Source organism: Myxocyprinus asiaticus, chromosome 3, assembly GCF_019703515.2.
Source record: "Myxocyprinus asiaticus isolate MX2 ecotype Aquarium Trade chromosome 3, UBuf_Myxa_2, whole genome shotgun sequence".
In the NCBI taxonomy this organism is placed as follows: Eukaryota; Metazoa; Chordata; class Actinopteri; order Cypriniformes; family Catostomidae; genus Myxocyprinus; species Myxocyprinus asiaticus.
The window spans coordinates 30506306-30790670 of NC_059346.1; the positions used below are offsets into that span (position 1 = coordinate 30506306).

The 284365-nt window shown below is 38.7% G+C and overlaps 4 protein-coding genes, 1 non-coding gene and 1 pseudogene across 16 annotated transcripts; 1 reads left to right on the plus strand and 5 right to left on the minus strand.

Moving 5' to 3' along the window:
- Positions 1 to 56758: 56758 nt before the first annotated feature.
- LOC127420587 (transmembrane protein 174-like) lies at positions 56759 to 76268 on the minus strand (annotated as a pseudogene).
- An 8409-nt stretch (positions 76269 to 84677) lies between these two features.
- On the minus strand, positions 84678 to 151075 carry LOC127417331 (F-BAR domain only protein 2-like). Of its 4 annotated transcripts, XM_051657315.1 has the most exons (29): positions 150875 to 151075; positions 139060 to 139151; positions 131486 to 131560; positions 130369 to 130510; positions 126336 to 126488; positions 121915 to 122019; positions 121114 to 121212; positions 116935 to 117031; positions 109706 to 109750; positions 108744 to 108813; positions 108428 to 108452; positions 107557 to 107613; positions 107276 to 107335; positions 106318 to 106488; positions 101845 to 101869; positions 99657 to 99702; positions 99414 to 99490; positions 97133 to 97210; positions 94127 to 94645; positions 92993 to 93108; positions 92742 to 92868; positions 92344 to 92403; positions 90462 to 90573; positions 89712 to 89867; positions 89228 to 89360; positions 88120 to 88319; positions 87881 to 87945; positions 87480 to 87644; positions 84678 to 87244 (listed from the first exon to the last, which is right to left on the minus strand). In XM_051657315.1, the coding sequence occupies exons 1-29, from the start codon at positions 150905 to 150907 to the stop codon at positions 87222 to 87224; spliced, it is 3126 nt and encodes a 1041-aa protein (XP_051513275.1). In that variant the 5' UTR covers positions 150908 to 151075; the 3' UTR covers positions 84678 to 87221. The 4 variants fall into 4 exon arrangements, with proteins under 4 accessions (XP_051513275.1, XP_051513258.1, XP_051513248.1 ...); XM_051657298.1 differs by lacking the exons at positions 94127 to 94645; positions 97133 to 97210 and having other exon boundaries at positions 99414 to 99487; positions 150875 to 151073; XM_051657288.1 differs by lacking the exons at positions 94127 to 94645; positions 97133 to 97210 and having other exon boundaries at positions 150875 to 151073.
- A 1557-nt stretch (positions 151076 to 152632) lies between these two features.
- On the minus strand, positions 152633 to 183774 carry LOC127417302 (transportin-1). 8 transcript variants are annotated; one of them, XM_051657237.1, is made up of 24 exons: positions 183264 to 183757; positions 181697 to 181772; positions 179890 to 180039; positions 179220 to 179326; positions 168777 to 168910; positions 168334 to 168415; positions 167454 to 167576; positions 166998 to 167116; positions 166757 to 166817; positions 166439 to 166610; positions 165517 to 165669; positions 165142 to 165367; positions 164791 to 164962; positions 164515 to 164601; positions 164172 to 164279; positions 163123 to 163281; positions 160854 to 160941; positions 160635 to 160733; positions 160360 to 160455; positions 158221 to 158296; positions 156983 to 157082; positions 156812 to 156886; positions 156569 to 156695; positions 152633 to 155933 (listed from the first exon to the last, which is right to left on the minus strand). In XM_051657237.1, exons 1-23 carry the CDS (start codon positions 183366 to 183368, stop codon positions 156588 to 156590), a joined length of 2676 nt encoding a protein of 891 aa, XP_051513197.1. In that variant the 5' UTR covers positions 183369 to 183757; the 3' UTR covers positions 152633 to 155933; positions 156569 to 156587. The 8 variants fall into 8 exon arrangements, 4 of the variants coding, with proteins under 4 accessions (XP_051513197.1, XP_051513219.1, XP_051513212.1 ...); XM_051657259.1 differs by lacking the exons at positions 179220 to 179326; positions 179890 to 180039; positions 181697 to 181772; positions 183264 to 183757 and adding an exon at positions 171418 to 173595 and having other exon boundaries at positions 168777 to 169552; XM_051657252.1 differs by lacking the exons at positions 179220 to 179326; positions 179890 to 180039; positions 181697 to 181772; positions 183264 to 183757 and adding an exon at positions 169475 to 173595.
- trnak-cuu (transfer RNA lysine (anticodon CUU)) lies at positions 183736 to 183808 on the plus strand. The gene has a single exon. It is a non-coding gene; the product is annotated as a tRNA-Lys (tRNA).
- Positions 183809 to 193150: 9342 nt separating this feature from the next.
- Positions 193151 to 199002, minus strand: LOC127417356 (pentatricopeptide repeat-containing protein 2, mitochondrial-like). The gene is made up of 10 exons (XM_051657338.1): positions 198888 to 199002; positions 198453 to 198554; positions 196247 to 196373; positions 195883 to 196000; positions 195145 to 195223; positions 194751 to 194842; positions 194529 to 194639; positions 193789 to 193863; positions 193587 to 193691; positions 193151 to 193375 (listed from the first exon to the last, which is right to left on the minus strand). The coding sequence occupies exons 1-10, from the start codon at positions 199000 to 199002 to the stop codon at positions 193151 to 193153; spliced, it is 1149 nt and encodes a 382-aa protein (XP_051513298.1).
- Positions 199003 to 206607: 7605 nt separating this feature from the next.
- map1b (microtubule-associated protein 1B) lies at positions 206608 to 239426 on the minus strand. 2 transcript variants are annotated; one of them, XM_051657184.1, is made up of 7 exons: positions 238960 to 239426; positions 234590 to 234691; positions 216683 to 216765; positions 215585 to 215725; positions 210130 to 215383; positions 209321 to 209553; positions 206608 to 209235 (listed from the first exon to the last, which is right to left on the minus strand). In XM_051657184.1, exons 1-7 carry the CDS (start codon positions 239144 to 239146, stop codon positions 209080 to 209082), a joined length of 6156 nt encoding a protein of 2051 aa, XP_051513144.1. In that variant the 5' UTR covers positions 239147 to 239426; the 3' UTR covers positions 206608 to 209079. The 2 variants fall into 2 exon arrangements, with proteins under 2 accessions (XP_051513144.1, XP_051513153.1); XM_051657193.1 differs by lacking the exons at positions 216683 to 216765; positions 238960 to 239426 and having other exon boundaries at positions 234590 to 234634.
- Between the last annotated feature and the right edge of the window lie 44939 nt (positions 239427 to 284365).

Genomic DNA, 284365 nt, shown 5'->3' on the forward strand with positions numbered 1-284365 from the left:
AGAGAGAGAGAGAGAGAGAGAGAGGGCTCATGCCTAGATCCAAAAAAAGGGGGGCCCCCTTTTCACATGGTACATAAAAAATACTGTACAAAATATTAAAACAAATATAAGAGTAACCGGATTAACTGGATTATCAGGTGCCCTTTAGGAGAAAATGAATCAGTCATTTTGAAGATGATAACATTAAAACTCAGCATTAATGACTGTTATATTGAAAGGAAAAACTACTGAAATTAGGGCCTAAGTAAGAGTTAGACCAGAAGTGGGGGAGGAGCATTATTCCCACTGGTTAATGTACTGTAAATGACAGATGAACTAAAGAATTTCTGCTTCATTCTGGGTCTCCCGCACTTTAAAGCGCGTAGACAAGAAGCTGTGGGGCACGCAGGGTTTATTTTGAGAGGCGCACACAGGAAAGCAAACAACATTTATCCTCCAAAAATGTCAAAATGTTGACTTGTCATAGCAATATCTTGAATCCTCCGCTTAGCTCCAAATTCTGTGAGAGCCTGCAAAGTTGGATGTGTTGAGGTTACCGGTATAAATGATAAACATTTTTTCATGTGCAATCAGAGATTGCCTGAATAAACATGCTATTTTGTTAGGCTATCTTTTAACACTACACACACACACACACACACACACACTAAATGACTGCAGAGTAAACCTAGGACAGGTGTAAAACTTTTTGCTTTTTAATGTACTTCACAAATACTGACCAGAATAAACATGCCATTTTTCACGAGTTGCCTTTATCTGTGTACTAACAAAATAAATGTCCAAAACTTGCATACATACACTCACTGAGCGCTTTATTAGTAACACTATGGTCCTAATAAAGTGCCCGACGAGTCTTCTTCTGTTGTAGCCCACCCGCCTCAAGATTACATTTACATTTATTCATTTGGCAGACGCTTTTATCCAAAGTGACTTACAAAAGAGGAAAACATTTTTTGAAAACAAGATTTGAGGTTTTTGTGCATTCTGAGATGCTATTGTGCTCACTACAAATGTTCAGCATGGTTATCTAAGGGTGCTTTCACACTGGCAGTTTAGTTCAAAACAGAGCATGGTTCGCATGAATAATTGGTAATGTGAAAGCTGTCATGCGGACTGGGAAGCGCACCACGGTACCAAACCCGAGACTACCTGTAGGAGGTGGTCTGAGTTCGGTTGCAATGGAACTGTAGCGTGATTTGCGTGAATGTGAAAGCAACTCGGACTCGGATGCACACTTGTTCAGGAAGTAAAGATACCCACGCATGCGTTTTAGCCAATGAAGACATAATTAGTTTTGACAACACAGGAGGATCCACACATTCCTGAAAGTCCCAAAAAAGTAATGACACCACAATGACATACAAGTTCAGTCAACACTATAAATACTGTCTGTCTGTCTGTCTATCTATCTATCTATCCACCTTATAAATACTATATATAAATACTATTATAGGTTATAAATACAGGGTATAATAGGAGATGACAGTAGCGATAACTTCACCTTGGACACGAGCGTAAGCGTGCAGTGTAAACAAAGATGTAAATGAATTCCTTGCAATCAGTTGTCTCCTCAAAAAATGCCATTTGTGAGCAGTAGCAAGCTGCCTTCCCCTGGACATCTGATGAGTTACGCCATGAAGCGCACATACGCAGTTGTCGTTCACTCTGCTGTGCATAATGGCACCAAAATAACAAAAAAAATAAAAGTATGATGAGTCGCGTTGTGTTCTCCATGCATGTTTGTGATGATGTAAGATGAACGCAAATGGACCGGGGTTCGATAGAATCAAGTGAGTGTGAAACCAGACCAATGCTGCGGGGGGCACCGTGAACAATCGCACTCGGAATCGGACCGCAGCAAACGTGCCCAGTGTGAAAGCCCCGTATGTTACCGCAGCCTTTCTGTCAGCTCGAACCAGTCTGGCCATTCGCTGTTGAACTCTCTCCTCAACCAGGCACTTCCGTCCACAGAACTGCAGCTCACTGGATGTTATTTTATTACCATTCTGAGTAAACTCTAGAGACTGTTGTGCATGAAAATCCCAGGATATCATCAGTTACAGAAATACTCAAAACCAGAACATCTGACACCAACATTTATGCTACGGTTGAAATCACTGAGATCGATTTTTTTCCCCATTCTGATGGTTTATGTGAACATTAACTGAATCTCCTGACCCATATATGCATGATATTATGCACAGCACTGCTGCCACATGGTTGGCTGATTAGATAATTGCATGAATTAGCAGGTGTACAGGCCTTCATAATAAAGTACAGTGAGTGTAGTTCCTACAACCGTAACCATGCTAGGTACTGTTGTAACACTTCCCTGGAACAGTTATAACACTCATTTGTAATGTGCTAAATAAGATATTATGCCTAACTTAAGTGAAATATACTGACACATTTTATATTCTGTGATTGTTTTCAAAAATGTTTAATGCTTGCATATGCATCAGTTCTAACAAATCAGCTTGAACTCATTTCTTGGTTTTCCTTAACTTGATACAAGGTATTCTGTGACATGAACACACATACAAACAAACAAAGATACCAACATAGTCTCACGAGAATTGATAATTCGTATGACATAATTTGTATGAAAACGTACGACTTATAAACCAATCACATACGCTTCACAAACAAGCATTTCTTCCATATTACACATTAGGCCCTACACAAAATATCATGGCTATGTTTACGCTCTGGGTAGGATAAGCTGTTACACTTTAAGGTTAGGTTTAGTGATGGTGTTTGGGTTAGGGTTTAAAGTTACGAAAATAAAGTTTTGGATTAATACGGAAAACAAACGCCACATCGGGAACTGCAAGGACACGAGGGAAGCATCTGTCATTGGTGGGTGTTTAACTCTTACTATTTCGTACAAATGAACTTGTACAGTTGAAGTCAGAAGTTTACATACACTTAGGTTGAAGTCATTAAAACTAGTTTTTTAACCACTCCATGACACGATTAATTTTTCCAACAGTTGTTTACAGACAGATTGTTTCACTTTTAATTGACTATATCACAATTTCAGAGGGTCAGAAGTTTACATACACTAAGTTAACTGTGCCTTTAAGCAGCTTGGAAAATTCCACAAAATGATGTCAAGCCTTTAGACAATTAGCTTCTGAGGTGCACCTCTTGGAGGTGTACCTGTGGATGTATTTTAAGGCCTACCTTCAAACTCAGTGCCTGTTTGCTTGATATAATGGGAAAATAAAAAAAAATCAGCCAAGACCTCAGAAAAAAAAATTGTGGACCTGCACAAGTCTGGTTCACCCTTGGCAGCAATTTCCAAATGCCTGGAGGTACCACGCTCATCTGGGGACCCAGGGTGCCAGGCAGCCATCATAATGCTCAGGAAGGAGACGCATTCTTTCTCCTAGAGTTGAACGTAGTTTGGTGTGATAAGTGAAAATCAATCCCAGAACAACAGCTAAGGACCTTGTGAAGATGCTGGAGGAAACAAGTAGACAAGTATCTATATCCACAGTAAAATGAGTCCTGTATCGACATAACCTGAAAGGCTGCTCAGTAAGGAATCAGAATCAGAATCAGCTTTATTGCCAAGTATGCTTACACATACAAGGAATTTGTCTTGGTGACAGGAACTTCCAGAGTACAACAATACAAAAACAATACAAAAACAGCCTCAAGACATAGATAATAATAAATAATAAAAAATAAAAAATAGTTATACACATACGTACATACACACAGACACACACATACATACATACACACATACACATACGTAGTGCAATCTAATACAAATCTGTTAGCTGTTATGTACAGTACAAATACAAATCTGTTATGTACAGTGCAAATGTTTTTTTTTTTTTTTTTTTTTTTTTCTCAGAGGAATGAAATGGCAGAAGAGGTTAGATGTGTTGAATAAATATAAAAAAAGACTATACTGTGTATTGCACATAGTTATTGCTCAATGGGGCAGTTTAACTGTTCATGAGATGGATAGCCTGGGGGAAAAAACTGTTCCTGTGCCTGATGGTTCTGGTGCTCAGATCTCTGAAGCATCGACCAGAAGGCAACAGTTCAAAAAGATAATAGGCAGGGTGAGTGGGGTCCAGAGTGATTTTTCCAGCCTTTTTCCTCACTCTGGAAGTGTATAGTTCTTGAAGAGGGGGAAGGGGGCAACCAATAATCCTCTCAGCAGTCTGAATTTACCTTTGTAGTCTTCTGATGTCTGATTTCATAGCTGAACCAAACCAGACAGTTATTGAAGTGCAGAGGACAGACTCAATGACGGCTGAGTAGAACTGTATCAGCAGCGCCTGTGGCAGGTTGAACTTCCTCAGCTGGTGAAGGAAGTACAACCTCTGCTGGGCCTTTTTCACAATGAAGTCAATGTGTGTCTCCCACTTCAGGTCCTGTGAGATGGTAGTGCCCAGGAACCTGAATGACTCCACTGCTGCCACAGTGCTGTTTAGAATGGTGAGGGGGGTCAGTGTTGGGGTGTTCCTCCTAAAGTCCACAATAATCTCCACCATTTTGAACATGTTCAGCTCAAGGTTGTTTTGACTGCACCAGACAGCCAGCTGTACAACCTCACTTCTGTATGCAGACTCACTGTCATCTCGGATGAGGCCGATAACAGTGGTGTCGTCTGCAAACTTCAGGAGCTTGACAGAGGGGTCCTTGGCGATGCAGTCATTGGTGTGGAGGGAGAAGAGTAGTGGGGAGAGCACACATCCCTGGGGGGCACCAGTGCTGATTGTACAGGTGCTGGAATTGAGTTTCCCATCTCACATGCTGCTGCCTGTCCATCAGAAAGCTGGTAATCCACTGACAGATAGACATGGGAACACAGAGTTGGTGTAATTTGTTCTGGAGTATAGCTGTGATGATGGTGTTGAAAGCCAAACTGAAGTCCACAAAAAGGATCCTTGCATATGTCTCTGGTCTGTCCAGATGTTGCAGGATATGATGCAATCCCATGTTGACTGCATCATCCTCAGACCTGTTTGCTCGATAAGCAAATTGAAGGGGATCTAGAAAGGGTCCAGTGATGTTCTTCAGGTGGGCAAACACCAGTCATTCAAATTATTACATGACCACAGATGTCAGGGCGACAGGTCTATAGTCATTAATTCCTGTGATTTTTGGTTTCTTTGGGACAGGAATAATGATTGAGCGTTTGAAGCAGCATGGTACTTCACACTGCTCCAGTGATCTATTGAAGATCTGTGTGAAGATGGGGGCCAGCTGGTTAGCACAGGATCGAAGACACGCTGGTGAGACGCCATCTGGGCCTGAAGCTTTCCTCGTCTTTTGTTTCTGAAAGATGCGGCTCACATCATCTTCACAGATCTTAAGTGCAGGTTGAGTAGCAGGAGGGGGGGAGGAGGGGGGTTGTAGGAGGTGTTGGTGTTTGTGTGAAGTGAAGGTCAGAGTGGGTGTGGGGTGTGAGATTGGGCCTTTCAAATCTGCAGTAGAACGCATTCAGGTCATCAGCCAGTTTGTAATTTGTGAGTTGTTTCATGCCACTCCACACTGATTCAGGGTCATTAGCTGAAAACTTGTTTTTCAGCTTCTCAGAGCGTATTCTTTTAGCCACTCTGATTTCCTTGTTCAGTGTGTTCCTGGCCTGATTATACAAGACTATACCCCCACCCCTGTAAGCATCCTCTTTGGCCTGACGAAGCTGCCTGGGCTCTGCTGTAAACCACGGTTTGTCGTTGTTGAACTTTAAATAAGTCCTAGTAGGAATGCAAATATCCTCACAGAAACTGATGTATGATGTAACAGTATCTGTGAGCTCGTCCAGGTCTGTGGCTGCAGCCTCAAAAACACTCCAATCCGTGCAATCAAAGCAGGCTTGTAGTTCCCACTCTGCTTCATTGGTCCATCTCTTTACAGTCCTTACTACTGGCTTGGTTGATTTTCATTTCTGCCTGTAGGTTGGAAGGAGATGAACCAGACAGTGATCAGAGGGTCCCAAAGCTGCTCTAGAGACAGAGCGATATGCATCCTTTATTGTTGTGTAGCAATAATCCAGTATGTTCCTGTCTCTGGTGGGGCATGTAATGTGCTGTTTGTATTTGGGCAGTTCACGTGTGAGATTTCCTTTGTTAAAATCCCCAAGAATAATAATAATTGAGTCCGGGTATTGTTGTTCCATGTCTGTGATTTGATCAGCCAGCTGTTGCAGCGTGGCATTCAAACACGCGTTTGGTGCAATATACACACTCACCAGAATAAACGAGGAAAACTCCCGCGGCGAGTAGAAAAGCTTACAGTTAATAAAGAGTGCTTCCAAATTAGGACAGCACATCCTCTTTAACGTTGTTACCAACTTTCATTGATGTAAAAGCATGTTCCACCGCCTCTCATTTTCACCGTTAACTCTGCGATGCGATCCGCTCTGAACAGCTGGAAGCCCGGCAGATGTAACATGCTGTCCAGAATGGCTTCACTCAGCCAGGTTTCTGTGAAGCACAAGGCAGCAGAGGTTGAAAAGTCCTTGTTTGTGCGGATGAGGAGATGTAGTTTGTCAGTTTTGTTAGGAAGAGAGCAGAGATTCGCAAGATGAATGCTCGGCAGCATTGTTTGAAAGCCCCGCTGATGGAGTTTGACCAGCGCACTGGCTCGTCTTCCTTGCTTGCGTCTCCTGAACAACAAAGCCGCGCCTCCAACTAAAATGTCTAGCAAAACGTCTGAATATTCAAAAACCGGGAAAAGACTGTCTGGTATAAGCTGTTGAATGTTCAGCAGTTCGTCTCTGGTAAAACTGACTGGAAAAAGATTACTAAACACAGGACAAACAAACAAAAACAACAAAACAATAGGAGTGCTCCACACCAAGGCTGCCATCCGCGGTGCCATCATGATGTAGGAAGAAGCCAATGCTCCAAAACCACCATAAAAAAGCCAGACTACTGTTTGCAAGTGCACATGGGGACAAAGATCTTACTTTTTGGAGAAATTTCCTCTGGTCTGATGAAACAAAAATTTAACTTTTTGGCCATAATGACAATTGTTCTGTTTGGAGGAAAAAGGGTGAGGCTTGCAAGCCGAAGAACACCATCCCAACCGTGAAGCATGGGGGTGGCAGCATCATGTTGTGGGGGAGCTTTTCTGCAGGAGGGACTGGTGCACTTCACAAAATAGATGGCATCATGAGGAAGGAATATTATGTGGATATATTGAAGCAACATCTCAGACATCAGCCAGGAATTTAAAGCTCGGTCGCAAATGGGTCTTCCAAATGGACAATGACTGCAAGCATACCTCCAAAGTTGTGGCAGAATGGCTTAAGGACAACAAAGTCAAGGTATTGGAGTGGCCATCACAAAGCCCTGACCTCAATCTGAATTTGTGGGCAGAACTGAAAAAGCATGTGCGAGCAAGGAGGCCTACAAACCTGACTCAGTTACACCAGTTCTGTCTGGACGAATGGGCCAAAATTCCAGCAACTTATTGTGAGAAGCTTGTGGAAGGCTACCCAAAATGTTTGACCCAAGTTAAACAATTTAAAGGCAATGCTACCAAATACTAACAAATTGTATGTAAACTTCTGACCCACTGGGAATGTGATGAAAGAAATAAAAGCTGAAATAAATCATTCTCTCTACTATTATTCTGACATTTCACATTCTTAAAATAAAGTAGTGATCCTAACTGACCTAAGACAGGGAATGTTTTCTATGATTAAATGTCAGGAATTGTGAAAAACTGAGTTTAAATGTATTTGGCTAAGGTGTATGTAAACCTCTGACTGTACGTATTAGAAGAGCTAACAAAGTTCTAGGAGGAGCATTTTCTGCATGTTTCTTATTAGGTACAGTGTTACATCTATTCCCCTCTGACCACCTTGCATGTTTGCCTGATTTTCTCAGTGAACTTGCATCCTTGCATGTCCCAACATATGTTAATTTTAAGTAGATTATAAGTAGATAATTACAACAAGCAAAGTTTCCTTTCATGGTCAGTCAGGAATAATTATTTATTTACAATGAAAAAAAAAAAAAACAGTTCTCTAATAATTTCATATATATGTGAACTAGTCCTTCAAATTTCCCCACACAGAGTAGGGGCAAGGCCAGAAATCTCCAAATTTGTGGACCTTGGTGAAACAGAGTGGACCTCTATTCTGTGCCTAATTTCATTGTGAATGTAATGAAGTGCACCCCTTTCCTCAGCCTTTATGAATCAATATTCGCTCATTTACCTAATACTTAGAGTTGTATAATTACATGTACAATAACAATAATTATTTGTTATTGTTTTTTAAACAATTATTATGTTTATTATTAGAAATTTACCTTAATAGTTCATATTGATGCAATTGTAATGGGGTTGTCTTTGCGTTGTGTTGAATAAAGCACTCGATTGACACCATCTCACGCCTTTGGTGGAATTTATTCTGTTTAAACACATTGAAAAGTGGTGGTCAGTCCCACCACAACCACTTTCTCGGCTGGCGCAAATCTTAATCTTTATGTATGAACAATATAGGACAGGTATACAATAATTACACTTATTATTTAAAATATAAAGTCTGTACCTGTTTAAACACATTGAAAAGCGGTGGTCAGTCCCAATAATCATGCTCACGCATGTTATATAATGAGGATGAACATTAAATCAAACTTACTACACATAAAACATGGTAGCTTGAGAAGAGAGCATACAATACACTTTTATACATGACAAAACAAAATACATGTCGATGTTAACCCCCCAAAAATAAGATAAAATTAATTAAAATATTTTTCCAGGGAGGAAAACAATATTTTCCACTCACCCACCACAACCACCCTCTTGGCTGGCGCAATCACCCAACCGGAACCAGTTTGATACACAGCACCAGCCAATGGGTGGAAAGTGCAGCTTAAATATAATTAAAGTGTCATATACAAAATTAAATAAAGCAAGTGGAAGCACCTTTCTGACCCTGTTAAACCATGAAAAATTAAATTAAATGAAAACTTTGAACCACTCTCAAGTCCATTAATTACAGCTTAAATGTATCTTTCTCGCATCTTTCACAGTTTATCAGAGACAAAGGCACATTGAATAAATTATATTAATATATTTTGATCATTGGAGAGCCATTGAATTTACAGGATAAAAAAGTGTGACAAAATCGCATTGAAATCAACTGGCAGTCTCCACAGTTTGCGCATACAACGTGATAGGTCTAAATTAGGTCTAAAGAAAGCCTAAATCGAAATTTACATAACACATAATAGAGTATAATGTTTTATTGGCCTCATGTGATAATCATAACTATGATTTTTTTTTTTTACATCATGATGGCGCCGTGGATGGCCGCCTCGGTGTGGAGTGCTTCTGTTGTTTTCTTGTTTTATTTTTTTGTTTGTCCTGTGTTTAGTAATCTTTTTCCAGTCAGTTTTACCAGAGACGAACTGCGGAACATTCAACAGCATATACCAGTCAATCTTTTACCGGATTTTGAATATTCAGACGTTTTGTTTGACATTTTAGTCGGAGGTATGGCTGTGTTGTTTAAACACGCTATGAGACGCAGGCGAGAGAGACGAGCCGGCGCGCTGATCAAACTCTGTCGGTGGGGCTTTCGAACAGCACTGCCGAGCATTCATCTAGCGAATCTCCGCTCTCTCCCTAACAAAATGGACAAACTACATCTCACCCGCACAAACAAGGACTTTTCAAACTCTGCTGCCTTGTGCTTCACAGAAACCTGGCTGAGTGAAGCCATTCCGGACAGCGGGTTACATCTGCCGGGCTTTCAGCTGTTCTGAGTGGATCGCATCGCGGAGTTAACGGTGAAAACGAGAGGTGGTGGAACATGCTTTTACATCAATGAAAGTTGGTTTATAGATGTAACAACATTAAAGAAGATGTGCTGTCCTAATTTGGAAGAGCTCTTTATTAACTGTAAGCTTCTACTCGCCGCAGGAGTTTTCCTCATTTATTCTGGTGAGTGTGTACATCGCGCCAAATGCGTGTTTGAATGCCGCGCCGCAACAGCTGGCTGATCAAATCACAGACACAGAACAACAATACCCAGAATCAGTTATTATTATTCTTGGGGATTTTAACAAAGCAAACCTCACATGTGAACTGCCCAAATACAAACAGCACATTACATGCCCAACCAGAGACAGAAATATACTGGATCACTGCTACACAACAATAAAGGATGCATATCACTCTGTCCCTAGAGCAGCTTTGGGACTATCTGATCACTGTCTGGTTCATCTTCTTCCAACCTACAGACAGAAATTAAAATCTGCTAAGCCTGTAGTAAGGACTGTAAAGAGATGGACCAACGAAGCAGAGCTGGAACTACAAGCCTGCTTTGACTGCATTGGAGTATTTTTGAGGCTGCAGCCACAGACCTGGACGAGCTCACAGATACTGTTACATCATTTATCAGTTTCTGTGAGGATATGTGCATTCCTACTAGGACTTATTTAACATTTAACAACGACAAACCATGGTTTACAGCGGAACTCAGGCAGCTTCATCAGGCAAAAGAGGATGCTTACAGTGCTGGGGATAAAGTCTTGTACAATCAGGCCAGGAACACACTGAAAAAGGGAATCAGAGTGGCTAAAAGAAGATACTCTGAGAAGCTGAAAAACAAGTTTTCAGCTAACGACCCTGCATCAGTGTGGAGTGGCATGAAACAACTTATGAATTACAGGACTCCTACCCCCAACCCTGTGGTGGGCCAACAACTGGCTAAAGACCTGAATGTGTTCTACTGTAGTTTTGAAAGGCCCAATCTCACACCCCACACCCACTCTAACCTTCACTTCACACAAACACCAACATTTCCTGCAACCCCCCTCCTGCCCCTCCTGCTACTCAACCTGCACTTAAGATCTGTGAAGATGATGTGTGCCGTGTCTTTCGAAAACAAAGATAAGGAAAGCACAGGGCCCAGATGGCGTTTCACCTGCATGTCTTAGATCCTGTGCTAACCAGCTGGCCCCCATCTTCACACAGATCTTCAATAGATCACTGGAGCAGTGTGAAGTCCCATACTGCTTCAAACATTCTACTATCATCCCCATCCCAAAGAAACCAAAAATCACAGGATTAATGACTACAGACCTGTCGCCCTGATGTCTGTGGTCATGAAGTCATTTGAGAGACTGGTGTTGGCCCACCTGAAGGACATCACTGGACCCTTTCTAGATCCCCTTCAATCTGCTTATCGAGGAAACAAGTCTGTGGATGATGCAGTCAACATGGGATTGCATCATACCCTGCAACATCTGGACAGACCAGGGACATATGCAAGGATCCTTTTTGTGGACTTCAGTTCGACTTTCAACACCATCAACCCAGCTATTCTCTAGTACTAAATTACACCAACTCTCTGTTCCCACATCTATCTGTCAGTGGATTAACAGCTTTCTGACAGACAGGCAGCAGCTTGTGAAACACACCCCCAGGGATGTGTGCTCTCCCCACTATTCTTCTCCCTTTACACCAAGGACTGCATCGCCAAGGACCCCTCTATCAAGCTCCTGAAGTTTGCAGACGACACCACTGTCATCGGCCTCATCCGAGATGACGATGAGTCTGCATACAGAAGGGAGGTTAAACAGCTGGCTGTCTGGTGCAGTCAAAACAACCTTGAGCTGAACATGCTCAAAACGGTGGAAATGATTGTGGACTCTAGGAGGAACCCCCAACACTGTCCCCCCTCACCATTTTAAACAGCACTGTGGCAGCAGTGGAGTCATTCAGGATCCTGGGCACTACCATCTCACAGGACCTAAAGTGGGAGACCCACATTGACTCCATTGCGAAAAAGGCCCAGTAGAGGTTGTACTTCCTTCGCCAGCTGAGGAAGTTCAACCTACCACAGGCGTTGCTCATACAGTTCTACTCAGTGGTCATTGAGTCTGTCCTCTGCACTTCAATAACTGTCTGGTTTGGTTCAGCTATGAAATCAGACATCAGAAGACTACAAAGGACAGTTCGGACTGCTGAGAGGATTATTGGTTGCCCCCTGCCCCACCTTCAAGAACTATACACTTCCAGAGTGAGGGAAAAGGCTGGAAAAATCACTCTGGACCCCACTCACCCTGCCCACTACCTTTTTGAACTGTTGCCTTCTGGCCAACACTTCAGAGCTCTGAGCACCAGAACCGTCAGGCACAGGAAAAGTTTTCTTCCCCCAGGCTATCCATCTCATGAACAGTTAAAACTGCCCCTTTGAGCAATAATTAATGTGGAATACACAGCTTAGTCTTTTTAAATTGTCCAACACATCCTACCTCTTCTGCCATTACATTCCCTTGCACTGTACATAACCGATCTGTATTTAGATTTGCACTACGTATGTGTATGTGTGTGTATGTATGTATGTATGTATGTATGTATATGTATGTATATATATTAATATATGTGTATATGTGTGTATGTATGTGTGTATATGTATGTATATGTGTATGTGTGTGTGTGTACATATGTAAGTATGTATTGTCTATTGTGTATTCTATATATACCTTTTTCTTTTCAATATTTATCTATTTTTTATTCAATTTTAATTATTATTTAAAAGTCTTGTTGCTGTTTTTTGTATTGTTGTGTACTGGATGCTCCTGTCACCAATACAAATTCCTTGTATGTGTAAGCATACTTGGCAATAAAGCTCATTCTGATTCTGATAGCAACAGAAAGATTATCTTATTAAACAGATTTCATTAGACATATTTGAGTAAAGTGACCATGCAGTTTAAAACTTAAATAAATATGCCTAAATAAATAAATAAAATATGTTTATCAAAGAAGGTTAGAGTGAGTTTGCAATGAGAGATTCCCTTCATTCTGTTTAGAAAGGTCTATGAGTAGTTCAGTACTAATGTCCATCATTTTAATCCTGTTCTTTGTGCATCAGTTCAGTTTCCAGCCAAAGAAACAACACAGGCTACGTGAGATCCCCTTATTTTGATCCTATGATGTGATGCTCATCGGGTACATTCACGTTACATGCACTCCTTGTGTTACTTTTATTAATCTCTATAAGCTGAGCAAACATCTGAAACCCTGTCTTACCAAAGCCGTAATTATTTATTTAATTGAATTCTGCAATAGTTTTTTTTTCTCTCCCCTTTTCTCCCCAATTTGGAATGCCCAATTCCCAATGCGCTCTAAGACTTCGTGGTGGCATAGTAACTCGCCTCAATCCGGGTGGCGGAGGACAGATCTCAGTTGCCTCCGCATCTGAGACCATCAATCCGCTCATCATGTGGCTTGTTGACCATGTTACCGCGGAGACACAGCATGTGTGGAGGCTTCATGCTATTCTCCGTGGCATCCACACTCACCACGCACCCCACCGAGAGTGAACCACACCACAGTGACCACGAAGAGGCTACCCCATGTGACTCTACCCTCTCCAGCAACCGTGCCAATTTGGTTGCCCTGGAGACCTCGCTGGAGTCACTCAGCACGTTCTTGATTCGAACTCACGACTCCAGGGGTGGTGGACAGCATCTTTACTTGCTGAGCTACCCAGGCCCCCGAATTCTGCAATAGTTAATAAATGTTGGTGCCTCGACAAGGTTACAAACAACTAACATGTTTGTTAGTATTTCCACATTATTTTCATTTTGAGAAGACAAACATGTGGACATATTTTCCAAAGTGATCAGCACCTTTGGACCAGACAGCTCCTGTAACAAATTACTTAAGTTCAACTTTATAATTAGCAATATACGTGCTGTTTTGGGAAACAGGCGTTGTTACTCCATTGTAAAATAATGAACGACATCTGTTAAGATGATCGTAAAGGCTTCAGTTGCAACATTATCTGGAAACCCAGCGTTGGCTATTTCCCCAAAGATCGAATCTTTAAAATCTGGCAACGCACTTTTGGCTGATGTTCTGGGATTCGTGGAGCTGCTACAATGTCTCAAAATGTTTCTTTTGATTGGTAGTCTATGTAAAATAAGAGGTCTGGTGAAAAACGCAAGTGAATCAGATGTTCTGTTTAACAGCTGTCCGATAGATTTGGGGAATGTTACATTCAAATGGAGGCTAAAGAGTAGACAAACACAGAAGAGAAACTTCTTGTTCAAAAACCATTTCTAAGTACGCTACTGAATTATGACACATATAACAATTGCAACACACTCTCACGGCGAAATCGTCAGGATTCGAATGACTTTTCTAAATTTGGCTAATTCGTATGATATTGTGTGACTGCACTTGTTTTAATTCCCACAACTTTCACTAAAGCCAATGACTTTGCTGGACATCGTTTACATCTAATAGGCCACAATTACTTGCTTCTGTCACACACAACAGCTTCCTATCATGTTTACACACTCTACTGAATGGTTAAGTTTAGATAAGGGGTTTGGGTAAGGGTATAACATTAATAAGCATGTCCTTAAAACACACACGCTTACTTCCGCATTAGACATCTGTGAATTTGCACGTGATGAAATCGTACCAGTTTATGAACAAAATCGTGGGACATCACACGAAAAAGCCATCTCCTAAATTATTTACAACTTTTCTTGAGATCTTGGACAATTCACCTGTCCTCCCAATGTCCTTGCATCCTGTGATGGTCTGAGATCATATTCGGCGTTCTCATAGATGACACTATTCCTGCAAATTGTTCCCAGATGAACAGGGACAAAATGAGAACTCAATGCACGTGTTCCGCGAGACATCAACGTAAATAAACCTCTAAACACACAGCGAATCAGAGACGCACATCAACGGCTTCTCTTTCATCTGTTTTCCAAAATATGATTAAGTGTGCTTCTTCAATCGCGCGTATTTGTGTCTAACAGCATTTCTTGTCATTTGTCACTGAGAGAAGTCTCAAAGGTCGCCTGCCACTCAGTTGCGTGTAGATGACGAGCAAAGTTACCCGCTAATTTCATACTATGCCATGTCATCTACAGAAAGCTCTACCACACTCCCACGTCAAATAATAATAATAATAATAATAATAATAATAATAATAATAAAGTGAGACAAAGCGTGGATACATTATCTTGGTGCTAAGCGCAGTAAGCGGATCTGTTTACAGGCATGACTGTAGAGAGCTGCGCAGTGTAGAGAAAATGGCGACTCCATAAGAAGCACGCGCAACCCTTTCAGTTCACTGTAATCATATCAAACTTTTTATTTGAAAGAAAAAAAAAAATTTTCTAACTATATTTATAACAGGAATATGATGATTACCTTGCATGTGAGCTATTTTCCGTGCGTCAAAATGCAGTTTCTTTTTATTTGCAAACTGTTCTTATATTCCTGCAGTTTTGATTGGGTGGACTTGCCGTCAGTCTGGGTGGACTAGTGGCACTCTGGCCCTTATGTGGCCTTGCGCCTGCTGCACACTGATAATGACAATACTGATTATGAAATATTCACGTTAGCCTACAACTGTACTCTGTCTACCCTATATATAGCCTATATACGGTGTATAGCCTACAATCGCCTGTGCATTATTTTATATTATTTTAATTGCTCCATAAAGTTGCACAGCAAGTGCAGGTCCCTAAATGGATCTGTGCCATTTAATTATTGTTACTTAATGGCTTAGGCTACATCTTAGTTTGTCTCTTGGTGTGCAATACACTTGGCCACATGTTCAGCAGCAAATGACCCCTCTCACAGTAACATTAGGAGTGAAATGAGTTGACGTGGAAATAAGTGGCCCAGGTTCACTGGAAATATATGGATCTGCCAACAGACTTCTAAGGGCAGACCATGAGAAATGTTTTCACTTTCGTTGAGCTCATAGGATTTGGTTTGTGTTCGCGCGCAGGCGACGGAGTTCACAGAGCGCTAATTAGTGAAGGAGAGCCGTGAGAGCCACACCGTCATTTATCATGCGACTATTCAGGGGCCAACACTAACGAGCTCAGCCAAAAAACAAAACAAAACAGAGAGAGAAAGAGAAATACCGTCAGATTAATTATTCATTTTGAGGCATGTGTTGCATCGGCATAGACTACAAACCACCTCTCTCTTTTTTAGTCTGCTTTTCCTCTGCAGTTTGTTTTGCAGAGGAATGGCCAAGTTTTTTCTGGGCCTATACCTCTCATACTTCCGTGCTTAATCCAGATCGTTTATTGTGCAAATACAATTTAAAACTTATTATCTAATTAAAATCATGTTTCACTGCTGGAAACTTCAAAGGAGAGGCCTCGTTTCCGTGGACATAGTTTGCCGCTGATGTAATAATTTCCCTGGGATATTTAAAATAAACACATTAGGCCCCAGGAATTCAAAACTTGTCTCAGGGTATAAGGCACGAGCTCAGTGATTGGCTTGAGTAACGAACGCCACAAAGCGGCTGCTTAGCGAATCGATTCAAAACACATCGCCTGAATGGCCGCTTTGCTTCCATGCAGTGTAAATTATATGTTAATAGAGTCAAGGCGGTGGCTGTCTTTGTTTAACAAGACCATTTCTTGACACATTTCTTCCTAGTAGCTCCTCTTCGTCCGTCCGTCTCTCTCTCTCTCTCTCTCTCTCTCTCTCTCTCTCTCTCTCTCTCTCTCTCTCTCTCTCTCTCTCTCTCTCTCTCTCTCTCTCTCTCTCTCTACAGTGCTTGGTGGTCCTGAGATCCGCCTGACCTCAGCCATGTGTTTTCACTTTCTCCTCTGATCTCGCCTCCGTGACCAGTGGGGAACGAAATACAAATTGAATAGTAACCATTTACAGACCCGTTCCATCACGCCGACGTTCAGGTCACTTTGTCTTTCCCTTTGAGGAAAGACTATAATAAAAGATAGGCCTAGATCCTGAAATACTCGAGCCCATTCATTTTTTACCTTGTCCAGAGCCTAAATAGTTTTGATACTGCTTTATCTTTAAACGATATATTTACACTGATAAAAAAATCACAAACTGTTTCATTGCTTGGGCTGTTTTTCTATTCTCTCAGAAGGCTTGTTCTACGGATGACCAAAGAGCTTGTTAAATTACCATCACCAAAAACGGATCATGCTGCTCCCGTGAGGTGCACTTTTATTTGTGCTGTTCTGTTCTGGTTTAGTTTTTATTTTTAGTGTCTAGATCCCCCACATCTCATCCCCGCGCGATCTGTTATGGTGCTCGCTCGCCGGTGGCAGATTATGTTTGTTCAGCTTTTATTGAGATGTGGGCTGAAGAAGTTAAAAAGAGCCCCTTTGTTGTTTTTGTGCTTGGTGTTTTCTCTGGAGCGTGTCCACGAGCGGTGTGTTCGTTCTTTACATTGAAAGGCTTTGCTCGGAGGGGAAAGCAACGGCTTTCTGACTTCATAAAAAGAAGAAAAATCGCCTCTCTTTGGATAACTGATAATAGTAGACCAAACATCACTAAAAAGAAGCTTGTTTAATGACATTTTTAAAGGGGAAAAGTCTACAGGCCTAATTCAGTCTGCTTTATTTTTAATTTATTTTTAATAAAAATAAATAAATAAATAAATACAAATCAAGGAATTTATTTTTCAATGCATGAGACACAATCAACGACTAGACTGATAACTTTAAAGATTCCATGCCTGAAAAAAAAAAAAAAAAAAAAAAAATAGGGTAGCCTATGCTACAACGGGGCTAAAGGCACATCTTGAGGAAAATTTGATTTTCCGATTTCTTTTCATTTACTAGTGATGGAGCAACATAATTTGTGTGAAAAGAAATAACAACGAAAGGTTGTTTTGTTTATAATTCATTAAAAGGGCGAGGGAGCCATTTACCCCACACTTGGCCCCCACATTTGGGGTAAAAGGCCCCCAGGGGGATTATAGTAAAACTGTGTTAATACAGGGACAATATTATAAAGCAAAATCTGTCAATTTTTTTTCCTATCCCACGTATTAGACATTTATATATAAAAAATAAATAAATAAATAAATATATATATATATATATATATATATATATATATATATATATATATATATATATATATATATATATATAATCTTTAACAAAACTGAAAATGACAAATAAGAATTTATTTTTTTTACATACATTTGCAACATTTAAAATAATTAAATATTAGATCAAATTACCTCAGATCAAACTTTAGACACTGCACGCAATGAACTCATGGATCAGGAATATTTTGCAGTGTATAGTGATAAACAGATGTTAAGGAAAATACTGTCGTAGTTTTTGTTACTGTTTAGTGTTTTGGGAGAAAATCGAATCAGAAGTACCCTAGCTATCAATAGCATGCCATATCCTAATCTATAATTTACAGAAAAATCGAAAAAAAAATAAAGCGATTTTGTATTTAACTCCATATTACTCGTTATTACTATTATATATATATTTATATATATATATATATATATATATATATATATATATATATATATATATATATATATATATATATATATATATATATAAAATAATAATAAAAAAAGTAATCACCTGCTGTGCATGACAGTTTTCTTACATTTTCTTGCACCCTTTCTCCTCTACTACATAATTCTTGTGAACTCTGATTCGTTTACTTAGCCTGGATTTCATTGCGGCCGTTTTGCACGGTTTACCTCTATTTGGTTTATTAGCCTTTGGGGTTACCTTCCCTAAACACTCAGACCTGAATACTTTGGCTTTAGGTTTCGTGGATCTTTGCTCATGCAGCTCATTGAATGCTGCTGAAAGAGATGTCGGGGTTTATGGTATGCATTTACAGAGCGTCACGGTTGTCAAATGGAAAATATCGACAGTAACAAGTAACATGTTCATCAAAGTAACGTCATGTATAGTAGATTTTTATGAGACAATGCATGTAAATATAAAATATGACACATTTAATATCTGTTATGAAAATTAATTGTTTTGGGTGGGATGATTTCAGTTTTCGATGCTATTTCAAGCAGCACAGAAAACTTAACTCTGTGGATTTGATATTTATTTCACATAAAATCATGCAAACACGTAGATCAATTTCCGAGATTTTTCACCAATTAGGCTATTGAATCAACTAAATATTATCGGCTTATTGAAAAAATGCATGGAATTTCTATTTGGAAGAAACGTGATCTCATCGAATAAACTTTTTGTTGAGTAAAGCCTATTGAATGCGAAGAATACTCGATCATTCAAGTGAATTACATAACTTCAGTCAACCCGGTATATCCCTAATAACTTTTTCCCATATTGTATAAAGTATATTGTCTCTCACACCCTTCGGTTTGCTCTTTTGGCAATGCACACTTCTCAAATAAATAAGCAGTAGAGCAGGTTTAGAAGGCATGGGTTTGCCGTTTGCATTTGGCAAACACACAAACCTCCCTCTCTCTCTCTCTCTCTCTCTCTCTCTCTCTCTCTCTCTCTCTCTCTCTCTCTCTCTCTCTCTCTCTCTCTCTCTGTTAAAATCATTTCTCTGTATATGGTGACCTCAGTAATGACATAACCATCTCAATACTGATCGCTATTTAAATTTTTATGAAACATATTCAAGCCATTATCACTAATAAAAGTGTGGATTATTGCTTTATCATTACGGTAATTGAAGGTTTGGCTTAAGGACAAGCCATTGTAGGGGAATATATGTCAGAGAGTAAGAGAGAAACATTTTTATGTCAAATATGGCCATTGGGTGTGGTTCGACCTGGAGCTTTAAGGTTTTGAATGGGAAGGTGGGGGGACTCTGTCAATTCCAACACGCATTCATAATGAGCTGTAGCAGAAATTACCCCCATTTGCCTTGGACCCTGAAGCACAAAAGCTGTGGTCATCACAGGTGTCAGGGCCAATTTAGCCTTCAGTCACTCAGAAGAAAGGGCCCATTGTCATTAGGGTTCCCTGGCAGAGAATCAAAGAACATTTTCTATATTGATTGTCTTGGGGAGCCTATACCACAGTGTCTTTCATAAATAAAGGATAGCTAAATAATAAAATGTGATCCAACAGGATAATAGAAAAAGTTGTATCATTAATAAAATATTAATAATAATAATAATATTTAAATTACAGGTCAAATTGTCAAGAATCTCATAACAAAAAGAGTTTGAATTCAAATACAACTCAAACATGCTAATCTGATGTGAAGAATATGTTCAGGAGCTCTGGTTCGGGTGAAAAGCACTATAAGTACAATTAAAAGCAAAGACTAAGTGTTGACAGGTTAAGACACATCTGGGTAGGGATGGGGAAAATGTGCAAGACACATGCTGATTTGCTCCTGTGTTTCAGTGAAAATGAGTCTTCCATCAATTTACGAGGTGCTGAGCGTTGGTTCAAGACTACTGGTCATTCGGTCTCCATAATTTGAACCCAGCTTTGCTCAGCTGTGATTTATAGTGTGAGACCGAAGAAAGTATTCTCATTGTTGCAAATGTCTGCTCATAAAATATTAAAGCAAATACATTTGTAAGTTTTCTTTATCTTCATACGTACCTCATCAGCACTGTATTCTGACAGCTAATAATTAGCAATAATAACTAATTTCTTTCTACAATTGACAATACTTAGGGCTTTATTTACCAAAGATTTTAGTACTGAAGCTCAAGAGAGACTGTGCTGAAAACACCCTGCAAACCTCATCATGCCACAGAAATTGTTTTTTTTTTTTTCTAAACGTTTGATTGGTAGACCTTTTGGTAATGTTTTGTCTTGGTAATTATTCTCTCAGTAAATCCTCTCTTCATTAAAACTTGAAACAAAAAGATTGTCAGTGCTTGCGGCAGCTTTTTAAAAGGGCTTTGTTTACTTTCTGACCATTCATTTGTTCTCGTGTGTGTTTGTAAACCAATTATGGTTTATAGTCTTACAGTTTACAGTTTGTGCTGGTTATTTTAAAACAATTATATGATGGGCACTGAATTACAGTGCATTTTACCTGAGGAAATACTTTAGCAACCACAGTTCCAGTGTTTAGAGTGAAGCCAAGACCATCAAAGACCAGCTTCTCCCATTACGGAAGCCAGCAGGGTTCCTTTATGAACAACTGGAAATCCCCACAGAACTAAAAAACAGATTTATGGGGGTAGAGAGCTAAGACATAGAGTCAGGAAAAGGTATGAACAATTTCTACATCTATTAATTGGTAATGTAAGATATTTCTGCAACAAGAACGTAAGACTATAATCTTTTAAAACTAGTGGTGTATGAATCATTTGAGCTGGCCTAGATGGTGTCAGTTTGTTTGTTGACTTGTTGTATTACCTGTTCTATGTGTCATTCATGATTCTGTTTCATATTTCATTATGCCCAGACAATAAACACCTGACCTATACTGCCAAGTTCCCCTAAAATATAGTACTCTGTTGTGGAACTAAATGTTTGAAATACTGTAGCAGAGTATTTTTTAGCCCCCACTTCTTGACACCTTTTCTTAATGGTGTATGAACAGCGGCACTCTCTATAAAAAGAAGTGCCACAAAATATGGGGTAAATGAGGCGGCATCCAAGTAGGATTAAGAGATTTCTGGGCATGTCTTCTGCATCTCTTAGGCCATAATTTATGAGTTTTATCAAGGGGGATGTAAATGCTTATGTAAATGCATCATCCTTTGGTGCTCTTTGGTGTCTGGATACACCTGTCTCCCACCAGCTGTGACTACAATGTTTACTTTTTGGCAGAAATAGAATCATAAGTTAAACAAAATACTTCTATTTATAAATGAGCTGACATACTTCAACCACTCCATCAGAAACAATTTCTATCCTATTACTACCACTAAATCACATGCACAGGACTGGTGGAAATCATCAAAGTTTTTCTAGCAAGTCAGTCCAATGGCAGCCATCTTTGGAACGCTCTCGGGCAGCTATTTTTCTATGTAAACAAGAGGCATACATGAGCAGCTCCTTTGGGGAAAGACGGAAATCTCCAAAACAGCTGGTCAAGATTACTATCAAAGAAAATATTTCAAATCGTCAGTAAAATCTGAAAACACTGGAATCATAAAATGTGCTGCTTTAACTCAGATTATGCAAAAAATCCTGGCATTCTTAAGTTGATTGACAGGCGATGTCTGTAGGTGATTGGCTTTTTTACATGTAAGGCAGGACTTCCTTTATGCATCCATTGACCATTCCAATTTCTCCCATTCATTTTAATAGAAGTGGCCCATCTATGCTAAATAGTCTCTGATATCATCTATGCTGCCTTCAAAAATGGACCAGACAAAGGCATATTATTAAAGAGTGCTTGAAATGCTTTGATTGTGGGTTTTTTTTTTTGTGGAAGCAATAGTATCTAGCTGCAGCCCCACAGTGCCAGCAGTTTCAGGGCAGAAGCTATAGGGCAGCAGTCTCAGGGCGGGAATGAGGCCAGAGCTTTTATTTCACGTTAATATTTTATTTGATTGCAATATTGCAATATTACTAAGATATTGTGAGCTTTTTATCATCAACACTTTTATTTAAATATTGTAACATGATTATTCAAGTGTTTTATTTACCACATATTAAAGAGATAGTTCACCCAAAAATGAAAATTCTCTCATTATATACTTACCCTCATAACATCCCAGATGTGTTTGACTTTCTTTCTTCTGCTGAACACAAATGAAGATTTTTAGAAGAATATTTCAGCTCTGTAGATCCTTTCAATGCAAGTGAATGGGTACCAAAATTTTGAAGCTTCAAAAAGCACATAAAGGCAGTGTAACAGTTCAGTGATGGCAAAGGAGGAATCTGGGACCAGCTTGACAATCCACGTAAGATTTAATTACACACAACGGTGTAATGTCACACAAAAAACACTGCTTTTCAGCAATACGAAATCATATACACAGAAGGCTTGCTTTTCAGCAGTCGCTTCACACGGACAAGTCGACACACACACACACACATACACACACACACACACACACACACACACACACACACACACACAGAGAGTCAGCTCTGTGCGTCTTTCTCTATTGTCTGCCGCTGTCTCCTCTCCTCAACTACTCCCGCTGCCCCTTACTGGAACGCGAGACCGATGTGGCACACAGGTGGACCTCATTCACCACTTATCTTCCCGGCCTCGCTCTGCCCAGATACTGCTCGGCCCCGCCCTGCTCGCCACAGGCAGTATTAAAGTAATACATAAGACTCCAGTGGTTAAATCCATATCTTCAGAAGCAATATGATAGGGGTGGGTAACTGTCAGGGTTGTATGTGTTTTGTTCCATGCCATGTTTGTTCCTGTCTTGTGATTTTGTCATGTGGTACCCTGGTCATGTGACTTCATGTTTCCCTCCAAGTTCATGTGTCTTGTTTTCATTGGTTTATTGTCTAGTTACCTTGTTATCAGTTCTGTCTTGTCAATGGTTAACTTGTTTGTCTTGTTACCCTTGTCTATGTATTTAAGCCTCATGTTTGCCATTGTCCAGTATTGTTTGTTTGTGTATGTTGGTTCAGGTCAAGTCATGTTTATGCCAAGTTTATAGTCAAGTCCATGTTTTGTATTTGTTCACGTTTATAGTTAGGGTTTTTAGATTTCACGTTTGGAAATAAAACTGCACTTGGGTTCATCACATATCATCATCTCTTTGTCTGCCTGTCGCCAGCATCGTTACAGTAACAAATGGATCAATATATAAGTCATTTTTTACTATAAATTCTCCTCCCTGCTCAATCAGTGGCATTTAAAGATATTATTTATGTGTGAAGAATGTGAATCGCCAAAAACAAAAGAAGAAGAATGTGAAAGTGGTGATTGATAGTAAAAAAAAAATTACTTAAATAATGATTTGTTTCTCACCCACACCTATCATATTGCTTCTGAACATATGGATTTAACCACGGGAGTCTTATGGATTACTTTTATGCTGCCTTTATATGCTTTTGGAGCTTCAAAATTTTGGTACCCATTCAGTTGCATTGTATGGATCTACGGAGATTAAATATTCTTCTACAGTTGTGGCCAAAAATATTGGCACCCTTGGAAAATATGAGCTAAGAAGGCTATGAAAAATTGATTTATCCTTTTGATTTTTCATTCAAAATATTCACAAAAATATAACCTTAAATTGAAGTAAACTAATAGTAAGGGGGGACAAATCTCATAATTAAATATTTTTCTCCAAAACCCATTTGATTATTGGTACCCCTACAAATTCTTATGAGTAAAATATATCAGAAATATATTCCCATTCATTTTTTTTTTTTTTTTTTTTTTAAGTACACCTGGGTGAATAGGAACATTCAATTGTTTAGCAATGACTTCCTATTTACAGGGGTATAAACATGAGGTAACACACAAGCCAAATTCCCTTAGTCATCCATCACAATGGGTGTAATGTTTGCGCAGGCTGGCTGAAGATAGATCAAGACGAAGATGATGATGAGGTGAAGAACCGAAGTGCAGTTTATTTACAAAGTGCGATAAAATAAAAAAAAATAAAATAAAAAATGTGAATCCAAAGTAAAACAAAAAATATATATATATATATAAACCAGAACATAAACATGACTTGACTTTGACTTGTCTATGATGTTACAAGGCTATACCAAATATGAGGGCTTAAATACAAGGGCATGGGCAAACACATGACAATGACAACCAATAACAAGACTAGACTAATAACAAGACTACTAAAACATGAACCAATGAAAATACCAGTCTGATAACAAGTTAACAAGACAATAAACCAATGAGAACAAGACACATCAACATGAGGGAAACAGGATATCACATGACTACACAGGGAAGTGATCTAATTTCAAAACATGAACACGAATCTAAACATGAAACAAGAACACACAAATATGTTACATATACCCCCCAGTGATGTTGTTGCCGGAGATATCTGGTAAGGACCTGCATTACAACAGGCCTACAAGCCTCTCTCAACCTATTGCGGACAGTCTGAGCACTGATGGAGGGATTGTGCGTTCCTGGTGTAACCCGGGCAGTTGTTGCCAACCTGCACCTGTCCCACAGATGTGATATTCGGATGTACCGATCCTGTGCAGGTGTTGTTACACGTGGTCTGCCACTGCGAGGACGATCAGCTGTCCTTCCTGTCTCTCTGTAGTGCTGTCTTAGTGTAGTGCTCACAGTACGGACATTGCAATTTATTGCCCTGGCCACATCTGCAGTCCTCATGCCTCCATGCAGAATGTCTAAGGCATGTTCACGCAGATGAGCAGGGACCCTGGGCATCTTTCTTTTGGTATTTTTCAGAGTCAGTAGAAAGGTCTCTTTAGTGTCCTAAGTTTTTATAACTGTGACCTTAATTGCTTACCGTTTGTAAGCTGTTATTGTCTTAATGACTGTTCCACAGGTGCATGTTCATTAATTGTTTATGGTTCGTTGAACAAGCATGGAAAACATTGTTTAAACCCTTTACAATAAAGATCTGTAAAGTTTTTGGATTTTTACAAAATTATCTTTAAAATACTGTGTCCTGGAAAAGGGAAATTTCTTTTTTTGCTGAGTTTTTTATGCAGTGATAACAACAATCACATTAATCCAAGCTATTTCTAAAATCTAAAAATTTAGTTTGTTTGAAAGTAAAGGCATAATAGAGAGATGACCGACAGATGTCAGCGCCATGTCTGTACGACATCAGGATTGGTTCGCGGCCATCAACCTGAAGGATGCGTACATTCACGTATCGATCCTTCCTCAACACAGACCTTTTCTTCGGTTTGCCTTCAAGGGACGAGCATACCAGTACAATGTCCACCCTCGTGTCTTTATCAAAGTCACAGAGGTTGCCCTGGCCCAGCTGAGGGAGAAGGGCATTCATATTCTCAATTATCTCGACGACTGGCTGATCCTAGCTCACTTGCGAGATCTATTGTGTGCACACAGGGACCTTGTGCTTTGGCACCTCAACCGCCTGGGGCTTCAGGTCAGCTGGGAAAAGAGCAAGCTCTCCCCGGCACACAGCATCTCTTTTCACGGAATGGAGTTGGACTCGGTCACCCTGTTGGCACGCCTTACGAACGAGTGTGCACAGTCGGTGCTGGCCTGCCTGAAAACGCAGAAGGTAGCATCCCAGTGAAACAATTTCAGAGGCTCCTGGGGCATCCTCGGTGGCGGTACCCCTCGGGTTGATGCATATGAGACCGCTCCAGCACTGGCTACAGACTCGAGTCCCGGAGTGGGCATGGTGCCACGGCACCCAGCGCATGACTATCACGCCTCAGTGCCATCAAACTTTCAGTCCCTGGTCAGACCTGCCATTTCTATGGGCAGGGGTTCCCTTAGAGCAGGTCTCGAGTCATGTCATGGTCAACTCGGGCTGGGGCGCTGTGTGCAACAGGCAGGCAGTATCAGGGCTCTGGACAGGGCCCCGCCTGCAATGGCACATCAACTGCCTAGAGTTGCTGGCAGTATCGCTGGCCCTGTGGAGGCTTCGGCCATTGATTCAGGGCAAGCACGTGTTGATCCGGATGGACAACACAGCGACTGTGGCATACATAAACCACCAGGGCGGGGTACGATTACGTTGCATGTCACAACTCACCCGCCACCTCCTCCTTTGGAGTCAGCAGATGTTGAAGTCTCTGCGAGCCACTCACTTCCCAGGCATCCTCAACTGTGCAACGGATGCACTGTCATGGCAGGTAACGCTCCGCAGGGAGTGGAGACTCCACCCCCGTGCAGTCCAGCTGATTTGGGAGAGATTCAGAGAGGCGCAGGGGACCTGTTCGCCTCCCTAGAGTCCTCTCACTGCCCCCTTTGGTACTCCCTGTCTGAAGATCCCCTCGGCACGGATGCCTTGGCGCATGGCTGGCCTCGGGGGCTGCACAAGTACACATTTCCCCCAGTGAGCCTCATTGCACAGATGTTGTGCAAAGTCAGGGAGGACAGGCAACAAGTCCTGATGGTTGTGCCATACTGGCCTAACCAGGTCTTGGTTTTCAGACCTGATGCTCCTGGCAGTAGCCCCTCCCTGGCACATTCCCCTGAGGCAGGATCTTCTCACTCAGGGGCAGGGCATGCTCCGGCACCCGTGGCTAGACCTCTGGAATCTCCACGTCTGGCTCCTGGATGGGACATGGAGGACCTAGCAGGCCTTCCGCCAGCGATGGTAGACATGATCACTCAGGCCAGAGCCCCCTCCATGAGGTGGCTGCATGCTCTGAAGTGACGTCTCTTCGCAAATTGGTGTTCTTCCCGCAAGGAAGATCAATGGAGATGCGCAGTCAGGTCTGTGTTGTCCTTTCTACAAGAGGAACTGGAGAGATGGCTGTCTCACTCTACCCTGAAGGTGTACGTGGCTACTATTGCAGCATAACACGAACACTGGATGGGAGACCCTCTCGACAGCACGACCTGATCACCAGGTTTCTCAAAGGTGCGAGGAGATTGAATCCCCCTAGACCGTGCCTGATTCCCTCTTGGAATCTCTCTGTGGTCCTACCTGCCTTACAGAGAGACCCCTTTGAGCCCCTGGAGCAGGCCGAGCTCAGCACTTTGTCCCTGAAGATGGCCCTCCTGGAGGCGCTCACTTCTATCAAGAGGGTGGGGGACCTGCAGGCACTCTCTGTCACCAGCGAATGCCTGGAGTTCGGGCCAGCACACTCTCACGTGATCTTGAGACCCCGGCCCGCTTACATGCCCAAAGTTCCCACCACTCCCTTCCGGGTTCAGGTGGTGAAACTGCAAGTGCTCCCTTCAGAGGAGGAAGACCCAGCCTTGTCATTGCTGTGTCCAGTTCACGCCCTGTGCATCTATCTGGACCGCACGCAGAGCTTTAGACACTCAGAGCAGCTCTTTGTCTGCTTTAGAGGGCAGCAGAAGGGGAAAGCTGTCTCCAAAAAGAGGTTTTCCCATTGGATTGTGGATGCCATTTCTCTGGCTTACCAATCACAAGAACTGCCGTGCCCTTTGGGAGTCCTGGCACACTCCACCAGAGGTTTGCATCCTACTAGACACTGGCGAGGGGCGCCTCTCTAGCAGACATATGCAGAGCAGCAGGTTGGGCTACACCCAATACCTTTGCGAGGTTCTACAACCTGCGCATAGAACCGGTTTCGACCCAAGTGTTACGGGGTAATGACAGGTAGGCCGGGCGGCCGGTCGGGTGTATCGCTTGCATTGCGCCTTTCCCTTTTAAGGTGATAATGTGCGCTATCTTGTCCACAACAGTTCCCCGTAACTGGTAAACACTGGACGCCTCTTTAATTCCTTAAGCACTATTCGGTGGCGAACTTGGCGGAGGAGTGATGCCGCCAGGCACAGTACTTGTGGTATGCCCCTTTTCAGGTGAGCCTGTGTACTTGGGCTCAGTGCTCCATACATGGTGATTCCCTCCTCGGTAATCCTGTATGATGCATTTCCACTGTTCGGTTTCCCCTCATGTGAACCCTGTTTCCCCTCGGCCATTGTTGCCGTGTACCCTCTCTGTAGATAGGGTCCTCCCCAGTGGCATCATTCCATATGTGAACTTCCCTGTCGGTAAGTCCATGTGAGGTATTCTCCACATGTTAACCTCCCACCGGTAGGATGTGGTCTCCGTAGTGCTCTCCCTCCTGGAGCTTCCTCGGGTAAGTGCCTCCTCCCACCCTTAATGGGACCCAGGAGACACCTTACCTAACTCTCTGGAAGGTCACGACATGGTTGTCCGTGTCCGCTACTCTGTACCTCGTGACACAGTTCAGCGCCTGCGGCGTTTTGTATAGGAACACTTATCGACACAACGTCGAGTGAGTGACAGACAGGGAACATCTTGGTTACTGGTGTAACCTCTGTTCCCTGATGGAGGGAACAAGCTGTTGTGTCCCTCAGCTGAACGGACCGCTGATATGGCCGGGACTCTCTCTCGGCTCCTCAGCACAACTCTGAATGAGTGGTGCACGCTATCTCCTTTTATAACCGTATGTCCGGGGCAGAGAGTGGCATACAAATTCCACTCGCCAATTTTCATTGGCCTTTTCGGAATAAAGCAAAGGTGATTGGGGCTCTCAAGAGCGAACCCCTAGTGTCACTACATCGACACAATGTCTCGTTCCCTCCATTAGGGAATAGAGGTTACACCAGTAACCAAGACGATCAGTCACTCATTAGGGCCAATGGGAATTGGCGAGTGGAATTTGCATGCCACTCCCCCGGACATACGGGTATAAAAGGTTTGAAACCACTCATTCAGATTTTTTCTTCATGTCTGTTTAATGTTTTTCATATAGTAGACTCATGAACAAAGATGTTAACCAGTTACAATGATTCATTCAAGTCTTTAGCTGTCACTCTAACTGCTAACTCCTACACTGTGAATGTTTGAACTATGTAGGCAATATGTACAAGAACAACAGATTGTGTTTATTCATTATTGTAACTTAGATGATCAAACCAGATTTTAAGACAAATTTATACATAAATGCAAGTAATTCCACGTTTTTCTTGTGACTGTACATCATCTACAAACCCACACGTGTACACTTATATAAACACATAGGATCAAAGATAAAACTGATTTCCTAAGACATCTGCCATGCAGAACAAAGAAAGAAATCTACTAAACTTGTTTGATTTATTTGACTATTTGAACTGCTGTTTTATAGTTTCTTCTTGTAATAACTAAATCTTATAATGACTAAATCTTTACAGGCACAACGTCTGTTCTTGCCTACCTCTCAATGTAAGAATGACAGCACGTACATTTATTTTGGGGAGCTTTAGACATGCATTCTATATGTTATTTGGAAAGTGCTTTTTAGAGTAAAATTACATGTTTTTCATTCCTTCGTTTTCCCATCCCACTTCAGATGCACCACAATTCACACATGATCATATAAATATGAGTTCACAAGACACTGTTTATGTATATGTGAAAAGATGAAAGGAAAAGGTGAAGGAGAATGTATGCATGTGAGAGAAACTTAGAAAAAGAGAGAGAGAGAGAGAACAGGCACGCTCTTTCAAAGCAATGTAAGTGTAACCCAAGCTGCAGTCTAGGCTGACTAAATACTCTGAGCACAGGTGGCTAATGGGAGACCAGGATGACCAAATGACCACCACCATAGTGGATCCATACTGATGTCTTTCTCTCTCTCCAACTCCCAATGACTTCTGTTCACTCTCTCTTCTTCTCTCTCAATCTGTCCATCTGCTATGTATTACACCCGTCAGCTCTTCTGTTTGTCTAGGCAAGACTCGGATGGGTGGTCTTCAGATAACAGAACGCCAGGGGCCTCCCGTGTCACCAAATTACCCAGACCCCTCTGTTTTTCCTTCACTCCTTCCAAAAACATGCAGGCTTTGCTGCGAGGCTAGAGTGGACAGCAGACACACACTCATCACTCTGTGTTGACGTAAACCTCAGTATGAATATGAAACTGTCTATTTATATATGTGAGTATATGAGTGAGAAGAGAGATAGAGAGAGAGAGAGAGAGAGAGAGAGAGAGAGAGAGAGAGAAAGTCAGGGAGAGGAAAGGACATGAATAATTCCCATGTCTAATCTTCAAATGCTCTCAGTGAATCTGTAAAAATAACAAGATTTAGTGTAGAGAGTATAGACAGATAGACTCCCCAAAGCAACATCTCTCAAGTCACTCCACAAGTGTTTAGTCAACTCCCCAAGGCAACATCTCTCAAGTCACTATCTTTCATACACAAAACCCAACTGCACATATATTATATACCTTGCACAGATTAGGCCTGATGAATACATATACATTATACACAATGTTATCTATTGAAAAATCTATATAGGAAAGGTGCATTCTGAGCCTTTAAACACCTTTTGGGACTAGCATGTATATCTTTACAGACATACAGTAAATACCGATCAAAGAGTTGATCAAAGAGTAGTTTAGAAAATGTATTACAAATTTTGACCCAATAGTAGCGTGTTGCTGGTAATTTAAATATAGCTAAAATTCATGGTGAACATAGCAAACATACCAAAAAAATACGTTATATTTTTCAAATGGCCTGTTGCACTGTGGGACTCAAAAAATTAAGCCATGCAGAAAATTTGACAGTCAGTTTGCATATCGTCAGCAGAGGGCAAGAACAAGCACAGATAAATAGTTATTATATGGTGATCCTAGACAAGTGCCCTCCAAACCAGAAGGAGAGCTTAGAGCTTATTTGAATTTGATCCCACCCTAACTCCAGCCCATGCATGTAGTTTTAATAAACTGTGAATGAATAAAAAATAAAATTGAAATCTATATATATATATATATATATATATATAAAAGCCAAGTCCAAGAGCCAAAATGACTTTTCTCATTCATAAACAGTATTTCATTTCAGTATTTCAGTAAGTAGGATAAACAAAATAGCAGAGGACTAGAAATAGGCTACCACAAAACAAACGAAACAAAATGAAACAAAACTAAACAAAACTAAACAAAACAAAAAAAAACCTTTAATGCTTAAAACAATAAGATTCTACTGATTCAAATTAGAATCAAAATTAACAATTGTGAGAAAAAAATCATTGAAAGGTTTTGAGAAATTCCTATTATCACAAACATCGCTTCATGTTATGTACATCACTTCAAAAGTGTTAAAAATGCTAACAGACTACTATGGTTAGTTACAGACTTCTTAGAAAACAGAGCATTCCTTGTAGACTATTCAATGAATGAGATGAAGACCATTAACAGAGAAGACTGCTTGACTTAAACATCCAATGACAGCATCAAAAGAGAAGCCTAAGCCTTGTTCTATCTGCATATGCACACAGCCTCATACACACAATAAAAGAGCATAAGGTCTGAGCTGCTGTAATCTCTAAACTGTGTGCTCATGCCGACAGAGGAAGGGTGAAGGGTCATGAGTGAGAGGTCATACTGGTGATGGCTGGGAGTGATTGGAGAGGTCAGACGTATACACAGATCATTGCTTGTAATTTAGGGAAGATAATCTCTATAAATCCTGAAGAAATCTCATTCACTTAGTGCAGCAAATTTGATCTATATATTAAGCACATACTGTATATAAGAGTATGGCTTGTGTGTCTGTGGGTATGTTTCAGAAGGATGGCATCTTTCGTGCAGCTCGGAGGTGGCCATGTCACTGTGCTTAGGGCAGTGAGCTCCAGCTAGGTCGCAGGTCAGCTCCTTCACTGGAGCCTTACTGACAAACACTCTTTTTCTCTCTCTTTTGTATTCCACAAAAGTAAAATCAGACTCTCAAATCTGCTCCTGACAAGATGTGCTCTCACACCCAGCATGTCTGCCATTCTTCATTAAAAAGATAGCGACAGGCTCAGACAGCAGATTGCAATAGAGTCTTTTTAAAGAGAATATATGATGAAGATTAAGGACACATCTGAGCAAAAAACACAGCATCCAACTTGGGAACAACTGCTCAAGATGTGGATGATACACACACACACACACACACACACACACACACTCACACACATTTACAAAAGGAGGGTAAGTGAGAGCGAAAGTGAGAGAGAGAGAGAGAGAGAGAGAGAGAGAGAGAGAGAGAGAAGAGAGAGAGAGAGACATTAAATCTGAGCGTAAGGGGCATGATGGCGGCACAGGCAATTCAAATGTCACACAAGTGGGTGGTGTGAGCTTGAGGAGAGACTAAAAAAAGCTGGGGTCAGTTTGTTTAAACAACTTTCATTGGGTCATTAGTTGCAGGTGGAATGAATAAATGACAGCATACTCCTCACTGTTAGATTTTCCTCTTTGTTTGTAATATTTCCTTTTCCTTTCCTCAGTTCTTTTTTTCAGTAAAACACAGAGAAAAGGACATTGCTGGCTACTATTTTGGACCACAAAGGAGACGGTTTCATTCTCTTCTTCTGTCTTTTACGTTCTGTCATTTTCTCCTTGTAATGAACAAAAAGGCTCTCAGAATGGTTAACTTAAATATTTTGCAGAATGAGAATGTAAAAGTGGGGCTCTTAACAGATTAAAATAATTGCAATTAATCATGTCTTTTATTGTCATTAACATGATTAATGTCCAATTTTGAATGAAATTTGCCTCCACGTTTATATTTATCTTCTTTTAAAATGTGTACAAACAATGCATCTTGTTTTCTGTTGGCTCTGCAAGTGGATCAACAATGAATTTTCAAGCATGTGAATCATTTCCCATTTCCTATGATAGTGATTCCAACATTTATGCCACTGTTCCAGTGTTTATTCCAACATTTATGATGGCTCAGTGTCACATTAAACGTGTCTGTATAACGCATCTTTCATGGTTTATATAACACTTCAAATGTGGCTTCTGTGTCTCCTTTGCAGTGTAAAGACTGCATTAGATAGATGTTTTAACTATGTTAAAGGTGCAATCAGTATATTTTTCTTCATTAACCCTTAAACATATACCTCGGGACCTAATTTCATCCCCTATACTTCATCCATTTTTTGGAGTTGTGCCCAGACCTCTTTAGTATTTCTCAATCTATCTCTTATAAATAGTGTAATGTAAAAATAATAATAATAATAATAATAATAAAATAATAATAATAATAATAATAATAATAATAATATATATACAGTATTGTGCAAAAGTTTTAGGCACTTGTGAAAAATGTTGCATATTGAGGATGTCTTCAAAAATAATAACATAAAAAGTTTTCATTTATCACTTAATGTCATACAGACTCAGAATCAGAATCAGAATGAGCTTTACTGCCAAGTATGCTTACACATACAAGGCATTTGTCTTGGTGACAGGAGCTGCTAGTACACAACAATACAAAAACAGCAACAAGACTTTTAAAAAATGGGAATAATTAAAATTGAATAACAAAATAGATAAATATTGAAAAGAAAAAAGTATACATAGAATACACAATAGACAATATATATATATATATATATATATATATATATATATATATATATATATATATATATATATATATATATATATTGATACATACACACATACAGTACATACATATACACACACATACATACACACACACATACATATACATTTACATACATATACACATATATACACATATACACATGTATGAATATATATACATACATACATACACACACACATACACATACGTGGTGCAAATCTAAATACAAATCGGTTATGTACAGCGCAAGGGAATGTAATGGCAGAAGAGGTAGGATGTGTTGAATAATATAAAAAGACTAAGCTGTGTATTGCACGTTAATTATTACTCAAAGGGGCAGTTTTAACTGTTCATGAGATGGATAGCCTGGGGGAAAAAACCGTTCCTGTGCCTGACGGTTCTGGTGCTCAGAGCTCTGAAGCGTCGGCCAGAAGGCAACAGTTCAAAAAGGTAGTGGGCAGGGGGAGTGGGGTCCAGAGTGATTTTTCCAGCCTTTTTCCGCACTCTGGAAGTGTATAGTTCTTGAAGGGGGGGGGCAGGGGGCAACCAATAATCCTCTCAGCAGTCCGAACTGTCCTTTGTAGTCTTCTGATGTCTGATTTCATAGCTGAACCAAACCAGACAGTTATTGAAGTGCAGAGGACAGACTCAATGACCGCTGAGTAGAATTGTATCAGCAGCGCCTGTGGCAGGTTGAACTTCCTCAACTGGCAAAGGAAATAGATGTCAATGTGAGTCTCCCACTTCAGGTCCTGTGAGATGGTGGGCCCAGGATCCTGAATGACTTCACTGCTGCCACAGTGCTGTTTAGAATGGTGAGGGGGGACAGTGTTGGGGGGTTCCTCCTAAAGTCCACAATCATCTCCACCATTTTGAGCGTGTTCAGCTCAAGGTTGTTTTGACTGCACCAGACAGCCAGCTGTTTAACCTCCCTTCTGTATGCAGACTCATCGTCATCTCGGATGAGGCCGATGACAGTGGTGTCGTCTGCAAACTTCAGGAGCTTGACAGAGGGGTCCTTGGCAATGCAGTCATTGGTTTAGAGGGAGAAGAGTGGTGGGGAGAGCACACATCCCTGGGGGGCACCAGTGCTGATTGTACAGGTGCTGGAAGTCAATTTCCCCTGTCTCACAAGCTGCTGCCTATCTGTCAGAAAGCTAGTAATCCACTGACAGATAGACATGGGAACAGAGAGTTGGTGTAATTTAGTCCGGAGAATAGCTGTGATGATGGTGTTGAAAGCCGAACTGAAGTCCACAAAAAGGATCCTTGCATATGTCCCTGGTCTGTCCAGATGTTGCAGGATGATGCAATCCCATGTTGACTGCATCATCCGCAGACCTGTTTGCTTGATAAGCAAATTGAAAGGGATCTAGAAAGGGTCCAGTGATGTACTTCAGGTGGGCCAACACCAGTCTCTCAAATGACTTCATGACCACAGACGTCAGGGTGACAGGTCTGTAGTCATTAAGTCCTGTGATTTTTGGTTTCTTTGGGATGGGGATGATAGTGGAACGTTTGAAGCAGCATGGGGCTTCACACTGCTCCAGTGATCTATTGAAGATCTGTGTGAAGATGGGGGCCAGCAGGTTAGCACAGGATCTAAGACATGCAGGTGAAACATCATCTGGGCCCTGTGCTTTCCTTATCCTTTGTTTTCGAAAGACGCTGCTCACATCATCTTCACAGATCTTAAGTGCAGATTGAGTAGCAGGAAGGGGGAGGAGGGGGGTTGCAGGAGGTGTTGGTGTTTGTGTGAAGTGAAGGTCAGAGTGGGTGTGGGGTGTGAGATTGGGCCTTTCAAATCTACAGTAGAACACATACAGGTCGTCAGCCAGTTGTTGGTCCACCACAGGGTTGGGGGTAGGAGTCCTGTAATTCATAAGTTGTATCATGCCACTCCACACTGATGCAGGGTCGTTAGCTGAAAACTTGTTTTTCAGCTTCTCAGAGTATCTTCTTTTAACCACTCTGATTCCCTTATTCAGTGTGTTCCTGGCCTGATTGTACAAGACTTTATCCCCAACTCTGTAAGCATCCTCTTTGGCCTGATGAAGCAGCCTGAGTTCCACTGTAAACCATGGTTTGTCATTGTTAAATGTTAAATAAGTCCTAGTAGAAATGCACATATCCTCACAGAAACTGATAAATGATGTAACAGTATCTGTGAGCTCGTCCAGATCTGTGGCTGCAGCCTCAAAAACACTCCAATCAGTGCAGTCAAAGCAGGCTTGTAGTTCCAGCTCTGCTTCATTGGTCCATCACTTTACAGTCCTTACTACAGGCTTAGCAGATTTTAATTTCTGTCTGTAGGTTGGAAGAAGATGAACCAGACAGTGATCAGATAGTCCCAAAGCTGCTGTAGGAACAGAACGATATGCATCCTTTATTGTTGTGTAGCAGTGATCCAGTATATTTCTGTCTCTGGTTGGGCATGTAATGTGCTGTTTGTATTTGGGCAGTTCACATGTGGGGTTTGCTTTGTTAAAATCCCCAAGAATAATAATAACTGAGTCCGGGTATTGTTGTTCCGTGTCTGTGATTTGATCAGCCAGCTGTTGCAGCGTGGCATTCAAACACACGTTTGGCACGATATAAACACTCACCAGAATAAACGAGGAAAACTCCTGCGGCGAGCTTACAGTTAATAAAGAGCGCTTCCAAATTAGGACAGCACATCTTCTTTAACGTTGTTACATCTGTACACCAACTTTCATTGATGTAATAGCATCAACGCCTCTCATTTTCCCCGTTAACTCCGCGATGCGATCCACTCTGAACAGCTGAAAGCCCGGCAGATGTAACGCGCTGTCCGGAATGGCTTCACTCAGCCAGGTTTCTGTGAAGCACAAGGCAGCAGAGGTTGAAAAGTCCTTGTCTGTGTGGGTGAGGAGATGTAGTTCATCCATTTTGTTAGGAAGAGAGCGGAGATTCGCAAGATGAATGCTCGGCAGCATTGTTCGAAAGCCCCACCAATGGAGCTTGACCAGCGCGCCTGCTCGTCTCCCTCGCCTGCGTCTCATAGCGCATTTAAACAACACAGCTGCGCCTCTGACTATAATGTCAAACAAAACGTCAGAATATTCAAAATCCGGGAAAAGATTAAATGGTATATGCTGTCAAATGTTCAGCAGTTTGTCTCTGGTAAAACTGACCGGAAAAAGATTACTAAACACAGGACAAACAAACAAAAAACAACAAAACAATAGAAGCGCTCCACACTGAGGCGGCCATCCGCTGCGCCATCATGATGTAACACGATGTAACACGATGTAACATACAAAGACCAGTAAACAAAAAAAAAAGAAAAGCTAAATCAATATTTGGTGTGGCCACCTTTGCCTTTAAAACAGCACCAATTCTCCTAGGTACACCTGGACACAGTTTTTCTTGGTTGCTGGCAGATAGGATGTTCCAAGCTTCTTGGAGAATTCGCCACAGTTCTTCTATCTATTTAGGCTATATCTCAATTGCTTTTGTCTCTATATGTAATCTCAGACAGACACGATGTTCAGTGGGGGGCTTTGTGGGGGCCATGACATCTGTTGCAGGGCTCCCTGTTCTTCTATTCTAATCTTTTTTATTTGCAAAAGTAATGTTTGGGAGTCTAATATTTATATCTCCTATTAACACACTAAAGTAGCAGATATAAATTACCATCTTAACACAAATGCTTTTGTGAAACATCTTATGTGCCCAAGATTTTGCACAGTACTGTATATATAATAGTACCAAAAGGGTATAGGGTCATTAGAGACCCTGGGTATGTAATAGTGTTGTTGTTGTTTTTTATTTTATTTATTTTATTATTATTATTATTATTTGCACTTCCATAAATTATATTTTTTATGATTATTTCATATCTACATACAGTACACTCACTTAACAATTTACTAGGAACACTATACTAATATTGGGTAGGGCCTCCCTTTGCTCTCAAAACAGCCTCAATTCTTCATTGTATGGATACAAAAAGATGTTGGAAACATTCCTTTGAGATTCTGGTCCATTATGACATGATTTCATCATGCAATTTCTGCAGATTTGTCAGCTTCATATTCATGCTGCGAATCTCCTGCTCTGTCACATCCCAAAGGTGTTCTATTGGATTCAGACCCAGTGACTGGGAAGGCCACTGAAGAACAGTGAACTCATTGTCATGATCGTGAAACCAGTTTAAGATGACTTTTGCTTTGTGACCTGGTGTATTATCATGTTGGAAGTAGCCACTAGAAGATGGGTAAATTGTGGCCATGAAGGGATGCACATGGTCAGCAACAATTCTCAAATAGGGTGTGGCATTCAAGCTATAATTGATTGGTATTAACAGGCCCAAAGTGTGCCAAGAAATCATTCCCCACACCATTACACCACCACCACACCACCAGAAGCCTGAACTGTTGACACAAGGCAGGTTGGGTCCATGGATTCATGCTGTTAGCACGTATATCACTTTGATTTTCTGTGCAACAGTGGTGAATTATCAGTATCCCACATGCGTGTACATATACATATTGTACATGCTATTTGTTACTCAAGGTTGCGCTGTTGTTTCAGTGATTGACTTGATTTACATTTGACATTGCTATTTGATGATGAAACAAAATCGAAATAAACTATAGTAAGTACAACACATGAACAGTATGACATGACTATTGTCATTCGGGTGTACTCTTGAAATTATGTTGTCCATCTATTTAGACTCAATAAGTGCCTGACAAAATACATACAGTATGTGTAGCTTATGTGTAGCTTATGTGTATCCTATGTGTAGATTTTGCATAATGTGTATGTTTGAACAGCACATTTGGTACATTTACCAGTAAAGGCAACCAACGATTTTCCTGCAATTTACCTGGTTGTATGTGTGAACAGGGCTAATGACATACAGTATGTAATAGAAAACTTTTGAATTTGAATGATGCTGCATCCATGCCACTAGGTATCACCGTAAATCCAAGATCACATGAACAAAAAAGTTACTGAGTGTACCTTTAAGCAAATTTAACTGTGTTAATCATTTTCAATTAATCTCAAAATGTATTTAACTTTAACATTAACTTTGACAGACCAAGTAAAAAGCCATTACAAGAATTGTTGAACTATATAGTGAGCTAATGACCAACTTTATCATTATTAGTGTAAAGTGTGTAAGTGTTGGTTTCGCTCTCTCAGCTAATGTACTCTATGAAGAAAAAATGCTTGGCATGATAAATGCAAATACATCAAATAAAATCTATTGGCTAAAATGCCGTTAACAAACCAGGTTTTATTGTGACAGAACTAAATTTGATATCTAATGCCCACTGATATCATTAAAATCTGCAAATGACATTCTTTTTTAATTAGGGATTAGTATAGGCAGGTCTCTTATGGTTCAACACATGTTCCAGTTTCTACTATACAGAATGTATCAGGGACTATATAGGCAACAGAAAATAAATTATTATTGTATTTATTTTGTATAATACATTTGTATGTTTTTAAACCAAGTATTCTTGACCTCAACTGGTGGTTAACTGAAAATGTGAACAAATTTCTTACAAATAACTCATTTCAATTTGGTTACTTTAAAAAATCTGTCATATTATGCTGATTGGCAAAGCCTTTTTCAAAAGGCAGGTGGATGCTTAGCAGAACCTTATTTAGATGTACAAAACAGCATATTCCAACCACATTTTACAACTCATGTCGTCAGTACCACAACGTCACTTAATGGGGCAGGACAACAGAAGGGACAGAGAGATGAACATGTGAAGAGTTGAGGATGGCTAACCCTCTACAACTGCACTGAGTATCTAGCAGGAGTTTCTTTTAAAACCTTACACATATAAAAGGCCTGCCATCAACACATTTAATCTCTTATATAAAAGGCCTGCCATCAACACATATAATCTCTTAGCTGAGCCCATTGAAAGCCAGGGCTTTGGGGTTAATTCACCCATCGCTCTGTGTTTGAATCAACTCCAGACTCACATTGAGATGAAAGCTCGAGAGTCCCATGGACGAGTTGCACCATGGGGCCCGCTGGGCCTCTTCAACGAGGCCGGATTACTGCTTGCTGGTCTGGCTGGGACCTCCATCAGGACAGGGAAACTGAAAAGAAAAACAATAATTAGAGATAATTGCTTGTGTCCAAACATTAACATTAAAGCCCCCTCTCTCCATCCTTTGCTCTCTTTCGATCTCTTTATCTCTTTCTCTTTGACCCCCTATATGCCCCCCTCTCTATCTCCCAGTCTCTCACTTTTGGTAGTATATCGGGTGCAAAGAGAAAAACACACCCCTGTTTTGACAGCTGGGCAGGGGAACACAATTTGTGACAGCTGAACTGAAACATTTTTTAAACAAGAAGGAAAAGGAGAAAAGGGGGGTTAGAGCAAGAGACTGAAAGGCAAAGAATGGAACAGAAAGAAGGAATGTGGACAGAAAATGAATTATTGAAACAACAGAAACAGGACCAAATAACAGTCTTCTAGATATCCATATAAATATTGTGAAGAGGAGAGGAGCATGATAGAAAACAAGCTGAAAGAGAATGGAAATCTTAAATAATCCAAGGAAAGATGTTAAACAAAAAATCTAAATCAATTTAAAAGTACGAAATATTTTCACCCGAAAAGCTCACTTGAACATGGTGTCATGCAAATTTTGATGCATTGGGTTAATTTGCTGCACAGCAACTGTGACCTCTGAACTTTGAGGTCCAAGCGGGTCAAACTGAACCCAGAATGAGGCAGCCAAAATCATGTCAGTCTGAGGGAGCAGTGTCAAAGGTCACTGGAGAGATCTTGGGGTATATGGGCCAAAACAAGGACCATATGTGGATAGATACACATTTGAAACCAAAATAACCCCTTATTTTCCATCCCCTCTAACCCTTCTGCAGGCACACACAGACAGACCTACCACAGACACACTGCATCCAAATTGAATTAAGTCATAAATGTAAGTGCTACACTGATGTTAGGGAGGTATTGATGGAACATTGGCTGACTGCCCTGTAATACTGACAGTGACATAAGTTTTCCCTTAAGGAAAATACTAATGCAAACAATGGAATACATTTTTCAAAATATTCACACTAAATGCTGCTTCTGTTTACATTTCCTCACTAAAACTATTCCAGCTTAAGATGGAGGCAGAATTAAGTGAAGAATTAAGGGGAAAGAGGCAGGATTGCACCTCTGGCCATTTTGTTAAAAATGCCAAGCTTGAAAGATTTTCATAGGGAAATATTTCATGAACATTTTATGCAACTTACATCAGGTCAAAATTTCATTATAAAAGTCATTATATTAGATTTAGTAGGGGTAGGGTTGAGGTTAGCGTAAAGTTTAGTGGTAGGGGTAGGTGTAGGGTTTCTGTAGGACAGTGGGGCCGTTATTAACATTATTAACTTACAAAAAGCTCTTCCTGCCAGCAGCTGATGCTAAGCTTGACATAAGTGCGTCAGCGAGTTCACACAAGAATTCAGAAGTGGCGCTTATTTACAACAGAATAACGAATGTCACGCGAGAGTTCAACCATTTCAAACAGCATCAGAGCCCTGGATGGAAGCAGCGATTTAATGATAAAAACTTTTTAATTATCGACTTGTTTCTTACATAAACCTATCAATTCACTTCAGAAGACATTCACTGATTGACTGGAGTTGCATGGATTACTTTTATGCTTCCTAAATGTGACTTTTGGACCATCAAAGTGCTGGCACCCGCGTACTTCCATTATACGGACCTGACAAAGTTCTATCTTCTTCTAAATATCTTAATTTGTGTTCTGCTGAAGAAAGACAGTCATACACATCTGGGATGGCATCAGGGTAAGTGAATAATGAGAGAATTTTCATTTTTGGGTGAACTATTCCTTTAATAATTACTTTCCTACAACAGGTGGAAAACATACCAATAAAAATGAATCACAAATACAATTGTAAATATAAACATAAAAATAAACCATGACCTAAAGATAGATTAACAGAAATCTCATAAATATTTGTTTCATACAGCTACAACAGTGAATAACTGTATGTCCATGACGGACATACAGTTATTTGATAATCCACTGTATATTCCACTGAGTTTGGACATTAACTTTATTACCACCTGCTGGTGGAATCTCCAAACTACAAATGTAGGAACTGAGTTTGGACTTTGCGCTGAGATAAGACGTGCTTTTGAAATGTCTTAGCGCAATTACCTATTTCTCAGGAAAATAGCAACCTGCACTTTGCACTACTTCATTAACATAAAATACACCCACAGTTTGTGCACATACACCCAAAATAGCACAAACACTCCCACACATGCCCAATTATGCTTTACGCTGGCACGAAAACTGTACATAGAATTAGCGCTCTAAAAAAATTGGATAAGACGTTGCGCAAGGCTGTAGCATGTAGCGCTGCGCTTTACGTGCTTACGAAAACAGAGCCCAGTGTGTGGATGTCACATGTGGCTCTCACGAGACTTTAGGTAACTGGGGGGTTACCTTCTAGACCAGTGGATCTCAACCTTTTTTTGATGAACACCCCCTACTTCATTCCCTTACTTTTACTAATAATACAATTTATATTGTTTATATATTTTACCTTTGCCTTTTTGAAAATTATAATTTATTCATTAGTTATTTATTTGTATAGTTTTAACAGTGGGATTTGTAACAAGACCATAGATAACACATGGAAGCATGAATCTTCTTCACTACCATGGTTAGATGTAACATGATTTCTATAAAACAAACTATGGCATTTTTGTAATTATAAACAGTAGACATAAATAATAAATACAAAATATAAATATTTATAAGTTGTAACAAAAATGTATTATATTCCCTCACTCCCTAACTAAAATTTATTCAATGTATTTCAATTTCAGTGTAGACTATGACAAATTTAATAGAGCTGAAGTAGTGATATAATAATATTTATTATCAATCTGTTTCTGCCTGAAGTACAGTTAGTGTTACTATAGTAAATTCAAGGGTGGTGATGTAAAATTCTATACCGAATTTAAATGGTTTCCGCTTATCACGCCTTGCTTCTCACTGATTCTCGCAAAGCTGTGAGTTTAAGAGCTCGAGCTTTAAGGGCTTTGTGCTTGCGCTGCTCTGTCCATTGAGCCGTATCCATCTACAGAGCCATACAGGTGCATTAGCCGAGGTTGTGCCTCTGCCTGTGTATTTGACGCTGCTAAACCAGATACTTCAGATGCGTTGCTAGACTTCAAAGTCAGATGAACTGCAGCACAAATGCATACCAGCCCGAATAACTGAGAACCAACTGATATACTCCAAGTCTAGATAAACTTTTTAATGCAGAGAGGAACTTGACGATACATTTGATTAACATGACTGATAAATGCTCCCCATTTGTAACCTAATGCCCCCCTCTCTACTAATTTGCTCTCAATGACCCCTGGCATCCTTTGAATGTCCCCAATAAGAACCCCTGTTCTAGACACTACTGTTCTTGACAGCTGGATGAAGTGTCGTGTCTAGAGGGTAACCATCAGGGCAGACAACATCCAAAACAAAAAACATAAGAATTGTAAACAAAACAAACTAAACACTGCAATGTTGTGTCGGAGCTCGCAACGCAGCAGCCATACTCTGCACCATCTTGAGTCCAATCATGACATGCTGATTAATCAATTTAATAACAATTAATAGCATATATCAATATTTACTGAGAAAGGCCCCTGATAAGATGAGAAATGCACTGATAAGACAATACAAAAAGTGGTTGTAGAAGTCAAAACATTGTTTGTTTTATTCCCATCATTGAACAAGCCTGCAGTCAACAGCAATCCATTTTGCAATTGAGTTCGTCAATCTGTCCTGTTCTCACAGGATGTTCTTACATTTTGTCTGCGCTATTTTTAATTGTCGATTCATGTACATATGCATCCGGATGCATAAAGTCACACAAAGGCCGCATGCAGTATTCAAACATTATGTTTATTATGTATATTTGGAGTCCCACAGAAACCCTACCCCTACCCCTAAACCTAACCCTAACCTTATTAACCACAAATGCGACTCTGGCAGGACTTTGGCATCCAGGCGGGTTACCTTTTAGACACAACAAAATGCTGGGATCTCGCTATTTTAACATTTTCAGCAACTTTTATTCTGATGCATCATCTGTCGTTTATGACACTGAAAACCAGTGAGAAGCTTCAAAAATGTCTGTCTGATGCATATGTACATGAATTGACAATTAAAAATAGTGCAGACAAAATGTAAGAACATCCTATGAGAACAGGACAGATTGACGAACTCAATTGCAAAATGGATTGCTGTTGACTGCAGGCTTGTTCAATGATGGGAATAAAACAAACAATGTTTTGACTTCTACAACCACTTTTTGTATTGTCTTATCAGTGCATTTCTCATCTTATCAGGGGCCTTTCTCAGTAAATATTGATATATGCTATTAATTGTTATTAAATTGATTAATCAGCATGTCATGATTGGACTCAAGATGGTGCAGAGTATGGCTGCTGCGTTGCAAGCTCCGACACAACATTGTAGTGTTTAGTTTGTTTTGTTTACAATTCTTATGTTTTTTGTCTTGGATGTTGTCTGCCTTATTGTCTACGACAGACAAACACTTTTGGACATTGGTTCTGCAATTACACACCATAAACCGGACTTCAAATTCCTCAATGCCGACCCGCTGTTTACAAACACACCAGCAGAACCCTTTGTCTGGGCAGCCCGGCCGCGAAACGCAAAAGGTAAAGGGAAAACAGAGCCGGCATTCTCATCAGAGTAAGACGTCGTGCAAATTGACCCCCGCTACCCAGTATTCTACTGGCAAATGTTCAGTCTCTGGACAACAAGCTCTGCGAGCTGAGAGCGCGGATCTCTTTCCAATGAGAGATGAGGGACTGCTGCATTATCTGCCTTACGGAAACTTGGATGTCTGCTGAGATTCCAGATTCAGCCATTGAACCCGCGGGGTTCTCCGTGCACCAAGCGGACAGAGCGAAAGACCTCTCAGGTAAAAGCAGAGGTGGTGGTGTATGTTTTATGATCAACAAATCCTGGTGTGATCAGAGGAACGTACATTCTATCAAGTCTTTCTGCTCTCCTGATCTGGAATTTCTCATGCTTCTGTGTCGACCATTCTGGCTACCGAGGGAATTCACAGCGGTCATTATCACTGCTGTGTTCATCCCGCCACAAGCCAACACAGACCGGGCACTCAAGGAACAGTATGGGATTATTAGCAAGCAGGAAACCACGCACCCTGAGGCCGCATTAATTGTGACCGGGGACTTTAATAAAGCCAGTTTCAAATCAGTCGCACCAGAATACCACCAACACATTAGTTTTAACACACGAGGGGACCAGGTTTTGGACCATTGCTACTCTCCCTTCCGGGACAGCTACAAATCCCTCCCCTGCCCACCATTTGGCAAATCGGACCACTCTTCCATTCTGCTTCTGCCCGCTTACAGGCAGAAACTGAAACAGGAAGCACCCACCCTCAGAACATTCCAGTGCTGGTCAGACCAATCAGACTCTACGCAACAAGGCTGTTTTGATCACACGGACTGGGAGATGTTCCAGCTCTGATGACGACATCGAGCTTTTCGCTGATAGCATAAAGTGTGTAGAGGACGTTGTTCTGACCAGAACAATACGGATCTACCTGAACCAGAAACCTTGGATTAATAGCGATGTTCGTGCGGCACTTGATGCGCGGACCTCCGCTTTTAATTCCGGGAATGCGGAGGAGCATAAACAAGCCAGTTATGCCCTCCGAAATCAGAACAGCAAAACGTCAGTACAGGAACAAGATTGAAGGACAGTTCAACACCACCAACTCTAGAAGCATGTGGCAGGGAATTAATATCATCACGGACTTTAAAGGGAATAAAAACTCCGCCGTGAACACCACTGCCTTTCTCCCGGATGAGCTAAATACTTTTTATGCTCGTTTCAAGGGAAATAACACCACCCTCACAGAGAGAGCTCTCGCGGCCAAAGCTACAGAGGTTAGTTCACTCTCTGTCTCTGTAGCGGATGTAACCCGATCCTTCTGACGGGTGAATATCCGCAAAGCTGCGGGTCCAAACAGCATTCCGGGCCGCGTCATCAGAGCGTGCGAGAACCAACTGGCTGGTATTTTTACTGACATTTTCAACCTTTCCCTCTCTTCGTCTGTAGTCCCCACATGCTTTAAAACATCCACCACTGTGCCTGTTCCAAAGCAATCCAAAATCACTTGCTTAAATGACTGGCGTCCTGTTGCTCTGACCCCCATCATCAGCAAATTCTTTGAGGGACTAATCAGAGATTACATCTGCTCTATGCTGCCTTTCTCTCTTGACCCGTTGCAGTTTGCTTACCGCAACAACCGCTCCACTGATGATGCCATTGCATCTACAATACACACTGCTCTCTCCCACCTGGAAAAAAAGAACACTTATATGAGAATGTTGTTTGTAGACTACAGCTCAGCATTCAACAACATAGTGCCCTCCAAGCTTGATGAGAAACTCCGGGCTCTGGCCTTAAACAGCTCACTGTGCAGCTGGATCTTGGACTTCCTGTCAAGCAGACGCCAGATGGTTAGAATGGGCAGCAACATCTCCTCATCACTGACCCTCAACACTGGTGCCCCACAGGGCTGTGTTCTCAGCCCACTCCTGTATTCCCTGTACACACATGACTGTGTGGCAACACACAGCTCCAATGCCATCATTAAGTTTGCTGATGATACAACGGTGGTAGGTCTGATCACTGACAATGATGAAACAGCCTACAGAGAGGAGGAGCTCACTCTGACACACTGGTGTCAGGAGCACAACCTCTCTCCCTCAACATCAGTAAGACAAAGGAGCTTGTGGTGGACTTCAGGAGAAGAGACAGAGAACACAGTCCCATCACCATCAATGAATCACCAGTGGAGAGAGTCAGCAGCTTCAAGTTCATGGGTGTCCACATCACTGAGGAACTCACATGGTCCATCCACACTGAAGCCTTTGTGAAGAAGGCTCATCAGCACCTCTTCTTCCTGATACGGCTGAGGAAGTTTGGAATGAACTGCCACATCCTCACACGGTTCTACACCTGCACTGTAGAGAGCATCCTGACTGGCTGTATCTCCGCCCGGTACGGCAATAGCACCGCCCACAACCGCAAAGCATTGCAAAGTGTGTTGCGAACTGCCAGACACATCATCGGAGGTGAGCTTCCCTCCCTCCAGGACATATATACCAGGCAGAGTGTGAAAAAGCTCGGAGGCTCATCAGAGACTCCAGCCACCCGGACCATGGGCTGTTCTCACTGCTACCATCAGGCAGGCGGTATCGCAGCATCAGGACCCGCACCAGCCGACTTCGTGATAGCTTCTTCCCCCAAGCAATCAGACATTTGAACTCTTGATTTCCCATGATCAAAATACATCAGCACTGCACTTTATGACTCTTACTCTTATATCTCACACCGGACTGTCATAAATTATATTATTATTATATTATATTCTCTCTTAACAACACACTGGCAACTTACTATCAACCGACAGCCTGAATGTCAATACAGTACAATACAACTTACTGTACATTTTATATATACTATATATACTTTTATATTGTATAATGTGTATTCTATATTGTGTGTATTGTATACTGTACATTATATGTTATTATTTGTATATTGTGTTATGTGTAATTATGTGTATATTAGATTTTAAATTGTGTTGTAAATCTGATGTTTATTGTAAATTGGTATATGTCCCATCACTGTCACGACTATTATGTTGCTCGGAACTGCACCCAAGAATTTCACACACTATTGCAATTGTGTATATGGTTGTGTGACAATAAAAGTGATTTGATTTGATTTTTGATTTGATTTGATGTCATGTAATTAATTCAAATACAATTTGTAATGGATTGACAGCCATCATTAACATATTTTGACATCTCAGATGGATGATCCCCCTCTGACATAACTCTGATTGACTCTTTCCCTGTACTCTCTCTCTCACACAAACATTGGTGCTCGAGATTAGACACACAGCATTCATTACATACATCAGCCTCATAAATCTAGCAAAGTAATTCAGTGTAACACCTTCACTGTTGCTTTAACATTCCTCAAACGACCTGCAGTGAAATCATCTGGAACAGCAATGTGTCTGTTCCTGCGAGGAGCAGCTGTTTGTGTCCTCTTATGCTTATCTGTTGTGTCATCTGTGAATGTTTGTTTGTTTGTTTATGTTAAGTTTTACATGAGAGAGAAAAAGGATTACAAAAAAAGAGACCTGTAAGATAGCCATCTCACTGATGCTCTCTGATCTGGGCTAGGTTCTTTTTCCAGACAGTATGCAGTCAAACATCTGCAAAGATCATCTGGGCCTTCATCTGAGCCTAATTAGGTCTCTCTCTCTCTGCTTTATTAAAGACAAGGATATGATTTATCCATCAGATACATTATTACAACTGGGCCGCAGCCTGAAAATGGCAATCAATATCCCATTCTGTTAAAGCACAGATCACATGTGATCATGTATGGCTTGTGAGGTTTAATGCACTGTCAGTAATATTATGACATTTATTGAAGGGTAATGAATTGAACTCTGGAGGGCAGTTTTTCTAATCAAAATGAAGCCCACTTTTCAGAGCAGAACTTTCAATGATGAATCTGAAGACAGTTTTCACTTTATTCCAAGACCAAAAGTGAAACAGATCTTGAAACTTTTAAACGTACACGTTTTTTTGCGTTCCAACCACAAATGGATTTTTCTTACAAATTGTTTCTGAGAAGATATTGATTTGAGAGAGAAATTTTCATCACATTTGTAGAGCCACATTTTTCCATTCTTAACCAGTGTTCCCACAGTCCAGCTGTTAATAATCGAATTTGGTCATTTTTCTAAATCTGAGACAGTCGATAGACCTAAATCGGTGGAACACCTGCTTAGTAACTGAGGACAGAATGTAAAAGTTCAGACTCCTGACATGAGCGGTATTAAAAGTGTGGAAAGGAGGACCCATAGTGGTTCAATGGCTTTCTCAGGCTGTGGAGAGCAACTGGCGGCCAGAGTGAATAAGACTTGAATGGGGGCCTGGGGACCGCTGATAGATTTGCCATCAGAGCTACTTAAAGCTCTCACACACACATCAAACAGGCTGCACACAGTAAACATATATTCATCTCGGCACTCCCTTCGTCATAGCTCACATTCTCTAAAGGCAACGCTCTTCCCTCAATAATAATTGTGTGAGGAAAATGGAATTCATAAATATGCAATTATGTGTGTGTTGGGGGACACGTTTCTTAATAGCAGCCTTTGCAGAAAAGTAATGTAAATGAGCAGCGGGGTACAATATGTTCAGCAGATCTGCCTGTGTGCATGAATGTGTTTATATACGTACAGTGTTTATGCATGTGTGTTTGAGGCTGTATGTAAATGAGCTTTAAAAGTCTGCTGTGTCTGTAAATCATTTCCTCTTTGCCATATTGATCTCATCATCCTGGGGTTTTACTGTCAGATGCTCCCCAAACAAACTGTGTGTGTCTGTCTGTGTTAACGTTCACTCATTATGTATATGATTGCTCATGTGTACACCAGCCATTCATACATTATTTTTGTGCGTATAATTAGAATAAATGGATGTGCGTAACAACATACAGTGCCAGAGCTTAAACCTGTATAAAGTAATAAAGATTGTGTGAGTGATGCTACTCTATCTGGGTGGCAGTTCCTCTAGAGGGGTGGCTGGCTCTGCAAGCAACATGAACAGCGGGAGGATAATTTGGATTTGATTGGTTTCACATGTTTTTCATAAACAGCAAAGCTCACTCCCTTCAGTTTGCTCTGCTGTGTTTCGCTGAAAACATGGAATCCATTTGTCCCCTTCTCCCCTCCTTGCTATTTAGCATTACTGAGCAGCATGTCACGTGTTGAACAGACCACCAGCGCGACTGGCATCTCACAGTTATGGTGACAGACTGTAATGCCAGTGAAGTGGCATTCAGCTAAAGACCCTCAAATGTTTAACTGTGGATATCACCCATTTGCTTTGCACACTCCAGTTTGGATAAATGACAGATGCAACTTTGTGATGTGATGTCTCATAAAAGGTGCTCAGCTCGGGTGCTGTAATAAATAGGTAAAAGTTTTTTCTTTGAGCATTGTATTGGGGTTTTAGGATGCTAACTTTAGCTAAAGCCTTAGTAGGCCCTATGCAAGATTTGTCTTTGAATAATGGGTCCAGTGTTTTTGTGAGTATAACTGACCTTTCATTCACGTCATCCCAAAGGTGCTCTACTGGACTTAAGTTAATGGCTAGTGTTCCAATATGCAGGCAGCTGCCTTGCTGCCCAGTTAGTCAGTGCCTTAACAGGCAGTGTTTCTGTATTAAGGTACTAACTGGTTTCAGACTGTCTTCACAATAATGTCACGTCTAATGATCTAGAACAAATTTAAGTGAGCTTTTTTAATTATTACAATGCTAATATCTTAGTACTGTTAAAATAAATGTAAACATTCCCCCACAGCCAGCAATACAAGGCGTACACAACCCCATTTTACTTCCGTAATGTGATGCATTTGCAATTCTAACAGGTTATGACTTTTTTTTTTTTTTAACAGGAAAACGAGGGGGAAATGTAGTGTGTTACCTTATGTTATCCATCGGGGATTGATTGGATGTTATGTTTCGGCAGTTCTGATAGATGCTGTAACTACAAAGGCCTACTTCTGACAATGTGGTCCCCCCTCCCCCAGCAACATATAAATACATTTTTAAAAAGCATTATACTAGTGTTTCACCTGTGTCCGAATTTTTTTTTTTTCTGTTTTTTCACCAGGCATTTTAGACACCCTTGGAGTCAGCCTAGCAGGGGTGTCAAACTCGGTTCCTGGAGGGCCACAGTACAGCAGAGTTTAGCTCCAACCCTAATTAAACACACCTGAAGCAGCTAATCAAGGTCTTCAGGAGTGCTTGAAGATTACAAGGAGGCATTTTGGAGCAGGGCTGGAACTAAACTCTGCAGGGCTGCGGCCCTCCCTCTACATTTTTGTGGAAGGTTTTTTTTTAGGGGGGTTAATTATTTAACAATAAAACCAGGTACTTATATTAATAAAGTAAATAGGGTGAATTTGGATTTATTGTTGACCTGTCTCGGGTTCTTTGCAGGTCAGTGGAGTGACGTCACTGCCTTGTTTAGGGGCTATTTGACAAGACGCTATTGTCTGTGCTGTTTATGCCAGACTACTAAAACTACCTTTAGCATGTTGCTTTTATTCAAAAGAAGATATGCTGCTATCTTTGTCATTGTTTACAGTAATCACCCGGGTTTTTTTGATCACATGAGTTGTACGTTCTTTTCTTTAGTCGGTTTTGTGAAGACTGGTTATGCATGTCTCATGATTAGCTTATTGCCATTTTTTAACGACCAGGTGTGTAGGCTACTCCAAATAAAGTGAATAATTGAGAATGTGAGAGTTGGATATAGCACTGTAAGCCTATGTCATGTCGATCTGATGATGAGACAGTCCATGGAAGCATGCCGTTAATGGTTATGTTCACTTTCCTCCTCGTTCATCTGGCACGTGTTCTGTAATAAATAAAGCGGAGCTCTCCAATAATGAGCTTTGTCGGCCACCCGCGCTTTATGGCGCAGTGAAATTAATGAAATTCACATTGCGCTGCGGTCTCAATACAAAGGCACAATACAAATCCTGCCACCCTGTTTAAAATAGTAGGCTGTTGGATCTAAAGAATTTGCACTGGTCAACTCCTTTGTGGAAACCATTTTAATTTAAAGTCAGTACTTTTAACGATTAGAGATTAGATATCCTATTAGGTAAGAAGCCCAATGCCCAAAATAAACTAAAATAGAGACTATTCTAATCGTGATAAATGCAGAGCGGTTTAAACTTAAATGTAGAGGAAACCCTGAGCAAATGGGATTTTATAAAGTGTGTCAAAATTTCCAACAAGCACAGCGAAACGAAGTTAACCAATTTCTTCATTTGGATTAATTATTGGTTTATTTATTCATTCTTTGGTAGGCTTTCATGTGCCACTCATAAAATTAATAATAGGATATAATATTTTAATAGCCTATGAAAATGTTTGACATTGATACAGACGAATCACCACAAAATGAGCTACAACTTTCATTCTCTTCAAAGTGAAAAAAAAAAAAAAATGACTAAGCTTTTTGAAAGTCGCCTCAAAAGTAAAAACACATTAATTGGAACGGAAATTGTGTTCAGGTTGTTTTCTTTATTAAAATCAGTGAAAAAAATAAAATAATTTTTTTTAGCCTAATTTCATAATTTACCAAAGATGTAATTGTAGCAATACAGCATTGTATTTTTGTAGCCAATGTAAACAGCGAAATGTAGGCTATTTAAATGAATACAAAATGATGTAGTATCAAAGTAACAACAGGGTTCGTTGCGAAAGTTTACAGTTAAAGTATTTAATAAATATGAAGTACACAAGTTTTTCTACCTATTTAAGCTTTTTATTATGCGATGTAAACCCTAACTCATTTGTAGTCTTATATATATATATAATAATTATGAATAATTATTATTATTATATAAATAATAATAATAAAAAAATAATGAAATCAGTAAACTAGCCTTAGTAAATGAAGAATCACTTGTAGTTTAAAGATGACGTAATAAAGCTCATTTTAACTGTAGCCTAATGAAAAATAAATCAATTCTCTCTCTCTCTCTCGCTCTCTCTCTCTGGATCACATTTATGATCACACGAACATTATAATTAATTGTTCAAAATGTATGTAAGATTTGTTTATTTAGAATAATTAAATCATAGACCATAGCCTATTTGTGCTAAATAGTTTAGACAGTGTACTAATAACAGGACCTATTATTCGATAGGCTATGGCTAATTAGGCTATAAAGTCGATATTTTTGGACCCATAAAGGAAAAATAAAATTTTACTACTACTTCCAATTGCTTCCTATAATATGTTCCACACTAAGTTATTCACCTTATGCACCAGATAAACTAGCACGCAGCCATCTCGAAAATTTTGTCTTTGATCTTCCGGTCTTGTGTATTCTACATAGATCACATACAATCTCTATGGCGTTGATGTCAACGAGTAATTAGCTAGCATAGTGGATTTACGGGTTGTATAGTTGCCGAAAGTTAACATGAGTATTTTAAAGTGTTCAGGCGATATCATAACAACTGGAAGCAGCTGGGGGAGACTTTAAAACAAGAGTACTTCATTCATAAATCTACAAGAGACACCCCTGACCATCTTCTCGTGTCATTCACCCATGGCGTTATAGTTCAGGGTAGGGTTGCACCAGCTGTGCGTAAATTCTCACGTAAATTTGGACGTAAAGTTCACACTAAGGGCTTAGTAACTACTAGTTAGTTTGTAACTAAGTCAGTGCTTAATTTGGTTGCACCACCTGTTCTTAAGGTAAAACTTAACTAGTAGGTCATAAGCTCTCCGTAAAGTAATGCGTAGTTGCATAATATGACGTTTACCTGTATTGATCCAATAAACAGCCTTCAAATTTCAGTTTGATCTTGTTATGGTTGATGTTCAAATCTTGTTTACTCACGTAACTGTCAGCTGTAATAATTTATATCCCCATTAAAATACGATACGTAATAAAACAAGATTTCATTAATGGTATATTTAGCCTATGTAAATAACAATATTTAATAACTGTATCTAAAACTAATAAGGGACAATAAATAAATAATTACTTATACAACAGGCTGGAAAGTTATTAGTTGGAAAGTGGTTCATTTTAATATCTTACATATTTCGTATATGTTGAAACTTGACACAGGGCGGCATGCACAGGTGCACCGTTAGATCGGGTTCATGCTGAAGAGGTACGTTTTTTACATGTTTTCTCTCGTAAATGTAAACGAGTGTAAATGCCAACATCATCATATATGTGGAAAGGACTGAAGCCTGTCAACCTAAACATGAGCTCATTGATGTCATTAATTGAGTCTGCTTTTTTATTCCATTCGTTTCTCCTGGTCGGAGTCTTCCGTAAATATTTAGTTTATATGTAGGGTTACGTCCTACCATTTACGCCACAACTAGGCTAAACAACCGGCCCGTTGCACCAGCTGTGCGTAAGTTAAAACTTAGCCTTTCGACATATATGATGGTGTTGGCATTTACACTCGTTTACATTTACGGGAGAGGAAAAAAGCGTACTTTTAAGTGGCTCTTCAGCATGAAACCCGATCTAACGGTGCAGTTTTCAGGGTGCATTGCTCAGTGTCAAGTTTCAATACATTCAAAATATATATAGGATATTAAAATGAATAAATGTCTATTTTTCCAGCCTGTTGTATTAGTATTTATTTATCACCCCTCGTTTATTTTAGATACAGTTCTTATGTATTGTTTACACAGGGCAGACATACTATTTATCAAATCCACTTTTATGATGTATCGTATTTTAATGGGGATATAAATTAATACAGCTGAAAGTTACATGAGCAAACAAAATTTGAACATCAACCGTAACAAGATTAGATTGAAGTTAATGGCTTTCTAACACTTCTGTGTACAAATTTGAAGGCTGTTTATTGGATCAATACAGGTAAACGTCATAATATGCAACTACGCATTACTTTACGGAGAGCTTATGACCTACTAGTTAAGTTTTGCCTTAAGAACAGGTGGTGCAACCAAATTAAGCACTGACTTAGTTACAAACTAACTAGTAGTTACTAAGCCCTTAATGTGAACTTTACGTCCTAACTTACGTGAGAACTTGCGCACAGCTGGTGCAACCCTACCCAGGTGAGTAGCTTTGAGTGTTAAAACAGGCCGGGGGTAGGGGTGCTACTATATTTATCCACACACACACACAAACATATGTTGGTGCAGCTAACATTATGAGGACTCTCCATAGACATATGATTTTTATACTGTACAAACTATAGATTTTATCCCCTACCCCTAAACCTAACCTTCACAAAAAAACTTTTTGCATTTTTACATTTTCAAAACAACATCATTTAGTATGGTTTTTTTTTTCATTTAGTAAGTGATTTGAATTAGGGAGACACCAGAAATGTCCTCATTTATAGCACAATACCCATGGAATTAACAGTTTGTAATTAATTTTATTCCTAGTAAACCACCTAAACTGGATTTTATTCAGATCTAATGATAATTTATATCCCCTAAACCTAACCCTCACAGAAACCTTTTTGCATTTTTACATTTTCAAAAAAACATCGTTTATTATGTTTAACATCCCATTTCCCTCGTGGGGACCGCTGGCTAGGCCCTAGAAGGTAGGTGATTTCAGGTTTTACTATCCTTGTGGGGACATTTGGTCCCCACAGTAGTATAAACATGTACAAACACACCACACACACACACACACACACACACAAAAGAGTGTACGTTTTATTTTATATTGCGTTTACAACTATTTTAATCACATGCAAGCCTCTTAAAAATGTGGGGTGAAAAAATAATTGAAAAAAGTGCAAATAATTCCCTTTAATGTCAAGAACTTGCATGTAAAATATTACGAGCTGTACTGTGTTTGAAATTTCATGTCAACCACACATTTTAACACAAATTATTAACAAGTTGAAACCCTAAAAAATTAAGCAGAATTAAACGCTAGTGTTTACAAAAAACAAACTTGTACAGTGACAGAAAATACACCTCAGGAGTATTTTCACCTAGGCCCTATAAAGGGGTGCTGTAGACTCGCACCATCAACCCTTGCTGAAAAATACTTTCTGTGCTCTCCCACGTAATCCATTTTGATCGACTTTTCTCAGTAGCTGCAATACAATCCGGAAGTTAGATGACAAAATTCGGAAGAACTGAGTGCTGAAAAGGGGCGGGGCTGAATAAGGTAGTTCAGTTCAGTTTACTGGTCATACTCAAATAACCTTTCACATGTAGACAGCCTCGCTTATGCAAAAGGTTAAAATAACCCATATAGGGAAATGCTGTCACTTGTGAACTTTTGCGGTTTTGCAGCAGTTGGACTAATAACACGGGGGACTGATCACGTGATTAAATTTATTGTCATACATTCACAGTCAACAGAAAACTCCTTTCCTCAGCGTTGGTGAAACAGGACTTCCACACTCTTTCTGCCCCCGTGTGGCCCTCACCGGACTCTCGCGCGTGCCATGCAGTTCTCAGGAGCCCAAGAGGACGCACTGAAAGATGAGAACAATATCATGAGTAAGACTAACCCGCCCTTTACAGTACATTTTCTGCAGTGTGATAGGGTACAATAGGGCTAAAGGCACCCTTTAAGGAAAATTAGCTTTTTTTTCTTTTTTTTTTTTTCTGGTCGCAAACAATATCAAGATTGAAAAAATAAATCTGTTTATTTATATTGAATAATAATGGAGCAACACAATTTGTCTCAAAATAAATAAAAATGGAAGGTTGTTTTGATTAAAAAAAATAAAAAAATAAAATACACGTCGAAGGGACCTGTTACCCCACACTTGTGGCAACATGCCCCCGGGGGGGATTATGGTGATTTGTGTAGATATAGGCGTAATAGTTCTAATGCAAATTCTTCTTCTTTTTTTTTTTTTTTTTTTTTTTTGAGACAGCAAGATGCTTTTTTTGAATAACAAATTAAGACAATGCTTATTCAGAATCTCTTTAGAAAAGGGTGCACATTTTCATCATTTTTGCCATTTACAAACAACAAATGAATCTCCATTGTGTCATAATCAGTCAAGTTGAGCCCACTTTACACTTTAAAAAAAAAAAAAAAAAAAAAACTATTCCCCCTACTTAAGAAAAAACGATTTCATTTAATGAGAGCTTTTAGCCCATGTAACATGGTTGGTAGCTTTTGCTGCTATTTGTAGTGTTTTAAGAGAAAATAAAGTCAAAGTGCCTTTACCCAGGGGGGCCTTTAGCTCTGTTTTACACTATAAAGGCTATCTTTAAAAACTGAAATGATTATTATTTTTTTTTTTTTTTTTCAAATCTGGAAAACTTCATCATGTAATGTTCTCCCTGTCCCAGCCTTATTTAATATATTTAAATAATTTCACAAATGCAGTAGCCTACACCTGCAGTAAACATATGAACTTTATTTGGAAAGTCATTAGGAAACAAATATTTAGTTCATCAGGAGCAAGTCACAAGATGAGGTGGCAAAATGTTCCTCGTATGCAGGTGGAAAGGAGGCGCTGTCTGCTGTAGGCCTAGTTGTTTTTCCCTCTTCCTCTGAGCTGCTGTTATTCCTGCAATGAAACCAGGAATGTAAAATAATTAACTTTTTCCAGTTCTCAAGTCAAGTAATTTTTATTTGTGTAGCACTTTTCACAGCGCACATCGTTTCAAAGCAGCTTTACAGAAAATCATGCATTAACAGAAAATGAAACTGTAATATCTATAAATTCTTAGAACCATCATTGTGTAGTTTAATTAAATATGATTGTAAATTGTGTATAAAAATTACATTATTAAATCATAATTCTATTAAAACCCTTGTGAGCAAGCTGAAGGCGACTGTGGCAAGGAACACAAAACTCCATAAGATGTTGGTTAATGGAGAAAAATAACCTTGGGAGAAACCAGGCTCACTGTGGGGGCCAGTTCCCCTCTGGCTAAACAACATGAATATGATGCCAATATTAGTAATATTTTGTGCAGATAATAAGATGCCTGTCTAATTGAGTTACTTGACACTATTAGCATCATTGTATGATGTTATTATATTGAAAATTATATGAAAATGCATTTTTATAAATTAGAATGTAAAAATCAGTTTTAAAATAGTTAAAATTGCAAATATTTTTTGGAGAAAAACTGAGTTTGAAGTGTGATGAAACCAAGGACTGAAAATTTTCCAAGGAACGAAAATGAAAACCAGAACTTAACTAAAAACAGGAACGAAGTCCCTTTAAGTTGCTACGCAATGAAACATTATTTTTAAATGTTGATAACTGGTTGATTTTTGTTCCACTACTTTTAAAAAAAAAAAAATTTTTTTTTTTTTTAACTTTTTTTTTACATGAAACCAAAGTCTAAATGGTTTATTACAGTTCATTTTCAGAATTACACCACTTCCTGTTGCCCAAAAAATTAGGCTTCTCTGATTTTAGTTGAATGTGATAAGCATTTAGCTTAAGCATTACTTTGATTCTGAAGGAAACTGCTGCATCACACATTTCTTTGCCTTAGCGCACGGTGTGGATGTAGCCTTCTGTGACATGCTGAAGAACTGTATATAATTACTACATATACATGCACAGTTACTCAGATACAAGGACAAATATTGAGGTTAAAAAAAACATTTCTCAGTTGTTTCCAAGTCTTAACTGAATTATTGTTAGATTAGATATGATGCATTGATACAGATTTGATGCTCCTGGGACCTGACTGAGAAGCAGATTTTTCATTAAAACAAATAATTAAAATATAATATTTTAGCAGTGTGTGCATGCATACAGAAGAGAGAGGTTTTGGCAATTTATTGTATACTTTGCTTGTTATGATTTCTATGCTGATAATTCCCCCACATGGGGAAAAAATTTAGTTTTGGTTGAGGCAAGTCCCTTATTTTGAGCATGTTTTTCCAGACCAGGGCCCTTTTTTTCTTGAGAGATCTAGTAACACTGCAACTGGTACTGAGTACTGTCATAAAAAAGTTATTAACTGTTATATAATTTTGTTCTAATCGATTACCAGCTGGAAAGGAGGCAGTGGAATGCTGGAACCGGAACAAAAACAAATTCAGTTTCTTCTCAGCATGAACCAAAGTAAAAAAAAATATTTTTTAAAAATCAGTTTTTATTCCATGGAAGAAAATTCCCATTTCAGCATGGGTCCGCCATTACAATCCTATTAACCAGTTTAGTCACATATTGTTTTTTTGGAACTAGATCCAGAATGCTGCCCAAAACAAATGCACACACAACAGTGCAAGTAGTATTTGAATTATTGTTAATAAATGATTTATTAGAAATCTAAGACACCAGTGAGTTTAGGCATTGTGCATAAGTTTAATTTTAAGGTGCATCAAGTACACAAAAAATATTGTACATGCCTATTTAAAAGAATTATGTTTCTTTTAGAAGGGCCCCAAATGGATGTACATTATCAGTAAAAATTGTTTCATTAAAGTGAACTATCCCTTTTTTAAGGACTACCGTGGCAGGGGACAACAATATATGGCTTTACACTCCAGACTAAACACTAAAATGTAGTGTGAAGCTGCCATGCAATGTTAGTGTATGACAAAAATCACAAAGTGCAAAGTCAACTGCATCTCTTGAAAAAAAAAAAAAAAAAAACATTAAATTCAGCTGTCCCTTTCTTAAGCACGCTTATAATGTCAGCTTTGTAATCTTTACAATTTGCATTAATGAATCCATCACTTTTACCACAACAGAAATGCACCACAATGAACATAAGCCTTTGGCTTTACTGTGTTTGTTTATCCTTGGCCTTTTTTTTAATTAGAATTATATAGGATGGTGTATCATTCTTGTACATTTTGTAATAATTTGTCAAATAATAATAAATATTATGCTGCTTTTAGACTGTAGCCACATTTGATTTATAATGTTATACTGTCATCTAACTTAGTCACCAGTACATTGCACTTGCATCATACCTTCTTTCTCTTTGTTCATCTGTGGCGTTGTCATATTCACCGGAATTAAAAGCAGGGTTTTCCATGGGATACACGCTGTAATACTGTGGTGGTGTGCTCACTGTAACTGCTAATGGTTGGTGACTGGAATGTAAACCATTAACAGGGCCCAGACTTTGGTCCTGTACCACAGAGGCATATGGTGGTGGGATGTACTGGACTACTGTGGCCCTGTGAAAGGTAATGGGCTGATTGAGTCCAGTGAAGACAAATGATGGTCCTGAAAGGGGCGGCAGGGGGTCTGTTTCCGAGGTTCTCTCACCATCATTCTGCTTGCAGGACTGGCAGTACAGAATTCGGAATTTGCAGATACTTATGAGCACGAACATACCTCCGACAGTAGAATGGGCCCCAGCAGCTGTGTCCACTCATAACTGTGGCTGACAATGTAATTTGTCTGTGAACGTCATGCCAACCAGACCAAAAAAGACTCCAGAGAATAGTAGTGTGGCACCAGCTTTGTCTCTCTCTGACACCTGGCTCTCTGTACAGCTCGGTGCTTGGCTGGGCATCACCATTACAAACACCACCAGCTACTGCATCACTTGAGAGGGCAGGAAGGTTTGTCCCTTGAGTCCTACTTTCCTTTATGCTCTTCAAAATATCATGATAAAGGGATTTGATTTTGATTTGAGCACTGGAATGTGAAATATCTTTGTCGCATGGCAGGCCACGTGCAAATCTTGAAATTTTGAATAATAAAAATGCTTCATAGCGGCACAGTTTATTTATCCTCACTGATAATCCTAAGCGGCTAACTCGACAACCTTTCTTCTCTAAGAAGCAGGGAAGAGTTTCAAGATAAAGAGAAATGGCTTGTAGGCATCGAGCATAAAAAGGCCCTGAGGGGTGGTGATGCAACCCAAAATGTCGCTGGGGATGACAGCGCAGCAGTTTCTCCAGTGGACACTGACAAACCCCACGAGTAAGGGGAATGTAGCCGAGGACATCACAAGTATCTTTAATATACTAAAACAAATGTCCAAGGAAATGCAAAGCTTGAAGGAGTTTCACAAGGCCACCACATCTATGGAAGGAATCTAGATTCATGCGTTCATTGATGAGGGACCTGATTCTGTGGGCTTCCAGAGAGAAGAGACGGCAACTCTGTACTCATATTCCCCGATATTTTGAAGATTACACAGGAGAAACGGAATGCGTTTAGGGAGTGCAAGAAAGCTTTACATGATCGTCAGATCAAATTTGCTCTGCTCTTCCCAGCAATGCTCAAGATTGATTTAAAAAATGGTCCTAAGTGATTTAATGATCCCAAGAAAGCCCTGGCCTTTTTTCGTGGTATCTGAGCATTGGCTCTATTGCCTAATGGCCCTATGTTCTGCTTCATTCTTTCATACTCTGTTGGAGATTGCTTTTTCCTGGACTACCAAGATAATACTATTTTGGATTTATCTATATTACAAATGGCACACTGTTTAATGGACCTTTGTTGAACTGGGGCTGAGCAAATAGGTATGTTTAGATGTTGGGTTTGCGGACCTCCCTGTTTTATTATAAGGTTCTGCTGTAATTTACATATAGTACAATCCTGTACATGTTAAAAGTGCCTTTTTTTTTAAAGAATTTAGTATTTCTGAATTTAGATTTCAGTTGTCAGTTATCTGTAACAATGTATTGCTGTGAGCAGTGATGGCTATGTACCACATTCAATGTGCAGTCATGGACAAATGTGCTGGTTTGCAGTTTTGTTATTTTTATTTTGTGTTTTTAATGTTTTTTGTTTGGGGGTTGCCTGAATTCAGTATGCACCTTTACCACTCAGTCCAAAATAGTTGTAATTTATGGCTCGCCACGTGGAACGTTAAAGGTTTGGGGAATCCTATTAAAAGGAAACAGGTGCTTATCAGTCTCAAGTCTAGAAAACTTGATATTGTTTTTCTACAATCAACCCACTTATCTGAACAGGAGTCACAGAAATTATGTAAAGACTGGGTTGTCATGTTTTTTACAGTACCGGCTCGAGGTGAATAAAAACTTTATTCGTCACTTAAGTCACTTCAGAAGGCATCCCGAGTGATTTAGGAGACTATCCGGTCATATGGGCGGGAGATATGAATGTGGTAGTTGATGCTATTTTAGATCGCAGCCATCCGGGCAGCACACGGGTCCCTGGATCAGCCTTTATGCTAAAGCAAGTGTGTACTTCTTTGGGCCTTGTTGATGCTTGGAGGTTGCTTAATCCATCTGGCAGAGATTATACTTTCTTTTCATCTCCACATAGCACATATTCACGTATTGATTATTTTTTTATTTCTAAGAACATTGTACCCTCTATGCTAAACTGTACAATGGGCAACATATTGATTTCAGACCATGCACCAGTATTTCTTGATCTTATACCACTGGACACTATTAAAAGATCATAGAGATGGAGGTTCAATTAAGCTTTGTTACATCTCCCGGCATTTAAAGATTTACTCAAAGACCAAATTGAGTTTTATTTATCTACTAATCTAAATTCAGCCCCATCAGTAGGGGTGGCATGGGAGGCGCTAAAAGCATATATTAGAGGGGTCATTATACAGTACGCCTCAGCTAAGAAAAAGTTAGAGCAAGATAAGTTGTCTGTACTGGAGGGGCAGATCAAAGAAGCAGAAAATAATTTTAAACAGAGAATGAACCAATGTAACCTTAGAGTCTTAGCACAACTAAAGTATCAATACAATAATATCCTTACTCAGAAGGTAGAATTCTCTCAGTGAGAATCAACGGGAGCTCTTGGATTCTCCCATAACAGAGGATGAAATTTCAGTAGTGATAAAGAATTTAACAACAGGGAAGGCTCCAGGACTGGATGGATTTACAGCCAAATTTTTTAAATGTTACTCCTCAGAATTAACACCCCTATTAAAAGATATGTATGAGGAGGCTTTCGACAGGCAAGTGCTACCCCCAACTTTGTACCAGGCCTTGATCTCAGTAATTTTAAAGAAGGGGAAGAACCCAACTGATTGTTCCAGCTACCGACCAATTTCATTGATTCCTTTAGACATCAAAATACTTTCCAAAATTCTTGCCAACCATTTACAAAAGGTAATCTCAGCTTTAATACATCCTGATCAGGTTGGCTTTATACAAAATAGGCACTCTTCTGATAATATCAGATGCTTCATCAACGTTATGTGGGCAGTCAGGAATGATAGCTCTCCTATTTCTGCAGTGTCACTTGACGCTGAGAAGGCCTTTGATTGTGTTGAGTGGCCTTACTTGTTCATAACATTAGAAGTTTTGGATTTGGCCCAATATTTATAAAGTGGGTGAAGCTGTTATATAAACATCCAGAGGCTGCTTTGCAAACTAACGGTGTAATTTCACCATATTTCAGACTGGGTCGAGGTACATGTCAGGGTTGTCCATGCTCCCCTTTACTTTTTTGTTTGGCATTGGAACCCTTAGCTCTGGCAGTACGAGGAAATACCAGCTTCCCTGGGGTAGTTGTGGGGGGCTCGGTTCAGAAATGTATGCTCTATGCAGATGATATCTTGCTTTTTGTCACTGACCCAACTAATTCACTTCCAGCACTACTTAGCATGATAAATAATTTCTCTAAATTCTCTGGGTACAAGGTCAATTGATCTAAGTCAGAGGCTCTAGCCCTGACTGCTTATTGTCCAAAGTCATTGTTTCAGACCTGTGCACTTACAGTAAATGGCCTGACAAGGGCATTCTATATTTAGGAATTACTTTTCCCCATTGGTTTAAGGACAAATTTCAGCTGACAGCGAGATGGGCCCCCCATTTTCTTTCCCTTTGCGGCAAGGTCAATGTATTGAAAACGAACTCCATACCCAAAATTAATTATGTTTTAAGCTTCCTGCCTGTCTCTGTCCATTCAAAATATTTCTGTATATTTGACAGGATATGTAAACAGTTTTTGTGGAATGGGAAGAAGCCTCGAATGCGGCTAGGGAAACTGAAGCTCCCGGTTGAGAGGAGAGGACTAGGTCTCCCCAAGCTATCTCTGTATCATTATGCATTTGGTCTGAGGCATCTGGGACAATGGATGTTACCTCCAGAGCGAGCTCCCCCATGGCTAGCCATGGAAAAATCTGTTTGCCCACTTATACCATTTGAGTCATTATTGATAACAAAACTACCATTACCAGTGCGTAATCATCCAATTATTTCCCATCTCCAAAGTGTTTGGAAGAAGACCTCCTGTATTTTGGGGGTTGACCCCTTTTTAAGCCCTTCGTTTGCTATGTGGAACACCTGTGCTATGAAAGGAATGGGTTGATAAAAATATCAATATTCTGGAAGATCTTTACGAGGATGATGCATTGATATCTTCTGAGAGACTTAAACAAAAATTCAGCTTGTTTAATGATTATTTGGGACTCAAGATGGCGCCGAGTATGGCTGCTGCGTTGTGAGCTCTGACACAACATAGTAATGTTTTGTTTGTTTTGTTCACAATTCTTATGTTTTTTGTCTTCGATGTTGTCTGCCTTATTGTCTATGACAGACAAACACTTTTGGACATTGGTTCAGCAATTTCACACCGTAAACCGGACTTCAAATTCCTCAATGCCGACTCGCTGTTTACAAACACGCAAGCGGAGCCCTTTGTCTGGGCAGCCCGGCCGCGGAAACGCAAAAGGAAAAGAGGAAACAGAGCCGGCGTTCTCATCAGAGTAAGACGCCGCGCAAATTGACCCCCGCTACCCACTATTCTACTGGCAAATGTTCAGTCTCTGGATAACAAGCTCTGCGAGCTGAAAGCGCGGATCTCTTTCCAACGAGAGACGAGGGACTGCTGCATTATCTGCCTAACAGAAACTTGGATGTCTGCGGAGATTCCAGACTCAGACATTGAACCCGCGGGGTTCTCCGTGCACTGAGCGGACAGAGCGAAAGACCTCTCAGGTAAAAGCAGAGGTGGTGGTGTATGTTTTATGATCAACAAATCCTGGTGTGATCAGAGGAACGTACATTCTATCAAGTCTTTCTGCTCTCCTGATCTGGAATTTCTCATGCTTCTGTGTCAACCATTCTGGCTACCGAGGGAATTCACAGCGGTCATTATCACTGCTGTGTACATCCCCCCACAAGCCGACACAGACCGGGCACTCAAGGAACTGTATGGGAGTATAAGTGATCAGGAAACCGCGCACCCTGAGGCTGTGTTCATTGTGACCAGGGACTTTAATAAAGCCAGTTTAAAATCAGTCGCACCAAAATACCACCAGCACATTAGTTTCAACACACAAGGGGACCGGGTTTTGGACCATTGCTACTCTCCGTTCCAGGATGGCTACAAATCCCTCCCCCGCCCACCATTTGGCAAATCGGACCACTCTTCCATTCTGCTTCTGCCCGCTTACAGGCAGAAACTGAAACAGGAAGCACCCACCCTCAGAACGATCCAGTGCTGGTCGGACCAAACAGATTCTACGCTACAAGACTGTTTTGATCACATGGACTGGGAGATGTTCCGGTCCGCCTCTGATGACGACATCGAGCTTTACGCTGATAGCGTAATGTGTTTCATCAAAAAGTGCGTGGAGGACGTGGTTCCGACCAGAACAATACGGATCTATCCGAATCAGAAACCATGGATAAATAACGATGTTCGCGCAGCACTTAATGTGCGGACCTCCGCTTTTAATTCCGGGAATGCGGAGGAGCATAAACAAGCCAGTTATGCCCTCCGAAAAACTATCAGAACCGCAAAACGCCAGTACAGGAGCAAGATTGAAGGACAGTTTAACACCACCAACTCTAGAAGCATGTAGCAGGGAATTAACATCATCACGGACTTTAAAGGGAATAAAAACTCCACCATGAACACCGCTGCCTCTCTCCCGGATGAGCTAAATACTTTTTATGCTCGTTTTGAGGAAAATAACACCGCCCTCGCAGAGAGAGCTCTCGTGGCCGAAGCTACAGAGGTTAGTTCACTCTCCATCTCTGTAGCAGATGTAACCCAATCCTTCCGACGGATGAATATCCGCAAAGTCACGGGCCCAGACGGCATTCCGGGCCGCGTCATCAGAGCGTGCTCGAACCATCCACCATTGTGCCTGTTCCAAAGCAATCAAAAATAACTTGCTTAAATGACTGGTGTCATGTTGCTCTGACCCGCATCATCAGCAAATGCTTTGAGAGACTAATCAGAGATTACATCTGCTCTGTGCTGCCTCTCTCTCTTGACCCGTTGCAGTTTGCTTACCGCAACAACCGCTCCACTGATGATGCCATTGCATCTACAATACACACTGCTCTCTCCCACCTGGAAAAAAAGAACACTCATGTGAGAATGTTGTTTGTAGACTACAGCTCAGCATTCAACACCATAGTGCCCTCCAAGCTAGATGAGAAACTCAGGGCTCTGGGCTTAAACAGCTCGCTGTGCAACTGGATCCTGGACTTCCTGTCAAGCAGATGCCAGGTGGTTAGAATAGGCAGCAACATCTCCTCATCACTAACCCTCAACACTGGAGCCCCACAGGGCTGTGTTCTCAGCCCACTACTGTATTCCTTGTACACACATGACTGTGTGGCAACACATAGCTCCAATGCCATCATTAAGTTTGCTGATGACACGACGGTGGTAGGTCTGATCACTGACAATGATGAAACAGCCGACAGAGAAGAGGTGCACACTCTGACACACTGGTGTCAGGAGCACAACCTCTCCCTCAACATCAGTAAGACAAAGGAGCTTGTGGTGGACTTCAGAAGAAAAGACAGAGAACACAGTCCCATCACCATCAATGGAGCACCAGTGGAGAGAGTCAGCAGCTTCAAGTTCCTGGGTGTCCACATCACTGAGGAACTCACATGGTCCATCCACACTGAAGTCGTTGTGAAGAAGGCTCATCAGCGCCTCTTCTTCCTGAGACGGCTGAGGAAGTTTGGAATGAACCACCACATCCTCACACGGTTCTACACCTGCATTGTAGAGAGCATCCTGACTGGCTGCATTTCCGCCTGGTACGGCAATAGCACCGCCCACAACCGCAAAGCACTGCAAAGGGTGGTGCGAACTGCCAGACACATCATCGGAGGTGAGCTTCCCTCCCTCCAGGAAATATATACAAGGCGGTGTGTGAAAAAAGCTCGGAGGATCATCAGAGACTCCAGCCACCCGAGCCATGGGCTGTTCTCACTGCTACCATCAGGCAGGTGGTATCGCAGCATCAGGACCCGCACCAGCTGACTCCGTGACAGCTTCTTCCCCTAAGCAATCAGACTTCTGAACTCTTGATCTCCCACGATCAAAATACATCAGCACTGCACTTTATTACCCTTACTCTTATATCTCACACCGGACTGTCATAAATTATATAATTATTATATTATATTCTCTCTTAACAACTATCAACCGACAGCCTGAATGTCAATACAGTACAATACTGTACATTCTATATTTACTACTATATATACTTTTTTATATATTTTTATTTTTTATTTTTATTGAATAATGTGTATCTATATAGTGCGTATTGTATACTGTACAGTGTATGTTATTATTTGTATATTGTTGAGTGTAATTATATGTATATCAGATGTTTAAATTGTGCTGTGTTAATTTGATGTTATTTGTAAATTGGTACTGTCTAATCACTGTCACGACTGCTATGTTGATCGGAACTGCACCCAAGAATTTCACACACCATTGCACTTGTGTTTATGGCTGTGTGACAATAAAGTAATTTGATTTTATTTGATTTGATTTGATCAGTTCTGGAGATATCTACAGATGAGACACATGTTCACAAGTAGTCTGCATGGGAGGATTTATATTTATTTTGATAAATGGGGAAAAATTTTGCATTTCTGTAATCCTCAGTAGTAGCAAGCATGGGGCGAGACGAAAATAATGGTCATGGTAAATATCATATAGCTCCTAGTGGGAACTTATGGTGCTGGCAACACCCCTGCCACCCTTTTTAATTTTACCTTTCTTACTATTTTATTTATTTATTTACTTATTATTATATTGTTACCATTTTATTGACTAACTCCTTTGTTTTAATTTTGTTTTAGTGGTTTGTTTATATGTCAAGTACATGATTGTTTATTTTATTTCTTGTTTGCGAATAAGAAAATCAATAAAGTACATATCATAAAAAAAATTACAAAAAACACAATCCTTCTTCACTTTCACTTGTTCAGAGCTCTTTCTGGAGTCCTAACAGATCTTTCACACAGGTCACTGCATGACCTAGCAAATTTAAATAAGGACCCAGTTCACCAAAACACACTATCACTTAGTCACTGTGATGAAGCATTTACTTCAAAGTTAACATTTTACTATGGTATCTGTGTAATGTTTTACCTAATGGTAAATTACATAAGAATTATATGCATTAAAAAAAAAAAAAAAACATTCTAAATGTTCCTTTCAATATACCTTTGCTATGAACAGAACTGCATATTTTTTTTATCAGACAGATTAGTGGGTTAAAATTCTGGTGACCCCCCGGTTCCTGGAACAAAGACAAGCAAGCACACTGGATACAACAACAAATCACAAGTAAACATCAAATCGCCATGCAACTGACACTACAATCAAACACTAGATGACACACTGGACTTCACAATAAACAGATCAGTAGCTCCATTAAATACCGGATCACTGTATTTTTGTGATGTTGGGCAAGTGTGAAAAACGTATATATAAGGATCAGTAATTTTAATTTTTATTTTTTGCTCTTGCTTTGTTTTTCTTGTATATTTTATGCAGTTTATTATACTTTTTAGTTAACAATAAATACAGTTACATGCATCACTTGGTTTTGGAGGTATTTTGAAACAGTTCTTATTTTATTTTATTAGGGCCCAAGCACTGAAAGTGCAGAGGCGCTATTGTTCTTCTAAGGATTATTAGGGCCCAAGCACTGAAGGTGGGGAGACCCTATTGTTCTTCTTAGGATTATTATTAGGGCCCAACCACTGAAAGTGCGGAGAGCCTATTGTTCTTTTTAGGATTATTTTTATTATTAGGGCCCAGTGGAGACCCTATTGTTCTTCTAAGGATTATTATTATTATTAGGGCCCAAGCACTGAAAGTGCAGAGACCCTGTTGTTCTGCTAAGTATTATTTATTAGGGCCTAATCACTGAACGTACGGAGACCCTATTGTTCTTTAAAGGATTCTTCTTCATTTCAAGATTTTCGGTACTTTTGGGGTACTTAACATGCATGAAAACTCTTGAAAGTTTGCACACACATTAGGGTTGGGAAAAGTTGCTTGGGGGCATGCAGGGGGGGCTCTGTAGCACCACCTAGAAGATGGGCATGTTCAGGGGGCTCTGCAACACATCCCTTTTGTGCTACAGTCACCAAACTTTGTACATATATAGATCTCATCAAGCCGGACAACTTTCATGCAGACAGTCATAAGCTCTGCCCAACAGGAAGTTGGCCATTTTGGATTGTTTGAAAAATGCATGCTCTTGAATTTGAAATACTCCTCCCAGGGGTTCATGTTACAGGTACCAAATGTGGGTCACATGCCAAGACATTGACGATGCTAAATTATGAACTGATTTTTAATATATCGAAAGGTGTTGCCATGGCGATGCAATAAAGTAGAGTAAATAAATGTCTCATATCTTCTGCATGCATCATGTGATTTGTTTAGGCTTTATGTGACACTGCTGAACAACGCTGTACATAATTATTCCAAGTTTTTTCACAAGTAAACAGCCACATTAGTCAGCTCTGAATTCATTTATTAGTTTTAATTTAGCTAGAAGCTGGCATGACGTATGTTGATGGTGTTTGTGTAATTGCACAGTCCTGTATGTTAGCTAATATTCAAAATATTTGTTTGAAATTTTAGCGCAATGTTTGAAAACATGTTAGGTGCCATTCACATGCTGGAATGTATTGTTGTTGCACTCAAATTAAATGCAGCGTTACAAAAGAGCAAAACATAGGTGTCTCGACTCTAGATGTTTAACAGTTTAGGTTCTTTTTTTTAACTTGACATGGTGTCTAAAAACATGAACAAGCCGTCAAAGACATCTATCTAGCGCACGTTTACATTGAAATCAATTATAAAACAGCACGGACGGACACAAAAACCCGCTCAGTGTGAACGGCCCCTCAGTGTAAGACTAGAACTCTTTAGAAAAGTTTGATCACACTTGCCTATTCTTTATTATTTGTTACTGCTTTAGATTTTAGAGTGTTACATCATCAAAACTAAGAAGTAACACAAAAGTATGGAAATTATGCAGTGACCAAAACAAATTAAATCAGAAACATCTTCTATTTTAACTTCTTTAGTGTAGCTTTTTGTCTATTCCAGCTCTGCACACAGTTCATTTTCTCAGTCAACTTCAGGTGCATCCTGGGATGCTTTTTAAACAGTATTGAATGATTTCATATGCTGGCTACTTTTCTTTAAAAAAAAAAAAAAAAAGTAAATAAAACAAATAAATAAAAGGTTTGTATAGACATCTATAATTAGGTTATTTATTTTTGAGTACAGAAATAATCCCAAGTGTTTGACCATAAGCATATAGATCAAAAGGTTTTAAGATTATGAGAAACAAACTTAGTCGGTGTCCTTTGGACAGGTTGTGTAGGCTATATTTATTTGATAAGTCCTTGATATTAATTTTATTTACTAACTTTTACTATTTTTTATTTGATTTACATTGTATCTTGCTATGTTTTGCTATTGCTGTAGATAAATCGAGGATAACTGAGTTTAAAGTTTTTAGTTTAAATTTTTAAACTAAAAGTAACCATTTAAAGAGATTTTAATAAGGACAATTTAGAAATTTTACCAAACAATTTGGTCAAATTAGCTTCAGAAAAAGTGACTTTAGCTGAAAGTTGAGTAGTTTGCATCCCTGGTTTAAATATCAGACCAAATCTGATATTTCCTGACAGAGAGATGTGTTTGAGTTTGATGTGGTGAAAGATTAAATCTTTGCCCAAAAATTAATGCTTCAACGATACCAAACACGGCTCAAACCAGAAGCAACCACATTCGATGAAGACAGGTGAGAGTGATTGACATGGGGTTTAGCCTGCGTGATTTCACGGTTTCCAAAAGCTACCTTGTTAAATACAACAAAAGGAATATGTTATGGTGTTTCCTTTAACGGCACAAATCGAGCACAAACGAACGACACCGGTTTGGTGCGATTTGGATGACATGGGGTGGAGAGTGACATCACTGCTACCGAAAAGTTTCTTGCTATACATTACCGTACAAAAGTTTGGGGTCACTTGCCTGAAATGTTTCTCATGATCTTAAAAATCTTTTGATCTGAAGGTGTATGCTTAAATGTTTGAAATTAGTTTTGTAGACAAAAATATAATTGTGCCACCATATTAATTTATTTCATTACAAAACAAACATTTGATAAAAAAAAACAAAAACAAAAAAAATTTAAAAAGTTTTTGAAATGGATGACTTGGACCAAATAATTAAGAAAAGCAGCCACTAAGTGCCCAGCATATAGATGGGAACTCCTTCAATACTGTTTAAAAAGCATCCCAGGGTGATACCTCAAGAAGTTGCTTGAGAAAATGTCAAGAGTACATTTCTGCAAAATCTAGGCAAAGTGTGGCCACTTTGAAGATGCTAAAATATAACATAGTTTTGATTTATTTTGGAATTTTTTATTCACAACATAATTCCCATATTTCCATTTCTATTATTCCATAGTTGTGATGACTTTACTATTATTCTAAAATGTGAAAAAAATAAAAAACAAAGAATGAGTAAGTGACCCTAAACCTTTGAACGGTAGTGTATCTAAGGAAGATAAATACAGTGGTTCTTTTAATGGCAAAAACCAGCACAACTCGAGCACAAACGAACAACACTGGTTTGGTGCGATTTGGATGTTTAGTCATGGGGGCTAAACACATGGATGTGACTATTTTGGGACATGGCCATAGAGACTTTAAAATAGTACTCTTGTATTTACCCAAACTGTTTAGAATAATATTAAATACCAAGTGCATGGGTCCATTTCCACCCGGTGGCTTTCTAGGTGGACACATGCAGTTGGCATTTAACATTAGCATCTCTTCAGCATGCATTGTGTGATTTAGATCAAAATTGAGCTGCATGTTTGGTAATGGGAGTTGATCACAAGGATGTGGCTATTGTGGGTCACAGTCATAGTGCCACCAACTGGCAGCAGAAAGTGTGGCACTTAAAACAGACTTTGAAATAGTCCTCTTACATTTACTGAAATCACTTCAAAATTGTTTAGAATAATGTCAAGACACTGCTGATGGAAAATTGTGAAAATTGTCATTGCTGCTTGCAGCTATATTTATTATTATTATTATTATTATTATTATTATTATCAAGGTTTTCAGTACTTTTGGGGTACTTATCATGCATGAAAACTCTTGAAATATTGCACACACATCAGAGTCGTCGCCATTAGGGTTGGGCAAAATTCTAAAAATTGATTAGAATAATGTCAAATGCCAAATGCCTGTGTCCACCTTGAATTATTTTCTGAAAGCCACCAGGTGGAAACATGGTGCTTGGGCCCATCATCGCTGCTTGCAGCTTTATTTGATTTTATTATTCCGAGACTTAAATTTGGATTGTGGCACAATTGTGGTCCAATTATGGCTACTTCCTGGGGGCACAGGATACATTGTGGGTGAATTTTTGCCTTCTGGTACAAGTCCATTATACCTCTGGCAAATAGGTTTTGGGCCAATGCTGGGCCGTAATTCCATACAGCATCTGGGCCAAAGTTATTTTGCTATCTGGAACTGGTCGCACAAGATACTCATATGGAGTTAATCAAATGAGATAGCGAAAAGGTGACATCACACAGAATTAATTTGCTAGAACTAGAGACACACTAATATTCAATTGTAGTTTTAGATTCAATTACATCTTTCCTACTGATTTTAACATGCATGTAAAGTTTTTTTTAATGACTGAAGGATTAAGACACACCCACCTGCTGGCAATGCCAATCAGAAGATGGGGACACAACCCATGTTTTTTGGTGGTGTGTTAAAATCCAAGAATTTTGGTTGAGGTTTTATGTGTGACGTATTGGGCACTCAGATTTCATTTTGCCCCAGACTCTGTATTTTTGGCGATGGAGCGGTCATTAATATAGGGGATAATTACCAAAAAAAAAAAAAAAAAAAGGGTTCTAGCCTGTGTTATGATCGGTAAACAGGTCATCCTTAGGGGACGGAAGTCGGCTGGAGCGCCCTCATTTCAGGAATGGTACACGGAGATGGTCAGGGTAGTGGCATTTGAGGAGATGGCATGTAGAAGGCTAGGCAACTGGGATTTGTACAACAGGAAATGGGGCAGCTATTTAGCCTTTTTGGAAGGCTCTTGGGGAGGGGCAGCGGAGAGAGACTAGTGGTTTTGGATGGGTTGCCACCTTTTTGTTTTTTGTTTTCGAAAGTATGCTTTTTATGTTCTTTTTTTATGTTTCTAAGTATTTTCTACTGTTTTATTGTCTATTTGTGTGTCTTGTCAGTTGGCTTTTGACCACTGGGGTGCTTGTTTGTGTCAGGTGGGGGGTGGGAGGATTAATGTTTGGGGGGGAAGTTACGATTTCATGTTATGATTTGATTCTGCATTTTCTGTTATATCTATTTGATTTGCTGCATAGAATCAATAAAAATTGTTAATAACAAAAAATAAATAAAATAAGTGAGCGGCCCTTTAAGAGAGCAGTGCAGCCCCTTTAAGAGAGGTTGAAATGGTCGCTTGTGCAGACAACTGTGGAATTTACTGAGGAAAAAGAAAACATAAGCTTGCTGCTCTGATATTTCACCGGAATACTGTCAACGAACCACAACGACTGAACTATGATGTATATTAAGGTAGCTCATAAAACGGAATAATGTTAATATGAATTTTCCAGTTTCCTGCGGTTTATTTATGTGTTTGTGTGATTAGACGCTAATAGCTAGCGAGTTAGCAGATTGCTAATGATAGCTGAAGAGCTAATACAGCTTTATGAAAATAATAAATCACGGGTTTGACGATAAGGGAGTGTTATTACCATATGTTAAATGCATTTTTTTGTGAGCAAAGTTCAGAATAATCAGGTAAACAACATTCTTATGGCTAATTTCCGCTCATCTTATTTAAATAACGGTAAGAATTTGATTATTATTGACAATAATATGACAAATAATCAGTACATGAACATTGTCTAGTTTACTCAGATTAATGATAAACAGACATGTTATATTAGCTCATGACATATCTATCCTACAGTAGACAGTCTAATTAATAACTGTTGAAAATAATTACTTATATTGTGCATTATGTGCTATATTTCTGTTTATTGTGCATGTATTTGGGTCATTGACATATAAGGTTGTCTGAGGTGTAAATCTTTAAAACACTTCTTATAAATGTAAAAAAAAAAAAATGCTGAAGGATTGCAAGTAGTTGACAAAAAGTGATAAATTCCTCTTAATGAAACTGAAGGTCAAGCAGTTTGTCAGAACAATCCAGTGCTGCTGACTTTGTTTTAATTCTTTTCACAAAGCTAGTGGAGACACCTGAGAGACATTTAGGAAGAGAATAGATTCCAGCACAAGAATGTTTAAAATCAGCCTGGATTTTGGGCTTGACACACTCTTTCAATTAAGCCGAATCCAAATATTTATGAGGAGAACATTTCCTCTCTCTCTCTTTGTGATCATGGTGTGTGTAGTTTGCATGTGAATAACAAATGTGTGTGCTGGTATATGTGTGTGTGTAGGCTATGTAGAAGACGGTTTGATATTTGAGTATTCAAATAGCTCAAATATTGTCAGCATCAATGCATTGGATGACCTACAATAAATCTTTGTTTAAATCTTCCCTTTTTGATTTTCCCTAGTCCTCTTTGTTGATCTTCCATGCATTGGATGCTGTAACAAAACAAAAGCAGTTTCCTAAAGGAATATTTATTTTTAAAAATGATAAATGACACAAAAGATGATGTTATGCAGAATGTTAGCCTTAGTTACCACCAGGGACTAAAATCTAAACATTTTTCATTTTGGTTCATTCTGAGCGTTCCGCTGCCACCTTTCCAATTGGTAACTGGTTAGAATGAAAATAAAGAATGCTTAATAATGTTCTTTTTTTAAATGACTATGCTGTACTAAGGGTGGGTGATGAACCAATTGCAGTGTTACTAGATCTCTCAAGAAAAAAAGAACCTGGTCTGGAAAAACACACGCAAAATGAGGACTTGCCTCAACCAAAATAAGTGATAATAATTTTTTTTAAATGTCCCCATTTGGGGGAATTATCAACCTAGAAATCATAACAAGCAAAGTATACAGTAGCCTATATAAAATAACGTAATTTCAATAAATGTATTTTTATATTAAATATATCCCCAACAATATTTTAAATATTTTAAAAATACATCTGGCCATCTAAAATCAATTATTTCATTATAATTAGTTCAGTAATTATATTATTATTTCAGTTATATCAATTAAATCAATTACGTCATCTTATGCAGGTCAAATAATTTCTATTTTAAACATGTCATCATTATTAAATTATTTGTTTTAATTAAAGATCTGCTTCTCAGTCATAACCCGGCAGCATAAAATCTGTATTAATGCATCATATCTAACAATAATTCAGTGAAGAAATTTACTTTTTACCCTGAATATTTTTCCTTGTATCTGAATAACTGTGCATGTATACATAGTAATTACATATAATTATCTAAAAGGTCTTCAGCATGTCACTGAAGGCTACATCCACAACCTTCAGGCAAAGAAATGTGTGATGCAGCAGTTTCCTTCAGAATTAAATCACATGCTTATCATGTTCAACTAAAAAGAGTGAAGCCTAATTTTTTGGGCAACAGGAAGTGGTGTAATTCCAAAAATGTACTGTAATAAACCATTTAGACTTTGGTTTCATTAAAAAAATTATTGGAATGAAATTAACCAGTTATTAACTGGTTACCAATATTTAAAACTAATATTTTCACTCCGGAACAGTTGAAAGGGACTAGTTCCCGTTTTCGGTTACATTCTGAATTTTTTTTAGTTCGTTTTAATTTTTCATTTCATTCCTTGGAACGTTTTCTGTCCCTGGTCACCATTCACTTTCATTGCATCTTGTTTTTTTTTATATACAATAAAAGTGAATGGTGACTTGGAGAATGGAGACTGTCATTCTGTCTAACATCTTCCTTCTTTTGTGTTACACATAAAAAAAGAAAGCCATATGGGTTTGGAACACCAAATGGTGAGTAAATGATGACAGACTTTTCATTTTTGGGTAAACTGTGCCTTTAACTAAAAATTATAAAAATTATAAATAAAAATTATTAATTGACCCTGCAATCTGGATTAATTATTGCTTAGGCTCTCTCACGTCTTGGACACCTCTCCTCTCCAGGAGACCTTGAACGATTTGCCAGTTAGATATGATTTAAACCTGTCACAGTAGTGTTGCGGAGATGAAGGACTCAAATGTAGAGATGGAACTAAAAGGCTTTATTAAACAAAGAGAAAAAATACAAACAAAATAAAATACTAGAACCGAATGAAGGCTTCTGTGGTCAGATTGGGTGAAACCTGTCACCACAATAAACATGACTGACTAAGTAACAGGATCCTGACACTACACCCCCCCCCTGACTGGACGGCAGTAAAAGATCAGGCAGGGTGCCAACCGCAAGGCACTGGATGGGGTCAGGCTGGGCACTGGCCGTTGGGCACAGGACTGAGTAAGTGGCACCAGCTGGGGACAGAACAGACTGAGCAACAAACTGGTAGCTGACGTCTGACGGTTCTGGTTATTGGGCTGAGCAACAGACTGGTAGCTGGTGTCTGGCAGGTGCTGGTTACTGGACTGAGCAGCAGACTGGTGGCTGGTGTCTGATGGGTGCTGGTTACTGGGATGAGCAACAGACTGATGGATTGTATCTGAGAGATTCTGGTCACTGGACTGAGCTACAGGCTGGTCGATGGATGCTGGTGACTGGACAGGATTGACAGCAGTCATAGGGGACTGGATGGACTTGTTGACAGCCACAGGGAATTGTACAGGCTCATCGACAGCCTCAGAGAACTGGACGGACTTGTCAATGACCACGGGAAACTGGACGGACTTGTTGACAGACACGGGGAACTGGACAGGCTCGTCGATAGCCTCAGGGAACTGGACAGGCTCGTCGACAGCCTCAGGGAACTGGACGGACTCGACGGACACAGGGAACAGGACGGGCTCATCAACAGTCTCAGGGAACTGGACAGACTCAATGACCACAAGGAACTGGACAAGCTCGTCGACAGCCACAGGGAAAAGGACAGGATCGTCGACAGCCTCAGGAAACTGGACAGACTTGATGACCACGGGAAACTGGACAGGCTCGTCGATGACCATAGGGAACAGGACAGGCTCGTCAACAACCTCAGGGAACTGGACAGACTCAATGACCATAGGGAACAGGACAGGCTCATCAACAACCTCAGGGAACAGGACAGGCTCGATGACCACGGGGAACTGGACAGACTGTGCAGTGACCACCGTGATCGGGAGCGCTGGCAGCGAATGGGAAATGGCCTCCATGACCGTGAGTGCTGACAGGTACAGAGGAACAGCCTCCGTGGCCGCGAGCACTGACAGGGGCAGGGGAAAGGCCTCCGTGGCCGCGAGCGCTGACAGGGGCAGGGGAACAGACTCCGTGGCCATGAATGCTGGCAGCGACTGGGGAATGGCAGCCGCCTCCTGGCAGAGGGCTCAAACGAGCTTCTCCACCTCCTGGTGGTCACCAGCAAGCTCCTCTGCCTCCTGGCAGTCAGCAACAGGCTCCCCTGTATCCTGGCATTCTGCAGCGGGAATAGCTGCCGCCTCCTGGCGGTCAGCCGCAGTGGGCTTGGCATATGGGCAGGGCTTCTCCTCCTCCTCTTCTGAGGTGCGGAGGCAGTGGCCAAGGCGTCCGCTTCCGTGTAAAGGATGTCCCCACCTTTGGGTTGGGGCAAAGATTGGAAATCTTCTGAGGCACAAGCTGTGATGAACTCATCCCATTTCATGGCCAGTCTGATCGTCTCTAGAAGACAATATTTAATGGGCTTAGTCAGACCTGCCCTAAAAATCTCAATAAGGCAGGCCTGATTGTATCCCAGACGCGAGGATAGCGCCAAAAACTTTAAGGCATACCCCCACATGGACTTGTCCTCCTGCCATACCCCCAACAGCCTCTTAACAAGTGCTGCATGCTGGTGTGCAGCAGAAACAGATTTATTTTTTAAAAATCAGTCTCTGCTGGGTCTGTCTGGGGCTCGTTTGTTATGTCACAGTAGTGTTGCAGAGATGAAGGACCCAAATGCAGAAATGGAACTAAAAGGCTTTATTAAACAAAGAGAAAAATTACAAATAAAAACTTTCCCAATGGAGGAAAAAGTGAACTCAAAACCGAACTAGTAAAATACTAGAAATGACCGAAGAATTCTATGGTCAAACCGAAAGATTGGGTGCATGACTCACAAATTCACCAACAAAACAAATGAGCAGGGAACACAAGACAGAGGAGAGTTTAAATAGAGGAGAAAATATCCATTTATGTGCTGAAGATCTGTTAATGAGCTATGCAATGCTACGGCAATGCTGATTGCTGCTGAGCAGCACCTGTGAGAAATGAGAAGGAAACACACAGGCACACGCAAACATGACACACAGACAGAGGAAGGAGGGAACCATCATGGCCAGACTGTGACACCATCCAAGTGCAGTTCTTGTGATGTCCAGGTCAGAGAGGGTGGACAGGAGGAACTTGTGGTTCACTGTGTCGAAGGCAGCAGACAAGTCAAGGAAGATGATGATGGATGATTTGGAGTTAGCTCTCTCCAGTCGCAGGGTTTCAGCTACTGACAAGAGGGCAGTCTCTGTTGAGTGTCCTTTTTTGAAGCCAGACTGATATATGTCAAGAAGGTTGTTCTGTGAGAGAATACGACACTCTCAAGGGTTTTAGACAGTAATGGTAGGAGAGAGACTGGTCTGTATTAGTTGACTGCTGTGGGGTTATGTGTTGGTTTTTTAAGCAGTGGGGTTACTCGAGCCTGCTTAAGTTCAAGTTCTTTTATTTATATAGCACATTTACAAACAGCATCCAGGCTGACCAAAGTGCTGTACAGTACAAAAACATAAAAACACACAACGATTCAAGACCAGGACATTACATACTATTAAAAGCCAGTGAAAAGAGATTAGTTTTAAGAGAAGATTTAAAAACAGATATTGAAGGTGACAATCTGATACTGATAGGCAAACTATTCCATAATATAGGACCCACAACCAAAAAGGCTCTCCCTCCTCTGCGCTTTAGCCACGAGCATGGGACATCGAGGAGATACTGATCACCAGATCTCAGACTTTTAGGTGGATTGTAAGGATGTAGTAAGTCTGACAAGTAACTGGGAGCTTGGTTGTGTAAAAATGTATAAACAAGAGAATTTTAAAATCAATTCTAACTTTAACCAGCAGCCAGCGAAGTGATTTTAAAATGGGGGTAACAAGATCATACTTCCGACCTCCTTTGAGAAATTTGCTGCTGCATTTTGGACTAATTGGAGTTGAGCAATTAGAGATTTGGAAATCCCACAATAGAGAGAATTACAGTAGTCCAGATGAGAAATGATGAAGGCATGAAAATGTAAAGTTTTCTCTGACAAAGAGGGTTTAACTTTAGAGATTTGACATAGCTGAAAAAACTGGAACCTATGACAGCACTAATGTGTTTGTCAAATTTCAGCTGGCTATCAAACTGGTTCCGTACTTGAGGAGAGAGAAAAATATTAAGATTTCAGCAATCAGCATTACTGACATCAAAATTGTCTGTAGGACCAAAGACAATCACTTCTGTCTTATCTTCATTCAAAAATAAAACGTTTTTGGCTAGCCAACCTTTTGTTTCCTCCAGGCAAGCTAGAAGAGATTGCATTGCAGTGTGGTCATTTCGTTTATCCGGTAAGTAGATTTGAGTGTCATCTTAAATATATTGGGAAAGTTTCCAGTTGTGAGAGATGCATTGATAATGTGTGTGAGTGCGGGTAAGATTGATGGAGTGGCAGCTTGCATAAGATGGGAGGGGATGGGGTCAAGTGGACAGGTGGTAGGATGGTTAGAAAGAAGCAATTTGGAGACCTCAGTCTCGGAGAGAAGTGAGACAGAGGATGGAATGTTGGAAGAGAGTAGCTGTGGGTGTTAGGTTGAACTGGCTGCTGATGCTCAGTACCTTGTCAGTAAAAAACATGGCAAAGTCATCAGCAGTCAGAGAAGTATTAGAATGTGGTGGAGGAGGATAGAGAAGAGATGAGAAAGTTGAAAATAGTTTCAAAATCTGAACTGTAACTGATCTCGTTCTGGTAATAATCAATTTTAGCAGCAGAAACTAGCTGAAAAAGAGGAGAGAAGTGATTGATACTTACACAGGTCAGCAGGGTCTTTTGACTTGTGCCACTTTCTCTTCGCAGCCCTCAGCTTGGTTTGGTGATCACAAAGTGTCTCCGACAGCCAGGGGCTAGAGGGTGTGGCACATGCTGACCTGAAGGTAAAAGAACAGACAATATCAAGGCAAGAATTTAATACTGAGCAAAGAGCATTTGTAGCTTTATTTAAATCAAGTGAAGAAAAATGGTTAGTGGAGGGAAGGGATGCAGAGACTATGGAAGTGAAGGAGACCATAGGTGTAGTAAGAGATAAAGAAGAGAAAGTAACTGGATGAAGAAATGGTCAGAGATATGTAGGGGGTAACAAGGGGATTATTGGAGATACAATTATGTGTAAGGATGAGATCTAGCTGTTTCCCTGGTCTGTGAGTTGCAGGGGTGTGCAGGCTTGTAAGGTCAAATGAGGTCAGAAGAGCTTGAAAGTCAGCTGCTTGAGGTTTTTCCAGGTGGATGTTAAAGTCCCCAAGGACCACTAGCGGAGTGCCGTCCTCAGGGAATGAGGAAAGCAATACATCTAGCTCTCCAACAACGTTGCCTAGTTGACCTGGGGGGCGATAGATGACCAAAAATTGGATTTGATCAGGATTAGTGGCCGTAATGGCATGATATTCAAAAGTTGTGTTATTGCAGAGAGAAGAGAGCAGAGAGAATTTCCATGAGCAAATCGGTTCCCTCACCCCGCCCAGTCAGACGAGGGGTGTGGGTGAAAGTGAAGTCAGTAGAGAGAGCTGAGGGAGTTGCAGTGTTGTCTCTGCAGATCCATGTCTCAGTCAGAGACAAAAATTCCATTTTGACTGACTGGGAAAGGCCGGGATGAAGTCAGCTTTGTTGACAGCTGACTGGCAGTTCCACAGTCCAACAGAGATGGAGAGGAGCTGTGGAGAGGCAGTGCCAAGTGACCTAAGGTGCTCTGGAGTGCCTATTCTATAGCGTGTTCATGTAGATTTTCTCCTGGATGAGACAACAGGAATGAACTAAAAACACATAGTACATTCAACATTTTGGGATCCCCAGATCTCAGTTTTTTAGGTATCTACAGCTGCACCACTTGCTCTTTACTATTTTTGGGAATAGTATACACCCCCCCTAAAGCAGCAGATACTATAAGAGTGGTGATTACTGCTTTTGGAAAAGGTCATGAGGCATCAGTGTATTACTCCTTGTTAATTCGGAGTCTGGGGGATGGAGCCTCAACCACTCTCGAGATTGTGGGAGAAAGATTTAAACTTGGAATTGGAGGAGGGAGAGTGGGCTAGGATTCTAAAAAACGTCAAAACTGCATCTAGAGATGCAAGTATGCACCTTATACAATTCAAGATTTTACATCGGTTCTATTGGACCCCCTCTAAATTGTATAGGCTTGGACTTAAAGACACACCCACCTGCTGGCGATGCCAATCAGAGGATGGAGACATAATCCATGTCTTTTGGGGGTGTGTTGAGTTATAGAAGCTTTAGTTAAAGGTTCAGAGTCTGGTGTGCGATTTATTAGGCACTCGGGTATCATTTTGCCCCAAACTCTGTATCTTGGATGATGTGGCGGTCATTGACATTGAAAGTAGATGCATAAAGAGTTGGGTCTTAACCAGTGTCATGATCACCAGGCAGATCATTTTAAGGGGCTGGAGGTCGGCTGAAGCACCCTCTTTTCAGGAGTGGTGCTCGGAGATGGGAAGGGTGGTGGCCTTTGAGGAAGGGGCATTTAGAAGAATGGGGAGGTACAACATGTTCGTGGAGAAATAGGGCAGGTATATATCATTTATGGATATATGATTATTATTCATATATGTTTTATTTGTTTATTTTATTTATTAATTTATTTGTATTTTGTGTGTGTGTGTGTGTGTGTGTGTGTGTCTATATCATTTGAGACCACTGTGATTTTGTTGGGGTCAGGGTGGGATTGAGAATTGGGAGGGGTAATAGTGGGGGTTAAGATTGATTCTGAGTATATATGTTTTGTTTTATGGTGTTCATTTATGTGAATCAATAAAAAATTGTTAATCTGAAAACACATATTACGAGTAGAATAAAGAATAAATATGATTAAAAGAGAGAAGGGGCAAAACCTAGCATAGTGGCTAGCTCCTTGTCAGTGTCTTTGCTCGGACTCGTGCAGGTAGACTCGCAGGTCTTTACCCGAGGTAGGTCTTCACTCGAAGAGGGCTGCACACAAGGACTGCCTCTTCCGCTACAGTTCTCTCCCTACTTAAGTACTAATTGCTGTACAGCTGAGTCCAGCACACAAATTAGCAATTCAAAGTCAAAAAGTGTCAAAAGCCTGAAACTGAAGCAGGATTGCCCTAAAAAGCTCATTAACAGACAGATATTTACCATAATTGTCAGTGAAGTGGAGCACAGTCTCCTGGCTAACAACAGTTACTAGTCCAGTGTCACAGCAAAAAACACAGCAAACAAACAAACTACAGTTGTTGTTCCCCACTGACAGACCAAATGCTTGTTCAAGGTTCCTTAATGTTCAAGGTTAATGAACCTTGAATGCTCCTTAAAAGAACATGAGTGAAAAGAAATCCTTTAAATACACTCCCCCATCTCCTCCAACCACCTCATTGGTTTGCGTTTAGTTTTTTTTTTTTTTTACTCCTGTTCACCCTGATTAATGTCTATGTGCCAAAAAGCTTTGGTTTAAATAAAGTAAAAATTCTCCAATCCACAGGTTTAGCTGATTTTACCATCTACTAAAGCTCTGCTATTTCCTTGCACCTTGTTGGATATTGAAGTTGCACCAGAATAACCACACAACACACACAGATAATCATATGTACTATACACTACCCCTAACCCTCACAGAAACCTGTCGACATTATTAGAATTATAGACATTTCAAATAGTGCAGACCACATCAAATGTCATCACGAGTCAGTTTTCAATGTTTCACTATCCCTGAAAATATTTTCAACCATTTGGCCCTCACAAGTATTGCCAGTCCTGCACAAACACACACCCAAACCCCCTCAAAATCAACAGAATTGTTTCCATTCCCAGACTTAGCCATTGTAGCACCAGCAAAAGGGTTCATGGCTTCAATAATCATCTTGATGAGTCAACAAGACCTAGTGAAAGCATTACGAGATGTAGAGATGTCACTGGACAGATGACATGGTACTTAAACAAGGTTTCTATTAACAAATCTTTCATCATATGAATTCAAGAGGGTGAAATATGAGCATTGGGGGAATTTGAGGGAGTTCAGATGGTATGAAGCAAGCTCCTCCTGCACTGTTTTTTTGGGAGACCTACCAAGGCCTGAAAAAGGAGGAGCTGGCAGATGTGGAGGAAGATCAAAAATGATATTAGGTGTGGTTAAGAGAGGAGGAATAGAGAGGAGATGGTACAAAAGAATAAATGTTCTCAGAATGAGAAAAGACAAAGAATACACTCAGTAGATGGGAGAGGGTGGAAACTTGGAAAGATGGAGAGAAAGAGAGAGAGAGAAGCCAAAGGATTAAAGAGGAGTAAATGAGGGGAACAGTGTGAGATGAAGGAGAAAAGCAAACACATTTTTAAGTTATGAAGGTCCAGCTAGTGTGTTTGTTCAGATGGTTTTGCTCACGCTGAAGAGGGGGGTGCTGGATCAAAAGGCCATGTCATTCTGTAATGGAGCATAAACGTAAGTGATGCTGCTCCTGCTCTCTCTTTCTTTAATAACTCAACTCTATTACCCCACAGAGTCTCTGAGAAAACACAGCCTGTGACAACATCCAAAGATCATTTTAAATCAGTTAGCTAAAAGACAAAAGACCCACTTCCCTTTCATCTTCTATATAGAGCATACAATCTGTAATCTGGATAACTTTGAAATCCACACCGAAACACTGATCTATATTGATAGTGCATTGATTTTTGTTTAAGGGTAGGGGGTCTATCTTAGCAGAACAAAGTCTCTGACAAATACAGTAGCCACCAGATCAGGTAGAGTACTACATTAATGTGAATAGATACTGTAAAGGTGTGTAAAGAGCATTAACTGGACAATTCAGATCAAGTACTGTAGTCAGGATTAAGCAGGTCTGATGTAGATCAAGCTGTGAAGCGTGCATAGGACTTTTTTGAAAGGGTTCACGAAGGGGTCTATAACCCTGACACATACATAAACACATAAAAGACACACACACACAAGGTGCATAAGTAACTGAATGGCTAGCACATGTGGGTGAGAGTTTTATTTCACTTTTCAAGGAGCACTGGAAGTGCAGCAGATGTGTTCAGAAGCATGACTGTGTAAACACACACACACATATTCACAAAGCACAGAGTGAGTACCAAAGCATGTCACTCGCTGTAACTCATGTATGACCAAATCTGAACGTTCAATTGGTTTTCATTAAATCTATCCATATTTTTTTTAAATTAGAAATCAACCATCAAGTGTATGAAAAACAGCGAGAAATACACGGAAAGAAGACTGAATATTCAACGTATGTTACTTGCAAATCAGATCCTCATCTGCATCTGCAGCACCCAATTATCAGAATAGTTACCTGCCCTGTATCGAGAAGCTAACTGAAGAAGACTGCATTTCCTACGGTAATAGAGGCAAAACAGACAAACATAACGAGGTCTTCCAGAGGTCAGTACGTTAACAGCGCATGCAAGTTATTTCGGGGGGAATGCTGAATAAATTGTAGCCGTGTACTTTAGGCTCACAAGTTCAGGCTTCTGTTTGCTTATGCTCAGAATTTTCAACCTTCCCTATTAGTTGGAGAAATTGGTGCACAGAGGGAAAAGCCAGTGGTTACAGTCAGTTCAATCATCATAACCAAAACGTTCTCTAAAATGACAATGCCATAAGCATTGACTTTCTTTACTCTGTAATAGTGACAAAAGGAGGTATTGTTGGTTGGATGTTGAGCAGGAACTTTACCTATTTATCATAAAGAAAGCATAAATTCATTTTTAATAGATCTATGCAAAGGAAATAAAGGAGACAAGATAGTCAGCATTCTGTAGTATTTCTTATATTTGTATAGATTTATATATTACACATTTATTACAGACACAGAGCATCATAAAGTAGAGAAAATGGAAAAATCTTTGTAAAAATGTACATTGTGCGAGTACACACAAACACACACACACACACAAAAATGACTTTCACAAATCTTTTAACGTGCCATTGAATGTGGACATAAAAAGAAGAAAGAAATCAAAGAAGAGACCTGTTTTTTAATGCTCCAGAATGACTTTCATGTGTTGGCTGTAGAGGCAGCAAAACCAGCTTGCTAGTTACACAATTAATTCATGCATATTCACTGTAAGAAGCCAATAATGTATTATATTTGGATGCTACATTGACCTGGATGTTCATCAGCTGATTTCTACCTCTGTATTTTCTTGATGCAGTACCTACACCAAAATTCATACCCAATGCACATTAATTAATATCACAAATATTTAAAAACTTTATATGAATGGGTGAGGATTCTCAATATAAAATCTTCACTTTGTTACTCCACAAAACTGTTAGACTACTGTTAAAGAGAAAAAAAGTTCCTGGTAAAAACAAGACAGCATTCTAAAAACTGTCCAGATTCATCAAGGTCCGTCATTGTTGGCTTTTAGTGTTTTACATTTTAAAGTACAAATGGCGTCTGCGATCACAGGGATTGGTGTAGCCCTTGGAGAAGTTATCCTCCACAGAGGACAAGGCAAATAGCCCTTGCATGGGGGAAAGACAGGGTTTTCCCAATGAAACCTTGAATGCTCACCGCTGGTTTCTAACACATACTGTGAAATAAAGACAGAATAATCTCGATGGTAATAAGTTGATGAACTTTTGTTACAAAACTATACAAAAATATATAAAGCCATAAAAGTATTAAAATCCATAACTGGCAGTAAGAAATGCAGAGTTTTTCTGTAACTTCTATTGGCTCATTGCATCTTATTGTGCTTTTCAATCTGTATTTGGCAAATACACTAAATACACATTAATTGGAGAATTTGAGCCAAAAACAACTTCTAAAATCATGGAGAAGCTCTTGTAATTATTACAATACACCACGTCCCCATATAAAGCTAATCCCATCTGAACTGGGCTTTAGTTGAAAAATTGGTAGCCCATTGTTAATCAGCTACACCGAATAGCATGCATGCTTATAATTCATTTTGCGTATATGCTAATATTCATAACTTTTTGGTCTGTTCAATAAGGATCCCTCCAAAATGTCAAGAGTTTTAACACCAGGTCAGTGTTTGCCATTAGTATAATCTCACAATGATCATTATTCACTGGGTATTTTGGTAGGATTTATGCAGACTTCCGCATCTACAAGGCCTGCCCAGAGCATTTGCTTAAAAATGTGGGCAACGCCAACCTGATAATGTCTATAAACATGACACAATGCTATGAAGTGACCTGTTTGGGTAAAGTACTCTAAAGGAGTTTGAAGGTCAAAGGCCAAAGTATTAACATGATTTCCCTTCAATATCCTATCAGGAAGTATAGAACTGAACTGGCACTTAAAAAATAAAGTACATTGTATGATGAAAAGTCATGAAAAGATAAAAAAAAAAAAAAAGGGGGAAAAGATTTTCATACTTAACTGTACAGAAACATAGACATGTTTAAGTAACAAAAGAGGCACTGAGGTCAGTGTATAAGTTTCCTTTTGCTGTTACACAAGACAACACAACTAACAAGTTCTCTTGTCAACGTTAAGGTGAAAATGGCACTAAAGTAGAACAAAAATCCATACATTTTGAAAGCTTATACCTTCATTGCACATTCATAATGAAATAAAAACAACAACAACATAAAAGTATAAAGGAACACCTAAAAACAAAGGAAATAAGGGGGAAAAATTTAAAGCTCCGCTATGTAAATGACCAATGGTGTTTTGGACAAAAAGTAAGGCATTCTTGTGAGCATGAAGTGATATATTGCTGAGGCATTATCTCTTGTCTCTCCTTTTTTCCTTATTTTTTCTCCTTTTGTTCTCTTCATTGCCATTGCAACTGACTTTTCAGTGAATACAAAGGAGAAATTAATGCTTTAAAATGTCCAGAAAGATTGTTAGTGCAGTGTTATTTTTTTCCTTTTTTTGCTTAGATATGCTGTGTTTATACATATATAATTCATATTACAAATTGTTAACAATACATATATATATAAAAAAAACAAGCACTACTGTTCTGACTTTATAAAAGTCTGAATAGATCAAAAAGTATCAAAGATTAATGATTTAATTTACCAATATCTTGACATTCCTTCTTTTTACTTTTTTGTTTTATTTTTTACAGTGTTTGATACTCAGTGCTACGTTAGTGTAGTATAAAAACCTCCCGTCTCCAGAAAGATGCTTCACTGGAACTGCATCATTCAGGACATGCAGAGGAAACAGATGCATGAGAGGCCTTCACACAGACAGCCCCTCTAAAGATCCTCCATAAATATAATACAGAACCAGTGAGAGAATACGTCAATGAACAGAAATTAAACTCCAGATTCCCTGCATTTGAGAGTGGATGGGCCTCTTCTCAGATCTCAACAGTCTGCCATATAGCGACCTGTGAATGCACACACACATACAGGTATTAATCGTATACCTTCTGTTAACTCTGTAATTTGAATGACAAAATAATACTGAAATCAAAATACATTTGATTAAAAACTCAGGCATATACCTTTACATTTATTCATTTGGCAGACGCTTTTATCCAAAGTGACTTACAAAAGAGGAGCATACATATGTTGAGAGCATATAGACTCAAAACTGTTTCAATTAATTCAAATCATGCTTACCAGTGGCAAATCTCTTCTTATTGAGAGAGAGTCGGTAACCAGAGCCTACTAGTTCCATGTCTACACCTGACATAGTGCTGCCTTCGCTGAAGAACTGAACAGCCAGGGTGGCAGGGATGGATGGGCCATCGGACAGCTCAAACTTTGCCCTCAAAGAACCAGAGCCTGACATATACAAAAACATACACACAGTCCACATAAAATGCTATTACGTACTTTGTACCAGGTGACCTTTTAATCTTTATCACATCATACAAAGTGCATTATGGCGTCTTTGGAAGAATGGCTTTCATTGATGAATAGAGTCATGTACACACAAAAATTTCAATGTGACTGTAAAATCATTTGCAGCAGTGATTCATACCAACTTCATCTCAATAGTGATGCCATTTTGCTCATACCTTCATTTTCAGACTTGTCAGAGATGTCACTCAGTTTCCATAACGACTTATTCTGTTCTGCATTCCTAATTCAAACACAGTTACAAACTAATTACAATTATACTGAGTTGTTTTGTATTTCATTTTCTGTTTTTGTTTATATATTATACTGGTTATACTGATTAAATATATAGGACATTTGAATGTTTTTTCCTCAAGATATTTCCTCAAGGTTTGTGTGCCTAATCACTTCAACTCACCAGATGGCGTTGGGGAGCGACTGCATATTGGTGACTCCACCACTGACGGGCACTAACACCTGTACATTGGTGAGTGTTGCTGGAGGCTGCATGGCTTCTGGGTTGTATCGATAGTCCACCCGCAGGTCTGTGGTACTAGGGCCGCATTTCCAATACACTACGAGGTTCAGAGGTGTCGACTGAATCCCATTTGAACATACCTGAAAAGAGCCAAAATGTCATGAAAGGTCACTGCTTACCACCTTAGGACCATGGGTGTGGCTGACATTATCATCAGCCTGATTTACACAACACTAAACTGGTGACCCAATCCAGGATTTCAACAGTAAATGGGCCAAAAACGTGATGCAATTTTTTTGTTGTGTGGATCTATTGTTATTCAAAAACATTAAAAATACAGTTCATATAAAAATTACTTGAATGTATCTTGTGTGATAAATGTACCTTCCATTTCAGAATTTGAATATTTTTGCAGAGTTTAAAGTAAAAATTGTCTAGTTTATGTTACTGTCTAGAAAAAAAAAAGGTCTCATTAGAAGTCTAAAATTAAGAAAGAAAGAAAGAAACAAACAAATAAAGCAAGCAGTTGGGCAGAAAATGTATTAATATTTCTTAAAAAAATAAGCAGTACATTTTGTTAAAAAAAAATCCTTAATATTTGAAAATGCCAACTGTGAGCCAGACCCCATCGCCCAACATCACTGCTTGACCTCCCTGACGCTTACTACATACAGTATAGTAGAAAGCCTATGCAGAAGAGTGGAAGCTGTTATTGCAGCGAAAGGGGAATTGATGCCTATGGTTTTGAAATTAAATTAAACTATGATGTCCACAATCTTTTGGCAACATAGTGTATTTAAGTACTTCTTACTAAAATGGTTACACCATTAGTCATATTTTTTTCTTTTGTTGAGAATTGCTTAAATATTTTTCAGAAATACATAAAAACACAACTGCAAAGATTACATTGCTAGGAACTTGGCACAAGTATTTCTGAAACATTGATCCTGCATTCATTCAACAATTCTGACTAAATCTGGTGCTAACAAGCCACACTGAAGTACACAATAGTACTATCCCAAAAGTTACTGAGTGAAAAGCTACGTACCTGGTACTTGAGAATGTCCACATTGTAATAGGATGCAGCAGGGTTCTGCTCAGAGCTCTTTCTGAGGTATGCTGTCAGTACAGGCATGTTCAGCCAAAAGTCCTTAGTGTTTGTGTCACTCTGGGAGGAGTCACTGCATTATGTGCACAAACACACAGAAAATTTAATTTGGACCTAAATAATTAATTGCTGCATGTCACTGTGGCAGCATGAAACAACTAACCCTACTTCAGCAACTCAACTACTAAATCACAAGTCCTCCTGATTCGATTAGCCATGCCTAGGAGCTGCTGGCAGGAACTCATAAGAGGAGGGTTGTGGGTGAGTGATAGAAAGAAAGAGGCTGTAATAAACATGGGTTGCAAAGACACTAATGCATGGAACAAGTCATTATGATTTAAATGGTAAAACATATCCAAACTATTTTCAAGCCACACTTACCACTTTCTTATATCATATTTGCAGAAACACCCCACACACTCACCTGTGCAGTAGTTGCTGATTGGGCATAATTTGCTCTAGTCTGCTAGTATTTAAGAGTTTGAAGCTGAGTACGGCAGGAGATGGACTTGAGGTGAAAATCTTGATGATGCCACTGGGGAAGGAGAGGGTCATGTCTCCTGTGATCTTCACAATGCACCTACAACACACAGAGAGGTGAACTGAGCTTAACCTCTTATATTGATCTACACCAAAGCAACATTCAACCAAGAGTAGGACACAGACATAAAGAGCATGTGCCCATGTGTGAACAATTACAATGGGCATCTATTCTCAAAGATTTAAAATCTTATGGAATATGTAATAGATTACCAATGTGCATTGTGAATTTCCTAATCTACATGCAGTGGCTTCAATTATTGGTGGTTATCACTGAGAACCTTTTGAACAATTAATTTTCATGACTTTTCCTAGTCATTCGTGATTTAAAAAATTTGTTAATAGTGACTGCATTCACAAAGAGCAATTTCTATTTGATGATATTTTAGATATTTAATATTTTAGAGCTCAGCATACGTATGTATGTATGTATGTATGTATGTATCTACATATGTAGAAAATTATATTGGCTACTGAATTCTCTATGACTTTCTGAGATTAATTTTCATGAACTTTTCTAGAAATCACAATTTTAAAATTCCCTGATATTTTCCAGGTTTTCCATGACAGTGGGAACCCTGTGTATAGTTTGTGGTCTGTAAAGCCTAAGCAGAACACATCGTGTGAAACTCACTTGCTGGGATCTGCTCCTTTGAAATAGGCATTAACTGACTCTGTGAATGCCACAGCTATGGGCAACGCATCCAGGGAAGACAGTGTCACTGGACTGGGCCCACGAGATGTCACTTTGAGGGAAAGGGGGAGAGAGAGAGAGAGAGACATAAAGAAAGCAGCATTACAACAGTTAGACATCCTTTTTTTCTTTATAATAACAGAAGAGTTCTGATGAGGTTGGACCGGTTCACACATTTTCAACCTTCACAGTAACACATCAAAACACTGACAGCTCAGTAGGAGAGAGTCTTTAAGCAACTGAGATCCATACATCCTCATCAGCAACAATAAATCAGCAACAGAATGGTATAAAGTTTATGATTAGCAATCAACACATTAGTTTGCAAGGCTGGCAAAATAGGCTAAAGGCCCCCGATATATTTTTGGAAAAGTTCTTCATTCAGACACCCTTCACACCGCTGTGGGAGGCGTTTGAGGAACATTTGAATAGGAGGATGCTATATATAAAATCTTACCTAATGTGATATAAAAATGTGTTATCAATGACTTTATGCCTCATTCTAAGAGTAGAATTCATAAGGTCATCAAAAGAAGCTCGATGATTATTTAAAGTAATATATGTATGTGCAGGACAAAATGATTTGTCTTGTTTACATTCTGAATTCATGGAGCTATTGAGTGAACACACTATATGCGGCAATACATCTATAAAGTGTGTTAATGGGCAGCATTTAGACAAAAGAATGATAAGAAAGGCATATCTCACTTTGGGCCGATGTGTGAATGGCTTTCGCTGCAGATGGCACATGAGTGAATGGGCACTTTAGAGTATTTGAGTTGATTTGATTCTTTTTGTTGACTAATTAAACAACAACAACAAGACATGGACTTGGAAAATGTCTCTAAGTGAGCGGTCGTACAGATGCACGTAAATTTGCACCAGCTTGCTAATAACTCTGCACGCCGGTGTGTTCATGTTGACTGATCTTAACTGACTGAACAATGTAACTGAAAAAACTGTCGGCCTCAAAGTAGGTGGAGCTTCAGGTCACACCTACTGATGATGTGGAGCAATGGCAGTAAGAAGGTTTTCTCCCCTTTTCTCTCCAATTTGGAATGCCCAATTCCCAATGCACTCTAAGTCCTCATGGTGGCGTAGCGACTCGCCTCAATCCGGGTGGCGGAGGACGAATCTCAGTTACCTCCGCATCTGAGACTGTCAATCCGCGCATCTTATCACGTGGCTTGTTTGAACGCGTTACCGCGGAGACGTAGCGCGTGTGGAGGCCCACGCTATTCTCCGCGGCATCCACGCACAACTCACCACGCGCCCCACCGAGAGCGAGAACCACACATTATAGCGACCACGAGGAGGTTACACCATGTGACTCTATCCTCCCTAGCAACTGGGCCAATTTGGTTGCTTAGGCGAACTGGCTGGAGTCACTCGGCATGTCCAGGATTCGACCTCGCGACTCCAGGGGCGGTAGTCAGTGTCAATACATGCTGAGCTACCCAGGCCCCCTAGCAGCCAGTTTTTGAAGTTTTTCTGAAAGTTGGCCCAGGCGAGCGGTTACGTACCACCGAAACAAACTTAAAAACACCTTCTTTTTGGCCAGATTTTGTTCTAAATTACATCACACCTGTTCATTGATCAGTTTCGTATGAAGTATATCTGGGCCTTAAGACATAATGAGCTCAAAGTATCAACAATCCTTGAGTTCACCAAAATCATAGGATGAGTCACAGAAGAGCTAATTAGAAGAATATTTTGAAAGGAATAGGTGTGGTTTAATAAATGGAGTAATGTAATTGGTTGATGATCATTCAGAAGTCAATTAGTAAGTTAGAACAGTTTTTTCGGGTACTTTCCACTTTACCTGCAGGAGTCTCACATCTCTTCTCAAATGTGGGCAGTTTCCCCACAAACACATCGTCCTCTTAAATGAAAATGAAAGGAAGGACACCACAAAAAAAAAAAAAAAAAGACCCACAGTTGAAGGGTGAGGATGGAGTGGTTTGGTGAGTGTTGATCATATTATGAAATGCAATGTGTAGAATCATAAATGTATACTATGTTTGTTAGCTTTCCTTACAAAGTATACACCCATTCCCTCAAAAAAAAAAAAAAAGAAATATATACAGAATTTTGCTGTCATTGTAATACACAGTATATATAATTAAGCATTTATATATTTTAGAAAACATGTATGGAAATATGCCTTTGAGTTCAACATTACAGCTTTTGGATCATGAAGAAAAGCGTGTGAACACTCACCGACAGTAGGTGTGTTGCTGGTGCTCAGCGAGGTGTTGGAGCTGAGAGAGGAGGAGCTCTCAGCTCGAGCCAGTGGAGCAGGAGGAGGGCTGGAGTTAGACAGCTTAGAAGGGCTGAATGGTCGGCCCTGCACAGAACAATTGACTAATCAATAATTCACTGCATTCAATTCATTTTCATTCAATTCTACGATTCTCTCTATACTACCCTGGATTTGGGGGAATCAGTAAATATGTATGTTCTTTACTCACAGCCTCATTGATGCCCGTCAGCTTTCCTGCAGGCAGTTTGGGCCGTGATAATGGTCTTGGAGGTGGCACAATGCCTGCTGTGCCCAGGGGAGTGGTTGGCCTGTTTGGGGGTGGTACTATGCATACAAAAAAGAAGACAGATATTAGAACCACAAGACATACAAAAAACAGAGATAGCAGTGCCTTAGCATGGTTAACTTACAAACATAATCACAAATGTGGAATAACATTTAAAATACTGCTATACTGAGCTTGATGTCACAAGCTTAGAGTCAAATCCAACAATTACAACTGATATAGAGTCAACAAAAGAGTGAAATAACTTTTAGACAGTCACATTATGAACTCAGAAAAAATTCTGAACAAACATAAGGTACATAAAATAAGAACACTCAAAGAAATGATAATACAAAGCAAGGAAAGTAAAAGAAGCAATTCCTTCTTTAAACCATTTTAGTCATGAAGTGTTAAAATGGGAAAATCATTAACTAGCACAGTTCTGGGCCAGTTTGGCTCAGAAAACATTTAAAATAATATTATGATGATTTGAAGATACAGCTAAACAAACAAACAAACACCCTTAGATGTGAATTTAACACTTTTACTTCTCTAAATAGTAGCCTATATAGGACATGACATGAATTGCTAATGAATTTCAAAAATATCTGTAAAATCTTAACATATATGTTATCTTAAACATACAGAACAATCAGAAAATATCTTAACCAAAGTTATTTCAAACTTGGGCCTAAATCTGTCACATTTCTATCCAGATAAACAACAGTAAGATGTAAGATTATGTAAGATTTTAAAATTACGATGACTTAAAGGTGAAAACCCTATCAAATATTTTAAATCAAATTAATCAATTGAAGAAAACACAAAACAATTACATTAACAATCAAAGAAGAATGCATAAAATAAAAGTGAACTGAAGCAAAAAAAGAAAAGAAATAACAATAAAAAAAGAAATCCACCAAATCAACTCAAATGAATTAAAACAAGTTAATAATATAAATGTTCATTTCATATTAAAAACATCACGTTTGTTAAAATCACTGTAAACATATCAAACTGTCATGAAGCATGGAACAGTGTTTGAACATGCTTAGAACTCTAATTCAACAAATTTACCATCCTGCATGGGTCTGGCTGCTACTTCCTTCAGAGAGGAGGCACTTTCCTCTCTCCTAATATTCGCAAATGGGTCTGTAGGCTCTCTGGAGAAAAGCTTTAGCTGTTGAGACACGGGCACTGACTGAGGCCCTGCTGGCAGATGGGAGGGTCCACGGCATGGCACAAAGGCATCATTAAAGGCAATCCACTGGCTCTGGGCCCAAAAAGAAAGCATGTCTGGACCAGTGGCGGGAGCACTGAGAGGGGGCATTTGGGTAGTGTAGTTCTTAGGAGTAGCCTGTAGGGCTGGAGGCACACTCATAGCTCTAGTGGGAGCAGGGTTGAGGAGGGCAAAAGCCTCATCAGGGAGCTCCCAAGGAGAGGTGGAGGGAGGAGAGGGGAGGGTAGGGAACGGCAGGGGGCCTGAGTTGGCAAGGCTGAAAGGAAGGATTTTGTAGGGAAGGGGAAGAGCAGGAGCCTCAGCAACCTCAAGACTGACAGCTGAAGGAGAGGTGGGCTCCGACAGCAAATCCACTTCTGTTACAGGGGTCATCAGAGAGAAGAGAGCAATGCAAGGTTGTATAAACATACATTATATACTGATGACTATGCTAAAATGACTACAGGAAAAAAAATTAATAGATATGAAATATACACTGATGATATGTATACTGTACAAGTCAATGCCGAGGAGGTGCTATGTTCTTTCACTAAATCTGAATGTGGAATACAAATTTTACATAAACACAACATTGATTATATTCAAAGTAACAGAAAAAACAGACCTTTTAATGAGGTAGTATCAGTAAATGTGTCAACCACATTCAAATTAAGTAAGTCAAAACATTGCAGAATCCTCCTGAAAGATTCTTAAAGATCCCTTCAAAGAGCAGGTCACACAAAAATTTAATTTCTGTCATCCGTCAAACCTTGGTTTCCAAACCTGTATGCTGTTAATTTTTCCTTGGAATACAATAGGAGACATTTTTAAAGAATCTTTATGCAACACATGCCATACAATGACAATTCAGTTAATCACAACAAAATTCCGTCCGCTCCTCACACAAAGCTATAATATGGCTTCTGAAGACTTGGAATATAGTGCACAAGCCGTACGTACTTTTTGGGATAAAATGTCTACTTTGTTCACCACTGGAAAAAAATAACAGCATAAATGTTAGGATTGTGAGAAAATAATTACAGAATGTATTTTGGGGTGAATTATTCCTTTAATAAGCAATAGACAGGATAATACTGCAAATTTGAGTAATGCTAAGATCAGCCAACCTTCATGCAACTCTGTCAGCCTTAACTAATGCAAATACAGTGGCAAGAAAAAGTATGTGAACCTTTTGGAATCAGCAGGTTTTCTGCATTAATTGGTCATAAAATGTGACCTCATCAAAGTCACAAGTCTTTATTGAACACATCCCATTGAAAATTCACAGTGCTGTGGAAAATGTAAGTGAACCACTGGATTTAATAACTGGTCGATCCTCCTTTGGAAGCAATAACCTCAACCAAGCATTTCCAGTAGCTGCAGATTAGGCCTGCACAATGTTCAGAAGGAATTTTGGGCCATTTTTCCTTACAGAACTGCTTCATCTCAGCCATATTCTTAGGATGTCTTGTATGAACGGCTCTCTTCAGGTCATTCCACAGCATCTCTAAGGTCTGGGCTCTGACTGGGCCATTCCAAAAGATGGATTTTCTTTTATTTAAACCATTCTGTAGTTGATTTACTTTACTTTACTGTCCTGCTGCATCACCCAACATCTACTGGGCTTCAGCTGGCACACAACCACCCTGACATTATCCTATAGGATATCTTGGTAAACTTGAGAATTTATTTTTCCCCTCGAAGCTGGCAAGTGATCCAGGCCCCGAAGCAGCCCCAAATCATGATGCTCCCTCCACCGTACTTCACTACTGAGATGATGTTTTCATCCTTTTTACGCCCTACGTAGTGCTGCGTGTTCTTCCCAAACAATTCAACCTTAGTTTCATTAGTCCATTAGCGTTGTGGAATGTCTAAGTGGTATTTCTTCATGGTTCTCTCATGGACACCATGCCTGTTTAATGTTTTCATATAGTAAACTCATAAACAGAGATGTTATCCAGTTCTTATGATTCCTTCAAGTCTTTAGCTGTCACTCTAGATGTCACTTCTTTTTTTTTTTTTTTTTTTTTTTTACCTCATTGAGCATTCTGCCCTTTGAGTCATCTTGGCTGGACGGCCACTTATACGGAGAGTATTACACAGTATTTGTAACCCTTTCCAGCTTTATGCAAAGCAACAATTCTTAGTCGTAGATCTTCTGAGATCTCTTATGATGGTCCACATCAGCAGATGCTTCTTGTGAATAGCAAACTCAAAAGTCTGAGTGCTTTTTATAAGTCAAAGTAGCTCTAACCCACACTTCCAATCTAGTTTCATTAATTTGATCCCAGGTTTTCCAACTCCTGACTCTAATTAGCTTTTGTTGACATCATTAGCCTAGAGGTTCACATATTTTTCCAACCTACACTGTGAATGTTTGAATGATGTATTCAGTATGTACAAGAACAATACAACAATTTGTGTGTTATTAGTTAAAACAGATTGTGTTTGTTCATTATTGTAACTTAGATGACGATCAAACCAGATTTTAAGGCAAATTTATACACAAATGCAATTCCAAAGGGTTCAAATACTTTTTCTTGCCCCTTACATACATAAACAATAAATAAAACACTGGCATAACTGAGCGGCATACAAATATATTTTTTTAAAAATAAAATAAATATTATACTGTATAAGTGTGGCTCAGTGCTTTTCCTTCAGTGTGCTTGCAAAATACAGTATGTTGAAAACACTCATATTCACATATACATTTCTTAGAATTATAAGAATTTGTAAGACTTTGTGAGTTCAAATATAAACATTCCTAACAGCATTCACACTTTGGTATTATCCTGAGCCTTTAAGGTCAGCATCTGTTATGGGAAGAGTTTTATTCTGCAGGCATGGGTTACAAGCATTACCTGGGTCTTCAAAGACCTCATCATTTAACTGCATTGGGGGAGATGTAGGGAAAGGTGATAATAAGAGAGAAGCCAGGTCTAAGAAGAAAAAAGCATTGAACAAATACAAAGCAAGTATGAGGGGGGAAAAAAATCATACAGACTAAATAGGCTCAATTAAAATACATCAATATACACTACCAGTAAAAGTTTTGAAACACTTGACTGAAATGTTTCCCATGATCTTAAAAGTCTTTTGATCTGAAGGCGTATGCTTAAATGTTTGAAATTAGTTTTGTTGACAAAAATATAATTGTGCCACCATATTAATTTATTTCATTATAAATCTAAAATTTAATTAAAAAAAAAAAAAGTTTTTGAAATTGATGACTTGGACCAAATAATAAAGAAAAGCAGCCAATAAGTGCCCAACATAGATGGGAACTCCTTCAATACTGTTTAAAAAGCATCCCAGGGTGATACCTCAAGAAGTTGGTTGAGAAAATGTCAAGAGTACATGTCTGCAAATTCTAGACAAAGGGTGGGTACTTTGAAGATGCTAAAATATAACACAGTTTTGATTTATTTTGGATTTTGTTTAGTCACAACATAATTCCCATAGTTCCATTTATGATATTCCATAGTTTTAATGACTTTACTATTATTCTAAAATGTGAAGAAAAAAAAAATTATAATAAAGAATGAGTAAGTGTTTCAAAACTTTTGACCGGTAGTGTAGATGAAAGATATAACACTCAAAATCTGAGTTCAAAAGCTAAAAATAGTGCCAACAATAATTCGCAACATAACTAAAATCCCCTTCAATGCTCTTTTTGCTCCTTTGCCAGGTCAGAACTATAACAAGATCATGTTTGACAATGTCTGTGACAAGGGGACTCCAAACTCCACCCTCTGAAGGTGCCAATTAACTGTGGATTATGACTGGCCCTCACAGCTGAGGTCAGAGCTTGAATGACAGGTTGGCTTTCTTTTAGTGACTACTTTGAGTGACTTATTTGCGAGACTCATTTGTTTGCAAACGTCACCTTTTAAAACTATTACAGAGTCACGCAAGAATGCACTCACAATATTTCTTTCCAAATAACTCTACAAGCCAGAGAAAAAGTGTGCGAGAGGGTTGAAAAACAAAAAGTGAGAAAGCTAAAAGTACATTCCAGGTACATGTGTTACAAATTATGCAAACATTACTAAGCAAATTGTCTTTGTTTATATACTCTTAAGTTAAGGCTACATTTTGTCAATGTACCATTTCCCAAGATATGGCAGCTCCTAATTCCCAGAATTAAAAATACCATTTGATTTCAATAATCAAGGTCAAGAGTGCAGAGTATTCAGCCCTTAAGGACATACTGTCAATATAACAGTACTGAATGAGTAGAGCATGACCTGAAGAGGGAGCATAGACTGAGAGCATTGACTATACTCACAAAAGGACGGGTGTGTAAAAGAGTCAAGAGAAAAGAGGTGGGGCCGAATCTGAAGACTTGACAATGAAGATTAATTTAGAGACATTTTTTTTCCAAAAATACAACTGAAGTGCACATTGTAATTATTAATATAAAATTTCATATATATTTTAAAAAGCCCATTCTACAGAACAAAATAATAATAATAATAATAATAATAAAAAAATAAATAAGATGTAATATATGTATATTTATATACAAAAATAAAAATCAAACACAAAGGAATAACAAAGTTTTTGCATAAATTCACAAAAGATTGTATACTAAAGAACACAGATTGAGTGAGGTATGAAGTCACTGTAGGATATGGAGGTTTCCATGACAACAGCCGCCTGAGCAAGCTCTCTTGAGGCAACTGTTGTGAACTGGAATAGCCCAAACATTTTCACCAGCCTATAAGCATCATCAATAATGAAGGAGGTCAGACCTAAGACAAGCCTCCCAGAGGCTGGGGGATGGAGGAGTTGGAGGGCTGAATGAGTTATTACTTTTTGTCTGTACAGTGTGGGTGATCATTGTCAGGCTAAACTCTATTGTGATTACTTAAGGTGCTGACCCTGGGATAAATGCGAAATGTGATTATACCATATTATACACGTATGTTACCTGTCATTTTGTGAAACTATGTGAGATATAAGGAATGTGATCTGTTACTGTGGGATTTTGCAGAGGACTTACTGTTCTTCATTGTGCATTTACATTCAGTATAATGCAGCAAAACAATGAATCGCTTAGTAACAATGATCCTAATACAGTCAGCTTTGCTATACTCAGAAGTGTTGTGTTTTTGCAGTATTAAAACAGAATGGTGCTACCTGATGAGGGAGGAACAGAGGAGGCAGAGCCAGTGCTGGTTGGGCCAAATGGATCCAAAGACAGCAGGTCTAGTCTACTGTTTAAAATAACAAAGATGCTATGAAAGCTGTGTAATTCACCAATTAAAAAAATTAACAGTCATGTCCATTAACAAATTCATACCAAAAAATTCACTAAGAAAACAAAACAGGTTTTTAAATATACTCCAATAAAAAGAGTAAACTGATGGTTCAGTGTCTTACTCGTTAAATGGTGGTTGTAATATCTTGGGTCGTCCCAGCTCATCACCTGAAAATCAATGAGAAAATACACAACTAAGTTGCTGGCATCTTTGGGAATTAGTCATGATCTTCTCATTTAACCCTGATGAAAACTGCAGCTCATGTGTTTCATGAAGTAAATATGATGTAAAAAACAATAATAAACCTGATTAAATCAGTCAGCCTTTAAATTATTGTGCTGGCTAAATTGTTAGAGGCATAGTCAAATATTGCATATATGACACTGAATATACTGAAGCCAAGGAAATTGACTGCAGCAAAGCTCGTTTTTCTGACAGATCAAGTGCTATGTCAAGTGGTTTAAAACCACTTAAGTTAAAGACTAAGATTTGGTCTTTACTACATGAGACATGTCTTTTCAAACCCATTTATCACAGGTAAATTATAAAACACACACACACACACACACACACAAAAAAAGTAGGCAATTTAAAAATGATCTGCATGTGATTTGCAGGACACAGTGAACACACTGCACAGTATATTTGAAATCAGGGCTGAACGATTATGAGAAAAATTATAAATGTCGATTATTTCCCTTTGATATTGTAATTGCAATTAATTTTGATATATATATATATATATATATATATATATATATGATTTAATTTACATTAAAATACTTTGTATGGGGCAACTGCATGCCATAGTCTTTATGTAGGCTACACATCTACAACAAGCTGAGATCTGTGTTCCTCAATTACTTCAATGCTGTTTTATACGTTGGTAAATCCTAAAATCCTTCACATTGGACCTCTTAGCAACTAATAAACAAACTAACAATTTCTACACAGAAATCTGCGATTGGTTACAATGTTTAACCTCTGCAAAAGAACATGTTGTAAATAGGAGCAGGCATACAGTAAATGGAATGCTGTAATTTACACTTTTCAGGATTAGTTAATTTGAGACCAAATCCCATATACAAATATTATACAAAAATGACAGTAGTGTGTTAAAAGACATACTAGGTTAAAACAGCTACCAATGATTTAGGATTAATTTAGCATTTTGTTATTAATTTTTCATGGCTTCACAGGAATCCCTCATACCCAGCAACACAAACGCAGCCATAAAAAAAAAAAAAAAAAGGAGTGTGCGTGTGTGCTGGCTTCCTGAGGATTACTCACCTGCCATTGGGTTTATAGATGGGTATGTATTTTGTCGTGTCATTCCCAAGTATGTGTGAGATGCACATATACATTTAGTTTGGAATAGTCTAGTTAAAGTAAGTAGTAAATAGTAAAGTTTATTCTATCTACCCAATTTGCCCGTATGCTTCTGTGAAATCAATAGCAAGACACACATCAGATTCTGGACTGAATTCATGTGTGTGATGACAGGATGGATTGGATATAAAAAGTGTAAAAGGTATTGACCATAAAGTCATAAACAGGGCTATTTCCATAAAAGCTGGCATTTAATCTGAACTAAAAAAAGAACTTCTGAAAGTCTAAAGCCCTTATATTTTACAATTCTTAAATAACAGAGACGGTTCTTTACTGTGTCTGCTACATCTATTTTTAAATGCTAATGTCACATCTGAGATAGCATCTTGATGTGATTTCAGACAAAACACAACATGTATTGGATTAAAGGATTTAGCAGATAGAATTACTGTATCTGCCAGATCTTATCGATTTCAGCACGTGCAGGAGATTGTGGCGAATGTGCTCTTTGAAGAAATGTTTACCGTTCCAGTTCAATAATAATAATAATTAAAAAAATGTCTTATGTATTTAAAGCATGTAAAACTTTCCTGGGAGGTTGAAACCGTCGTTTTGATGTGAGAACATGCCAGTGTAAACACTACATTCTGGCATGCATCTGTGTTCGTTTAAGCCACAATTTACTGGAAAAATGTAAAATTATGATGGATAGAAAAACATAAACACAATTAAGCAGTTAATCTTACTCATGGCTTAAGGAGGCAATGCTGTGCTAATCAGATGAGGAAAAAAGGGGGAAGACGTTTATTTTCTCATGGGATGAGTTGGCTTTGGAGGGGTCACCAGAGCAACATGAAGGAGGCTGGTGAGAAATGTCATGGCCAAGAAAAATGAAAAAGAAAAGTCAGAATGGCAGGCGCTCTCCAGAGCCAAACATTCAGAGTGACAGAGGGACGGAGGGAGGAAGAAAAAATACTCACTGGATTGGTTCCTCTTCATATGAACCTGGAAATGAAAACAGGCTTTTATTAATGAGAGTGAGAGGAGTTATGAAAACAGTAGAAGACATGAAGTACTTCATCCCCATATTCATTCAATGGATACTGGCCTCCCAGGATGACACACACACACACACAAGAATGAGCACAGAACTGAACTTGTGAGATTACATATTCAAACCAAAAGTTCAATAATAGTATTCTGCATGCTGTCTAAACATGAGGAAATGAGTGACAGAGAATACAACTGAATTCACTACTGGGATTGTTTTGAGGCTGAGAAATGTCAACAATAGTCAGCTAGCAAAACACTGACAAATGCAGAAAGACACGAAAATGGGAAGGGTTGGTTTATTGTAATTCTGTGAATTCAAAATGACTCATGTGAAACATCTCTGCCTGAGACACTGTCTTGGTAAATGGAAAATCCTCTCACTCATTTTGATCAAGAATTTGATGAATAAAAAAACACCAGAAAGCGAACTTATGGACCAAAAACATAGCTAATTGGTAAACCACAGGGAAAATTCTGTGGAAACACACAAACAAACACACATGCATAGAGAAAAGTGAAGACAAAGCTTAGTCCCATAGGCAGAGAGTGGCAAATGGGTTCAATTACAGCTCCTATGCCACACACTAGCCAAGAGTTTCAAGGAGAGAGAGAGAGAGAGAGAGAGAGAGAAAGAGAGAGAGCACTTGAGGGGAAAGAGAGACAACAAAAGACATGGGGAAATGGAAATCTCAATAATATCAATAATCTACAACAGATGGCATGGCATTCGTGAACACCTATATTTCCTGACTTGACCTAAAGTGAGAGAGAGTGGAAAAAACTTGGTGTTGGGAAGTTACTAACTAAAAATAACTTAACTACATAGCTGAAATTGTAGTTTTTCCAGTAACAAGTTACTTTTTCCAATGAGTAATGGTGTAGCGTGACAAAGAGCAACATCTCTGGTTTAAATGTCCCATTGTATTGTGCATAGAGTATAGCTCAACAGCCAAGCGAACAAAGGCAATAATCAAACATGGTCTCCTGAATGGTCTTCTTTCTTTCTCTCTCTCTCTCAAGCAGCGAGGTCTGAATTATTTTAGTAAATCAGTTCTTTCAGATGGTGCATTTCAATAATCTGATTTAAAAAAAAGTCTCTGCATGACATTTTATGTCTTGTACCGAAATATTTAGTTAAATGCATCTTTATCTCTATGTTTTGACTCAGTTACATAAATTCTGTTGGCTTTTAGTTTTATTAGTTGTATTAAGTATAAATTTATAATTGAATACAGCAGATCACCTTAACTGAAATCCTTCCTTTTGTGCTTAGCCGGATAAATGTTGGTTTGATTTCAGTAATAAAATCATCTGATGTATATTTTTTAAATCACTTTTTCCTTTGTAACTGGTAGTGTACCTCACAAAAAAAAAAAAAAAAAAAAAATGTAAAAGGTCAGCTTGACTGCTCTTTTCTTTTTTTTTTTTTTAACTATATTGAAGTACAAGTAGTTTGTAGCTAGAGAAGCTAATGTTTCAAAGTATCTCCCACAACACTGTGAAAGTGAATACGGCTCTTTTGTGAGATGTGTAAATATTTAAAGGTTAATCCATGTAATTACTGAGCACATATGTAATGAGACAGAAAGCAAAGTTCAAGCCTAAAATGAAAAAGAGACTGCCTTAAAAAAAAAAGATGCATGTTAATCTTTCTCAGATAAAGCAAACAGTGTCAGCAAAGGTGTCTAAAGTAAGCTGTGAACGCTGAAAACACAAGCTGGCACTTGAGCGGATGTGTTATTGCAGATATACATCACTGTCATTTCAAAGAAACACAAAGGAATGAAGAGTGAGGGACGCAGCTAGGGCTGGGCGATATGACGTATATATCATGGCGATGATATAAAGTGTCAATCAATAGAGATTTTGCTATATCTGTATATCACGATATGTACATTTCCATGTGCGTGGGCTTACCTCTCAGTGGGCCGGTCTTCAAGTGAAACATGGGTTTTTCCATTATTTAAATTTTTTTGCAGCCACCCAAGCAAATTCAATGACATTGAAAAGCACTAAATATGCTTCTCATCTGACGCGTGCATCTGTATTTCACGTGGCGCTATTTCTAGAGCTTGCAAGTGCACGTATTTGTGCTCCACAGACAGAAGAGGGCAGAGCATGATCACTCGTGCTACTCAATCATTTTTGACCCAGTAAAACCCATAATGGAGAAAGACATCTCCACAGAACGGAATGACTGTCAAACAAGTCATGAAAATGAAGAGGAGCTCGTTATTAAAACAGGTGCAACATCTGTGGTGTGGGTTCAAAGAAGCCAACACAGAGCAGAAAAATATAATGTGCAAACTGTCACACGATGATAATCACTCGTAATACAAGCAATCTGTTTACCACCTAAATTTTTTGCAAGAAGTGTTTATATTTATTTGCTAAGTATTTTCAGATTTCTTTTTACTTATGTATTATTTGCTTGTTGAGAAAATCTTAATAAAATAATAATATTGGTTAACATGGACTACACTCTCTTAAAATGGGATACATGGACAAATAAAATTTACGCCAACTAAAACCTTCATCAGCCAAATAAAAAGAACAATTCATATACACGCACTTCCGCAGTCAATTCGGGATGGACTTCAAAGACCCTAAATCGTCTATCTTACAGTTCATACAAAATACTTTAGTTTTAAACATTGGCCACCAACACCTACTCAGTTTACTCGCATCAAACAAGACTTGTTCTACACATAGATAACTAATATTGGCATTATATTCATGCTATATAGCCAGAGGGGAACTGGCTCCCCCAGTTGAGCCTGGTTTTCCCCCAAGATTATTTTTCTGCATAAAATAACATCTTATGGAGTTTTGTGTTCCTTGCCGCAGCCACCTTTCGCTTGCTCACTAAAGACAATTTTAAAGCATGATTTTCAATCATGTTATTCATTTAAAATTTTCTGTCACAGCATCATTTTCTATAAAGCTGCATTGAAACGATATGTTGTGAAAAGTGCTATACAAATAAAAATGACTCGACTTGTTATTTTAGTTTGCACAGTTTCTCATTGTACACAGCTTTGATGCAAAAACTTTGGCAATAAAAACCTACAGTTTTTATATGCCATTAAAGCACACTAAACTGGAAAAAAGCTGAGCGAAAAAGAGAGGGATAGAGAGTTCCATTTTGTTTTCATTCTGTCCATCTACAGCTTATCAACTCATAAACAAACACCCAAACATGTCTAAAACAAAAGCTTAGTTGGGGAAATTAGAGAGGAACGGCACATACACAGTCAGAATGTCAGTAAGTCCATTCAACAATCTCCAGATGATCAAGTTCAACTAATTTCAGACCAGTTGGCTCTTCATGTACAGCTATAACTTAAAATTCACATACACATACACAAAAACTACAGAGGAGGGAAGAGAAACGGTGCTAGTCTTACTGAAACTGCAAACCTTTTTGGGGGTGATTTGATTATTTTAAACCAACTGGCTCCGAGTATATCAATACAGAGGCTGCCTTATTTTAACCAAATATCTTTTATGGTCACAGCTCTTGCTTTGACATGTCACTGTTTGTGTGTGTGTCTCTACCTACATGACCTTACTCATTAGAAACGGAGCCCCTTCACGCTTCCTGTGGTGAGATTCTCATGCAGGAAGTTGCATGGGTTTGTTTACCAACAGAACACACACACAGATGGCCCACAGGCCTAACACACACACACACAGCCGACGTAGTGTACTGATCGGTATAGTTCAAAGTGTGTGGAGGAATCGCTTGACCACACAACTGTATTCTTAACCTATTATCCTAAATGACAGAACAGCAGCTTACCTCTACGCAAAACATCACGTGTCCTATCATCTGATCTTTAACTGAAACACAAACCTATTTTGAAATTAATTCAAATGTTCATTCCTTCAGCTTCAAGACTAACATGCATTGTGCCTAAACAATATTACTGTATTTTCATTGAGCCAGTTAAAGTCTTTTATTGCCTACAGGTGTGTATCAATCTCACTCATACACAAATAAAATGTTTGCACTCAGGAACACCAATCAGGAAAGGAAGAATCAAATGAATGTGTTTACATCTCTCAAGCGAGAAGGGCCGGCACTCTGTGGATAACATAATCAAATAGTGCCCCCTAGTGCCTCCTGTGTCAATGGAGTTTTTTGTGTGAGAAGAACTAGCACCATGACTGTAAATTACATCAACCAATCAGAATGCTCTTTGCCGTCAAGCCAGACCAAACACCCATTATATAGGAGATTAGGGTGCATTATTCTGTTTGAATGAATCTGAAAGCAAGAAATGGGTGTGCTTTTGATAGGTATGCTACTAATTTTGTGCTTTGGTGTTTATTTGCAAATGTAAGTAAGGACCATATGGTCATGGGGTCTGTGTGTGTTCATGTGAGGTGTCTCTTACAGCATTGGGCGAGAGGGTGATGTTTCCAATAGAGGCCTTCAGCTCGTCAATGGTGGCTTTGTGCTGGTGTGTGCCATTGTTGGTCTGCACAGGTTTGATCTTAACATGGAACTTTCTTGGCTCATCTTCATCCTCTGAGTCACTGGACGAATAAAAGGAGTTCTCTCTGGCATGTGATCGGAACCGTCAAGGAAAAGGGCTTTGAAAAAAACAATGTAGTGTGGTGGCATAAAAATGAATCTAGTTTCATGAGCTAAAAAAACAAAAAATTTCTTAATCAGTATTTTTGTCTTGCTTTCCAAATAAAAATATCTAGATATCTTTAAAACAAGACATTTACTTAAAAAACAAAACTGTGTATGATGATATAACTTGATTTCAGAGAATACATCTTTAATTAATATGATTTTTCTTATCCTGTTGGCAATTTTTTTGTTCTTGTTTTAAGCATAAATTCCTAAATTGTGTTCTATTTATGCTTAAAACAAGAAAAAATAATTTGCCATTCAGGTTTAGAAAAACTGAATTTAAACATACATACTTTGGGGGAAAAGAGTCATCATCTTACACAATTTTGTTGCTCTATTTCCCAAGGATGCTTAGATGTTAGACCTTGGTAACAAGACAAAAATACTGATTAAGAAAATAACATTTGCAGTATAAGATGATGAATTTTCCATTTCATTTTTTTTATATGTACTCTGGTCTACGCCGAGTAATGGCACAGCTTTACTAAATAAAACAAAAGAAAATAGATGTGATGGGAAGGAATTACTTGGCAGTGATTCAGATAAAAGTGCAAATAAAGATATTACACTATGTTCTCAAGCCAAAATAAAGTGTTCAGAGTTTACACTGAGTAGAGGTGATGAAAGCGATAAAGCCAAATCTTTCTGTGGCTAAGATAAAAGCATGTGTGTGTGGGGGGGTTAGGTAGAGATGGGTCTGGAGTGAGGATATCATTCTCGTTGACTTCAGGCCGAATACAGAAGCCCTCTTCATCTAACTGAGGCACATTCTGCAGCAAACACAGAATACACCACTGATCAAACACAATTTTCACACTCTTTAATAAATCAAAACACAGGGAGAGTCTGACTGAGGTAAAACGGACTATTGTTAGCAATATTGCAAGAAAAATGTACGCAATTCCCAAGAAGAAATCACTGGAGATGCAGTCTTTACATAATACTGTAAGAATTATAGACAATCCTTCAACAACATTAGGTCACCACTCACAGCGTTCTGAAGATCTATAGCACCATATAAACCTGGGGGAGCTCCATTGGAAGCGTTCTGAAATAGGCAGGAACAAAGGAGCTTTGTGGGTGCGACTCAACTCAAATGAAGTGGAACCAGAAAGAGCATACTTTTATCAAAAGAAAATTAGTTTCAAATTATTAAATGTAAGAAAAACATCTTTCATGCATTAAAATACGATCCAACACAAATTTCATTTTTTGGCTCCAATAATATCTTCTGATACATACAGTACTGTGCAAATGTTTTAGGCACTTGTGAAAAATGTTGCATAGTGAGGATGTCTTCAAAAATAATGACATAAGTAGTTTTCATTTATCACTTTATGTCATACAAAGTCCAGTAAACTTAAAAAAAAGCTACATCTATATTCAGTGTGACCACCTTTGCCTTTAAAACAGCACCAATTCTCCTAGGTACACCTGGACACAGTTTTCCTTGGTTGTTGGCAGATAGGATGTTTCAAGCTTCTTGGAGAATTCGCCACAGTTCTTCTATCTATTTAGGCTATATCTCAATTGCTTTTGTCTCTATATGTAATCTCAGACAGACACGATGTTCAGTGGGGGGCTTTGTGGGGGCCATGACATCTGTTGCAGGTGTCTCCCTGTTCTTGTATTCTATTCTTTTCTATTTGCAAAAGTAATGTTTGGGAGTCTAACATTTATATTTCCTATTGACACCCATCTTAAAACAAATGCTTTTGTGAAACATCTTATGTGCCTAAGACTTTTGCACAGTATTGTATATATTTTTTAATCTGTTTTATATTAATCTCTAGCACACCATGTATACTTTTGTATACAAATGTCTAATTAAAAAGTTGTAACAACATTACATAGATACTTACAACAGCTTCTACTTCAGCCGATTCACTATCCAAGACAGAGGAAAAAGTTTAATGTGAGAATTAATTCTTAAGCAATAACTGGCAGCTAACTTACAATAACTGCATAACACAATAAATATTTCTCAATAAAAAAATAATCTCCAAAAAAAAACAAACAAACAAAAAAATTATTATTTTCATTAAATAGTTTTCATATAAATACACCAAAATAAATATGAACTAGATAAAATTATATTGTGTGTTCAAGAATTTATTAAAAAAAATTAGAGAAGTGAGATTACAATAAAAGATATTGTGCAACTGTCTCAACACTTACGTGGAATCCGTGTCTTTGTCTCTTCGTCGGCCTGGAATGACAAAGGTCTTCCTTTTTCTTGGTTTGGCACCTAAACAGACACAGAAATGATGACTGTCCCAAATCTAGACAAATATGGTTTCATCTGAAACAAATGTACATCTAACAATGGGTATTATTATTTCCAAATAAAAAGAAATGGTTGTAATAAAGCCTCAGAATGGATTCTTCTTCTTTTTCTTCTTTCGGCTACTCCCGTTAGGGGTCACCAAAGCGGACCATCCGTGATCCGCATATTTGACTTGGCACAGGTTTTGACGCAACCCCCAGTAGCTGGGGGACTCTCACTCACAGCCTCAGAATGGATTATTGGAAAGAAATACAGGGGATTCAAAAGTCCACATTGAAAATCTGATATCAAAATCAAATTTAAACCAGGAAATACAAAGTTTACGATTTTGAAAAATAAAATAAAAATTAACATTATGATCGAAAATAAGATAAGAAATATATAGGATTCTTCACCATTTCTAGGTCACTAATCAAATAAGGAAATTTGTAACATTGACCATTTGAACTTTTAAAGGTCATATTTCCTTGCAACCATTGACGCACACGAGATGCTCTTTGGAATATTCTCAACATAGATCATCAGGTTTTGGACAAAATTGTAAAGTCCATGCCAGCTTGAGAGCATGCTGTCATTAAAGCAAAAGGGGGACATTCCAAACACTAAATAATTAATGTCATTTTGCAATTAAACTTTTCACTCAAATTGTTATGCTGATAATATAATTTTAATGAAACAAAAAAATGCATTAAATTAGAAAAATGCCAAATAGTAACATTTTCATTAGTGGACACTGACTTTTGAACACCACTGTACAATTATAGACATTGTAAGAGAAAGTATGCATTCTTTTTTTCATATATTATCATAATGAACATAATAGGAACAAGAGAGGAAAAAAACAAATGCAGACCTTCTGTGGCAATGGAGACATTGCATTCCTCAAATTCAATGGGCCCTGTAATTTAAACAGACAAACAAATACTAGTTGACTGAAGGATTACAATGAATTGCATTATAATAAATATCACAACATAGAATTGTTTTTATCAATACATCACAAAAAATCTTGCACTCAGTAAGTCCACAAAAAAAATAAAAATAAAATAAAAAAATAAATAAATCACACATACAAACAAATGTGTCAGATATTCTGGCTCTAGGGACAGAGTCATTATTGTGTTTGGTGGCAAGTAGCACAATCTGACATCCCTTTTGAACCAGAGCACTTACAGCCAGCACGCATGCACACCCGCACGCACGAACGCGCGCACACACACACACACACACACACACACGCCTGGAAGCACTTGTGCTTATAGCCCCAGACAAAAAATTTAACAAACAAACAAATCTGACCAACACAACACAATGACGTGCAGAACTGATAGCATTCAGTCAAATGCTGTATACAAGTCTCCAGCTGAAAATATGAATTCATGTAGCACTAAAATCAGACACAAATGCCTGTAAAAGACAACAAACCACACGCTTCATTTCCTGCTCATCAATTTTGCATATTTACCTCCAAGCTTTTACACTCTTCACGCAACCCATTTCCACACTGACACATGGGTGAAGGGATTAAACAAACACACACCCAATTTCACTATATTTCACTGCTCTGTTTGAAAACATTTCAGGGCTTTTTGGTCATGACTTAACATGTCAGCCAAGTTTTTATTGGGCTTTTTATTGTTTCAAAGTGAGGTTAATACAGTATGTTGCATAAAAGGATTTGAAATTAAATCTAACTTGATGTCACCATTACAGACTCCCATTTCATTTCAGCAACAACCTCTAAATAAATACCACGAACAGCATATAAATATTAATTGTGTGCTTTCGTGACTGGCAGTGAAGAGAGGAGAGATGCCCCTCAATGTTCTAAGAGCCCTTTAGAGGCTGTTTTCTTTTGTGTTAATGTGCGTAAAAGCTAATGCTTGTCCAAGAAAACGAAAGACAGCATTTTACTATTGCCAGTCCCCTGCAAGAGTGCCTTGGGCACTATTTTCATTGCATAGAAAATGCCTTGACCTGAAAAAAAAAAAAAGAAAAAAAAAAGCGTGTGATATTTAACTCAAGCGGTTCAATAGATATTCCCTGGAGAACGGTGGACGCTAGCGGACTTAACGCGCACTGTTCAGCCCAGTCACGTCAGGCTCGCATCACACAGAGTGACGTAGATAGAGTATGACTGATCCACTCTACTGTACCAGATCAGCTCACTCTCTGATATCTCTGTTACTGTTTGTTTAAAATTGTCTCCGATCAGCGAATCATATCTAAAGGTCACGCTCTGTCAGTTCACAATACACAATACTCTAATACACACACAAAGGAAAAAGGAAGACCCACCTCAATTCAAATGCATAAAATCCTTAATACATGTAATTCATTTAACGGGAAATATCATGGACTGCACAGGGACCTAAACAGGGACATAGCATAGACTTTTGTTTTGTCAATTATAATTACTGACTAACCCTAATCCAAAATGTATCCCTACCTTTTTGTAAAACTTTAGCACTTTTAGAATAAAAAAATTAGAATTTACAGTACAGTAAAAAAAATTATATATATATATATAGTTCAATTCCAGTAAAAAGAAAAAGTATTTATGAACCACTTTTCCCTTTAAGGACATCCCCAAAAGAATGCTTTTTTTACGTTTAACTTCTTGGCAAATTTGTCCACACAGTATAACTAAGTTAAAAACATACACATGCAAAATAGGATTATTTTATGTTATGTTCATTAAAACAGTAATTTTGAAAAAATGTTTCCCTAAGTTTGTAATAGAATCTAAACCAAACTGCTATTAAATAATGATATACTGTACGTATGAGTGTGTTTGCTGGCTTTTGTGAGCGCTCGTACATATGCGTGTGTGTTTATATATGAGAAGCGCATGCAGTCATGCATTAACTGAGGATGTTTTTTTTTTAATTGCATACAGTATGCTGAGCATGGGCTCTCGGATGGAGCAGCGAGGAGAGTTTGCGTGTTTGGCTGGCGGCCAATTCACAGCCCTGCTGGATATCGCTGAACTGCTCTAGCAACCTCCCCAAAGCCCAGCGTGTCACTTCGGGATTGTTTCCGTTTGTTCAACCCCTCTCTCTCTCTCTCTCTCTCTCTCTATACTGGTTAGGGCTGCTCTGATTACATCAGTGAGCCGGACAGGTTATTGCACTGACAGTAAAGCAACCCCTAATGAACAGCTTGATATGGAGGAAGGAATGTTTTGTTGACCAAAACAGTTTTTAGCCTCAATTAATTCTGCTGTCAAAACAAATGGAGGGCGAACAAAAGTCTGACCGTTGCTTATAGACCCCTAGAGGTCACTACATGTTCATACATAGGTTAACCGGGCTACCTGTGATGCCATACCTAATTCAATAAAATTGTGAGAAAGCTATTTTAAAGACATGACAAGGGCAAAATCCAATGAGTTTAGTGTACAACTCAACAATGAGCTAAATTTTATTACTGAAGGCTAAATGAAATCGCTAGATGATTGCAGTATGGGTGTGACATATCGAAGGGCTTGGCCCTATTTTCTATTTTTCTTTCTATTCTTGGGAGTATTTAATTGGGCAAAAATCTGTGCAGTGCAATATGCACATCACTATTTTTGGTAATTTTTTGTTTTGTTTTTTAGAAGACAACGACTCTAAATTTTAAGTGTGTATATCATGTAAAAGTGAATTTTGTCAATGTTTAGGCGTACACTAGCATATAGATGGCCTCAAAGAAAACAGGCATGGACTAAAAGCTATAAAACTCTACTTAATTGATGTCTAAAAAATTTCCTTAAAGGTGCGGTAAGCTATTTTTTATGGAATGGTATGTAGAAATTGTTACTACTTCCTAAATCAAACTCTTTTGTCAGCCGAACCCCTTTGACCTAAATTATTTATTTGAAGTACCCCCTGATATTTTAAGTAATGTTAACCTTTTGAAATCTAATTAACGTTACATCTTTGCACTTTATTTTTCATATTATTGTTATATTTGAATGAACCTTTATTACATCTATTGTCCTTTTCTAATAATATTTATATATTTCATTTAAATTCATTTCTATCCCAATCAGAGATTGCACTAAATTCCCAGTAGTCAAATTTACACACACACACACACACACACACACACACACACACACACACACACACACACACACACACAGAAAAGAAATCTTGTCAAATGGTCTATTTTTATCTGTCTTTGTCTAATGGTCTATTTTATCTTTATATATTTGTTTTCATTTCCCTGAAATGTAGCCTATATTTGATATCTTGATATGATACAGCCAATTTTTACATTTTCAATCATTATTATTTTTTTTTTTTTCTTGAAGTAGCAAAGCCAGGGCTGTAGCAACCATTATAACCTGGGGTGGGGGAACATGTCCCCCTTACTTTTAGTAATATTTTTTGGAAATGAAACATTATATTTATATTTTTTTAGGAAATTATAAGCGATTAGCCTATATCTTAAGTTACGACTGCCGTGCAAGGAAATAGTAGGCAGCCGCCTAATTGACACTTTTAAGACCCATCAGAAGCTTCCGTCAACCGGTCGGTTCGGCAGTGAACAGAACCAGCGCACAAGCAGTTAACAGTACAGGCAAGGAGGTACAGCCATCAACTATTGCTTTTCAGGACTACAGGGCAAACAATGTCAGGTTAATGAAGGTTTTTTCTTTTAAAATATGATTGTGTTGCTGATAATGAAATTATGCTACATCATAACTCCCCGTCAATCCATTGCTTGAGTTCGCGCACTCTCACTCCCTCACACATACACACACACACACACATATGCAGTGCACACAGGGAGGAAGGGGGAGGGAGAGGGAGAGGGAGAGAGGGAGAGAGAGAGAGAGAGAGAGAGAGAGAGAGAGAGAGAGAGAGAGAGAGAGAGAGAGAGAGAGTGCACTCTCATCTAATTGAGGTAAGAAAATTGTACTGAAGCCATAGACAAGTTTGGTTTAAAAGAAAATGTATGCACTTTAAGTTATGTTCTTGCTTTTTTTATTTGTTAAAAGGCGAAAAACATTTGGAATCATCCGTTTTTAAAAATCTGTAAATGACTTATTGACAAAATGACATATTTTCACATGCAATCTCTACACTCTCTCACAAACCCCCCGGAGCTCCCTCATGAACGCCCAGGGGTTCGCAAACCCCCATTTGGGAAACCCTGTCCTAAAAGATATCACTGAAATAAGTGTCCTGATATATCTCACCAGTCTTTGGGACAGCACTAGACTGTGTAAACCGCAAACAAAAATGTGACAGCAGACTGATCAGTAGGGACTTTGATGCTCGTCAATCATTTTGCGCATTGTAATAGTTGAAGTGGATCATCCCAATAGCATCCAGCTGCAGCTCCGCAGCACCTGCAGTTTTAGGGTTAGGGCTGCAGTCTCCGGGCCGAAATTGGAATGGAGCTGAAGTATTACATCACCACAGTAAATTTCCGACGAGCAGCATTTGAGGACAGATGTTACAGTGGCAGAAGTTATCTGTTTCTATGGAGAAGTTGTTTACTTGCTAACTGCTTGGATATGTTTCCTGTTAATGTTGTGAAAGATTATATTTGTTGTCATATTTAATATGTCGAATATTCCCCGGGAATATCATGTTTACCGTTTGGATTGGTGAAGTGTTTAGTACAGAGGTTTGCCGTTAAACCTGTAACGAGTTTACAGATATTCATGAGTATTTCTTTCTTTCAAAATACCCTAAATATAACGAACATACCCCAGTAACGGCACTGTCATTGTTTTTGCTCAGACAGTGTGTTTAAATGATTGTAACGGGTAAAGGATGGGCAAGGAGGAGGCGGGAACCGACTGAACAATCAATATAAACTTTTAATGTATAAATTAACTTAAACAAACATAAACACACAGCGCGGCCGCGTGTCTCTCTCTCTCTCTCTCCCGAACTGGTGTCTCCGGCTCCCCTTTATCTCTCTCCCGTTGATTAATTGATTCAGTGCCGGCCGCGCACCCTCATGACCTGGCCACGCCCTCCTCCTCGTCATAACCCCCCCCCAACTCTGGAGGGGAGACACTGCCTTTCCGGCCGTTCCACCAGCGATGGTCCACCCCGCCTCCTGGGAACCTGATGAGAGACGAGGGGAGGGAGAGGGACAAGGCGAGCGGGAGGCACACACAGAGAGAGAGAGAGAGAGGAGAGAAAGAAAAACTTGCTTGCCAGTTCCCAGCCATGCCGTCGCCTAGTCCTCAGCCACTCCTCCGCCCTCTGGCGGAAGACAGCCACTCCTCCCTGGGCAGACAGCAGCGAGTCCTCCGACCCCTGGTGGACGGAATGGCTCCTCCACTTCCTGGCGGATGGCAGTGGTTCCTCCGACTCCTGGTGGCCGGCAGCGACTTCTCCGTCCCTTGATGGACGGCAGTGGCGAGGACTCCGCGACAGCGCATCCCTCCTCCTTCCCGGGTTTCGGTACCAATGTAACAGGTAAAGGATGGGCAAGGAGGAAGCAGGAACCGGCTGAACAATCATAAACTTTTAAAGCCTAAATGAACTTAAACAAACATAAAAAGCGCAGCCACGTGTCTCTCTCTCTCTCTCCCGAACTGGTGTCTCCGGCTCCCCTTTATCTTTCTCTCACACTGATTAACTGACTCAGCGCCGGCCGTGCACCCTCACGGCTCGGCCACGTCCTCCTCCTGGTCACAATGATATTGGATATAAAATAGTTCTCCACGAATGTGTGCTCATACCGATTTATAGTTGTATCACAGTATTTCACTAATATACAGCTTTACTCATTTAGCCTGCTATTTAAATTTAGTTGGAGCTGTTGACATTCTCTTCATTATGTCTTTACTGCCAAACTACATTTTTAAAAAGAAATGACTTGGATTATTGTAACCTGTTACTGCATATTATTTCATGTTTAATAAAGTATATTGCATCCCCATCATTATTGAATCCTCATTCTTTGTATATTTTCTTTACAATTTTATTGTAGCCTGCTATTTTACCAAAGTTTACTTACATTGTCCGATGAGGCTGAAAAATTAATATAAAAATAATTAAAGGAGTCTTACATTAAACTTATATCAGCCATATCACCACCCTCTTAAATAAAGGCTATTTTTAAGGGTACAACCTGCCTGAAGACTGCTTTTCAACGATGGATAAAACACTTGAATAATTATGTTATTTTCAAGATATACAAAAGGGTTGATGACAAACAAAGCACACACTTGTTTTATGTTGCAATCGAATAAAATACTAATGTAAAAATAGCATTTCATAACTCTGCTCTTACTCCTGCCCTAAAACTGCTGATCTGGAACTTCTGCCCTGAAACTGCTGTTTCTGTGAGGCTGCAGCTGGATATATCTCGATTGTTCAGGTTTAATGACATTTTCAAATTTATAACAGTTGTCAGTTGAGGGTGCTTTTGTGCTACGTTTGTGTTTGACAACGGTGAGAAAACACTGCTATTCTTCTGCTCTGTAACGGTGTCAACGGAACTATGGTATCTTTGGAGTGCACGGTTTTGGAAAGAGAAGGGCATGTCTAACAGTTAATTCAAATTGTGGAAGTTCCAGAACAGCTAAAATCGCTTACAGCACCTTTAAGAGCTCCACACACCTTTAGTTTCAAGCAAGATTATATTCTCTGTTTGAAACGTTAAAAAAAAAAAAATTCCCCTCTGTGAAGGAGGGAGAAGCAGAAGGTCAAATCAAAGACCACGGAGGGATAAGTGAGGGAAAATAGCAAGAGCACAGGGGGAAGTGTAGCTGTGTCGAGCTCTATCAAGCTCAAGTGGCTTAATCTCTAGTAAAGGTGGAGCGAGCTTGATATTCCACTTAGCATGTGACGGCAGTGTTAGCATGTGATAGACCTGGGCTGAATAGCCTTGTAAGAGTCACAGCTTCACAAAACCTCTGGTGTAAACTCCACCACGCTAGTGCAAGCAAGTCAAAACTTACTCGTAGTGTGTGTACAGTGCAGTGTAATATTAATTTAGTCAGTTGGTAATGAACTCCTGACATCAGTCTTGATAATAATATCAAGAACAATGGCAAAGTAGTTCAGTGCCAGAGGCTAATGCTGCGAGTGTGTGAGTGTGTGTGTGTTTTAGTTGTGTTACCTGGTCTCTCTTTGCCCGTGCCTTTGCTTTCTGCTAGTTTCTGTATGAGGCTCTCAACGGAAGTGTTCTCCATGTTGTTCACAAACTCATTTTGCACCTACACAATGAAAAAATTCATATAAATATTACATGCCTGTATTCACTGCATTCATTATACAGCTTGATATGGACAAATAATCATGCAAAGAAACTGAACAACAAAATGTTTTACAATATCAAATTGTAGTGTACCGTAGTACATATATAGGAGGTATACAGACATCATGAGCCCACTATTACATTGCACATGACTCCTTAAAACAGCCCCCTGCAAGATATTAATTTTGAGTTACCATTAAACTCTGAACAACTTTTTCTGTGTTAAAATACTTTCTTTTATACAAGCTTAATATGCAGAGAAAACTGTAAGCAAGCCATTTGTAGGTTAATTTTCTCAAACTGTAAACACTGTGTCTCTGTGGCAGTATAAAAATTCCCATTTGTTTTGAGTGACCTGTCATTAGCAACACAATAACATCGACTCGACCAGTGGCGTGATTTGAGGGTAGGGTCATATGTTTGTTTGATCATCAGAAGGGCATATTCAGAAAGCTGTTTGAAATCAAACATTTATTTTTACAATTTCGTTCGGTGGCGCAGAAAATACACACTTCAGTTTTGAGGCTTAACATAGGAAGTTTCAGAAATACGACCCCTGGTATCTAACTAGAACAGATTATCACACAATTTGTTCAGTATTCCAGAGTTAATTAGTATACGAGTCAGTGACGGATTATGAATTTTTTTCAAGGGCTATTTTAAAAATATAAAATTTGGACTTTTTATTTTTTAGGGTTAGGTTAGGGTTGGTTAGGGTTAACTTAAAATGTAAATAGTTTAATGTGATTTTACACGTGTTAATCTGTTCTTGCCACTAAAAAAAGTCATGTGGTGCGACCGTAATATTTATTTAAAATTACGTGTTCCCTTAACATAAATAATTTAATAATAGGTTTTGGGTAGTACAGTGAAGTGTTTTGAAAATGATTTTGCAGTTTTTATCTAAGTAATATTTTCAAATTTACAGATACATCTATTCTTTTTTTCTTTATAGAATAACTGAAATTATACAAAAAAGTATAACAAAATCATCCATATTTGAAATGATATTATCAGTGATTATTATTTCAGAAACAGAAATTAAATCTAATTTTGAATTAAATTTTTCTACTGCCATAATTGGTCATATGGTCACACCAAATTATGACAAGACTGCATGAGGTTAAATATGAGGTTAAAAAAAGGACCAGAGCAGATTCAAGTCTGAAGTGAGGGACTAACTAGGTATGTGGGAACAGATTACTTATTTTTATGAAATATTTCGTAACAGTTAAATGGACATCATGTATTTTATTCATGTATGTCATTTAATTGTAGTTCATCTGAAGTATTTCATTTAAAAATAGGGTGTCATGATGTCTAGACGTTTGGTCACGACATGTGCAAGAACCAATGTGGTTTCGCCATATTGGATTTTCATTCTGTTTACATGGGTTTCCAATAATTGAATTTGATTTGAGAGTAAATAACTTTCGTGTCCATTTATCATTCATTGTGATTGTGTGCCTTTAGAAGACTTGGAATATGATGCACATGTCATAATAAAAATGTCTCAAAATGGCCTTTTTGTGTCGGTCGCACCACATGATATTTCATAAAACAATCATCCTGAGACAATAATTATTTATGTATTATGATGGAAATAATAATGCAAATGCATCAGGGTTTTGCTCAACAATACAAAACAGTTACTGAATTATGCTAAATATGAATACGTTAAAGTTCAAAAACTTTAGAGTGCTTTTAAATAGATTTTCAATAGAGACATTATGGGTGGACGGTCACACCACATGATGTTTTAACACTTTAAATGTGAAAAGAATTATTGTACCTAAAAACTCAGAAAAATTAAAAGTGGTTACATATACACCGATCAGCCACAACATTAAAACCACCTGCCTAATATTGTGTAGGTCCCCCTCATGCCGCCAAAACAGCACTAACCCACATCTCTGAATAGCATTCTGTGATGATATTCTTCTCACCACAATTGTACAGAGCGGTTATCTGAGTTACAGTAGACTTTGTCAGTTCGAACCAGTCTGGCCATTCTCTATTGATCAGCAGTTACAGAAATACTCAAATTAGCCCATCTGGCACCAACAATCATCCATGCAATCATGTGGCAGCAGTGCAGTGCATAAAATCATGCAGTTACGGGTCAGGAGCTTCAGTTAATGTTCACATCAACCATCAGAATGGGGAAAAATGTGATCTCAGTGATCTGGAGCATGGCATGATTGTGCCAGACGGGCTGGTTTGAGTATTTCTGTAACTGCTGATCTCCTGGGATTTTCACACACAACAGTCTTTAGAGTTCATTCAGAATGGTGCCAAAAACAAAAAACACCCAGTGAGCAGCAGTTCTGTGGATGGAAATGCCTTGTTGATGAGAGAGGTCAACAGAGAATGGCCAGACTGGTTAGAACTGATAAAGTCTACTGTAACTCAGATAACTGCTCTGTACAATTGTGGTGAGAAGAATAGCATCTCAGAATGCTATTCAGAGATGTGGGTTAGTGCTGTTTTGGCTGCATGAGGGGGACCTACACAATATAAGCAGGTGGTTTTAATGTTGTGGCTGATCGGTGTACATGCTTCTTTTAAAAACATTTCAATTTTTTTTTTAAATGAAAAAATACAGAAGGACAGAATAAGGTGGTGTAATGTCATTGACCCATATGACACTTCTACTGTCAAGTTCATTCTTGTATTCAATAAAAAGTGTAGATGTGTGTTACTAGTGTTAGTGCTGCTTCCTATGCAACAAAGATTAGATAAGGGTTTGGAGGAGGAAGGGTTGAGAGCTAGGGCACATACTGAAGATTTCACTACTGACAGTATTTCCCCACAAGACCACTTTAACTGTCTTTTGATTTTATAGATCTCAAGAAATGTTGACAAATGCAATATGTCTTCCACACATCTCCACCGCTGAGTCGATGTTTTCCTTATATAGTGGACACGTTCCGCATATTTTTTAAGCTCATGTCATAAGCATATTGCATATCATAAAATGTGTGTACTTGTTTATCCACTTGATTCAGTCTTGTCCTTTTCGCATGTTTGTGGAGGGTGGAAGCTGGCTTATAGCATGTGCAGTTGAGAGTATGTTTGTTTACAGGTGGGAGCAAGGAAAGTTAGGAGGAGCTAAGCATCTGACTGTCATCCCCAACATGCCCAGATATTCATGATGCTGGCTGTTTAGCAGAATCCCATACACGTCACTTGCATTTTGAAATAGTAAGGTTTCTTTTTCCTCTTTGCTTGCTAAAGATGAAGGGTTTTGGTGACAAGCTAAATCCTCATTTAGCATAATGCACATGCACACAGAAACAGCATAAACATAATAACCACAGAAACTTTATCTATATATTTAAATATTATGTCCTTCAGGCACAAGCAGAACACAAGAATGTGTGTGTGTTGTTAGGTTATAAGGAAGCCCTAACCAGAGCATGCAATAGTTCTGTGGTCAATAACCAGTAAAATGCCTTGCAGAGATCGTTTTGCTGTGGTGTGTAGGAATGATATTGTGCACATTAGGCCCATTGTTTCAGTTGCCCACACGGAAGTATACATTTCAATGTGCATATGTTATAAATCACCTAAATCAAGGGCAATAGGACTGATGGTTGAAAAGGAAAAATTGACCGGATGCCCTTAGGCACTTATTTAATTAGTCACATTATTTGACATATAAGCATGTTTGTTTGACTCCTGTGTTTATCTGAGGGTCTCTGGCGCCCTCTATAGCTAAAAAATGATACAGCAGCTACATCTCAGGCTTATAATCACTGATTTCCAGGCAACTGCACAGCCCAGAGAACCTCAATGGATATTAGTATCTCTGAAAACAATGATACTCAAGTGTTGCCTCATGGCAACAGTATTTTTGTCTAGTTTTTAACTACTAATGTATATTATTTACATGACAGAATTTAAGATAATTCCCTGTTGAATAAGAAATTGCCCATTACTAATGTAAATGCAAATGAGTGTTCAAACAACATCTTAAAATATCACTGCCAGCACTAGTAATTTGTGTGTGTGTGTGTGTGTGTGTGTCTGTGTGCTCACCTCTCCGATCTGTATGTGTGTCTCTTCAACAGACTGTGAGTATGAATGGATAATCTCCTGCATACGCAGGATATGTTCTTCTTCAATGCCCTGTAATTTCTGAGAACAAGATAAGGAAATTAGTGAAAACAAGATAATGACAGCATTAGGCAGAGTATTTGTGACCCCAGGGAAAAAAGTGTTTGTGCATGTGTGTGTGGATCATGTAAGGAAGCCTCAATTGAGTTGCATTTGAGCTGAGTGTGTTTGAGCATTTAGTGGCTCTGGTTTGGGTTTGTAAGTGTGTATGTGTTGGAATGGGTGAGAGGGATGCTAATAAAATCATATGTGTCAGTGTTTGATTTTAAATCTGAAGTATGTCATTTCTGCGACACTAGCGCCACCGAACAAAATTGCAAAAATAAAAAAATGTTTTCAAAACAGCTTTCTAAATACGGCCCTCATCTGTAATTGTTCAAACAGTCAGATAGTCCTGCCCCTAACTCACGCCATTGGTTGCGTAACTTTGTTGGGGCGAGTCTAAGTGGGTCACTCAAAACACACACAGGAATATTTATAGTGCCACAGAGACATTGTGTTTACAGTTTTCATGAAAACTAACCTATGAATGGCTTACTTATAGTTGTCTCCACATATTAAGCTGAGATAGAAGAAAGTGTTTTAACTCTGAAAAATGTACATACTTTAGCTTCAGTATTAATTACACAAATCAAGTCTAAATCAGTCTCATTTTAAACTCAACAATAATCCAAAACCAACCACTTCAACACACGCAGCATGCATGAAAACACACAATCTTACCTGTGCAGTTTCAGTCATTTTTTGCTCAAATTCTGTCTTCGCAGTGGCATATTTCTCCACATATGATTTGTAGGTCTCAGTGGCTTTTTTGACCTTCAATCCGGCCTACAAACAGACAATACAAAATGCTCTTTCAGACACAATACCGGGAAATTTGCAGAAGACATTGTTGAGGGTGTGTTGACACCAGTGTTGGGGGTAACACGATAAATGTAATGCAGTTAAGTAATCAGATTACTTTTTTTCCCAGAGTAACGAGTAAAGTAACGCAATATTATTTTTATTTTAGACCATAATATCAGAGTTACACGCGTTGCTTTTGTACACCTCTACTGTCCCTGTATTGCGAGAAATCAGGAGTAAAAGTGTGCAAATTTTGGGGAGGAAACATAGTGCATGATGGGTATTGTGGTTCTATAGAGTGTGAGGCCAGAGATTATTTAGCAGAGACTAGTCACTTCTGTTTAAATGAATGGGAGAATTTGGAACGCCCAACCAAGAAGCTCTAGCACCCAAAGTTCAACAGATGTAGAAAGGAAGTTCCACCTTGCAGGTAAAAGAACCAATCACCTTTTAGATACAGACATCGCCTGTCAATCAACTCGCTAACGCGCATGCGCATTTCGTGTTTTAGTGCAATATGAGGTCAACATTTGGTTGAGTGAAACGAGATTGATTTATGTGTTAATACACACTCCATTAAAAAAAAATCAGTAAATGCGTTTAGGCAGAGGGATTATAAGACTAGTCTTCCACTGGCCACGACATGATACACAGGGTGAAATACTCGCTCAATTCACTAACTTATGCAACGGAACTGCTCTGTGTTACAGCTCCCTGTAACTAGGAGAATGGGATGAGAAAAGCCTCTGGATCAGTGACTCCAAGCAACGTTCTACCTCGATTGTGTACAGAGAAAATGTCTTAAGCCCGCTATACACTGTTGGATTTTTATAGTCCTTTAAGATTGTTACTTGTCAGACTTTACGATATGAACGCATTGAGATTGGCATGGCATACTGTGCGACATTATGTCAGACTGTACAATACACATCGGTGGTCCCAAACATCCCGATCAGTGAATGTGATCGTTAATAATGAATAGAAGCGAGATGGCGAGATTTGCCCAGAGGAGCATTTTCTTTTCTTTCTGAAAGTCAGAGCATCAGCATTTATGTCGCTCCAATACCAATCCACAACCTGTCAAATAGGCATTTATTAAGACATCCTGATCACAAATACAAAAAATTACAAATGTTGAGAATGAACGCCAGTGGGGGAGGTAGCCTACAGTAATAATTAGCTACTGCAAGCAAAGATTCATTGTGGAAAAAAGAAGACTTGAGGCCCGAAAAATGACAAAGTTCTGCGTCCACATAGGGAAAACAAAAAAGCTGGGTTATAGTATGTCTTTCTCCTCCTCTTACTTATAGTAACCTATAGGACACTACTTTTTGTTATGAAAATGGAGTGGTTTGAATCTTTAATAGAAGTTTACAGATGCTTAAATTTATTAAAAGTAAAACAGTAATGCATGATAAAATGTAAAGAAAAAAACATTAACAAAATGCAATCTTTTATTTATTTTCATTTTGTAAGCTCTATATTTAATTCGGGGAACAATGCTTTCATACTGCTGAAGTGCTACACTTTTCTCCAAGTATTTTCTGCTTATTTATTCATTAAAACTTTTTATATAAAATTCAAAGAAGAAAAAACATTGAAAGAGCTTGAGTGGAGTGAAAACTGGGCACAAATGTAGCTATGGTGCAGACAAGGAGCAGGTTTCTTTCCAAGGAGCATATCAGCGGGTTTCTCTGAAAACAGCGAATTGGGGTACGAGAGAGGAGCGGACATCTCATCTGGCCGTCGTAATAGCAGACACACTATATGAATGCGATACTAAATTTATGACAATGCTAGAACTTCGGAGGCTAAAGATCATCACAAAGGCTATTAATCGGCCGTCGGTGAGCATGTCACACTAAATGTTGTAAGATTGCCTATTTTGCCCTACAATGGAAAAACAAATCACAAAATTTGTCTCAGATGGCAAAATCATGGCCAAAATCATCCAGTGTGCACTGGGCTTTAGTTTCTAAAAATATCCTACATTTTTGTTTTATAATAAACAAGTAGTTTGTTTCATGAAACAAACCATTTTTATGACATTTTGGTAGCATTAAAAACAATTCCATTCAAGTTGTATCAACATGCGTTTTGGCGTCTGTACGTGGCGCCTGAGTTGATCTGGCGTGGATCAACTCAAAACAAGCGTGCACTGAGATGACTTAAGTGAAAAATATTCATTTATTCATCAGACTTATTCCTTGAACATGTTAGGCTGGGATTACCCACTGAATTTTATCCTGACTTTTGAAAAACATCTTAAGTTGACTCTGACATTGTCGATGGGCACAGCACATGATGACATATATGATGCAGGTTCAAGTGTTGGACTTTGCTGCTTTAGGTAAGACAGCGCTTGTTCTTCATTATTCATACTGGCTGCCATGTTTGATGGAAAAACAAATCATGCATATTCATGTTATTAATTCTTTATTATAAATATGACATGAAGACCTTTGTTTACTATGTTGTTTTGACATGAGTGTTGTACAGTAGCTAGCATGACCTGTAATGTCTCTTGCATGCAATGCATGGCTTATTTGTATGGAATACATAGCATAGCAGAAGAAAAAGTGGCTGTGAGAAAAAAAATGCAAAAATAACACAAAAGTAACGTAATGCTTTACTTTCCATAAAAATGAACTTTTGAATGAATTAAGTTACTTTTTTAAGGAGTAACGCAATATTGTAACGAGTTCCTTTTAAAAGTAACGTTACCCAACGCTGGTTGACACTTTTTTTTTTTTTTTTTTTTACAATTTCACTTTGTAAAGTGTGGCAGGGCGGAGGGCGGGGCAGGGTTGTGATTCCGCACACCCGGCCCCGAATTAGGCTGATTAAGCCCGAGAAGGATAAGGCTGACCGGAGACGGCAGTGCGACAGAGAGAGAGTTACGGACAGCGGTCCGACACCCGTTTATGTTTGTGTCTTTTTGGTTATTAAAATATTATTTATATTGTTAAGCCAGTTCTCGCCTCCTCCTTTCCACTGAACCCTGTTACCCTGGTGCCGAAACCCGGGAAGGAGGAGGGATGTGCCGTAGTAAAGTCCTCGCCACTACCATCCACCCCAACGGACCAGCCGTGGCCATCCGCCGGGGGACAGAGGAGCCTGGCCACCTGAGAGCAGAGGAACGGCCACTGACCGTGAGGGGAGGAGGGGCTCCTAACCGACCACCTGGAGCGGTCAGGGCCGCTGCCAGGGGTGGAGGAGACCCCTACCAGCCACTGAAACGTGGCGGGGTCTGATACTGCTGACCACGAGCGGGTAGGGGCTCCTGGCTGACCGCCTGGAGCGAGAGGACCACTGCCAGGGGCGGGGGAGACCCCTAACATACACCGAAAATGCGGCGAGGCGTTCCGTCCACCAGGGGCCGGAGGACTGCCTCGGATCCGCCTGGGGAGGCGTGGCTGTCGGTCACCAGAGGGTGGAGAAGTGGCCGAGGACCAGGCTACGGCATATCGGAGAACCGGCGAGGAACCCAGGGATGCCAGGGGCTCCCCGGCCTGAGAGAACGAGGGAGGAATGTGGCAGGGCGGAGGACGGGGCCGTGTCGTGATTCCGCACACCCGGCCCCGAATTAGGCTGATTAAGCCCGAGAGGGTTAAGGCCAACCGGAGACGGCAGTGCGACAAAAAGAGAGATACAGACAGCTGTCCAACACCTGTTTATGTTTGTGTCTTTTTGGTTATTAAAATATTATTTATATTGTTAATCCGGTTCTCGCCTCCTCCTTTCTATTGAACCCTGTTACATAAAGTATCTGCTAAATTGTCCATTCAAAAAGAAATTAATTATATACAAAAATACTTTAATTTCAGTAACAATCCCATTAGAATTGGTGCCTAAAATTCCTACATTTCCTGAAACACTGTCTCAAAGCTGTTTGTTTTTTCTGTTCTGTGCAAATCAGTGCAATAACGGGCACAAGCCATTTTTACATGCTGATATGTGATCACAAATGAACTCTCCCATTGTTAAGTGTGTAGCAAATCAATTTCGCCATCGTAGCTTCAGTCGGTGACGAATGGTCATGCAGTTTATACACCCAGTCTGTGATCAGTCCATTAGTGCATGCACTAACATAACAGAAAACAAAAGTGTACACAGGGTGCTGACTGTAAGTCATATAATGCGTGCCTGGCTTTAGTCTAGGGCACTAATATGATAGGTGATGGATTCCCTCAGGGACTGATTCAGCAATGCTTATAGAAGTACAGTGAGTATTCTTTAGTACACTGTTTCTAAACCCTTGGGCAACAAATCATGCATGTATGCTTCTGTATGTGTACCTTGTCCAGGTCTCTTTGTGCGGCTCCCTCTTTACGCATCCGCTCTTGCTCTAGGGACTTGTTGGCATAGTTCTCTTTGCTCTTTTGTAAGGCCTGTGACACACTCTGGATATTCTGTACAGCCTCCAGTGTGGATGCCACCTCCTCTTTTGTCTGTAAGCCAGATAAAACAGACAAATTTATTATTTGCTAATTAAACATTCACTGAACAGTCAAGCATTCACATTTGCTTGGTCATTCATAAAAAACCTGCTGCACTTACAGTACAAATAAATAAATAATCATTTTGGTAACTGAACACATTTCAATCATGTTTTAAACAAAAAAGATGACTTCACAGAGAACAGACAATGAATCATCCAGATATTGTTAGCATGATGTCAAAGTTAATGAATTGCTCTATCCCTGAAAAAGAAACATGCTCATGGGCAGCTGATCAAAAACTGATGCTTCAGATCAAAATCAATCCAATTCACATTAAATGTAATTTCCACGGCACTAAACTCTACAGTCTCGCTTAAGCCCAAGATTGACATTTAGGAAATGTTCAATTAATCCTAGAAGGCATATTTAACCTTACCCCGCTTAAATGCATATGTGGGTCAAAAAAGACCCAGGTGAAATCTAGATGCTTATTCTTTATAAAACTACTTATTTAAAATAAACTGTAATGATAATGTTATTAAAAATGTACATTTTAAAATGGTTGATATATATTTTATTCCATTCTGAAGAGTTTCAGACAAGAGTAGGATTTAGGACTAGGAGTCATATACGAATACAACCCACATTTGCATTCTAGAGGTGCTGATGAAAATTCTATTATAATAAAAAAAAAAATATTCAACTAAATGGTAAAAAAGCCAGTTCACATGGCATATCAAAAGACCACTTCATGTAAAATTTAAAGTCAAAAAGTAGGCAGCCATGTGGTTTTTGAACACATGCGATCCATAGTTAAACCCTTTAAGCTCAGGTTCATATCGTTTGAAAGCTTTGAAACTCTACTTTCCAATGCATGCAGGCATTATGACCAAAACTAAACAAGTGCTTTGATATTTGCAGACAAAAAGTTCTGCAAAGTTCCGTTTTTATAATTTAGCCAAAAATCTGCATTGTAATTATTGCAATCAGTAAAAACATTAAACTGATCAAACAGCCATGTGTCATATGTTGTTCGAAAGCTCTCAAAGAGTAGAATACAAACAGTCTATTTGTTTTACTTACAGACAAAAATATAGCAAGTAATAGCCAAGTATATTTCTTTGACAATTATGTTGGTGCTTATAATGTCAAACGAGCCCACACACAAGATAATTGGATACATAGATCAATAGATAATCCACACGAAGCACATATGGCCAACAGGCGCCATGTAAATGACAGAGACTCAATGATGACTCAAATGGTACAGAATGAAACTCATTCTGTGAAATCTCATTACAAAATCATGTCTGCATGCTATGCAAACCTTAAGTTATGGTTGTGTTTGCATGTTTAATTATTTTGTATGTACAATTATTATGTTTTATTTGTTTGGAGAGGCTTTTGGACACATGGAGACTTTTTTGGACACTGATAAATTATTTTTGTAATGATACCACTTTTGATTGCTTTGTCGTATCAACACAAAATTCTTCTCAGATACAGTTGACATGATTGGATACAAAAAAAAAGCAGTTTTTTTGAGCCACCTTATTTACACCCAGAGAAAAATAATGTCAAGTAAGAAAAATAAGGGGAAAAAAGTAAATATTTGGCTAAAACGTTTTTTGAAAATTTTCAGCAGTTTCTCAGGCTGAGAGTCTCAGAATGTATAATAATCTATATTATTAAAAAAATTAGAAAAGTCGATACCAAACACTTAACCCTCCTTGTTTTTGTTTTGTTTTTTTGTCGAGTTATAAGCCTTTAATTTTGGGTAGGCCAATGAAACAGGAAATCTTTAAAAACACCTTCAGATCTTAAAGGGTTAACACTGTAACCCCTCCCCTTCTCATTACTGCAATGCGATGCAATAATAATAATAAAAAAAGTATACAATTGTGAAGTGTACATTATGGTAATATGTGTTGTACTGCCTTTAACTTCTGCTGCTTTAAATATAATACATTTAAAAAAATATTTAACTAAATGGTAAAAAAAGCCAGTCACATAGTCAAAGAATATCAAAAGACCTCTTCTTGTAAAAGTCAAAAAGAAGACGGCCATGTGGTTTTTGAACACATATGCATTCTAGGGTTAAAGTGTTTTAACACTGTAAACCCCTACCCTTTTATAGTACGGTATAAAATTGTGAAGTTTACATTATGGTAATATGTGTTGTACTGCTTTTAATTTATGCTGCTTTAAAATAAATATATAATACAAACAATTACTGTAATACAGTAATGATAATCTAATAGAATCATCATTGAGAATGACAATTAAATAAAAACTTGATAAAAACAAAAAAGTAAAACTCCTGGACAAATTATGGTAGTAGACATTTGCAGGAAAAATTTGCTTAACTGTCATGAAAATAAATGTCACAATGTAATTAAATATATACATATACACTCACTTGGCACTTTATTAGGAACACCTGTACACCTACTTATTCATGCGATTATCTAATTAGCCAATCATGTGGCAGCAGTGCAATGCATAAAATCAGGCAGATACAGGTCTGGAGCTTCAGTTAATGTTCACATCAACCATCAGAATGGGGGGAAAAAATGTGATCTCAGTGATTTCGACCGTGGCGTGATTGTTGGTGCCAGACAGGCTGGTTTGAGTATTTCTGTAACTGCTGATCCCCTGGGATTTTCATGCACAACAGTCTCTAGAGTTTACTCAGAATAGTGCCAAAAACATAACCCCTCTATACATACAATTGTAGTGAGTAGAATAACATCTCAGAATGCACAACACATCGAACCTTGAGGTGGATGGGCTGCAACAGCAGTTGGGCACTTTATAAGGACATTAGTGTTCCTAATAAAGTGCTCAGTGAGTGTATATATATTAGGGGGTAAAATATGACCTGGACATGTTTTGCTAAATTTACCCATTAATAATACTTAAACCTAAATACTTAAACTCCCAGATCATTCCCATGAACCTAACCAAATCAAAGACACTAATCAGCGAAATGTGCATAAATTCAAACAGCAAAACAAAAATTAACTCTGAAAAAGACATACAGAGAAAGATTTGCCAGCAAATTAGCTTATTCCAAGAACCCTCACTGTCTGACACAAACAGAAGCACATTCAAAATTGGTTTATGTTTTTTGAACATTGACAGGAATTTGCTGAAGTTGTCTTGTGCATTTAATATATGCTGCTACTATAATTGTAAGGCCAAACACTGTTTCTCTGCACATGCACAAAACATGGTCACTCCAGAGACTTTCCACTCTATTATTCTGGGCAGAAAGAGCAGACAAACAACTGAATCAGATGAGTCACAGACACTTTTCACAGAAGTGTATTTAAATGAGTCAGATTGCTTCACTGTGATTCAATCTATGACACCATAATGTGGTGTAACTTTTAAAGCTAAACAGGATCAGAAGAAATAAGCAAAAATCATCTCAATGAGAATCAAATAAAGAGTGATTCATTGATTTCATTTATAAAAACAAAGACAAACACTTTGTGTGAACAATTACCGGATGAAAAGAAACCCCATTCTTTTCTAAAAATGAAAATAATAAATCTAAAACTATAACTACAAAAGAAAAAAAATTAATTTAAAAAGGGCAAATACTTTTATAACCCATTTTATATTATAGTCTTATATTATAGTTTAAATTATTATTGTTATTAAAAGAGTGATATTCACAGGAAAAGGGTTGCCTTTAAAGTTTTAGCTTAGAGTACTTGCATACCAGACCCCTGATATTTTTTAAGGAATACCATGTGTACTGCAGATTGAATCATTTAGTTGAAAATATGAATAATTGGGTTCATACATAGTGATATGGCATGCCATGAGCAAACTAACATGGATATTAATCAAAGACCAAAGATGACGGCAGCCTCCATACCTTCTTATGATTTTTGGCTTGTTCCTCCACATATTTCTGGACTTCCTTGATGAGTTCTTGCAGCTTGCGGACCAGCTCCATGTGACACGCTGCCAGTTTCTCTGTGGACAGTTTAAACACATCCCACACCGGTGCAAATGTCCTGTGGAATAAATGCCCATTTCATTTTCTTCTCAAGACATAATACTCTTCACACATAAAATGGTAAATGTGTTCAAGCATGATTTGTGATTTAACACCAAGGCCTGTTTATTCTTTTGATATCAAATGTATTATCTGCTCCTAGGTGTTTTAAATGGCCCTGTACTAGCCAGTGCAAAAGGTTTAATGACACTATAATAGATGAGTGTGTGAAAATCATGTTCAATGAAATAAAGCACTGTATACCAGTGAAAAGCATCCTTTCATTTCACACAAAAGTATATAAACTAATCTTTTTGTTATCATACAAACATTGGCTATTCTTAGACCATATTTACAATAACAATGATTTAATTGCTTTATTCCTGCAGATTTTTTTTTAAGTAGCTTATGAAGTTTTTTCTGACTGGCACTAGAGCTGTTCACCTTGTAGTCCAAAAACCCGGATGTCTAATTCGCCATGGGTTCCCTCGGGATTTTCCTATGGGTTTTTATAATGGGGGTTTTGATCTTGTGTGTAAAATAAGGTCTGTGTTAAACATTACTTGACAATATGTGGACGTTTTGTTCTACAACATAAATTACACGCAGTCATACCTCAAACGTGAATGTGAAGCCGTATTACACTACATACCTTTTTTTATTTTTTAAACGCATGGCCGCTTCAAAATTCACGTTTGAGGTATGACTGTGTGTAATTTATGTTACAAATTGATGTCACGGCTGAACAGCTCTATATATCTTGCATTAACAGGGAAAATACAGCAAGTTTGCCCATATGAAATGTATACAGAATAAAACCTTCCAAAATGTTTCAAACAGGTAAGTGATGTTCAAAGGCACACAAAGAACAGCTATAGCTATTATTTTTTTTTGTTGTTGTTGTTTGTAATGAACTTGAGCTTTAATGGTACTGTTCCTCATGACTGAAGTTTGACAGAAGTCCCCAAACACACACAAACACATTCTCTCTTACCCTAGCTGAGAAAAGTTGCTGGCAGTCTTGGCCAGTTTGGTCATTGATCTTGAATATGCCTCCTCTATGGTCGCTCTGAGAAAAGATGGGTGTCAATAATTAACCAAATCTTAATAATGACATACTATCAGAAATTCCTGTTTATTCTTACAAATAAATCCTCAGATTTTCTTCAACCTTCAGAAAGTCTTTGCTCTCACACAAATATTTACACATACTCACATACAAAACATAGTTTCCACTATAAGTTATGCTTTGTTGGAAAGCTGGTTTAATGTTTTATGTTATGATATTGTTCAATATAACATGCACAATGATATATTAAGTAATTCAAATAGGAAGATATACTGCCAAATTTGTAATTATAAATTACAAAATATTGTTGTTCCATGTGAACGTCACAGCCATGCTTACATGTACTGTATGCCCACAGACATCTCCTCAAAACTATTCAAAAAACCACTGTCCTGTCCTGAGTAAGGAATCATGCAGATTAAGACCTTTACATGACATTGGCAAACCTCTTCAATCCCGTTTACATGCCGTTCCATTACTTTAATTATTCACATCAGAATCGTTGTTTCCCTCATTTGGCATCATAATGCCCATGACAAGTGGCGATACTCATCAATATTAATTCGATTATGTGCAGATAATGCCAAATAATGTTTTAATAAATAGTCATTATTATTGACCAATTTAAGCATAAATCATTTTAAAACTTGATCCGTACATCTAAAATAGGGATTTTTTAGTCAGTGGAAAAATACATGGATCAGTGAGCTTCAGCCTGAATAACCGATTGGTCTCATCGTAAAGTTTTTGCCTCTGGTACAGACTTCCGGTTTCTAATCTGCCCTAATAAATGAAGATTGCACCTGTACGTCAGTGGATGTATATAATCTATCTATCTATCTATCTATATATATATATATATATATATATATATATATATATATATATATATATATATATATATATATCTCATTCTTTATTATAATTTTTTTTCACATTTTAGAATAATAGTAAAGTCATTAAAACTATGGAACAACATAAATGGAACTATAGGAATTATGTTGTGACTAAACAAAATCCAAAATAAATCAAAACTGTGTTATATTTTAGCATCTTCAAAGTAGTCACCCTTTGCCTAGAATTTGCAGAAATGTACTCTTGACATTTTCTCAACCAACTTCTTGAGGTATCACCCTGGGATGCTTTTTAAACAGTATTGAAGGAGTTCCCATCTATATGCTGGGCACTTATTGGCTGCTTTTCTTTATTATTTGGTCCAAGTCATCAATTAAAAAAAAAAAAATGTTTTATTACATTTTAGATTTATAATGAAATAAATTAATATGGTGGCACAATTATATTTTTGTCTACAAAACTAATTTCAAACATTTAAGTATACGCCTTCAGATCAAAAGATTTTTAAGATCATGAGAAACATTTCAGTCAAGTGTTTCAAAACTTTTGACCGGTAGTGTGTGTGTGTGTATATATATATATATATATATATATATATATATATATATATATATATATATATATATATATATATATACATACACACACACACACACACACACACCGATCAGCCATAACATTAAAACCACCTGCCTAATATCGTGTAGGTCCCCCTCGTACCACCAAAACAGCTCTGACCCGTCGATGCATGGACTCCACAAGACCTCTGAAGATGTGCTGTGTTATTTGGCACCAAGACGTTAGGAGCAGATCCTTGAGGTCCTGTAAGTCGCGAGGTGGGGCCTCCAGGGATTGAACTATTTGGTCCAGGACATCCCATAGATGCTCAATCGGATTGAGATCTGGGGAATTTGGAGGCCAAGTCAACACCCTGAACTCTTTGTCATGTTCCTCAATCCATTCCTGAACAATTTTTGCAGTGTGGCAGGGCGCATTATCCTGCTGAAAGAGGCCACTGGCATCAGGGAATACCGTTGCCATGAAGGGGTGTACGTGGTCTGCAACAACCTTTAGGTAGGTGGTACGTGTCAAAGTAACATCCACATGAATGCCAGGACCCAAGGTTTCCCAGCAGAACATTGCCCAGGTGCTAACCACTACATACCGAGAACACCCCACAAGACCTGCAGTTTTGGAGATGCTCTGACCCAGTCGTCTAGCCATCACAATTTGGCCCTTGTCAAAGTCGCTCAGATCCTTACGCTTGCCCATTTTTCCTGCTTCCAACACATGAAATTCAAGAACTGACTGTTCACTTGTTGCCTAATACAGGTGCATCTCAATAAATTAGAATGTCGTGGAAAAGTTCATTTATTTCAGTAATTCAACTCAAATTGTGAAACTCGTGTATTAAATAAATTCAGTGCACACAGACTGAAGTAGTTTAAGTCTTTGGTTCTTTTAATTGTGATGATTTTGGCTCACATTTAACAAAAACCCACCAATTCACTATCTCAAAAAATTAGAATACATCATAAGACCAGTAAAAAAAAACATTTTTAGTGAATTGTTGGCCTTCTGGAAAGTATGTTCATTTACTGTATATGTACTCAATACTTGGTAGGGGCTCCTTTTGCTTTAATTACTGCATCAATTGGGCATGGCATGGAGGTGATCAGTTTGTGGCACTGCTGAGGTGGTATGGAAGCCCAGGTTTCTTTGACAGTGGCCTTCAGCTCATCTGCATTTTTTGGTCTCTTGTTTCTCATTTTCCTCTTGACAATACCCCACAGATTCTCTATGGGGTTCAGGTCTGGTGAGTTTGCTGGCCAGTCAAGCACACCAACACCATGGTCATTTAATCAACTTTTGGTGCTTTTGGCAGTGTGGGCAGGTGCCAAATCCTGCTGGAAAATGAAATCAGCATCTTTAAAAAGCTGGTCAGCAGAAGGAAGCATGAAGTGCTCCAAAATTTCTTGGTAAAAGGGTGCAGTGACTTTGGTTTTCAAAAAACACAATGGACCAACACCAGCAGATGACATTGCACCCCAAATCATCACAGACTGTGGAAACTTAACACTGGACTTCAAGCAACTTGGGCTATGAGCCTCTCCACCCTTCCTCCAGACTCTAGGACCTTGGTTTCCAAATGAAATACAAAACTTGCTCTCATCTGAAAAGAGGAATTTGGAACACTGGGCAACAGTCCAGTTCTTCTTCTCCTTAGCCCAGGTAAGACGCCTCTGACGTTGTCTGTGGTTCAGGAGTGGCTTAACAAGAGGAATACGACAACTGTAGCCAAATTCCTTGACACGTCTGTGTGTGGTGGCTCTTGATGCCTTGACCCCAGCCTCAGTCCATTCCTTGTGAAGTTCACCCAAATTCTTGAATCGATTTTGCTTGACAATCATAAGGCTGCAGTTCTCTCGGTTGGTTGTGCATCTTTTTCTTCCACACTTTTTCCTTCCACTCAACTTTCTGTTAACATGCTTGGATACAGCACTCTGTGAACAGCCAGCTTCTTTGGCAATGAATGTTTGTTCCATCTTATGATGTATTCTAAATTTTTGAGATAGTGAATTGGTGGGTTTTTGTTAAATGTGAGCCAAAATCATCACAATTAAAAGAACCAAAGACTTAAACTACTTCAGTCTGTGTGCATTGAATTTATTTAATACACGAGTTTCACAATTTGAGTTGAATTACTGAAATAAATGAACTTTTCCACGACATTCTAATTTATTGAGATGCACCTGTATATCCCACCCCTTGACAGGTGCCATTGTAACAAGATAAATGTTATTCACTTCACCTGTGAGTGGTTTTAATGTTGAGGCTGATCAGTATAATATATATATATATATATATGGATTACTTTTATGCTGCCTTTATGTGATTTGTATGCCTTTATGTGCTGTTATGTCTAAACAATGACATAACTATTAATTTACATCCATCGTTTTTTAGAAGATGACCACCTATATGTGTGTACAGGCTGTTATGAATGAAGAATTACATAAGATTCTCTCTCTTCATATACAGTTGAAGTCAGAAGTTTACATACACCTTAGCCAAATACATTCAAATTCGGTTTTTCACAATTGCTGACATTTAATCATATAACATATTCCCCGTCTTAGGTCAGTTAGGATCACTACTTTATTTTAAGAATGTGAAATGTCAGAATAATAGTAGAGAGAATGATTTATTTCAGCTTTTACTACTTTCATCACATTCCCAGTGGGTCACAAGTTTACATGCACTTTTTTAGTATTTGGTAGCATTGCCTTTAAATTGTTTAACTTGGGTCAAACATTTTGTGTAGCCTTCCACAAGCTTCTCACAGTAAGTTGCTGGAATTTTGGCCCATTCGTCCAGACAGAACTGGTGTAAGTCAGGTTTGTAGGCCTCCTTTTCTATCGGATTGAGGTCAGAGCTTTGTGATGGCCACACCAATACTTTGACTTTGTTTTCCTTATGCCATTTTGCCACAACTTTGTAGGTTTGCTTGGGGTCATTGTCCATTTGGAAGACCCATTTGCGACCAATCTTTAACTTCCTGGCTGATGTCTTGAAATGTTGCTTCAATATATCCACATAATTTTCCTTCCTCATTATGCCATCTATTTTGTGAAGTGCACCAGTCCTTCCTGCAGCAAAGCACCCCCACAACATGATGATGCCACCCCCATGCTTCACGGTTGGGATGGTGTTCTTCAGGCTTGCAAGCTGGGCGATAGGACGATGTAATTGGATATCGACGATGTTTTACAAAGATCCCGATGCCGATTCCAAACAGACATGATCGACAATATCGGGAAATGGCAAAACCATGGATCTGGGAAGTCACCAAATATATTAAACAATGACCAGGGTGTGAAACTAGCACCTGCCAAATGTGACGAAGCTGAATCCAGTTCGCCGGCTCATCGTCCAAATGTATTTCATGCGCAAGTAATTTTGCTCATCTACCCACAACAGGTGGGTGACCTGCCGCAAGACGTCTTGGAGTGACACATGACAAGAAATGCTGTTAGTCACAAAGACATGCGCTTGAAGAAACACTCTTTATTATATTTTTAAGAACAGACAAAAGAAAAGCCATCAATAGCTGTGTTTCCATCAATGCTTTTTTATGCGCATTTTAGGATATCGCATAAAATCTGCTGGATGGAAACAACAAGATGCAAATAAAATCTCCAAAATGCGCATGGAAAACGTATTCGCATGAGGTGGATACATTTTGTATTCGATAAGAAGAAATGCGCATAAACTATGATGGAAACACATTTACCGAATAAACTCCTATTGAATTTAACAAGAATCCAAGATGCGCGTAAAAAAAAAACATGTGACTGAATAATTCATTCATAACTGGATGAACCAGCGTACCAATCTCACAACTGAATTGTTGCCCTGGTCATTCTTAAATACCGGTGTCCTAAAAATCCAAAGCCTGCATAGAGTTTGCAGAGCAAATAAGTTAAACACAAACTTGCACTTTTTCCCGAAGAGTATCTTATAGATCCACACTGCAAAGTCATGATGGCGGAACATACACACACATAGTGCTCCCAGAACTGTGTGACACGCTGTCATTTCCAGTCATGAAACGAGTTATTAAAGTGTTTTGTCTGTGTGTCCTAAACCCCAAGTATTTTATTAATAAAAGAGTCACACAGTCGCTACAACTTTCCCAGAAGTGACGATTTTGTTCTTTTGAAAGGAAGGGATGGAAACGCGGCTTTAGCCGCACATTGTTTTTGTGATATTCTGATTTTTTGGATGGAAACATAGCTACTGCTTGTGTCCGATTCGCTGTTTGTTCAGAGGCTTGCAGCGCGAGCTGGAACAGGTCTCTTGTCTTGTGGAACAAGTGCATGTAATGAGTTTTCACTCTTTTTTCTCTGCTTCATTCATCTGAAAACTGTTTGCAAGAATACTGTCATCTATGAGAATTCTGCAAATGATCTCTGATCATCTCAGGAGGTGCTGTGACTTTAGTTCACTTTATATCCACGCAGTTAGCATGCATTTTGAAAGCAACTCTGCTGGTTTAGTAATATATATCTTTGTATTAAAGAAACAAAGATGAAAGTAAATTAATAAAGTAATACAAGACACGTTCACCTTGAACCTAAAATGTAGTATTATTTTCTTTTCTTTTGGTAGCATTAACTGTATTACCAAAATGCAATACAAACACACATTCAATAAGAACACACATTTGGCAGCATTATTTTGGGAACACAAGGGAATTTATTAGGCTTATTTATTTTGATTATCAATGTCATTACATTTATAATTGTCTTTAGTTCTTATTCTGTAGGCTATTATTAATAGATTAATTATCTGGTGTCATAGACGGATGCTTGCGTGATGGCAAATGATGCCATTGGAGACGGTAAATGTTTGGATTTGAGGAGGTGGTTAAACAGGATTTTTTTATCACTTCGTTATTTTAATACTTTTTTCGTTTAAAGTGCAATTTGAATTAAGAAATGCTTTATGTTTTTTGTGTTTCAATACATTTTTAAATCAAAATCAATAAAGCAAAAACATTCGCCGATCCTCGGCAGGTGGGTTGACGATTTAATCAGATATCGCGATATTTTTTAAGGCAATTATCGCTAAAATATTTTTTACATATCGCCCAGCCCTATTGCAAGCCTCACCCTTTTTCCTCCAAACATAATGGTCATGGTCATTATGGCCAACCAGTTCAATTTTTGTCTCATCAGACCAGAGGACATTTCTCCAAAAAGAAAGATCTTTGTCCCCTGTGCACTTGCAAACTGAAGTCTGTCTTTTTATGGCGGTTTTGAAGCATTGGCTTCTTCCTTGCTGAGCAGCCTTTCAGGTTATGTCGATATAGGACTCGTTTTACTGTGGATATAGATACTTGTCTACCTGTTTCCTCCAGCATCTTCACAAGGTCCTTTGCTGTTGTTCTGGGATTGATTTGCACTTTTCACACCAAACTACGTTCATCTCTAGGAGACTGAATACGTCTCCTTCCTGAGCGGTATGATGGCTGTGTGGTCCCATGATGGTTATACTTGCATACTATTGTTTGTACAGATGAACGTGGTACCTTCAGGCATTTGGAAATTGCTCCCAAGGATAAACAAGACTTGTGGAGGTCCACAGTTTTTTTTTTCTGAGGTCTTGGCTGATTTCTTTTGATTTTCCCATGATGTCAAGCAAAGAGGCACTGAGTTTGAAGGTAGGCCTTAAAATACATCCACTGGTACAACTCCAATTGACTCCATTTAACCTATCAGAAGCTAATTGGCTAACTGCCTAAAGGCTTGACATAATTTTCTGGAATTTTCCAAGCTGCTTAAAGGCACAGTTAACTTAGTGTATGTAAATTTCTGACCCACTGGAATTGTGATATAGCCAATTAAAAGTGAAACAATCTGTCTGTAAACAATTGTTGGAAAAATTACTCATGTCATGCACAAAGTAGATGTCCTAAATGACTTGCCAAAACTATAGTTTGCTAATATTAAATATGTGGAGTGATTAAAAAATTAGTTTTAATGACTTCAACCTAAGTGTATGTAAACTTCTGACTTTAACTGTACTGGCACACACCAAAATAGTTTACATAGTTAAGAAGAAATAAAACACAGTATTACCTTTCTCTGATGAAGTCTGCTAGCTCCTTGCTGGATATCTGGCCATGTTTCATGTTATGGTACAGTACATCAAATCCATTGTTTTTTTCGCCCTGCCAAAAAAATAATGAAATTAATAAAACAAACGCACTTGATAAACAAAACAGCACTAGACTTCTTCTCTAACAAATGCTAAAAATGCAAAGCAAAGAAACAGAGCCACAAAACTGCAAGCCAACACTGGTGCCAAAATAAGTATACCGCTTTAGGTTTCCCAATAATCAATGCTGTGAAGGCCTGAATGGCAGCTAGCTGACTCCTTAAGGCAGACTGGTCTACCATGTTCATCCGTGACATAATTTCCTTGGTTTTTGCCAGTTAAGTAGAGTAAGTCAGTACTTTAAGTTTGATCTGAACTCTGTGTAAAGGGTTCCATAGTAACCACAATGGTACAAGTGTCCAATATCAGCGATATAAAAATGCAAGCGGTAAACTCATGAATTATTCAGATTTGAAGTAAAGCCAAATCCATTCTCTAATTCTTTAATAGTCAGAAACTTTGTTTTTGAAAAAGCTACTAATATTAGTGGGGGTAGTTTTCACAAATGTAACCAATTATTTTGCTGGGCATGCATATTTAGACACATGCCTGAATGAGCGAGAGAAAGAGAGTAGGGATGTTAATGATTAATCAAAAATCGATTAATTTTCGTTAACAATTTGATCGATTAAGCTTATTGATTGTCAATTAATTAATTTCAGGACAAATGCATTCAGTAATCATGACAGCAGACGTTGATAAGGCTGTCTATACAGTCACCCGCCGCTAGAAGGCGCATGTGCTCTGCATGTCATTATCCGGTTCACAGAAGATGCACAGATGCGAGATGAAGCGGGCTCAATGTAAATAGTGTTGAAGCATTTCTCTTTAAATGAACATTAATGTTTTCTGCACACACTGTGATGGTGTGCTAAAGTACAACATGACAACAAGCACTGTTGATCTTCTTGTTTCATCCCAACCTACAATTACGTCAGCGATCACCAGGAAAGCACGAAGGTACATTCAGCTGACTTCACACTATCACCAGAGAAGTGGTAGCATGTGTTATGTACTGTTTATGCAGGGTGCTATAATTTGATTTAATTTCTAATAAAAAATAAGCCCAAAGGTCTGAAATATCCCACGATCCACAATGTGAAGTTTTAATGAACTCAAATATGTATACAAATGATATATCTTAAGTATCTTAAGATAGAAGTTACTACTAACAGTATTTCATTAACAGTAATTAAACAATTACCAAATTCGAACTAAACAGCCTAAATGTGTTTAAATACACTGAACTAAGAATATTTTAAGAGGAAAATGCCAATGCATTTCTTAATTGTATTAATTTAAATTATATCTAAACAATAGGCTATATACACATATTATTTGGAGTCCTCCACATGCGTTATGCGATATTAATGTTAACGATTAATCGATTAATTGATTGTTAATTTCCACAACGATCGATTATGAAAATGTCTGAAAACTGACATCCCTAAAAGAGAGACAGGCCTGCGGAAAAGGAGACAGTCACAACATGCACATGCTTTTTGGTGAAGCATAAATGGGTGCCATAAAGAGGAAACTTTTTGCTGACTGCTTTTAACCAGCTGCAGTATAATCAGAGGAGTATACCTCAGGGGCCGGTTGCACCAGCTATAGGTACGTTACAACTTAGCCTAGTTGTGGCGTAAATGGGCACAATTTTTGCACTACTAAATATTTGAGCATTGCACCATTAAATTTAGGTAGGACGTAACCCTAAATATAAACTAAATATTTACGGAAGACTCCGACCAGGAGAAACGAATGGAATAAAAAAGCAGACTCAATTAATGACATCAATGAGCTCATGTTTAGGTTGACAGGCTTCAGTCCTTTCCACATATATGATGATGTTGGCATTTACACTCGTTTACATTTACGAGAGAAAACATGTAAAAAACGTACCTCTTCAGCATGAACCCGATCTAACGGTGCACCTGTGCATGCCGCCCTGTGTCAAGTTTCAACATATACGAAATATGTAAGATATTAAAATTAACCACTTTCCAACTAATAACTTTCCAGCCTGTTGTATAAGTAATTATTTATTTATTGTCCCTTATTAGTTTTAGATACAGTTATTAAATATTGTTATTTACATAGGCTAAATATACCATTAATGAAATCTTGTTTTATTACGTATCGTATTTTAATGGGGATATAAATTATTACAGCTGACAGTTACATGAGCAAACAAGGTTTGAACATCAACCATAACAAGATCAAACTTGTTTGTTTAACACTTCTGTGTACAAATTTGAAGGCTGTTTATTGGATCAATACAGGTAAACGTCATATTATGCGACTACGCATTACTTTACGGAGAGCTTATGACCTACTAGAACAGTCTTGCCTTAAGAACAGGTGGTGCAACCAAATTAAGCGCTGACTTAGTTACAAACTAACTAGTAGTTACTAAGCCCTTAGTGTGAACTTTACGTCCAAACTTACGTGAGAACTTGCGCACAGTTGGTGCAACCCTACCCAGAGCTTTACATCAGATCTTTGTTTTCTGTCTCTTCCTATTCTCCTGTGTTTGCTCAGCATATCTGCCCATAAATACATCTGACATATATGACAATATTGAATATGTAGAAGGAAACTATTTAACCCAGTTTTGATTTCAAAATAAGCTTAGTGTTTTATTATAAATGAGAAATAAAACATTTCAGGCTTTAGAAAATGATGTTAGATTGGTATGAGCACAACCTACTTAAAAGGAATTGACCATACGTTAATAGTGTTATGAAGCTCTGTTGTCAGGTTTTTATTGTCTTTCTGAGACTTTCACATCAGCTTTTGTGGACGCAGCATATAGTGTATATATCACACAGTGTGTATTTGTGTGTTTCTGGTAGATCAAAGATAACCAAGATCTCTGTGATTGTATCATTTTGGGGTCACTCTCTTCAGTGTTAAACAAGAGAGCAACAGGAAAGCAAAGCTCTACAGAAGTGACCAGGGAATGCATTGATAGATATATATATATATATATATATATATATATATATATATATATATTTAAAAAAAAAAACAATAGGAAAATATCAACAAACTCAGGAAACTGCTTTGGGCGTCTGCACCTTGCATATCAGCACAATGTATGCTTGTTTGTTCTGCGATTAGTTCATGCATCCCAAATGAATTGTATGTGCCTAACATTTACAACACAAGTTCAATTACAAACTGTTATCAGTCTGACACATGTTTTTTTAGTTCTATCCTTTTAATTGTCTTTTTAAATCTAAAGCACAGTCTCTGCAACTGACATTACATTGTTTGATACATGCATATATACATCCAGTAATGTATCTTCCTCAGGTGAATAAATGGGAGAGCTGAAAACAGATCATGCTCAAGATAGAGAAGCACAGATAAAGAAGAGGAACTGCTAATAATAGTGAATGTGGAGTGACAGGGAGAGAAAGCAAAAAGGTGTGAAATGCAACAATAGAATTACTAAAACACAAACTGAATTTAAAGTTCAAACACACATAATTATTATATTTATTCTCTGATAAAAAGACTTGTTACCACTTACAACTAAGATGCAAAACAATTTTTTTCACATAACGTTGTTCTTCAAAGAAAGAGGAAGTGTCAAATCTGTGACTTGTTATGAATCATTGTTCAGTTTAACAACCTACTGAAGACCAGACACTGAATAACAAATGTGGTGCATAGCACTCAGAAAGAAGTTGATCATTTAAGTGTTGGAAAATGCTTACCGACTTCGATGTTGAATGGTATGCCTTTGTGTATGTTTGTGTGTGTCTCTGACAGGGAGTTTAAACCACAATCAGAATAAGAGTCAAACCAAACTCAATTCATATTTAAAGCCAAAACAAACACCACAATACAAGACATAAAGGTACAAATTTGTGTGCCTGTGTGTGTGTGTGTGTGTGTGTGTGAATGAGAGAAAGTGAAATAGTGTGTATGTACTTGTTCATGCAGCAAAGAAGATAACAGTTTTCAAACTAAGCTATTGCTATATTCTAAAGAAACCTGTTGACATTTTTAGATCAACAGCAAAACATGATTTGGCTGATTTATAAGGCTTTGAAATAGTGAGATCCATCTCACAAGTTGGTGTTCGACAGGTTTCACAATATTAGTGAGGGTCATCACATTGTTGATTAGGTTGAGGATATTTTGGGCCTGCAAAGAAAGTCAAACCTGCAGTGCACACAAGCACACACACAGTCTTCTCCTTTCTTGGAATCTCTAGCCAAGAATGCCTATTTGGAAGGGTTATTATATTTGAAAAAGCAAATATTCCACCTCCATAAATTTAGTCTCTCACGGTCTTGTTCAGTTTTACTTTTTTAAATGACACCATCCCACATTTTATCTTTTCATTTTTCTTTATGCAGGTGTTCATTACAGCAAAGCAACTCTGGTAAGTAAATTCTTAGATTTTTTTTATAAAAATAAAACATTTCTTCATATGTTCCCTTAATGCCTTTAAATAGTTATTTTCAAATATATTCTTGTAGGTGAGATAAAACAGTGATTGAGGGCTTAACTACATGGTTTAATGCATGGTTTACTCCACAGCCATCTGCTTAGCATAACCCATTAAGGTTTTATAAACATTACAAAGCATGCTAAAATTGTTCTAGAGAGCACAGGGTTTTGTTTTGTTTTTACATTAGTATGCATTACGTGTTTTTTGTAATAAGTAATAAAGAGTAGTTATACTAACTTCACTCGCAATGAGAATGTTTACGTGGGCAGTTATAATCGAACTACCACTGGTTTCTGTGTTGTCGAGCTAGTCTTCATTTCTCTGTCCAAGTATATATGACACTATGCGCAATCGAATAGGTGAAGACGTCAGCTGAGGAATTACGTAGTGTCACCTAACTAGCTAGTCAACAGCGAGATGCACACAACAACATGGAAAACTTTACAGCCACAAGCATTTCTATTTTATTTTTTGTTTTGTGGATTTTTTCCCCTTTTTCACCCAATTTGGAATGCCCAATTCCAAGTGCGCTTTTAAGTCCTCGTGGTCGCGTAGTGATTCGCCTCAATCCGGGTGGCAGAGGATGAATCCCAGTTGCCTCCGTGTCTGAGACCATCAACCCGCACATCTTATAACGTGGCTTGTTGAGCGCGTTGCCACGGAGACATAGCGCGTGTGGAGGCTTCACGCCATCCACCACGGCATCCGCGCTCAACTCACCACACACCCCACCGAGAACGAACCACATTATAGGGACCACGAGGCGGTTACCCCATGTGACTCTACCCTCCCTAGCAACTGGGCCAATTTGGTTGCTTAGGAGACATGGCTGGAGTCACTCAGCACGCCCTGGCATTCGAACTAGCGAACTCCAGAGGTGGTAGCCAGCGTCTTTTACCACTGAGCTACCCAGGCCCCAGCCACAAGCATTTCTTACTTTCTTTACGGGTTAATTTTGGTGCAGATCAGATGTACATTATCCGTTGTGTTTATGGTGATGTCCCAAGGTGGAAGATGACACAATTTGCTCCTGGATTGTTCAAACTATCCAAGCTCGACTTTGCTTCACTTTCATCCTTACAAACTCTGTGTAAAGCGTAATAATAACATTTAGACTGAGGAGAAATGCTGTGAATAAACAGACAATTAAGAAAATATATGGTTTGTCTATATTTTCTTAGCGATCACTGGTAGGTTTGTTGTCTGATTACTTGAAACAGTTCTGTATCTGTACCTGTCATTTGCTTCTGGCTGCATATTCAATACTTATCATGATTTTTGCCTCATTCTATGAATGCAATCCACATGAGATCAGGAAAAGAAGTTATCTTAACCACTTAATGATAAGTGAAAGATATATGAAGTAGATGTGTAATTTGTAATGTTTACATACTGCATTAATGGCACTAACGCTAGCCTGCTAACCATGGCAATAGTATGCACCTGTTACATTCTTTTATTGATTACTTCTGAATGAAACACACACATTTGTTGTTGTTGCTCTTCTTATTTTGCGTAGAGGCCTATTGCAGTCTGATCGACGTGTATACATGCTGGACGAAGCCAAACCAAAAGTTAGTTAGTCTGTTAGTTTGATTTCGCTAAAACTGACAATTTCAATTGGACTAACGCATTTACAGTACATGTTATTTTAAAAAGACAAATTAATGCTTTAATCCAACCGAAATTGAACTTTTAAAGTGCATGTAATAGTGATGAATAAGATTTACTTTTTTGTAACAGAGCCACTGCACAGTGTCTTTTATGACTTTAATAATTTGAAATCAGATTGCCTCCATCACAGTCCTTCTCCACAAATATTTAATTATTTGGGCAGGAAATAATATCACAGGCTGATAAAATATCCTTGCGGAAAACATACATTTAATTCTGCACATTCATGAATTTCATGTCCAAATACATTTCCATTTAGTCTACTTTTTTTCTGCAACATCAAGATTTCAGGTTAAACTATGCTGAAATATTTCTATTTTTGAAGTCTTTCAAATTGTCCCTTGTAGCTTTTTTGAAAATAACAACACATAAATTAATTTTGAAAAGTACTAATATTCCATACAGTCTCTCAATTAGTATGAGCTCATAAAAACTGCATGTATAATTAATTATACAGTTTTAAATTAGGTAACGCATATCTCACACCACAGATTGACACTGATGTAACTTCTTGGTATTCAGTCATGCATCTACAAACATTTACAGTACCCAAGTTACTGAAAATCACACTGCCATTCTGAGAAAACTTCTGTCTGGTAAATCAACAATGAGCACAGCAAAACGTTTAGACATCAACAGTGTCAAAATACGACAGAATCCCTTTTACCACAGCTTCGAGTCATATGACCTTCTGAACTTCCCCTGTTTTAGCATTGTGATTTGCCTTGGACATCTGTCCTACAGATGCACAGCTTTGTGAATCAATGGAAATGTACCACATGCAAATGCATTAAAATGGCTGAATATTTCGACATGTCCTGTAATCAGACACAACAGCTAAAGAGCTTTTGCATTGTGTGCTAATAATAAATTCTACCTAATAAGCAATCCAAAATTTTCACAACTAGCAGATAAAACACTACACTCACTGACACTTTATTAGGAACACACTGTTGTAGCCCATCCGCCTCAAGGTTCGATGTGTTGTGCATTCTGAGATGCTATTCTGCTCACAACAATTGTACAGAGTGGTTATCTGAGTTACCGTAGCCTTTCTGTCAGCTCAAACCAGTCTGGCCATTTTACATTTCTGTCTGCAGAACTGCCACTCACTGGACGTTTTTTTGTTTTTGGTACCATTCTGGTTAATCTCTAGACACCATTGTGCATGACATCCCAGGAGATCAGCAGTTACAGAAATACTCAAACCAGCCCGTCTGGCACCAACAATCATGCCACAGTCAAAATCACTGAGAACATATTTTTTCCCCATTCTGATGGTTGATGTGAACATTAACTGAAGCTCCTGACCAATATCTGCATGATTTATGCACTGCATTGCTGCCACACATTTGGCTGATTAGATAATCACATGAATAAGTAGGTGTGCAGGTATTCATAATAAAGTGCTCGATGAGTGTATATTTTGAACACAAATGATTTAACTGCTTGTACAGCACTTTTCAAACAAAAAGATATCTGTTAACCATCAAATTACATTCAATTAGTTTAATTAGTCTTAGTCTTAATAGTCACTACTGTGATTGGATCTTTTTCAAAGGCTATTTGATTAAAAGAAATTCAGAATACTATTTGAAAAGACTGTTCAAGAAAGTTAAAAGACTCACACCTAGGTTAAAAGAGGCCTTGATTGAATGAGACTATTGCTCTGTAACCAGGTGACAACAAAAATATTTTAGACTTTACAAATGACTAAAGCCAACTGAGATCAGTCTGCTAATGCGCAAACTACACGACTGATCGCAGACTGGTTGTATCAACTACATGACCATTCATCCCTGACTGAGGAAAGATTCCCTTTAAATCTTCTTGTCCCAGACCAGTCGCTGAATCAAAACATCAAAGGAGATGAGCTTGAGTTGTGTAGTGTGCACCTAGGCTTTACATAATCATACATTATCTATCATGAGATCTCACCAAGAACTGGACAGAAACTGAAAGGAAATATCTACAGTATTTCTCAACATGACACATTTCCGTAGACAAGTATTGTCTAAACATCCACCAACAGAGGAGAAATTGAGACATCAGCAAAGGTCAAAAGCTTACTAGAAAGGCACACAGCACAAATCAGGAAACATGCGGTTACATGTTTTTGTCTGTGGGGAACAAAACAAAGAGGTTTCCCTCAAGCATTGCTTTGTTGTGGGAGCTTTAGGGTAAGTTGTGCTTCTGAAGCTCACACCTGTGGGTGTCAGGCCCTGAAGTGCAGAGAAGATACATTTCAAAAGATGATGATCTCATGGTAGATAAATATCTGGGGCCAGTTGCACCAGCTATATGCAGGGTTGGGGAGTAACGGAATACATGTAACGGGATTACGTATTTAAAATACAAAATATAAGTAACTGTATTCCACTACAGTTACAATTTAAATAATTGGTATTTAGAATTCAGTTTCAACACATTCATAATATATACAGGATATTGAAATTTATAAAATGTCTATTTTTCTAGCCTGTTGTATTCGTATTTCTTTATCACCCCTTATTTATTTTAGATACAGTTCCTATATATTGTTATTTACACAGGGCAGACATACTATTTATCAAATCAACTTTTATTACATATTGTATTTTAATGGGGATATAAATTATTACAGCTGACAGTTACGCGAGTAAACAAGGTTTGAACATCAACCATAACAAGTTCAAACTGAAATTCACTGCCGTTTAATATTTCCGTGTACAAATTTGAAGGCTGTTTATTGGATCAATACAGGTAAACGTCATATTATGCGACTACGCATTACTTTACAGAGAGCTTATGAACTACTAGTTAAGTTTTACCTTAAGAACAGGTGGTGCAACCAAATTAAGCTCTGACTTAGTTACAAACTAACTAGTAGTTACTAAGGCCTTAGTGTGAACTTTACATCCCAACTTATGTGAGAACTTACGCACAGCTGGTACAACCCTACCCAGGGCTCACTCAGGTGCAATTACATCATCATTCAAGATTAGATTGATGGTCATTGGCCAGGGCTTTAAGAAATTTTAATATAGCTCCACACTAGCTCCAATTACAGCAAAAATAATGAAATTCTTGTTAAAACTATTTCCTTTCTTCTCTAATACACAAACCTCCAAAAGAAGTCAAAATTATAGTAAAATTGCTAAATGGAACAGAGCTTACATGGATGAATCCATTCTAAACTCAGTAAACTCCATTGTTTCTAGATCAGGAAGATGAAGGATTGTGGCTCTGTGAGTAAGAGGGTATATGTGTGTATGTCTGTGCCTTGCATTACAAGCACACAGCTGATCATAGGCGTCCCTGTTCCACTGAGCCCACAACACAAAGACTTGATTGAGAACAAGACTCCACAGATTTGCAATCCCACATCCATCTTCTTTCCCCGTTCGTGTTTTGACAGTGACAGCTTCCAATTCCTCATTTTCTTCTAGACACAACACTGTGGCCGGTTGCTGATTTAATGGTAACACCATGATCATAGGCTACTGCACCTGTCAGAGAGGTATCTTCCAGTATGCTTCCCGCTTTTAATATACACCCACTGAGCACTTTATTAGGAACACCTGTACACCTACTTATTCATGTGATTATCTAATAAGCCAATTGTGTGGCAGCAGTGCAATGCATAAAATCATGCAGATACAGGTGAGGAGTTTCGGTTAAAGTTCACATCAACCATCAGAATGGGGGGAAAAAATCTGATCTCAGTGATTTAGACTGTGGCATGATTGTTGGTGCCAGACGGGCTGGTTTGAGTATTTCTGTAACTGCTGATCTCCTGGGATTTTTACACACAACAGTCTCTAGAGTTTACTCAGAATGGTGCCAAAAACAAAAAACATCCAGTGAGCGGCAGTTCTGTGGACAGAAACACCTTGTTGATGAGAGAGGTCAATGGAGAATGGCCAGACTGGTTCAAGCTGACAGAGGCTACGGTAACTCAGATAACCACTCTGTACAGTTGTAGTGACCAGAATAACATCTCAGAATGCACAACATGCCGAATCTTGAGGCGGATGGGCTACAACAGCAGAAGACCACATCTGGCACTTTATTATCATTTATTTATTGTTATTTATTTATCCTAATAGAGTGCTCAGTAAGTGAAATTAGACAGTACTCTTCTGTCATTACGAAACCAGTAACTTGGATTACCATAAACATATTTAATAGTTTTATGTCAGGGGAACAAGTTATTTCTGAAGTGACACTTCCTGAAAGCCCAGACAGATAACAGGTACATCTTACATCCTCATACCTAAACACACACTCCTTCATCCTACTTAAAGGGATATTTCAGGTTTAATGCAAGTTAAGCTCAATCAACAGCATTTGAGGAATAATGCTGATTACCACAAAAATTAATTTCAACATGTCCCTCCTTTTCTTAAAATAAAGCAAAAATATGGGTTAAGGTAATAACAATGGAAGTGAATGGGGTCAATCTAAAATACTCACTGTTTTAAAAGTATAGCCAAAAGACGTAAACAATGCATGTTAACATTTGTGATTTTAGTGTGATAAAATTGCTTACTAACCTTTTGTGTGTAGTGTTATATCCAATTTTACAACACTGTTGCCATGACGATGTTGTCATCGGCGGTAAAAATGAATTTAGATCTCAAACAATAAACAAGATTTAATAGAGGAATTAATGTAAGTGATTTCATGAAATTGTAAGCGTCACATTTCTGCCTTTAAACCATCCAGAAATGCCCCCATTCACTTCCATTATAAGTACCTCACTGTAACTTCGAAATTTGATTTATTATTTTTTAAGGAGGGACCAGTTGACATAATTTTTTTTTGTGGTAATCAAAACAAACTTATACCACAAATGTCGATTGAGCTTAACTTGTATTGAACCATGAATATTACTTTAAGAAGCATGTTCACAGACGCATATTTGTTGTTGTAAAATATGAGAATAAAACGAAAAACCAAAATATGAAATTACACCATGGGCAGCTGCAGCACTCCAAATAAATAACATATAGTCAAGCCACGTCTGTACAAACCATAACCAAAGTAATTCAGAGGAGTATCACCTTGACTTATACTATGAATGAGAAGAGATGGGACGAGGACAATCATTACATGGCGTATATATACCATGCTTCAAACTGTATCACGCTTCATAATAGAAACTTTGACTGAAATTCTGGCCTCCGGTTCCTACTTCATTACGGAACAACTTGAGGAGGAGAGCTTATGATTGACAACCATAACGTCCAATAGTGTTCCAGAATAGGATGATAAACGTTCCAAGACGTTGACCGACAGCCAATCAGATTGAACAGAGGTGGAATCTAGTTGGCTGGCTGTGTTAGATGGGGTGTAATGAGGCCCAATCCCCGGTCTAGCTGGACGGTATTCTCCGAGAAAAGTGAGGGGGGCAACAGGCCAGCAGGCTCTATCGTGCTTGCCTCTACCATGTTTTACCGGTATGATACCTACAACGGCCAATGCGCATAAAAACACGAGAAATAACCTCAGAAATCAACTATAGCATACCCATTTTAAAGAATGACAGTGTACAGCAGCATAGTTGTCTTTCAACCGCAAAGCCAAATTAGAACACAGAAAACACAACCTACCCAGAAATGTTCCAGGAAATAGGGCGTTATCATCTTGCTTTTTCTCCCTTCTTCACAGTGGCTCTTTTTTATTTTAATAATCTCAATTTGTGCTGTTAATTCACCGTCCTCCCCCCGATATTGTTGTGTCTGGTGGTTTTTCTCTTTTTTTTCCTCCTGTTCTGCTGGGGTTTCCACCCTCTGAACACCAGACTCCACCTCCACCGCCTTTTCCTTCCACTTGTTCAGTATTTCATTGAGGTAATTATTATGAAGAAACAGCGATACCAGTGGTGGGTGCAAACATTATCACAGTCCCCACTGTGATGCAAATCCTTTGAGTAGACACTAGCAATCTGTTTATCAGTTACACATTTAATGGTATAATCATACGGGATTATACTACGAAATGTGTTAATGCTATACAAGCTGTGTAACTGAAATGACAAGGTGTAATGAGTCTCTTTAAAGCCCTTAGTTTAGTTTATTTATAAATTATGGCATTACATCTTTAAACCGGTAAAGCCTCTCTCAGTCTTTACAATAATTTTTTAAGCCAATTATTGCTAAATCTGGGGTATTTATACATTTACCATGACATCTATTTAAACAGGTATGTATCTCTCTTAGATCATCCAAAAAAATCATCTCTCATCATTTACTCGCCCTAATGCCAAATGTATGACTTTCTTTCTTCTGCTGAACACAAATGAAGATTTTTAGAAGATCTTAGCTCTGTAGGTCCATACAATGCAAGTGAATGGTGACCAGAACTCAAGTAATCCATAAGACTCCAGTGGTTTAATGTCTTCTGAAGCGATGCAGTTGATTTTGGGTTAGCACAGACCAACATATAACTCCTTTTTCACGGTACATCTTGTCAGCAGATGATTTCGAGCTCCATTACACTTCCTATAGCGCCAACTAGTGCTATGCGCATGCGTCAAGCACTAGGAAGTGTAATCTAGCTTGAAATCATGATTGTGCCTAGAGAATGCAATAAGATGTTTAGTGAAAAAAAAAAAAAAAAGAGTATCATTTTGGTCTGTTTGGTCTCACCCAAAATCAACTGGATCGCTTCAGAAGACACTGATTAAACCACTGGAGTCTTATGGATTACTTTAATGCTGACTTTATATCCTCTTTGGAGCATCTGGTCACCATTTACTTGCATTGTATGGACCTACAGAGCTGAAATTTTATTCTAAAAATCTTTGTGTTCAGCAGAAGAAAGAAAGTCATACACACCTGGGATGGCACGAGGGTGAGTAAATGATGAGAGCGTTTTCATTTTTAGATGAACTATCCCTTTAATAGTCATTTTAAAAATACTTAAAGGTAAGCGATTTCTGAGAATGTTGACATTTGAACTCAACAGCCAAACAAACACACCCCTCCCTTCAGAAGCTCCGCCCCCCAAATTCATGCACGCCCACTGCCAATGCTGTGTGACCGCAACAGTGTTGTGTGGATCAGTCTGATCCACTTTGTTTATTTTCCCATTTACAGAGCCAGGGCTGTGTACAAACACCAGAATTTTTTTTTTCAGAACTTGACAAAAAGTGCATTGGATTAAAATTACGCACTCCACCTTTGATTGGAGATTTTAAAAATGCTTAAATTGCAGCATTTACATTCGCAGTTAAAAGAATTGAATAGCCATTTTCCCAAAATGTACTAGAATCAGTCTAATTTTATGACTGCATTTCCAGACTGGCCAATATACCTTTTATATTTAATGTCTTGGAAATTCATTTGACAAATAAAGTAATCTGTGATTTTTGAAAAGGGTTTATTCCTATCAATGTACAGATCCAAGCAGTGAAACAAACTCACGTCCATAACAATGTCATACAAATATCATTACAAAATTTCTACGGTACAATATATATTCTTTGCATGATCCAAAATATTTGGTGGCCCCTAAAAATTATTACTTTCAATATTTCCATCTTTCTTGAAATTCAGATTATAAATCAAAATCACTATAAATGAAATTGCTCTCAGGTCAGAAAAAAAGGAGCTTTTGAGCAAAGGTTTACTTCATTATTAAATTTCTTTTTTAATTGCCACACAGAGAACTATACAGCAGTTGGTGCAGTTTGGGTTGGGGAAACAAAATTAAAACAAGTTTTGTACTTCACAAAAAGAAAACAAGAAAAAAAGTTGTAAAACCATTAGTTTCATTACTGTGCTCATGGCCATATTGAAACCCCACACCTCTGAAAAAACTTAAGTCTAACTTCAAGGCATTACAGTATATACGGTATTAAAATAACTACTGTACACACATAGGGGCCAATTTATTTTGTTTTATCCCCACATGAAGCTGTGCATTACAACACTTTTAAGTAAGCTATTTATTGTATTTAAGTGTATCTACAGTATCTGATATTATATCTCCTCTAATTAATAAAACAGCTTTACATTCCTTTACAAGGAGACAAGATTGACAAAAATATGACCATTAGAAAGGATATTCACCAGCAGCAGAATGGGTTACAGTGAATTGCTCTATTATTATTAATATTATTATTATTATTATTATTAAAAATGGGAGACTAAACCAGGGGAAAGGCATACACAAAAGAAATAAAAACAGTAAAGACAACATACCTCCTGAGGTCTCTACAACATAACATATTCAAGTAAAAATATAACAACACATAGCAGCATTCAAAAGTGTAAGAAAACACACTTAACAGATTAATTATTTCTGCCAACATTAACACCATCATTTTCATTTCCATGTCAGAAAAATCACGAAATTACTCTGAACACTGTTATCTATTCCTTCTATAAAACAGCTGGAATGTGACAGACAAACTAAAAAAAATAAATAAAAAAAAAACACACCTCAAAGACATACACCAACACAACACAGACACGAACTCACAAACACCTAAAAGTATCCCATGGTGTTCAGATCTAAAATGACAGTACACTTTTGAAATAGAATAATCTCAAAACCAAATACAATGTGCAGATCTTCACCTATACAATGAGAATATAAATTAAATTCAAATTTTGACACAATCTCCGCTTCCCAAGATACTTAGAGCTGGCTTGAATCCAGATCTTAGCTTATACTTGAGAGAACTATTTTTACCTACAAGTGACTTGGAGCCACAAAGTTCTTAATACCTAAACAGTAGCCTCTAAATCCTCACACTCTGGGATACATTCAGGCATTTTAAGGCTTGATACTATGCACATGAGGGACACAAGTACCTCCACAAGCACTGGATTTTCCAGGATTTGACACAACACAATGCGGGACGTTTTTGCATTTCATGCAGGAGGTAAAAAAATAAAACAAGTCACACAAATGAATATAACCTGTTGTGTAAGGGTGGAAAACTGCATTATTAAACTTGTCTGTATGCAGGGCTAGAAAAATAGATTGCTCATTGGGCCACCAACATGCACAAATCAAACAACTAAATATCCAGATTAACCCAGTCAGTCAAAACAGATATTAACAGCATTTTCAAAATCATGCTCTGAGCAAACTAAGCAAAAAGAAGTCGATGATGTATTATGTCTAAAAATGAACAAAATTTGTGTTCAGGATTCACTGACACATGTCAAACCACACAGTAACCTAGTAAGTGAGACTTGTCATTAATTTACACTAAACAGAGATAGTGTATGAATATGAAAGCCTTGTACAGTGCAATGGATTTGATTCAAACATCTTCACTGAGCTGTGCTACAATGGAGTCTTTCTTCTTGCTTTATACATGCTAACTTAATTTACCAAGACAAAGAAAAAAGAAAAAAGTATGCAGTCATTCAGAGGACTTACACTTCTACGGTTATGTTACGAAGTTGTTACCTTTCAGACAGGGTCTAAAATATGGTACATTTTTAGCGTTTACTGTCTTTAAATATTTGCCGTCTACTGCTGAGCATAGCTGGCACACAAAACACCGTCTGCACACTTTCATGCAGTCAAGCTACACCCTTTTTCTCCCCATGCGTAGGACTTATGTTTAGCATCCAGTTTAGATTTAGGTCCCACCCCACCCCACAAAACTTCTTTGTTTTAAGCTTTCAGATAATTTTTTTCAGGCACCTTCCAACTTCAAACCTAGGGGTGCAACACTACAGAGTTTACACATATCTTCATGTCATTGTCTTTTATCCCCTGGATGTCCCGTTACATTAAGTGCCCTGGTGAATGAATACTAACAATGGCTGTCTCTCGTTTGGAAGGCTGCATGCTAGGTAGGACGCGTCCTTTGAATGCTGCAGTATACCGAGTGTCCTCCTTTAAACAAGTCTCGTTTAAACGAGACGGCCTTCGTAGGACAAATGGAAACGTAACGTAACATGGTTGGTATGACAGCACGCCACTCTTTAACAAGCGCGAGCACTTTGAGTGAGAAGGGAACAAAGTCCCTCTGGAAGGGAATGTATGAGGTACATTTTAGGAGAGATATAATGATGTAAAGAGAAAAGTAAATAGATTTTACAGGTGTACTTTTAGTCTAATACTTTATTTTAATTATATATTAATATAATTATACATATTATATACTCTGCAGCCATCTACTGAGGTACTTCAACTTGGGAATTAACATTCCTTGCATTTGAACATCATATTTACGGAAAATTGACATTTCCGTTAAAGCAAAGAATTGTGGGTTGTGAGTGCCCACCAAGGATACACCTCATGCATACTCCGAATTCCCGTGAAAGAATGTCACATTCGAAGGCTGCATTCTTAGTGTCCAACTTGCTTTTCTGAAACGAGACAGCCTCGATGAAGTATGCGGCCGACAAATGCGACCTCTGCAGGACGCATCCTTCCAAACGAGACACAGCCAATGTATTTTGTATTCACCCTCATGGCTGATTGTTATGACATGATGAAAAAAACTTTCCTCCCTGTTTTGGTTTGGCTTGGCGTGGTTACGTCGACTAGCGCCACAGCTTACACCTCCCTCCCACCCCGTCTAGAGGGGTCCAGTGGGCCATATGGTTCCCACCCCTGCTAGACCACCCTTCCCCCCAGGTAAAGGACAACAGGTGCCCTGGGTATTAGAGGCTCCCATCCTCTCCCATAGTGAATAAGCTGCAGCACAAAAAAGAAAGAAATTTGAGCAATTAGAATTAACAACAATAGCAATATTAACAACAGGCACATCAGCAGCACTATTAGTTTACATACAGATATATAAAGAATGTGGATGAATGTAATTTTGCACGACAATGTACAGTATATAGTTAATATATAGTTATTGGTAGTTATTCATTCCAACTGAAAAATAGAATGGTGCAATATGGATTTAAATATGGACAAATGTGAGCTGCACCCTATTGATATCCAAAAGAATGACAGAATTGCAATATTTAATAGTCAAGCATGAATGGGATTGGACCATGTGTAGAATTTTATTAACGATGGTCATTTGAATTCTGCAAAAATCTGCAGAGCTTTATGCATATTTCTATGCCGCCAGATTTCCTACAGGCCTTATTATTTGTTAAATCTAGACATTTGCCACAGCAGGATATCTTTATTACAAAATTAAATCTCTTCTAAATTCATTCATGTGATTAAAAACAATTTGTAAATTTCAGTGCTGTAAAGCCTTATTCCAAATAGGCTTTGACACACTCCTCTATTAACAGATTAGCTAATGGCATTTTGATTTTAAAAGATATTTGATTACATGACATTTTATAAGCTAGCAAATGTAAGTTTACCTTTTCAACCCAGCAAAATCTACACCCCATAAAAGGCCGCAAGTCTCTCTTTGAGTGGAAGGGGAAACTGGTCCGAAAAGCGTTTCCAGTTCTCATCTCCAACCTGGTTCTTAAACCCATGCAAGATCTAACAGGGAACACACACTTTGGTATGAAGCATACGTCCATAATCTTCTTGAAGACTTCACCCAACTTAGTTCACAAATCATCAATAAAAGACTCCGTCAAAACACAATGCTCTACCTTATAGAACATTTCTCGAAGATCGTCTTTTGGGTTCATCCAAGATGCTACAGCATCACAGAAAAATATAAAGTCCTGAAGGGAGGTGGAGGGGTGGTAAAGAAAACAAAGAGGATCAGTTTTCATTCATAGAGAACTCTGAGAGTCATCACTGAGAGTAATGTGCCTTACCTGCACCACACCTCCAGGGTTGACTGTGATCATGGTGCAGATTCCCCGGAAGGCCGAGTCTTTTTCTTCATTGTCTCTTATATTACGAAGAGAAGTGCACCTAATGAGGAGCATAAACCATTTTCAAATAACAAGCCTGTTTGGTTATTTTGCAATTGGACTAACACAATCAACACAGTATCATCATGACTACCACCTCAGAGCACCTTGGGGCGATCAAATGTTTTATCACAAAGACTGGTCAATTAAGGAATCAAAATCTATCTTATTTATACTGAAAACATTCGTTGTTGAAACAATGTAAATTCTGCATGTTCAGGGGGTGACTTCAGTTTATTTCCTCACAATCGCTCATTAATTTGACAAAAAATATAGGTCTAATTTTATCATTGTTGATATAATTATGTATCTGCATATTTTGGGTAGAAAATTATCATCTGTTTTGCCAGGTACATTGCAGCAGGCAAGCACTTCACACTGTTATAAATGTTTATAAAGCTGCTATTGCGCTAAACGACCATAGTTACTTAATTTTCATTATTTATTATTTCTTTATAAGACAAGTTATTGTAACAAAAATAATGTCTATATAGCACCGTGTATTCTGTCAGCTTTTCGTTTTTATAAAGTTAAACTAGTGCAAATTTTAGGGCGGGCATTTTGGAATAGAATCATGCAGCTAATGGACTCTACATCTAATAGGGAGCAAGTTTTTAAGCAAGCTTTTCCATTTGACTATTGCTTTCATTTTCTAAAACCAGCAAGCATTTGATATTATCCCATGCACTCTATTAGTTGTTAGATAGCGACAATAAAAGACGAAAACAGAAGTGAAAACTGAAATAAATAAATTGAGAATACATGAAGGTGCTACTGAGGCAAATTAAACAACAAGACCTAGAGGGACAGCGTTAGTCACATGGTTGGCAATGATTTAGACTGAATCATACAGAACAGAGAGAGCAAGTGAGAGATAAAGGTAGAGTGATGCCTTCTCTCAAGTGTCTTGAACAGGCCTCCTACCATGTCAATTTGCTTCATCTTGTTTGCAACATCTTTGGACTTTTAAATGAGTGCAGTTCTCAAGTAAGACATGAAGAAATACAGGGCCTTTTCAAGAACACTGGGACAAGGTTTTAAGAGATTGAGAGAGGGCAAGGAAGAGAACCATAGGGTGAAAAGAGAGAAGATAGACAGAAAGAGGAAATGAATGAAATAAAAGATTGAATAATACACACCAGGGTCTTATAAACTGCTGTAGCATGGGTGCCACCTCTTGAGGACAAACGTAACCAAGACGACCAATTGTTATTGCTAAGGTAACGCAATCACGGTTATACAGCACCAAACGCCAACCAAGACATGAGCGAATGAGGGGGGAGGAGAAAACAAAAAGAAACAAACAAACAAACAAACAAACAGACAACTCAGAAACAGAACTCAACAGAATCTGTGTATGAGAATAAACACAAGATTTCACTAGTGCTCTTCACAGCCCCAGACTACAGGGTCAAATGTAAAGTATGACACTAAAAAAAACATACATCTCGTTTAAGGGAGGAGTCTTAGAAAACTTAGTTATCACAGCTTCTCTACAGGTCAAAGTTAGAGATTCATATGCATTCATCAATTTTTGGCTCTAACTTTCCTTTCTTCTGTCCAATTAATGTAAGTATGTAATACATTTCTGCCCAATTCATGCAACATCTCTACAAGATGATTGTGTTAAATGATGAGTGTGCACTGATGGAATGTTCTTTTTACTCCATATTGAATTTATTAAAGATAGATTCTCACACTTTTAGCATATATGTTTAACATAAAACATACTTGTTTCCTAAGATTTTCTCCCTTAAACTCACAAAAATTTCTTCAGTAGAACAGAAATGTCTTTTCGTTCTTTCTGTCTCTTTTGTTTCTTTGAGAAATGCATATTACGCCAAGCAAACTACATGGAGAGGACTAGATTCCACCAGGATCTTAAGAGGCACAGAGGAGGGAGACCTAAGTTTAAGAGACACAAACTATGCAACATTCTCATTAAAGACAGGCATTTATGAACAGTCCAATGAGACATGCAGAAAGCAGATGATTGGCTCATTAGAGAACGCAGTTCAGTGCAGGATAAGCGGATTCAAAGAATCTGAAATAGAATTAAGCACCATTTACTATTATTATATTAGCTGGTATACATAACTAAATAGTTGGTCAAATACCCAAAAATTAAACATTAACTAGAAATTTCATCTATTTAAACATATTAACATTGATGAGGTTAATAAAAATGTAATGCAAATTCTGCACCATCAAGAAGAGATATTAGTAGACGCTCACAAAAATTGGCATAAGAGCAAGTCAGTAAGAATTTACTTATGTGAATTGCTTTCTTTAAAAAACTTCTTTTTTTTTTTAGGTCATAGTCTTTACAACATGAACAATCTATCAGCAATCCTGCATTAAACATTAGCCGTCCTTAACTAAACAACACTCAACATCTATTGGCAAATATGCATTCACATTGAAAAAGAAAAGTAACTAAAACAACAGAAATAAATCGACAAACAGGAACACATCTACAAGTACCCTTGTTTCTGTGGGAGTGTGTTAGGAGTGTTACACTTCACCCTCATTTCAAATTTCTAAAGGCATCAATGGGCGCAGTCATTACGGCTCAGGCTAGAGCTCCAATTAGTACTGTCCAATCAGAGTGGAGTGTAACTGGGAAATAATTTGAGGTACAGGTGCTATACATTCATCCAAACAACACAGAATAGATTTAGAACGCAGTTTAGTAGTTTTCTTAGATGAAATGAAAGATTATTGAAGCTTAAAAGCTTCAAGTAAAAACAGTCAAATCAAAGACAGCAGGACTTAATACTCCTCTCATGGCTGGCTTATTACAGGCGATATATTCTACATTGTTCATAATACCTCACTGACTGACGCTTACCAACTTCACTGTGATGATTTAAGCTATATTAACTTTAATTGCTAACACAGGACTCACTGTGTTATTAATCCACTTCAGTCAATACCATGGGCTGGACTGTTACAAGGTCTGTTATATTAATTTCTGAGGACAGGAATGCCAAGAAAACTCAGCTCAGACAGAGTAAGTTTTTAAATAGAAAACAATGAGCATGGAATTGCTCATGTTCTTGTTGACTATTTCTTTACCCAGTTAAATATTGTGTAAGGGTAAAAATATTCACATCAAGTTAGCTCTAATATTTATCAGACCTGGTAAAGTCCACTTCCTGGAGTTTGTATGGATATTAATAAGCACTGCAGAATGAGGACTGGGGGAGTCTGGGAAAAAGAGGGGATGGAAACCTCTTGTGAGGGGTCAGCCTGGTATAGCACCCCTCAAATTGTACCTGTATTCTCCAGCAGAGTCTTTGGTGTGTTGGGTCTGTTAATGATTTCCACCAGCTGTTGTAAAACCAATGGGACATATGGCTGCATTTCAGAACCTGAGCAGAGATGAGAAAGTAGCATGTTACTCTAGAGAGCATTTTAAAAATCACTTAATTGTATATCTGAAGTCATAGAATGAAGCATGGATGAGCAGATAAAACAAACAAGCGGTTGAATGTTCATACAGTGTACTAAAAGGTGCCAAGGAAAAAGCGTGAAAGGACAAATTGCTCACCCATTTGAATAGATACTTCTCCAATGGCCCATGTTGCATTGTTGCATACCGATATCAATTCTGGGTTCAGGTTTGTCCCTAATATAGGCATGAAATTAGCTAGAGAGAGAATAACACAAACAAACAAAAAATCTGATGTCCCAGAATGTATGCGATCAACAAATACAAATTACGTTTTCTCATTTGAGGATGTGATAGTGAATGTGTGTAACCGCATACCAATGCAAGGTTTGACATGCTGAAAACATGCTTTGGTCAAATCTCCCAACAGGGCAAATGAACTCTGCCGTACCTCTGGCATTTTATCCTGAGAAGATAAAAAAAAGCAAAAGATCAATATTTTTGTAACCGTGCACAGCTGCAGCAGTTTTTGCAAGCTTGTTTGCTACAATAAAGTATAACTAGTATTTCAAATACTTTGAAAGTGCAACAAGACCACCATTTGTACACTAAAAAATGTTAGTTGTCACGATCCTGCCATTTTGGTCTTCCTCCACCCATCTCTCAGGTCGTCCATGTGCTTTTATTTTCCTCTTTCCCTTGTGTTTCTCACTGGTGCTGCTCAGCAGTGCAATTGCTCGGCTCACTAGTAGATCAGCAGCACCTGTGGCTCATTCCTATTACTTTATATATTCTCTCCTTTGTCTCATTTTCCCTGCCATATCATTGTGTTTTGTTTCCAGTCCAGTCGTTCCTGTCTTTTCCAGTTATCCCCGGTCAGTTTTTCTTTTTCAGTTTTATTGTTTTCTTGTTATTCTTGTTTTCTCCCTTGTGAGGGTTTTTGTTTGTTTTTTCAATAAAACTCCTTTCATTGCCATCCTACATCTTGGGTCCTTCAAATTTCATGACAGAATGATATGGCCAACTTTGGACCCAGCGGAGACATGATGGGCATTTTATTGAACTCAGCTCCAGCCCTTGGGGAATTGATCTCTCAGAGCCTCGCCTAATTGCCCGACCCCCTGGCCTGCTTTCAGTACGGTCGCGCCGTCAACATTTTTGCTGAAGAGTTGGCCAGAGCAGCCTCCGGGCAGGGTGTTGATGAGTCTGTCCTCAAGCTTATTTTGGTAGAAGGTCTGGACAAGCTCCATCTGTCCAGAGGAGCTGAGGTCTTTTTTTTTTTTTTTTCATTTGCCCTTTTGGGATTTGGTGGACCACCTCTGTTGGTTGGCAGAGAAGGAAAGTCTGCTGCAGGGGTGGAGCACCAAATCCCCAAATCACCCTCTGTCGGTGTCTGTTCAGCCTCCTGCGGCAATCTTGCTCTAGCCGCTGCTGACCACCAGAAGGCGGAGGAGGCCACTGCTGACCGCCAGGAGGCAGTGGCCATTCCCGCGGTCGACCGCCAGGAGGTGGCAGCCGTTTCTACTGCAGTGTTTCCAACTGTGCGGAGGAGAAGGAAGCCGAGTAATGTGCCCGATCCCCTGCAGCTGCCAGTGCCCAGGCCACGGAGGCCGTTCCCCTGCTGCTGCCAACATCCATGGCCATGGAGGCCATGTATCCTCACCTGCAGGCCTGTCTGATTTAGCTCTCATCCTGTAGCCGTCTGTCCTTGCTCCCATCATGGAACCGCCCGTCCAAGAGACACCGGCATCAAGTCGAGCTGCTATACCTAGCCGGACCTCCAGGCCGGGTAGGGCCATCAGGCCAAGTCATGCCGCCCAGCCTAGTCAAGCAGCCAAGTCTTATCAAGCCACCATGTCGAGTCAAGCTGTCAAATCAGGTGAAGCCGCCAAGCCAAGTCCAGCAGCCAAACCCTGCCAAGCTGCTATACCTTGGTCCATGCTGCTGGCGTCGCACTGGTCTGGTCCGCCGGCACTACCCTGGTCCGTCCTGCCAGTTCTGCCTTGGATCTTACCTTATTTTTTTCTGGTTTTTTTTGGACTTATGGTTCTTTTTTTTGTCTGTTCTATGTTAGGTAGGGCCGTCCACCTGTTTCCCCCACCCTCTCTTCCCGTTGTCTGGTCTTTCGTCTAGTTTTGTTTTGATCGTGGGATGCCTGGGAGTCGTCACTTGGGGGGGTCACTGTCATGATCTTGCCATTTCGGTCTTTTGTTGTGGTGGGATTGTGACAGTTTCCTCCACCCATCTCAGGTCGTCCATATGCTTTTGTTTTCCTCTTTCCCCTGTGTTTCTCACTGGTGCTGATTTGCTCAGCTTTACTGGTCTAGTTGTGCTGTTCCTGTCTTTTCCAGTAATCCCCAGTTGGTTTGTTTTCAGTTTTACTGTTGTCGTGTTTATTCATTATTTCTTTTTTTTTTTTTTTTTTGCTCCCTTGTGAGCTTATGTATTTCTATTTTTGTATTTTTTTGTATTTTTTTTTTTTTTAAATAAAACCCCTTTCATTGCCATCCTGCATCTTGGATCCTTCTTCAAAATTTTTGACAGTTAGTTATAGTTGTCTCTGCATATTAGGAGAAAGGGATAGGAGAAAGTATTTTTTTTAACATAAAAAAAAAACAATAACCTTTACGTTGATTTGTATGGTTACCTGCATGCACTGATACATGAGAGTAAGAATGTTGCTACGGACAACCAGCTGTTCAATGTTCCCGCCGAGACCCTCTGCTAATCCACTGAGCAGATCCAAAGCCACGATCATGAAATCTTTATCAGGAGCTTCACAGAACTCAGGCTGAGACTGGTATAGCTGTGAGACCGAGAGAAAGAGAAATGTCTACCCCGCTGTTTCAAATGCCACAATAGCCGCTTTTCCACAATCGGGCCAGGGCAATAAACTGGTAAGCCAGGGCCAATAACCTCGGACCTCAAACCGCGAATTCAAAGTCAATCTGCATTCCCACCATTGGGCCAATAGCCCTGCAGTGCTGCCCTAAAACCCGCCCTTAATATTCCATCCTAGTGCCAATAACACACACCCCGCCCATTTCACAAGCAAAAGGGAAACTCAAGCTGGGGTATCAGAATCTGGAGACTAGCTAGCCCTCAAAATGAACCTGAACCTGTACCGTTGTGGGTACACAACTTGGTGACAATATATTTAATCATGTATTAATTTTGCCAGATGCCGTCGATCTAACGTTGCACATTTTCATCAGCCCAAATTCATATTCAAAAGAGCCCTGATTTCATCTACTGACGATTTTCCATTCTCTGTTGATCTACTGAGGTAAGCTGGTAGCTAGAAATGAGAAATTGGGAATCGAGTATCTTGGTACTGAAACCTCTGACCTGGCTCAGCTAAACTCTGCCTTTCACACTGACGCCACCTAAATCCCCAGTTGGCCCTAGGGTAATCGGCGGGCCATAGGCTATTGGCCCTGATGAAGTCCTGAACAGGCATGATGATGCCCCAGATGTGACAGTGGGAACGCATCTGGCCCTGGCACACACTAGCACACCTCATTTGGCCTGATAGTGGAAATGCGGCTAATGATGTCTTTTAGTAAAGGCCTGCTCACATCTCTTGCTCCTTGCTTGCCTTCTTTTATAAGCATCAAAAAAATTTATATTATTGTGTTAAGTTGGAATGTTACAATATTTGTTTGCTTTTTTTGTTAACTATATGAGATCTCTCACCACTGCCTGGGCGAGTGTTTTCTGGACCAGGTTAACACAGCGCTGGTAGACAGGTTCACAGTATGGCAGAAAGCCACTCTGAAGGGCAGTGGCCACAGATGAGAGACACTTTAAGAGGAATAAACAAAGTATTACATATCTACAGGTCACCTATGATGATCTAATTTTAAATCACAATAATCAGGTACATACACTTTTATATTTAATTCTGGACAATTCTTCTACAGTGTTTTTTTCCCCAAACACAGCCCTTGTTTATAGTGTTTAGGTGTTGGGTTTTTGTATTTGTTTATTTGTGCAAAGCTATTTAAATTAGTTTTAGCTTAAGATTTTGTTTATTTACCTCTAACAGAGGAAAGAGGTCTTTATCTTCATCTTTTAGCTGGTTCCATTTTTGAATCAATGGAGGCATTAGCATTTGAATATATTCCTGCACACGGAGAAAAACCATGTGAAACAACACACATACAGCACCCTGCAGTCATACATGGGAGGGAAAGGATGTTAGATATCCGCAGTCAGTCTTGGTGTGTGTTTGCATGTAACATTCTATGTCTATGTGTTTGAAAGAGGAAGATAGGTGCCATTTACACAAGTGTTTGTTTGTTTGTGAAATTACTGGTTTGTTAAGATGGTGGCCCACAGAGTCAGCCAGAGTGCCAATGGCATCATAGAGGATGAGCAGGTTCTTATGCTGGTATTTACTGAAAGCAAAGACCAATGTGTCCAAAATATAAGCAAGATATGGCACTAGCTCAGTGCACGCCTCCTCCTCAAGGGTAGCAAATGCACTGTGGAAAGTAGGGAGAGAATAAGAGATTAACGGGGTCATAGGGGATAAAAAATAATCTTGGTATATAGCGTATACAAACAGAGTAAAAAGAATTTGACAAAGGATGTGCCGACTTAGAAGAAACAGACATACATACTTAAGTGCTTCTATTAGCACAATATTATGACACATCCTCACCTGCAGGCAGCCTCTTGGACGCGCTTGTTGCTGTCCAGTATGCGTTTGAGCAGTTCAGTCATGAGGGGTTTGAGGTAGGTGTCGGGGGGCTGGCTCACCACCCAGTGTGCGTAACGGCTCAGAGTCCAGCAGGTGATGGAACGAACCAGTGCCTTCTTATCAGACAGGCACTGTACCAGATGAGGAATCAACTCAGGCAAGTATGGGATCATTCCCTGCATACAGCCTACAAGAAAAATCAAAGATGTAAAAGAAAATGTTGTCATTCACTCAAATAAAAAATAAAAAAACACATGGGTACGTTCAAGATTTTAAAGTCACTTTTTTTTATGCTAATGCTATGAGGCAATTAATGTGTTTGTAACTGTTGAATACCTTCAGCGATGGCTCCCAGTACAAGTATGCCAGACTCTTTGATAAGCCACTCTGGATGGAACAACAGTTCTTTCAGTAGAGGAAGAATGTGCAACAGCAGATCATCTCTGAAAACATTCGCCAGGACATCCAGTGCAGCTGCAGAACATTTCCCTACACACACCATAGAAAAATAATTATGACATACATTTCAAAAAAGTCAATTTAATTTTTCCACTGCTGCTGAAACCAAATACTATGTGTTTAATGGACCCTTTTCGCAGACCGTTGGGACACATTTCCGCCTTATTATGCAGTGTAAATCTAGTAAACTTTTTTCTATTTTAAATGTTTTAATTATTAAGTGTTAACTTATAACATTATTCTTTGAGCTATATTATCCTGGCATTTATAATAATAAGTCAATATTGCTGAGTTGGGGTTTCAAATACAGCTGCTGAAGGAGTGACGGTAAGTTTGTAATGTTTCTCTCTTCTGACTGCCGTAATCCACTACTTTCTATTTTTCCCTCTTTTGGAAAGTCATGGAAATGTAATAGTGGATTTTTTCTTTAGCTGTTGAGAATTCATTCCAAAGTCGGAAATGTGAAAAGGGTCCATTACTTGTAGATGCTTGATGGTCTTAAGAATCAGGCATATGTTGCTGTTCAGTTAGTAGACTTAAAACCCGGAAGAGAATTAGCATTTTAAAACCATGGTAATAAGTGGTAACAAGTTGCTACATTAGGACTACAATGCTTCTCCCATTTACCCATGGCGAACTAGCCATCCGAGATGGCCTACAAATTGGCGTCATGCCTGAATAGCTCAATTTAGAATTTTATTTCAGACTCCAGGGCTATGATGGATTTTAAACAGCACACAGAGTCAATGACTTGGTTTTGTCATTTGTCTCTGTGAAACTGTTCTGCACAGTTTCTTACTTAAATTCCAATCTGAGATAGTTTCATCATCATCCAAATCATCGTCATCATCCTCCTCCTCCTCAATGGAGTCTCCACCCTCATGTTGTTGAGCAACTGTGCGTGAGCGATGGAACCTTGGACGAATGTCCTGCTCGTTGTCTGGGATGGCTTCATCCTCCTCAACATCACCCTGCAAATCAATTATTAATGGCATTCATAATGTTCTTGACATTTTAAGATTAGAAGTATTTTGAAAGCCTGTTTGGCATGGCAGTGACAACATAGAAATAAATGAGAGCGTATGCATATAAAAGTAACCGAATGAAAGAAACTGACCATCAGCAGGATTATGTCAATCTCAGAGTATTTCATTCCATTGACAAGGACGGGTGTCAGCCTGCAAAAAAAGAGAACAGACTAATCCTGATAATCTGATCATTTAATCTGCATTAAATAAGCAGTTATGTCCTGCCATTGCAGAACTGTGTTAATTGAATTTGGACATGGATTTTTGTTATTTGGAGCTATTCAAGTTTCTCAAATCAAAAAGACACTGTGTGTTGGTGAGTGTGCTCACTTGGGCAGGTGTCCAGACAGAACCTCCTTACACACAGGTTGCTCAGCGAGTGTGAGCCAGAACTCACAAGCCTCCAGAGCTACATTCTCATCCTGGTCCAATGTCCTCTGCAACATGTACTGAGAAATGAAGGATTTAAGATCAGTCAAACATGAAGACATTTCTTCAAGACATACAGTATATAACATTTTCACCAAACAAGTCCACAAGAGGCTGCTGTTCCCTCAACTTGCCTGTCTAGTTTAGGATAGGAGCACTATTTACATTTACAAAACATTTGTAATTGTTATATAGAAATAATCATTTATGCAAACAGTTAATTACTAGGGAAGTCAAGGTACTCATAGAGCACATTAATATAGCATACAGTATTAATAGACTAAGACATGGATATGTATTTGATGGTTGTATAATAGTTTAGGTTATCATGAGCGGTTGCAGGGGGCATGGTCTAACCTCAATGATGTTGTGCATTTGAGGAAGGAGACGGTCTAGTCGGACTTCTAAAAGCATGACTAAAGCCCTGCACACATTCTTCCTCACTTCTGGCTCCTCATCACCAGCCAGTGCAAAAAGGTTCTGAGGCACACAGACAGAAAAATACAATAAAAACATGACATCATTCCTGATAACTACTAAATGGGCACGTACATACTACAAAGTTTTGGGAGTGACAACCGCATTTAACTTTTCATTCCATGTGTGTAATACAGAAGTTATTCCCGCAAATACGATAATTGACTAGTGAAAACCATAGCAACGCTGCAGCGTTTTGCACCAGTGAACGAGAAACATTATACATGGTTTAACCCGTTTTGTGTTTGCTATTTTTGAGCAAAGAGATTATTCACCAGAGATGTTTTATCATCTGGCAATGTTTAGTTAGCTGCCACTGACAGAATCGCCGTGTTTGATTTATGCACTAAGCGGCTGCTGTTAAACAGCCGTGTGAGCTTTCTCTGGACAGTGATAGTTACCCCGAGACCACAATGCTGATGAGAGAAACTACAGTGGAGAGAGAGACTGGAATATTTAAATGAATGAAGACACATACCTCTGTTTGCGTGATTTACAACCAGGAGAAGACAGACACATCTCACATTCGCTATCGATTACGTCTTTAACAACTAGTTGTTCAGTTCGATTCTGTACACACTACGTGGAATGTATGAAAATGCGGTTGTCACTACCTGAATTTTTTTGGGAGCTAATTCTGTTGAAGAATGTGGTTGTCACTCCAGGACTAACAGGCCTATAACTGAATATCCAAAACTGGATTCACAAAAATAAATCAAATATACATAAACATTTAAAAATGTGGCAAAAGTCAGTGTACCTCAATGAAGGGATCTATGTGCAGCATCAAGGCTTGTGTTCTACTGATGATGAACTGATTCACACAGGCAATGGCATGAGATCTACAATAGATAACAATCACAGCACATATAAAACTGTTAAGCAAACCATACTCTAATTAGTTCAGAAAACAAGTCCAACATGCTTAGAAACAACTAACTTTGAGTGTTCAGAGGAAGAATTCTGGAAAACAAATAATAGCTGAAAATAGTTCAACCATTTTAAGAATTCAGAACAAAATTTTCAACCAGTCAGCCAAACTAGGGTACAAAATGTGCTATACTCGCTGTGTTTAAGTAACATGATATAATTTTTTGGGTTATATCTGAGTGATACATCATCTCACAAAGGGCAGTGATGTTCCTGTGAGCAGCAGTGGTTTCCAACAGCTGTCCTCTGCCAGGGAACGCAGGTTTGTCCTACCTGATCTTGGGGCTGCTGTGCTTAAAGAACTGCAGGAACTTTGGGATCATCACATTGAGCGGACGGTCCAGCATGTCGCTGTCCAGGATCTCGGCAGAGTCTTCACAGATCTTTTGCAGAGCTCCAAAAGCCCCCTAAAAGAGAAACACAACAGGAATTGAACACAGACTATAAAAATTTCCTCTTCCTTATTTAGTGGGGGGAAAAAAACCTTCAAGGGACAGTATAGCTCATGCAGCAATAACATGGAAGCATTACGCTATATACATAGAATACAGGACATTCATTAAAAAAAAAGGCACATAATTTAAAAAATGAAAGAGGCCATTCAAAGGAAGTGAAGCTGAATGATGTTATGATGCTCAGAACAGCTTTAACCTGCCTGAAATGCATGCTACTGCCAAACATTTTATCTTCTGCAAACCTGTCAGTAAAACAGGGGTGCTAGAAGTGAACCCCAGCCCAATGAGTCAAGTTGGCCTGCCACCTAACCTCCTCTCATCAGCCTAGGCACTTCTCATTTGAATAGATCCTCAGTACTCTACCAGTAACTTGCAAGTTTTGCTCAGCTCTTTAAACCTTCAAAAATTCCCAATAAGTTTTCATTTCAGAGGCTTGTCAGTAATAACTTTCAGTATCATTGCAAGTCACATCACTTCACACCCCTTCTCCAGGTGCTGACCAACCAAGTAACTTACCTGAAAGTGTCACACAGCTGTCAGTAGCAAGTGGCTCTTGCAGACAAAAATTTTTTGTCAACATACGTAGCTCCTGAACTGGAATTAGATAGTTAAAGGGGTCATGTTTTTTTCTTTTCACTTGATTATTTTCATTTACAGTTCACTTAAAATGTTTATAATATAGTATTAAATATCATAATATATTAAATGACCTTTTTCCACCCTGTCTCTGTCTGAAACGCTCAGTTTTCTGTGATGTCCCCTTTAAGACTTCAATATACTTTGTTATGATTGGCTAACACCTTTGAGTTGGGTTGGGTGATGTGGCGGGGGTTTGGCTTGTTAAAGTGCGAAAAGTAACATGTAAAAGACTGCAAATGTCATTTCTGTGCTTTTTTACTTGCATCTATCAATATATTTTATTCTTTTTTATTCTATTATATTTAAAAACATATTTTCCTTTGCCAAAATTCGTTCCATAATAATGTGGCATAATAATGGCATAGCCCCATCCATGGGTGACTCCAGGATTTCATCTCAGTGTACACACAGAAATCTGACTAGTAATGAAGTGTACCCTTACTTTTTTTTTTCTTTTGGCAAAACAACACAAAAGCATTCAATTCTTGTGACTTTTAGAGAAGCATTTTTTTTTAATTATTATTATTTTCTTGAGTATGTATAGCATTTATGTAACTATTAGCTAAAGCATTTTTAAAAGAGGCTATTTAGACTAGTGTCAGAAATTAATTTTTCTATTAAGGGGTAACATTTGCGACATTGTTTTTTTTTTTTCATTATTAGGGCAATGTTAGGGCATATTTTATAACCATACAAAATATGACAATCTGACATCATTGTGCTATTTCAAATACTTCAAATTAATCAATTCCTTAAAATACATGTTCAACCTAAATAACCAGAAAAGCGGTTACCTATAAATTTAAATGAACATCAAATAACTTCATGTGATGTATATATTAGGTCTAGAGTACAAAAAGAAATACATCACGTTATAAATAAGAAATGGAAATCATAAGTGGCACATTCTTTTTGGCCCCATATTTTAAATTTTGGAGTCCTTTTTGTCAACTCCGGTGGCATTTTTGCCATAAATCCTTGTTAATTTCTGACCCTGGTTCAGACCAAACGCATTCTTGTGCTAAAAAAGCAAGATGCAGTGCAATGAATAAGGCAGAACACAGCTGTCTCAAGACGCATTTTTAACAGTTGAAGTTCTTTTTCAGCATCTAAAAACAAGGCAAATGCAGCAAAAAGACCTTCATCTAGCACGTTTATATGAAAAACAATTAAAACGAGGACAGAGGAGCCTTTATGAGTAGGCATGAGAGATGATGCACAGGTGGATTCGATGAGGAAATCTTTTGTCTAAGCACCTGACCAGAGGTGGGTAGTAATGCGCTACATTTAATCCATTACATTTACTTGAGTAACTTTTTGGAGAAAATGTACTTTTAAGAGTAGATTTAATGGTGAGTACTTTTTACTCTTACTTCATTACAATGGGGGGCGTTACTGTCGTTACATTACTGATTTTAATTCAATAAGTGTTAATAAATGCATACTTTATTGAGATATTTTTGAATGGGACTTTTACGGCACCTGAACTTTACAGCAGCGCTGTGTCACTCGACTCAAGTTCATCACTGCAGCAACAGCAGTAAGCACTCAAAACAAGCACTTTTTTTATTTCACACAGTGAAGATGAAGAGTTACGTTTATGCGATAGTTAGGTGTTAATATTGCACGACCTTGCTTTGATACATAACTAAGAATATACAATGTTATAAAAAATAATATCATTTAGCCTGTGAGACATTTAAGTTTTTTATGTAATAATTGCTAGGAACCTTTCTTCTAATTTTCAAACCTGATCTGGCAAGTATATTTATAGTGATAGTTCACCCATAAATGAATATACTGTCATCATTTAGACTCACTCTCATTGTTCCAAACCTTTGAGTCTTCGTCTTCTCTGCAACCAAAAACAAGGTGTTAGGAAGAATGTTAGGGACTGATATCCTCAGTCACCATTCACTTTCAAAAATGACAAACAAATGGAAGTGAATGGTGACTGAGGTTAAAATTCTGTCTAGCATCACCTTAACTGTGTTCATTGTGTCTAAGTCATACTGGTTTAGAACAAGAGGGTGTATAAATTATATCATCATTTTCATTATTAAACTATCACTGTAACAGTGGGTATAAAGAATGACATAGGCACATGATTCATGCACACAAGGTGTTAAAATAAAAAATCTGATCTTTGCAATGTAATTTGCAATGTAACTTGTTACTCACTACTTGAGTAATCTTTTAATTCGATACTTTCTTACTCAAGTAATTATTAACAGTACTTTTACTTCTACTTGAGTAATACATTTTTAAAAGACTTGGTACTTTTACTTGAGTACAGTTGATGACTACTCTACCCACCTCTGCACCTGATGCACGCATAAATTCTCCTCCCAGTTCTAATTCATGTTTCATCACTGTTTTAACTGTAATTGTGACATACTTCAAGAGTGCATCTTGAATTATTAGGATTTATTCTCAATTTTTCAATCAATCAAATTTGAACAACATAACGGCAAGCGCTCCGAGGGAAAGCAGCTGCGCAAAGCTGACACTCTGAAATTATGCTTAAATAAGCAGGACATTTCATTTTACAAATACATTTCACTTGGATTCCTCCATCCTCGTTTCCTTTCCTTGCATCTTTTCATTGTATCCTAAGAGGTAGCTGATTGGATGCAAAGAAAAGGATGCAAGTAAAAGGGACAGTTTTCGAAATGAGAAGCCATAGACGAGAGAGTTGCTGCACTCTTTCTGTGCCAGTTCTGTGCTATATGTGACTGATATTAATGTCTTTTTTTCTTTTTCCTTTTCTTTTTGATCAGCAACTGACAGTAAAGAACATAAGAGATATTCAAACAGATATCATAAAGTAAGTTTGTACATTACTAATAGCCAAACATTGTGGTGATTTTACAACATGTTAAAGTCATGTTCATATATAAAGCAACAAATACAGTTAGAAAATAAGATTTGTACCATACACTGCAACAGTAAGGATACCTTACCCCTGGTTTGGAAGAGTGATTAGAGCTAGTTCTTCAGAGAAACACGCCGCTTCTGTCAAACCCTGAGGCAGTGGTGTCCACGTGTCTACCTATGCTTGTGCTGCTCTTATCACGGATGCGATCAGCCGAACAAAATGCTTGTTCACCTAACACTGAAGTTTTAACAAATCATTCACATAGATGTATAGGCTACTTCACAACGTTTTTGAATCTTCCACTACATCGCAATCTCTTTGTTGTTAAATATCAACTGCAGCAATGGTCCCTCTAGGTGTTTAGCAATGGCTGTGTCACTGCTACCTGTCAGCTCTCTCCTTATCATTCACAATGACTGCGCACCAGTAGGTGGACCAAAGAGGCGATGATGTAAAAGAAGGGGCCGTTGATCTCTTGCTGTGGAGGCGGTAATGCATTAATGAAGGTCCCCTAGTGATGTAGAGTAGTCACGGAAATAGAGAAAGAGATGTTTTTGCAGCTTGGTGTCGATAAATGCACTTTTTGGACTAGGGAGCATGTCTAGAGTTCTGAAACTTACTGTATGCTTTTAATAGTACAATAAACTCTTATGTGTCAAAAGATCAAGGAATATTTGATTCCTCATGACATGACCCCTTTAATGAGAGTACCAGGATTACCATTTTACTGCACAAAAAAAATAACCATTCCACCATCAATGCAAATGGTTAAAACGGTTAGGAAGTTGGAAATCCTAATGTTAGGAAATCCAAGTCATTCTCTGGATCATTGAAATCATATGTTTGACTTAAGTATCTTTCTAACATTTAAAAAAGTCCTTTGAACAAATGGGTCAGTGGATGTTTACATCAGTGACCATTCAAAATTATTAAAAACTGTTTCAAAGCAATTTGATGGAGAACAATCCAAAACTAAATTTTGGAAGCTGAGACACCCTCCCAATACATCATGCTTCCTCAAGATCTCACAGACATTCCACCTGTAAGGAATCTAATCAGGTCACGAGCACAAACGGTGCCGTGGCAACAAGCAGTCTGGCCTGACTGCCGCTATGGCAACCGTCTCCACTGTCAGCTAGCACTTGGTTGGAGACGGCACATTTTGAGCTGGAAGCTGAGAGAAAAAAACACAGAGGAAGCCTTAAGTCTTCTCAAGGTCAAAACAAGTATTCACAAGTCTATCACAATATCTAATGAATACATAGTATTCATGTATGTAAGCTATGAAATCATGTACTGCACAGAGGTGTATCAGAGGCTGTAAGCCTAATTCTCAAGCTAACAAAGGGCACATTTAAGATACATCATGGAGAATCTGTTAAATACATTATAGAAAAGCATATTAAAATTGACAATAATTTCATAATTAAAATTTTATATTCTAGTTACCATTATATTACATACCAAATATTTCACAACAAACTATGGTCTCCAGTTAAAGGTGCAGTATGTAAGATTCAGAAACCCTTGTTATTAATGACACCTGTGGCCATTAAGTGAACTGCAGCCTGTTGCTCGTGAACACGCACTCCATAGTGACCAAAACAAAGAGACTGAACATGATTCACCGGCATCATGATGACAGATAAGGTAGCATAATTAATATTACACAGTGATGATTGTTTTACTACAAACTTTGAGACTGCATATTATATTTGACACTCTAGTGCTGGAACAGGACTAAAACAAAGTGCGGATATAGGTCTGGCTATGCGAGACTGTAGTTTGAAGTAATCACTTTTCTTTGCATGATACACTGACTGCATTTATAGGACAGCCTATGTCGGCATTAGCTAGCTAGACAGCTTTATCAATAGCTGTTAGCTAAATTTGGTGGATGATGACAGTAGCTGTTTATAAAATAGACTGTACATTATAAATATGTTGACAATTCAGTATTGATGTGATTCCATCACAACTGTCATTTTGATATACTGATGCACTATTGTTTTATAATTATAGATTGTATATATTTTCTGTATAACCAAGTTACGTTACACTAACGAATGGAGCTTTTTGCAGTATCTTGAACATTGTCTAGTATTCATTTCATGTATTATTGTAGTTTACCTTGCTGAATAATTACAGATTAACATTATGTCAGTTACTATGAATCAGCATACCTGACTTATAGTATAAAGAGAAGATCGTTGAAATTATTTGAAAGTTATGAAGGATGGTAGCTTGCAATTTGTCACCGTTAGCAAGCAAGATCAAGTTAGCTAAAATGACACAGATCAATCCTTATGGCACTATATTTCACATGCTTTGCAGTTATGTAAGCTTACCTGTCCAATAAGAAGAATGCCAATTCAGGGTCGGTTTTGATCCCAAAAACCGAACGAAGGTCCCTCCAGGAATCAAATATCCTGCTGATGTTCACTCTAGTTTTCTCTCGACCACGATCAAGTTTCCGCTTAGCCAGACGGGATTCAGTAAATGTATTTTTTTTTTTTTTTTTTTTTTTTTTTGGCTTACTCAGAGTTTGTGTAGGAATTGGTGTTGTGCTGGGAACCGGACGTTTGCTGGATTCCATCTCTAAGATAATGTTACCTAGTGTTGCAGTTTGTTGTTGCTGAATAGCGGAAGAGAAGCACTGAGGCAAGGCTCTCAGGAGCGCGCATAAACGTCACATCCTTTGGATTTTCCCGGCAAAAGCGACCCGCTCCCCTCGCATGAAAATCAGTCTACAGGCTTTAATAGGCAACCTAGGAAGACCAGGAAGGGCTAATTTTTTAAGTTGCGTTACAAGCCGTTCACACATTGGCAAAAAAATTTACATATTGCACCTTTAAACTTATGCTACAACTGTACAACTAGCTTATCAGCAACTTCCATCACGTTCATTTTAATTTTTGTATCAGCTTGCTCATGTATCGGCCGATGTGGGGCTTGGCCTCTTTCAGCCAATAAGCAGTGATTCATGAAAGGTCAGGAACATCTAAACCATGCCACCTAGATAGCATATGTCATCTCTGCACGTTAAACCCATTTTAGAGCACAAAAGCACTCTACGCCCAAGCTAAATAAAGTCATCACTAACATTCTGGAGACGTCTGAAGTCTCACGACTGCTTTAGACTTCATATAGAAAAATGAGGAGCCACATGTTACTATCTAACCAGAGGAGCATAGTTTTGGATGGACGCTTTTTCCCTGTTACACACATACACACAAGGCTATAGGTTGCCTACTATTTATGTTATTCATAGCACATGGGCAGGCTTGCAATTCTCTTACTCAGCATGCCAGTGTAAGTTGATGTGCATGTGTGAGTTACTCAAGTAGCTGGCTACAGTATGACAGCTTGCTTTGATGTAACTGAATGTTTTGCAGGGGCATACACACTACTATTTATAGATGCATATTCTAAATACTCAGACTGCATGCTGTGTGAGGATTTGCCAATCATTATGGGCAGATGGTCTGAGATTCAACCTGTTTGATAACAGTCATTATTTCTGCAATACCATCTGCTGCCACTAATGGCAGAGAAATTACACACTTTAGCTTTAAAATATATATAAACATTTCCTTTAATAAAAATACAGTGCATAGCACAAGTGGACACATGTACACATAGTAGAAGGAAAGAAAAGACTGAAAGTGTGCACAGCATGTAAGGGTGTCTGTGATCAGTTGTGATCACATCTGATCTCCACAGTAGAAAATAACTGACCTCAATCTGTGGTAACAAGCCTGCTCAGCAAGAGTCTCATAGTCACACAGAGCAGGGCATTGTACTGTGTGTGCTGTGAGTTCAGTGGCTCTTTGCTCTTTGTGTGAAACTACCATTACAGCATGCAAGTAAATAAAAGTAGCATCTCAGGTGATCAACTGGGCTAATGGCCTTGTATGTTTGCTCAACCCTAACACAAACACTGCCTTGGAAGTCGCAGGACATAAAAGCTGCTCCCAAACAAGCCCAGCAGCACTTGAGTTTACGTACTGCTCTAATTACAGGTCAAACCTCAAATACGCAAACTTTAGACACAATGAGTATCATGGATTCTTCAAAGCAGAGATAGTATGTGTGCTCAGATAAGGTAATCTAGTACAGGTCATACTGATCTAATGCCAAGCCTTTACCTTCTTAGCCTTGAGCCCAGATACTTACAGCTCAAGCAGGTTCATTTACATGCATGAATCAGCAAAAAAAAAAAATATCTCAAAACGAATGCTTATGTGTCCAAATAGGTGTATTTAAAAATGGTCAGTATTTCTTACTACTTATTAGCAGTATGTTTTCAGTTTTAAGACATCCCAATCAACTTTAGCTTAGACACATAATGATCATGTTAACATGCACGACCTTACACCGATTATGCTTAATAAGCTGACATGTATGGACATATAAATGCGTTAAATGGCTATTCCTTTATCGGGGTAAGGTCATAAACAGTTTAAGTATAAACTGATCAACACAGGTAGATTTTTGCCCATTACACCGATTTCATGTTGCATGTAAACACCTTTTCATCTGCGTTCTTATCGGCTTATCCAATGTGCACAAGTGTTTACAAAATTACGTTTTGACATCAAATGCAGAGAATATCCCTATGATTTCAAATCCCATGTACAGGCAGTTTTATGGCTTTGTCAGATTGTTTGAATAAATAGATTTTCGGTAATCAGCATATTGGTGTACATGTAAACGTGCACAGTGGCATATATGCACTTTTCATTTACTGGTCCTGGAACTGCATAACACTAAAAATGAATGGATAATTTAAGGACTTGTTGCCATTACCCATATGACTAGACACTGAATAATGTGTATGTTTAATATACCAATTGCAAGCCTTTCTGAAAACACAAACATTACACAAATAAATAATAGCAAAAACTGTAATGGTTCATTGATGCAGCAAAATTGTCTCTTTTCTCTCCATTGCATTTTTAAAGGAATATTCCGGGTTCAATACAAGTTAAGCTCAATCGATAGCATTTTTTAAATAATGTTGATTACCACAAAAATCTCTTTCGACTCGTCCCTCCTTTTCTTAAAAAAGCAAAAATCTGGATTACAGTGAGTCACTTACAATAGAAGTAAATGGGGCAAATCTGTAAATGTTAAAATACTCACTGTTTCAAAAGTATAGCCACAAGACGTAAACAATATGTGTGTTGACTAGGGCTGAGCGATATGAGGATATATTTTTTGTGGCATCGATATAAAGTGTCAATCGATGTTCGATGTATATGGGCTTATTTCTCAGTGAGCAGGGCTTCGTGTGAGACTGAGAGAATTCTAGAAACATGGACAGGGTTTTTCCAGCATTGAACATTTTTCTGCAGCCGCCCAAGCAAATTGAATGACCTTCACCACACGTTTGGCGCTTTAAAAGTGCTAAATTTTCTTCTCATCTGACACGCGAATGTTTCACGCTGTCTCTGGAGCTCTGAAGTGTGCGAGGATTCAGCAGGCTTTGTGATATTTGTGCTCCAGAGACAGGAGGGCTCCGAGCAGGGTCACTCAGGAAAACCCCAAATGGAGAATGAAATCTCCACAGAATGGGACAACTCCCAAACAGGTCAAGAAAATGAAGAGGAGCTTGTTTTTAAAACAGGTGCAACATCTGTGGTTCGCACGATGATAATCACTCGTAATACAAGCAATCTGTTTTACACCTCAAAATGAAGTACGTAAAAAAATATTATGAAAGCCAAAAGATGAACTCCGTATTAATTCAGTCATTTATTTATTTATTTTGCAAGAAGTGAAATTTATTTGATATTTATTTTCTTCAAGAAGTGTTTATTTTTGTTGCATTGCTTTGAGAAAATCTTATGTTTCTTGAGCAAAGTTTATAATAATAATAATACTGGTCAACAATTTTTGAAACAAAAATTTGACTGTTATATTTAACATTTTAGTAAGGTTGATTTTTGAAAACCAGTTGATTTTTATTTATTTATTTATTTACTTTGACATTGTCTTGTTCAAAATAAATAGGAAGTAGCTTTAATTTATAAAGTATTTAATTCACTTACAATATGGTTATTTTATATATATAAACCAATTTTTATTGATTTTCCAGAAAACTTTTACTTTATCGTGATATATGTCATTATCGTGATATAAAATTACTCATTTACTATCGTGATTTAAGATTTTGATCATATCGCCCACCCCTAGTGTAAACATGATTTTAGTATGATAAAATCACTTACTAACCTTTTCTGTATAAAGTTATATCCAATTGTACAACTTTGTTGCCATGACGATATAATGTCAACAAACCCTAAAATGACTGTAAAATTGACAATTTAAACAACTTTACAGCTCAGAAAATACATGAGTTTTAACAGGAGAATTCATACAAGTGCTTTTATAAAACTAATGGCTTCACATTTCTGTCTTTAAATCCTCCAAAAATTGGCTCCATTCACTTCTATTGTAAGTGCCTCACTGTAACCTCAGTTTTTGCTATTTTTAAAGAGAAGGAAGGATGAGTTGAAATTACCTTTTGTGGTAATCAACATTATACCACATGTGTTGTCGATTGAGTTTAACTTATATTGAACCCGGAATATTCCTCCAAGTCTAGGATTTTCTCCATCCATGATCAATATGATCTTATAAAACAATCTAATTCTGACTTTAGTTTTATGATATGACCTCAATGTAAATAATTACTAAAGAGCAGAAAAACAATATTGCGTGTGTGTGTTCGTGTCTTACTTCACAAGTGTTATAGTCCTCTGAGTCCAGCAGTAAACAGAGTTCAGGCAGAAGCTCTGGCCAGTTCTGTAACTCCCCTTTAGAGGCTATAGTTGTGATCAGAATACCTGAGGAACAGAAATGAAGTATACTGTCATAAAATTGACCATTTAGCTTGGCCTGTACCACAGTTTACATAACCAACTGTCGCAAGCTACTGTCGACACTGAAAATCAGTTTCAGTCAACTTTGTAACACATATCGGAACATCACAGCACACAAAATTGAGAAATGATACCAGTTAGATGAAAATGTATGACTGTCAAACATAAAATACATTTTACCCAGTATATGAAAAATATAAAATACAAATTAGGAGGAATGATACAATTTATGCTGTGTTCTGTAAGATGCTGGCTGGGTAACCATAGAAACATAGCACTGCAGACCTTATCACAGTCTAATCACAATTAAAAAAAAACAGCTAATCCAGACAACACCAGTACTGATGCAACTACAACTACGCATATGTTACAGGCATGCAATCAATAAATAATCTTGATTCAAAACAACACAAAACCATACACAGACCCTAGAAGCATAATATAGTTTACATCATGGTGTATTACCGTAATGCTAGAGAACTGTGGCTCAGAGCCAGAATCTAAATGAACTGCCAGTCCATACTCACCCACTGTGGCTCTAATGAGCGGTGAGGAGTCTCCAATGTTTTGCAGACACTCATTTTTGATGAAGTCCGAGACACCATTAGGGAAGTTCTGGTAATGGGCCTTAACGTTGTTCTTCAGAATGAGACCACTGAGAGATCGAGTGGGCTCATCTATGAGAAAGGGAGAGACAGGATGACAAGCACTGATTTCAGACAGTGTTGAAAATAGGGTCCTGGGAACAGATCACACCTGCATTAAAGGAAACAAACAACAACTGGTCCTGTGGATGCTTAATAAAGGACCTTCTGTTTTATTTCATATGGACCTCAGACTAATTAAAGGAAAGAGAGGAAGAAGTCTTGGTAGATGAACCAGTGCCATTTCTAAACATGTTCTGTGACTTGAGGCTTGACAAAAGACAGATTCAAAAGGTCATTCCAGCTAAGCTCTGAAGGGACTGGCTTCAAAAGTCACTAGTGAGACTAAACACTGCCTGAGATAAGAGCTGCCACTATTGTCTGCCTGATTTAACTCCATTTCCTCTTATCAGATCCATTCTTTCCAGTAACTGTAAAATAAGATTATCTCTTAATATATTACACTTCCTTCAAACTGCCATGGCAGACATCATAAACAGCAACTAATAACCACGCTGCAGACCAACAGCAAGCAATTTCCTGCAGCCTCTCATTACAAGATGTGTCCATGCACAAACAAATGTGTTCCATTCTCTGAGGTTATCGTACACACATTGTCTCTTGTGAGGGTACATGCATGGTTAGGGCCCTATGAAATCAGTTTAATTTTTTTCCAAATTCCATTGTATTTTTTCCCCAAATTCCATGTTTTCTGTTTTATTTTCTCTGAATTCCAGGTTTTAAAGTTAAATAAAATATTTAAAATAAAAAACTCTCTATTCAAATTAAATCATATTAATTCAATTGTAATCAAATCAAACAGAACAATTACTTTTCAACATATCATTGCATTATTTTTTATTAAATGAAGAGCGTCTATAAATGGGCTAATGTGCTGATTAAACCACAAAAGGCTATGATTTAATTATATAAAAATATAGTCTGCTTGTGCTACGTGCTTCACGGTCAATTAAGTGATCTGCTTTTTGTCATTAATACACACGTGATGTTTATGACACATTTACTCAATAAGCAGTGGCTTCTCACATTCACTTACTGTTAAAGGATGCAGCTCATCTACCATAAACCTCAGCCTTTTGTGGTTTAATCATCACGTTAGGACATATCACGATTTTAATTTGATTAATTGTGCATTTATACATTAATTTCATCCCAAATATGTCAAATTCCGTGACATTCCACGTATTATAGTTAATTCCGTTTTTATGACTGGATACTGCGATTCCGTCCGTGTTTTCCACAATGTGGAAATCATGGCCTTTAAAATTGAAGTGATCTAGTATATTTCTCAAGATGCTAGTCTTTCAGCTTAAGCATCCCTATTGTCCAAAAAAAAAAACAGGGGCCGGAATCACAAAAAAAATTCTTAAAGTTGCACTCAGTAACTTTTGTCTTTGTGTCATCTTGGACTTACAGAGACACCTAGCGGCTTGGATGCAGCATCATTTAAAATCAATAGTTTACGTTAAATGTACTGTACGTTGCTTTGGGGAAAAGCATCTGCCAAATGCATAAATGTAAAAAAAAATAAAATAAATAAAATTCACTGTAAGTTTGAAATTAAGAATAAAATAGTCATTAAGAAGAATTTTCTTCTTCAAACCTTTCGTGAATACGTCACCAGACCATAAAACTACAAATCAAATACAACATAACAGTCACAGCTTACCTTCTGTCTCCAGCTTTGTGAGCACAAATATCAAGTAGTTGTTGAAGTCTGGGTATTGATTGAGCTGCTCAAGTTTCTGTGGCACACATTAAGTAGTCATACATACCACAGAGACAGAATATGATGCAAACAGAAAGGGTAATGTGTATGAATGAATATCTCCTTACAGTACATGGATGATGGTACCATGCAAATTATGTGTGCATATTATTTAACATCCATAAAGTACGAAAGCTGACTGTTTATATGGGATTGAAGATACATGACACTGGGGCCAAAAAAACAAAACAATCCATTTGTTTTAACTAAACCACAAAAACATAAGTAGGCTAGTTGAGGTGGACATTAAGGGTTTAATACAAGTTAAGATCACTCAACAGCATTTGTGGCATAATGTTAATATAAAAATAATAATTTCGACTCATCCCTTGTTTATAAAAAAAAAAATAAATAATAATAATAATAATCTAGGTGAATGGGGCCAGTAAATAAACATTAAAATACACATAGTTTCAAAAGTAAAGTCACAAGTCGTAAACATTATGTGTGTAAACATGATTTAAGCGTGATGAAATTTCTTACTAACCTTATCAATGTAATTTTACAACGTTGCCCTGACGACATAATTGGTACACCTTTGTAATCTGGTAAACGCCGTAACGCCCGTAAATCCCTAATTTTATTATACTAAAATAATCTTAACACGTTTAATGTTCACGTATTGTGGACCCATTCACTTCCATTGTAAGTGACTTACTGTAACCGCGATTTTTTATATTTTTATTTTTTTATTTTTTATATAAACTACGAGTTAATGACGACGAGTTAAAATTATTTTTTGTGGTAATCAAAATTATGCAACAAATGTCGACTGAGCTTAACTTGTAACGAACCCGGAACATTACTTGAACCTATATTTATGACCAAATTCAACAGATATACAAAAATAACAAATGAAACAATGGATTAAACATCCTAGTGATATCATAGTGGCATCGCTCATTTCAAATGCCTTTGTCTGAAATGCATCCGATTATGACAGAAACATCGTGACAACAATACTCGCACACTTAAAGAGGCTGTGTCTCAAAACCTAGTGAGCTGCCTACCTAGACAGCATTCATGTGCAATGCTCGTTTTCATGTTCCAAACACGCCTATGATGCCCAAACACTTCAATCCAGGTAGGAAGCTCATTGGTTTGAGAGACATCTCATTAGATCATATGGTTGTTTACAACTAATCTCAGAAAAGATGTTCAAGCTCATCTGTGTTGTAGGGAGTCAACACACAGCAGTTGGACCCGTAATCTGATCTAAATCTTCTAAATCAAAAGTCGACTCTCCAATGACAGTGGTACACGTACTGACACTACACAGTCAGCATATTAATCTACAAGTCAAATATAGACAAACCCCATAAAAACACAGTCCCTTATCACTGGTGTGCATTACAAATCTCAAATACAGCTAGCGTATGAGCTGATCACAGGCCAACTCCTCCTGAAACTCCGCCATTCCCGACGTTAACGTCCTTTAACACCGCGTGTTTCGTGAACTAAAGGATACTTGTTGGACGGTTCGTTGCGTGGATGTGTCAGGGGACTGTGATTCCTTGAGAAGCTGTAAGATCTGCTGAAGTCCCTGCTCGTCGGGTTTCCATTGGCACTCCATCTTGTGTGTTAGTAAGAGTCTCTCTCTCTCGGTAGGCACAGACACAGATCTACACCCTTTCGCATCAAATAACGGCCTCCACCTTGACCTTCAACTTACAAACCGACTGCAATCGAGCGGAAGAAGTGGAAGCAGCCTCTGCGAAAGTTGACATTGGATGGACTCGCCTGAAAATGAACGTGTTTCTCGAGCGTTTGGTTGCTGGTAACGCTAGGCTAGCTCACATACATGGACTCGGTCTGGTCCAGATCATCGCACAGCGATAAGCTCTGTGCGGCACCGCCTGGGTCTTAGCGCCTGTTAAAAAGGAAACAAGTCTTGATAGAAAACGAATTCCAAGTAATGACTCCGCAAACAAAGTATTCCAGCCCGGCTAGCTCAGTCGGTAGAGCATGAGACTCTTAATCTCAGGGTCGTGGGTTCGAGCCCCACGTTGGGCGGTTACTTTATTGTCTTAGTTATGGTATACTGAAAGGAATATTTCATCCAATAATGAAAATTCTCTCGTCATTTACTTGCACTCATTCCTTCCAATATGTGTATTACTTTCTTTTGCTGAACACAAACAAAGATTTTTAGAAGAATATCTCAGCTCTGTAGGTCCTCACAATGCAAGTGAATGGTGACCAAAATGTTGAAGCTCCAAAAGCACATAAAGGCTGCATAAAAGTAATCCATAAGACTCCAGTGGTTAAATCCATGTCTTCAGAAGTCATATGATAAGTGGGTGAGAAACAGATCAATATTTAAGTCCTTTTCTAAGTCTTTTTTCATTCTTCATGCATGTCGCCACCTACTGGGCAGGGAGGAGAATCTATAGTAACCCCCTCCTCCTTTTTTACTTCCCATTGAAAAATGACCTAATTTCAACCAACAATTCATTCCTGAAAGTTTAAACTTTGTAGAAATATTTTTGGTTAAGCACCAATTCTTTGTCATTCTCTTAGGCGTAGGTTATGGGTGGGACATGTCCTTACCACTTTGCCGATTTTGTCCCCACCACTTTTTGAAATAGCTTTCATCAGCTACGTGTCTAATGCCAAAGAAACATCTTCAGTTCTTAAACAGGAGTTTCCATTTCGTTCGTATTCCATGTACAGATCCATGTATTTATCTAATGAGTAACAAAATCCAAGTACTGACAGCAGGGCCATAACCACCATAGACATTGGTGGTTACGGCCCTCATAGTAGTGGTCTACTGATATGGGGTTTCTTCCGTGGTTGATTATTAAATTATTACATTGTTCCCCGCCAGTCCTGAATATGTGGTTACATCCATCATTTCATTTTCTAATCTCTGAACTGCAGGGTTTCATGGTTATACATACAAATGGATCGATATACTGGCAATGAGTAGCCCTGTCAGCAACTGTGGCAACGGTTCAAACCTGTTTTATATCCAACAATTTTATTTATCTTGATGGATTTAAGAAAACTGTCTTGAATGAAGTCCTCACGGCGAAAATAAGGAGCCTCCGTCTCATTCCGGTCAAGCCAGCCGCGATTAAAATCTTGTTGTGCGCCTATTGCGATCATTACGGTAATTTGCGGGAGAACTAGAGACGTGCTTTCTGACTGCTGTTCACTGGATAGGATAGCGAATCTTTTTTTTACACACACACACACACACACACACACACACACAGATAGATAGATAGATAGATAGATAGATAGATAGATAGATAGGATGAACGCTTCTCGCAAAGAACCTCCCACACTATCAAAAGCCTTAATAAAAAGCCTGTTTACTTTATCACTTTGGACTAAGATGGATGTAGTCAACAAAAACGTCAAAGAGGTCAGAGACCTATAGAAAAGTGAATTTAAAAAAGGCAGAAAAATGAAGGCCCATTTCTGGCAAGGGACCTCCCACACTATCTAAACTCTCAATATGAAGCACATTTACTGTGGTAATTTGGAGAAAAATGTATCCAAAGTCAATATAAGGCTCAAAGACATCCGTATTTTTCTAAAATTTAGAGACCTTTAGAAAGGTGAATTCTAATAAGTAGAAAAAATGAAGGCCCATTTCTTCCAAGGGACAGTTTTTTATTTTCAGTGAAATTATGGAGTTGATTAACATCTCTGAAGGTCCAAGGAACCTAATACATCTAAATTATATGTGTTTATCAAAGATGCAGTTTTACATTTGTATTGTGTAAAAATACACCCTAGCAAAACCATCTGAAGTGCTTTTTTCTATTATTTATGTAATACATTTTCTTTTCACACATTTTCTAGTGAAATTATTGACAATTGAAAATTAAAAAAGTTTGACTTCCATGTTCAAATAATGATTTTAATAAGTAATATCAAAGTCTAAAGTACAATAAGGGGAAAAAACATATATACAGTACATACAAATGCACTTATGCCCCCCACACAGGAACACACACACAAGCTTAAATACTAAAGTCATGGGGCCTTGACACACTGGCAATAAAGGGTATGTGGAAAAAAAAACATCCATATCCCATGGCATATGAAAAGAAATATGACATTTAAGATTGTAAAATGTCCACCGTAGTAGTGGAAAGCAAACTGAAACAATGTGATTCTGCACACCTTTGGTGTTTGACCCCAAATAAGAATAATAAAACTTATGTTCTACTAAATATAGGTGAACAGTTGGCTGAACTTAATTAAATTACTTTAATTGGTAACACACAAAAAAATGGTTCATTCAAATATTTTGCATCAGTCTAACTTAATTTTTTCTTCAAATCAACTTAAATTTACTTTTTCCAAATGAATGATTTACTTTACCTGCATAAACCTGAAAATGTCAACCTTATTAACATGGCTAGATTGAATGCATTATTTTCCACTAAATGTACTTTTAAGTCTGTAAAATATAATGAAATTACTTCATTAATGTGAAACTTATGTTAGGTTAAAACATAAGATTCAGATATGACATTTTAAAAACAATGATTTGTATTAACAATTTAGTTTGCTTCTTACAGAAAACATTCACTAAGTTTAGGTCCACACATAATAACTGGTCTATATGTATCATTCACTGTGTATACAATATTTGTCTTTTCGTCAAAAAACTAACTTTGAATAACAAATGTTCATGTTCTGTAGCAACTTGAACAATGCTAAGAAAAATTCTCACAGAAAACAATATAACTACGCTTTTATATCCAACTAAACCCATACTTACATAGAAACAAACAACTGCACACATTTGTATATAAAATCATTCTTACAGCAAGCTCAGACATCTTATGCATTTCAAGCCGCAAGAGTAGTTTGTAGAACAATTCAATGGCAGTCTATGAGGTCTTGGATAAGCCAGGTTGAGTACATATATCAAACCAACACTCTTAAAAATAAAGGTGCCAAGAAGAACCATAGGGTGTTTTGCTGTGATGCCATGGATTAAGAACTTTTCTGGTTTCTCTAAGAACCTTTCAGTAATGTGTTCTTTAAACAATCCATCACTCAAAGGTTCTTTGAGGAACCAAAAAATGTTATTCTGGCATCACTTGAGGAACCAAAAAAGGTTCTTCTGGCATTGGCCCTTATCAATCATGGCTTCCTAATAATCCGCATCCATTAATTGGCTATATCACTCCACTCTCTCCTCTCCACCAACAGATGGTGTGTGGTGAGCGTACTGGTGCACTATGGCTGCCGTCGCATCATCCAGGTGGATGCTGCACACTGGTGGTGGTTGAGGAGAATCCCCTGTTCACTGTGTAAAGTGCTTTGAGTGTAGTGTAAGAAAAGCGCTATATAAATGTAACGTTCATTCATTCATTCATTCATCACAGCAAAATACCCTTTTTGGTTCTTCCTGGCACCTTTATTTTTAAGAGTGAAGAAGCAGGGCACAAGAGAAGACACAGAAATCAGTTTATTACAAACCTTCACTCCGTAGATTACAATGCCTATGTCAGCAGGTGGTTCTTGTTGTTCTTCCTACACCTTAATGAACACTGCCATGGTAAAATGCTCCTGGTCAGTCTGAGCATAATCTGCATGGCTATCCTAAAGTATCGTACAAAAGATTAGAATTTTACAGAGAACTGCTCAGGATGTACAGACATAGCTTGGCTTGTTACCAACCTTAACTTTCTCTCATACTGTGGACAACCAGGGAACATGAGTGTGCATCTGGCATAAAGGTTCTTCTTCCCTTTTATCATATTTTCCTTTTTGTTTTTTCATATGAAGTGTGCTGATAGTGAGGGAGAACCCTTAAAAGATATGGGCATGCATTTTATTTACTTACTGAATTCAAATGAATTCAACTTTCTACATGTCACTTAATTTGAGAAATGGCAATGTATTTGTGCCTTCTTTTGGTTTTGGACACATTTTACTCCAAACTGACACAGTACATATGCCTCATGATATAGTCTGGAAGGTCCCCTAAGGAAAGTGGTCAATATTTTTTTTACTTATTAGAATTAGTCTCTAAATATATGTGCACATTTCTACAAATTGAAACAGTAATAAAGCTTCGTATGAAAGGTACATGTAGTCTGGAAGGTCCACATTAAGAACTGTTCATTTTTTTTCTGCTTATTTGAACATAACGTTTTACAGTTCTTTCACTATGCGAAAAATGGAAATGTCTTTGCACGACTTTGGATGCATTATACTGCAAACTGATACAGTACATATGCTTGCATAAATATGCAAGAAATGGGCACTCATATTTCCTACTTATTTGAATTCACCTTTCTATAGGTCTCTAAGTTCAGGAAAAATCACAATGTCTTTGCACGTTTTGCTTAATTTGGACGCATTTCACTCCAAAATGACAGTAAATGTGCTTCATATTGAGGGTTCAGACAGCGTGGGAGGTCCCTTGCAAGAAATGGGCCTTCATTTTTTTTTATATATAATTTGAAGTCACCTTTCTACAGGTCTCTAAATTTGAGAAAAATACAGATTTCTTTGAGCCTTGTATTGAATTTGGATGCATTTTACTCCAAAATGACAGTAAATATGCTTCATATTGAGAGTTTAGATAGTGTGGGAGGTCCCTTGCAAGAAATGGGCCTTCATTTTTTCTACTTATTTGAATTCATCTTTCTATTGGTCTCTGAGTTCAGGAAAAATCGCAATGTATTAGCATGATTTGTTGACTTTGGACACAATTCACTCCAAAATGACAGAAAATATGCTTCATATTGAGGGTTCAGATAGTGTGGGAGGTTCCTTGCAAGAAATGGGCCTTCATTTTTTTCTACTTATTTGAATTAATATTTTTTACATGTTTCTGAGTTCAGGAAAAATCAATGTATTTGTGTGCATTACTGACTTTGGATGCATTTCACTCTAAAATGACAGTAAATATGCTTCATATTGATGGTTCAGACAGTGTGGGAGGTCCCATGCAAGAAATGGGCCTTCATTTATTCTATTTATTTAAATTCACTTTTCTACAGGTTTCAGAATTTGAGAAAAATAGCAATATCTGCGCATTTTGGTGGCTTTGGACACCTTTTACCCCAAAATGACACAGTAAATATATTCATATTGAGGTTTCAGACAGTGTGGGAGGTCCCGTGCAAGAAATGGGCCTTTTTTTAATTCACCTTTCTACAGGTCTCTGACCTCTTTGACATTTTTGTTAACTACATCCATCTTAGTCCAAAGTGATAAAGTAAATAGACTTTTTATTAAGGCTTTTGATAGTGTGGGAGGTCCTTTGCGAGAAGTGTTCATCTTATATATCTCTATCTTTATAAGATAGAGATATATAATCTATCTATATATGTCTATCTTTAATATAAAGATGATTTGATTTTTCTACAGGACTCTACAATTCAAAGTTTATTAAAAGGTACATATTAATGACATTTACAATGAGAGATCCTTGGTAGAAATGTTTAATTTATAATATTATCTAATGTTAATGCAGTAAACTGCGGTTATAAAGCATACACCTGCTTTATTCAAAAGCCTTCAAAACCATACACCTTTCACATAGGCTAAATAAAATATATTAATGAACACCAACACCTAACAAACACCTAATAAACTAATATACACACACACACACACACACATATACAGGTGCATCTCAATAAATTAGAATGTCGTGGAAAAGTTCATTTATTTCAGTAATTCAACTCAAATTGTGAAACTCGTGTATTAAATAAATTCAATGCACACAGACTGAAGTAGTTTAAGTCTTTGGTTCTTTTAATTGTGATGATTTTGGCTCACATTTAACAAAAACCCACCAATTCACTATCTCAAAAAATTAGAATACATCATAAGACCAATAAAAAAAACATTTTTAGTGAATTGTTGGCCTTCTGGAAAGTATGTTCATTTACTGTATATGTACTCAATACTTGGTAGGGGCTCCTTTTGCTTTAATTACTGCCTCAATTCGGCGTGGCATGGAGGTGATCAGTTTGTGGCACTGCTGAGATGGTATGGAAGCCCAGGTTTCTTTGACAGTGGCCTTCAGCTCATCTGCATTTTTTGGTCTCTTGTTTCTCATTTTCCTCTTGACAATACCCCATAGATTCTCTATGGGGTTCAGGTCTGGTGAGTTTGCTGGCCAGTCAAGCACACCAACACCATGGTCATTTAACAAACTTTTGGTGCTTTTGGCAGTGTGGGCAGGTGCCAAATCCTGCTGGAAAATGAAATCAGCATCTTTAAAAAGCTGGTCAGCAGAAGGAAGCATGAAGTGCTCCAAAATTTCTTGGTAAATGGGTGCAGTGACTTTGGTTTTCAAAAAAACACAATGGACCAACACCAGCAGATGACATTGCACCCCAAATCATCACAGACTGTGGAAACTTAACACTGGACTTCAAGCAACTTGGGCTATGAGCTTCTAGACTCTAGGACCTTGGTTTCCAAATGAAATATAAAACTTGCTCTCATCTGAAAAGAGGACTTTGGAACACTGGGCAACAGTCCAGTTCTTCTTCTCCTTAGCCCAGGTAAGACGCCTCTGACGTTGTCTGTGGTTCAGGAGTGGCTTAACAAGAGGAATACGACAACTGTAGCCAAATTCCTTGACATGCCTTGACCCCAGCCTCAGTCAATTCCTTGTGAAGTTCACCCAAATTCTTGAATCGATTTTGCTTGACAATCCTCATAAGGCTGCGGTTCTCTCGGTAGGTTGTGCATCTTTTCCTTCCACTCAACATTCTGTTAACATGCTTGGATACAGCACTCTGTGAACAGCCAGCTTCTTTGGCAATGAATGTTTGTGGCTTACCCTCCTTGTGAAGGGTGTCAATGATTGTCTTCTGGACAACTGTCAGATCAGCAGTCTTCCCCATGATTGTGTAGCCTAGTGAACCAAACTGAGAGACCATTTTGAAGGCTCAGGAAACCTTTGCAGGTGTTTTGAGTTGATTAGCATGTCAAAATATTCTAATTTTTTGAGATAGTGAATTGGTGGGTTTTTGTTAAATGTGAGCCAAAATCATCACAATTAAAAGAACCAAAGACTTAAACTACTTCAGTCTGTGTGCATTGAATTTATTTAATACACGAGTTTCACAATTTGAGTTGAATTACTGAAATAAATGAACTTTTCCACGACATTCTAATTTATTGAGATGCACCTGTATATATATATATATATATATATATATATATATATATATATATATATATATATATATATATATACGCTATCCTATCCAGTGAACAGGAGTCAGAAAGCACGTCTCTGGTTCTCCCGCAAATTACCGTAATTTATATTATATAAAGCTAGTCCCTTTATTACAAAGACTACAGAAATCAAACTATAACATGTATTTATATTATTAAAATTGTTAAATAATTAAAGGATTTCTTTCCCTTATTCTGGATTTTATTTACATTTTTTTTCTTTCCCCAAAGCAGTCACAACATATGAGCATTTTGATGTTCCAGTGACGTGCACAGACTTTAGCAGGGACAGGGACGGAATGAGTAGTTTTTTTTGAATGAGTAGTTATTATAAATACTTAACTAATTTCTTTGCTTTTTGAGTATTTAGTCATTTTCTTGTGTGTATGTGTGTGTATACCGTACATAAGTTTTTTTCATATTTTCTTTTATCACAAATAATAGCCTATTCTGTTATATTTCTCACAAAACTCATCATTGTAATACACTTGTTTATTTATTTTCAGACATGGTCTGTGATACCTCCATGTTTATGACATGTGTTATAGTAAAACCATGGTATTTTTTAAAGTACCTAGGAGCACCATGACAGTATCATGAAATAAGAACATCATTTAGTACCATGGTATTACCCTGGTAACGTGGTGCACGGTGCAATGAGAATGTGCGAGCGCGAGGCGATTGACTGTGTTCCGCGAATGCTACCGGGTCCTTGAATAACGTATAACATACAAGTAAGGGCAGCCGGTGGAGCTTCTGGTGCCCCCCTAGGGAGTTGGTGCCCTAAGCAGACTGCGTAGACCTAATATGCGCATAGGGAGCGGCGGTACTGTGGAAGCCTAATGGTATTTTTCTGAAAGTGATTAGCCTAATGGCTTATTAGTTCAACAAAAACCAAACTGGCTTTGGCTGAGCCAGACAGCTCCTTCAGTTTATGTCAATATTCTATAAAAGACTAATTGAATTTATTCCCGTACTTATATCTTTAAAAGCGACGCGACCGCTCCTAATTAATACATCTGTCTACACTAATGGTATGCAATGTCGGAAATGCGGTAGCAATAGACTATTATTCTTTTGAAGAACTTACAGCACAATACATGGAGTGGACTTTTTATCTGACCTGTTACTCATCTGAGGTAACAGCACTTCGATGTTCTGGGGCGAATGCAAAACTGCATTTTTCTGCTTCCTTGAAGGGTACTCCTGCGGGAGGGGACGCCACTCGAGAGCTCATTCAAAACAAAAGTGAGAAAATCATGTTTTCTCTGAGGGCCATTCCACAAGATTGTTACATTCATACAGTAATGCCACGTTTCCTTCAGAGTACCCATTTCAAGGGCTTTGCAGTTCGGAGTGAGTATAGGTCATAGGGAAGATCACTTGCAATTGGTGTCCGCCCCCGATCTGCTGTAGCGCGAGCTCTTAAAGGCGCCTCCGCTTAATTATTTTTTATTTTTTTTAAACGCCCGGGATTTACAAAGAAATCTCACAACATATTATTACGGTTATTGTGAGATTATGACGAGATTTTAATTTTGTTTTAACTATTTTAATTGATTAAAATATCTCCCCTTTTTCTGGACGACCAAAAGGGCACCTTTTGTCGCCCTGTCTGTGCACGTCAGTGTTCAACTTACATTCTGGATAGTAGAAATGCTTTAAACACTGATTCAGCTCTAACATACTGTATGAAAATAAGAACATGTTTAAAACATCTCATGTATGAGTGAGACCCTACACTGGCCACAAAGAAAAATGCAACAGGTTAAGCACCCATTTATCTTCCAGCAGAACAGCTAGAAAAGACATGCATGATTTATAAAAATGACACTGATTATCAGGATTTAATATTGCTCATAAGCAGATTTATGACAAATATTCTTGAGGAGATTAAGAGGGTTCAAAGCTCTATTCAGCAAACCTCCTTTATATTCCAAAATAAATAATTATTGTAAATTAGAGGAACATCACTTAGTGATTTGCATGTGCTTAGATGACTTCAAAAGTTGAAGGTAAAAGTAGGTTGTCCATATATAAAAGGAGGTAGATGATGCCAAAGCCTGAGCTTGGATTTTAGTTTGATGTGCTGTCTTCAGAGTGTGCAAATCAAGGATCTTCACTCTTGTAATAGTGCACACTAAAGCTGAGAGTCTTGTACACTGTGTGTGTTCACTCTGACAGTAGTGTGGACTGCAATGGTCTAAGAGTCCTTCGGCTGCTCTTTATTTCCTGCTCGATTATTCCCAAAAGCCTCCTTTTCCCTGAAGGAGTGTGACACAGGAAATCATCCAGTGTCTGCTTGGTGATCTGGCCAGCCTCCTCTAACCGCCTCACCACTTGCTCCACCCTCCCCTCCCACAGAGCATTAGTGCTCTTCTGCCTTAATACATTAACCTGAGAGACCAGAAGAGGGTAGTAGGTGGCCCAAAGGAAGAAAAAGAGAGAATAGGAAAGGAAAGGAAAGACATGAAAACACGCAACCTTTTTTTACCTCTCGCATTACTGATTTTCATACAAGAGATAAATGTGTTTGTAAGTTGAGGATCTGGTGTGCCATTAGTATTATGTGTGTGTTTTCATGTAGTTCTAATAGTTGATGTCTCACCACTTCCTTAGGTTTTTTCACTAACACTGGAGTCTTTGACACCAAAGCTGTTGTGAGGGCAGAGATTGCATCTTTCATGGACCCTGTCATAGCCAATATGAGCACCTAGAAAAAGAGTTGTTACACATAAAAAAAAAATGTAAATTGTTTTACTTAAAGCATTCATTCAGATAAAAAAATAAAATAAAACAATTTAACGTACCTTCAAGTTCTGGCATAGCCAACTGTCTGTGCTCATGATCTGAGAGTAGATTGTCTGGGCTCTCTCAACATTATTCTAAAATGTCAGTGAAATGTATTGTCCATCTCGCAAACATTGTGACACAGTAATTAAATGACAATTTCACAACACTTAAATGGCATTTATCTACTGGTGGTATCCGCTTACTGAGCACTTTATTACACCTACTTATTCATTAGATTATCTAATCAGATTACCCAATCGTGTGGTGGCAGTGCAATGCATAAAATCACATCAACCATCAGAATGGGGAAAACATTTTATCACAGTGATTTCGACCGTGGCATTATCGTTGGTACCAGACTGGCTGGTTTGAGTATTTCTGTAACTGCTGATCACCTGGAATATGGTGCCAAAAACAAAAAACATCCAGTGAGCGGCAGCTCTGTAGACAGAAACGCCTTGTTGATGAGAGGTCAATGGAGAATGGCCAGACTGGGTTGAGCTGACAGAAAGGCTATGATAACTCAGATAACCACTCTGTACAATTGTTGGGAGCAGAAAAGCATCTCAGAAAGCTCAACACGTCAAAACTTGAGGCGGATGGTCTACAACAACAGAAGACCATGTCTGGTACTTTATTATGACCATAGTATTCCTAATAAAGTGCTCAGTGAGTGTATATGAGTGTCAAATATAAATCTTACGACCTTATGTCCTGTAATTTGAAACAAAAGTTTTAAAGATCTCAATCAGCTTACCTGTTTAAGAGCAAGGGCAATTGCAAAGCAATAGGCATGCCGAGGGATGAGGCTGCCTTTTGTCTGACCTTCCAACAGGGCCAAACAGATATGATATGACTCTGAAGTGTTCTGCCAGTCCCAAGACACAGGAACACATTTTATTTTGCATCTAACTCTTTGGTTTCAAGTCATTTTCTTCAATACAACAATTTGGCATTCTTATAAATGACTTGCCCTGACCAGTTCATAGCATGTGGCAAAGGCTAGTGTGAAGGTGTCTTTGTTGAATAGCACTCCCTGTTTCTTCATCTCTCCAACCACCTCTAGAACATCTGTAAGAACATAATCACTGACTCACAGATGGAAGCCATGGCAACAAACAGACTTTTTTGCAGACAGATGAAGGATTTGCTTGATGTGAAAAATCACCTCATAAATCTCAGATTAGATAAGCATTTGTCTCACTGATTATTAAAAAAATAATATCGGGACATTTCATTTCTCAATGACAATGCAACACATTTAAACCGACAGCAAAGGCAACAGAAACAAACTGGAGGACAATACAACTCTCCGACTGACCCTGAAGTTACATTTCTGTATTAGAATGAAGAGATAAACTGATCAAACTTACTTTCGTAGCATCCTTTAGTAAAAAGCATGTCAATGGCGATATTAAATGATGTTGAGTCTGAAAAGAATCTTTTTAGAGCCTATGCAAAGTGAAAGATGGAAAAGCAAAATAAATTGTCAAAGCATTATGCATAGTTGTTAGTACAATCTAAACTAGTGGTTCTCAACCAGGGGGGCCTTGGCCAACAAGGGGGCCTTCAAGATGACTTAAAACTATGAAAAAACAGGTTATATTCAAATTAATTAAAATGCTAAAAACAGCTAGATGTAGGCCTTCACCATATAAACCAATATTTCCTGAACCTTTTATAAACAAAATTAATCATGATTAAGTATTGTATTCTATTGACACTAGGGCTGTGTCGATACAATCAAATATTGATATAATCGCAATACTTTTTCTCATGATATTGTACCGATATTTTAGATCCATGTATCAATATTTATATTAAACTATTTGTTTATTAATTTGGCAAATTATGATATCGTGATGTATTGCAATATATCGAATTGTGACGTGTACTGCAAGACGTATCATATAGTGAGGTGCCAGGTGATACCCAGTACTAATTGACACTCCTAGTCTCTGGGGGATGGAGGCATTCCAATATTGTTTTGGACAATGCGGGGCTTTGGAGTCAAAAATGTTGAGAACCACTGATCTAAACACAGAACATTTTCTATTGGTCATTTTGAAAACAGCAATGCTTATCTACATTGTGCATTCATAGGCAAGTACTGGATCTGTAAGAGTTGTAGCTGCCAGCTCCTCTAAACCCAGCTCATAGCATAATCTCATAAAAAGAGGGCCAAACCTGAATTCCCCGAATGCCATGTTACGATTCTCATTATGGTACCTGCCATCGACAAAGATATATACAGAGAAAAGTGCTATCATACATTTAAAAATGCACCCCTACATCTTTCAACCTTTGCATAATCTCCAATTAAAATGATTTAAGAAATAGAAAAATATGAGCACTCAGAATGCATCAAGTCCCAATAGCATTGCTCTTTAGGTAAAATAAATTAATCAATATCTTTGTACTCTAAATGATGTTCAAAGTCCTTTGAGGAATAATAAATGCGGGTACATTTTTTACCTGTAAATAGCATTTCTTGCCATCATAACATCTTCAGCAGACTGGCATAAATGCAGTTGTTTCAATTCATCCTTCAAGATTAGCTCATTTTTCTCCATTTTCTGATTTACTGTATCAAAATAATAACCTGTAAAAACAAGTGACATTCAAGACCAAAGAGTAAATTTAATTTTCAGTATGGATTGTTAAAGGAATAGTTCACCAAAAAAATAATAATTAAATAATTTGCTCGCCTTTATGCTATCTCAAAGTCGGAAGACTTTCTTTCCTCTGTGGAACACAAATGAAGATATTTTGATATGAGATTTTTTTTTTCTCATACAATACAAGTTAATGAGGTCTAACATTTTTAAGCTTCAAAAGGAAATAAAAGGCAGCATAAAGGTAATTGGTAACACTTTACAATAAGGTTTAATGATTGAGGAGGAGGCGGGAACTGGCTGAGATGTCAATGTAAACTTTTAATGACACAAATGAACAAAACACAACATAAAACTGGCGCGCGTGCACACACACAACTTCGTGCATCTCTCTCTCTCGAACTAGCGTCCCCAGATCCTCTTTATCCTTCTCCCAGCTGATTGGGCTGATTCCAACGTCCATAGTTACGGGCTGGCCACGACCTCCTCCTCATCACAATGTTCAGTAACATTAGTTAATGCATTAGCTATCATGAACTAACAATGAACAATATATTTTTAAAGCATTTATTTGTCTTTGTTGATGTTACTTTACAAAAACACGAATGTTTATTGTCAGTTCATGCTAGTTCATAGTGCATTAACACGTTAACATATACAACTTTGATTTAAAAAATTTATAGTATTACAATATGTTGAAATGAACATTAACCAAGATTAATGTTGTTAAAGTATTGTTCATAGTTAGTTCATGTTAACTTATGTAGTTAACTAATGTTAACAAATGGAACCTTATTGAAAATTGTTACCAGCTAATCCATAGGACTCTAGTGGTTTAATCCATGTCTTATGAAGATTTACAATCAGTTTTGGTTGAGAAACAGATCAAAATTAACTCCTTTTTCAATATATATTTTGACATCTGCAGTCTTCTTGGTGCGATCATGATTTGAAGCTAAATTACCCTTCCTCTGGCTTAAAGCAATCGCAGCCATGTCAAGATTCAGTGGTGGCCCGTCAGAAGAGGCTGAGCCATCTCAAAAACATATTCAAATGGAAAATATGTATTTTTACATTTTTCTTTCATGCGGCGTAGCTCAGGTGAGTTTTAATCACTGTGTGAATCAGTATGAATGCCAGAGAGATCTGATGGCATTAACCCAAAAAAGGCAAAACGGAGGCAAAATGAAATTTGCCTCCTTCCGTATGCATTTCCATTCATTATCAGAGTTAACCATTCAAGTCAATTAGCTTTCAGTATCACATTAATGTACCATCAAGTCTGCTTGTGGTTAATGCCTGTGGACAATTTGCCAAAATATAGATGAAATAAAAATTATTGGATGATCTGAAAACATGTGAAAGACTCAACGACAGGATCATATATAAATTCGACTAAATGAAACAGTGGAGGATGGAGTTCCTCTACACATACTATAATAGGTAAGGTACATGGAATGGTGCCCTGCATCCATTTATAAACATTTGCATTGATCATAGTCTGTAGATGGCACTACGTGAAAACTACAAGACTATTTTAAAATATCAAGGGGAGAAGATCATCTGTGTACAGGAGCATTATCAGCAAAAATATATAATACAACATGATATTTAAACCCACTGCAATCTTTTATTAGTTTGATCTTTCAATACCCACTTAAATATTTGCTTCCCCAGAAAATTCCCTCATGGACCACCACTGTCAAGATTTAAAAGAGTACTTACGTTTGGTCTGTTTCGCACCCAAAACCATTCGTATTGCTTCAGAAGACATGAATTAAATAATCCGTGTTGATTGGATTACCTTTATGCTGCCTTTATGTCCTTTTAGGAGCTTAAAAGTGTTGGATCCCATTGACTTGCATTGTATGGATATAAAACATATTATATGCAGCTAAATATATTTTTGTATTGCAGAGGGAAGAAAGTCACAAGAGTTTGAGATGGCATAAGGGGGAGTAAATGATTAGAGAATTACCATTTTTGGGTGAACTATTCCTTTAAGGTTATATGAATCACACTCCAGAGAGTGCTCAGGGTACTGAGGTATTAAAATCATGCCAAACGATGCCTGTCTTTTGATCCTGACACTTGGTGGGCAACAGCAAGTTTTCTCTGCTGGAAATCCTGCAGCTTCACCACATCTTCAGACAAGAGATGGCGTCTACCTGAAAACAGCGACACATGTTTGTAATCAAGTTCTTCTCTCATCAAATGACTGAACCCAAGAGTGTTAAACTGTGTCAGAGGGCAAGAGCAAGACTATTTTTACATTTTGTTTAAAGTACCACAGCCGAGAGAAATAGTAATGAGGCCAATATACATTTGCATACGTGTAAATTACAACTTTGAATGAAAACATTTCCGAGATGTCACAAATAAGTCAACTAGTCTCCCAAGTGACATTGCCCTTGGACTCTATTAGGGCCACTTGCTATTGTATGTTTGGCGACAGTTAGACAAAATAAAGAACGTATTATGCACGCAGCAATAGCAAATACCTCCACAATGGCATTTCAAACAGTCTGACTGTAGTAGGGCACCTCGAAGCACTGCTGCTCTTGATGCATCGGTCAGTACAATGCGAGCACAGCCGTTCAGTCCTCGCAGCGCCATGTCTCAACACACACAGCGTGTGTCACGCCATGTACTATTTCTCAGTACAGTAAATGCAAATTGGATATTTGAGGAGGTTTTATTATTTAAAATTAATAATTGAACAACAAATAGTCTTAGTTTCAAAGCACATTAAGGTATAACATTGATTATTGGTGATACAAGTAAATAAACCCTGTTAATCAACCCTACACCCCCAGTAGGGGAAATTCGAATATTTTAACATGCCGTTCTCCTGTTGACCGGTATGTTTACAGTGTGCGTTTTATTTCGGGTGCATCTCAATCAGCTCCCTAGTTCAGCAGTCAGGGCACTGACCATGGAGTCGGATATTTCTAGGGCTGTCCCATTCGCAATATCGTTCCAGTGCACTGAAACGTTGATTCACGATAGGAAGCGAGATGAGCTTTCAGAATCAGAATGAGTTTTATTGCCAATTACGCTTATACACACAAGGAATTTATCATGGTGACAGCTTCCAGTGCAAATGCAACTGTATATACATACATACAAACATATAAATGTAAACATATATACACATAGCGACATAAAAAATAAAAAATAAGATATAAATTAAAAAAAGAGAAATATACAATAGAGCAATAATGTTGTTCGAGTATTTTGTATACAGAATACAGTTAGGCCTATGTGCTGGTGATGTATTAAAGAAGAAGCAGGATATGTTAAAGGATATAAATTAAATATGGATATAAGTAGGAACGGATGGATTGAATATTGCACATGGTTGTATTGACAAAAGGAAAGGATTTGGGAGCAGTTTTAGCTGTTCATGAGGTGGATAGCCTGAGGGAAAAAACTGTTCATGTGCCTGACTGTTCTGGTGCTCAGTGCTCTGTAGCGCCGGCCAGAGGGCAACAGTTCGAAAAGGAAGTGTGCTGGGTGAATGGGGTCAAGAGTGATTTTACCAGCCCTTTTCGTCACTCTGGATGTGTACAGTTCTAGCAGGGTGGGTAGGGGAGCGCCAATAATCCTCTCAGCAGTCTGAACTATCCTTTGAATTCATCTGATGTCTGACTTGGTAGATTAATCTTCTTCTTCTTGAACTTCTTCAGTTGGCGAAGCATGTGCAACCTCTGCTGGGCCTTTTTCACAATCAATGTGGGTCTCCCACTTCAGGTTCTGTGAGATGGTAGTGCCCAGGAACCTGAATGACTCCACTGCTGCCACAGTGCTGTTCAGAAAGGTGAGCAGGGGTAATGTTGGGGTGTTCCTTCTAAAGTCTACTGTTTTAAGCATTTTCAGCTCTAGGATTTTTTGACTGCACCAGACAGCCAGCTGTTCAACTTCCCTTCTGAAAGCAGACTCATCGTCATCCTGGATGAGGCTGATGACAGTGTCATCTGCAAACTTCAGGAGCTTAACAGAGGGGTCCTTGGCGGTGCAGTCATTTGTGTACAGGGAGAAGAGTAGTGGGGAGAGTACACATCCCTGGGGGGCACCAGTGCTGACTGTACATGTGCTGGAGGTGAATTTCCCCATTCTCACTAGCTGCTGCCTGTCTGTCAGAAAGCTGGTGATTCACTGACAGACAGAGGCAGGAACAGAGAGCTGGGTTAAATTAGTCCCAAGGAGAGCTGGGTTGATGGTGTTAAAAGCCAAACTGAAATCAGCAAATAGTAGTATCCTTGCATAAGTCCCTGGTCTGTCTAGATGTTGAAGTATGTAATGCAGTCCCATACTGACTGCATCATCCACAGACCTGTTAGCTTGGTAGGCAAACTGCAGGGGATCCAGAAAGGGTTCAGTGATGTCCTTCAGGTGGGCCAACACCAGTCTCTCAAATGACTTCAAGATTTCAGATGTCAGAGCGATGGGTCTGTAGTCATTATGTCCTGTGATTTTGGGTTTCTTTGGGACAGGGATGATGGTGGAGCATTTGAAGCAGCAGGGAACTTCACACTACTCCAGTGAGCTGTTGAAGATCTGTGTGAAGATGGGAGCCAGCTGGTCAGCACAGGATTTTAGACAAGTGGGTGAAACACTGTCTGGGCCTGGCACACATCCTCTTCACAGATCTTAAGTGCGCAACATGAAGAACTTCTACGCAGGACTGAAAGAGGTCTATGGACCCACCTCCTCGGGATCATCCCCTCTCCTCCGTTCAGATGGAACAATGCTGGAGAGATGGGCGGAACATTTCAACAGCATTCTAAATCGTCCATCAGCAATCAACACTGAGGCCATAGGTCGGCTACCACAGGTACCAGTCAACACAGCCCTTGATGACCCTCCTACCTTTGAAGAACTGCAAAAGGCGATCCATCTTCTGTCCAGTGGCAAAGTACCTTGTTTGGACGCCATTCCAGCTGAGGTCTACAAGGAAAGTGGCACTGCCCTAACTTCATCAGCTCTTCCAGGTCATGTGGCAGCAAATGAGGATCCCCCAGGATTTCAAGGACACTTCCATCATCCACCTGTACAAGCGCAAAGGCAACCACAATGTCTGTGATAACCATCGGGGCATCTCCTTACTGTCCATTGCAGGCAGGATCCTCACCAGACTGCTTCTCAACCGCCTCACATAACACTTGGACCAAAGACTGTTCCCAGAGAGTCAGTGCGGATTCCGCAAAGAACGAGGTACTATTGATATGGTGTTTGCTGCCAGACAGCTGCAGGAAAAATGCCAGGAACAGAACACCGACCTGTTCTCCATCTACGTGGACCTAACCAAGGCCTTTGACACCATCAACAGAGATGGCTTCTGGAAGATCATGGCAAAGCATGGGTGTCCTGCAAAGTTCATTTCCATGGTGCGACAATTCCATGATGGTATACAAGCCAGAGTTCAGGACAATAGTGAGACGTCTGAGCCATTCCTGTCACAAACGGCATCAAGCAAGCATGCATCCTTGCACCAGCACTTTTTAGCCTTGTTTTCCACCATGCTGACTGATGCCTTCAGGGTCGGCGACATAGGAATCGGCTTCAAGTACCGCACAGATGGGAAAGTGTTCAACCTGAGGAGGCTGCAAGCAAAAACCAAGACTATGACAGACACCATCATAGACTACCTCTTTGCTGATGACTGTGCCCTCAATGCTGCCTCAGAAGCTGACATTCAACAGAGCATGGACAAGTTCTCTGAAGCCTGCACTAACTTCGGTCTTACCATCAATACAACAAAGACCGAAGTGATGCACCAGCCAGCCCCTGGAAAGCAGTACGTGCATCACTGTCAATGGCCAAAGACTGAGAGCAGTGGACAAGTTCAACTTTCTTGGGAGCACTTTGTCCTGCAGTGTTGTCATAGATGATGAAATCAGTGTGAGGATAGCAAAGGCCAATGCAAACTTCGGGAGACTGTGTGATAACGTATGGAACAGAAGGGGCATCAGTCTTCAAACAAAGCTGAAGGTGTACCGGGCAATCGTCCTACCCACGCTGCTGTACGCCTGTGAGACATGGGCAGTCTACCAGCGCCATGCCAAAAAGCTCAACCACTTCCACACCACCTGCCTCAGAAGACTCTTGGACATCAGGTGGCAAGACAAGATCCCTGATACAGAGGTTCTTGCACGTGCAGGCCTGCCTTGCATCCACACCATCTTGATGCAGACCCAGTTGAGATGGGCAGGCCATGTCGTTCGCATGCCAGACCACAGGCTGCCAAAGTGTCTCTTCTACGGAGAGTTACTGCAGGGCCGATGATCCCAGGGAGGTCAAAAGAAGTGCTTCAAGGATTCGCTGAAGTCCTCCCTGAAGTCCTCCCTGACTGTGTTCAGCATCGACCCAGACAGCTGGGAGGAGACAGCCCAGGACAGAACCAAGTGGCGCTCCGCAGTCCACAGTGGCTCTGTGACCTGTGAAGCCAACAGGACCGCTGCAGCAGAGAAATGTCGGCATGCCAGGAAAGCAAGAACTAGCAACCCCATTGGCCAGCCACCATTCCCTGTCCTCACTGCCAGAGAACTTTCCGTGTGCAGATTGGCTTCATCAGCCATCTGCGCACTCACAGACTTGCCTTACTCCCTCAACCCCTGGATGACTAAGCTGGTCCTCATCGATTACGATGGACAAAGAAGAGAAGAAGAAATGTTTGTGTGCTGTGAAGATCAGAGCAGGTGCGAAGGTCCACCAATTGTTTGTATAGAAAATATTGTAACCATGGGGGCACAACTTTTAAAATTATTTTGAAAAGTTTTACGTTCTCTGTGTTGATAATCTCAAAGCATTATATTAAATATACCCCATATAAAGGCAAAGTGCGCATTTTAATCAGTAGATGGCGCTACTGTTTAGAGACTAATCAGGTGAAAGATTGTAGGCTATTTATACTGTATTTCAATAAGGGAACAGGACTACAAGAGGCAAACAGAGCATTGCTTGATAAACATAGAGATTGTGCATGCCATTTTGTCTTTCTAGAACAATTTATTGTCCAGTTCAGTTGCATGCTCATATGCATTGCAAGCAGAGGATAGTGAGGACAGCTGAGAAGATCATCAGGGTCTCTCTTCCCTCCTTCATAGACATTTCCACCACACGCTGCATCCGCAAAGCCACCAGCATTGTGGATGACCCCACGCACCCCTCACACAAACTCTTCACCCTCCTGCTGTCTGACAAAAGGTACCGAAGCATTCAGGCCCTTACAGCCAGACTGTGTAACAGTTTCTTCCCCCAAGCCATCAGACTCTTCAACACTCAGAGACTGGACTGACACACACACACACACACACACACACACACACACACTGAGCACCATCCGACTACCTTTGCAATTTGCACATTTAGCAATTAGCAATTATTGTAATGCACTGTTTGCACACATGCTCTTTATGTAGTAATGTGTAGGTCTTATTTAGTTCTGTGTAGTCTCATGTCGTTCTGTGTTTGTTTATATGTTGTTTTTATGTTGTTTTATGTAGCACCATGGTCCTGGAGGAACGTTGTTTCGTTTCACTGTGTACTGTACTAGCTCTATATGGTTGAAATGACAATAAAAGCCACTTGACTTGAAGTAGTTCTACAGTTCTTTATTCATGATTAAAGAAGTTTCAATGGTTGTTTTAATATGAGATCTGATTGTTGAAGGATGTAATGTTTCCTGCCATAGATAAGGGTAAAAAGATGGCTCAGAGATTCCCTACATGCACTTAGAGTCTGTACTTTTCTGTCTGCAGACTGCAGAGAGGTATTATTATTATTAACACAACACACAATTGGTGGGGAAAGACAAAGGAAAATATTTGCCTTTGCACATCCCTTATTTGTTCTAACCAAATGCAGGAGATAATCAATTATCAGCTGAATTATTGCCCAGCTTAATTTCTCTGTAGCTTGAAAGGGCATAATATATGGCTGTGAGAAAGAGGTATAGAGAGAGTTTTGTATCATATGCCACAATATTGCATGAACACATGAAGTCCAGTGGGAAGGTTTATCAAAGCAAGATTGATATCTATTGTTATTGCATTGGTTGAATTACAGCAGTCTTTGGGATCAATAGTGTAGTACTGTATTTTTGTGACTATGTGCAGCTTTTTGTGTGTCTAAATGGGTGTGCACTATTCAGGGTGTGTGTGTGTGTGTGTGTGGACAGTAAAAGAATAAATGATGCTTATACTAAGACGTCTTGCGTTATTCTGGTGGGACTCTGTCTGCTGAGTGTTTCCTAGCAACAGCACCTCACCCCATTCTGCTGAGACTCTCTTGTGACCAATTGGATGCTGACTCTCAAGTGTGCTAGATTATTGATGAGATCTAAAATAGAGGTGTTCAAATAAAATAATGCATTTCTGTGGTCAGCATAAAGTTAATTCACAACCCCATTCATTCATGTTTTCTGCCATATATATATTGTGTGCATGTGTTCATGTATAAATGAGAATTCACAATATTATTCATGTCCCAAAGCTTGGCTTTGGTATTGCAGCTACACCAGTGCATTTTTCTTTGTTCTTTTGACTCCTCTGCAGTGTCAGATATTAGCAATAGATTTAGCAGTTTTGGAGTTATTGGGGGAGCATTTTCTTGAAATTAGTAGTAGTTTTCTTTTCATGAAAAACCACTTCAAATTAGAAAACCTAATGAACATTCTCCTCTGAGACAGGCTGCAAATGCAGATGTGTGATAGCTACCAGTAACATTAAATTCTGTCTAGGCACTAAACCCATTTAAAACGCCTAGAATTGAACGGAACCTCAAATGTTAGATAACTGATAAAAGAGGAATTCACTTTGAGGCCATTTTTGGCCCCACATTTTAAAGGGATGAAAAAAAAAGAACAAATTATTTGCACACCCTTATGTTGTTCCAGCCCATTTATTACTTTACTTCTTCTGAGGAACACAAAATTAGAAGTTAGACTGAATGTTAGGGACTGACAGCCTCAGTCAACATTTAGTTTCATTGTATGGACAAAAATCCTAATGAATGGATACTAAGACTGTCATTCTGTGTAACATCTACTTTTGTGTTCCACAGAAGAAAAGAAAGTCATACAGGTTTGGAACATCATGACAGTGAGTAAATTCATTTTAATTTTTGGGTGAACTATCTCTTTAAATACCTAGGCCATTTTTGTCACTTTCTGTGGCATTTTGCCTAGAGTCCTGGTTTATTTCTGACCCTGCTTCTCTGTCGCACATATTAACCAGTATTTCTTGTTTAGCATAACTGTGCTGCCAATAAGTAAGTTCAGAGAAAATATTAGGAGTAATTAATTACAATTTCTATGTTCGTATTCATAATCATAATTAATGCAATTTATTTAAGGAAATATAAGACTATAATATTAATAACAATATACGTATATTATTAATAGCATCCACCTGTAAAATGCAATGCTTCCCTTGCTCCTTTTACATAAAAGGAAACACAGCTGATCTAAAGTCATTTTAGGCTAAATGACCCATTTGACCTGCACTGATCTGAGGACATCATGTTCAGATTCATGAAATGCATTGCATGCTGCCTGTGACCCAGAATTCTCACACTGTACTTCAGCCAATGTTATTTCACTGGCACTTTGCCGCTAGACATTTCCATTTTAATTTAGCGCTATGATTCTGTCTGGGTTTGAAAAATGCCTGCAGTGTCCAAGTCATTATTAATTGATGTCCTCAGTGGCATAAGGGCACTGATGGCATGGTAGACTGCCAAACACTAACCAGTGACCAGTTATTTACTCAATATATGTATTAAATAGATATATGCAGCACTCAAATATATACATTCTTGATTTATTATACCCACAGTGCCACTTATTTTCAAGAGTTTGCTTTTTGTTTTGTGTTTATTGTTTTAAAAAGGCATGTGGGATATTTCTATCTTTGTCTTCAAAGTTATGCACACTGTTTTCTGTTATTATTTTGTCTTTTGGGGGGTTATCATAAAATAATGCACAAAGTATTTGCACTTGTTAAATCTGACATGTCATATTTAAATATGTAGCCTACATGTAATTTGTTAAATCATATAAATCATGTTCCTGATTGACCTGTGACAGCATAAATCATGAAAATTTTTGTTAGTAACCAAAATCTGAGACATATGGTCCCTGGAGCTCAGGCCTGTTTTGCAGCCAATTAAACTTTCAGAAATGCATGTGAGCAGCCACAAAGACACCCGCACACAAAATTGTTTTCCACAGAATTATTTATTGTGGACTGATTTTCGCTCTTTTTAATAGTAATTCCCTTTACATCAAACACCTCATATTTGGGTGGAGATTTCGCACACAAACATCAAAAAAAGCACAATGTAATACTTTTATTTGAGACTATCTACTCTAGATATGGGATTAAGAACGAAAAGAGGAAAGTCGCAAGTTCACAAGACATATATATATATATATATATATATATATATATATATATATATATATATATATATATATATATATATATATATCATACACAACTGCACACATATTCTTACTAGCACCCGAAGGTGTGATCAAAGAGAGACTGTGAGGGTTTTAGAGGAGAATGTGAAGGCAAGTGTTTATAGTTGAACAGAGAGATGAGATAGATTGAAAAAGCGTTGTGTTTTTTGCCATTACGATAACAATGCATTTTGCTAAAGCATGTGGTTAAAAGAGCCTGTTGCCTGTTGCTGCTGTTATCATGGAACTAAAAACTTTCCAGTTCTAAATCATGATGTATATTGTGAAGTTCGAGAAGTTTTTTAAAATTCATAATGTGTCTACTTCTATGAACTGTTGAAAATAGTTGGACCACAATGGCACCAAGTTCACAGTTAATTTTTGTTGACGTGTTGATGCCCCAAATATTAAGATGTAGTGTTTCATCCAAGTATGGATTTGAAAGATTTGAATAATCGGTCACATAGTCTGACTGCATGATTCATAGACTTATTTCCTCTATTGTCAAGTAGACATAACACAATTTAAATACTGGGATAAGTGTCAAATCTGTCCAATATCATGTGGTAGCGTCATAGGAATAAATTATTGGAATTTTATCTCATTGACATGACTGTAGAACTATCGATTAAATGCAATAAAACTAGTCCAAGTTCATGTTTCTCCAATCGTGAAAAATTTCAGTAATATCCTTGCAATGACTTGTTGGCAGTAAAGAGTGTGTTTCTCCTCTCAATAAAAATAAATCTCAAATAAATATGAAGTATAATACATTATACATGCACATCAGGCCACTCACTCTGTCACCAAGCTATTTATAATTACAGTACAGTGCAATTTTATAAAAGATTTCTACGGAAAAGAACGTTTTCTGTTTCACCACTTTCAATGTACCATAATCTTGATAGCTCTCGGCAACACTGACAAATTAAGAAAAACAAATGTACATGGATAAGATTTGGACGCACAATGCAGTATAGCTTTAAACTTTGAGGACTCCATTTGGAGAAAGAGAAGAAAACAATACTAGTAATAAATAATAATAATAATAATAATAATAATAATAATAAAAACAATTGTTGAACTTTGACACAACTCTGAGTCAACATAAGTTTCCCTCGTTTGAGAGGAAACTGCATAGGAATGCACAACTAGCAAATTTCAAAATGATAAAGTAATAAAGCATTAAATAAGGCATTGAAATATACTGTAGCAACTGTATTACTCAGTTAAAAGGATAAAATATAACAAAGTGTGCAAATAATTAGCAGTACAATTGATGAGTAACAGTTTTTTCAAAAGACTTTACCAATTAAAATTATCAAGCTAATGTTGGGTAGTTTTAAAGGAAGATCTCCTACCCATACAAAATTCATCTATTCCAATGGTGACAGTACAGAAGTCAGAAGGTTTTTATGAATGACTCATGGAATTTATTTTAATGTTTATTTTTTTTTTATTTATTTTTTAATTTAATGTTTTCTCAGGCATTTCGTACTCAAGAGTCTTTTAATGGTTAGACCTTTATCCTATTTTGCATTTAATTGCAAATGTAGCAAGCCTAACATTCATATATTATGCAAGTATTACACAACTCAGTGCTGCTGGAATATGATGTTTTATGTTGCATTTGCATCATATGATATATATGTAATGTTTTATGTGTCTTCTTTGTGTTTGTGGATCATACCATTATCTGTCCTCATATTAAGTGCATCATGTTAATTGTACATTCAGTTTAACTTTCTAAGGCATTAAAACAATCCTTTAACCTTTGGTGTAAACATTTTCAGTTGTTCTTATTTGATCCATTTATCAACTGTTTTTAAATGATTAGTACTTGGTTATAAGTTTTATTGGAGCTGCTCAGTACACTGTTCATTCACATTTATTCAATGACTCTGTGTGTGTGTGTGTGTGTGTGTGTGTGTGTTTGAGAAGATCTGATACATACCAAACACTGCTCTTTGTTAGGTCAACAAAGCCTATCCATAACCCTTTTATTACAAATGTTTTCACAACCTAAGACCTTTAAAGGGATAGATCACCCAAAACTTTTGGGTGAACTAACCCTTTAAGATATTAGATAATTCTATTGAGAAACATTTTCACATTTAGTATTTGTAATGTGATCTGAAACGTTTGCTTTTGTGATTGTGTGTAGTAAGTGTTCTAATTGTTTTGTTCTTCAATATTCACCATCTATAACATCTTGATAATGACAATCACAGCTCAATCTTACATGCAGGGAAAGATTCATCTTGCATGACCACAGTGCTACTGCTTGCCAAAACCATAATATTTAAGTCTTGCTGCTTCTCGTGGTTTTCCTGATACCACTCCCTCATAACTTCTGTATCATGGGTTGGGATCAGCGTGACCTAAATGGGACAGAATATCAGTACAAATATCCTATCCAACCTTTTTGCTTAAAAAAGTTTGCAACATTATATATTGGTACGGTACCTGCATATCATTTCCCCACTGGCTCTTTCCTTCCAAGAGAGCATCAAGGACTGCCTTACTGGGCTCCTGTGCTGTTGGATCATTACCACTGACTACATAGTAGGAGGATCTAATCCGTTTAAAGAACTCAGCATCCACATTCTTGGCATTACAGTGATTTGGGATGTAAACTAGATCCATATACATTGGAGGACAGTTAGGTACTGACATTCCACTGCTAGACTTGGTGCTTCCTTAATAACAATGAAAAAAGAAAACACATTAATCTAAGATATAAAAAACAAAGGGCCAGTTGACGTGACACCATGTTTTCACTGTCCTGTCATAAAAATCAAGATTTAGGCTACAATTTATATATGTGTATAAGGAAAAGTGTACATTTTAGATGCTGTAATTGGGCTCCATTCCTTTTAAGATTTCACTAGTTCAAAAATAAGAGGAAAAACAGATTTTTACAGACAGATTCTTTTGACTTGGGTCCCATGCATTATACATTAAATGCATTCTAATTTTTCCATCAATCATATTTGGACAAGTGTCATATTTGCATATAAAATTGAGACATATTGAGAGATGAGAATTTATAATAAAAAAACACATTATCCTTCATAATAAAATCTGAGGTCTATTAATATTTGTAAATATTTTAATATCTTTTTTTATGAAGGAACAGTAAAAATATGATGTAATTTCAAATGCCCAGAGATATACCGTAAAACTGTAGAATACTTTACGAACAATGTGTTCTGTGGAGTGTTGTTTGTTAATCCAAAAAGATATATATATTGTGACTTTACAATTAGGGTTACCTGAAGTGTTGCTTTTCACGCCCTTTGATGCAGAGGTATTGGTAGCATTTTTGGCATCTTTGTCCTCTGTAGTCTTTTTTGGAGAGGATGTTTTCAGCTCTTTTATGGCACTTGTTTTTGTCAAGCTCTTTGTTGCAGATGACTTTGTCTTGCTGCTAATTTTGTTCTTTTTAGGTTTCCCTCCGTCGTCTTTTTGGGATGCCTCCTCAGCCTTGAGGACCTCTGGATCCACCATGCAGACATCAGGATGTGGAGGAGCAGGAGCAGGGTCTTTGGGCGTAATTGGAGATGGGTCTGCATGACGATAAGTGAGAGTCCTGTCTGTTGGTAATGTTTCTGAGTCATCCTCAGAGTCAATATTTGCATCTGCAGTTATTGATGGACACTCCTCAGTGCCAGGAGGAACATCAGAGTCAGTTTGAGAGGGCGCTGATTCACTTACAGAGGTTGGTGGAGTTTCCTCACACGGTTTGCTCTGCTGTTTTTCTCCAGGTGGAGGTGGTCCTCCTCCAGATTTAGCAAGTGGCTTTTCCTCCTCAAGAGGATTTTCATCAATCATAAAGTATTCAAGAGGGCTTGGATTTATAAAAGAGGGAGAAAGCTCTGTCTTTGGATGTCTGTATTCACAGGAGGTCACCAAACACAAGTCCACATCTGCACGTGACTGAGAAAGGCTTTTATTTGAGGTATCTGGCCTTCTAGATCCATTATCACAATTCTTGGTAAGTTCACCATATTGAGGTGTGTAGGAATATGAAGTAAAGCTGCTGGAAAACCCCTCTTGAACCTCTTTTTGATTGGAGGAGGGAGAAAGTCGGGATGGAGATGAAACTTTTGGACTGGTAGGGGATTTCGAGTCTGTAATGTGATTGGTTCTTAGGCTAATTTCAAGCTCATCTGTCTTCTGATAAGAACAAGATAACACAGTAGGAGATGAAGGTGACACTTCCATTGTTTTCTCCAAATTGTGTTGGGTGTCCTCTGTTTTAGGCATGCTGCTCTCATTGTAAAGCGAGGTGGGACTTGTTTTACCTTTGTCCGGTCCTCCATATGAGGTACTGGGTCCACCTAGAACAAGAAATGAGTCAGGAGATTGGGGAGAAAGAGACTGATTGTGGGGTGACAGTTTTGGAGTTACAGACTCTGAAAAAGGGCCAGTATTTGGGGACATTTCCTTTGGCTCCCCAATTTGGGAAGGTGTAGTAACTGATGGGGTGGACTGAGAGGCATCTGACGGGGAAGCAGAGGCAACTTGGGTGCTATCAGACTCTTTGAAAAGCATTGGCTTCTCCCTAGTTCCCCCAGGTCTGCGCTGTTCTCCCATGACACCAACTCCATCTGAGGGGCTGTAATCTACTTCTGTTGGGCCATTTTCAGTGGCTTTACGCTGCATTCCTCCCACAGATGGATGATCTGGTGATTGCTTGCTGAAATCTAAGGCAAGTGAGTGTTCAGGGGATTCTTGGCCACACTCAATAGACATGGACTGCTCAGGAGATTTTGTTTCCTGTTGTGGCATTCTCAATTTGGCTGTTTTTGGTGAAACATCAGGGGAGATTGACATAGGCCGAGGACTATCCTCCTTAGATGGAGAGACTTCTGCTTCTTGCATTGTAGTTGGGGTCTGAACAACAGAGACAGAGAGAGAGTCATCTACCTCTGTGGAATGAGGGGAGCCCACCTCAGCATGTAGTGGTGGGGAGACATCATCAGTTGTGGGTTCGGGTAAAGAGCTTGTCGCAAGAGATGCTGTTGAGGCAGAGGCAATGTGAGAAAATGTATCCTCTGCAACAACCTCATCAACTGGAGTGCCAGACTTATCAGATGTGGTTCCCTCAGATATGGACATTTTGTCCTCTTTAAATGTTGTGAAAGGATTTGTATCAGACAGACTCTCTCCTTTAGCTTGTGGCAGTGAAGATGTAACTAAAGAACTAACAGTAACTGACTCTTTACCATTATTGTCAGTCTGGCTTGAAGTCTTATGGTCAAGTTCAAAATGTGACTTTTCGTCCTTGGTTGAAGGGTTTGCTTCATAACTTGGTGATTTCACCTTTCCCACTTGTGGCATAGACACAGCTTCATCAATAGGACTAGCCTCTCTGGGAGAGTATTCTTTGTCAATTGTGATGTCAACAATAATAGGACCCTGGAGGTTGGAGGATTCCTCAGATGGTAGAGTGCCAGCTTTTTCCTCCACTGGGGATTGATAGTAAGGTGTATGACCTGAGGACTGAGGAGATAAAGGACCCTCTAACGTTTTCTCATCTGGACTGTATGAAGAGTCCATTCCTTTTGACATCCCTGCAAGCATGGTGCCCAGCTCAATTGGTGAAGACACGCCTGTATGAACATGTTCAATGTTTACATTTTGGCCACTGGAAGGTGATCTTACAAGAGGCAAAGTTGTAGTGGTAGCAGTGAGCCTGTCCGAATCAAAAGGGAATTTGTCTTCAGCTAAAAAGTTCTTGGCAGATTTGTCTTCTTCCAGTGAGGAAGGTGGTGAAATGGTGGAAGCTGATGCATGATAATCATGCCCCTCAGTGGCATCACTCTTTGAGTAATATAACCCAGGAAGATCTTGAAGAGGTGAGAGTTTCTTTCGCTCGTAATCTGTAGTGATTCCGTACCTGACAAAATTTTGAGAGGGAGAATCAGATGCATCATTTGTAGTCTCGTCATTCATTACATCTCTTGGAGCTGACATTTCATCCATGGGAGTTGGAACACTTGAGGTCTCAATTGTAGACTGAGTGTGTACTAATGTGGTATATTCTTTTGGAGGCTCATCTCGATTTTCCTCATCAGAGGCAGCTTCACTTTCTGAACCTTCTGGCAGGTTTTCAACATGAATTGAAGCAGCGGGTGACACAGGTTCAGAGAGCTTTGTAGGTGTGGTTACAACCAAACTCTGCATCTCAGTTTCTTTGTCTTGCCTATAATGTGGTTCTCCTGCTCCATCATCTAATCCTTCCATGTTTTCCTGCTCTTCTTGCTCTCCATCAGCTTTCATCTTGGCTATTATTCGTTCCTGCTCATCCACTTCCTCTGTATCAGCCTTTTCTTCATAGTCTCCTGTCTCAGATGACTCTTCCAGCCCAGTTCCCTCATCTTCAAATTTTTCACTGGTGCCATTGCTTTTTTGATTTGTCTCTAGATCCCCTGGAATACCTCCACATTCTTCCTCAGCTTCTGTGGTTGCTATTCCTTCATCCAGGGACTCTTGTGCTTCTTGAGACTCTTTACAAAAAGCTATTTCTTCACACTTGATCATTTGTCCTTGATCAGAATCTTCTATTATGGTCTGAGATAGGATTTCATCATCTTCAACAATCTCCTCTGCTTTCAGAGCCTCAAAATCTTTGGTGAGGTCCTCTGGAGAAGACATCAATGATCTCTCTGCCTGAAGAGCATCTGTGACATTGGCTTCAGCAGTAGGCTCTTCAGCAGTAGCACCTAAGGCAGAAGATGCTGCCACTGATTCTCCTGCATCTTTTTTAACGGGCTTGGACTTAGCCTTATCTTTGGACTTTGCAGGACTAACAGGTCCCTTTCCTCGTGCTGCAGCCTTTGGTTTAGGTGCAAGTTTTTTCACCTCTGCTGCCCCAGGGGCATTCTTTTTCAAGCTTCCAGTTTTCCTCAAATCTCTTTTAGGCTCTTTTTCATCTTTCTGTATTTCTTTCTTTTCTTCTTTCCTGCTTTCCTTCAAAAGGGAATCTTTCCTAATGTCATGTCTTTTTATTTCCTTCTTCACCTCCTCTTTCTTCACCTTCTCTTCTTTTTTAGCATTTTCTTCTTTCTTGGGCATGGGCTTGTCATTCTTTTTATCAGCCTCACTCTTTTCCACTGTTTTTTTTGTCTCTTTTTTTATCATTTTTGGTTTAATGTCAGCTTTCTTTTTTTCAGGAGTGTCAATTTTGGGTGTTTGCTCACTCTTGCTTTTAATTTCCTTCTCTCCAGCTTTCACTTTTTTCACAAGGGTTTTATCTTTCTTCTCTGTTTTTTGTGTCAGTTCTTTAGTTTCCACAGAACGAAGGGAGTCAGCTTTACTAAGTGTTTTTACTTTTTCAGGGGCTTCTTCTTTTGACTCTTTCTGGAGGTTTTTGCTTGGAGATGGCTTTGATGTGGACTTTAGGCTCTCCTTGCTGTCTGTCTTATGTTTCAGCTTTGGTTGTTTGAGTGTTGGAGCTAAGTTTGAAGAAAGCTCTTTCTGTGAGACCACATGATGTTTGAGGAAATCTAAGTGTTTAAGTTTCTCTAGGCCTTCAAGAATATTACACTGAGTGGAATTACCTGGGAACAGAACACGGATTATTTTTTCTGACGGGTTAGCAGGATGCCACACAATCAATGATGAGATGGAAGACAAATATGATACTGGGAGATCTGATTCCTTTCCATTTGGTAACAAGATGGCAGCTTTGTCTTTTTCACTGCCTGTCCATTCTTTCAGAAAGTACTGCAACTCCTTGCTATTACTAGCTGGGTTGAGAACATACATTTCAAGCTTTCCAACACCCATTTTCTGGAAAAGTATAATGGGTTCTACTGTATTGCCTATATTCCTGTGCAGAGGTTCAGGTTTTAAAGACAGCTTGTTTAGGTACTGTAGAGTGAGAGATGCCTCTTCAGCATTTCTCCTGATCCTGTAGTTCGGTTCTGGGATCTCCAGGTTCTGGGGCATGTTGACAAACATAACACCAATATCAGGTGAGATCATATTTTTTGTCCAGTCACTGTTAGCTGTGGATCCCTGTGACTGCTCCTCCTCAAGTTCAGCCATTTTGCGCTGCAGCATGCTATTAATACCAGGAAGGTTATCATCTCCAATGTGTGTTAAGAGAATAGAATCCACTCTGTCCAAATGTCGCAGCAGCTTCCAAAAACAAGACTTTCTATCAGATCCACCATTAATCAGCATGTTGAAGCCATTAACTGCAAACAATGCTGAATCCCCTCGGCCACCAGGGAAAATATAGCAACATGGTTTGGATAATTTTAGGAACCCTCCTGAGGTTGGGGGTTCCAGCATGTCAAACGGAGATGGGATCTCAACAGATTCTGAGAGGTACTCTGTGAATTCAGAGAGACCCTCCATTTCTGGAAGGATGGTCGGGGAGTTAAGTTTCATATGGATGAAGTCCTGTAGGTTGTGTTTGTCCAGGTTGGAGTTTTTCCAGTCACCATGTTCAGGACAGAAAAGGGTTAAATTGGCTTTGTTGGCAGGATGTATGGTGCTTAGAAGCTCCCCAATCTGTGAGACAAATTAATTTAAACATTCCACACATGAGACATTCTTTGAATACCATGTTCAACTGCTCTGTGCATGCTGAATCTAAAAATCGGTTGACTGTTGCTAAAGAATCTCTGCTCAAAAGAGACAAATTCTAGCAATAACTAATTTGTGTCACATCAAGCAAACCAAATAAAACAGATAACAGTGACAACTACTCACCTCTTGATCTGTAAAAATGTCAATGAAATTGGAGAGAGAAAAGGAGCCTGACTGGAAAATCAGCTCGCCTGTATTTTCCAAACACTGTCCTGCCAGGACAAGCAGTTTATGGTGGGCTGTGTCTGAGACCATCAAACGTACCTGGATGTTGAAATAAAGTTAATAAAATATGATTGGCATGTATTGGTTGCAACAGAAACAAAACTTAGCATTTGAGGGCTATCTTTAATTATTCAAATACAATATCTGCAAAAAATACTGTTGCCTAAATAAAGAAATACTTTGGACTATAAAATACTAAAAATGCCAAATCATGCCCTTTACTTAAGTTGCAAGAATCTAGGCTAACAGAAGTAAACTTGTTATAAGTTCCCAGCTAAATATATTCTGCAGCTCTGCGTGACTGAAGTGACTGTATTAATTTCAACTGGAACAAATTGCATTACTTTAGCTTTTGGTTTTCTTTCTCTTTCAGTTTTTACTCTGTGTCCCAGCCAGTGTTTTCCAGTTTGTCGCAATTGACTGTTCTGGGCGGTCTGCCAGTGTCAAACCTGCAGTGCTCTACCATATTATTAATGCAGAGTAGAACTACAGTACAGTCACAGTGTGCGAACAAGCCTTGTGTGTGTGTGTGCATATGTGTTTGTGTGCAAGTGTGCAGTTTCCTTGCAACTGACACCCAAATCATATCTGACTATTGATACTATGACCTAGTATATTAGTGAATGAAGATACATAATGTTAGGCCTGCCTTTGTCTTCTATCTGAATACCAGTAAAGCCCTACATTAACATAGATTAGTGTCAAAAATATACAGTATAATTATTTTTGTAATATTAGGTAAGCCATAGGCATTTCTGTTGCTAACACTATAACTAAGAAATTTTGTTTTTCCCCTATAGGATACTAGCTGCTCTGCATTTATTCTTCTCTCCACTGAAGTATTTATTTTTGCTTTGCCTGATGTGTTTTATTGAATACTAGTTTACCATTTGAAATACTGTTTAGTGTTAGAGATAAATATAGATATAGAGATAAATATAGATTATATACTGTAGATATAAATATAGAAAGGCAGAGAAAAGGTGGGGTGTTTACCTCTGTGCTAACAGCTTCATCTGAGGGGTTGATGAGCACGACTGTCTCCAGCACATTGCTTTTGTGGTGCAGAATCTTTTGCCCTGCAATTACAATTACATGTTACTAATGCTCTTTGTGATGATTTGGTTTGTGTTGTGTTTTACCCTGAAAAAAATTATATATACTGTGTAATATGAAATATATAAAATATACATACAGTAAATGATTTTATAAAATTACTTTCTCATATTTATGTATTTTACTGAAGACCATGCATCCTTTTTTCCCCACTATCATTCCTTCAGCTATATACATATATAATTGATATGCCTTATTTAAAGTCAAACTTTCAGTCAAAATAGTTATAAAGGTTAATTTTTAATGAGACATCTGTCTCACATAATTGTCTAGAGTGTTCTCATGCACATACTCTCTTCAGCTCTTTCTCATTTCTATCCATGCTCTGTTGACAAAGAAACTGAATCTAATTTACTGCCCTTCTTCCAGCAACCTGTCTTACAATTACCTCACATGTGGAACTAGAAAAAGCTTCTATTCCAGTGTGGTGTATGGTAAGTTTTCTGTCTATACATGTCCAGTGAAACAATGACTTTGTTGTACTGACTAATAATTCAGCCTCTGATTCTTCAATATCTTATTTTCCCCATATCCTTTCTGGAAGGACTAATAATGAATTCAAGTTAAAACCTCTCATCTACAACATGTGGGTAAATCAATCCAATTATTACTTCATCAAGCTGTCTAGAAGTGGTGAGGCTGTTAGATTGCAGGAAACGGTCAGCTCTGTCACTGTCAGTAGAGCCTGTGCTATTATTGCAGAGATCTATGAGCCAGTCTCCCATTCTGTAACATCAGCCTCATCACTTGGTAACAGCAATTGTTGTTCATAGTCTCATAATACTCCACCCCCCACCCCCACCTCAGTTGTTTGTAAAGGTTCAGTGACAGGGCGCTCCATATATGCTGAAAGCTGCTTCATGAATAAGTTCTTAGCTGTCAAAATTCCAAAAACAAAAGGGTACTTCCGACAAGCCCATTGCTTTTTATTTATTTTTTATTTTTTTTACCTTTGACAATGTATAACATCTCTTATGCATTGTCACAACATGGCCAGCTTAAGTCTGAAAAATGACTCAACTGTATGTTATGGATAAATTGCTATGGTGTCCAGAGGGTTGTGCAGACATTATGTACCTAAACCTCAAATGAAAAAAACCTCAAAAAGATAATTATTATATTTTTCCTCATTAAAATGAAGTGCATCTGCCACTAAACATCAAGAATCAGCCCTGAGTAAAGTGGCCAGACACTAATTTGACAGTTTTGTCCAAGCATATCTGAGGCCTCTAAAATGGGCCGCACTCTCTGATCATTAGCAATTAGCAATATTTCCTTTGGGAGAACCCTGCTTTATCAAGATCAGGAGGGAGGGAGAAGCTAAAAACAGAGAGAAAAGAAGGATAACATAAATGGGGGTGACACCCATTTATGCTAAAAAAGCAGCTGCTGTCGTAAACTCCGAAGAGATGGAGAAAAAAAACATCATTAGATTCAGTGGTGCGAACTAAATTTCAGACAATTTCCCCATGGTCGATAGCTGTGTGTTTTTCTCTGCCCTTGGAAAATCTAACTACTGCCATTGACTATTATCCACATGCAAGAGCGTAGGTTTGGTTTGAAAGTTGGTAGGGACATGTAACAAGGATAATATAAAAAATGTTGGTATTAATAAAATATGAGAAAGTCAGTGTGGTAATATAGGCAAAATAACAATGTCATATAACCTATATAATTTTTTACAGTATTTCTCTGCCTTACCATATTAAATATTAGCCTTAATTTTAGAATAAACAAATTAAGAACTGACCACTGCACGGTTAGGAGGAAAAATGTGATATGCGATTGCGGCGACTGATGAGGAGGAGGGCGTGGCCGGGCCAAGAGAATGCACGCCCGGCACTGAGTTGCCCAATCAGCGGGAGAGAGATAAAAGGAGGAGCCAGGGATGCCAGAGAGAGAGAGAGAGAGAGAGAGAGAGAGAGAGAGAGAGAGAGACGCTCGCAGCAGTGTTCGTGTGTGTGTGTGCTTATGTTTATGTTAAGTCTTAGTCAGTGTTTTATTAAAAGTCAGTTATCCAGTTCCTGCTTCCTCCTTTACGATTAGCAAGAGACCTGTCTGCCACAGTGGTGCCAAAACCCGGGACTGGAGGAAGACACGCCGTCAGAGAGCCCTCGCCGCTGACGGAGGATTGTGATGCCGAGGAGAGGATTGGTTCAATGGTACTGGAGCGGTCCACCAGGAGACAGAGGAGCTGCTGCTATCTGCCAAGAGGCAGAGGAGCAGTTACCGTCTGCCAGGGGACGGAGGACCCGCTGCCTTCCGCCAGGAGGTGGAATCCAGTGCCATGGCCCGGCGTCACGGAGGATCACTGGACAGCTGGCTGAAGACCGAATGGTAGAGTGGTCGGGAACTGGAATGTTTTTTCTTTTCTATTCTCTCTATCTCTCTCTCTCTCTTTGTCTGTCTCACTCTCTTTCTATCACCCCTCCCCTCCCCTCGTCATACCCAGGTATCCAGGGCGAAGACCAGCCGGCGACGGAATGGCCGATGGGGCAACTCCTCCCCTCCAGGAAGAGTGGGGGGATGTAAGTCAGATCGGATGTTTCCCCGGCCTGGATCGCACAGTGGGAGTATGTGACGAGCAGGAGGGCGTGACCGGGCCGAGAGGATGCACGCCAGGCACTGAGTTGCCCAATCAGTGGGAGAGAGATAAAAGGAGGAGCCGGGGACGCCAGAGAGAGAGAGAGATGCACGCAGCAGTGTTCATGTGTGTGCGCTTTAGTTTATGTTAAGTCTTCGTCAGTGTTTTATTAAAAGTCTGTTGATTGTTATCCAGTTCCTGCTTCCTCCTTTCCCGAACAAGTAGAGATCTGTTACAGCGAAAAACTTGGATAATATGCAGCGATATGCGATTCGATAAACCTAAGGTTAATGGGTCAAAATCACATTTTATCTTTTTCAAGATGATTTACCTCGAGAAATTAATATCAAAGGGACATAAAGTGATATTCTGTAAAATGTATTATCTAGCATAAAAAAAAAAAATGAAAATCTAAACAAAAGTGTAACAGGTCTGGACGTTTCAGAAATGAAGAAGTGGAGTTCAGGTAAAGTCACACTTCTTTATTCACTCTCAAATAAGTCTGTATCGGTTTAAGCACACTCATATAGCTTCAGCGTGTGTAACTCTCTCTCCCTGGTGCTCTGGCGTGGGCTTCTCTTATCGCTCGTCCCGAATTACTGCAACAAGAAACAGCTCTTAGACTTAATTATTACCCAGGGATGAATCCTTACCACTTCCCCTCTCCCTGGACGGATGCTCAACCACGCCCTCGCCACAAAAAGTTAGCCTAAATTAACAATTTACATGTTCAAAATGACATCACAAGATTAACAAATTATGGGGAGAATGGAACATTGGAACATTTATATTTTCGCCCACTTTCTGCTTTCCTGCTCCCCTCACACCCATATAATCTTTTCTCATATTGCTTATTTATGTACTTACATTTTTATCTGAAAAAGTAGGCCTCCTGAACAAAGTAGGCTTTAGGCTTAGACTACAGTTAATGATTTTTTTGTTTATCACAAATGCCTAATTTTATTGACAAAACATAATTTTCTAATCCGGATGCTCTTCTCCAATGTGTATAATAAAACATTTATTAGGAGTTATACCAGCATCTTAAAATCCTGCACCTCTGACACAATTGTTCAATTTTTAAAGGGATAGTTCAATAAAAAATGAAAATTCTCTTATCATTTACTCACCCTCATGCCATCCAAGATATGTATGACTTTCTTTCTTCAGCAGAACACAAATTAAGATTTAAGAAACAAAAAATTCAGCTCTGTAGGTCCTTACAATGCAAGTGAATGGTAATCAGACCCTTGTAGCTCCAAAAATCTCATAAAGGAAACATAAAAGTAATCCAATTGTTAAATCTATATCTTCAGAAGCGATATGATAGATGTGAATGAGAAACAGATCAAAATTTAATTTTACTCTTTTTTACACTTTCACTTTTACATCTGAAAGTCACATGTGGTGCCTGTTTAGTTTCACTTTCACATCTGAAAGTGAAAGTTAAAGTGGAGATTTAGAGTGAATAAAAAGGACTTATGGGTAGGGTGACGAGATTCCTGCTTGTGGAAAACGGGACAGCCCCCTCCCAGCAAAAATTAAACTGACGGATCCTTACCTAGGCGCAGATCAATGCGAAGTAGAGGGTGCATCTGCATCTGTAACTGTTGTCACCTTGTACTTTTCGCTGGCAGCAGTTTTTTTCAGTGTGCACTTGTCTTTCAAGAGTTTATCGTAAAATGCAGAGCAGTCCAGTCCAAAATTAAGATGTACAAAAAGCATTGCCTTCATGACTGTTACACTGAGTTGAGATTTATCCGGTGTCCATGCTGTGTTCATTAATGAGAACACGCTCCACAGATGCAGATGTCCCAGGCAGGCATAAAACAAACTCCACGACCTTGGCTAAGACTCCAAAATTGATGGTCTTGCTCTCCAGCTCAAGAAAAACGTCAGTCCATCTCTCAGACACGGCCGTCTTATTCATGTTCCACTCAGTGATGTGATGAGTGACTCATCAAAGAGCGTGGTTTCATCAATCAAATTGATTCTGGATTAGAAGTGTTTGAGGCTGCTCTGAAAGTCTTCCCACTCTGGGATGTCTCTCAGTAGGGCCTTCTCAGGTTTTTCTGTGTTCTCCAATGAGCGGCTCCAATTTTGGAGGTAATTCACTGATGCTGAATAAAAGTTTCTCACTGCACAAAAGAAATCATCTGCTCGCATGTCACCAGCTTCAACCAGGGCATACAACTGCTTTTAAATGTCAGAGTGTATGAATGATTCCTCCAGCTTGGCCTGAAAGACTTTTCTCAGGTCATGAATGTGCAAAGCCACTTCTGTGGCTGATATGTGGTCTTGCTCCACTATCTCCAGTGCACGGTTAAAAGTGTTGTTTGCTTGAGTGCGAAGCCAATCCAGTGTTTAGTGCAAAGATCGCTGAAAATGTCTCTTAGAAACTTTGGGCATTTTTCTTGAGAAAGAAAGTATGCATGCAGGCCATTGAAAATGTGTAGTATTCTTTCAAGAGCTGTACCAAGAGACAGGAAACGTGTGTTGCCATGCTGCAGTAATTTCTGATAGTCCAGCTGCACAAGTGAGTACGTTGCATATGACAGCCTCAGATTTGGTGCGGGCAGAAGAAAATTTTGGATTTCTTGATCAATTTCGCAGTGCAGTCAGCAGAACAAAAAATATGGCCGTGCACAACAGAATGATAAGCAAAAAGTCCTTCACTTGCATGCACCTTGTCAGATTCGGAACTTTGCTTCACAAAAAAATCGCTAACACTTGGTGTGGCACACTTACTTTTAGCAGCATCCACATGCTTTTTTGTATGAACATGCTGCGCAATGTTGGTGTAGCCTCCATAGGTGATGGAAAAGCGAGCTCCACAAATCTCACACCTCACTTTACTAGACTCTGTCTGTGACTCCTTTTCTAGAAATTTAAATTATTTTTGAAGATCCTCATTAAATGTACATGCACGCTTCCTTGACATTTTTTCCAGCTGCCATTTCATCTGTGTGTGCTCTTTCAAACTGACTCTTCAATCAGTTCACTAACTGGACGTCTGTTGATGGGGGATTGTGATTGGATAGTTTAATCCAATCATGTAATTCAAATAACACTGTGTGATTTTATTGGTTTTACAAGCCGTATCCTTGGCTACCTTTGATTAGAATACTCACGTGACTGAGAAAGCTGCATAGGCGATAGAGAAATTTTAGGAGAGGGGAAATACGGGACAAAACACAATTGTTTCAGAATAAGTCAGCACACTAGAAAAAGTGCTTAAATAAAACGGGACGTCTGGCCTACTTATGGGGACCTGGGTAGCTCAGCAAGCAAACACACTGCCTACCACCACTGGAGTCATGAGTTCGAATCCAGGGCGTGTTGAGTGACTCCAGCCAGGCTTCCTAAGCAACCAACTGGCCCGGTTGCTAGGGTGGGTAGAATCATGTGGGTTACCTTCCTCATGGTTGCTATAAGTTGGTTCTCACTCTCAGTGGGGCACGTGGTGAGTTTTGCGTGGATGCTGTGGTGAATAGCATGAGCCTCCACATGTGCTAGGTCTCCGCGATAACGTGCTCAGCAAGCCACGTGATAAGATGCGTGGGTTGACTGTCTCAGAAGCAGAGGCAACTGAGATTCGTCTTCCGCCACCCGGATTGAGGCAAGTCACTGTGCCACCACAAGGAATCAGAGCGTGTTGAGAATTGGGCATGCCAAATTGGGGAGAAAAGGGGATAACAATTTTAAAAAAGGACTTAAATTTTGATATGTTTCTCACCCACACCTATCACATCGCTTCTGAAGATATAGATTTAACCCCTGGAGTCTTATGAATTACTTTTATGTTTCCTTTATGTAATTTTTGGAGCTACACAGGTCTGATCACCATTCACTTGGATTGTATGGACCTACAGAGCTGAAATAGTCTTCTAAAAACCTTCATTTGTGTCCAGCAGAAGAAAGAAAGTCATACACATCAGGGATGGCATGTGGGTGAGTAAATAATGAGAGAATTTTCATTTTTGGGTGAACTATCCCTTTAAGGTGTCTTCCAAAAAGGGCGTTTGCCAGCTGAAAAAGCAGAATCGTCCATTGGGCTGCATTCAAAACTCATGACAATTTTGGCTTTTTGAAAGGAAACATTTTGTACATGAAAATTATGCTTGTTTAAATGTACTAATTTCAAGGATTGGACATAAAATACTAATGGAAATTCGCCCACGTAATCTCCAGAAAATAATTTTTACAAATCTTGCAAATGACTGTGATTGGTGCATCCTGAACAGCGCTGAGAAAAGTAATAGATGCCATGTGACAACACTGTTTATGTGCCACTTTAGAAGAGGTAGGACAATCATTTTAATTAATAATTATACTTAGGACATTTGATAGAAAATAAAAACATAGTATAAAGTTAAAGAATTTTCTGTGTGGTAAAATTGTCCAAATGTTGGTCGGGACATTTCCGATTTTCTGAAAAAAATCTATCATCCCTACCTAAAATGATGCCTATGTCCACATGGGTGGGTAAAATGAAGCATTTACTATGAATCTCTTGCCATACCTTGATTTTTCCAAACCTGACATCAGACTGAGTATTCTCATAAGTAAACATCTGCTAATGAACCGCTTTAGCTATACACAAATGAATGCATTCTGTTTTCCTTCGATATTTATTTTTTTTTTTTTACAATAACATTGCACATTAAACTTGGTGATAAAATGGGGTGTGGTATTGTTGATGTAATTGTCTTGTGTCAAACGGATGTTAAAAGTGTTTTTTTAATTTTTTATTTATTTATTTTTTTTATTCCCTACCACCTGATAGATATCACAGATATACTGTAGGTATACAGAGAAATCTCACCTGTCTCTGACAGCCCTAGTCTCTGCATGTAAATGGCAAAAAAGAGTCAGTAGAGTGGACTATTTTTTTTTTTAGCCAATCAGAAGTGCTCTCTGCTTGAATCATTTTAAGTTTCCGGTTTGCTGACTTCTCTGTAGAGGGTGGGGTTTTAGAGAGTTGTTATGTTTGTTTGACTTCATGCAGTGCTGAACAGACTGATCGGCACCTGGCTTGATGTAATGCATGTCTATAAATATTTTTTACCAACTTTCGTGGGCGCTGCTTCTGCTTCATTATGACGTATTAAACAGAGAAATACTGTGGACTAACTTTGAAAACCACAATTAAATGTGTGAGTTACAAGACCAAGGTGAATGCTTAATTAGTGTTATAGCTAAAGTATTTTACTTCAAATGAAGTGCAAAGTGCCGTGGCTGCATAAGCTCTGATGACGACACCGCTTATTAGTTATTGGCCAGACTCTTAGACAACATCAATGATGTGTGTTTCATGTTTATTCTGACACCTTCAGTTCCGCTACCTCTCACAAATCTGGGTTTTTATAACAGTAAAAAACTCTTTTCATATAATCTTAAACTTATATATCATGCTTATTAAAAAATAAATGTAAAAATTATTTAAAAAACACTGACTCATTTATTGATATTTAAAAAATATGGGATTTTCTCTGACTTCCATCTTGTAAGCACAGGCACTTTATTAAGCAGCACATAACCTATTCAAACCAATAGCGTTTCCGGATAATACATTTAAAATTCAAACGTCTGACCATCTGACACATTTTACATCTAATATGATCACAATATTTTTGCACATACTCAGGTCGGAAGCACAAATTGTACAACTTGACAGCTCTCTTTTCAACTCCTCCCCCGACTGCAACCAGCAAGTCGGTAAGCAAAGTGGCTTACAGCACCATTAAATGATCATGTTATAGCTATTTCACAAACACAGAACCCTTAAGGATAGTTCACCCAAAAATGAAAATTCTGTCCTCACTTACTCAAATGACTTCCTTTCTCATGTGGAACATCTAAAGGAGATATTAGAAAGAATGTTAGTCACTTTCATTGAATCTTTTTTTTTTTTTTTTCATACAATGACAGTGAATGGTGATTGAGGCTGTCATTCTGCCTAACATCTCCTTTTGTCTACTACAAAACAAAAAAAGTCATATGGTTTTGGAACAACATGGGATCATTTTTGGACAAACTACCCCTTTAAGCTGAATCAGAGATACCTGACTGTCACCTAAAAGCTGGTGTACTTCTATGCCATTAGATTTTTGGGGCACATATCTTCTCACACACTAACTTTGTTCTGCTGCCCTCACCAACTCTGTCCTTGCCCCTCTTTGTCCTATGCTGCACTCACCAAACCTGTCCTCGCCCCTCTTTGTCCTGACCTCAACTCACACAGTCACTGACACTAACACAGACTGAACACCCTTTGGGCAGGCAGCCTCATCTAATGACACTCACCACAACACACAAATAAAACAAGCATCCACAGAAATGCAATGTCATAAACATGAACTTGACTTTCTCCCTCACATTGTCTCGCTTTCCGACTCTGTCCTGTCCTTTTAATATGATAACAAAATGTGTGTGACGAGGAGGAGGGCGGGGCCTGGCCGTGACTACGCACGCCCGGCCCCCAATCGGGCTAGTCAGCCGAGGAGAGGGATAAGTGCAGCGGGACGTGGCAGTTTGAGAGAGAGAGAGCCACATGCAGCTGCCATGTGTGTGTTTATGTTGTGTGTCTTTTTGTTTAATTATATTACTTTGACTGTTCAGCTGGTTCCCGCCTCCTCCTTTCCCATCCTTAACTTTGTTACAATGTGATTTTGAAAAGGCACAGAAAAGGGCCTTGCAAATACACTAAAAAACTTGAAAGAAATAACAATGTGTCTTATCACAGTCTCTCTTAAAAAAAAAAACATTTAGAGACAGAGCCTCATTAACCAAAAAACTAAATTGAAAGACTTCAAAAGGATGGCAGCAGAATCCCTTGACAAAATGGCACTTTCCACGACTAGCTTTATGAGATGCATATTCACAAGAATTACAATTAATTGTGAAGCGATTTAATTATATCGAGTAATATACTTCATGAAATGATATCAAATTGTATCGCATTGTTCTTTCAAATGTCATCCAGTCTGATCTCACAGTGAAATCGGGATGCAAAGGGATGCATCCAAGTCTTTCGATCCTATGCCTTTCTTTATCTTCTGAGCCTCACAGCTGTAATATCTTCCCTTTAATCACTTTTTCTCAAGCTCTCTTTTAAGTGCTTCCTCATCTATTTTACCGTAATCTCTTTTCAGAGTTTCAAACCTTAATTCATCTTCTGTTAGCCTTTACAGAGGGGCTTGACATGTTTCATAGACATTTAGATGGTATTTTGTACAAAGGAGATAATCTTTTTAATAGATGACACCCCACATTATTTCCTCTTTTTTTTCTTTTAGTTTTTTCTATTTCTCCATTTGGCTTTAGATCTTTTTGATGGCTTATAGTGATAATAAGCATGTAACTGTGTTTATTTGTCTATGTGTGTGTATATGTGTGTACAGTATGTGGGGGACTAGGCTCCCTGATATTTATTGAATTATATTTCACATCCACCACACTGACTAGTCATCCCCCTTTTCCTCCCCTGCACCCATTTATCTGTCTAACCCTATAGAGAGTGAATAGGAGAGTTACACTATTAAATCTCCTATACTCTTCAGTGAAAACCATTGAAGAATGTACAATACGTTTTTTAAAATTGGAAATGCTGTAAAAATAGGAAAAATAAATGGGGCTGTTGAGGTAAAGCAATTATCTAGATATCCACTAGGTATTTGTTTGTGGTGGAACACTAATGGCTTTGCATTTAGAAGGCTTAATAGCCAACAGCAATATAATGTAAATTCCTCCATTAATTTTCTAAAAAGCCTCTTTGGAAAAACCACCCACCATGCAATAATCTGATTTTGCAAACCAATCAACACCTACATGTGTTTATCCTAATGGGGGATTAGCAGCCACTGATATATTCATGTTTAGTCCTCCTAGACATTTAGATAAGTGAATAAGAATTCCAAACTGAATTCTGATGATCTCAGCAAAGTAATGAGCTTTGCTGCCCAACAGCGGAGCCTGCAAAGTCTAGACTGCTTCCTATAACATGTATAATCAAGTAGACAGAAATAATGAATTAAGGTTATTGTGCTATTAAAAATATAAAGCTATTTGTGTGTGTGTATGTGTGTGTGTGTGTGTGTGTTTGTGTGTTCAAGCAATCATTCATTTGTATGCTAAAACAGATTACATTTCAGTGATTGAAGGTCAGTGGTGTTGGCTCATCATTTGCTGAGCTTACATGTGCAGACTCACTGTCTCCACTCAGGAAAATATATTTCCATTATGGCTGCAGTTAAACTGCCACTGTTACCAGCTATTCTGTCTAACATATATTATTATATAATAAATATAAAATAATAATGTTGTATGTTCTTTGGGGCTGTAGGGAGGTTATCACGACTGAAACATTGACTGAATGTATTAAACTAATGCATGGGATTTATAGAAGTTAAATATTCTCAGTGCAGTGTGGTTCAGTGTCCGTATGTGTGCAGTCTGAAGTAGCAGAAAAAAACTCTTGTGATACATTTTTTAGCAAATTATCTCACGTTTAGCATTGCATCCCTTGCAGCAATTGAGCAAGAGAGAGGAGAGGACGAGAGAGAGAGAGAGAGAGAGAGAGACAGAGAGAGAGAATGTGTATAGAGAGGACAGAGGAGGGGACACAAGGGACAAGGTTTGATCCAGACAGAGCTCCAGGCATTCAGTCTAAACTCACCTCTTTTATCTCCCAACAAAAGAATTAATCAAGAACACTCAAAACAAACAACGTAATGACAATGTAAAAGAAAAAAATCGCTTACTCTCAGATCAGATTTATCTAATGATATAAACTGATATTTTTGTCAAATTATGTTACATTTACTAAATTCTGTTAAATATTTTGACAGACAGATCCATATAAGAATGCATTTATAGCTTGTAAATGACTAAGAAGAACTGTATGGTACCCTGAAAATGCTAAAAGATATTTAAAGTGTACATGTATGATAATAACCACCTCTAAATTACTGCATTTATATATATAGACTGTTTTAAGGTTGAATGACTTCGTGACACAAGAGATTGGCTATTGTGGCTTACTTATAGGCTTTATTCACACAGGCAGAAAAATTTTGATTTTCTGGCCTATCTGACTCAAATCCGTATAGGTTTTTGTAGTCTGAACAGGACAAAACCCCCAAAAATTGTATTTTTACAAGCCTAATCCAAACCACATTCATAGGTAGTTTGGAATATGATAAAAATCAGATTTTTCTTAATGTGTCTCAGTCTGAATGGTCAGATCGGATTTTTGCTGTAGGATCGTTACATGAAAAAATGTAATTAAAAAAATACTTAAAAATGGAGTTCAGAATGACTGTTCCCTTACGATTCAGTTCACTCGAGATTGCGTCACGCTGACGCATATGGGAAATCCTTTTCCGATGACCCAGTTGAAACCCTCCAACGATAACGGCAATCCTAAGATTGGCTATGGTGTTTAAGCCCCGCCCTTTTAGGCGCAAATCTGTCCGGTATATAAGTGGGCGCGCAAACACCATTCCTCAGAATTTTCTTCCTTCAAGACTGCGAGCATCTGTCTTGTCTAGAAGCCCTCTACAACTTCGCCGTCGACATACACGAGTCATGTCTTCATGGCAACTTAAAGACTCTCCACTCCCCTGCAATGTTCCAGCAAACATTTACTCTGCCTCGCTGCTTGACGCTTCGCTGGTGAACGGGCCGCTTCAGCATCCTGATTCCCCACAGCGCTTCGGCAGGAGTTTGGTCTCCTTATAAGCTTATTGTTGATATTGTATATATATATATATATATATATATATATATATATATATATATATATATATATATATATATATATGTGTGTATATATATATATCACAAAAGAGCCACTTGCGTGTACGTGTCTTTTTAAAGATTTCTTTCCGCAAGTGTTCCAAGCGGCGCATCCAGTCGTCAGACGGTCATGAGAGCTGTGAGGGACGATTCCACCTCACGTGCTCTCCCACTTACCCCTTCTGTGACTCCCGAGGGATTAAATGAGGGGGCACGGCAGGGCCGAGAGGCTGAGCTAGATGAATCAGAGGTGGATCTCGTGCTGGCGCAAGCCCTGCGAGCCCCTCGATCTTCTCTTGAAGCGGCTTCGCCTATATATTATATGCGTGACAAGCTCCGGTCCTCTGTTGGAGTGCGGGACCTCGTTACGTTTGGCGGTTCTGACGATGAAGATGATGCCATGTCCTCGCAGCATCAGAGACTGGGAATAGTCCAATGTTGTCGAGTGATTCCCTCCTAAAATAATGAGTAATGTGCACAACCGCTTCCCGGTGGCGAGCGATGCTCAGTCTCATCTAGCGAGCAAGCCAATGTGCCCGTTATCCCACTCCATGGATGCGTGGCGGGTCTACACAGCTACACGATTCAGTTCGTACGCCAGCCACCTCACTCCCAGTTTGAAATTAATCTTCCCTACTGAATTCACTAGGTGGAGAAATTAATCATTATTAATCACAATTGAGGTGTGTATTAATGAATATTGTGCACAATCGCTTCCCGGTGGTGAGCGGTGCTCAGTCTCATCTAGCGAGTGAGCCGATGTGCCCATTATCCCACTCCGCGGATGCATGGTTGTTCCACAACATTTTGAGGATGTTACTCAAAATGTTGTTTCTATGTATTGTGTTCTATAAGAATGTGCTCACAAAACAGCAAAGCACTCACTACATGAGCTGCACACACATTCTGCTACACGCTCCAATATGGAACGCCAAAAGGGTCATATTAGTCCCATTAAAAAAATGGGGTGTGATGGTACAGTGTGCAGAAAATTCACAATCTCTTTGCAGAACATGCAGTAGGGATTGTTTAGAACTGCAATACTACACGCTCCAATACGGAATACCAAAAGGGTCATATTTCACCAGTGGTGTCCTGTCATCCACACTCCCATTATAAATGGGGTGTGATGGTGCAGTGTGCAGAAAATTCACAATCTCCTCACAGAAAACGCGATAGAGATTGTTTAAAACTGATCCCAGTGAACTGCCCAATACCTGAAATTCTTACATTTCTTCAAGAGCAATTGGACACAGGGCTCACTTCGTCAACACTCAAAGTTTATGTAGGGACTATCTCTGCGTATCACGCACCTGAAGCTGGCACCTCAATAGGCAAAATTATTTGATCATAAAGTTCCTTAGGGGTGCGAGGTGGCTAAATCCCCCTCGCTCGGCTACAATCCTGACTTGGGACCTAACTTTGGTCCTAAAAGCATTTGCAGGGCCCCCCCTTCGAGCCTTTGGACTCTGTTGAATTGCATGTGCTTTCTCTTAAGACCGTATTACTGCTGGCTCTGGCCTCAGTAAAATGGGTCTGTGATTTGCAAGCACTGTCGGTCGACAGTTCATGTCTGGAGTTTGGTCTGGGTCTTTCAAAACCCACTGAAAAACCCAGAAAAGGCTATGTACCTATGGTTTTATCCACACCTTTCAGAGCTCAGGTGGTTCACCTTCAAGCCTTTATCCCTCCTCCATTTAATTTGGATGAGGAACAGTCCTTGCATTTGTTGTGCCCTGTGTGAGCGTTGCACACATACGTTGAGAGCACCTGCCAGTTCAGACTGTCTGACCAGCTCTTTGTGTGGCATGGAGGATGCACAAAAGGAATGTCCATCACTTTCTCACTGGATCATTGATGCGATCGCCCTGGCTTACGAGTCAAAGGGTGCGAATTACCCAATTGGTGTTAAAGCACACTTAACTAGAGGCATGGGCATGGATGAACGGTGTGTCCTTACAAGACATATGTTTTGCAGCAGGTTGGTCTTTTCAAAACACATTCGCAAGGTTTTACAACCTAGATGTAACATCTCTCTCATCACAAGTCCTCTCTGTCTAGAGTGCTTGCTATTTTGTTTTGCCGAACATTACTTCTGCCCTTTTTAAGAACGGGCTCCCCCGTCAGTTTACACAACCGTCTGCATTCAGATTTCTTCCATAAAGTCCCAAGCACTTTCATTATTAATAAAACTTCCTTCCCGACTGGGTTCTGGAAGGGGTTAATTCTTACTATATGACTATAGATCATATATCCATACTAAGTGTTCCCCTCCTGGCTCACCATTAGGGTCATTCACTTGTGGCATACTCATGTCGGTCGCCGTCCTGCAGGGCAGTGCCATCATGTTCCTTAGAGTATTATGCTTCGGTATCCCTCTCTGAGAGGGTTATGTCATATAGTGCGGCGTGATGCGACTCGTTTTCCCGTATGCATCAGCATGACTTAATGTCGAGTGAACTGAATCATAAGGGAACGTCTCGGTTACGTATGTAACCTTAGTTCCCTGAGTTGAAGGGAACGAGACATTGCATAAGCTGGCCACACTACAGACTCAGATTTTTTTGAGATCCGAGCGATGCACTCTTTGTCCCTCAGTCAGAAAATTCTGAGGAATGGTGTTTGCGTGCCCGCTTATATACTGGACAGCACTGCACCTAAAAGGGCGGGGCTTAAACACCATAGCCAATCTTAGGATTGCCGTTATTGTAGAAGGGTTTCAACTAGGTCGTCGGAAAAGGATTTCCCATATGTGTCAGCATGACGCAATGTCTCGTTCCCTTTATCTCAGGGAACCGAGGTTACATACATAACCGAGACATTTTGTTACACCTTTCAGCCCTCAGACAGTCGAAGGTAAAGTGTATGAGGGGAATAGGGCATTTGGATGATCACTTCTCAATGGAACGCACCCATTTGTCATGTATATGTTACAGGGCAGCCAAAACAGTGCTGTAACAAATCAGGTTCTTGGGGTGGAAAGGAGGAAGCGGGGAGCGGTGAACTTCAACTCAAAAAGATACATTTATTTTTGCTTTTCAACACACTCATGCCACAAAGGTGTGTGTCTCTCTCTCTCTCTCTCTCTCCTCGCTGGCGTCTGGCTCGCTCTTAAATCCATCTCCAACTCTTACTGCAATGACAAACAGCTGTTAGAGACAATCATTGCTAGGTGATGATCCTTATCGTTCTCATCTCCTTATCTCGCTCTTCATTCACAAACCGGCACTCAACCATGCCCCCACCACCACAAGTGCAAACCTCGAAAATAATACAGATGTTGGCTTTAATCACCCAAAGAGATGTGCTAAGGTACGGTAACACACACCGGCTGCGAGCCACCACAGCGCGATGAGGTATTGAATGATGCACGCGAATACGGAACACTTCGCTACCCCTAAAATACAGGACAACAGGTGTCCCTTATGGGTAGGGTGGCCAGACATCCCATTTTCCCCAGGACAGTCCCATATTTAAGCACTTTTTCTAGTGTCCCAACTTATTCTGAAAAAATTGTGTTTTGTCCCGTATTTCCCCTCTCCTAAAATTTCACTATCGCCTATGCAGCTTTCTCAGTCACGTGAGTATTTTAATCAAAGGTAGCCAAGGATACGGCTTGTAAAACCAATAAAAATCACACTGGGTAAATTGAAGTACATGACTGGATTAAACTATCCAATCACAATCCTCGATCAATAAACGTCCAGTTAGTGAACTGTTTGAAGAGTCAGTTTGAAAGAGCACACAGATGAAATTGCAGCTGGAAAAATGTCATGGAAGCGTACATGTATATTTAATGAGGATCTTCAAAAAGAGTTTAAATTTTAGAGTCTAAAAAATGAGTCACAGACAGAGTCTAGTAAAGTGAGGTGTGAGATTTGTGGAGCTTGCTTTTCCATCGCCCATGGAGGCCGCACAGACATCACGCAGCATGTTCATGCAAAAAAACGTGGATGCTGCTAAAAGTAAGTGTGCCACACCAAGCGCTAGCGATTTTTTTGCGAAGCAAAGTTCCGACTCTGATGAGGTGCACGCAAGTGAAGGACTTTTTACTTATCATTCTGTTGTGCATGGCCATAGCTTTGCACATTTATGACCAGAGAAAAGTCTTGCAGGCCAAGCTGGAGGAATCATTCATACCCTCTGACATTTATAAGCAGTTGGATGCCCTGGTTGAAGCTGGTGACATGCGAGGGGATGATTTCTTTTGTGCAGTGATAAACTTTTATTCAGCATCGGTAAATTACCTCCAAAATTGGAGCCGCTTATTGGAGAACACAGAAAAACTTGAGAAGGCCCCACTGAGAGACATCCCAGAGTGGAAAGATATTCAGAGCAGCCTCGAACACTTCTAATCCAGAATCCCCGCTCTCAGTTTGATTGACAAAACCACGCTCTTTGGTGAGTGGGCTTGCAAGAAAAACATTGTCATTCGTTGTGTCACTGAGTGGAACATGAATAAGACGGCCGTGTCTGAGATATGGACAGATGTTTTTCATGAGCTGGAGAGCAAGACCATCAACTTCGGAGTCTTAGCCAAGGTCTTGGAGTTTGTTTTATGCCTGCCTGGGACATCTGCATCTGTGGAGCGTGTGTTCTCATTAATGAACGCAGCATGGACACCGGATAAATCTCGACTCAGTGTAACAGTCATGAAGGCAATGCTTTTCGTACATCTTAATTTTGAACTGGACTGCTCTGCATTTTACAATAAACTCTTGAAAGACAAGCGCACACAGAGAAAAATTGCTGCCAGCAAAAAGGTGACAACAGTTACAGATGCGGATGCACCCTCTACTTCGCATTAATCTGCGCATAGGTAAGGATACATCAATTTCATTTTTGCTATGAGGGGGCTGTCCCATTTTCCACAAGCAGGAATTTGGTCACCCTACTTATGGAATAAAATACGGGACAGATCGTCTAAAATGGGTCCGTTTTAAACTCTACAAGCAATAAACATCGCATTTGCCACCTCTCTTGTTTTTTTAAGCCATTGTCTGTGATAAATAAAATATTTTATACTGCTTTCATAAAAACATCCATTGCTAAACTCTCATTGCTAAACTCTCACGCATGGTAAATATGCAAGTTTGCATTGTTACTATGACAACCAACATGGACGTGCTAGCAAAAGCGACTGCTGTCTGAACAGAAAAAAATCAGATCTGTCCACATATAACCTGCAGTTTGAACAGTCAGTCTAAAAAAATCGGATTTGAGAATAAATCGGATTTCTCCTGCAGTGTGAACAAAGCAATAGTTGTCTCTGCATTTTACGCTAAGATAGAAAAAAGTGATATGACATTGGAAGAATTACACACTTTAGCTTTTAATATTTAATATTAGGTCATCATTTAGAGCTGACTAAGGGATAATAAGTGAGCAAATCATATTCAGCCTACCTCTCACATCGGCTGAAAACCTGGCAGAGTGTCGAGAAACAAAAAGCTTCAGCTCCTGGTCCAAGTTACAATCAACAAGATTAGTGTCCCATGAGCGAATTCCTGCAAGTCAGAGGAAAAAGCGTGAAAATACACAACGTGTAGAACTAGGTTACCACATGTAACAAACGTAATTCTCATACAACTGCTTGTTTAGCTCCATGAGAATAATAATAGTAAAAACAATTTTAAATAGATCACACAAAAGAGATTTGAAACCAAATTCGTCTTATTTAAATACCTGTAATTCTTTTTTTTTTTCTCCCCTTTTTCTCCCCAATAAGGAATGCCCAATTCCCAATGTACTCTAAGTCCTCATGGTGGCATAGTGACTCGCTTCAATCTGGGTGGCAGAGGACGAATCTCAGTTGCCTCCGTGTCTGAGACCATCAAACCACGCATCATATCACATGGTTTGTTGAGTGTGTTGCATAGCATGTGTGGAGGCTTCATGCTATTCTCCACGGCATCCATGCACAACTCACCACGCGCCCTACCGAGAGCGAACCACATTATAGCAACCATGAGGAGGTTACCCCCTGTGACTCTACCCTCCCTAGCAACCGGGCCAATTTGGTTGCTTAGGAGACCTGGCTGGAGTCACTCAGCAGGCCCTGGATTCGAGCTCGTGACTCCAGGGGTGGTAGTCAGCATCTTTACTCGCTGAGCTACCCAGGCCCCCAAATACCTGTAATTCTTAAGAACACAGGCTACATTAACTGGATATTGGATCAGTCTAAAGAAGAGAAAACAGACTAAAAGTAAACAACAAAAATTCAAAGAGTTGGCGTTTAGTTGTTTTTGTTTCAATTTCATGCCTTTTCCCCCTTTCTGATCCATCATGCAGTAAATGCATGTTTTTAACAAGGAGAGGTATTCAAATGATCCCAATTGGGGTTGTTTGAAGCACAATATCTTACATTTGCTTAACTTTAGCTGGGTTCTGTTGGTCCAAAAGCCAATCAATGTATGGAAAAATCTATGAAATGATGTGAGACGGGACGTCTGTACTAATGCTCTTAACTGCGTCACAATCAATGGTGAGCCAGAATAGAGATTATATGTTGGAGAAGGGGGCAAGAGAGATAATCATTCAGAATGAAGTGCTGTCTGCTCTTGAATGGTGCAAGATTAAGGAGGCAATTCATATCATTCATGACAAACACTTTTATAATGGCCTATAGCCTACTTGCACCCTTATTGGATCACAGAAGAATATAACTGCCTCTATATTTCTGCTGTCCCAAAAACGCACACACATGATTGCAACGCATAGGCTATGCCTTCAAGGCAAGTACTGTAATATACAGTACAGCTATTACAATGGTAAATATATGGTCTCACTTATGAAGTATCTATGGTCCCACTTAAAGGAATATTCCAGGTTCAATACAAATTAAGCTCAATCCACAGCATTTGTAGCATAACCACAAAAATGTGTTTTGTCTTGCCCCACTTTTCTTTAAAAAAAGCACAAATCTAGGTTACCAAGAGGCACTTACAATGGATGTGAATGGGGCCAGTCCGTAAACATTAAAATACTCACTATTTCAAAATTATAGCATCATAAACAATACGCATGTAGACATGATCGAAGTGTGATAAAATCGCTTACAAACCTTTTCTGTGTAAAGTTATAGTTAATTTTACGACATTGTTGCCATGACGATGTAATGTCAACAAATCCTAAAAACCATAAAATGACTGTAAAAGTGATGATTTTAAATTTTAAAGCTCAAATAGTACACAAGTTTTAACAAAAGAATTAATGTTAGTGCTTTTATAAAATTATAAGCTTCACATTTCTGCCTTTAAACCCTCAATAAATATCCCCATTCACCTCCATTGTAAGTGCCGCATTGAAACTTACATTTTTGCTTTTTTTTTTTTTTTAAAGAAAAGGTCGGATTAGTCCAAATTATATTTTGTGGTAATCAACATTATGCCACAAATGCTGTTGACATTGTTGAGATGTATGTCACAAACCATCATAAATATAGACATATTCTTAGCTATACAATTATAATGAAATGGGTTATTAATATACCAGTAATAATGTTCACTATAAATGTTTGCTGCAAAGCCGTGAGTTGAAATGATCTCCTCCAGTCAGCTCTGCTGATGGCTTGAAGCCACATCTACGAGAGCACTCGATCAGTTTTCAACAACGGAATCCGATAAAAGTTTACTGTTTGAGCACGGTTTTTGCCACCACTTCCATGTGATGTAAGCGGAGATGCTGCCAAAGGATTGGTCTATAGAGAAGTCAATTGTATTATCCACCTTATTTTTCAATGAAATTTGGGCAAAATAATAAACACACTATTCTCTCTTTTCTTGTAAGAGTCAGAGTACATCCTCTTTCTTTGCAGGTGTACAATCCATAGACATACTGATCTTGCATTCAGCCAGACCTAAGAAATGTCACCTTTGGAAATAAATAAATAAAGGCCACCGATGGGTGGTCAGATTTGCAGATAAATATGAATGGTGTTTTACATGGAGACATTAAAACACATCATCGTCATGCTTTCTTTTATTTTTAAAATAAGAAGCAGTTTTTAGTATCATCTTTCTTGTTTCTTGCTTTTAACACCATGCCTCGTTTCTGCACATACAAAACACGGCAAAACACTCAAGTAAATTATCTAATTTATTTATTACTATAAAATAGTTGTTAGAAAATCAACACACAGGCTTATGTAGATTCATATTAACATATTATTCTGCTGTACATCATGTGGTGGTGTGACACATAATAACCCCACACCACTATATGGAGTTATTTTTTATAATGCGGCTAATGACAACAGAACTTTCTTACACTCTCAGGAAATACGACTGCTTGCTTTTGGGTTGTGAAATAAGATGGATGGCCTACCATAAAAGTGGTCACTATTACAGTTGAACAGTTAATAAAAAATATGTTAAGACGTGCAAACATGATGCTTAATTTAAAAAGTAACATTTTGTTATTTAAAAATAAATAAAAATAAATAAATAAAATAAAAAAAAACTCTAAAACCTCCACTAAGGCAAACCTGGTAGCAAATAAATGAGAAAAACACTAAATTGCTTAGTTTCATGCAGAGACCTCATAGAAATTATGCTAATGAACTCCTGGTATCACATAGAATCATCTCTGTACACTTGTTGCATTAAATATATTAAATAGGGTCTCTTTCGACAGTGATAATTCACTTTCTTGCACAATGTCATCATGCTCACAGGGACCTAACTATATAGATGACTCTTCCCACATGGTCCATGGCAGTAACTGGAAACCGAAACGCCCTTTTAGCAGAAAGAAACACGAGGCCCTTTTGACTTCCCGTAGGGACTGCAGTGCGGACCGCGCCACGCCTACAACACGGTGTCGGACAATACAGGAGTGAGTTGAATGTAAGAGGATGGATATCAACCAGGATGCGCCACAACAATGTCCCTAGGTCTGTCAGATGGACAAAATGTATGTGTTTAGCCATATAATGGTACTCTGCGCATAAGGCAATTTATTAAGATTCACTTTTTAAAAACAGGGTGCATTTGGAGCAATCATCATACGGTGATTGAATTCACTATTCACTGTTGCACTGGGCACAGGACAATCTCTCCCGTGATTTGCGTTAGTTATTTTAGGGTGGCTCCCTCACGAGAGGGATATAATGAGGAAAAACACGGGCTTAGCAAACAATGAACTGGTTGCTCCATATCCAAGCAGAGTCGATGCTCATTATGGAGACTCTCCACCCCTGTGAAAAGCAATAAGCTTTATTGATTGACACACTATAAATAAGCATGCTGAATCAACCTAGCCCGCAAAGACCTGTTAGAACTCAGAAATTGATCTTCATCGTATGATTGTGGCCAACAACATCACATCTGTATGCAGCTGCGCGCGCCCAATGAAAATAGGCATAGCCCAGAATGGTGCTGATGGTGCTGTTTTTGGGAAACGGGTGTCGAAGGGTGGCATGATGCGAACGCTTTGATAAAACATGCAATAGACTCGCCAATTTGCAAACAGGGAGGGGCTGCGCTTCTGTTTCCATCTACATATGCACACAACAAAGAAATCCAATCACATGATGCATGGAAAGTTTTTTGCAGTCAGCAGAAATATTTGTCTAGAATTACCTATCAGCACCCCCCCCCCCCCTCCCCCTTCAAGGTTAGAGTACTGCACTTGAAAAGGCAACTGCAGAGGATGTTGCGTGTGCGCATCAACATCATTTCAAACAGATGTCAAATAAATTATACTGAGGCAATGCATATTATTAATTCACTATGCTGTCTTCTTTTGAGCATCACAAAAATGTCAACTGAGCTACCTTTCTCAATGTCCGCAATGGCACACTTCAGATGCTCGTCAGTCACCAGCTCCCCAATGACCACCAGCAGGTAATATTTGCCCTCGTCGAAGTGATGTGTCGAGGCCGTGGTTGATGCCGTGTTTCTGAGGCTACAGACACCACCAAAGGGTGCCGGAGCATCAACAGGATTAACTAGCGTCGCCATTCTCTCAGACACTCACATACACACAAAACGCACTCGCTCCCTCTGTACGGCAACCTGAAGTGAGCTGGTACAGTATCTGAAGCCGAGCAGCGGGGCGCAGAAGGAGTGGCCCGGGCTTTTATATCCCCAGACTGTGTGTCGTAGTGATGAGGAGCCGCTGCTGCCTCTCCTCTCATCCAGCTGATGTCATCCAGCAAATCATAATACCGCGCGAGACCAATCGGAACCTTGAAACAGCAGCGTTACATAATTTAGGGATATCCAGATTTACATGTTGACATGTCTATTAGACACCCATATCCATAAACGTTTAGGGTAACACTTTACAACAAGGTTATATTTGTTAACATTAGTTAACAACAATAGTTTACATAAACTAACAATGAACAGTACCTATACAGCATTTATTAATCTCGATTAATGTTAATTTCTACAAATAGCCTACTAATTTTTTATTTTTTATTTAATTTTTTTACAAATTGAAAGTTGTATTTGTTAACATTAGTTAATGTACTATTACTATTAAAATGAACTAACGATGAACAGTTGTATTTTTATTAACTAACATTTACATAGATTAATAAATCAGTAAAAAAAAATATTGTTAATTGTTTGTTCATGATACCTAATGCATTAACTAATGTTAACGAATGGAACCTTATTGTAAAGTGTTACCAAGTTGGGTCGCAAAAGATTGTAATAGTTAAAAAAGAAAAAAAAGGTATTAACAGGAAACAGTGAGTAGACTATCACTTAATTATCTCAATATGGCACAGTCTAAGAGTAGCTATATGTCAGATGTGTTTCATAATTTCTATTATTTTGTAAAAAAAAATGTATTGCATTTTGAATAAACAATTGAGCTTTTATTACTTCTCACACATTTTGACTTGTATTTCCCTTGTATTGGGTTATGTACTTTATTAAACACAGTTATACACCTCATATTGTACTGCAACCCTCAGTTTGCATTAGTGGTCTTTTTATACAAGGTTTCCCAGTTACACACAATGGTTTGATGAGTGTACAAAATGTTTTGGATTCATTCATCTGTTTGTTGCTCACTTTGCTGTAATTTGTTTGGTTATGGATGAAATAATTGGCATTGTATTTATGAGAAGCAAGCTGATAGTAATACAAATTTTGTAGAAATTCAAAGAAATTCTGTTTACTTTGCTCTTTTTCTGCAGAGGACCTTATATTGATGGAGAAGAGGGTGTTCCTCCTTGTCTCATCTTGATGATGTCATGTCATGCAGAGTCATGGCACTGATTTTGCTGTTCCATTTTTGTGGTGTGTACACTGTACTACTGCTGTGTCATTGGGTTCACCTGGTACTATGCGTCAGATTCAATGTCTTTTGGGGTTATGATAGTTGTGATTAATACATTGCCTACTAAAATTTCAGTCTTTTACTGAAAAAGTATATATATACAGTTTTATATATATATATATACACACCCACAGTCAGAAGTTTACATACACTTAGGCTGAAGTCATTAAAACTCATTTTTTAACCACTCCACATATTTAGTTGTTTAGGACATCTACTTTGTGCATGACACAAGTAATTTTTCCAACAATTGTCCACAGACAGATTGCTTAACTTTTAATTGACTATATCACAATTATATAGCCAAATATATTTAAACTCAGTTTTTCACAATTCCTGACATTTAATCGTAGAAAACATTCCCTGTCTTAGGCCAGAAATGTCAGAATAATCGTAGAGAGAATGATTTATTTCAGCTTTTATTTGTTTCATCACATTCCCAGTTGGTCAGAAGTTTACATACACTTTGTTAGTATTTGGTAGCATTGCCTTTAATTGTTTAAATTGGGTCAAACGTTTTGGGTAGCCTTCCACATGCTTCTCACAATAAGTTGCGAATTTTGGCTCATTCCTCCAGACAGAACTGGTGTAACTGAGTCAGGTTTGTAGGCCTCCTTGCTTGCACACTCTTTTTCAGTTCTGCCCATAAATTTTCTATCGAATTGAGGTAAGGGCTTTGTGATGGCCACTCCAATACCTTGACTTTGTCCTTAAGCCATTTTGCCATAACTTTGGGTCATTGTCCATTTGGAAGACCCATTTGCGACCAAGCTTTAACTTCCTGGCTGATGTCCTGAGATGTTGCTTCAATATATCCACATAATTTTCCTTCCTCATGATGCCATCTATTTTGTGAAGTGCACCAGTCCCTCCTTCAGCAAAGCACCCCCACAACATGATGCTGCCACCCCCATGCTTCACGGTTGGGATGATGTTCTTTGGCTTGCAAGCATCACCCTTTTTCCTCCAAACATAATGATGATCATTATGGCCAAACAGTTAAATTTCTGTTTCATCAGACCAGAGGATATTTTTCCAAAAAGTAAGATCTTTGTCCCTATGTGCACTTGCAAACTGTAGTCTGACTTTTTTATGAAGGTTTTGGAGCAGTGGCTTCTTCCTTGCTGAGCAGCCTTTCAGGTTATAACGATATAGGACTTGTTTTACTGTGGATATAGATACATGTCTACCTGTTTCCTCCAGCATCTTCACAAGGTCCTTTGCTGTTGCTCTGGGATTGAGTTGCACTTTTTGCACCAAACTACATTCATCTCTAGGAGACAGAATGCGTCTCCTTCCTGAGTGGGATGATGGCTGCGTGGTCCCATGGTGTTTATACTTGCATACTATTGTTTGTACAGATGAACGTGGTACCTTTAGGCATTTGTAAATTTCTCCCAATGATGAACCAGAATTTTGGCTGATTTCTTTTGATATTCCCATGTTGTCAAGCAAAGAGGCACTGAGTTTGAAGGTAGGCCTTAAAATACATCCAAGGGTACAACTCCAATTGACTCCAATTAGCCTATCAGAAGCTAACTGGCTGATTGCCTAAAGGCTTGACATCATTTTCTGGAATTTTCCAAGGTGCTTAAAGGCACAGTTAACTTAGTGTATGTAAACTTCTGACCCACTGGAATTGTGATTTAGTCAATTAAAAGTGAAACAATCTGTCTGTAAACAATTGTTGGAAAAATTACTTGTGTCATGCACAAAGTAGATATCCTAAACGACATGCCAAAACTATAGTTTGCTAATATTAAATCAGTGGAGTGGTTAAAAAATGAGTTCTAATAACTTCAACCTAAGTGTATGTAAACTTGTGACTTCAATTGTAATGTTAAAAGGAAAATGCAACCTCCGAATTGCACTTGTCACTGATTATGCCAACGCAAGTACTCCTGTTTCAAAGCAGGAACCCGGTCTCCCACACTGTGGATGCAACGCGCTTCCGGTCACACCACAGGGGAAGGTAAACATGCTAGAACTGCTGCAAAAATGTCTGATAGGAGATGGCACTTGTCGGTGAGTCAGCATAATGTGGCCTATCCCAGGGTACCAGAACTCTCAGAAACAACACGGTGACTTCCCAGGTGATCATGTTGCACCTTTGATGTTGTGCAATGTATTATTCATATTTTTCAATGTATTACGCACATGAATTGTTGATTCTCATTATTGAAAAAAACAATTCTCGTATGTCTCACAGTTACTACTTTATTTCTCATATATGCATAATAATTTGTTGTTGGTTGAATACTACATCTCACATGTGCAACAAGAGGGGGCCACCAATAAAGCTGGTGCCCCAGGGACCTGCATTACCATAATCCGTCCTTGCTTGGAAGAAGTGAAATTTTTTTATAATGAAAGTGTGTGAAGGCATATGATTGTGGGTTTCTGTATGTGGTTAGTGTGATTGTGTGTGTGTGTGTGTGTGTAAGTGTGTATGTGTGTGAGAAAGAGTTAAAATCAGAATAAGGAGATTGAGCTTCCTGTGTCAAAATTCAAGAATGAAATCAGGATAGAGAGTGAAGGAAAATAATGAAATTATTTCAGCAGCAATTATGTTAAGTGATGTCTGTCATGACAACAGCATTTGTTGCTATGGTACCTGTGCCATCGGGACTGCAATCGTCCCATCGCAGCATGGGGCATCAGATTAAAAAATTAACATTGCCATGGTGATGCCCAGTCTGGCATATGAGTGACCAGTACAAGATCTGGTCATGTTTCACCAGTTTTTATAATGAATTTCTTTAACTAGAAATGTTACAAATGTTTGTCATATGCTTTTATAATTAATAAAAGGTATTTATTTTTCTCCATTAATTTTAATATTTCCCCATCAATGCATTCCAATTCTAATTCAATTTCTATGTTTAGATAATTGAAAGTAAACACAAAAATGCTTAGATATTGCACTGTTTTATTCAGCCTGGTCTCATGAAATTTATGTGAGCATTGCAACGTTTTTGCAAAACAGGGGGTACCAAAACCGAGCGAAATGAGGTTGTAATCAGACAAGGTTTTTAAGGTGATTTTTTTTTTTTTAATAAAACGTACCTCTCTAACCTAAATCTTTACCCTAAACTTAATCAAAAGTGTCCAAAAAGAGAAATGAGAGTTTAACAAAACAGTCATCCTTACCCTTAACCAACACCTAACCTTAACCGATAGTGTTTTAAAACGCAGAAGTGAAATGAAAAGTAAATTTTCTGAAGCAACTTTGTCATTTCGTGTCACTTCTATGTCTCTGTTGTGTCACGTATCAGCTTGGGTGTGTCTCAATCATCTCCCTCGTTCAGTAGTCAAGGCACTGACCAGGGAGTCAGTCATTTTAAGAAGGGTAAAGTTGCAAGCATTGCTCCAAAAAGGGGCGTGAGCTCCAAATCGCCATTAAAGATATAGGGAGCCCCAAACCTAACCCTTTCCCTAACCTTAACCATCAGTGGAAGTGACTCCCCCTTTTGGAATTGGTGCAGTCCCCTTTTGGAGTAACCCGGCCCCCTTTTGGAGAACCCACCCCAATTTGGAGGTCTCCGGCCTGCATCTATACCTACTGGATATTAGGGCTATCTCAATCACAGTATCGCTCCACTGCAATGAAACGTTCGCTCCCTAAAACATTCCACAGTGCACCGTAAAATCCAGGGAGCATGGTTGCTGACTATTTTCCCTTACCAGAAATGTCGTCAGGTCTTCTGAAGTCTCTCAAGTCCTTAGAAGATGAGCACAAGTGTAAATATGTGATGTCAAAGCCTTATTTTCTCTTTAAAAGAGATGTTGTTTGTAACGTCTTTCATCCATAATGACAATGAAAGAGAAACAATGTTTTAAATATTATAGTTTTTAAAAGAAAATAATTTAATGCAATTTATCTTTCATAATAACACTGTACGTTTGAATATCTCCAAGAAAAATAGTATTAATAGTATCATTTATACAGCGATGGTGTTAATTAATAACAGCTGTGCTTGACTGTGCGAGATTGTTATCTTGTTGCAGGTAATTGAGTCATATGTGTCCCAATGCTCACTGTATGAACACCCTTGCCAGTGCTGAATTCGTGTTCACGATATATTGATTCACAACATAGGGACAAGGGAGCTGGTTGAGACACACCCCTTGAGTTTTGAACTGCGGTCCTCCGAGCCCAAGGTCCAACGCTCTATGAGGTGCACTACCAGGCAAGATATTCATATTGGAATAAGTGTATAAGAGTACCAACAATAATGCCACGGTCCAAATCACTGAGATCCCATTTTTTCCCCATTCTGATGGTTGATGTGAACATTAACTGAAGCTCCTGACCCGTGTCTGCATGATTTTATGCACTGCACTGCTGCCACACGATTGGCTGATTAGATAACCGCATGGATGATTGTCGGTGCCAGATGGACTGGTTTGAATATTTCTGTAACTGCTGATCTCCTGGGATTTTCAAGCACAACAGTCTCTAGGATTTACTTCGAAAGGTGCCAAAAACAAAAAACATCCAGTGAGCGGCAGTTCTGTGGATGGAAATGCCTTGTTGATGAGAGAGGTCAACAGAGAATGGCCAGTCTGGTTCGAACTGACAAAGTCTACGGTAACTCAGACAACCATTCTGTACAATTGTGGTGAGAAGAATAGCATCTCGGAATGCTATTCTGAGATGCGGGTTTGCACTGTTTTGGCGGCATGAGGGGGACCTACACAATATTAGGCAGGTGGTTTTAATGTTGTGGCTGATCAGTGTATGTAGGTTGGTCTATAATACAAGCCATTGAAGTCATAAGTTGAGTGAAAGTAAATAAAACACAGTTGTTGTCACGCCTCTAGTATTCATTTCACCTGGAAACTGCAGGGAATTGTACCTGGAGACACGTATTATACGTTTTGCAAAAATGTATATAGTCACGGTTTCACTATGAGACCAGCTTGCTTTTATTTTAATACAACTGATACTGAGTAATATGCAAAACTTCATTTGGTTTGAATCATCAGCATGTATTCAGTAGACTTCTTAACACATGTAAGACAGATTATTCCTAGTTGAGGACTGACATTTTGAAAGAGAATTAATATTAACTGAGTAATGAAGTGCAGTACTAGTCTTGATCTGGAAAATCTTACTGGCACTACTGGAACTCATTGGGGGCTTTCTGTAAGTATAAGCACATAACCTAATGCCCACTTACTAATGTATGGTCTGATTCCTGTGGAAGACACACAATCTCACTATAGGGGTTGCACAGTCTAGTTGACACCATCAGCCTGAAGTCGATTACATGCCTGTGTGTAGGAAATACAGTGGGTGTGTGAAGCCTGGTGGCTCTGCACTGTAAAGGAGCAGAGGCTCAAATATACAGTATGCATGATGTTCTGTCAGACTCAAATTAAAAGACACACACACAGAATGCACTTCAGAAATGGTGTTTATTTACTGTGTTGCTCTGCTCAGCAATGCCAAGTGTCAACAAAAATCTTACACATTCTCTGTATCTGTATTGCACATACGCATAGCATTGAATCAACACTCATAATGTTCAGAACATCCCATAGGCTACACTGATAAAGATGACACATATGCCACGGTAACCTGCAATAGAGTATATGCAAACTGGCCTTTAAATATAACCGAAATACTAGTGTTATGCTGACCTGGATGTTGTTCGCTCCTTCTAGAACGTGATTTAGCAACAGTTCAGAAAAGTGATTCAAGTTGGAGTCCACTGACATGACGGGATGCATCCCCATTGTCGTATTTATGCTAGATCCCTTGGCCCCACAAATATCATCCAAACCACTGGCTGCAAGAGGACATGAAACTGCTTGCAGCTACAGGTAGTCCAGGCTAAGCTAAATATGTTCAGACACTTATGTTAACTTTTAGCTGTGTTACAGCTCAGTGTATGCCTAGTTATTGTGGCACACTTTTGATAAAAATGTGCTTATGAGGAGATAACGTTATGGTTGATATATATTTCATCCAATCCGATCCAATCACTCACATACAAAACATTGCTCAGACCATCGCTAATTTTTGAATGACTGAATGAATGTTACATTTATATAGAGCTTTTCTGATACTACATTCAAAGTGCTTTACATTGTGAACAGAAGACTCCCCTCACCCACCACCAGTATGCAGCATCCACCTGAATGATGCGACTGCAGCTATAGTGCACCAGTACACTCACCACACACCACACACCATCTATTGGTGGAGAGGAGAGTGATACAGCCAATTTATAGATGGGGATTATTAAGAGGCCATGACTGATAAGGGCCCATGGGGGGGAATTTTGCCAGGATACCAGCATTACACCCCTACTCTTTACAAGAAGAGCCCTGGGATTTTTAACAACCACAGAGGGACAGAACCTTAGTTTAACATCTCCTATTTACAGTATAGTGTCCCCTTCACTATACTGGGGCATTGGGACACACACACAGACTGCAGGGTGACCATAGTTTTTACCCAGGAGGTCTCCCATCCAGGTACTGACCAGGCTCAACCCTGCTTAGCTTCAGTGGGAAACCAGCTTAGAGCTACAGGGTGATATGGCTGTTGTAATTTATGATGACACTGATATTACTGCAAAGATGGGTTTATAAAAGAGTGTTAATGGGCAGACAAAAGAAGGATGATAGGCATACCTTACCGTGGGCAGATGTGTGAATGGCTATCGTTGCAGATGGCACACGAGTGAAGCAGCTTATCAAACAACAGAGTGAATAGGCACTAAAGAGTATTTGTGTAGATTTGGTTTCTTTTGTAGACTAAAAAAAAAAAAACGCATGACATGTTCTTGGAAAATGTCTCTACACGAATAATCGTACAGATGTAGGAAAGTTTGCACCAGTTCGCTAATAATTCTGCATGCTGGTGTGTTCATGTTGACTGATCTTAACTGACTGAACAATGCAGCTGAAAAATCTGTCAGCCTCAAAGTAGGTGGAGGTCCAGGTCACACCTACCAATGATATGGACTAATGGCAGTAAGTAGGTGTTGTGCAGCCAGTACAAAGTTTTTCTGAAATTTTGCCCTGGCAAACTGTTATGAACCACAGAAATGAGCTCATGAACAACTTAGTTTTGGCAAGATTTTGTTCTAAATGACATCACACCCTTTCATTCTTTGATTTCGTATGAAGTGTGCCGGGGCCTTAAATCCTGACTGAAATTCTTCATAGATACCATTTCTCTATAAAAATGAACATATTTGGGAGGACACTACCTTTTCTAGTATTTTAGACATTAATTAGAGATTTGAGATTGGCCTATAATTAGCCAACTCTCCAGGATTAAGCTGTGGTTTCTTGATAAGCGGTGTGAAAACTGCCAGCTTGAAAATTCAAACTAAATATAGCGAGGAGTTAATAATATTGAATAATAATATTATATTATAATAATTATTTCCTGTAAAATGTCAGGAAACACCTCTTTCAATAGCTTAGTGGGTATATAATCTAGCATTCATGTTGTTGCTTTTGATGCTTTAATACATTTAGTTAGCTCTTCCTGAACTATAACAGTGAAAGACTGAAGGAGCTCGTAGGGAATACTATGAGAAATTTGGAATACACTGAAGTGCTATGGCAGACGGTTACATAATTCCAATTTTCTTTCCGATGGTCTCAATTTTACGAGTAAAGAAATTCATTAAACCTGTACTACTGTGCTTCAAGAGAATATTTGCTTCATGCAAAGCTTTGTTCCTTGTCAATTTAGACATGGTACTGAATAAATACCTAGGATTGTTGTGGTTATTTTGCTATGAGTTTGCTAAAATATGCAGACCTGGCATCTTTTAGAGCCTGTATGCAGCTAGAGACTCTATCCTTCCATGTACCGTGAAACACCTCTAGTATTGTAATCTTCCACTTGCGTTCCATTTTCCAAGCTACACTCTGAAAGGGATAGTTCACCCAAAAATTTTAATTCATACAATATTTACTCACCCTCATGCTGTTCTAAACAAATATAACTTTCTTTCTTTTTCGGTACACAAAGGGAGAAATTTTGAAAAACAAAATCTGCTCAGTGATGTCATACAATGGCAGTTTATGGTGACCACCTCTTCAAGCTTCAAAAAGAATGCAAAAGTATAATACAGAAGTTATTATTGTATTCGAATCATGCCATGTTTTGAAGGTTTGGTGAGAAACAAACCAAAATCTAATTTTGAAAATCTTGACAGACTGCGCACAGAAGAGCAAAGGTCTGTCAAGGTTTTCATTAAATAATCAATAGATTTTGGTTTGTTTTTTCACCAAACCTTACCATATGCCTTCAGAACAAGGCATGAGTCATATTTAATCATTTATCCACTGCCATTGCATGACATCACTGAGCACAAAATATTTAACAAAAACGAAATAAAGTCATATTGGTTTAGAACATCATGAGTAAAATCTTCACTTCAATTAAAAACCTTGATTTCAGTAAATCGAAAGTGTCAAAACATCACAAGTTGTCAAGCATTGGGGGAGTCTGGTGACATCTTCTGGAATAATTTTTTTTATAATTACATGAAATAACAACTGTGGCAGATGACAGTGCTCCATGCATTGGGTGATCTCTATAAGCTCATGTTCTAACAAACTTTATTTCTAGAAGTTATGCATTTGATATATATATAGACATTATAAAAAACTATTATTTGTAAAATTGGTTGTGGGATTTTTTTCTAAACCACTTGTGTTGAAGTGTCAGATTTTGCAATGATGTTCCAATATGCTGTCAAAGATAATAATACTCCACAGTCAAATCTGATTGTGTTACAAAGAAAAGACATTTATTAGACATAGTCATTTATTTCAGACATCAAACATTAAAATTATAGCATAAACGTTGTCACACAGGGGTCAGACTGAACGTTTGGTATATATAGCGGCAGGTTTGTCTAATGTCCTCATCAGTAAAAAATAAATAAAAATTATTGTCAGATGATGTGTATTGTCTTAAATTGGTCAGATGATGTGTATTGTCTTAAATTGGTCAGATGATGTTGATCTTCAAATCTAGTGATGTGCAAATGTTTGTGTGATGGTTAGGTTTAGGGGTAGAGTTTGGAAATAGAAAATATTGTTAGCCTGATTTGAAATCAATTGAAGTCAATGTGAAATCATCCAGTCAAACAAAACTGTATGTGTGTGTGTGTGTGTGTGTGTTTTCTGCATTGTGGATGTTTTAGTCTCACCCCTTCATTTATGTGTGGTTGTGTTCTGCATTGTGTCTGATTTATTGATTTATATTTGACAAAAAAAAAAAAAAAAATCTGTTTTTTAGTATTTTCCATTCATTTCCTGTGTTTTTTTTTACGACCCCTTAGACTTATCGAACCAAGTCCAGATTTTGTGTGTGTGTTCATATAGCTAGTGGAGGAAAAGTCACCAAGTCTTGTCCAACTCAGATTAAATATACCATTTTTATTAAAGGTGCAGCATGTAAGATTCAGAAACCCTTGTTATTAATGACACCTGTGGCCGTTAAGTGAACTGCAGCCAGCTACCTGTTGCTGGTGCTCACGCTCGTGCACACACTCCATAGGGACGCGAGCGAGCGAGCATCGGCCAAAACAATGACGTAACGTACAAAGAGACTGAACATGATCCACCGGCATCATGCTGACAGATGAGGTAGCATAATTAAAATTACACAGTTATGATTGTTTTACTGCAAACTTTGAGACTAAACTAAAACATACTACCGAACTATACCAGACAGTTTACGGTTGCACTGCACTGTTATGTTGCACTATTGTATGTTTTGTGTCATATGTTGTATTACGATCAAGAAACCAGCGTATTTGCTTAAATTTATCCTGTATACCTGATTTATAGTTTAAAGAGAAGATCGTTTAAATTATTTGAAAGTTACAAAGCAAGGTAGCTTGCAATTCGTCAGTGTTAGCAGGCAAGATCAAGTTAGCTAAAATTACACAGATCAGTCCTTATGGCACTATATTTCACATGCTTTGCAGTTATGTAAGCTTACCTGTCCAATAAGAAGAACGCCAATTCAGGGTCGGTTTTGATCCCCAAAACCGAACGAAGGTCCCTCCAAGAATCAAATGCCCTGCTGATGTTCACTCTAGTTATCGCTCGACCACGATCACGTTCCCGCTTAGCCAGACAGGATTCAGTAGAAGGCTTTCGGGAGCACGCATAAACGTCACATCCTTTGGATTTTCCTGGCAAAACCGACCTGCTCTTTTCACATGAAAATCAGTCTACAGGCTTTAAAAGGCAACCTAGGAAGTCCGAGAAGGGCTCATTTTTTTAAGTTGCATTACAAGCCATTCACACATTGGCAAAAAAAGACAAATATTACATGACAATTATTACATACTGCATCTTTAAAGAAACAAAATGAAAACGGCCCGAACAGCGCACAAGGGATAAGAGCATCAGTATGATCACTGTACCACAGTGCAGAGCTTTTCTTTATAACTTTTTTATTTAAAGGGGGGCGACACTATCTAGAGTGCTAGAGAAGACTGTATCCATATTTTCTGTGACTACATTAAGTTCTTCTGAACTTTATACTGCATACTGAGAATTTTTGACAGATCTGGAAGATTAGTAGTGAAGCTATTTTTAGTGGTCGAAATAATAGTTCTGCCCAATCAAAAATGTGTTGTAGATTGAGTGACCTTAGCTAAGTGCAGCATGCATGAGATGAGGTAATGATCTGAGATGTTGTCGCTCTGTGGAGGAATTGCTATACTATCAACATCAACTCCATATGACAGAATTAAATCTAGCATATGATATAGCAATGAGTTGGTCCAGTCACATTTTGTCTGAACCCAACAATTTATAATATCAATAAATGCTAGTCCCAATGTATCATTTTCATTATATATAACTACTAGATCTGACAGAAAATGAATTTCATTGTTTTTTATTTTTTATTTTTTATGTTCAATAATTTCAAATTAGTTGATTGCAACACTCTCCAAAAAAGTTGGGACAGGGGCAGTTTAAGACAAGGCAACAAGGCAATGTGAAACAGGAGATGTTAAACAGGTAAGGCAATCATGTTATAGTATATACAGTGCATCCGGAAAGTATTCACAGCACTTTACTTTTTCCACATTTTGTTACGTTACAGCGTTATTCCAAAATGGATTAAATTAATTATTTTCCTCAAAATTCTACAAACAATACCCCATAATGACAATGTGACAGAAGTTTGTTTGAAATCTTTGCAAATTTTAAAAAAATAAAAAACGAAAAAAAATCACATGTACATAAGTATTCACAGCCTTTGCTCAATACTTTGTTGAAGCACCTTTGGCACCAATTACAGCCTCAAGTCTTTTTGAGTATGATGCTACAAGCTTGGCACACCTATTTTTGGGCAGTTTCTTCCATTCTTCTTTGCAGGACCTCTCAAGCTCCATCAGGTTGGATGGGGAGCGTCGGTGCACAGCCATTTTCAGGTCTCTCCAGAGATGTTCAATCGGGTTCAAGTCTGGGCTCTGGCTGGGCCACTCAAGGACATTCACAGAGTTGTCCCGGAGCCACTCCTTTGTTATCTTGGCTGTGTGCTTAGGGTCATTGTCCTGTTGGAAGATGAACCGTCACCCCAGTCTGAGGTCCAGAGTGCTCTGGAGCAGGTTTTCATCAAGGATGTCTCTGTACATTGCTGCATTCATCTTTCCCTCGATCCTGACTAGTCTCCCAGTTCCTGCCGCTGAAAAACATCCCCACAGCATGATGCTGCCACCACCATGCTTCACTGTAGGGATGGTATTGGCCAGGTGATGAGCGGTGCCTGGTTTCCTCCAGACATGACGCTTGCCATTCAGGCCAAAGAGTTCAATCTTTGTTTCTCATGGTCTGAGAGTCCTTCAGGTGCCTTTTGGCAAACTCCAGGCGGGCTGTCATGTGCCTTTTACTGAGGAGTGGCTTCCGTCTGGCCATTCTACCATACAGGCCTGATTGGTGGAGTGCTGCAGAGATGGTTGTTCTTCTGGAAGGTTCTCCTCTCTCCACAGAGAAATGCTGGAGCTCTGTCAGAGTGACCATCGGGTTCTTGGTCACCTCCCTGACTAAGGCCCTTCTCCCCCGATTGCTCAGTTTGGCCAGGCGGCCAGCTCTAGGAAGAGTCCTGGTGGTTCCAAACTTCTTCCATTTACGGATGATGGAGGCCACTGTGCTCACTGGGAACTTCAGTGCTGCAGAAATGTTTCTGTACCCTTCCCCAGATCTGTGCCTCGATACAATCCTGTCTCGGAGGTCTACAGACAATTCCTTGGACTTCATGGCTTAGTTTGTGCTCTGACATGCACTGTTAACTGTGGGATCTTATATAGACAGGTGTGTGCCTTCCCAAATCATGTCCAGTCAATTGAATTTACCACAGGTGGACTCCAATCAAGTTGTAGAAACATCTCAAGGATGATCAGTGGAAACAGGATGCACCTGAGCTCAATTTTGAGTGTCATGGCAAAGGCTGTGAATACTCATGTACATGTGATTTTTTTTTGTTTTTTATTTTTAATAAATTTACAAAGATTTCAAAGAAACTTCTTTCATGTTGTCATTATGGGGTATTGTTTGTAGAATTTTGAGGAAAATAATGAATTTAATAAATTATGGAATAAGGCTGTAACATAACAAAATGTGGAAAAAGTGAAGCGCTGTGAATACTTTCCGGATGCACTGTAAGGAGCATCCAAAAACAGCCTAGTCCTTCAAGAGATCATTCGAGACTTGTCAATTTGCCAACAGATGCTTCAGCAAATAATCCAGCACTTTGAGAACAATGTCCCCCAAAGACAAATTGGAAGGATTTTGGGCATTTCACCCTCTAGAGTGCACAATATAGTTAAATGATTCAAGGAATCTGGTCAAATCTCGGTGCGTAAAGGGCAAGACTAAAACCACATCTGAATGCATGTGGTCTCTGATACCTCAGACATCACTGTCATAAAATACATCATTCATCTGTAATAAATATCATGAACATGAACATGGGCTTGGGATTACTTTAGTAAACATTTGTTAGTCAACACCATTCGCTGCTGCATCCATAGATGCAAGTTAAGACTTTACTATGCAAAGCAGAAGCCCTACATCAACACTATCCAGAAGCGCTGCCAACTTCTCTGGGCTCGGTCTCATCTTAGATGTAAAATAAAACAGTGGAACCCTGTTTTTTTTTTTTTGTTTTTTGGTCTGATGAGTCATTTCAAACAGTTTTTGAAAAACACAGCCGTTGTGTTCTCTGGGCCATCCAAGGAAAAGGAACATCCAAGCTGTTATCAGCGTCAGGTCCAAAAGCCAGTGTCTGTATGGGCCAGGGGTGTGTGTCAGTGCCCATGGCATGGGTAACTCGCACATCTGTGAGGGCACCATTAATGCAGACAGATATGTACAAATTTTGGAGCAGCATATACTGCCATCCAGCACTGTCTTTTCCAGGGACGTCCTGGCATTTTCAGCAGGACAACTTCAAACCACATACTGGCCGAATAAGCAGAGAGTGTGTACTAGATTGGCCTGCCTGCAGTCCTGACCATTTCCAATTGAGAATATATGGTGCATTATGAAGCGCACAATACGGCAACGAAGATCCCGTACAATTGTGCAGCTGAAGACCTACATAATGGATGAATGGGGGAAAATTCAAATTTTTAAACTTAAAAAACTTTGTCTTCAGTGCCTAAATGTTTAATAAGTGTTAGTACAAGAAATAGTGATGTTTCACAGTGGTAAACTCGTGACTGTCCCAACTTTTTTGAAGTGTGTTGCAATCATCTGATTTGAAATGACTACAAAAAAAAAAAAAAAAAATGAAATTCACAAGGTAAAACATCATATAATATAATGTTTAGTTGTAGTGCTTTCAATATAGCAAAGGGTGAATATAATTTACAAATCACTCCTTTTTGTTTTATTGTCATTTTGCATACTGTCCCAACTTTTTTTGGAATTGGGGTTGTATATTCATCTGATTTAAGCCAGGTTTCTGTCAGAGCGCATCCAAACTATGATCTGTAATACAGTCTTTTACAATTAGTGCTTTGGATGAAAATGATATAATATATAGTAACCCAAACTTTAGATGTTTATCTAATACAATTTTTTTGTTTGACATCAATCAATATGAATCTAAATGACTTAAAGGTTTTGTGTTTGGTAGTATGAATCAGACACAGTCTCTATATGAAATCTAGGTGATCTATTGTAGTTTAAAAATCAGTAGTCATGCAACCCTAAAACACACACAGCAAGCAAATTCGTGTTGCAGCATTGTGTTCAAATGTTAATGTGTTGTGTTTTGATGATCAGAGAGACCACTCACCAGTCCCTCTGCCATCTACTCAGTGGTCTGCCTGACACATTAACAAGCTCAATATGAGTCAGATAAGGTCAGAGAAGGGGAATATACAATCCGACACACATTATGCACCAATTAAAGTTTTAACGGCCTTTAAGTGAATCATGGTCACTTAAAGGTGCGGTAAGCGATTTTAGCCGATCTTTAGCCCTCTCTTTCCAAAACCCCTCACTCCAAAGATACCAAATTAGCTTTGAGACCAACACAGAGCAAAGGCAGTCATCAAAAACAACAGCAGCAAAATAGCGCCCTCAACTGATGACTGTTATGAATAACAGGGCATAAAAATTGCATTAAGCATCAATAATTCGCTGCAACTACAATACCATGAGAACACACAAAATGATTGACTGGCAGAAAGCGTCAGAGACCATGGCCCACAGACACATTTTTGTTCGCTGTTTACAAAGTCTAGTGCTGTCAAAGAGACTGGTGAGGTATCTCAGGACACATTAATATCTTTCACGGAGTAGGACATTTTTTTGCATACATTTCCATTATAAAAATAGCTTACAGCAACTTTAAACTACTACATTCCATATTTTTAAAAGCCATTTTAAAAGCTGAGAATAGATCTGGTTTCAAATAGTCAAATGCGCTGTTGGGAAAACTGTACAAGCTAGCTCCATGGATAACTTTCACACAGAAAATGTGTATACTATGCACAGTATGTACTGTATACTAAACACTTTGTTCAAATATACCAGAAGTTGCACAGCCTACTATATTGTTTCAAACACATTAAGAGCATTCATCCATATGAAGGTCAATTGTAAAAATGTTCTCAAAATTTGTTCAGCATCTAGATGAGAATTTTATTTTTATGCTTCCCCTTAGTGTTTGAAGGTGTTATAGTGCAGATGTGTCCTATTTTTCTCAAACTGGCACTCTACATTACAGCATCTACAATATAAAATACCTGGACAATAAAGTCATTAAAGGGTCATGAAACCCCCAAACAAACTTTTTTGAGATGTGAACAGATATGTAAAGGTTGCACATAACTGAAAACAATGATAGCACTCATTATGTTTATTGTTAAGGGGAAAGTAGTTATTTTTTCAGTTAATTGAGCCATTTCGTGCTTTTTGGAGAGTTCAAAACAAGCACCCTGGACAGAGAAAAAGGACAAGCATATGTGTTTGATCATTCTGTGTGTTTAAGTTGGTACAAATTTATTTAAATTTATTTTTATTTTTTCAAAAAATATCACAGTTAGACTATTAGGCATGGTTATTATATGAAAAGCAAGAACATGTTTTAATCTGAATTTACTTGTGATATTTTGACTCCACACAACACTACAACCAATGGCTGATACGATCATCCTTGTTTTCATAACCGGAGTTAGTTGGGTGAAAGGTGGTAACAATTCTAAGGGCCAACAGGTCATGGAGGGCTCCACAACAAATTCTAAAATGTATTTATATATATATATATATATATATATATATATATATATATATATATATATATATATATATATATATATATATATATATAAGAATGGGGCCCAGAGCAATATACAGTCAGGTGGCTCAGAATACCTTGCTATGGCCCGCTTGTATTGTATATCCTTTATGTAGAGTAGATGTTTGATTCTCTCTCTCTCCCCACACCACATTTTGCATTCTATTCAATCTTAAAAAAATTTTCTTCATACATTCTCCTTTGGTGTTCCAAGGAAGAAAGAAAGTCATATGAGTTTGGAACAACATGAATGTGAGTAAATGATGACACATTTTTCATATTTGCCACTCACTGTACAGCTGGGAACACAAACTTTGCAGCAACCAACAGTACAGCTTTCCATCAGTCTCTCAAATATTTGCTACTGTACATACTGTAACCAAGATCATTAGTACTGTCATTCTCATAGCTTTACATTGGTGCACTGTCACGTTCTAGTGTACTCTGTAGTTCAAAAAGCTTTGAGATTAATTGTGAATTGAACGTTACTGGTTCCTGTCAAATTTGCGGGATCATGCCCACTGGGTGGCGCTATCATACTGTTTTACACATTCACTTTATGCACAATTATTCTTCAAATGCATACTTGAGACCATTTTTTTTTTTATCCATCCCTTTGATGACTGTTGTTAGCTTTTAAAGAGATAAACAGATTTATTCAAAGCAGCAATTTATGCTGAGCCACTCTCAAATCAGACTGCTGAAAGATTTTTTTCTCTTTGACAGTGCTTCTGCATGTCTGAACAGCATGTGTTTGTGTAAAGGGGGTGTGGTGTGCCATGAGGCATGTAATATCCAGTTATAGTTTAAGGTTCTTTTAAAATAGCTTTTTACTGAGGATAACAACATACCTCTTCAGTTTGGTATTCTAGATTTATGGAGTATAAAACACAAAACCACCAAATTCTGGTGTCAAATGAACCCTGACTTTAAATCTTTTAATTTGCAAATCCTTATGGGCAAGTCAAAAGATGTCTTCATTTATCACTTTTAACCGGATGCCAGACTCCTTGAATAATAATTGTTGTATTAAGTGTTGCTCAACAGCTAAAGCTCAAAACACTTGTGTAAGAAAAAAGAATGTCTGGCAGTGCTGATGTGATGATGCTGAAGTCTGTATTGCAAAGTAGCCATGACAAAGTACATGAAGCACTTGAAGTTGTGATCCTGATGTAAAGGGACAGTTCAACCAAAAATGACAATTCTGTCATTTTTAGTCACCCTCTTGTTGTTCAAAATCCGTATACTTTCTTGAGGTGTGATATTATCAGCGTAGCCGCCATATTGGAATTCAGCGCTGTCTACTGTGCAGTTTTTATTTGATTTGAGAGTGACTGGCTGAAATTTTGGTCTGTTCATCATACAAAGTGTTTGTATGTCTTTAAAAGACTTATTATGCATGGACTACTTTAATGACATTTTTGGGTGCTTTATTAATCATTAAAGTGAGTCACTGTCTACTGCCATTGCATTTAATTCAGCCAACAAGCATTCATTAAATGATTTCCTGTTGTGTTAACTATGAGGTCATCTTAATAACTATCATGCCATTTTGGGTGATGTGATTTTTCTAATTAAATCGCTTGAGTAGAATTCTCTTAGAGGATTATAATTTCTTACAATTCTGAGATTTTTAGTCAATTTACTTCTTTCTTATGTAATTTCACTCATAACTCTAAAATCTGCTTGTAAGTACAAGTCCTAATCTCCATTGCAATGGGTGGATGATCCTCTCAATGCTGAAAAGTATCTTTGAAAAGTCAAGGTGGATTGGGGCTGAGGATTAGCAACTCTTACTTTTCCTCTTGCTCTTACTAACCTTTTAACTTTTCTTTTGGACCCAAACCCACAAGGACAGCAACATTGTTCATTACAAACTGGCATACTGAAGTTGTGCTCTATACATGATAAAAGACCAACAGCAGACGAATTTTTTTTCAGTGCTTACAGAAAATGATTGTTATACCCAAGTCCCTGGAGTTGATTGTACAAGTACTTCTAGAGGAGGAGGACAAGCAAAAATGATGTCTTATCTGCAATCAAACACATGAGCTGAGCAAATGTTACCTCGGATTTGTTGCCTCCATCCCAGAATACAGTACTTCTACAAATACTTCAAGTATTTTTCTCCAGTAAGGACTTACAAAATTTGTAAAATTGTGCAATTTGGCTAGTGGTCTGCCCATTTTCTTAGAATTGCTTATATGGTGACTCACTACTTCATCTACAGGAACAACAAACTGCAGTTCACATTTGTATCCTTCCAACAAACCAGTGTCTTGTTTGCTGACACAGTTTTGTTCAGTAATATCCCATTATAAATAATCAAGCTATTTTATTCTGTTTGGTGGCCCATATATTTAAAGACTTTTCGAATCTCATCATTAACATCTCGTGAACACAGGTGCAGATCTTGCCTTTTTTTTTTTTTTTTTTTTTACATTATTCAACTCGTTCAACTTATTATTCTAACACAAACGCACTGACACAATATGTTGTATCTTTATTCCACCACAAGGTGGCACCTTTAGAACATAATGTTGATACTAATATTATAAATAAGAATGCTTAATCTTAAAACATTGACTTGTTGTAGATAAAAATGTATTTCAAATGTTATTATATTATGTTAATTGTTGTTGAAGAACCCCAGGGAAGAGACGGAGGGAGACAGAGCTATCTATATGCCATTTACACATTTTCACAGTACTTAAAAATTAAATGCTTAATAATGATAATTGTGTTTTAAATCACAGTAAATTTAAAACAGAAAGTTTCAAAAGCCAAGGCTTTTTTGACATACAATTTGTCGTCATACAAAACATACAATGTCTGATCACCTAGCTTATCTTTTGATTGCCAAACTATTTTTTATGTCTGGCTTGTCAGGAACAAGTTGTTTAATGGCCAATTTATCTTGAATTGGCAATAGAAATGACACATTGTTACACACACGTTCATTGATAGTGTTTTCCATGTTTGCGATCTGTCACACTGCTGGCGCGCACTAATACTAAAGTTACCTTTGGTTTTGCACTACATTTATGGGCAGACTAATTTCTGACCCAATTGGTCTCAGTAAGGGCTCGTTGCAGTACCATATATGACCACAGATTTCCAATGGAAAAACTCTGGGGCAATGTGGAGTTTGGGAGGGCAGCAGACTCTCTGCCCCACATGCTTGAATATCTATATCGAACAATGTGTAACGGAGTTTTCAGCTACTTTATGACTTAGAAATTGGATAAAAACTTATACTAGACCTGCTTTTAAATACATATGTCAGTGTAAAGGAATCAGGTGCTTGGCATGGGAAAGGAGGAATCAGGAACAGTGAACTTTAACTCAATAAGGTATTTATTTTCTATTTAAAAAACAAACAAAAAAAAACACTCTCTTCACAACACTCTCATGCCACACAGGCTCAGCGGGTGTGTGTTCAGGTCTCTCCCCTTTACTGGCGTCTGGCTCGCTTTTAACTCCACTCTCACTGCAATGACAAACAGCTGTTAGAGACTATCATTGACAGGTGATGATCCTTACCATTCTCATCTCCTGATCTCGCTCTCCATTCACAAGCTGGAACTCGACCACGCCCCCACTACCACATACCCCCACCGCCAGACTCAGGCCAGGGAGCCATCCAGCCTGCCCAGAAACTACCCCCCCCCCAATCCCCCATTCCTAGAGAGGAAGTTCACAACAGCCATCTGCACCCCCGGCCTGTGGATCACCTCGAACTTAAATGGCTGAAGAGCCAGATACCAACGGGTGATCCACGCATTGGTATCCTTCATGCGATGGAGCCACTGGAGCGGGGCGTGGCCCGAACAGAGGGTGAAAGCCCCTCCCAGGAGATAATACAGAAGGGTGAGGACCTCCCACTTGATGGCCAGACACTCCTTCTCAATGGTGCTTTACCTTGCCTCTCTTGCCGAGAGCTTCCGACTGATGTACAGCACCGGGCGCTCTTCCCCTTCAACCCGCTGAGACAACACGGCTCCCAACCCTCTGTCCAATGCGTCACTCTGTAAAACAAAAGGGAGAGAGAAATCAGGAGCATGTAACAATGGTCCGCCAGAAAGCGCAGCTTTCACCTGCATAAAAGCCTATTGGCATGGCTCCGTCCACTGGACCGGGTCTGGGGCTCCCTTTCCAGTGAGATCTGTCAGTGGGCTGGTGACGTCTGAATAATTAGGCACAAACCTTCTATAGTAGCCAGCCCCATAAACTGTCTCAGCTACATTTAGGACTTGGGTCTCGGGCAGGCTGCAATTGCTGCTGTCTTATCAATATGGAGATGCACCTGCCCTCCAGAGTGCAACTCCAGATACCGTACCTCCACCCATCCAATTGTGGACTTCTTGGTGTTTTCCGTGAGTCCCGCCTGCTGCAGCGACCTCAGAACCACCCTCAGATGCTGCATGTGCCACTGACAACCTTATATAATGATGCTATCCAGATAGGCAGCAGTGTACACAGAGTGCGGTCTGAGGACTGATGGATGGACTTCCCCAACTTGTCGTGTGACCTCAAAGGGCCCTTGCCACTTTGTGAGTAATTTAGAGCTTGATGTGGGTAGTAACACAAGGACTTTATCTCTCTGTGTAAATTCCCATAGCTGAGCTCTCCTGTTATACAGCCTTCTTGAGCCTGTAGCAAATCCTCCTGTGATAGCTGCCCCAACATGTGGAGTTTTGCTCTCAGGTCAAGAACGTATTGCATTTCTTTTTTGCTGTTTGAAGGTCCCTCCTCCCAATTTTCCCTCACGACGTCTAAGACACTGTGATGCTTACACCCAAACAATAATTAAAATGGGGAGAACCCTGTGGAGGCTTGCAGGACCTCTCGTACTGCAAATAACAGGGGTTCAAGCCACTTATCCTGATTCCGAGCATCTTCATGCACAAACTTACGAATCATGTTTTTCAGGGTTTTATTAAATCGTTTGACCAAGCTGTCCGTTTGTGGGTGGTACACACTTGTCTGAATCAATTTAATTCCCAATAATTCATACAGCTCGCATAGTGTACGTGACATGAAAGTAGTGCCTTGATCAGTGAGGATTTCTTTCGGAATCCCCACTCAGGAGATAATTCTGATGAGTGCCTCTGCAACACTACATGCTGAAATGTTGCGTAGAGGCACTGCTTCCGGATATTGTGTTGCGTAGTCCACCAGAACCAACACAAAGCGATGTCCACATGCCATCTGCTCTAATGGCCCAACGAGGTCTCCCCTCTACTGGCGTCTGGCTTGCTTTTAACTCCGTCTCCACTCTCACTGTAATGACAAACAGCTGTTAGAGACAATCATTGACAGGTGATGATCCTTACCGTTCTCATCTCCCGATCTCACTCTTCATTCACAAGCCGGCGCTCGACCACACCCCCACTACCACATACCCCCACCGCCCTAACCCATTTTTAACACATTAACGGACAAACAAATTACTTTACATTATTGGCAGTTTGTAGTATGGATCTATGTTTTCAAGTGGATGAATGAATAGTATGGATCTATGTTTTCAAGGTGGGGCTCTGCCCTATCTGCCCATATAGATGTGATATGCCTGCATACAGTGGATTATTCCTCTAGACCTAGTTCATCATAATTATAATCAGAATGCACATAAAAAGTCAACAAGCCATAAAATATTGCAATTTGAAATGAAGCACCTGTGCCAAATTGAGAGGGAAAAAATGGCAACTGTCTTTTCTTCAGAATAAAATGTCAACTGAGATATGGATCATTGCGACCAAGGGCATCATACAAAACATTTACAAAGCTTTTAGACACTTTTTAGACCCTCTGTTTTTAAAGGGATTCCAAGAAATTATGCAATTGGCTCACATTCTGCATAATTTACAGATATTTTAGTAATTGTACAGTCATGATTTATTACCCTGCACATATCCACTTGGTCACCTTCAGTTGTAAGCCCATGTTACTCTTGAATGAAAATGTATTATGATTGTGATAAAATACCATCTCATAATGCATATAATATACCATTTATAATGGAGTTATTTGTAGAATTTCAGGTAATGCTTTATTTTAAGCATACCTTGACATTAAGCTGGTCTATAAAGTTTCAATTTTCTCCACTGACATTTGCATACAGACAACTTCAAATATTATCACTAGTTTGTCAGATTAAAATTAATGAATGGAAAATTGGGAGTTATATAAAAAGTTATATAATATTTTTTAAATATATTCATATCTGGGAAATATATGCTGCCACAGATGATCCTTTCTAGTCCACATTTAACATGAAAATCTATCTAATAACATACAATATAAGGTCATATTTATTTTTGTAAGAACAAAGTGAATCAAGTGCTGCTTAGACAAATGCCAACCTCATTGCTACATTAGAAATAAGGTACAAGTGCCTTTGTTACTAGAGATCATTGTAAACTCCACACATAGTTTATTCAAAAACGATTGTTTAGTGTAAAACATATTGAAGATTAGCAGACAGGTGGTCAGTTCATTAAGTGATGAGTTGTTTCCTCACAAAAGCAGTTAATTCAGCACACTGAAGCATCTCCTCCATAGACATCCATAAAAAAACAAAAACGGCCTCTTGTCTACTTGCCAGTGTACAGCTTATAGAATGTCTATGGGACTACCGCGTTATGCATTGCTTTGCTAACCTTGTAAGCTCCAATTGACAGAAGGGCCCTGTTTGTTACTAATAGTGTCTTTAAATTACAGTGTGGTCTTCTATCTAAATGTTAGAATGCAGCTCATGAACAGGACAGGGCAGCTGCAGGTCTGGACAAACCAGCTGAAGGCGAAAGGAAGTGAGGGAAATCTCACTGTACAATGACTCACTATTACCAAACTTTAGTTGGAGTTTGAGACTTGCTAATGTCTATGTAATCAAAACAACTGTTAAAAAGTTTTCTAACTTTGCATTCCTTTATCGGAGCACATCGGAGTAGCTCTACTAACAAATCTGTTTATTTCTAGTATTACACCTTTTCAGAGAGAGAAAAAAGTTTTACAGCAACTAACAAAATACTATACCTGGTATTTTGATATTATTAAATATCGTAATCTCTGACAGACACTGCCAGACCACCACACACAGTTTCAGTTATTCAGAGAAAACTGTATCCTATTGTGTAGAATACAGCTCCAATAGATGATTGATTTAATGCTTATTCAACGCTGTTCAATTAATATCACAATGTCAGCTCCTGAGCAAATTGATTGGCATTTTAAATTCAACTCACAGCTCAGTCACAGGCCTTAGACTGGGGAACCCATTGACTAAATGGTGCCAACAGCTGAGAATACTTGCCTTTTGATTTATAAGTGCACTGTAACAAAGTTCATTGGAAAGGCGGAGCCAAGAACCGGCTTGACAATATAAATAATAGTTTAATAATAAACTTAATCAAAAAGACACAAACATAAACACACAGGGCAGCTGCCTGTAGTTCTCTCTCTCTCGAACTGCCGCCTCCGGTCGCCTTTATCAATCTCGGGCTTGATCAGCCTGATTAGGGGCCGGGTGTGCAGCATCATGGCCCGGCCCCGCCCTCCACCCTGCCACATGCACATTCCTTAAAAGTTCAGTTAATTTAGAGAGTACATGTGGATTTAGATTGGGGGTGCCTCCTGTGTGCAATTGGAATATGTGTGGGAATTGTTACAACATTCCAGGCAAAGTACAATTGTGATGAGATCATTATCAATGAGAGCGGGAAGAGTATGGCAAAACTCTGTTCTGGGGAAATGCCTGTTTGCTAAAAACAACAGCAACATACATTTTTTCTCAGAAATACTTTTCATGCACAAAATACACAAGTGTTCGATGCTCTCGCTTGTTTTTTTCAGCATGTTCCTCTTGTTTTTGTTTCTTAAACTTCTTCATTCAAGCCCAGCGTTGTTGTCTGAACCAACAAAAAGCCTTGCTGAATGGATCAGCATTGTTGGTCACACGCATATGTTGTGTTTTAGATGCTGGTCCCCAGCATGGCATGCTGGTGTACTGGTATCTTAACCAGCAAGGCTTCCTGGATCAGCCAGTTTCACCAGAAAGACAATGCTGCTTGTGCGCTTCACCCTCTTTTCAGGTAAACAGTATGGCTATGTTGGTCCACCAGCACCAAACCAACATCTATCCAAATGCTGGTCTAAGCTGGTCTTGTCAGCAGGGAGAACAAATGAATGCGTTTACATGCACAATCTTTTCACCGATTATACTTAATAAACTGACAACGTGTGTGGTCTTGTAAATGCCTTAAATGACTTTCCTCTATAAGGTCTATAAGGATCGATTGATTTTTTGCACATTACCTCGATTTTGCTCTGCATGTGAACACCTTTACCGGCAATCTTACAAGCTTTTCCAACACGCGCAAGTTTATGCCTGTTTAAGGTTTGACATTAAAAGCAAAGAAAACCAGATGATTTCAAGCCTTGTCTAAACACTGTTTTCTTGCTTTGTCTGTTTTTTTTTTTTTTGTTTTTTGTTTTTTTGTATAAACTGATTTTTGATACAGTAGTTATCAGCATATTACTGTGCATGTAACACGCTTAATATAAATAATCAGTAAGTCTGTAATCATTCCTAAAATAGCTTTTCTTTTGCCTGTAAAATGGTAAATCTCTCATGTCCCACAAACTAATATTAGCAACTATCTGATAAACAAGAGCAGGTTATTGCACAGTGCTATTTAGGACTGATTAGCTATTTTCTCTTTACAAAAGCAGTCTAAACAGATTGTATATTGGCATGACAAATAGCATCAGAATGAAAGGTGGCTTGAGAATGGACAAGAGAATCTCATGGATTATTCTGATTAAGGACTGGTGTCTGGCTAATAAATGCCTTAAAAGTGACTATCTGTCAGTGGAAATGCCAAGTCAGATCAGTTTTACTGGCGAACTTACTGAAACCACTGCATTTTTGGACAGTATTTGTACAACAAGAAGGCCAACTACCCACACCATGGGACAGCTGCTTTGCCAGGAACGCTTGGGAACACTACCAAGAGTCTCAAAAATACCACACTGTAAGGATGCAATTTTTTTCTGCTGAGGCAGCTTCGTCTGATCTCTTGTCAAATGTGCAAAAATGCAAAAAATAAAAAATAAAAAATAAAATTAAGCCCTAATGATAGCGAATTCTAGCAACATGGAGTGATATTTGCAACAAATAAATAAATTTTTCCTTTTGTACTAAGATTTCTATCACCAGTGAAGACCACGAGAGCAAAGAAAGAGAACAAAGAGGGAAGTTTTTCACTATTTAGTGAAGAAAAGTTAGTTTAGGACTAGTTAAAAAGTGCATGATAATATTTACATTTATGTAGTCTATCCATGGAAGTGTTGTTTGATTTATCTATATTAAATGTATTGGAAACTTGTTACAATAAGGTTGTGTGTATACATTAACATTACAGAATTAATTAACATGAAAAATAAAATATTTTTACACCATTTTTATCATGGTATACATATGTCAATTTCTACATACACTAATACAGTTTAATATTAAAAAATTTGTAATGTAACATCATTAAGAACTAACATGAACTAACAATGAACAATATTGTATGTATAAATTAACATAAACCAAGAATTCCAAGATGAACAAACGTGTGAAAAAATATTCATTGTTATTTCTTGAAACCTAATTTGGAATGTATGCATGTGCATTGGAATGTGCATTTGTTAATGTATATAACCTTAACATAAAGTGTATAATTAAATCATAAACCCCAACTACAACAACACAAACCCCGTGACCCCCCTGAAGGTCTGTAATTCGCACACTGCTTCTCCTGTAGTAACATCACTGCAATTCAAAAATCAGATCTCAAAGCAGATCTTTTATTTTGTTTGTGTGTGTGTGTGTGGGTGTGTGTGTGGGGGCGGGGGGCGGTTCTCGCTCCTCCTTTCCATTGAACTGCTCCACTGAACTTTTATTAATTTTCTCAATTCTTGCTATGTGAAACTGATTCGTATCAGATAGATAGCTTTGATTTGCAGTAATCACACTGAGTCAAACACATTTTTATTCCACAGTAAAAAATTGGCAACCAGTCACTGATCAAAATCAGAAGTAAAATAAAAAAAAGGTCAACTTTAGTTTTCCCTCACAAAACATGAATGAACATAAGAGATCCTATTTCCTGTGCTTTTCACTAAGATGTTTTATTCAGTGTCTGTAATCGACATGCTAACATTTTCAAGCTGATGTATGACAGCCGTTGAGGCACCATAGTTTACTCTGTTCCATTAACTCAGCCGTCTTGAATATAGGAGCTGGAAAAGGCACTGCCTCTAACCAATCATTTTTTACCATAAGCTTAAACCTGCAAACACTCATTAATTACCTCTAATTATCCCTAATTGCCTGCTTTCTCAAACCCACCTGAATCTTTGTCTGTCAATTCTGCCTCAAATTCATTATGTTTCAACTACTAATGAATACAGAATATAAAAGAGTAACAGGAAAGAACATGTCAATCCATATGATTATTCACTACCTCCTAACAACTAGAAGTGTTGACTTTACACATTAGTTCAAATTAGCACTTTATAGGAGCTACTGTAGAAAGGCACCACCACGCAGCATTTCACTTCCATCAGTCAGGTTGATGTAGTGATGAGAAATATCTCAAGGACTTTATACTCACAAGCAGTGGAACACAGAATAGTATTGCTCTGCACAGCAGAATCTCATTATACCAAACTTAAACATTTTAAATCTAACCATAACAGATTAGATAAGATAGCCCTAAGCTCTACAAACTGTAAATATCCGGCTGCTGCTAAAGTGTGGGTGATTAGATAGGGTCATATTTGAAGATAACAGATACAGATCAGGAAATGGAGGACTTTCTTGGCATTCTTTGTGTGATATGTGCAGCACTGTTTTGAGAAGAATGCTTTGTTGTTTAGTACTTGTAGACTTTGGATTTACTACATGGGTATTGTTTATTCATTGAACAACTTATAGATGCATTGAAGCCCTGAGGATGCTCTATGCTGTGTAGATTAAGTGTAAAAATATCTGCACAAATACATTCCCAGATGCAAACATGCACTTTTATGCACACATAAAGCACATATGCGTACATGAATTTACATACTGACATTTTTAAGCAATTCTAAATATTTTTACAGTTGGTAGCTATGGCTTTAGCCATACAGTTAGTTGTTTCTAGAACCCTGTCACATTTTGAAATAAATAAATAAATAAATTGGGGCGGAAAAGGTTATTCAAATGTCACAACCACTGAATAATGTTCATATGAATGACTGCTTCTTTGCGAAGAACTGCTTTGATTGGCTTAAGATGATTACTGTGTTAGAGACAGTCAGTATCAATATTAAAACAACTCTGTAAATGTGACATGGAAAATACCCAAGTTTTTATACCCATTTTGAGAAATTTGTAGCCATTGAGGCAATAAAACAGAAGAGATTGGAGCTTAATTATACAGTATTACACCAATATACAAAATTTGTTTCTAAAAGATATTGTTCACCTGAAACAAAAAATTATTTTAATTATTTACTCACCCAATATTTTGTTTCATACCTGTATGACTTTGCATCTTCTGTGGAGCACAAAAGGAGATATTAAGCAGTATGTCTCAGTCACCTTTCATTTTCATTGCATCTTTTTTTCATACAATGAAAGTGCATAATGATTGAGGCTGTCATTGCCTAACATCTCCTTTTGTGTTCCATAAAATAAAGAAAGTCATATGGCTTTGGAACAACATAAAGATGAGTAAGTAATGACAGAATTTTCAATGACAGAATCGCTTTAAAAATTTTATATTTATGTGAAAATATACAAGGTACACAGATGTGCTCCAGCCATCTCTATCAGCGTATATAATAAAATCATGAGCGAAGGTTTGAATGGCATTGAGAAAACGAGAAAATCCTCATAAGAACTATCATGTGCACTGTCTCCAGGATGTGAGCGGGGTCAGAGTTGGGTGGCAAAGCTCATTTTTTAGGGTGGCAGCTGCCACCTCGTGCCACCCTTCTGGCCCCACCCCTGGGTAGTTACAGTATTTCAAGTGCCAAAAGAATTTAAATCATTAGTTACTAACGGTAAACTCCACCTTATCTCTGTGTTTGGAAGCATGTTAGGCTTATTTATGTTCAAAGCTTGTTCTCTGCTGTCCATTAGAAAAACACGCTGCATCTGTCAAATGTAGAAATGCTGTCTGCACGCGATCAGCAGAGCAAAAGGCATTTACTCTTAACGCAGATGTTTACATGGATTTATACAGTAGACACTGATGTGATGGATATATATATATATATATATATATATATATATATATATATATATATATATACATACACAAAAAAAATATGTCATAAGCCAGATATGGGTGAAATATATGTTACATATTGTACTTACATGCAAATTCTTATAATACAGTGCTAGTCAAGAACATACATTCTTGACTAGGAGTAATCACCTGTTCTAATCAAAGGGTTATTGTAAGCTTATTTTAGGCTTTAAATGAGTACAAAGGTATACAAAGAAAGACCACACAAGCAGAATTATGTATTTGTGACCCCTGGCATCTCCCACACTTTGGATCAAAGAACTCGCAGGGTTATGCAGCTTTTAAGCACATGACAAGTAAATTCTCAAAATCCCCTGCTCTTGGACACAACAAAATCCCACAGAAACATGTATACATATACAGGGCGATCCATGCCAGGAGTGTAACCTCTAAAGATGGTGTTTGTTTTTATTTGTTTTCCCACTAATTTTGTTCGGTTCATTGTTTCTTGTATTTTCTGTGAACACACTAAACGTAGCAGTTTTCTAGAGGGTTATTAGTCTAGTGATTTTACACACCAATAATATGTATTCTGAAGTCATTTAAAATTGACACCCTGGTTGCTGATAGGTCCAGAACTTACATTTTGTTTTTAAGTGACAAAGAGAGAGAAAAAAAAACATAATACCATGATTACAACACAGTGTTCAATGTATTTTGACTGGAAATGTGGCTTTTATTTTGTACAGATAAAATAATAATTCAACTGTATTAGGCAACTGAATGTTTGATCTACAGTATATGTGAATTATTCTGTTTAACACAATACAATGTCATTACTAAATATTATAGTCGGACAGTTATGTAAGAAATGGGCACATTAAATATTTAAACAAGATGTTTCCTGAATGTGTGCCCATTAATTGCCAGCACCTTGTTAATATTCATGGAGTTGAGAGAGGCTATTAAGTATGTGTGTGTGTGTGTGTGTGTGTGTGTGTGTGTGTGTGTGTGTGTGGGCGGGCAGGTTTGGGGGGTTTACCAAGACCTTTTTTTAAGGTTACAAACTGGTAATTACAAGGGTATTATGCTATAAATGTGGTTTATGAGGACATTTCTAGTGTCCCCATAATTCAAATCACTTAAAAAACATACTAAACGATGTTTTTTTTGTTGTTGTTGTTGTTGTTTTTTTTTTGAGAATGTAAAAATGCAGAATGTTTTTTGTGAGGGTTAGGTACACAAACCTTGACAGTTAGCTCTAAAACATCAATAGAATTTATTTATTATTATTTTTTTTTTTAATCCTTCTCTATGCATTATACTTCACATCAAAATCATGGCACAACTGAACCACCCAGACTGTTAGTCAGAACTACAACTTCTGTGTTCTCCTCTTTTCTTCTAATTTATTCTATGTCTCTAATGTTAAGATACATTTACATGTATGCATTTGACAGACACTTTTATCCAAAGCGACTTATAGTGCAAAGTTAAATAGTAAAATAATTTAGTTAGTTAAATTACTAACAAATTTTCACGTGCAGATACCGATAACACAGTCACCGAACATACTCAAACACTGCAACAGCTGCTGAGATGAAGCATGGCAACTGACATAAACACACATTTCTATTCTATCTGTTCCTGTTGAATTTTCCACCGGGGGGAGGGGGGGTGGGGTTGACAATAGGATGTGTGTGTTGTATAGTTGAGATGTTTCAGGACACAAGAAGTAAATTCTGGATACACTCCATGTGACTAGTAGGATTCACTGCAGGAATATGAGCTGATAGGAAGGCAGGGTTAGATAACCGATGATGCAAACAAGGAAAGACTCAATCCCTGATGCCAAAAATTATTTGTTGGCTAATTAATATAACTGTTGTATATTGTATTTGTGAGTATAGCACATTTTCTTCTTTAAATATGGAAATATTAGATAGCAAAAGATGTTTTTGCTTTTATCCAAATACTGATATTTCAGAAGGAAAACCTGTGTCCTCAGGTAGGCGTGTTGCTATATTTACTGCCAACTGTAACATTTTTGCCCTGATATTCTTTGCTCCTCCACAAATGTATGCCATCTTTGTGACTTTCAATGTTTTCTCATGCCCTCAGACACTGGGACATAGCCTTAAGGTTGCTTGTTTACTTGAGTTTAGCAGAACTAATAGAGCCTTAATGAACTAGGAGAGATGTAGCCTCCCGGTTCTGATTGGCCAAACACTTAGCCCTGTCTTGCATACAGGAAGTGGGTGGTGTTGACAGGAAGGGCTTTGTCTCATACAGCAAATATTTAACTCCCACGCAATTGAGGCAAGGAATACACACACATGCTTCACTCCGCTTCACTGTGTTCGCTGCATTTTAGACAGGCTGTCAGGCTGTGCGCTGCTCAGTGAAAACAGTTGATCAAGGCTTGGCTTCATTTGGAACTATTTACATTAGCAGTGTAAAAACTGGCAATATTATGTCTAAAATACTTTATATTAAAGGTGCTGTAAGCGATCTTAGCCATTCTGCAAGACTAGCCACTGAATTAGACACACTCCTCCTTTCCAAAGCCCCGCCCTCCAAAGATACTGTTGGGTACCGTTGAGACTGTTGTAATCACAGATGTAATCCAGGAAGCTGGATATTTCGTTAAACTTGAATGATCCGTTCAACTACCATGCCCTCAGCTTCCTTCCTGCCTCCCATATATGGGCTGCCCTGTAAGCTTGCAGAATGATTGACAGGTAGAAAACACATCAAAGTCTTCTGATTGGCTAAACACAGAATTTGACATTGGCTAGCAACCACATTTTTGCTTCCTGATGAGTTTAGTGCTGACACAGAGGCAGAGGTGATATTTCATGACACCTAATTCACTGTTATCTGATGTAATAGGAATACTTTATGTGTTCCATTCCATAAAAAATCCCTTACATCACTTTTAACTTCTTATCTATAGAACTGTAACAAAAAAAAAAAAAAAAAAAAAATCTATGTCATATGTGTTCATCCTGTTGTACTGAACATCAGCATAGCATGTGATTTCCTATGGCCGAATATGACTATTCCTCATATTATACAACACTTAGTTCCAGTCCTTGAATCCAATTGGATGAGAGACGTTCTATGAGTACGTCTCAGAACAGCAGCACTCGGACACTTTACTGTTTGTATCACTCCACTTGTGTTCGTGCCATTCTAAACTAAAGTGTAAGAGCAGCGCAGATGTGTTAAGAGTGTGTGACTTTGAAGAGTGCGCAGATGTGTGTCTTTTCATTTTCCCCTGTGACATTAAATGTTTTAGCCAGCAGGTGAAGACAAAAGACAATTTTTATGTCTTATGAGCCAGTTAAGTTTGACATGCCTTGAGTCAGGGCACGTCAGTCAGCAAGCGGTTTCTCTGAAGTCATCGGCATTGTCTCTCACTCCATAATCGCTCGGATTACTATACTACTACATTACAGCTGGGAAAAACAGTTAAACTAACAGCTTCAGCATTAAGACTTATCACAGTTGAGAAACACAACAGACAGAATAATCAAAAACATTCTCAAAGTGCTTAACTTACTTAGTGCTTAATGTACATTCTATCAAGTCTTTCTGTTCTCCTGATCTGGAATTTCTTACGCTTCTGTGTCGACCATTCTGGCTACCGAGGGAATTCACAGTGGTCATTATCACTGCTGTGTACATCCCCCCACAAGCCGACACAGACCGGGCACTCAAGGAACTGTATGGGAGAATAAGTGAGCAGGAAACCGCGCACCCTGAAGCCGCGTTCAGTGTGACCGGGGACTTTATAAAGCCAGTTTAAAATCAGTCGCACCAAAATATCACCAGCACATTAGTTTCAACACACGAGGGGACCGGGTTTTGGACCATTGCTACTCTCCGATCCGGGATGGCTACAGATCCCTCCCCCGCCCACCATTTGGCAAATCGGACCACGCTTCCATTCTGCTTCTGCCCGCTTACAGGCAGAAATTGAAACAGGATGCACCCACCCTCAGAACGATCCAGTGCTGGTCGGACCAATCAGTCTATGCTACAAGACTGTTTTGATCACATGGACTGGGAGATGTTCCGGTCCGCCTCTGATGACGACATCGAGCTTTACGCTAATAGCGTAATGTGTTTCATCAGAACGTGCGTAGAGGACGTGATTCCGACCAGGACAATACGGATCTATCCGAATCAGAAACCATGGATCAATAGCGATGTTCGCACGGCACTTAATGTGTGGACCTCCGCTTTTAATTCCGGGAATGCGGAGGAGCATAAACAAGCCAGACGCCAGTACAGGAGCAAGATTGAAGGACAGTTTAACACCACCAACTCTAGAAGCATATGGCAGGGAATTAACATCATCACGGACTTTAATGGGAATAAAAACTCCGCCATGAACACCGCTGCCTCTCTACCGGATGAGCTAAATACTTTTTATGCTCGTTTCGAGGGAAATAACACCGCCCTCGCGGAGAGAGCTCTCGCGGCTGAAGCTACAGAGGTTAGTTCACTCTCCGTCTCTGTAGCGGATGTAACCCGATCCTTCCGACGGGTGAATATCCGCAAAGCCACGGGCCCAGACGGCATTCCGGGCTGCATCATCAGAGCGTGCGCGAACCAGCTGGCTGGTGTTTTTACAGACATTTTCAACCTTTCCCTCTCTTTGTCTGTAGTCCCCACATGCTTTAAAACATCCACCATTGTGCCTGTACCAAAACAATCAAAAATAATTTGCTTAAATGATTCGCGTCCTGTTGCTCTGACCACCATCATCAGCAAAGCAAATGTTTTGAGAGACTAATCAGAGATTACATCTGCTCTGTATTGCCACTCAATCTTGACCCGCTGCAGTTTGCTTACCGCAACAACCGCTCCACTGATGATGCCATTGCATCTACAATACACACTGCTTTCTCCCACCTGGAAAAAAAAAACACTTATGTGAGAATGCTGTTTGTAGACTACAGCTCAGCATTCAACACCATAGTGCCCTCCAAGCTAGATGAGAAACTCCGGGCTCTGGGCTTAAACAGCTCGCTGTGCAGCTGGATCCTGGACTTCCTGTCAAGCAGACGCCAGGTGGTTAGAATAGGCAGCAACATCTCCTCATCACTAACCCTCAACACTGGAGCCCCGCAGGGCTGTGTTCTCAGCCCACTACTGTATTCCTTGTACACACATGACTGTGAGGCAACACATAGCTCCAATGCCATCATTAAGTTTGCTGATGACACGACGGTGGTAGGTCTGATCACTGACAATGATGAAACAGCCGACAGAGAGGAGGTGCACACCCTGACACACTGGTGTCAGGAGCACAACCTCTCCCTCAACGTCAGTAAGACAAAGGAGCTTGTGGTGGACTTCAGAAGAAAAGACAGAGAACACAGTCCCATCACCATCAATGGAGCACCAGTGGAGAGAGTCAGCAGCTTCAAGTTCCTGGGTGTCCACATCACTGAGGAACTCACATGTTCCGTCCACACTGAAGTCGTTGTGAAGAAGGCTCATCAGCGCCTCTTCTTCCTGAGACGGCTGAGGAAGTTTGGAATGAACCGCCACATCCTCGCACGGTTCTACACCTGCACTGTGGAGAGCATCCTGACTGGCTGTATCTCCGCCTGGTACGGCAATAGCACCGCCCACAACCGCAAAGCACTGCAAAGGGTGGTGCGAACTGCCAGACACATCATCGGAGGTGAGCTTCCCTCCCTACAGGAAATATATACAAGGCGGTGTGTGAAAAAAGCTCGGAGGATCATCAGAGACTCCAGCCACCCGAGCCATGGGCTGTTTTCACTGCTACCATCAGGCAGGTGGTATCGCAGCATCAGAACCCACACCAGCTGACTCCATGATAGCTTCTTCCCCCAAGCAATCAGATTTCTGAACTCTTGATCTCCCACGATCAAAATACATCAGCACTGCACTTTATTACCCTTACTCTTATATCTCACACCGGACTGTCATAAATTATATTATTATTATTATATTATGTTCTCTCTTAACAACTGACTATCAACTGACAGCCTGAATGTCAATACAGTACAGTACTGTACATTCTATATATATATATATATATATATATATATATATATATATATATATATATATATACTTTTATATATATATATATATATATATATATATATATATATATATATATATATATATATATATATCTTTTTTTTTTTAATTGCTTTTATTTTTATTGAATAATGTGTATCTAAAAAAAAAAAAAACAGCGTATTGTATACTGTACAGTGTATGTTATTATTTGTATATTGTTGAGTGTAATTATGTGTATATCAGATGTTTAAATTGTGTTGTGTTAATTTGATGTTATTGTAAATTGGTACTGTCTCATCACTGTCACGACTGCTATGTTGATCGGAACTGCACCCAAGAATTTCACACACCATTGCACTTGTGTATATGGCTGTGTGACAATAAAGTGATTTGATTTGATTTGATTTGATAACTGATAGCAGAGTTTCCATGTTGGAAGCAGATGAAAATATTCAATGATTTCTATAGTGAATGATGCTCTCTTTTTCTCCCTCTTTTTCTCTCAAACACACACACGCATACACACACACACACACACACACACACACACACACGCATCCTTATTTCACCAATGACTTGTTAGAAACATTCCAAGCCATCCTTACTAGTTCTAAAGTTACGTTTTTGAATTTGTAACAGAGGCTTTTGAACATCTTTTGAATGGCAGACCCTGATCCATGGTGTAAGAAAGTAGTTCCATGCACAAATGCGTTTTTGTTTTTTGTGACAGTCCTTATTTTTTTTTTATTGACTTGTTCTTTGAACTATTGTTTAAAAGCAATATCACCCTCGCAATCGTGCTGTATTACCCTAAATCAGCATGGCTGTGATTACATTAGGCCTCGGACAATACAGCACTCTTGCTCGTGTGATATTGCTTTACAATACACATACTCAAGTGACATAATATACACGAGACAAATCCATAAAAGTTAACGCACACTGAAATTTTCCTTGATGAATTCCAAAAGGTTTTAGCATCTCAAAAGACTATAGTTGCTGTTATGGCTTTACATCTTGGTAGCAATGCATAGACAGAAATATTCAGTAATATCCCTTTAAGAAAACATGGTTGCCATAACAACAGTAGCAAGTGTAATCAGTGTAATATCGACCTGTGAGTAATATGTTTGCAGTCCATCGTAAATTTAAGTAAATTTAGGAATTTAAGTAAATCTATGTGACAGAAAATTGATGATGGGAGAAAAACAGATGTCTGGTCTCAGAGGTGCCCAATCATTTCCTCTCGTTTTCTCTTTGTTTCTATAAATTCTCCAGAAGCATCACTTACCGAGTGTCTTTGTACAAGGTTAAAAACAGCTTAAAGAAGTCCTCAAATTAAGTAGAGAAGCAGTTTAATGACCTGGTATTCCAGTGAGAGAGCATACTGTACATGCACATCTGAGGAAATGCATGCATATGCACTAATACGAAAATACAGAAATGTTATCATGTAGTCATGACTTAAAGAGTCCAGTATGAGCACAAGGTAAGAAAAACACTTGTGCAAATATTTAATCACAACCATGTGCTTTTGGAAATGTGACCGCACCCTATAAAATGAACTGCTCTTTGTGAATACTTTCTTTTTTGTAGATGATTAATCATTCACATTAAAAACTCATTCACAGTCAAAGTGCTTTTAAAATGTAATTCTATGAAATCTATGAATGTAATTCTAGATGTGAGAGATAGTAAATTGGTCTTAATAACAGCACTTAATATCTTTCTGGGATCATCTTTTAAGCATGCATCACAGAATAACTCATACACACATATGCAGACATGTTATGTAAGAATTAATTTTATCAACAGAGTGGAAATCTACTAGATGCAATTTGTGCAGAAATACAAAACTTACAATAAAAAGTGAAAAGCAGTGAGACTGAAGTAGGCTAATGACTAAAAACATATCAGGTTATTTTAAAATTATTTTTAGTACTGTTGATATTGTAGCTGTTAGATACTATACTCCCATTTTGGCAAGATAATAATCAGTGTGTATATGTAAATGATCTAAGAAGCTAAACTTATTGTGCCATCTTGTACAAGAGAAAATGTATGGAGATTTCAGTAACATTAAGTAATAAAATCACCTAAACACATTTTTGTATGGTAGATGATAGGATTACATTAACACCAGTTTACCAGTATCTTTTCAGTTGTAGGCTTTTTTCAAATATAAGAGAGAGAGAGAGAGAGAGAGAGAGAGAGAGAGAGAGAGAGAGAGAAACATGGGGTAGAGAGAAAGATAAAAGACTGAAAGAAAGAAGTAGAGAAGGAAAAAATGAGAGATGGATAAATGAAGCAGAGAAGTTAGAAAGAAGCGAAGTATAGGATGCTGTTTGTGGTTTGCTTGCATGCTTGAGTAAAGTTTATCTCTTTCTCTCTTGTTTTGCTTTTGAAAATATTTAGATAAGCAGAGAAACTGCTGCCACTGGGTGAAGTGGTAACAAGTCCACACATGTGCCATACCGCATACAAACAAAGAACAAAATGGCACAGTTACTTTCATAACACTGTAATGCCTTATAAAAAGGCAGTCGTACACTCAGTTCAGAGATTATACAGCTTTGTGAAATTGTAAAAGATTTCTTCCTATGAATAATCTCAAGAGATACTGAATGAATAAACGAATAACCTTGTAATAAAAATAATAATAGTATATATATTAGAGAGAGAGAGAGAGAGAGAGAGAGAGAGAGAGAGAGAGTCTTGTGATTTTCACCACATATTGTGATTTCTTAACAATATAGATAGTAGCAAAGAGTGAAATTCATTCCAACATTCCTGTTGGAGATAGGAAAGTGTAGAATGTACCCGTGTCAGTGCTAAATATGGTATTTCAAAGGGAGAATGTCTGAGATAAAAGAAAGACTGTTTCAACCAGGTATAGTTGACTGACTGAACAATGAGCAGTGGAAGTGGTAAACAGAACAGTATCAGTTACAGATGCTAAGCTTTCCACTTTTTAGAAGTTTGTATGAATCATGTCAATTTGGAAAAACTAAAAATATGCTCTTTATTCTGGCATGCCAGAAGAATTTCAAACTGCACTCATGAAACAAGTGTCCATTTACACAATCACACACACATTCAAACTGAAAGAGAATGAGAGGACTAAGAAAATGAGGTCTTTATAAGTAATCTACATAATTACTAGATTCATATCTACATATGAGATCAACTCTGACACTAATAAATATAATAGACACTATTTTGCAAATGCACAGGTTCACAATCTGAGGGTCACACTCTCCAAAATCCTCAGAAATACAGTACTGTGAAAAAGTTTTAGGCAGTTGTGAAGAATGTTGTATAGTGAGGATGTTTTCAAAAATAATGTCATGAATAGTTTTCATTTATCAATTAAAGTTACTGTAACTGATTTTAGCCATTCTAGCTGTTGAATTAATCATGCCCCCTCTTTCCAAAACTCTGCACTCCAAAGACAAGCGCACACACACAGACACACTAAAGACCGTTGTGTTGGGGCACATGGAGGGGGTGGGTCCTCCAAAGCATTTCGCAGTCTGACCCTGAGCGTTTTTGAGGGAGCAGGATACCGTACCGGCACTTATACGAGCATACATGGGCTGCCCTGTGAATGTGCACAATGAATGTTGGGGGGGTGGGGGTTATTCCATCTGTTGCAGGACTCCTTGTTCAACAATTGACTTAACTTGGAAAATAACTAGAAACTGATTGCCCTGAAAAAATTAAGCATAGGAACTTAAATTAAGCTGTTTAAATGTAACTTTATTCTGAAGCCACAGTCACTCAAGGCTTTGAGCATGCAAAATCATTTCAGCAGTGTTATAGTACATGAGAACGGACTTGGTCCAAAAGACCATATTTTATGGGCTTGGTCTTGTCATGGACTCGGGAGCACTTGGACTCGTCTTGTCTCAGACTTGAACAATTGTGGAATTCTTTTCAATGCAGCCTCTAGGCATGTTTATGATTTCAAGCTCAATAACACTTGCTAGCGCTTGACGCAAACGCAGAGCGCATAGGAAGTGTAATTGAGCTCGAAATCATCACTACCAAGGAGATGTACGGTCAAGATGTACAGTGAAAAATTAGCTATATTTTGGTCTTTTCTCACCCAAAACCAATTGGATCGCTTCAGAAGACATTGATTAAATGTCTTAAATGTTGTATGGATTACTTTTATGCTGACTTTATCTCCTCTTTGGAGCTTTAGGAGGTCTGTTCACCATTCACTTGCATTGTTTGGAGCTACATTGCTGAGATACTCCTCTAAAAATCTTTGTTTGTGTTCAGCAAAAGAAAGAAAGTCATATACATCTTAGATGGTATGCGGGTGAGTAAATGATAAGAGAATTTTCATTTTTGGGTGAACTAACCCATTAAAATTGCATTAGGCCTATATGAGTCTTATCTCAGACTCAGCCTCTCTACTCTGTTCTAGACCTGGACTTTTAGTTGTATGAGCTGGTTTCGACTACAACACTGCACTTGGACATGATAAGATGTCGTGGTCGAGGGCTTCTTGTTTTAATAAATAATACATCAATTAACCAATAATATTATACTCAAAATGTTAAAATAAACCATCCAATCAATTTCCTCCAACAATAAAAACACACAGCTTTGAAATATGTATTCTTTGTATTGAGCCAAGAGGTCAGTGTGCAACTCTTTGATCATCCATTTTATACACGTCTTCTCGTCATACAAATTATTAGCTCAGAGTTCATCAAACTTGAATTTTCATGCGCTGCAGAATGCAAAATTTCTTAGCATGACCTCGTGTTTCTGCTCTCCCCCTTTCAGATGCGTTTGAATGGAAGTGAAAAGAGCGAAATGTGTAGTGTAATTATTTCATTCTTTTTAGTAAAATTTAATATTTGGCTTTGGAGTCCTAAGAAGTGTATTTTTTTATTTTATTTATTTATTTATTTTTTTTGCAATGTAATGTTTCCTCAGCTATGTTTTACATTAGTAAAATATTATTCAAGTCAGCAATAAATGTTGGAATGTTCAGTGCACCACAAGTTTTACAGAAGTGCAGCTTCGTTGTGTGAAACTGTCTGTACATGATGTTCAAAGTCCTCAAATTGCTTTTACTAAATGAACTTCAGGGTGTCACTCATAAACTTGACAGGCAGCTTCTTCAGCCAGGGTACTCAGTGTATCATTCATGTCTTTTCAGACATGTCTTCTTAATTTAGCTAGCTTGAGTAGACAACATAATTATTTGTTGATGTTCTGTAAGTCTTCATTAATGTCTTTGAAGTATTTAACCAATTAAGGTCTTGCAATGACCACTTTTGCATTGTATTTCAGTTATTTTCAGAAGCTTCTCTAAAGTTGCTATATTCTTAGTCTGAGCAGAAGAAAAAAAAAACCGTCACAAATACACACTCAGTACATATACCCACAAAATTCACCAGGGTATGGGTTGCACCAGCTGTGGTCTCGCGTAAATTGGGACGTAAAGTTCACACTAAGGGCTTAGTAACTACTAGTTAGTTTGTAACTAAGTCAGTGCTTAATTTGGTTGCACCACCTGTTCTTACAGCAAGACTTATCTAGTAGGTCGTGGGGCTCTCCGTAAAGTAATGCGTAGTCGCATAATATGACGTTTACCTGTATTGATCCAATAAACAGCCTTCAAATTTGTACATATAAGCACTTTATCTAAAATAAATAAGGGGTGGTAAATTGTGACTTCGTGCCCATTTACGCCACAACTAGGCTAAGTTGTAACTTACATATAGCTGGTGCAACCGGCCCCGCATAATACACAAACTCTCTTCAGGGGTTGAGTTGGTGATTACTGTGTTGTTTTTGGTTTGCCCAAGGGAGAATACTTGGAAACTGTCAAGACTTGTTCTACTAAAGCTTGTGTTAATAACACACACATGAAAGAGATGACAGGCGTAATTTAAGCCATCATTTCTTTTTTTGATTGTTTTCTCCGCAAAGCACAAACTAAAAAAAACTAAAAAACTGGGATCTTGCCAAGCACCTAAAATTATGCACAATGCAAAACTAAGAGGCAACCATGCTAGTCTGTAACTGGTACTAGTGACCCCGTCTCACTCTCTCTCCCTTCAGCCTTTTCACTTTCTCTCTCTTTCTCTGTCTTTCTCTCTAACTCACATACACAATATCACAATCACACTGGGCTGTTTTAAGAAACAAATGCAAAAGGGAAAATTAATAGAAGCAAAGCAAAGAGAGAGAGAGAGAGAGAGAGAGAGAGAGAGAGAGAGAGAGAGAGAGCGGGAGAGGACAGTTTTCTAACAGGAAGAAGGGAGGAACAGACAATGAAAGAAAGAGAAAGAGGTATGTCTGGGTAATGTTTGAAAGGTGATTTGGGACTTCTTTCACAGCTCCAGTTCCGAGCAGGAATTGTTTCTTCTCTAACTCACACACACATGCAGCAAACCTTTATCAGCAGATTTTCAAACTTACATGCATACACAAGCATACGTAAACAGTGTCAATGAGTTCTAAGCACCGTCTGTTTTGTGTATTACATTTCACACACTGTTCCTTTTCTGTCATGCCTCCTACTATTTATATTTATAATGCACCAACTGCACTGTGTCAGATATGCCCATTTTTTACATTCGGTACATGGATTACAGTAAGTGTTAAAACTCGTCACCATGCTTTTAAGGTATGCAATGTATTATTTAATTGGTGATTTACTGCTAGGAATAGCTTGCAGGGGTTTCCCTCATTTTTCCAGTTGATTACATTTAGCATGTTTATAGACCACCCCTTTCCACTTCAACTCATCAATATATCATTCAACACAACTGGAAAAAGATTCTCATTTCATGCCAAAAAAAAAAAAAAAAAAAAAAAAAGGAAAGCAAAAGAAGAAGCTTTTTTACAGTAAAATGTATGTTTTTAGTTAAAGTGTGATTTTTTTCTTTGGAATGCCTGCAATCTGTCCCATATCTCAAGATAAACATACACTCTTTTTGAGTCTTTACATAACACACTTATAGAAACCCACACAACAGTGTGTTACAAGCTTTGTGGTTCTGATTCTGGAGGTCAGCCTATAGATTACTCCTATAGAATATTTTCCTGTAGCCCACAACGATGCTCTGTAGTATGCAGGCTTTTAGATGTTTGTAATAAATGTGTACTGCTAGCCTGTCAAAATGATCTATTTTGTTGTCAGTCATTGTGTATTGTTGTAATACAGCATAGCTGTCATGCTGATAACAAAACTGTTGACAACGTGTTGTTTGATGTTGTTTTAACTGAACTGTGGCAGGATTGCACATTTGAAATTACTTTGGTTTTCTACCTCATTTGAATGCCTTGACCTACAAAGGATTTTTATGGACCACCAAATGCTGTGACCACATAATTTTATTTAAGAGGTATTTGAGGAAAATAAGAAATTCAACTTTCGTTTTGCACACATGCTAGTAAAGGTATAGTTCACCCAAAAATGAAAATTCTATCATTATTTAATCACCCTCATGTTGTTCCAAACCCTCATGACTGTTTTTCTTCCATGGAACTAAAAAGGAGATGTTAAGCAGAATGTTAGGGACTGATATTCTCAGTCACAATTCACTTTCATTGCATTTTTTTTTTCTCCATGCAGTTTCATTCACCATGAAAGTGGTAACTGAGCTGTAAAAAAAAACATCTTTTATGTGCAACTGAAAAAAAAGTAATACAAATTTAGAATGACATAAAGGTAAGTAAATGACAGAATTTACATTTTTGGGTAAAGTATCACTTCAAGTGTAGGACATATTTACAGGAAAGGCATTGAATTCTAGCACTTAGAAACACAAAGTTATGAGATTACAAAGAATGGTTTAAATAAAATAAATTGTTTTGTTCTTTTGCAGCCAAACTCAAGAGTGCAGTGTGTGCTTGTATTTATACAATGTAGAGGCCTGTGTATTTTATAATCTTCTTCATCGTACAACTTTTATAACGTGCACCAATTTAGGATTTCAAAACAATCATGGTCTGTTAAATGCTGGTTGAGATTGAATTGATCAAAGCCCTCGCCTTGAATTTAAATTAGATGCTCCAGCTAAATGGAGTGAACAGCACTCATTGACACCATCTGTGTCAGATCCTCATTGATTTTAAATAAATCTAGAGCATTTGCAAATAATACAGCATGGTTAAGAGAGCCTCTCCGGCATAGCCTCTTGGCGAACAGTATTTGCAGAAACCCAGCAGCTTTTGACAGATTGACTGGAAAACATGGTGATTAGATGATGGATTATGGCCTGTACATCTGGGGGATGAATATATATATATATATATATATATATATATATATATATATATATATATATATATATATATATATTTTTTTTTTTTTTTTTTTTTTTTGTAAAAAGAGTGATTTTAAATGTGTGATGTTCAAACAATGTGGGGACCTTTTATTATCTTGGAAAGTAATTAATAGACCTGCCAGTGAGTAATGGTTGAATGTGAGCTTTACAGAGAGTGCATTTGATTTTTGCCATAGGTAATTACAAAAATGGAATGTCTAATCACTTTAAACGCGTGCATTTTGACATTCAAATACAAAGTTCATTCTGTGTGAAGAATGTCAATCTTAGCTGTTCAGTCTAGACTATGTAGTTCAGAAAATAAAATGTATATAGGGGAGACCAGGGCTAGATATCAAACTTAACTCCAGAGAATATTTTTCAGGGTAGGTTTATTTTCGAAAGTCAATTCTGTATGGACACATATATGCCTCTTCTATGGAGTAAGTTGTCACAATGGTAATTAAACAAAATGTCAAATGTAATGTACAAAGATATCAAACCATTGTTTTGGTCAGTAAATATTGTAATTCATATATTTATAATAACACCTGTGACATCTTGCCCCTGACTTTATGATATGAATTTATGATAAATGCTCTTATCCTAAGAACACACTTCAAGCATTCAAGTTAAAATTGTAATTCATTACATAGTTGACTCTTGCCTGAATGTATGCCAATGTGGTTTTCTTGTGCTCACTAGTTTATCCAACAGCTATTGCAAAAATATTAAGATATTTAAATTTTAGTTTGGAGGATAAAATTCACAAAAATGATTCTAATTTAAGAGGGCTTTTTAACCAACATACAAAACCACTGAAAAACAAAACACACATTTGTGTAATTGGACTTTTGACTCAAAACCTTATAGTTACTAATGCATGGTCCTTATGACAGCTTCCCCATGTGACAACTAGCCCCAGCCTCCCCTATTTTTTTATTGTTTCTAATTCAAAGCTTGAATTGGTACAGTTTGTGCTGTCTCTCTCTCTCTGTCTCTTATGCCCTTATGCAGATATTCCTTTTCTGTTTATATCCTGGGAATGATTGCCATTTGGTATCTTTGATTTGGATTTTTGACCCCAGTATAGTCTGAAACGCAGGTCATGAAGTCAAGTGTGGGATGAATACAACAGCCCCAGAATCCTTTAGCTCTGAAACAGCTCTCTGGAGATTTCCCTCCCTCTCCTGATAGCATGGGAAGCATGTGAATGTGACAGGCTGCATCAGAAGAGAGGTGGAAAAATGATAAGAAAAGACACTCCCAGGCATATGCAAACACATGCACAGAGCAGCACACAAATATGTGGCAGATGACAAGTGTTTTTGCACAGATGAAAATTATCTCAAAAACATACAAATATGATCAGCTTGCACTCAAAACTATCTTGATCACAGCATGGTTAATTAG

Coding starts and splice junctions, on each gene's coding strand:
- LOC127417302 (XM_051657237.1), bottom strand. CDS start 183,368: ATGGAGTGCCAATGGAAACCCGACGAGCAGGGACTTCAGCAGATCTTA. Junction 164,602..164,790: donor GCCACCATCTTAACAAACCA/GTAATTTCACAA, acceptor CTCCGTGTGCAG/GAATATATTCAAATGCTAAT. Junction 164,280..164,514: donor ACCTCTTTCCTCTGTTAGAG/GTAAATAAACAA, acceptor TTCCTCTTAAAG/TGTCTCTCATCTGTGGCCAC.
- LOC127417331 (XM_051657315.1), bottom strand. CDS start 150,907: ATGATAACGCCCTATTTCCTGGAACATTTCTGG. Junction 108,453..108,743: donor GACAAAGACACGGATTCCAC/GTAAGTGTTGAG, acceptor TGTCTTGGATAG/TGAATCGGCTGAAGTAGAAG. Junction 92,404..92,741: donor CAGCAACACACCTACTGTCG/GTGAGTGTTCAC, acceptor TTTTCATTTAAG/AGGACGATGTGTTTGTGGGG.
- map1b (XM_051657184.1), bottom strand. CDS start 239,146: ATGGCGACGCTAGTTAATCCTGTTGATGCTCCGGCACCCTTTGGTGGT. Junction 216,766..234,589: donor GTTTTCAGCCGATGTGAGAG/GTAGGCTGAATA, acceptor TTGTAATTGCAG/GGCAAAAGATTCTGCACCAC. Junction 215,726..216,682: donor ATGAAGCTGTTAGCACAGAG/GTAAACACCCCA, acceptor TTCAACATCCAG/GTACGTTTGATGGTCTCAGA.
- LOC127417356 (XM_051657338.1), bottom strand. CDS start 199,002: ATGGCGCTGCGAGGACTGAACGGCTGTGCTCGCATTGTACTGACCGAT. Junction 195,224..195,882: donor CTACAACTCTTACAGATCCA/GTACTTGCCTAT, acceptor CACTTTGCATAG/GCTCTAAAAAGATTCTTTTC. Junction 193,692..193,788: donor GGCTATGCCAGAACTTGAAG/GTACGTTAAATT, acceptor CTCTTTTTCTAG/GTGCTCATATTGGCTATGAC.